A 241,632-nucleotide genomic window follows, 5' to 3' on the forward strand; every position below is an offset into this window, starting at 1 on the left:
TGCGTTACGTTATCGTTAGTTGCATTGCTCGACTACCACACTACCACATTCCATACTATTACGCTCATATATCAGCTGACACTTGCACACTGTAGCGTCCCGAACACACGCGCGCGCGCCGCAGGTAACACATGCGTCTTTCGGTTTGACACTAGAAAATATAAGAGTGACAGTCACCGATAATGGCTCTAACTTTGTTAAAGCTTTTACAGAATTTGGTGTCGATGTTTCCGGCTCCAGCAACCTTTTACATGGTAGGTAATAAATCAAATATTATTGTAACGTTCCGAACAGAAATTTTTACACACTCACCTTGTGCCCCCCCCCCCCCCGTCCTCTTGCTGATGGGCCTGCTCCCATCATCTTGATCCGTCATACCCTAGACCTTGGTTGGAGGTGCGAACGGAAACCATGAACATCGATAGCTTGTTTTACATTCCGGACCTCCCCTGATTGAACGCAGAAACGATCTTTGATATATCGAGATAGTTTATCTTTTCCAGACATAATTCCGATTGTTAGCGTAACAAATTCCTTCCTCGAAATCAGCGTGGTCCCACGGCTCAAAATCACGTGTCGTCCTTGGTACTGAATATCGCCGGATGTAGACCCGAAACATCATTCGTGTGGTCCGATAATCATGACCACTCTAGAACGTTCCTTATCGGTTCCGCGAAGATGATCAAAATTCCCTATACATACATTATAATAATCCGAATTTTCTACTAAATACACTAAACACTGTAATATTGTATTTCCGCCACGCCGGTTAGTCCAAGTTGCGAATTTAAATTTTCATTTAACATTCGTTCAAATTCAGTAATCTGTAATGGTTTTGAAAAGCATGTTTCCTTCCTATAACGTTAAGATCAAAACAATTTTGTAAAATTTATTATATTTTAATGAATAACGAAGTCTTTAGTGTGACAGGAAGAGTAAAGGAATATACGCGAATTAGAAAGACAAAGATTAAAACAGAGAGAGGAGCGCACATATTCCTACTGCACCACCGATTAGCGAATCCCGCCTCCTTACAAATCGACACCGCCGCACTGTGGTCTAAAAGTCAGTTCTAACGCGAATAAATTAAAAATACCAACTAACGTAAATCTGTTAAAATTTGTACTTGTATGATATTTTGATATGTACACTACAATAACAAAAGAAAAATTAATAAATCACATCACCGTGTTATTGTTGGCAAGATTGGCAACATTACAGTAACCACATTTTGTTTCTCTGCGTTAGTCAAGTGTTACAAATTATAACCTGAAAATATCGAGTTCTTTCTTGAAGTGTGCATAAATTATGTTAGTATCTTGTTATATATGATATTATCAGTATGGCTGTAGGATTGAAAATGGTAGGTTTACGTTTCCTTCACACAGTTTATGATATATTTTATGAACTGATACTTTTTAAGAAAAATTTGGTTGGACTTTACCAAAAGGTGGCTCCGGATGGCTCATATATCATTGGAAAGCCCTTGACGAGAGGAACACAATCCTGTTGGTGGGAGGTCATGAATATCAGACCCTGACCCGCTAGAGGTTAAAAACTAAAATTACGTTAATTTTGTTGTGCGAGAGGTTTTCGTCCAGATTGACCCGCTCCTGACGCTAGATTATGATAAAAAAGGATGCGCGACGCGGGTAATTAACGTTACCGCGCATTCCTACCTTTTGTTAACCGAAATCCAGGTAAATTACGATCGCGGTTGCTTCCTTCTTCTTCGCCGAGTAATCGTTGTGATAACACGTGCGTACGAGTAAATTTCTGATTGTCCGATCACCCACGTGCTTATAGTTAGTTTTTTAAGTTCAGTTACTATAGTTTAAATATATAGTTATAAAATAGTTAGTGTACTTAGTTAGTGTAAATAAGTATTATTATTAATTAAAATGTCTCCGTATGAGGTCGTGAAAGCATCTGCAGTGGCGGGAATTAAATCTGAACCTGCCGCAGCATTCAGCGAGTGCCTCTATACATCGGCGAATTTTTATATCGGCGTAACATTGTACGGCATATTACATCGTTTGCCCAACAGTTTGCACGCTTCATAGACGACATTCGCAAGGTGTATCCTGGCCACCTTGGGTACAAAACTCGTATTCAACGTCCAAGCGAATGTTGCTGTGTAACGTGCAAACCACCGCAGATACAGCGCCGTCACCGCCATATTTAGGTTAGGTTAGGTTAGGGTTAGGTTAGGTTTCCCCCTGTGGCTGGGGATTAGAATACAGCCAAGGTAACCCCTGCCTGTCGTAAGAGGCGACTAAAAGGGGGGCGCTCGCTGCCACTAGACCGCCTCAATGAGGACCGGGGGCGATGCCGGCGGGGTCCTTGGGCTTCGGTCCTTGGTCTCTGGCAGGTACTACCATGCCGGTAAGGCCTTGGGCTGAGAGGCGACGAAGGCGGCGGCGACGTCACGGTACACCGTAACCCAGTGGTCATGTTTCGCTGGGACGGGGGGCTTGCCTTAATCGGCCGGCCCGTGAGGATGATAACCTCTATAAAAATCCCTAGCCCCAAGCTGCGGTACGCGGTGAGGAGGGTGCCCCTGGAGTTAGCGCCAGGGGTGGCTGGTGGGTGCATCAGTCGCTAGCGACCAACCCCGGGGTACCTGGCGACCCCCCGGGTGTATCAGCCTTGCCCGGGTAAGGCGGCTCTGCCCGGGTGGACGTGCCGGACCGACCCACTCGTGGGACTCGATATGGATGATCTAACACAAAAACAAAACATTGGACGGGATGGAACGACGACGAACCAGGCAACACCTAGGACAACGCAAGGGACAACGAGGGATGCGGAGGCGGAGCAGTCGGGGCCCAGCAGGCCCCCGGCTCCCGCCCGAAGTAGGAGGGCGCGACCTTGGTCGGCAGGATCCTCCAGAGGGAGCAGGGCATCCTCTGCTGCCTCTGATAGGGGGTTCTGGCGCCGGGTGGGGGACAGCGACGAGGAGTCTGAGGGATCGGTCTTCTCGTTGTCGCCCATGACCCCCTCCACAGTGACGGCGGCGAGAAGAGGACGCCCCCCTACATCAGGGGACTATGTAAAGCTCGCAGAGAAGAAGGCTGAGTATCTGCAGCTACAAGAGCGGGAATTGGAGCTCCAGGTAACGCGGGAGCTGTTGGACGACGGCGTGGCACCCCGCCAGCCAAGCCGGTCTTCCAAGAAATTAAGGGAAGCCGAGGAGCTATCGAGGGAGATACGGCATCAACCCTCATCGGACCTCGTTGCCCGCGCATTGAAGTGCGCCGGGAAGGAAGAAAAGGTGGCGGGGTGCTCGAAGAATTTGAAGGGCACCTTCGTGCACGCCCTCAGGGAGGCATCTCGGGACCTCGAGGTCGTCGTGGGCGAGCTGGGCCTCAGGGCCCAATGCGAGCGCGACGACCGCGAGGTGGAGCTCCTGAGAGAGCAGCTGAAGGCCCGGGATGCCAGGATCGCGGCCCAGGGCGAGGAATTGGCTGCCATGCGCCGGGAGCTGGAAGCCTTGAGCGCGAGGATCGTCGCCGTGGAGACCCCAGCGGTCCCCGGCACAAGGAAGGCGGCGAGGCCGGCGTCACCGCTGACGGAGGAGGAGGCCGCTCCGAAGAGGACCCGCAGAGCACACACGCCCGAGGGGATTGGGACGACCTTCCGGACGCGACCATCGCTGGAGGAACCGACGGGGCCTAAACCGGCGCGCCCGCCGTCGCCCCTCGGGGAGGCCGGCGGGCGGGTTGGGGGTGGCCCTGTCGAGCGCGCGGACCCCGCGGTGCCCGCGAGGGCCGGGGCACCGGAGACGGCTGCGCTCATGGAGGGCATCGCGGCGCTCGTCGCGCGGAGCGCAGCTGAGCTCAGGAGGGAGTTCGCTGGGGAGCTAGCCCGGCTCCGGACCCCCGCGGGCGCCGCGGGGGTTCCCCCTCCCTCCGCTCCCGCGACAGTTGGGAGGAAGGGAAAACAACCGACGAGGCCGACGAAGGGGGCAGCCCAGCCCCAGAAGACGAGGTTGGAATCGGCGGGGGCAGCAGCGTCTGCCCGACCCGCAGCTCCCTCCGGTTCCTTCGTCGAACAACGGATGGCCCAAGTCCAACGGGACCACCGAGCGGCCACTGAGGAATGGGCCAAGGTCGTCGGCCGCAAGGCCAAAAAGGCCGAAGTGGTGAAGAGGAAGGAGGGGGTTACGGCCCCCCCTCAAACCACGGCAAAGAAACCGCCAACGAAGAAGATGGCGGCCGGGACGACCAATCCACCGGCCGCGAGGAAGGAGGGGTCATCGGGGGAGAAGGGAGCCAGGAAAGTGGCGAAAAAGCCCCGCCTGGCCCGCCCTCCCAAGACGTCTGCGGTCACCCTGACGGTCGCGTCGGGATCAAAGACCTCCTGCAGCGAGGCCATGCTTCGCGCCAGGCAGGAGGTCGACCTCGCGGAGATCGGGATCACCGATCTCCGACCTAGGCGCGCGGCCACGGGTGGCCTCGTCTTGGAGATCGCCGGGACAGAGAGGGCGGCCAAGGCGGCGGCCCTGGCTAGCCGCCTCCAAGCCGTGTTCAGCGGTGTGGAGGGGGTTAAGGTGGCGTGTCCCGTCAAGATGGGGGAGGTCCGCATCTGCGGGCTTGACGACTCCGTCACCCGCGATGAGGTGGCGGCCGCGGTAGCAACCGCCGGCGGTTGCGCCGCCGCAGAAGTGAGGTTGGGGGAGATCCGCACCCCGCCCCGCGGTTTGGGGAGGGTGTGGGTAAGATGCCCCCTTGTCGCGGCCAATAAGCTGGTCGGCGCGGGGAGGCTGAGGGTGGGGTGGTCCTCACCACGGGTCGAGGCGCTGGCGGCTCGCCCCCTGCAGTGTTACCGCTGCCTGGAGACGGGTCATGTCAGGCAGCGGTGCCCCTGCGGGGTCGATCGGTCGGATCGCTGCTTTAATTGCGGCGATCCTAACCATCGGGCCAGCGCCTGCACGGCCCCTCCGCGGTGCCCCCTGTGTACTGATTCAGGGCGGCCCGCGGGGCACAGGATGGGGGCCAGGGGATGCCCCTCGGTCTCCTCCAACAAAGGGGGGAAGAAGCGCGCGGCGGTGAAGGCGCCGACGGCGAGGACGGGCACGAAGCAGTCGGCTGCTTCGTCGACTGGGGCAGCGGGCCCCAGCAACGAGGGAGCAGCGGTGGAGGCCGCAGGAATGGACACCTTCAATGGGGCCTAGGGGTCCATTCCTGCAGGCAAATGTCAACCACTCGGTCGGGGCACAGGACCTTCTGGTCCAAACCCTGGCCGAGTGGAAGATCGAGGTCGCGGTGGTGGCGGAGCCGCACCGAGTCCCGGACCGGCATGACTGGTTCGCGGACGAGGGGGGCTCCGTCGCCATCGTCCTGGGAGGGACGCGGTTTCCCCCGCCCGCCGACGTACTGGTGAGGGGGCGGGGGTTCGTCGGGGTCGACTGGGGGGGCGTCGCGGTGGTGGGCGTTTACGCACCGCCTAGCTGGACCCGCCTCGAGTTCGAGGAGTGCCTAGACCGGGTGGGGAGCTTCATCTCCAGCTTCCCCGCCCGGCAGGCACTGGTCCTCGGGGACTTTAACTCCAAAGCCGAAGCCTGGGGGTCCCCGAGGACCGACGTGAGGGGCAGGGCGGTGCTCGATTGGGCGGCAAGCGTGGGGCTCCTGCTTCTAAACAGGGGCTCCGCCAGCACCTGCGTTCGGGCCCAGGGGGAGTCCATTGTGGATTTAAGCTGGGCGTCCCCTGGGATCGGGCGCAGGGTGCGGGGTTGGAGAGTGGCGATGAGGGAGACGTTGAGTGACCACCGGTATATCCGGTTCAGCGTCTCTCTCCCCACCTCCTGCCGCCCGACGCGTGGCGCACCACCGCGTCGCTGGGTGCTGAGGCGGATGGACAAGGACCTGCTGATGGCAGCGGCCCTCGTCGTGGCCTGGCCACCTCTTCCGGCCGGGCCTGTCGCGGACATTGAGGGGGAGGCTGAGTGGTTCCGGGGGGCGATGACCGCAATTTGCGACACCGCCATGCCCCGGGCCTCTCGTCTGCCCCCCCGGAGGGCGGTGTACTGGTGGTCGGGCGACATTGAGGACATTCGGTCCGAATGTCAGCACGCCCGGCGCCAGTGGCAGCGCGCCCGAAGGGTACGGGGAGGGAGGAATTGCTGAGGGGCACGTACCGGGTCTTCGTAGCGGCCCTGAGGCAGGCCATCAGGGACGCGAAGTCCCGGGCACGGAAGGAGCTCCAGGGCTCTCTCGACAAGGATCCCTGGGGGCGTCCGTACCGCATGGTGATGGGCAAGCTTCGCCCATGGGCGCCCCCGGTGTCGGAGAGCCTGGACCCTCAATTGCTCGGGCGGGTGGTGGACACCCTCTTTCCCCGATCGGAGGAGGAGCCACGCCCGCGCGAGCAGCCGGCGGAGCCAGTCGCCTGGTCCGCCGACTTGGAGGTCACCGAGGGGGAACTCGCCGGGGCCATCAAGAAGCTCGGGGCGAAAAACACCGCTCCGGGCCCTGATGGTATACCCGGCCGTGCCTGGGTCATCGCGTCGGGGGTCCTGGGTCCGAGGTTGATCCGCCTCTTTAGCGCCGCGTTGGAACGGGGAGTTTTTCCCGCGTTGTGGAAGGAGGGGCGGCTGGTTCTGCTTCGCAAAGAAGGTCGGCCCGCGGACTCCCCCTCCGCGTACCGGCCCATCGTGCTGTTGGACGAGGTGGGCAAGCTCTTCGAGCATATTATTGCCGAACGCCTCGCCCACCACCTGTCGAGCGTGGGTCCCGATCTGGCCGACACCCAGTTCGGGTTTCGCGAGGGTTGCAGCACCATCGACGCCATTCAGCGGGTGCGCACCCTCGCGGAGTGGGCCACGTCCCGGGGCGGGGTGGCGCTTGGCGTCTCGTTGGATGTGACCAATGCGTTCAACACCCTGCCCCATGGGGCGATACGGGGGGCGTTGGTTCGTCACAACGTTCCCCCGTATCTGCGGGGGATAATCGGGGCCTTCCTGGATGGCAGGTGGATTTGCTACGTGGGCCGGGACGGTACAGTGCATTGGAGGGAAGTGGACCGCGGGGTGCCCCAGGGTTCCAAAATGGGTCCTCCCCTATGGAACCTGGGATACAACCCGACCCAGGAGGTGGATCTCCCGCCCGGGGTGTGGACAACTATCTTCGCAGATGATTATTTCATTCTGGCCACCGGGCGGGACTGGGAGCGGACCAGCCGCCGTGCCGAGGATGCGGTGGCACGCGTCCATGACGCGATCCGGGAGTTGGGTCTGGAGCTGGCTCCCCACAAGACCGAGGCTATGTGGTTCTTCGAGCCTCGACGTGGGGTAGCCCCTCCGACCGGGCTCTGGCTCGGAGTAGGAGGGTGCCGGATCGAGATCAGCCGAGGTCTCCGATACCTCGGTCTGTATCTCGATAGCCACTGGCGGTTCGATACGCACTTCGACCGTCTGGCTCCCCGATTGGATAGGGTGGCGGCCGCTCTTGGCCGCCTTTTACCCAACCTCGGGGGGCCGGGTGTGAGGGTTCGCCGCCTCTACGCGGGAATCGTCCGGTCCGTAGCCCTGTACGGGGCACCGATATGGGCCGGCGACCGGCGGCGAGCAGGCGCAGCTGCAATGTTTTGCAGCAGGTGGAGCGCCGGCTCGCCGTCAGGGTCGTGCGGGGATACCGCACGATTTCCTACGCGGCGGCGATGGTCCTGGCGGGTTTCGTACCTTTCCGGTACCTGGCGGGGGTCGAGGCCAGTACCTACTGGTACTCGAGAGCCCTCCGTCAGGCCGGGGAGGACCCGCCGGGGCCTACGGTCGAGGAGTATCGGGGCCGGGCCCGACTGGTCGCGGTGGAAAGGTGGCGCATCTCCCTTCAGGGGGTGGCCGCCGGAAACCGCACCGTCGGGGCGGTCCTGCCGGTGCTGTCAGAGTGGCGGGATCGCGGCTTTGGCGCCCTGACATTCCGGGCCACACAGGTGCTCTCCGGACATGGGTGTTTCGGGGAGTACCTGTGCCGGATCGGGAGGGAGCCAACACCGAAGTGTTGGCACTGCGGGGCGGGGCGGGACACCGCACAGCACACCCTCGAGGTGTGCCCTGTGTTTGAGTTGGCCCGCCACGCCCTGCGTGTGGAGGTGGGGCAAGACCTCTCGCCGGCGAGCGTCGTAAGACAGATGCTCGCCGGCGAGACGAGGTGGAGGGCGGTGATCTCCTATTGCGAGGAGGTCATCGCCCTGAAGGAGAGGCCGGCGCCAACCGCGGCGCCGGCGGGACCCGCCGCCCTAAGGGATCCGGGGGGGTTGACGGCGCCGATCGCCGTTGCCCCCCCGGCGCGACGGATGCGGGTAGGGGACTGGTGAGGGGGGGGGGGGGTGGGAGGGGTCGTGGTGACCCTCCCGCCCTGGACGAAAAGAGCCCGGACCCCGGTCGGACCTGGGGGCGGGCGGGGAGGGAACCCGTTACCAATCGGGGGCCCTCTCCGCCTGTCTCTGGGGGGCCGGGTGACTCCGGGCGGAGAGTGGGGTGTCCCTCCCACACTGTGGGTGAGGGACGAAGTGAAGCCGAGGAGTCCCTCTGTAGGGTGGCTGACCACAGCCCACCGCAGCCCTCAGGGGGACGACTCGGTGGGCCGCAGGCGCCCCGCTGGGGCGTCATTGCACGCGGACCCGTGGTGAAGCCGGCACCGGAAGCTGGCGAGGCGCGGTCAGCGCCCGGTCTACCGCGCGGGGTGGGCGGGGGGTCGTTCCTCTTCGCAGTCCGCGTAGGGAGATCGAGGCGCGGGGACTGCAGGTGTCCTGGGCTGGGGGCCCAGGCGTCATTGCACGCAGTCCCCCGAGATGGAGCCGACATCGGGTGCGACCCCCGGTGTCGGCAGAGGGGAGTCCTTTCGACTCCCCTCCGAGACGGGCGCTTCGGCGCGAGGCGGGGGAGGCTCCGGAGAAATATCACTCAGGTCCCGGAGCCTCTCCACAACGCCCGAGGAGGTCGCCGTGGGGTTTTAGCCGGTAGAAATCCGGCACTACCCCGTCACCTCCCCCCAGGGGGTGGCGGGGCGTCTTGTCGAAGATTTCCCCACGATAAAAAAAAAAAAAAAAAAAAAGGGTTAGGTTAGGTTAGGATTAGCTTAGGTTTTATAGTGGTCGCGGTACCTTCTCTAGTTTGCTAGATGGAGGGCTGCCGAGGAGTTTTAGCCTGTAGAAATCCGGCACTACCCCCCTTCTAGGGGTGTGTTTTCCGAAGATTTCCCGTCGTTAAATAAGGAAAAAAAAGTTAATGAATTTATATGTTTTGGGGCATTTTAGTTTTTGACCTCTAGCGAGTCAAGATCTCATATTTAAGACTTCCCACCCACACCGTTGTGTTCCTCTCGTCAAGGGTTTTCCAATGATATATGACCCATCCGGATTTAACGTCGAGCTTTTGAGTAAACTCAATATATATATTTGAAATCATCTTAGTTTTTGACCTCTAGCGGGTCAAGGTCACATATTTAAGACCTCCCACCCACACCATTGTGTTCCTTTCGTCAAGGGCTTTCCAATGACATATAACCCATCCGGATTTGCGTCCCACCTTTTGGTAAAGGTCAACCAAAATTGTGGACACCATAAATTTTATTATCTTTGTCCCTGCGTTTTCTTTCGAAATCAAAGAACCAATAATATCTTCTGAAAAATTTCTCCAACAAGTACGAAACGGCATTCGAATCAGAACTCTCCAGGTATTAGAAGTGTGCAGTAGTCCTCGCAAAATAGTCTCTGTACTTTATCACTTCAGTGTCATAGCGTTCGTGAAAGTGTATAATTGTGAATATTTAATTCGAATCTTCTATAAAGACAATGGGTAGGAAGAAATGCGAAATTGTCCGAAAATATTTTAAATTGTGTGCTGGCGAAACCAAATTGAATATTCAATTCGAAACTGTGGTTCCATCATTTCGGTATGTATAATTTACTGTAGGAGTACAGGACGATTGCTCCCTCTGCAGTCGCCCCTCTCTATTATACATAGTTTAAGGCCCAGAGCGCGCGGCACTAGAGAAAAAGCTAGCCGTCCATTACCGTTCTAGCTCAGCAAGCGAAAGCAAGTGTAGGAGTAGAGAAGCAATAAAAACGTACATATACAACAAAGAAAGTGAACACACTCGTGTATTATTTTATATATTAAGCCTGCCAGACATTCCTCAAATTCAACATTTACTTATTAATTAAATTACTATATATGCTAATATACTTTAAATTAAATTTTAATTGTAAAAATATATATTTGTAGGATCATTCAACGAATCTACAAAAACATTTGGAAGTTTTCCATCCAAATGAATTCACAACGGTAATGTTAGAAAAAGAGAGAAACAAGGCAAGAGAAGGCTTAAATAATGATAACGATATTGGTAGCAAAACTTGTAAAAAAGCAAAACGTAATGGATGCATGTGTCAGATTAGTGACTGTACATGGAAGACCACTTTCCTTGATTAACAATAACGCGTTTAAAGATATTATTCAAATGATAAATTTCCAAAAAGAAAAAGTAAATTCACATAAAGTCCGTGATGCAGTTATTGAACAAGCAATTGAAATCAGAAAAAAAATTACAGAGGAAGTAAAAGGCAAATTAATATGCCTGGAAGTGGATGCAGCAACTTGCATGAGCAGATCGTTTCTTGACATTAATACGCAATTTATGAAAGATGGTAAATTACATGTACGCACGCTAGGAGTCGTCGAACTTTATAAGAGCCATACTGCCGAATATGTAAAAAGCATCATCATGCAAACTTGTAATGTATATGGGATTGAAACAAGTCAGATTTACACTGTGACAGTTGACAACGTGGCAAATATAGTAAAAACAATAAAAATTTTAAATGAAGAAGACGATGATAATGATAACAACGAGGATGTCGCATTATCGGAATTAGAATGGAGTTAAATTATGGAACTGTTGAATATATTAAAACCGACACGAATTGCAACGAAACGATTGCAAATAGAAGACCTATTAGTTGGTGATTCGTATGCAATTTTTGACCGATGCATTATTGAAATAAGAAAGAAAAACACTAATTTTGCAAACGAATTCATACAAAATATAGAAAAACGACGATCTATGTTGTTTGACAGCGACGTCCTTTCTGCTGCAATATTGTTACGCCCCGGCGGAAAATTTGAAATTTATCCGCCTTGCGTCCCTTATCAAGCCCTTTTGGGTTACGAGAGTATCTCATGTAAGGGGCGTGAGGTGGGTGTTTCACTTTTCCGCCAATCTTTTCATTCCTCCTCAACCTTGTGCGTCCTTGTCAAGCCTTTCGAGGTTACGAGGATTTCTCATGCGGGGGTTTACAAGGAAGAGTTTGAGTTTAATTCTTTTCTATTTTTGACTTCTTCTATCGCTTTCTCTTCTTTATCTGCTCTACCCTGGACTCGTGTATCTAGTCAAGCCCTTTCGGGGTTACGAGAGTATCTCATGCGATGTACACGAGGAAAGGTTTCCTTCTATTTCCTTCTTTACAATAGTTTACGTGACCCTCCTTGAAACTATCGTCGCCAACCATAGTAACATAATACAGTTGTAATCGCACACAAAAACTCGGGTTTAGCTCGAGAGAGATAGAGCCGTAGCACAACACCAGCGCTACGCAGTTAGCCAGTGCTTCGCACTTCGGGAATTCCCCTGCTCACTGCGTAGAAACGGGAAAACCGTAATAACTTCTTTGTTAGAACACTCTTTCTCTCTCTATTGCACAAAGCGTCAGCCGGTCCAACAAGGATCATTATTACCTGATCGGAATGATAGTGTGAAAGAGTGGACGAATGAATATGTATTTAAACATCAAGAATAAGGAATGAGAACCCTTATGAAAGCGAACGTCGCGAACGTTCGACCGCCGTTCGAAAATTAAGGGTCGCTTAGAGCTGTAACGTCCCGCTAAGAAGATCCAGTGCCTTTTCGCTTTACTTTTTATTATTATAATCAATTTTTAGTTTAAATTTTGTACAAGATGTTTAATTAAAATTTTTATTATTAATATTTAGTTAAGTTTATAAGAAATATTTAATTTAATTTGTATTATATATATTTTTGTAGTAATAAATAGTTTTCACTTCAAACTTCAAAAGATAATTCAGTTTAATGAATGGGTCGGTAAACGATTAGTCGGTAAGTCGGTCGGTAAGTCGGACGTGCAAATACACTGCAGTGCATAACTATAGCACCACCTACTTTTTTAGTTGTTCTGTAGTTCAGAGTCAAAATGTAAAAAATCAACTGCAGGAGCTGAAACAGTATGGGACGCAATAAACTTTACGTTAAGTCTAATTGAAGTTGCTCTTTTATACGAAACGATATGATCGAAAAAGTGATTTTCACTTGTTGCGTAACTATACCACCAATGTTATTAAGTTAACTTCTCCCCATCCAGATCAACAACAAACTCACTGAATCCAAGTAATTACATTCTTCATAGCAATATAAATTAAAATTTAACAAAAATCTCTGTTAAACAATGCCACGTGGTACATATTTGACCGAAGAAGAAAGGGGTAAAATTTTGGCGTTTATGGAGGAAAAAGTTGGTGTTCGGGAAATTGCTCGTAGACTAGAGCGGTCATATAAAGTCGTTCTGAATTTCTTACATGATCCAGTCAATTATGGTAAGAATAAAAAGGGTGGCCCAAAGAAAAAATTGACTCCCCGTATCGAACGGGTAATTGTAAAAGCAGCCAGTAACAGTCTAAAAAGCTGTAACCAAATTAAAAGTGAACTCAATCTCAATGTTTCACGGTGGGCAGTACGTCGAGTTCTGAAAAACAATCCTAACATCGTGAGACAGAAATTAAAATCTGCACCTAAACTTCTACCTCGTCATAAAGTTGCGAGACTCGAGTACGCTCGAGCAAACATGCATCGAGACTGGAAAAACGTAAGTTAACTTTAGACGTCAAAATCTTTTTCCTACGGTTTACTTCAACTTCTTTCATTGATAATCAGGTTATCTTTTCGGATGAAAAAAAGTTTAATCTCGATGGACCGGACGGTTACAACTCATATTGGCGAGATCTCCGAAAAGAACCGCAATACTTCTCAAAACGAAATTTCGGCGGAGGAAGTGTGATGGTTTGGGGTGCCTTTTGTATTGATGGCATGTTGCAATTGGCTTTTCCATCAAAAAGGATGTATAGTGATGAGTACATCGCAATTTTAGACAGCAATTTGTTATCTTTTATGCACGAGCACAATACAATTAATTGGACCTTCCAGCAAGACAACGCGGCTATATATACCAGTCGGAAAACAATGTTTTGGTTGCAAAGAAATAGAATTAATGTTATTAAGTGGCCAGCATGTTCACCAGACCAAAATCCGATGGAAAACATTTGGGCCATTATTGTTAGGAAAGTTTATGCTGAAAATCGGCAGTATCAAAACATTTTAGAATTAAAGAACGCAATAATAAGAGCGAGTAAGGAAATTAGCGAAAGAATTTTTTAGAAACTCATCGAGAGTATGTCAGATAGGATTTTTCAAGTTATAACAAAACAAGGAGGACCAACAAATTATTAAAATTATATTTATGTATACAGGGTGTCCCACGTAACACTTTTCACGATTTTTCAAGTACTTGCGATAATCGAACAAAAAAATATTTTTAATAAAAGTTTATCAGTTTTCGATTGACTATACACTCCAATAAAAAAAAATTTAACAACATTCTTTTTTTCCGTAATTGTCAAGGTCACCTACAATTTTTTAAATGACACTTTATATTTTTGAAATTATGGTATTATAGCCCGTATCAGGGCGAATTCAACGACCTAGTACACCATGACCTTTAGATAATTTATGTTTTAATTGTTTTTATGTCAAATTTCATCCGCAACATTGCACAGCCATGACAGAATTTTATAACACATAACATAATAAAACTACAAACAGATATAATACCAAGTAATAAATCGTTTTTTATTGCTGCAAAGAATGAAAAAAATCAATTCATAAATAGAATAATCTTAAAAGAAAAAAAAAGAAAATTATCAGAATGCTGTCTTGAACCGAGCTTGCATGGATTACAAAATAGTAGCTGCACGGGCAGTTAACCTGCTCGGCTAATTTACTTCATGCTGACATTCAATTATTCATTGTATTTACAGGGTGCGTAAAAAGTTCCCGGAATTTAGTTTATGTGGAATTTTTTAATGTTTGTTTCCGCTTTTTGTAAAATCTTTAAGTTATTCTTCCCATTTTTCCGCATTTTTAAGTTATTTGTTTATTTTCAGTTAAGCGAGCTATGAATTACCACCATCGTTGAATTACACAAACGTGGAATGAAGACGGCAGAAATTGTTCGCACGACGGGATTTAAGAAGTCGACTGTGTACGATGCCGTGAAACGGTTCAAAGAGACTGGCAAAACTGTGGATCCTCCTCGTAGTGGTCGACCAGCTACAGCAGTAACGCCAAAGAACGTTCAAAAGGTCCGTTGTCGAATTTCTCGAAATTCGGAACGCTCGATGCGTAAACTCGCAAAAGACCTTAAGATAAGCGAAGGAAGCGTCCGGAACATTGTCCATAAAAAGTTGAAATGTTGTTCTTACAAAATCGATCGCGTTCACTTTCTGAAAGACGCAACGAAACAGAAGAGAAAAGAATGCGCACGCCGAATGATCCGGTTGATCAGCGGTGCTCGCTTGCAAAAGGTCCTCTTCACTGACGAGAAAATTTTCACCATCGAGCCGCTTCACAATTGCCAGAATCGTCGTCAAATCCTGAAGAAAGAGAACTGCTGCGGCGAAAACATTTTCCGGCCTCTGTGATGGTTTGGGCTGGCATTTGTGCAACTGGGAAGACGCCACTGATATTCATTGAAAGGAATGTCAAAATCAACGCCACCAACTATCAACAACAGGTTCTTCGGGAAGTTCTGCAGCCATGGGCATCACAACATTTCGGTGCAGAAGGATTCACGCTTTAGCAGGACTGGGCACCTGCACATTCAGCTCAAACGACCATCGCCACCTGCGAGGAGCTGTTTCCCGGTTTCTGGGGCAAAGACGTTTGGCCGCCAAACCCGCCGGACCTCAATCCGATGGATTATTCGGTGTGGTCTATGTTGAAGCAGAAAATTTCAGGAAGACGGTACAACACTTTGAACACGCTGAAAAAGGCTTTGGAGCGTGCCTGGAACGAAATAACGGTGGAAGAGTGTGCGAACATCGTCGGCAACCTCAGAAAACGACTCAAAAAATGTATTGAAGCCGATGGAGGCAACTTTGAACATTTAATATAAAATTTTTCTTTAAATCTTGTTATTATTAAATAAAAGAAGATTTTTGATATATGAAGTTCTTGGTTGGTTGATTTGTACCAAAGATCCAGACTATTTTAACAATCAAAAAAATTCCGGGAACTCTTTACGCACCCTGTATAGTACAGCTGAAAAAATGCATAAATATTTATGCAATTTTCTCAAAAAGTAAGGCCCATACACCCAAAACCCTTAACACGATTTGTACTATTGACCTCCCCTTTCGAATGCACTAGAGCTCATTCGAAAGTCGAGTTAGCACTTCGTAGTATCTCCTTGTAAGACTCGAAATTACATTCAATTTAATAACCTTGAGCAAATAAATGCAAACGATGTAAATGTTGTAGTACTAGAAACGTATCTACGAACTGTCGACAATTTATAACAAAGAAATAATGTCAACATGTAGTGGCTTAGCTATTAATACGGTACTTATGTTCAGTCTTGACTTGTCACGATAGTAAATTGCAGTTAGTATTAACTTGTCGAAAATGTATTCTAACAGTGAAAAGGTTGATATGTTGCTAATACTTGGCGAATGTAAAAGAAATGCACGTGAAGCAGCAAATCTGTATACTGCAAGGTACCCAGAAAGGCACCATCCATCTGCACAAACATTTTATAATATTGAAAAAAATTTACGAAATTATGGAGAATTTGAAAAGAAAAAGAGAAACAAACCATCTACAATTACAACCGAAATCAATGCTGTTACTGTTTTGGCGCAAGTAGTGCAGTTAGTGCTGACACTGGTTTCTCTAAAAGTTCAATTCATAGGGTTATAAAAAAGCATAATTACCATCCGTACAAAATGAGTACAGTACAACATTTACGCGAAACTGATTCAGAACGCCGCCTTCATTTTATAGCTTGGCTAATAATTTCATGCGAAGATAATCCTGAAATATTAAACTACATTCTATGGACGGACGAATGCAAATTCTCTAATAATGGTATAATTAACCGTCACAATAACCATTTCTGGTCTAAAGACAATCCTCACTGGTTCAGAGAACATAATTTTCAACAGAAAATTGTGGTGAATGTTTGGTGTGGACTAGTACACGGACATCTACTTGGACCTTATTTTTATGAACATAATTTGACATCCCAAACTTATTTAAATTTTCTTTCCACGCAACTTCAAACACTGATGCAAGAGCTTCCAGATGATATTCAGCGCCGTATTTATTTCCAGCAAGACGGTTGTCCACCTCATAATGCTCGAATAGTCCATAATCACTCTTGAAGGAGACTATGTTGATGAATAAAGTCGAATTTTGAAAAAAAAAGTTTTTCTCGTAGTTAGTCCCGCGACTTTTTGACCGATGTGTTAGTTCTCGGTATAGAGCGCACTGTTCGAGTATGAAGTAGACGCGCTTCACTTGCGTAAAAGCGTTACGAGCGAACGAGTGTACGATATAAGAGAGTGAATAAAGTGATATAGAAAACCTACCAAGTTGGTTATCACTAAGCCTTCCAAAATCCCAGAATCTAACAGGTTACGGGCACCAGCACGTTTCAGCTGCGCGGTTGGAAAATTGGAAAAATAAAAGAAGAAAATGGGAGACGAAACTGGAAAAGTTTTGAAGGAGAGTGAAAAGATGGAGGAAGAGTATAAGTGTGCAAAGTCTAATATTCACGGGAGAGTGTTACAAAAACGAATGCGTAAGTACGATTCTTCCACAATGGGGCGAGTTTCAAAATCTCCCTTGGTGAGAACAAAGGGTGCGTCGGTGCGAATTCGTTAACGAAAAATAATGCCGGAATCGGACGCGGTGAGGTGTATAACCGTGATAAAGGAGAGTGAGACGCTAGTTAAAATAGTACGAAAGAAAATGGCGAGATATTGCTTTGTATGGGGTGAGACAGGTTTGGAAAGGATAGTCCTTTGTTTAAAATAATGGAAACTCCGGGTGCGTAGTGAAAGGCCAGCCGGCGCAGGCACGTGCGCGCAGGCGAAGAAGAGAAAGAGGGGGGGGGGGGGGGGGGGGGGGGGGGGATAGCTGCAGTGCGCGACGTTTCTTTGACAAAATCCCTAAAACTACGAAAAATTTTGCAACGCGAGACAAAAACAGAGCTCGGTGGTGTCCTCTTCTCCTCTCTCTCTCTCTCTGATGATGTATCTCTTTCAGAAACATAGAAATTATTCTATGTACTTTTAAGTAACCCATGCTTTATATTTATATACGTTTCACTGTGTAGTTTGTTCAACTCTGAACAATAATAAAATATCTATCTATCTATCTATCTCTACACTAAAGCACGTGCTTATAACTGCGCACTAGATCGTTCCGAAACATCGCAAAACCATGGTAAGAAACGTACTTGCAAGTCACGGCGAGAAAGAATAATGAATTGAAATCTCAACGTGCACGCACTCACACACACGATGTTTACATACATATACAATGATAACTGTTTCAGCCGACACCAGTTTATCGAGTGTATGGGAGACACTGATCGATATGTTTAAGCTAGATGAGCTACATGGGAAAGACGAAATAACAATTGACATCGACAGTGAGACAATTTATGTTTGTCTGATCACGAATGAACTGCTCACTCAGAATTTGCGGAACGATGAATTTGGATGGAGAAATAGGAGTTTAAAGAATGCGTCACAGGCCGTGACACCTGGCCGCCAAGATTGTTGCATATTGATACGATATCAACAAATAAATTTGTAAGGATTTTATAGAGCAATTGTGTTATCCGAATTCATAGCTTGTGTTTTCATGAGTTAGATGAATCTTACAATTTTGAGATAAGTGGAATTACAATATTTTGTTAGTTAGCGTGATTTTGTTGCGCTGGGTAATTATTTGGCTAGTACTTCTTTGTACTTTTACTAATCGGTGTGTTATAAAAAGTAAATGGTTTCGGGTGACCGTTTACTTCCTTCCCCGCTGAGATTGAAGCGGTAGGGGTACGTAACGGAGCTATAGTGCGTGTATTGGATAATATTGTAGACTGACACTTCTGGGCTTCTTTTATTAAATTTTAAATTTGGAGCTTCTAGAATGAAATTGGTGATTCTTGGATCCTCTATTGTGGAGGGTATGCACTGAGACAGCGCATTCACGCTGGTTCCGAGTATTGTCAAGTGCTCCATCGGTTTAGTGTCTTATGGTTGCTTGGAAATTATGTGCACCTGGTGGGGTATTTGATATATATTCCCGTCGATCGGGTGGTATCGTCACTTGAACGAAAAATTTTCTTGTTCAAACACTTTGATTACCGACGTGATACTTGACATACTGACATGTACGCTGCGTACCTGCGTCATGATACGGCCGTAATGGATTTGTCCAAGCCAAGGAAGGAACTGTTCCTTGCCTGGGTGAGAAATCGTGTTTTTTTTTTTTTTTTTTTTTCCATCACCTTGTTTTGTTATTTTCTTTGTCTCTTTTCTCAGCGTACTGATGGCCGGTTCTTGTACTGTCCTGGAATGGTTAGTGTGGCATAGTGTGTCCGGCAATTTCGTAGCGACTTCCGACGTATCTCGAGGAGCTTTTACAGTGGGACGAGAATAGGGCTCTCGATATCGCGCCCTTGTTTGAACAAGATTCAACGAGGCTTGCTCACGTTTTTCTTTTTGTCATTATTATTATGTTTATTATTATCGTATATTTTTTTTCCTGAATAAATTCTTTTTATCGTACATTGTTATTTAGTGAATCCTTCCCTTTTTGAATAAATTTTCCTTTTATTTTGAATTGTGTATGTTTATTTATGCGTATTGCCTTGCGTTCCTTCCTGAATTCCGTATATTTAGTTTATATTTAGTCTAGCGTAACGCTGGTATCTGTTTCTGCGTTATTGGTTGTGGTTCAGGTGGTTTAATTGCAGGTGGTCGTAATGGAACGGGTGGTAATGTTCTCCATTTTAAGCTGTTTGGTCGTTCTATTTTTATTTCATTCAATCCGATGCCTTCATTTCTCGTTAGATGTCTTTTTTTGGAAGCTTTTTGATATTCTTGTTGTTGTTTAATGTCATCAGTAGGTATGTAATTGAACTGAAGATGGCTCCCAGTAGGTGTAGGGACCATCCGTATAATGTGTGTAGTGTGTATCCACTTATGATTGTGTCGATTATTACTTTGCAGATGTGAATGATTATGAGAATCATTATTACTGCTGAACTAATAGAACCAAATTTGATGAATTATTCCACAAACTTATTCCATGTATTTTCTGCGATGTGGGATAGCGTTTTTTCCGTAAAAAGATTATTTATTAATGCTCCTTGTACATTTTCTTCTCCTAGCATGCCCGTCGCTATTGTGTTCAACAAGGCTGATTTTTCTAGGGGGAACATGATGTGTTGTTGGAGTTCTTGGAGGTCTTCCTGTGAATAAATTCCGCTCGATGCTAATGAATTCATTTCTTTGTACTTCCAGGAAATATTTGTGTTAGGTTTTAAGATTCCTGGGTTCTGTGCTTTTCTCGGCGTTGGTGTTAATGCTATCCAATTGTTGTTCAATTTGTAGTACTGTGGAATAATTGTGTTGCATTCTATTTGGGTTCCTGATTTCATTAGTATGTGTATTTTGGGTGTTAGAAATCGTGTTTGGTTCCCAGAGGTGACTGGTAACTGAGTGTAGCATTTGTCCGTGTGAGGTAGTTGTACTTCTTTTGGAGTGCATTTTATGATGTGTACCACTTCTCCTGCAATCCTAGCGATCTATCCTGGTTTTTCCATTAGATTGTACGCAAATTCGTCGGGTGAAATAGGGAGTTATAGATTGTCTTCCTCTCCAGTTTGCATTTTTCGCTTAAAATATTTACATATAAGTTTTATATTTGAGCCTTGAAGTGTTTTTCTACGTATACGAATTTTGAGTTAGTGTATGTGAGAATGTCTAAGTTTAATATTTCTTTTGACGGTTGTGCGTCGTTATCGAATAGTACGTTGTTTTGCGGAACCACTGACCGCCCTAATCGCCAACGAGGCCCTCCACTCTACTGTCAACGAAATTGTCGTCATTGACATCGACTTCGCCCCAATTATTGAAGGAAACGACGAAGAGATGCCGGATGCACCCCGGGTACAGGATCCCGTCTTTATCGAGTTGCAAGTGGGACTAGCGGAAACGGCGTATACATTGCCGGAAGTGTTCCGCAATCTGCACACCCTCCGCACATTATTCTGCGGATGGGTTGACAACACCTTTGTACGGCATCTAGGAGACCATGTCCACCACCTTCGAGAGCTGGACCTCTCAGGGTGCTCTAACATCCGTGGGCAATTTGCATTGGAGCCGCTGGGAAACCTTCCCGCGTTGGAACGGGTGACCATTAACAACTTACACCCATCTGTGGCAGCTCAGGCCCTGGCAACGATCATCACCCTGACGGAAGTTCGAACCCGGGACAGCCAGGGGATTACCGACGAGGACGCAACAGCCATCGTCCGCGGCTGTCCACGACTCGCCATATTGGACGTAGAGGGATGTTTGGGGGTCACCAGCCAAACCATCATCGAGGCGACCGAGATTGTGCGGAGGCAGGGCAGGGTTGCGGCACTGAGTTTGTCGGTCAGCGGAACGAGCGCGGATCATCGAGCGCGCGTTCGCCCCAGCTTAATACTGCGAGTCATTTACGACGGGGTTTTCCAACCCATACTCCGAGACTTCTAATTCCTTTTGCATCGCCGAGGGCGGCGATAGTTTTAAGGGAGGAGGATTTGTTACGCCTTGCGTCCCTTATCAAGCCCTTTCGGGGGTTACGAGAGTATCTCATGTAAGGGGCGTGGGGTGGGTGTTTCACTTTTCCTTGTGCATCCTTGTCAAGCCTTTCGAGGTTACGAGGATTTCTCATGCAGGGGTGTACAAAAAAGTAAATGTTCATGCAACAATACTGTATTTGTTCGATGTGCAAAATGCTTTTGTGCACTATGCTTCCCGTGCTTTTACGACAAGTACCACTGTTGTAAATAACAAGTAATTGTGCAATTCAATTAACTGGAACAAAAAAAATTCATACTCACACCACGCAGAATTTGAACCCCGGATCGTCGATGTACATACAAGCCTGATACGTTACCACTGCGCCACCGTTACAGTTGGTAGTCGCCGCAACTAAAATCTACTTTAAGGTAATAATAAAACTTTAATTATAAATATTTCAAAAACTACTATCTGCTCCTATAATGGTATATACTCGTAAACAGGAGAACGAGATCTATAAGTGTGCAAAGTTTCAACGAAATCGGTGAGACGAAGGCCTTGCACTCTCCTTGTTAGTAAAATGTGCGGGAAAGCTGATTCCCTCCTTTGGGGGTAAAGAGGAGGAATGTATACTGAGATGGCTTGACAGGATCTCATGTATCGCACGTATGTATAATTTCAATAATAACACCATGTTGGTGGCGGCCATTAGCCAACTCCAAGGTCGAGCCAACTAGACCGCTAGAGTCCGTTACGGAATGGGAGTTGAAATTTCAAATCAGACGGTACTTTGAACGGAAAGAAACATATACGGCGACGATGACCAGAATCAACGCTCGCATTTGGAAGTCATATTCGGAGAAATTTGTTGAATATGCAGAAGCGAAATTAAATTTAATGCAAACGTTGACTCTGAATGAAAGGTAGAAAATTGAGCTATTAGCGGATGGAGTGAAAGACCCTGCTTTCAGTAGATTAATTTTGGATACATGGATTACAAATGTGCCAGACTTTATGGAGCATGTTAGGAAAATCACGGAGGACAGCATAGCTATGCGCAGAATGGAGCCTGCAAACAAGTTTCCAGTACGAAAGACATCCATGCAGGTGCCAAGCCGTAGAGGAAACACACCAGAGGAGAGAGTTTGTTTTACCTGCAAGAAGCCAGGACATCTTGCTCAAAATTGTACAGTGAGCAAGCCAACGTGCTTTAAGTGTGGCCAGGTGGGGCATTTGAGCTCAACGTGTCCCAAAAGAGAGGTCAACCGAGGAGCTGCTCTTCACTATATGGGAAATCAAGAAGATGAGTGCCGGGAGTGAGATTCACGTTTGTTCGCGGCAAAGACTTATACGAATACGTTAAATTCTTTTCATACTTTTCAATAATCTATCTTTTCTCTTTCGTTTTAAATCGTTCGATAATTAATATTTTCCTTTTTCCGCGCCGCGTTGTTTTCGAATATTGTGTTTCGTAATCCGTAACACCGTAACAAAGGCTTAATCGCGAACGCGTAGTGCGTGCGACAAGTTTTCATCCTTTCTTCGCTTTTCCAGATTCCAGACTATCACCAGCAATTATCAGAAAGCTAAACATATCTAAATACATTATTATTTTACATCGAATTGGTGAGTCGCTTATTCTAACTTTAACACAACGAATCTGGTATCGAGTGAGGCAAAACGGGCGGTCTACGAGACTATTTGTCGTGGAAGTATCCCACTAGATCGTCCCGTTTCAACGCAAAGATCGAGGTATCGAAAGAATTTCAATTAATAAAATTTTCGATTACGCGCAAAGCAAAGACGGCCCACGGGACAGGTGTCTTGGAGGTATCCCACTGGGACAGTCTTTTTTTCCATCGTTATATAATTATTGTAAAGTACAACACCAAAGTTCGAATCGTTTTCAAATAATATCACTGCTTTTTCCGTCGTTTTTCCTGTTATAAATTTCATCGCATTTACTTTTTAAAAGATATCCGTTTTCCACTATTTAGTACACATACATGCATTAATTTCTCTCTTTTTTTTTGTATTTCATACAGCTCGGACATTTTGTCATCTAACCATTTTTCATTGCAATTATTCTTCTTGAAATTATACACATGTTACCTATATTCAGTTTCTAATAATTTACGTTCAAACACACTTCCTTCCTACACATTTACGCCTACCATCTTCGCACAAGTTCACACGAGGGGCCCGTATGGGACCAGGGCATTGGCGAATTCAATAAATCCAGAATCTTACTTTAAATGTATCGATTCTTTTTAAATTGTTCTAATCGTAAATGACCTATCATCGTCAAATACGATTAATGCTGGTGGCAGCGCTAATACCTTTCTCAACCGCGTGTTAGCGTCAGCACGTGTTCAAGGGTTGACACGTGGCAGGGTCATTGCATTTGGGGCTTTGACCTGCTTTCCAAGGATTTCTCAGGATTCTTTAGGCTATCGATACCCCGAGCCATACGTCTGTCATCGGACTTAGGCCGGCGGTAGTTGGTACTTGAGGTGCGACGAATTCTAAGAGTCGCGGATGTTTTGTTTATGGAACGGCGATAGAGAGTTTGATCGCCGCTTCTCGAAGGAACGCGCGTGTGGCCGATGACCCGAAGTTATGGTGCTGCATGGTACGTGTAAAAAGATAAGGTTGATCTAGAAGAATCTGACCACGGAGTGGGGAAGATCTTGCATCTTCTGGTAGGAGGACCATGAGGAACGGCATGGCACTTACCCCAGAACCGTCGAAGGGAATCAGTCGTTTAATAAAGTCAAAATTTATAACAGCGGCATTAACCTTCAAAATTAATAGTACCAATAATCTAATCAAAATAACTAATTTTACTTTTTCTAATTTTGTACGTCGCGCGCCGTATCTCGCTCGCGACGTAACACGGACAAATGCGAATTTTTAAAAACAGAAGTAACATATTTAGGACATGTAGTCAGTAGAAATGGTGTAAAACCAGATCCAAAGAAAATAGTAGCAGTAAAACATTTTCCTCGACCAAAGAATCCGAAAAATATTAGACAATTTGTAGGCTTAGCAGGTTATTACAGACGTTTCATTAAAAATTTTGCAGAAATAGCTAAACCTTTAACAGAATTATTAAAGAAAAACGCAAAATTCGTTTTGGGTAAAGAACAAAAACAAAGTTTCTTAGAATTACGTAAAGCATTGTGCCGAAGTCCCATTCTGCAATATCCAAATTTTGATAAACCTTTTACGTTAACAACAGATGCCTCAGATTATGCAATAGGTGCGATACTCAGTCAAGAATTCAATGGTCATATGACTTACCGATAGCATATCTATCCAGAACTTTAACAAAACCGGAACAAAATTATTTGACCACTGAAAAAGAATATTTAGCAATTCTATATGCAATTTTACATTTTCGACCTTATTTATACGGACGTAAATTCACCTTAGTTAGTGATCATGAACCATTACGTTGGATAAATTCAATAAAAGACCCAGGTGAAAGATTGATTCGTTTGCGACTAAAATTACGAGATTACGATTATGACTTCGTTCACTAAACTGGTAAATTAAATACAAATGCAGATGCCCTATCTTCTGATGAATTTTCATTGTCCTCATCCGATGATGAAGATAATTCAAAATCAAATCTTAAAACGCGACATTTACTTCCGATTACAAATCCTGAATCCTCAAAAACACCATCAAACCCAGAAATCCAGACAGATACAGCTGACAAACGAAAAGTAGGTAGACCGTTGGGTTCTCAGAATAAACCAAAACAACCTATAACCATTAATCCAGAAGGAATAGCGACTAGAACAAGATCAAAAACGCAACTTCCATCAAATCCTACAGAACCCTCACATCCGCTTACAGAACGTATTTCCGAATCTTCCGACGATAGTTCAGACGACGAATTGTCAGAGCCCCTGAAATTCTGTCGACGCAGAAGCGTATTACCTAATTTGGAATTTTATTCGGAATCACGAATGCTGGGTGATCCCAAGGTTCCGGAAAAAGAAAATGCACCTCCTGTAATTGACGAAATCCAGCAAAATCAAGAAATGGTACGATCAGGTGAAAACATAATAGTTGAATTACCCGAAGTTTACGACAGCGATAGCGACGATGAAACCACTCGAACTTTAAAGCAAAGCCAACAAAAATTTTCTGATACTACTTCCGACGAAGACACGACGCTTCAGCAGACGCAAATTCTACATTCTGACTTTGAAATAAGCGACGAAAACTTACAGGAACAATTAGAGCAATTACAAAAACAGTTTGACAATTCCACAACTGACATACAATTTCCTACGTCTCCACCCTTAGCATTATCCACTCATAACCCCAAAATAAAATTCAGACAGAATTCTAAGGAGGGAGGAAAGGATGCTGCTGTGTCTAAACGATTGTCGAAATTTATGAATGATCCAGATTTCACGAGAATCCAAACTACTGAAAACATACCTCCAGATTTACAAAACTCAACACAAAATCAGTCACGAAATTCACGCTATGAAATGCCGAAGATAATAACCTATTCTTGGAAAAATTTAACGTATTATCATTCAAATTATGTTCATTTCATTTCTTCTGACTGTTATTTAACCTCACCTATTGGTAAGTTACTCTCAGATTTGGGCATAATTAATTCAGATAATTTGCAAAAAGTAAAGCCAAAATTAAGTCAAGTTTTAGTAACGAAGCGTGGAAAGTACAAAATTTTCAGCGTAATTATCAAAAAACATTATTTTGATAAATTATCCATAGAAACTTTAAAAACCGGCTTAGAAAATTTAAAACAAACTCTTTTACAATTAAACATTCAAACTTTTAGAATTTCACAAGTTGGAGACTTGACTAATGAATTACCACAGGATACATTAATGAAAATTTTAACAAACACCTTTCGAGATCTATCAGACAGACCTATCAGACAGATCTAACAGACAGACCTATTTCTATGAATGAAAATACAGATTTGATAGTCGACACTGAACAGCTACCTACAGTCAATGCATGTATAAATGAACATCCTCTTGACATGGAAGAAAATGCAAATGAAATAAATGAAAATCCATTTATAACTAAAATATTAAGTTCTGAAGAAATAAAACCATTTCCGAAAGCAGCAGGACGGCAGACCACTAGAAAGCTGAGAAGAAAGAGACGAAGTGCTATTCTGACCGACACGCCCGTAAAAGAAGCACTGAAGGAAGAAAGAGAAAAAATTTAAAAAAAAATGCTCACGTAACCTAGAAATGGTTATAAAAGATAAGATAAAAACAAATAAAATCAAAATATCCAAGAAAGATTCGACCTCACAATCAGCATCAGAAGATGATGCTGAATGTTTAGTATGCGAAGAGCTTTATAGTAGGAGCGTTCGTGGTGACAACTGGGTCCAATGCACACGTTGCAGCAAATGGGCTCCCGAGCCAATATGCAGTGGTTCTACAAAGATCAACAGGTTCCGGACTAAGGAGGGTGTGAACCAGGCGTTGGAAGCAGGAAGCTTTGTCATTGTATGTCAAGGAAGAAGACTCAAGATTTCTCCAGCGAATCCTCGGGATGAAGTAAAACTCATACCACTGCCTGCCGTGCATCCCCTTCCGGAGGTCGAACTGGCTCCGGCGAACCTATAACCATTAGAAATGATGGTGGAAATATCCCAGTACCTAACCTTTGAGGATCGTTTCAGACTGGAACTGGTGTCAAGGTGGTGGCGACTTGGAAGTCTCTCATCCTATACCGATATCCGACATTTGGATATAACGATTGACGTTGGCCGAACAGATGGGAAGGGAAAAGGATGACCCCGGAAACACTTTACTGGTTAATCACAAGAGCAGGAACATACCTTAGATCATTTAAAATAATGGAAAAATTTATAGCCGAAAAGCTAAACCCACAAATAATTGCAGTTGCCATTAAGCACTGCCCGAATTTAACCAAAATCGATTTAACATCCGCAATAGTCAGACCTTCCGCAATTAGAAACTTAAAAGAGGTAGGAGCGAAACTCACCAGCTTAGGTTTGGGGAGATGTAGGGGCGTAACAGAATCAGAATTACAGGCATTATTCGAAACAGCTAAAGCCTTGACCATCTTAAAGGCTATAAAAGCTGCGATGACTGTAAAGGCGCTTATAAGTATCAATCCAAAATTACATTTGATTTTACAAGAATGCAACAGATTAAATTCATTCTTTCTGGCCGCTGCCATAGCGAATTTATAAACTTTAGAAACCATAGACATAAATGCATGCCTATCACTAACTAATCACACAATTTTACAGGCCCTTTCCAACAATAGTCACCTACCTAATACATTACGCACAATCAGATTTCATTACTGTACATTCACGGAACCATCACTTAAGGTAGGGACGAACCTACAAGACATATAAGAGGAGGATTACGTTGAGTTGGATCTTGGGCCGATGGAATATGTCATCCCACTGCCGCGCCGTTATCACCAGATCCAAGAATTGAGCCTGACTTTCTGTGGATGGGTAACAACGTATCTACTTCAGGAAATTAGCGAAAATATGCCGCACCTGACCACCCTCGATCTAAGTGGTTGTACCAACATACTGGGAAATTCTGGTCTGGGCCCCCTTTCACCCCTGAAAAATCTAAGGATCTTGGATGTGAACTGCATGCATTCGTCGGTGGGAGGCCAAGTGTTCCGTTTATTAAAAGCATTAACTATAATACGCTGTAGAGACAGTCTAGGTATCATGGACGAAGATATTTGCGTTGCCATAAGGGATTGTACACAATTGATCCAAATAGACTTAGAGGGATGTAGAAATATTGGAAAACCGGTACTAGACTGTGCGAAAAACATTACTTCCAATAATCTCAGATCGTTAATAATATACGCGGGCGGAACCGGCATTAGCTCCCTTATTGCATACCAACTAAATATAATCGGCGAACTTGTCATTACAGATACCAATCGTTATCATTATTTCCATAGATTGACCTCCGAGCTACGATAAGTCCAGTGCTTACCATTACGGGAGTATCCCAGGCTTACCGTAGCACCGTAAAACTGATACCCGGTTGCGAAATATACTTTAGACGATGATTCTAAGGAGGGAGGACTGTTACGTTCCGAACAGAAATTTTTACATATTCACCTTGTGCCCCCCCCCCCCCCAATCATCAAATTGTCCTCCGTACTAGGCGGGCACATCATTGAATTATCCTCAGTATACGCTGGATCCGGTGTCCTTCCGCTTCCTCGGAAATGGTCTCCCTAATTTTGAGACTGCGCTTACCACCGATTGTCTAGGCGAAAGCCATGTTGTCTCCCCCCCTGCTGTCCTCTTTTTGATGGGCCTGCTCCCAGCATCTTGATCCGTCGTACCCTCGACCTTGGTTGGAGGTGCGACAGGAAACCATGAACATCGATAGCTTGTCTTGCATTCCGGACCTCCCCGGATTGAACGCAAAAACGATCCTTGAAATTTCGAGATAGTTTATCTCTTCCAGACATAATTCCGATTGTTAGCGTAACAAATTCCCTATATTGTTCTATTTTAAAATTCGTTTTTTTTTTAATTATTGTAGTTTACATTAATAATAACGTAGAAATAGTCCGAGTGTTAAAAACTTTGAACGGTGCAACAGTTCAGGGTGTGTGTTCCACTCTCCGGTAAATATGTACAAAATGACCCCAGTCGCCCATGACCTTGACCTTGACATATGTTGTCAAGGTCATGACCCTGAGTAATCTTGACCTTCACAAACGTGGCGGTCGCGATCCGTTTAAAAGTTATGAAGCATTAAAGTTTTCGACTTGTAAGATGTGCTCAACAATTGTTCGTCTGCACGTACATAGCCACACACGCTGAACGGGAAGCCCAGGATGTCTTTAGCGTGGACCTTCCACGCGTAAAAAGTGCAAACATGGAACATAAACACGGTGTTGCAAAGCAGCAATAGTCGTAACAATAGACATAATCGTCGCTTCCAGAATTGTTAACCCCCACTCTCCACCCTAACTTATTTTCTTGGCCAATTAACGCTCTCAAATTTTCCTTAATAAATTTTTCTCCGTTTCCACTTTTCGCTCCTCCCTTGTTCAACTTTAGTTGGTAGAAGGCATTCTTTCTGATCAACAGAAGGTTATTCTGTAGCTTCTGTAGCGGTTGGGTCGCTACCATGCCTCCGGCGTAACGGCCAAAACGGCTAACAGCCAAGTATCTTTTCTTTCCTATCTATAAAAACAAATTCAGTTAAAGGCAAAATATGATCCTCCGGCCACGTGCGGAGTTGAAACCGGTCACCGAAGGTACACCCCCTCCCCAGCAGTAAATATAAGAGTCCGTCACGGAGCATCGAGAGATCATTCTCTGCTCCAAAACGACACGCGTTTAAATACTCTTATCCCACACTTCGAATAGATCTAATCTATCTGACGAGTCACTGTAGACAGGGAAACATGTTGTTACATGATTTTCTACACTTAACATACGACCACACTGCCTTAATTAGATTTTTATGCAATAAAGGAGTTATTCGCGATCGGGTTACATGTCCAAAATGTAATAATATTATCGAACTTGATTTTGATGATAAATCGTTAAGATTCAAGTGTCGAAACAAATCTTATATCGAAAAATGTAAAAAGAAGAAACGACGAGTTATTTGCACGTTTGGGAAAAGTGCTTTAGCTGACACGTGGTTTTCTCACGGACATCTTGGAATGGTGAAAACTTGCAGATTTATTGCGTATTTTTCAATGATTCGGCCACCACTCCAATTATTTTTACAAGAGCAATTGGGTTTATCTGCACGCACTGTCGTTGATTGGACCAATTTCTGTCGTGAAGTAAGTAAAATAAAAAGATATTCTACTTTAAAACACTGAGAATATTTTATCACTCTGAGGTAAAATCGTAAAGATGCTGCTTTCTCATTATATAATTACCAATTATATAAACAGATTGCGGCGACCGAAACCTAAGGAGTATAACGGAAGAACTAAAAAATCGAACTTAACTGATTTCAATGATTTTGAATTTCGATTTGCGTGGCCGGCCGCCTAACGGCGGCCGGAATATTATTCTAGCCTAACCAAACCTAATTCACTGATTAACAAGTTCACTAATTTAATTTTGTATTAGATTAAGTTAGGTTAGGTTAAATTAATATTCCGACTGCAGTAAGGCGGTCGGCCACGCATGCCAAAATTCAAAAAGAGAGTGCCGCTTGTCGTCTACTATTTTTATAAACAACAACACTGACCGGCAAGCAATATGTGCATGTTAGAATGCTCTTTCTCGCAATGGTTTCATTTTCCCAATTTTTAATTATGTTTACTTGTCTAATGAAATTGTCCTATTACAGTTACTTGAACAGTGGATTATAACTGACGAAGAATTACTTGGAGGATCAGGCGTTATCGTTGAGATTGATGAGGCAAAAGTGGGAAAGCGAAAATATAATAGAGGACGAATCGTCAAAGGTCAGTGGGTATTCGGTGCCATTGAACGAGTCAGTGGCAAAATGTTTATCGCGCCCATCGAGGATCGCACCAGTAGCACTCTTATCGATATCATTAAGCGTCGAATTGCTCCTGGTTCAGTTATTCATTCTGATTGCTGGCGTGTATACGACACTCTGTGTAATTATGGTTACAGTCATTATGTAATTAATCATAGTAGAAATTTGGTGGATCCACAAACTAGTGTCCATACTCAAAATATAGAGAGATTATGGAGAGACATGCGAGGAACAATACCTCGATTTGGCATTGTAGAAAGGCATTATATTCACTATTTGGCGGAATTCGTTTTTAAAAAAAAGTACATTTTCAACGAAAGAATTGATGCATTCTTTCGTATTATGCGTAGAATGTATCCGTTGTGAAATTAATAGACACAATAAAAACTAATTAATTACAAGCACTATCCAATTATTATTAGTAATTACGTTTACAACCTTCCCCGTTAGGAGAGTCTTAAACCGGAAATCGAAAACTTTAATGCTTCATAACTTTTGCACGGATCGCGACGGCCACGTTTGTGAAGGTCAAGGTTACTCAGGGTCATGACCTTGACAACATATGTCAAGGTCAAGATCATGCGCGACTGGGGTCATTTTGTACATATTTACCTTTTTCCTTAATCCAACGCTAATAAGAAGCTTGTGTGGAAAGAATTAATGCTTATTTACCGCCATCATTACATAATACAATACGAAATTTCAAACTTTAAAATCTCCTGCAATTTTATACATTTTTGATCCAATTGCTAAAAAATATATCCTCTCCTTTTAATTCTAATATCATTATATGATGATTTAAAATCTATAAATCTATATATATAACTATAATCTATAACTACAATTTTGCAAATTTTAAATCCAATTGTCAACAAAATAAATCCTCTCTTTTTAAACTTTTCAAATCATTAAATTATTAAAATGCGAATCCTTACGATGTTTCCAAGACTCTTCTAGAGTCTTAAATGCGAGAAATTATCGATCCAGTACAGTACTTTGAACTAATTGCAATTTTCCAACTAAAGGGTATAGCCGGATAAGATGGTCAAAAGTGCCCCCAAACCAAATTCGACTTGCAATGGCTCATTCGATAGCTTATCAAAAAAAAACAGTCTGTGCCAAGTTTCAATCCTGTATCTCATCTGGGAGGGTAGTTACGGGTAAAAATGTAATTGCGAGGTTTTTTGCCAATTTCTCCGCTTTAATAACATTCGAAAATTCTGAAAAAAATCAGAGACATTTCTATTTGTGAGGCACATATTACAGAATTTTTTCAGATTTTTAGATTGAAAACTGAAGCCGTGAAAAATCAAAAATGTCTAAAAATTCGGAAAAATGGCGATTTTGTATAGAAGGAGTCGCGGATCTAGATTCATATTTTTTTCATAAGTGTATATTATCGATACTATTATTCTCAATTTTTTTGAGAATTTTTGGTCAGGTGCGCCATAGTTAAAAAAATTAAAAACTGAGTTTTTCGCTGTTTTTTGCGTGTCAGAGTTACTTGTACTGCGAATTTTCGTCTGTTCTTTATCAAGTAAGTGTGTTATACAATGTTCAATGTTTTTACGTACAGTGAAACACAATAAGAATTTAAAAAACTAAATAAACCAGAATTATTGAGAGTACTTTATGTGCTATATATATCAAAAAATCGAAAGGATTTCCAACGGTGTCGTTGGTCCAGCGGTTAAGGCGCCTGACTGCTAAACCGCTGCTAGGCTTTTCGTAGGTTCGAGTCTGTTCACGCTGATTTTTTTTTTTCTGTATATTTAGCTTTTTGATAAGCTATCAAATGAGCCATTGCAAGTCGAATTTGGTTTGGGGGCACTTTTGACCATCTTATCCGGCTATACCCTTTATCAACTATGAGTGCCCATGAAAGTTTGATAATCCCGGGGCACCAGAAATCTTTAAAAAAGTGGGCATTTTGGGAGTCCGAAAATCAAATTATTTCTTTATTTAATAATAAACCATTTTTGAGAATTGTTCACAAAGTTAAGCGTGAGTTACTGATAGAGGCAAAATTTTAGAAAAATGCTGCCTTTATAAAATCACACGTTTTCCTGTACTTATGTTCGTTTTTCTCAGTATTCATTCGGCCGATTTAGTTACAATTCCGTGGGCTTTTACTATTAAGGGTAACAGATATTTTAGGAAAAGATTTTTTTGAAATTCGGCTTACAATAAGATTAGCAACATCTTTTATGTTGAAGGTTAGAGTACAAATAAATCCACACATTTATAAGATTGTATAATTTTTTCTATTCCGTATTTCAATATTTCCTGTAGCTCAAGTACGCATCTAGTATGATACACTAGATGCTCTAGTAATTTGAAATTGATGCCTAAAGTAAATTCTGAGAAAAATGAACTTGAAATTGGCTTATTTTCTATGTATCGTGGAAAATGCCCCCTTCACTTAATTCGCTTCTGCCGACGCCAATCATTATTAAACGCAGAATGAAAATTTTCATGCAAAGATACAATGTCAAAGGAAATAGAAACTGTATCACTTACCAGAATTCGAAGATGCCCGCAGTCCGCAGGTTGAGGGTAGTAACGTTTTCCAAGTTCGATTTGCTTGCAGTTTTCGTTTCCACATAAAGAAACGTCGACCAAAAACGATGATTCTTCGATAAAGCCTTCTTCGCGAAAAACGGGCACCGAATTCGCAACTTCAGAACTTGTCTCGATACCCGAACAAACAGCTACAGAAAAAAACCGACAACCGAAATTAATAAAATTTCAAAGTATAATTACAAAAAGTTAGTTAGTAAAACTGAATAACTAGCTAGACCTAACACACGTTTATACACAAGATAACATAGGTTAATTTTTCTGAACCAAGAAACGCACGAGTGAGTATATTATAATATGTCCATACGGTTCGACCGTTGTATTCGGAATGATTCTGTAATGGCGACGAACGACGAAGGGCCCGTGTATGGTGGAGGGGGTTCAGCTCAGCGACGCAACGATGGTGGTGGAAACTTTCGATTTTAAACGACGCGACGCAAGCCGACTTTGGGAGGGCGATTCGCTCGTTGAACTTGTTGTCATCGTCAAGTCGTGTCTTCGATTGTGTGCGAGTTTTTGCACGCGCTCAAGATGTTTAACGGTCGGTGAACACGCGCTGTGGATACTTTTTCTTCTGGCTATAATTTGGATTATTATTTGGACGAATAATCACTTCATTTTATAATAAAATTGAAAATCGATTTAATGTTATAATATAAGGATCTCAGCATTATGGAAAAGATGTTTTAATAATTTTTAACAAAAAATACAACCGACTTCGAAATGCACTAAAAATTATGAAATAATTTCTACTTCATTTATACAAATACCCAACAGCTATTAATAAAACCTATTTACTCGTTAAATAGTATACTAAACACATCTCAACCTTTTCGGAGGCGGCGCAAAATTAAAAATACCCGAATATAAACAGCTGTTGAGTATTTGTATAAATGAAGTAGAAATTATTTCATATTTTTTAGTGCATTTCGAAGTCGGTTGTATTTTTTGTTAAAAATTATTTTAGGCTGTAGTTCCGAATAGCCCCGGTGGCCGATCGACATGGGCTTTGGAGGGGGAAGAGGGGGGAGGGAGAAAACCCCAAATATCAAACGGTATCCACATCAGACCAGTAGTTCCGGATATATTAATGAAAAACTTTCGCAGAATGCATAGAATTTTGCCTATACAGACATGACTAACACAACCATCCCCGCTGTAGAAACCGTGGTCGTCAAGCGTCAAGCAGTCGATGGCACAGTAGGGGGTCTCGACCTGGGTATCTACATGGTGTCGTATATATATAAAGCGCATTATTTTGTAAACTGTGGTTCACGTTTACATTAATCTCATCGTTTTACTCGTTTTGATATGCTGAATACGAATATGATTTTTGTTTTTAATGGAAATAACAAGCTGTCGAAATATTCGCAAACAACTTTACACAGAATTTTACCCAATAATGTAAGGCATATGTAAGGCGAATTTGCCAGTTATACATATACGAACAGAAGGTAACACTTTGTTCGTCTACGAATATCAAACCGTAGTAGGTTAGGTTAGGTTATATTCTCCGTGGCGGGGGTGCCGGGGGAGGGGCAAAGCCTAAAACACAAGAATAATTACTTTAAATACAATGGTACAATGATCACAACTGAATGAGACACCCTATAGATTACAATGGTACAATGATCACAACTGAATGAGACACCCTACTCAGGTCGAGGCCCCCTACTGTGTCATCGGCTACTTGACACTCGACGACCACGATTTCTACAGCGGGGATGGTTGTGTTAGTGATATCTGTATAGGCAGAATTCTATGTATTCTGCGAAAGTTTTTAATTAATATCTCCGAAACTACTGGTCTGATGTGGATACCGTTTGATATTTGGGGTCTTCCCCCCCCCCCCCCCCCTCCCCCCCCCCCCCTCCAAAGGGGGACCACCCCCTCCGCCGGGGCTATTCGGAACTATACCCTTATTTTATTTCATACTTTTTAATGGAACGAGCAGTATTTGTAGGATGTCGTAAGGTGGTTCACCGTTCTTATTGGTTAATTGCAATAACGATAGTGGCTGAACTTCGTCTTGGGGGACCAAAAATTTCTGGATGAAAAGTATCAAATCTTATGGTTTTTACCTGAAACATTCGAAAATGCAAGTTAAATGTCCAGGAAACCAATAGTTTAAGAAATACAAGTGTTTAAAAATGTACGTATTTAGTGACGTTTGACAGGTTACAACGACGCCATGTTGCTCCTACCCATCTTCTGATTGGTTCGCACGAAGGTTCGCGCGTAAATTTCAATCTGTTCATTTATTTCAGGTATCATTTGTTAACTCTATCAATTTTTTTATGGAACTGTTATATTCTTCGTAACATTATTGTCGGAACTGTCTTTTATTGTTGCTGTGTTTTTTGTATCATTTATTTATTTTTTGTGTGTTTTTTCTATTTTTTATTTATTTTTTTTGTGTTTTTTCTATCTTTTATTTATTTTTTGTGTGTTTTTTCTATCTTTTATTTATTTTTTGTGTGTTTTTTATATTTTTTGTGTTTTTTTGTATATTTCGATATAATGAGTACGATAAAATATAATTTATGCAGGTATTTGAATTTTATGTGTTATTTTCTTTAATATAATTTATACATTTTAATTTTCTGTATATTTTGTATGTAGTATCTGTGTTTTTATGAATTTCATTTAATATGATTTATGCAGCTTGCCCGCTTCGAAGGAATCGGCTGTTTCATGGGCCAGGGAGAAAGGACTCCTACGTACTACAAGAAATTGTAGTACCCATCGCCGGCCCATGAAGCTTTACGCAGGCGGGGAACACGGTCTTGGCCGTTTCCGATGCCCTGCTGGCCGCGGTAACTGCAAACAGTACGCGGCCACAGTCGATTCCTTCTTTCAGGATGTCCGTCTGCCCTTACATAAGGCAATAAAGTAAATTTTCATTTGAAATCATTTGATTATTAATTTCAATTAAATTTATAATCGGTTCTTATATATATATATTTTTTTTTAAGGCTTATGTATTGCTTCACTTCCGACTTCTCCTACGAGGTTACCGCAACGGAGGTATCCGACGTAGGAGAAGATGAGGAAGTGTTGTCAACGGACACGATTGCAGCGTGGTTCCGCTACTGTCGGGAGATGATAGTGGACCACGTTTGCAAAATGCAAGCGGGCAAGCCGAAATTAGGCGGGATCGATGAAGGAGGTTCTGCAATCGTTGTACAGGTAATTTTTATACTGTTTTCAATTAATTTTGTTATTATTCCTGTTTTGTACTACTACACTTTAAATATTATTTCAGATCGAATAAAAATATTATTCAGATCGAGGCCAAATTTGGAAAACGGAAGTACAGTAATGTCTCTCACATTGCCCATACTGACGGACGCCTCACATTGTCCCTACGCTGTTTCTACGCTTATGTATACGTCACTTCTGCGCTTATGTTATCTCGATGGAAGTCAGTCAAGCATGTGATGTATGTAATGTGACACGCGACGCGGTCCTTTTGATGAGAGTTCCAGTGTTAGTAATTTATAATAAAGGAATATAACTTTTTTATTTTCACTTTTTTCTATTTATCAATTTTTTTCACATATTGCCAAGATTTTTACGATTAAAATGAGTCCAAACGCGATATAATTCGGACTAAATTTATTTATTAAGGCTTATTAAATAACTCACATGTGTAAATATGTATTATATTTCATACATAAATAGTTTAAAATTATTTAACGCGATTGAAAAATCTATTGAGTTTCAAACGTAGGCTGTACCACCACATTGTCCCTAAAACGTAGGCTGTACCACCACATTGTCCCTAAAACGTAGGCTGTACCATCACATTGCCCCTGAAACGTAGGCTGTACCACCGCATTGTCCCTACAACGTAGGCTGTACCACCGCATTGTCCCTCGAATGTAAGCTTTTTCCACATTATCCAGACACAAGTTACGTATTCAACAGATAATGTGTACAAATATTTTGTGTATTTTTTCTAGAAATCCGCTTTTGTAATTCATTTAAAGCGATGATGAAATGAATTACCTAATAGGTATTAATAAGTAAAGGTGATCCAAATTATATTGTGTTTGGTTTCATTTTAATCGCAAAAATCTCTCCAATATGATAAAAGTAATTGCATATTAAAAAAGTTAAAAATAAAAAAGTTTATATGTAGTACTGATTTTTAAATCTTTCATTTGCCCGACTCTAATTCTGTCTTTCTCTTTTATTCGCTGTCCTTTTCTTTGTTCGGCAAACTACAAAGGCGAGCTGCGAGGCTGGAAAAACGATTCTAGTCTTCCCAAGTTGCCCACTTTCGATTCCTACCTAACGGGCAATGTGAGAGAGATTACTGTACAACCGTGGCCGTATACTCGACGGCCACTGGGTACTTGGCATGGTCGACACATCGACCAACGATTGTAGAATGGTTGTCGTTCAAGACCGGGAAGCGGCAACCTTGATCCCCCTAATTAAAGAAAATGTTGCTGCAGGCAGTGAGATCCATACGGACTCATTTAGGAGTTACATGGGTCTCGCTGCTGAAGGATTCATCCATAAGATGGTGAATCATAGCGTCGAATTTGTTGGTAATTATTTCAGTTTGGTTAGGCTATATTAAAATTTCCGGCCGCCGCAAGGCGGTCGGTCACAATGGTGTGATATTAAATTAATGTTTTGTGTATCTTTTAATTACAGCGCCTGATGGAACTCATACGCAACAAATTGAAGCGAACTGGCGACCGGCAAAGGATTGGATGCGCGGAAGAGGCCGCTTCCATGACGAAGACTTTGCCGATCGCCTGTGTGAGTATTTGTGGAGAAAATACTGCAAAACTCACACAATTCATCTTATGGATTCCTTGATCGCAGCAATCAAGAAGCAGTATGTTTTCGAATAAGGTAACTTGAACTTAGTCACTTAAACGAACCAATCAGATGATGGGTAGAAACAATATGGCGTCACTCTAACCTCTGAAATGTCACTAAATACGTACATTTTTAAACACTTGTATTTCTTAAACTATTGGTTTCCTGGACATTTAACTTGTATTTTCTAAAATTTCAGGTCAAAAACAACAACAAAAAAAAAAAAGGACCCCTTAATTTTTGGTCCCCCAAGACGAAGTTTTACCACGATAGTTTTTAACGATACCAAGTTCCATACATTTTTGCAAGTGGGATCATCGCGGAAATATCTCTTATTAAATACGAAAGGTTTCATCGCAATCGGTACATGCCTTGTAGAGTATACATATGTATATAGAAACAGTAGAGAATCGGCGACTGCATGCTGACTCATACACCGGTAGAGACACGTAGGCATATGTATAATTCAATGCAGTAGTAACAATAGTTTTTCACGAATATCTCGGAAACTAAAACTTTCCGTTAATTATGCATAATGAAAAAGTTGTTCAGAATTATGCCCCCGACAACATATTAAAAGGTCATTGAAATTGTCCAATCTTGAGATTAAAAGCTTCCTCTATTTTGCAATAACAATGAAAAAATGAAAAATTATTTTTCACTGGGACCAATCGGAAGACATACCCTACAAGATGCAAAAGGTTTCGTTCCGATTGTTCCATCCATCTCGGAGTAATCGGTGAACACACAAAAAAAAAAATATACAGTAATGCTTGGAAATAAGCAAGTGGTCTCTGCTTCGAAATAAGCAACTCGCTATCCCCTCTTCTTTGTTTGAAGTCGCCCGCAAAGTGAGAGGTACGAGAAATGAGTAAGAGGTCTATGAAAGCGCGGAGCCGATGTTTAGGGTAATAAATTTCAGGCTCGACTGAGCATTGACATCGGTTAGTAGAAGAAGGATGGAATATATATAATGCTTTCTCAGTCGGGTATATTTGCTTCGAAATAAAGCATAGTGCGTGTTCGCGTCGCGCGATTGCATACTTGCTCGAGCGGTTTGTTTCAAATTTGGCGCTGCGTGAGGGTGTGCGGTTGGACGTTGTCACGCGACACTGCGCAGGCGCGAGCGGCGTGTCGGTGGTGGTGGCGGGGTATGGCCCGGGACGGGGCCCGCGCATTGAACCGTGATCGGTCAATTTGTGCGGGTGTTTCCCAAAGTTTTTCCAAGTTTTCCAAATTTGTAAAGGAGCGAATTGTGGTTTGGATCTGATACTGGTGGTGTTCGTTGACGGGCGCTGTGGCTGTCGTGCGTGTGTCCTATTGTTGAAGCACTAGGTGCTGTCATTTGTCTGCACGGCCGGGCGATCTTGTGGGTGGTTCAAACGGCTAAATGTGCGCACAGTTCGGCGATCGGTTGATTCTGCCCACCTGGCTAGCCGTACAGTTAGTGGTGCGATTTTACGGCCACTTTGTCCTCTTTGCCGGGACGCCTCCTGTGATCAGGGTTTGTAATTTTTTGGTAAGGACCACGACGATTTGTTGCGACGTCGGCGGGACACCATCCGATACGATTGGTAAGAGAGCTCTCGATTGTACGAATTTATAACAGTGTGAATGATTATGCAAGTGCATGGTAGTTTTAAGATCTAGTTTAATTCACGGTTTTTTACTTTGTATATTTTGTTTTTATCATTTTATGTATATATTCTTTTAGTTTAATTTGTTTGCTGGGACCAGGCTTTTTCCCCACTTTCGACTGGGGTTTTTTACAGCCGGTACCCGTAGAGTAGAGTCAGTAGGTTTTGAGATATTAAATTTATTTTCATTCTAACTATATATCAGTTGTTGTATTTATTTACCGGTGACGCCAATTCCACCTCATGTCCTTCCTCATTTATTGTAACTCCGAATAGTCGGAATAGTGCGAGAATGAGAGGGCATGCTATATTCTATCCTTGTTCAAAAAATAACATCGTTGCTCGACCGATCACTTTATGATTTGCCGCTACCTCGGATCTCTCACTCGTTTCTCGCGTTCTCTATCGTCCCGTTTCGAGAACAAAGTCAAGCCGAATAGCAACCTGCTTCGAAATAAGCAACTGTTCGGTCCCGAGTCACTTGCTTATTTCGAAGCATTACTGTATATATATATATATATACAGGGTGTTACCTGTAACGTTAATCACGATTTTTTACCCACTTGCAGTCATCTGGCAAAAAAAAGTTTAGAACAAGAGTTGCAGGGTATGAAGTGCACAATAAATATCAGTAAATAAATGTCGAAAACAGTTTATTTTGGTGGCTAAATCAAGGTCACCTTGGGTTTTACGAATAGGAACACATATTTTTTTTTCTACCATATTGTAAAGGACATCGAGACGAATTCAAAACACATATTACATGATATTTTTACTAATATATTACTTGATTTACAAAAGCGGAAATGTGAAGTATTTAGCTTTTCGTCGTATTTGACTCTGACAGTGTAAACATTATTTCACTCCGAAAAGATTACTGTAAACACGCGTAATGTAAACACGCGACTAGAACATAAGAAAAATGCATAATGCATTCCGCCTTCTGCTAAATACTTCACATTTCCACTTTTGTAAATCAAGTAATATGTTAGTAAAAATATCATGTAATATGTGTTTTGAATTCGTCTCGATGTCCTCTACAATATGGTAGAAAAAAAAAAATGTGTTCCTATTCGTAAAACCCAAGGTGACCTTGATTTAGCCACCAAAATAAACTGTTTTCGACATTTTTTTACTGATATTTATTGTGCACTTCATACCCTGCAACTCTTGTTCTAAACTTTTTTTTGCCAGATGGTTGCAAGTGGGTAAAAAATCGTGAGTAACGTTACAGGTGACACCCTGTATATATACAGGGTGTCCCAGAACTGGGGTAGGAACGGAAGAGGGATGATTGATGAGGTCATTCTAAACAACTTTTTCCTTTGCCAAAATGTTAGTTAAGGCTTCGTTTTCGAGTTATTATCGAAAAACACTGGCCAATCAGAGCGCGCCGTTAGAGCGGGCCGAACCACGAGAGTGTTGGGTATGTTCCGCGCGGTCGTGATCAAGTGCATCGGCACCACGTTGGTGTAATAGGATTCGTTGTTCATGAGTAATCAATAATTCGATACAATTATTCTTTTCTTTTTTTTATTCATTATCCGATGCAACTTCTATTCAACGAATCCCATCATACCGACGTAGCGCGCTCTGATTGGCCAGTGTTTTTCGTTAATAACTCGAAAACGAAGCCTTAACCAACATTTTGGCAAAGGAAAAAGTTGTTTAGAATGACCTCACCAACCATTCCTCTTCCGTTCCTACCCCAGTTCTGGGACACCCTGTATACTGATCGAATTGAGTAACCTCCTCCTTTTCGAAGTCGGTTAAAAATATTCCGACATATGTACTTGAATCAATTTCTACTTTGCTGCAAAGTAAGCAAATAAATTTGCTAGATTGTCAAAATCACATTACGCGTCTAATATCTATTCTGCAAGATGAGCGTGTTCAGTTTAGCAACATTTTCAAAGAATGCGAAAGTTACAGTCGGTCAATTGGAATAGTTATTACAATTCCCCGGATTGTCTCAAAACAGACCAAAAGTGCAAATTATACAACAAATGATTCTGAAGAATATTTCAAACTTAGTCTATTCTTACCATATATACAGGGTGTCCCACCACATCTGTTATAAAGTTATAACTCCAAAACTATCGGCCGTAGCCAAAATTGTAAATATGGAAATTGCATGGTAAAATAGGGCGCATGTTTCAGCGTGAAGGAATTTTTGTTAACTTTGTTATTTTACGAAATATGATGGTCAAGTTTCGTTTTTCAAATGGAACCACATATTTTGTTTTGGTTTATTTGATAGTACTTTTCAAAACGAATTCACTGACCTGTCATGTATACACCCTATTTTAATTAGTTTGCAAGATATAACGTTTACAAATTTCCCGATTTTCAGTAGATGCGTCTCGGTTTGAGTGGCAAGTTGTAAAAGCGGCCCTACTGTTGCGGTAAGTGTCATAGCGGGGGTCTACACTAGGAACGGCAGACCCAAAGAATAACCGCTGTGGCACTTACCGCAACAATAGGGCCGCTTTTACGACTTGCTACTCAAACCGAGACGCATCTACTGAAAATCGGGAAATTTGTAAACGTTATATCTTGAAAACTAATTAAAATCGAGTGTATACATTAAAGCTTAATAAATTCGTCTTGAGAAGCACTATCACATGAACTAAAAAAAAATATATAGTTCCATTTGAAAAACGAAACTTGACCATCATATCTCGTAAAATAACAAAGTTAACAAAAATTCCTTCACGCTGAAACATGCGCCCTATTTTACCATGCAATTTCCATATTTACAATTTTGGCTACGGCCGATAGTTTTGGAGTTATAGCTTTATAACAGATGTGGTGGGACACCCTGTAGATTCACTTGTTAGTTCTTTTATAATTAGATTTTCTGAGGAAAACAAGAATATATTTATTCTTTTCCGATTATATCCATTGCCATAGCATCCAGAAAAGCATTGCCATAACTTCATCAATGTTTATTCAAAATTGATGAAACAACTACCATTTTAAAGCGTAAACCTTCTACTTTTTGATGCTGTAGGTGATTTTTATAAAATTATTGCTATAGAGGCAAAATTTAATTCGAAAGTGCAATGTGTAAACTGTAGAAATTTCTTAAGATTTGTTATGTTCTATGAAGTGTAAACAGTATTTACTGTGATTTTTATGTATATAACTTAAATATAAACTGCACTAATTCATATACTGAATAAATAAATATATATACATAATACTAACGTACATTACACTATACACAACATAAAACAAAACTTAAAGAAATAAAACAAAAGGCGAAATAGTAAATAATATTTATATATATAAAAGTTTCTTTGAAAAAACTGTTTCGAATGTCTGTTGCTACACTGTCTACTCTGCGATGGAACTGTTTCAACTTAATGCAGTCAGAAGACAGAAAATTTAGTTGAAGGCTTATCTTCAGCATAGCATAAACATTTCAAATGGCTATAATCTAAATATTTCTTTCAAAGGGGTTCCTAGTGTCGACCGCCTTTTCAACAAACAACGGACATTTCGAATTCGTTAGAATGCCCTTCGGCTTAAGGGCACAGACTCCTTCGAGGCCTCCTCTGAATCGATATAAGCGCCATTGGAAAGAATCGAGCAATCGTGGAAACACATAATTGAGAAATTCGACTGTAGCGGCGCCATCCGTTAGTTACTAGATTCATGTTGTCTTCAGGTTGGCAGTACCATGTCTAGGGTAAGCTAGCGCATACGAATCTATGATATATATATTCATTGTATCAAAGGAAAAGAAGAAGCAAGAAAGTAAAAAAGTATTCTCGCAACACGTGCTAGTTATTTATCCTTCTTCCCGAATAATTCCGCTACACGACATTTGACGGTGCGACATCTAACGTCATTATGCAGAATAAGAAACGAAAATGAGGTGGCGTAGTTGTCGAATCACATCATTTTAGAGATTCTTTCGCGGTGTTGCCACATCTGTGACAATCCTGACCATCTAGCAAAATGAATTCGCTCGAGCCGAGCGAGATTTTAATTCCAGGCGGACATAGAAAAGGACAGCGCGATAGGAAGAGAAAGAGTATCATGAATGAAACAACGTAGGGCCGATCGGCGGAAATGTATGTCACACGCTACGACAGATTCGATGAATACACATAACGTACGCGACTATAAAACTTATACGAATAAAAACTACATTGCATTAATAATTTCAGAAAAGGAATGAACAATAAAGACATGTAAATTAATCTATATATACAATATTTATTCATTCAAATATAATCAATAAATATGAACAATGATTGGCCGTCGCCCGCCGTCTGCTCCGGCCTCTTCTTTCTCCACGGCGCGCCGTGGAACGAGTAAGGCAAATAACTGGACATGCCAATAACTTCGGAACTGCTTAGAATTTTGTTCTATAAATTTGCACACTTTTTATTCATATCAAGCACAATAACTGAGATAAAAAATGACGCAATCCTTCAAGGCTATATACATCTAACCCTTTTTCGCACATATTGTACAAAAATTATTAGGTGTATCTTGTAGTCACGGTTAATTATTAAATATAAAAACGTGAAAAATATATAAATTTAAAAACTAATTACCTATGCATCGATATCCATTGGAGTTTCCTCTCCTTCAACAGTTTCATCGATGTCTGTTAAGATTAGGAGTTCCATTGCTTCAGGAATTAACAGTTATTTTATAGATTTTACTAATCGAGGTCGGAGAGATGAGATAAATGGGTCAGATGTTACTAGCAAATTGTGCAGGATATCTTCATTGGTTGATTGTCTATTACACTTTCTTGACTTATATTCCCGGAATTTTCTAAATTCTTTATCACGAGCTTCCTGAGCTTCTTCTGATAACTGACCAATGGGAACTATTGCTTCTTCAATAATCTTTTCTCCGTGCATTAAAATCTTATGTACTGTTACGGGCATGTAGTACCAGGGATAAAGTGTTACAAATAATTTAGCAGTTTCGTAAGAATAATGACCGAATTTTTTAACATTAATTTTTTGTCCAGACGATATGACCTGAAGAATGACGGAAAATCTGTGTATTATATTTTCATTTATTCCTGTTATTTGAGCTGTGATTTTCGGATTTTTGAAGAATCTTCGTGCGGTATTGCCGTCGTTAAAGGTCCCACCTCCTTGTTTAACCCGGTCTACAATTAACCCTAATTCGCAGCGAAATTTTGTTTGAACCAATAATTTTTTGTCTGCTTGTAGTTTTTTATATTCAGGTCTAGAAGCTGACCACTTTTTAAAATCAAGGTTATATGATAGGTGTAAGAGGCATTCAAAAAAACGAAGTTTGGCGTGTAAAGGGGATAGTCCAAATTTATAGTATCTCTCGTTACATGAATTTTTATCAATTTGTGTCAAATCGTTCATACACTTTGGTGTTGCACCGCAAATGTAACATCTCATAGCGGAACTCGTTTCTGACAACACATTACAGATTTTTCCGTCTACCATTGTCATGACTAATTGGTGACTAATTTCAGTCGAATTAATGACTGTAGGAATTAACGACGATATTTCTTCGTTAATGCGTTCAACTTCTGTATGAATGACCTCAGGTGTTTCTTTGCAAAATGTAAATTTTATAGGTCTACAGAAGGATGTGGAAGAAGGTGTTGGGTTGTGCCATAATATTTTTTCATTGCTTGGGTTGAATAATTTTATTGGAACTAACGTTGATACAAATATCGCAGAATCATCGTTATCACCTTCACTTGAAAATCTTTGTTTGTACATGCTTTGGCTAGAAGCACCATCACATCCCCATTTTGAAATTAAAACTAATTTATTATTGTTATTACTATCGCTTCTATTATTGTTGTTGTTGTTGTTACTATTACTATCACTATTATTATTATTATTACTATTACTATCATTATTATCATTATTATTATTATTATTATTATTATTATTTACTTGTATTGTAGCCAATATTCGAAGTACTGTATGATTTAACAAAGACTGCAATTTTATAGATGCCCCTCTCTCAGTAATATAAATTGATTCCTTTTCCGGATAGCAGTCTAATTTAGCTTTTTGAATGGCATAATATGATGGATATTGGTTTGTCCCACCTTCACTCGAAATATCTCTCAACATTCTGTATTGTGACTTGGAAAGGTCTAAAGTAGTCATAAGAGATAAAGCTTTCTCTTTACTGTACAATTCGGTTTTCGGACACTTCTCTTCACAAAAATTCCTCACCTTCTGAATTTCCGTTGGATTTCTTAAAAGGAATTCTAAAATTTTTGCAATGTCGTCTTTTCCTTCTTTCCTGGAGGTAATTTTGGCTGCAAACATGAGTTCTTCGCTTGTGAAATTATTTCTAAGCTCTTCTGTCCTGCGCATTTTATGAACATTCGGTGAATGGTTTTTGATTAAAGGAGTTTGATATTTTTGTATTGGCCCGTTGTTCTGGAAAGGAAAATTTCATCTCTAGCCATTCCTTGTTGTTTTTTAAAAAGTAATCCTTATTACGACGCGCTGTTATCCATCTTTTATGTAAATTAACCAAAAACTTCCTTATTTTATCTTTAATCGCATTTAACATTTCCTCCGACATGTCAACTGAAGAAATGAGGTTAAGAATTTCGCTTGTAATTGGTTTATAATTGTTAAAACTATAATTTAATTGGAGTATGTAATTATAAAGATCACCATTAGTATTAATATTTTCCATTTTTTTAAACTAAATTAAACAATTAAAGAAATTAAATTAAACAAATTAAAGAAATTTTTATAAAATAATTACTGCACAAATATACGTAACACTCGCGACGCGTTGAAAATAATTGAACGATCAATGAGTTTATCGATCGATGCTAGACGTGTCGCTACGATCGATCATATCTGTTGCCCGAGATTAAACATAAACTGAAATGTTTATATTAAATTTGCTTTATTAATCGCAGCTAGTAGCAGCTAATTTTTGTACCATTTAAAACCATATTACCTAAGGATTAAATTCCGCTATCTTAGACGTTGGGCAACTTTGAGCAAAATTTTAAATTATTAATTGAATTATTATGGTATCAAGTACAACACATTGTTATTTTATACCATTGTTTAGCAATGAAATTTAAGTTAATTCCCAATTTCTTTTGTATAAAATCATTGATAATAAGACACCTGATAATATGTAAAATATTGGAAATTTAGAAATTAATAGCATGCATGCAATAATTGCATAAAGTGGGAGCACTGGAGAACAGTAAGATCGACATTTTCGTAAAGTTCAGATTCACATACAATATAATCAAACCTAACGTGAATGTAAAGTTTATTTCGTTGTGTCTTCTATTACTATGATAACTTAATAAAGATTTAATGCAGTTCTAATACAGACTATCGGCACTAAAAATTTTAGTCGATGTCCAAGGAAAAAGATGTTTCGTCCCACTGTGCGCAGCGGCCAAGATGGATGTAATTTCATTCAATCGCCATTTTCTTGAAAAAGTGCAAAAAAGTGCAACCGATTTTTTCAGATTCTGATAGAGGAAGGTTCACTCTTTCCTGTAGTAATAATTAAATATGTGGCAAATTGTGGCATTTTTTTAAAATGAAGCTCAAAGTTGAGATTTTAGTTAAATGTAGGTATTTCGTTTCAATCAGATCCCATTATTTATAAATAGTTGTTATATTGAACACTTTTATTAAACCGAAATAAAGTTTTGGATGACGAATATACACGTTGCAATGATTAATAATAATAGTTAATAAGGCAGTTAACTGGTTAATAATCGTATCTGTTACTGCTTTTCCATTTTCGCGCGCAGCGGCCAAGATGAGTGTAATTTCATTCAATCGCCATTTTCTTGAAAAAGTACAAAAAAGTGCAACCGATTTTTTCAGATTCTGATAGAGGAAGGTTCACTCTTTCCTGTAGTAATAATTAAATATGTAGCAAATTGTGGCATTTTTTTAAAATCAAGCTCAAAGTTGAGATTTTATTTAAATGTACTTCGTTTCAATCAGATCCTATTATTTAAAAAGTTGTTAACATTTTGATTTACTTTATGCACTGAATAGAATCTATACTATCCTAGTAAACTTTATCATTCATTTGAATTGTATCTTTCTGAGTAAAATTCATTAGAATCGTACATTGAAGTTACGGGTAATATTATCAGCGTTTTGTTTTGACGAATTTCTACTGACTTTGAGAGCGAACCACGGCAAAACGGAAGCAAATATCAAAAAACGGATCACACTACGTTAAACTACAGTTTATTCTCTATCGATGTATGTAATTAGTTTTTCAATTTTCGAATTCACGAAAATCGAATTTTGATCGCCGAAAGCCGTTTTGTCCCACTGTGCTGCGCACGATGATAGTGTTACGTTGCGCGCGTGCGACGGCGCAACGTAAAAAGGAAAGATAAATATAATAATAATAAGTGGAGATATAGGTAGTTAAATTTCAATTAATTGGTTGGAATTCAACCCCTAATTCCTGCTTCCCTATTTTAGCGCGATGGTTGGTATCGCTGCCACCAGTCTCGAGCGTGTTAACGCTCTCGACAAATTAAAAGACGAAAGACAAAAGTTGATAAGATGTTAAAGATCAAGATTATTAGCCTTTCGTTGGGTTCGTTCAACGCTCAGTCCCGTACGGGACCCTCCTTGAATCTGGGTATGTTGGTAGGCGTGTTTTAACTGAAACGTGGTGTGGTGTGTTCGAAATAAATGGAAACTGTTTAACTAAATGAAACTGGTTTAATCGTGAATGAAAATCAGATAGTAGCCAAAAGTATGAGTTCAATAATTTAGAAATTTCGTTAAATTGAAAATACCAGTTTTGCAAAAATGTGAACAAATGTAAAGATGCTTAAAATTAATTAACAAATATGATTGTATAAAGCGCTCTAATATCACAACTGAAACCGACGAGTATATTACCGGGCGCGTAAAAATGATTATAACAATTTCGCTTTCCAAATTTAACTATACAATTGGCGGTTTCCGCCTGCGGTACACCCCAGCCTGAGAAATTCTCGTAACTCTCGAAAGAGCTGGACTAAGGTGCCCCTCAGATGATGGAAAAGAAATTGGAATTGCGAAATTGTAATAAACGGAAAATAGTATTTAATATTGAATGATATCGATACCTCGTACGGTGGAACGATCTGACCTGAGGAATTCTCGTAACCCTGAAGGGCTGGACCAGATCGCCCGTTTTGACAACTGAATAAACGTCGTGATCGAAAAATGTAACTGAAACGACTTACCGTTATGCTGAACAATAAAATACAAGATAATTCGCTTGCTAAGATTCGGTGTATTCGCTTGATGATCTGGAACACCAAAGAACGATAAGATTTCCGATCACACACTTGTCGCGGCGAAAACGAATTATCGGATGAGAACGTCGACGAGAGACAGACACAAATGATGATATACGAGATTAATAAAATTTATAATACGCGAATGAATTTAATACGGAATCTACGCGAGCAAAACGATTTAAAATCGGAAAGAAAAGATAGAAATTTAGGTAGAAGGAAGATTTTAACGTGCGCGTCTGTGAGTCCTTATTCAGAATTCCGATTATTTTAACTACCACGGCACTCTGCCTCGCTACGCGGAGGACTTTACCGCAGAGAAAATATCGCGAACTTCCGAATAACTCTGTCTCTCGGACACACGGGCTCCCGATCACGTACTTACGATTGATCGATCAAGAGTGACAAATTTCGTGCGCGATCGACGGCCGAAGGGCCCGTCGCGCGAACATCGTCCTTGGAGGGGACGGTTTGGCGAATCATAGCCCGTTTTCGGAAGTGTCGCGTGCCCGGTGATTGGCTAAGACGCGCGAGCTAGACGAAGATCTTTCATCCCCTTTCTTTGGTGTTCCTTCCTTTTCTCATTTGTCGCCATGAAAGTTTCAACGGTTTTCAGAAACTACGCAGTATTTCTCGTTATACATATAATTGATTAACGGCATTTATTCGAGATGTAACTATTAGTTTAATTGGAATGCAATTTGAGATTTGATATTGAGATATAGATTAAAATTGAAATATAGATGAAATCTAAATATCGGGTCTGATAGGAAACCGTCATCCGTATATCATGATCAAAATTATTCATTCCCGATTGCAAAAGACAGTATGATTTAATATATTTGAAAGGGGATGACGCGCTTACGGTGGTTGTAACGCCGTGGCGAATTATGCAATTTATCGCACATTAAAACTATCGCCTCGATGTATTCGGCATTTCGCATTTTATGAATTTTAAACAGTTCTAAATCTGGCGAACGTTCCTTCGAGAACGTTCCTTTGTTCAAAATTTGCCGTTATCGCTAGGCAGTTCTTAGAATTTCGATACAATAGTGTTTATTGCTTCGAACGACCCTTGATTTTCGAACGGCGGTCGAACGTTCGCGACGTTCGCTTTCGTAAGGGTTCTCAACTCTTACTTTCATTGTTTAAATTTGTTTCATCCATCCACTCTCTCATACTATTGTTACAATCAGGTAAAGATGGTCCTTGTTGGACCGGCTGACGCTTTGTGCAACAGAATGAGAAAGAGGTTTCTAACAAAAGAGTTATTACGATTTTCCCGTTTCTACGCAGTTACCAAGGGAAATTCCCGAAATGCGAAGCACTGGCTAACTGCGTAGCGCTGGTGTTATTGCTACGGCTTTCTCTCTCTCTCACTCGAGCTAACCCGAGTTTTTGTGCGTATTAGCTTCTTATTACAATGGCTGGCGACGATAGTTTCAAGGTGGGTCACGTAAGCTATTGAAAAGTAGAAAATAGAAACGGCCTTTCCTCGTGTACCTCGCATGAGAAATTCTCGTAACCCTCGAAAGAGCTTGACAAGATACACGATTCCAGGGTAGAGCAGGTAAAGAAGAGAAAGCGATAGAGGAAGTCAAAAATAGAAAAGAATTAAACTCAAACTCTTCCCTGTACATCCCTGCATGAGAAATTCTCGTAACCTCGAAAGGCTTGACAAGAATATACAAGGTCGAGGAGGAATGAAAAGGTTGGCGGAAAACCGAAACACCCGCCCATACGCCCCTTACATGAGAAATTCTCGTAACCCAAAAGGGCTTGATAAGGGACGCAAGGCGGATAAATTTCAAATTTTCCGCCGGGACGTAACAATAGAAAAACAGTACCAGATACGATTATTAACCAGTTAACTGCATTCCACGTGTATATTCGTCATCCAAAACTTTATTTCGTCCTTGCAATATGCCATAATAAATTTTCATAATTGTCGAAACTGTTTTCACGAATGATTTGGTATCGATCATAATAAATATAAATAAATATATTATAATAACACATGTCTTGTCATTTTTTAATTATTAAATCCGTTTCTCTTATAGTTATTAACAGTTTTGAGTCAATTTTTTGTTAAATGACATAAAATATGTCTAATAAGTGAAGGATATTGAACGCGCTACAGTTTATACGTGAATATCTTGACACCCTGTGGTTCAATATGATTTATATTATTACAACTTAAGTATCATAATGTAGGCAAAAACTTCCCAAAATTTCATTAAAATATTTCCAATAGAACCGAAGTTACGGAATTTTGATCGCCAAAAGCAGTTTTGTCCCACTGTGCGGCGGCGTCTGGATCATCGGAAATTGTTTGTGTTACGAAAATTGTTTTTATCTGAAATACAATAATGAATGTTTTATAAGAAGAAAAAACAATCGTAGGAATTCAGTGGCTACTGTTGTAGACATAATTTCCATGTCACGAAAAATCTAATTCCGCCACATTTATTACATAGAATAATCAACACTTTTACTTACTTGCGACGTCGACGGCCTCGAATTCTTCTTTCTCTTTTCTTGTCGTTAGACCTCTTTCTCCTGTTTCTTCTATCCTCTTTCTCTTCTTCCTCTTTTTCCTTGTCCATCTATGAAGAAAGTAATTTATGTATAGATAACGTAATATTAATTATGTAAGATTATACTTGCCGATTATACGTGATCAGGCAGCATATTTGCAGTCCATTTGCCCTGGTAACGCTTTCTTGAATATATCTATATATAATTTTTTAATTTTTTTCGAGAAGAGGGAAATGCTGTCTTCAATTTCTCAACGACAAAAATATTCATGCAATTCATAGGAATGAAAACTACAGGACATTAATAATTTCAAGAATGGAATAAGAAAAAAATTATTTCAGTTGAAAAAATAAATTTTGAGTTCTACGCTCGCTTCGCTCCAAAAAACCTCTTCTCGGGAATCCTTTCTTTGAAAAGCTGTAACAAACTTTTTAAACAAAACAAAGAAATATAGTATGGCGTTGCGTAACTCACGAGATCGTATGATCCGCGAGTACAATTGCTATTTCGTGCAATTGTGAACCACCAACAGAGTCAGTGGTACTGCACTTTACAGTGCAGTGCGACGCCGGACAGTAATAGTATTTTTTATTACTGTCCGCATAAGACCTTTTTTGATTTTTCGAAAGTCACTATTTTCAAATGTGTATACCGGTGTCGAACAACTCGCGAGATCGTATGATCCGCGAGTACAATTGCTATTTCGTGCAATTGTGAACCACCAACAGAGTCAGTGGTACTGCACTTTACAGTGCAGTGCGACGCCGGACAGTAATAGTATTTTTTATTACTGTCCGCATAAGACCTTTTTTGATTTTTCGAAAGTCACTATTTTCAAATGTGTATACCGGTGTCGAACAACTCGCGAGATCGTATGATCCGCGAGTACAATTGCTATTTCGTGCAATTGTGAACCACCAACAGAGTCAGTGGTACTGCACTTCACAGTGCAGTGCGACGCCGAACAGTAGCAATATTCGTGCTACTTTTTGAGAGAGACCTTTTGCGCTTTTCTAAGCTTGCTCTCTCCTTTGTTATAAATTGGGGCTCCCGAATGGGCATTCCTCTATTGTACCGGCTATCTATTAATTCCGGTAACATGCACAATAAATAAAAGTGAATTAATTTTGGCTCCATATTGTTTTGCCAAAAGTTATCGTCTCTATCGACTCTAATGTACTTTAACCCTTTTCGGGTCCAGATACAAAATAAGCAATATTTCCTACCTGTAACATGTAATTGTCCTTGTACCTGGTAGTAATAATAGTGGTTCTTGTTCAATGCATTTCCTTCTGCATTTGCAAATATGCACAATGCCCTTTTCGTCTACAGGTCCATCTGGCGAAGCTCCTAAGAACGGGATGGCACTATCAATAAATAAGCCACATTCTTTAATTTCAACACCAATGCACGCACTTAGTTCTTCACGTGCGAATTTTTTGCATTCTTGTCCATATTGCACTAATCAGTCGTGGATACACAAACGACTTCACTGAATTTGCACAGAACGTGCCAATTCGACGACGGCATATTCGTCCAAAATTAGAGGCCGTCAATAATTTAGATTTATAATTCAACCATCTCGGATTTTTTGCTTGACCGATGGTTTCTTCCTCAATGGCATCTCTACTATTTTGCCAATTCTGCAACATTTCCATATGTTTTGTTTGCTCTAATTCATAAATATTGTTAGCCATATCCGGCTTTTCAGCGTTTGGTCCGTAATTGGAATCCTTTTCAGAACGGAATTGTTTCCGCACGTGCTTCGTAATTTTTTATTCTTTTCTCTTTTCACTGTATTTCTCATTTTCTTTCTTCCTTCTATTTTTTATTTTGCGTAAAATAACGGGCGGTTTCTTGTTCATCGCCGTATTCAGACGCGACAACACTTGTTTTGTGTTATACTGCAGGACAGCAGCAGCATATCTTCCCGGGTAAGATCCTCCCTCGCCGAAATTCAATCTTTTTCCTCCTGTATATTTTGCGATGATTCCGTTGAAACTTTCGACGACATTATTGTTGCTGTTATACAGCAAACTCTCAGCATGCGCCAACAGAGGTCGAAGTATTTCTTTGATGTGTTCGTACACTCCTATCTTCATCAATTCGGGAACAATGTTCTTTTCATCTTTTTTACTCGTTCCATCGCAGAAGTACTGCAGTTTTGAACAATCTGCGTGTTCACCAAAAACGTGGCTAGGAACATTGTGTATGTCGGCATACAAATTCTTAATTTTCTCAGCGGTTGTTACTTGCTGACTGTATCTGTACTCTGCGGCTTTTACTATGTCCGCACGCATTCGCCGAATGCTATTTTCAACGATTCTTCTGAATGGACTAGGTGTTGTCATCTTTACAACTTCTTTCATTTTTCTGCAAAAGTTTCGCAACAAATGATTCGTGCATTCAATTTTTTTTACGCGAATCTGTGCTTAATATGGATCTGCATCTATAATTTTTTTATAAACGCTGCTGTCTCCATCAGCAATCAGTGTTGAATAAATGAGCCTATGTTTTTCTACGCTGGTCTTGAAGCCTTCGACTATAGCGTCACTTTCCATAGCCGTTGATGCTTGGCTTGCGCGGCAATTTTTGAAACAGATTTGCTTTCGTGGCTCTTTTTTCTTTTTCGCAGCACATCGACAAATCCTGCACACCTTGTTTCTCACACCGATAAATAAAACTTTCTTCGTGTGATATCCAATTATAACGCCGACTCCAGACGCGGAATCGTACGTTCCAGTCCGATATGATCGTTTTATCCAGCTTCCATCGGCCACAACGGGGATGTGAGGGATTCCACATCCGGAAACAATATCGCCACTTTCAATGGCCAAGCGTTTTTCTCCCTCTGCCGCTGCTACCATCTCTTCTGCTGCAGCAACAATTAATGTTTTCACTATTTTATCGTTATGTTTTCTAAATTCTTTCTTCGACATGGAGGGTATGTTCATCGCTGCAAGGAATTCCTCCATTTGGGCATAACTGCCTCCATTCACAATTGTTCCAGCAATGGCACACTGGTTTGTTTCCATTTTATTGCTTTCGTCAGGTTCACTGTGGACTTCACCTGTATATTTGCACATATCGCATATTACACTGAGGGTGGTCCTCAGGCCCGACCGTTTTATGCCGGTTATTTTCAGGTGTCTAATTCCACAGTCTTCCCTGTTTTTAGCATGGTCACCTATTTTTTGAAATTCGGCAAACATGTACTGCATGTCCACGATACTCAAGCCACTTGGTAGACAGAATTGTTCTTCAAGCTCGTTCGTTACAGTTTTCTCTATGATCAATTCTTCATTTTCGGAAGTTGTACCTTCTATATTTAACCCATCTTCTGTATTGTCCGTTTCTTCAATTTGAAACAATTCTTCCGTCGTTTCTTCAAACATTTCTGTAGAATTTGCCGTTTCTGTTTCATCATCCAATGGCAAGTAAATTTTCTCGGGAGTGTATGTTTGTCCATCGGATGTTGACGGCTCGGAAATATTCTGCAGGGCTAAACGCCGTCTTCTTTCGTGACATGCACTTTTTTTTTAATATCTTTTCGTACTAATTGGTAATTTTGGCCGACGACTTTTATTTTTTATTAAACACTGATCTTCATACTGATTTCTTATATCTTCACTCATTGTCACTATCCCACAACAATATTCACCTCTCACTTCACTTCACACTTTCAAAGCTTTGAAATAAATTCAATGATGCAATCTATTCCTTGCTTCGAATGCAACTAGCGTGAAAACTGTCGCGAAGACGTAAAACACAGTACCGAGAAACAGAGGGTATCGTGGCAGGAAATGTTTCTAAGGACTACGAAAAATAAAGAATGGCGTCGATATTCATTACAAAAAAAAGTTTTGAAGTTGTATTCATTTATAATATTATAATTTCAGATTATAAGAAAAAAATATAACATGAAAATAAAAATTCAATCTGTAAAATTAGAAATTAGAAATTAGGAAAGGGTCTATTTTATAAGTCAGTGACCACGGTCCTGATCCCCACCACCATGCGAGTGCTTTCAGCATCCATGACAGAAGACAGTCAAGCTTGAACATGACTGAAGAGAAGGTGCGTATAATCGGCAAGCAGAATATATCGTTAATATTACATTATTTACACATAAATTACTTTCATTATAGATGGAAATAGAGAAAGAGAGTAAGGAGGAAAGAGGAGAAAAAAAGAAGAAGAAAAAGGGAGAGAGACAGCGGAGAAAGTACAAAACGTAACAAAGGAAGAAGTAGAGAAGAGAGAAGAACCGCCGTCGACGTCGAAAGTAAGTAAAAACGTTCATTTTTCTATGTAATAAATGTGATACAGTTACATTATTCGTGAAACAGAAGTCATTATTACAATAGTATCATTAACTTCATAACTTAATAATTATATTATAACAAGTGTATTTTTAAGAGGTTCATAGTTACGGAATAACGACTCTGTCACACTTGGGTTGAGACGCTCTGTATATGCTGATATAATTATATTAAAATTCATTATTATATCTTAGATAAAAAAAATGATCAAACGATTATTGTACGGTGGACACCGCGGCGGCCACCGTGGGTGGCGAGGAGGACGGCGAGGAGGAAGGGGAGGCGGGCGCGGTGCGGGACAAAATGTAGTCCTTAATTTTTATAATAAATAAATTGAAATTAAAAAAGTATTACATGTTTCTTTATTTCGTATGTTGAAATATAGTTTAAGTATCAAAAATGAATTCTTTTAATTGAGCGACATTGGCCATAAGATAAAGGTCTGACTCTGTCTGCGTAGTCACTAGGTTTCTAGCCGTACCAGATCTAAGGGCCTGAGTCATAAACATATTGAAAAGCCCAGGCCGTTAGTTTTCCTTTCTGAAGTGGGCACCAGAAATCCTGTGCACATTTTAGAACGTAGTTCCATGCTGTTAGAATAAAGTTTTTATAATTAAATATAAAGAACTGTTTCGTGAATTATAATCCCATAACTCCGATATCCTATTCCCTTCTTTATATCATTAGTAGCGGATCTCCGGCGAATAATCGCGCCGAATCCGTGCGCGAGAATATTCGGGACGAGAAACAGAAAAATCGTGAAAGACAAAACCGATGTCGTTCCGTACGACAAAACACAGTCCGTCTCGCCAAACCATCGGTATCGTCATCTTACTGTCTCACTAGCACTCGCATTTATAGACGCGTTTAGAATTAGTGTAAAACTGTTGCATCCTCACTCCCTCCGATTCACCTTATTGAAATTATTAATGTCCTGTAGTTTTCATTCCTGTAAGTTTTATGGTCGCGTACGCTATGTGTATTATTTCGTTCTTGCTACCTCTCTTTCGTTCGCGCTGTCCTTTTGTATGTCCGGCAGGAATCAAAATCTTGTCAGTAAATGATAGATACATTAATAGGAATACAAACAGCACATTTACATCGCCTTCTGTGTCTTTTTGCATATAGAATATGCGAAATATTGCAAAATGTGCAAGTTTTATAATTCATTTCTCTGGCATATCTCTGTAATTTCATTGATAAAAAAAGATGATTATAGATATGAATAAAAAAGATTTATGGTTACACACATTAATATATGTATTGTTTCATTCTCACAGACTTCTTTCTCGGCTAAAGCCGGTTCATTGTGCTGATAGTTTAAATTTTAAATTGTAACAGGTGTGAATAGCGTGACAGAAGTGTAATACATTGCGGCAACTATGCCTTACTTGTGGCTATATTCACGTAGCCGTTTGTGATGTCAAATTAGAATTTACATTTATCGACTGATTTCTGTTTTTATCGACCCTGATGATAACGTGGTCAAATATACCATCAATGCCTCTGACGGAAAATCAATGAACTATTCTTCCGTCTATTTGACGTCTGATGCGTGCAAATCGTAAATTTCGTTTTACGTCTTCCAGAAGTGATAAATTGTGAAAAATCGAATTTCAGTGACATTGTGCTAGTTCAAGGAAGGGTGGTCTGGTGTGCTATGGGTGAAAAAACCATTAAATCGTCCAATATTTGCTAAAATGCAGCCGAACGCAGTATTCGGCAGCCATGTTGTTTGCTTACAACAGCGCGTCTGCCTCAATCTTACAGTGTCGAAAATATCATTTTTTTCTCAACGTATGGTGTTTATTAGCGTTCAAACGGACCAGACCACCCTGTGGTGAAGTCTACCCGTGGGTGCTGTACCCGCGAAAATTTCGTTTGTGCAATTATCGAGACGAAAAACGAAATCTACGAAATCGAGTGTCTCTCTCACGCATGGCGTATACATGCATGCTTTCCGTTGATTGTGTGAGCGCACGCATACAGGTCATGGCACAAGGAGTCTGTGCCCTTAAGAAATGCCCCGCCAACGTTTCAAAGATTGATGAATCGCGGCTTACACTGACTAATCGGTAATAACTGTTTTGTCTACATTGACGATATTATAGTTTTCGGTAAAACCTTAGAGGAGCACAACAAGAATTTAAAGATTCTATTTGAACGATTAAGGCAGTGCGGTTTAAGACTCCAACCCGACAAGTGCGAGTATCTAAAACCGGAATTAGAATATCTAGGTCACGTTATCTCGGCTAATGGTGTACAACCCAATCCTAAACGCATCGATAAGGTAAAAAAACTATCCCGTTCCCAAGACCGCAAAAAAAATTAAACAATTTTAAGGATTATGCGGATATTACAGAAAATTCGTAAAAGATTTTGCCAAAATCACGAGACCCCTTAACCAATTGTTAACGAAGGATACAGAATTCCAGTGGACTAACGAGCAACAAATAGCCTTCGAAACCTTGTGTAACGCATTAACAACTCAATCCGTTCTTCAATACCCAAACTGGGACTAACCCTTCGTATTGACCACGGACGCTAGTAATTATGCTTTAGGCGCGGTATTATCTCAAGGGCCAATAGGGAAGGATAAACCTACCGCGTACGCTTCACGAACGCTAAACAACGCGGAAACTCAATATTACAACGACGAAATCGATAAACTCTATACGGATCAAAAAACGATCGTACATTATATACGAAACCAAACTAGTGTAATCCTCAACGCCATGAAGGCAAATACCGTCCTGTTCAATAAAATACATACTCAGGTAGAAGCTATAAACGCGCGGTTCAATAGACTTCGGGACCTCTCGCAGGAAAACGAGATGAACATTCAAATCGACGAAGTAATTTTAGACTTAGAAACTAGCATTAGTGAAATACGCGAACAAGTTAGAAACATAGAAGATTTAACGTTTGACGCCAAACATGGCATTATAAAGCCTTATATATTGACACCCGAGCAACTTTTTAAAATACTCAGAGAACATGAGCACGTCGACAATATAGTCGAGATTGATGAGGCAAAAGTGGGAAAGCGGAAGTACAATAGGGGACGGGTTATTAAAGACCAGTGGGTATTCGATGCCATTGAACGAGACAGTGGCAAAATGTTCATCGTGCCCGTCAAGGACCGTTCTACTACCACGCCCATCAACATCATCAGACGTCGAATTGCTCCTGGATCAATAATTCATTCGGATTGCTGGCGTGCATACCATACACTTCGCAATTATGATTATACACACTTCACGATTAATCATTCAGAAAATTTTGTCAACCCACGAACTAGTGTCCACACGCAAAATATAGAGCGCCTATGGAGGGATATGCGAGGAGCAATACCTCAATTTGGGATTGTGGAAAGACATTACGTTCATTACATAGCGGAATTTGTTTTTAAAAAAAAATACTGTTTTAATGGAAGAATCGACGCTTTTTTTCAAATTATGCGTAGAATATATCCACTATAAAATAAATACACATAATAGATACTAACTAAGGTGAACTTTCTTTCTAAAACCTACAATCAAAATCACCGAAATTAAGTTTTCATGCGTGGAACGTCTTGAAGCAAAATGAAAAAACTGTAATGCTTCGTAACTTTGGAACAGATCGTGACCGCCACCTTCCTGGAGGTCAAGGTTACTCAGGGTCATGACCTTAACAACATATGTCAAGATCAAGGTCATTGGGAGTGGGGGTCCTATTATGCATAATTATCGATTTTTTTTACCGTACGTTTAGAATACCTTGAAAAATTATGATTAACACCTGTTACGTTCCGAACAGAAATTTTTACACGTTCTCCTCGTGTCCCCCCCCCCCCCCCCTGTCATCTTTTTGATGGGCCAGCTCCCATCGTCTTGATCCTCGACCTTGGTTGGAGGTGCGAACGGAAACCATGAACTTCGATAGCTTGTCTTGCATTCCGGACCACCCCGAATTGAACGCAAAAACGATCCTTGAAATTTCGAGATAGTCTATCTCCTCCAGACATAATTCCGATTGTTAACGTAACAAATTCCTTCCTCGAAATCAGCGTGGTCCCACGACTCAAAATCACGTGTCGTTCTTGGTACTGAATATCACCGGATGTAAACTCGAAACATCATTCGTGTGGTCCGATAATCTTGACCACTCTAGAACGTTCCTTATCGGTTCCGCGAGGATGAACAAAATTCCCTATACATACATTCTAATAATCCGAATTTTCTGCTAAATTCACTAAACACTATAATATTGTAATTCCGGCTCGCCGGTTAGTCCAAGTTGCGAATTTATATTTTTATTCGTTCAAATTCAGTAATTTGTAATAATTTTGAAAAGCATGTTTCCTTCCTATAACGTTAAGATTAAAGCAATTTTGTAAAATTTATTATATTCTAATGAATAACGAGGTCTTTGGTATGACAGGAAAAGTAAAGGAATATACGTGAATTAGAAAGAGAAAGATTAAAACAGAGAGAGGAACGCACATATCCCTGCTGCACCACCGATAAGCGAATCCCGCCTCTTTACGCATCGACACCGCCGCCTAATTCGTTAGGCGCACAACAACGCAATGTAAACAATTTCGGACGAGGCCCACTCTGGTCTTCTCCGAGAGGTGCAGATTGCGACACTCTTCGACGTACAATCGCGAGCAGCGTGTCGGCGGGTCCGCGAAGTGGTTTAGAGACGAGTTTTGTTCTCAATTGTTCGGAAGTAGCAAATAGGGCAAAAAACTCTATCTTCGTGTATCCCTTTTACTTTCGTTTATTTTGATTATTTTATTCATTATTTTAAGTTTCCAGTTTAACTATATTTCTTTATAAATACATATATTTTCGTAATGTTAGTTAATAGACTGCGTAATAGTTCGCGCGTTATAATTGTGTATCGGTGCAACAGTTCGGGGTGTGTGTTCCACTCTCCTTCCTCCAGAAAACAGTCAACAGGAAAATAGCAGCAGCAGAATTTGGATCACTATACGGAATTTTACCACATAATCCAGTGAGTCGTTTCCATTACTCTTCCGGTCGATACATGCATATATTGATAAGGAATTTCCAGTAGATAAAATTGACGTAGTCAATTTTGATTGTAAGAGTCTTCTTCAACTGGAGATTCCTAATTCCAAATTGTATTTTATCATATGTATTTGTCTATTTCCGGCCAATAATTGTGTGTTTCAGGTTTAAATTGTACGCGAGCTAAATCTGCGTTTTCTTATATTTAATCACATTGTTATATTTCATAATATTTTATATTTTTATTTTACACCTATCATTATTATATTTCGATACTTTATATCATTCATAATATTTCGACATTTTATATATATTTTATTATATTTCAATATTTTATATATTTTTCATATTATTTCATTATTTTATATATTTTTCATATTTCAATATTTTATATATATTTTATACCTTTCACTATTATATGTATCTCATTATATTTTAACATTTTTATTTTATAATATACCATTTGATTCATTTTAATCAAATCTAATTTTCTTTGACATAACCTTCATTAGTCTCCTTCATAAATCCTATAATATTAGCGATCTGATGAAAGGGCCCGTATGGGACTAGCGTATCTCCGAACCCACAAATATTTAATAAATTTTCTGGCTTTACCCGCGCGTTACATTATCGATAGTTGCATTGCTCGACCAGTACACTACCACATTTTTATACTCTTGCATTCATACATCAGCTGACACTTGACACAGTCGCGTCACAAAGTACACGCGCGCGCGCCGCACGTAACACACCAAAAGCATTCATATGTAGTACTACAGGGATGTGTTTCTAGCCTAAAGGTGAAAAACGGCCGTATCAGAAGTTTAGACGCACTTGTCTTTTTTATTATTTACAACTTCATATTGTAAACCAGTGGCTATATTTATTATAGGAATTAATGCAGTTAAGTGTGAAGTAAGTCAGTATGAACATAATCGTAAAATTCGTTGCTAAGAAACGAAAACGGAAGCAGAGAGTAAATAGAATACGGTTAAGGCGATGCAAGCGTCGAAAACTTTACCAACAGTCCCTAGAAAAATCCCTATAACTTTAAACACAAATTACGTCGTCATTACTGAACAGAATGCAACAAAATTTGAGGGACGTATTCAGGAGGCCCTAAAGAATGGCGCGCTGGTCCTTATATTATCCAAATCGTCAAAAAGTTATGAAAAATTGAAATTTATGTCTGTCAACGGTGAAGAAAATGGCGGATCGGACTCACCTACATCAATTTATTCGTAATATAAACATTTTTGCGAATCGTATGTCCAAATAGAGACCAGAGTGCCCTTCTTTGGGGCAGATAGAACAAAACGAGCACCCAAGGGATGATGTACAAGCCTCGAGATAGACGAAATTTGTGTTATAAGATTTTCACTCGCGAAAAACGTCAAAAAGGTAAAACAGACCACAAATTTAGTTCCTCGTTTTTTCTGTAGGGCGCAGTTCGTTCGTTTTCTGCGCTCGATCGCGCGCGCTCATTCGCAGCTCATATATGAATATGTGTGCGTCGACCATGTATCGTGGAGAATGTGAAGTTCGAGCCTGGAAGAGGCGATGAACTCCGACGCGTGAATTTCTTTTTCACGCGACGTTCTATCGATTACGATATCGATTTTCAACCCACGTGTCAGGAGATGTACTATCATTATTTTTTGTTGCTATTACACTGTCCAACAAATTTTAACTTTTTTTCTGTTTTCCGATTCCCACTGGGTGATTCTTATAGTGTTTCGTACGCTGATTACGAATATGCAAACCATTTTGCTCCTATACGTACAGTTTTTGAGAAATTTGATTTTGAAGAAAAAACATATTTTTCAGATTTAACCAAATTTTCTGACGTAATTATAAAAGATATTGAAATTCTATTTATACTAAAAGATTCTGTAGACTTTCCTGAATACAGCGATACCTATGTTTAATACATTGTAAATGTTTAAGTATGTTTAAACGATCATTGAACGCGGAGGAACCCCGATTTGGCACCAATTTTTTAGGATATTTTTCAATTTATCTGAAAAAGTAGAGGTCCAACGTAAAATCGAATTATACCACGCGATAGAGCAGGTTTTTATCTTGAAAAACTACCCAGAGAAAATTGCATCATCTATTTTTTTATCAAGCCAGAAAGTGTAATAGCTTCGCTGGACACGAAGTACCGACAGTGGCGCTCCGCATCAGGACAAACCAACTGCATTAGGCGGGATGCCGAGGAACCGTCCTGACGCGGAGCGCCACTGTTGGTACTTGGTCTCTCGCAAAGTTATTTCGCTTTCTGGCTTAATAAAAAAATCGAAGTTGCAATTTTCTTCAGGTAGTTTTTCAAGATAAAAATCTGCTCTATCGCGTGGTATAATTTGATTTTACGCTGGACCTCTACTTTTTCAGATAAATTGAAAAGTATCCTAAAAAATTGGTGCCAAATCGGGGTCCCTCCGCGTTCAATGATCGTTTAAACATACTTAAACATTTACAATGTATTAAAGATAGGTATCGTTGTATTCAGGAAAGTCTACAGAATTTTTGAGTGTAAATAGAATTTCAATATCTTTTATAATTACGTTAGAAAATTTGTTTAAATCTGAAAAATATAATTTTTTTTCAAAATCAAATTTCTCAAAAACTGTACGAGTAGGAGCAAAACGGTATGCAAATTCGTAATCAGCGTACGAAACACTATAAGAATCACCCATTCAGAATCGGAAAACAAATTCACTGTTGGACAGTGTTATTATTCTTTTTTTCGGTGAAACTACAGAACAAATACGTCCTTCCCGATTTCGACGATTTTTGGATATGTTATAAAAATTATTATACATATAAGGAGCGTTCTCGCTAAGTTTCAGAGATATTCGCAAAAAGCTGCCGATATAGATGCATTGAATTTTGCTTATAGTTGTTGATCTGTGACAGCATACATATGCGTCAGATTGTTTGCCATTTTTTTCGGTTTAGAAACGAGGGTCGAGCGAGAGTAAAGGTTTCGTTCACAACTGCATATACCAGACTCCAAGAAATAAAAAAAACGTTGCCAGCCGCTTTACGGCAGTCGAATTCTAACTCATCACATCAATAATATTCACTTCTAATTGAATTTCAGTGTATGAAACAGACGACTATTGCAACGGTTTCTGCAAGAATTCTTGCATTAGAATAATCGTCTGTTATATTTGTCGCAGTGAAGTTGGCCACACATACATTCACTAACACATTCACGCTTTTGACTTACGGAGTATCACCCATATTATTCAATTTTTTTTAGATGCTAAAGATGATAAAAAAGAAGAAACGCAACCGCAGCTGGAAATGCTGTTGCAGCTGCAGCAACAGGTACAACAACTGCGGTTGCGGACGCAGCCGCAGGAACCGCGGCAACCGCAGTCGCAGCCGCAGGAACCGAGGCAACCGCAACCGCAGCCGCAAGAACCGCGGAAACTGCAGCCGGACCCGCTGCTGCAGCTGCAGCAGCAAATACATGAATTACGAATGAAAATAGAACAGTTACAACATATAAAACAACATGCTGGATATATCGTAAGTCATTTTTTTTACGTTCCTGTTTGTACGATTTCTGATATTCTTTATTTATATATAATAACATAATATTTTTTTTCCAGCCACAACAGACGGCACAGGGACAGCGGTCGCCGCTGTTACATTTATACGAGCTTGATGAGCCAGATGAGCATATAGTAAGTCGTTTTTTAACGTTCCTATTTCTACGTTACTTCCTTCTTCTATCCACTGTTTATGAATAATAACATAATATTTATTTTTCCAGTCAATCAGGTCCATAGAGCGGCTGCGAATACGGAGAATGCGCAGAAAATTAAACCGGCTGCGGCGGCAGAAAATGCCAGTACAAGGTCGCGGTCGCGGTGAAAGAACAGCAGGAGCCATTATTAATTTCAATTATTATTAATTTCAATTATTATTAATTTATTTTATTGTATTTATTAAAAAATATATAATATTTAACAAAAATTACGTTATTATCATTTATTCCCATATTCCTTTTCCTGTAGGAAATAAACGGGATTTGTGCCCAAAATACAATCGCTGTAGTTCTCTTTCTGCCTTTCATATATTTCATAGGTCATGTGTACAGTACCGTATTTTATATTTTAATATAGTATCGTAGCATCCATGTCATTTCGGTGTATGCGAAAAGTGACGTAGCATTGCATGCCGTTAGTTGGATGCGATAACTGAGGTGGCGCTGAAATCAGTTTCTGTTCGGCCTAATTTTCGATGAAACGTTGACTGTTTTACCAACGCGGAATTCGGAGTTCGGCCTCGACGCTCGCATCGCCTTAACGTTTCATCGAAAATTAGACCGAACAGAAACTGATTTCAGCGCCACCTCAGTTATTGCATCCAACTAACGGCATGCTATTCTACATCACTTTTCGCATACATCTAAATGACACACGGATGCTGCGATAGCTATATTATGTATGCCACCGCCAAAGTATAAAATACGATACTGCATACATCACCTAGGAAATGTATGAATGACATAACACCTTCACCCAAATATTATATATACATTTCTTGTAATATAACATAACCAAGGGAAGAATATTCCTACAAATCAAATGCCTAAGGTTATTTTTTTTTTAAATAATATGTCCCGATATGGTACTCCGATATGTATCAAATGTTTTTCCGAAGTACGAATGTGTAGGAATAAGAACTATATAAATGTGATAGGAACGCAGGATATTTGTTTTTGAATAACATGAATTGTAATACTATGAAGGAAATAAAAAGAAACTGATAAATTATAAAAAAAAATTGTTGATAATTAAATTGCAAATGCATTTACTTTATTCAATAAAAAAAATAAAAGATAACATAAACATTTGTCATGTATCCAGTATATGTACATTTATATACAATCTTCGTCATGATCTGATTGTGAAAAATGGCTGCGCTTTCCCCCCCCACGTTACACTTCCACCTCAAAACCACCCGTAACCCTCCCCTCACCTAACCCTTTCCCCCTGTTCACCAGTGTCGGGCCGATGGAGGCAAAAGAAGACGGAAAAGGAACACCCGCAGCAGGAGCTACGAGGCCGGCGACAGACTCCTAACCGTCCTCCAAGGAAACGGAGCAAAGTGGGACTCCGAAGAAACAGAACAAGCTGCCCAGATCAGGCGAAACGTCCACCCGGAGCCATCTGTCGCCGAGCCCGAAGACCTCAACCCACCCGTCATCGCGGGATATCCGCCAGCCCCATCGACCCCGAGCACCGGTGTATCGAAGATCGATAATCGATCTATCCCATTGCCGGAAGAGGCCCCCTTCCTAGTCCCATCCCCTCCCCAAACCATCCCGCGATGGTTTCGTCGTCGCAGCAGTGACGGCGAACCGTCATTGAGCCCGAGGCTATCGTTGCGATTAAGAGATTAAGAGAGTTTGAGGAAAGCGATTTTGAAAAGCGATAAAAGCGATAGAGAGTGTTGAGAGAGAATGCGAGGAAATTTGGGTGAGTCCCTTACCGTATTAATATTGTAAAAAGCGAGATCGAGGCAACGGCTATTTTCTCCGCCCGCGCATTGTTCGAAGTAGAGACGACTCCCCCTTTTCGCTCTTCCCCCCTTTGATTTTCCGACCACAACCATTTCCTCATTCGCGTAACGTAGGCGAACTTTCCCGCGAATCCCCCTTCCGACCCTAGAGATTTCCCTTCCCACAATAATCCTCCTTGCGTACTCCCCCGCGAAGCATTGTACGGACGTAAGTGCCCCGAGACCCCTCCCCTGTAAACCACCCACGAACCCCTTTTCCCTTTCGATTTTGATCGCCACAGCGAGTGGCTGGCGCCCAACGTTTGTGATAGAGTATTGTAAAATCCAGTTTGCGAATAGAATCTTGTATAGAGTGAACCCCCGAAAAGGGTCACAATATACATAATTCACACTTTTCCTTTTTGGAGGGATATAGGAAAGGGACGGGTATAAAATAACTGTAAACAAAATATATAATAAAAAAGAAAAGATTTTATTTGACTGACGGCAGTGCACAGGATAAGGAATATGAGAATTGTACTCTGAATTCCTACAAATCGAATGCCAGTTAGTTTATCCGTCTAAAGAAAATCGTGAATGTACCCATGTACTTCGTCAGTACAGAGGATAAGGAATAGGGGAATAAATGACTACACCATAATTAAAATATTATATAATTCTAAAAAAGTTAAAAATATATACAAAAAATAAAAAACCTGAAATAAAATAATAATAATAAGAATAATAACATAAGAATAATTATTCATATATGAGCTGCGAATGAGCGCGCGCGATCGAGCGCAGAAAACGAACGAACTGCGCCCTACAGAAAAAACGAGGAACTAAATTTGTGGTCTGTTTTACCTTTTCGACGTTTTTCGCGAGTGAAAATCTTATAACACAAATTTCGTCTACCTCGAGGCTTGTACATCATCCCTTGGGTGCTCGTTTTGTTCTATCCGCCCCAAAGAAGGGCACTCTGGTCTCTATTTGGACATACGATTCGCAAAAATGTTTATATTACGAATAAATTGATGTAGGTGAGTCCGATTCGCCATTTTCTTCACCGTTGACAGACATAAATTTCAATTTTTTATAACTTTTTGACGATTTGGATAATATAAGGACCAGCGCGCCATTCTTTAGGGCCTCCTGAATACGTCCCTCAAATTTTGTTGCATTCTGTTCAGTAATGACGACGTAATTTGTGTTTAAAGTTATAGGGATTTTTCTTAAGGCGATGCGAGCGTCGAAAACTTTACCGACAGTCCCTAGAAAATTCCCTAGAACGTAGAACCCACCAATTTTTGTTCCTGCTGAACAGATTGCAAAGAAAGAGGGACGTGTTCAGGAGGCCCTAAAGAATGGCGCTCTGGTTCTTATTTTACCTAAATCGTCAAAAAGTTGTAAAATATTGAAATTACTGTCTGTCCACGGTCAAGAAAATGGCGGATCGGACTCGCCTGCATTAACTTATTCGTAATATAAACATTTTTGCGAATCGAATGTCCAAATAGAGACCAGAGCGCCATTCTTTGGATCGGATAGAGCAAAACGAGCACTCGGGTAATGGTGTACAAGCTTTCGTTTAGAAAAATAGTGGGTTCTACGATTTCGTTGATTTTTCACTCGCGAAAGAGGTCAAAAAGGTAAAACAGACCACAAATTTAGTTCCTTGTTTTTTCTGTAGGGCGCAGTTTGTTCGTTTTCTGTGCTCGACCGCGCGCTCATTCGCAGCTCGTATATGTGAATATGTGTGCGTCAATCGAACCGTCGACGACGATACAATGTATCGTGGAGAATGGGACGTTCCAGCCTGGAAGAGGCGATGAACTATGACGCGTGAATTTCTTTTTCGTGCATCGTTCTATCGACTAGGATAGCGATTTTCAACCCATGTGTCACAAGACGTACTATCATTATTTTTTGTTGCTATTATTATTCTTTTTTTTTAGTAAAACTGCAGAACAAATACGTCCTTCCCGATTTCGATGATTTTTTGATATGTTATAAAAATTGATATTTTGAACAACTTTTTCTTATACATATAAGGAGCGTTCTCGCTTACTTTCCTAGATATTTGCAAGAATATAGTTGTTGATCTGTGACAGCATACATTGCGTCAAATTGCTTGCCACTTTTCTGTTTAGAAACGAGGGTCGAACGAGAGTGAAGGTTTCGTTCACAACTGCATATACCAGACTCCAAGAAATGTCTATTCAAACCCAATTACAAGTGAATGTTATTGATGTAATCAGTTAGGTTATAGTATATATGTACATCCGGCCGCCTGCGGTCGGAAACGCTTTCGTGAAATAATAACAAATTATTTATAATACGCATTTGTGCATTTCTTGCAATTTCTTTTTACTTCTTATTATTATTGCAGAAAAACGTTGCCGGCCACTTTACGGCTGCAACGTAACCCATCACATCAATAATATTCATCTGTAATTGAATTTGAATACACATTTCTTGAAATCACGGATATGCAGTTATGAATGAAACTTTTACAGTCCCTGACCTTCTTTCTAAACAGAAGACAAATGGCCAGCGGATGACAACCAACACTTATGCATGTACTGTCGCAGACGCACATCTATAGGCAGAATTCAATGTGTTATATAGATAGATTTTTCATTGTCAGCGGTTTACATATTTCATTTCAACGGCACAAAATATCCTGGATTTTTAATATTTTTCAGTCACTACTGCTACACACGATCTGTACAGGAGAGTAGTGAAATGCTAATTACTTAGCATCCCGAAAATAAATATGTTGCCAGATGTATTAAAGTTTTTGTAGACAGATAAGTAGTACATTTTTTCAGCATATAATCTGATATTATGCTGGACTCTCCTGATTTTGCGTTACGCCCAAATATTCGATGAATAGGAAACGAAAATGTGACGCTGGAAGAACAACACGGTTGGAGTGAGTTCTTCAATGCTGGTGAACGTAGGAAAGGACAAATAGCGAAAGAGAAAGAGGTCCGAAAATTAAACGGCCCGAGAAAAAACATTTGAGAGAGACAACATTAATTCATCAATAACTTTTTTATTTTTCATTTTTGCTAAATGAAACTTTCACGAATGTCATTGTAAGATTCTACTGATTAAAATAAGACCAAACACCATATAATTTGCATTATTTTTACTTATTTAGATATAAATAAGTAAATAAATAATTATAATTCAAATTATGTCATGTTTGATCTTGTTTTAATCAAAAAAATCTAACAAATACATTATTACATTTTCATTATAAAAATTAAAAAATTTTGATTGCGTTAGTATTGTCTCACACGTATCCGGGTATTTTGCTTTTTTCCTGTACACCTCGATTCTCGGCTGTCACCACATCAAACGCGAGCCGAACTCACTCCAGAAACGTGTTCTGTACACGATTCGAGTTCGCATTCGGTTCCGATTGAAATGCACGAATCGAGATTTTACTGTATTTACACATTTTTATGCTGCTGGTGGCCGTGAATAAAAAGAGGATTGCTGCTGCGGGCGGCACACTTGAAGTGAGTACGACGATAATATCTGTATATGTAATAATGACAAAGATAATATAAAAATATGACTTGTTTGATTTCAGGAAAAGATTATAAAATAAAATTTTATTTTATTATTATTATTATTATTAATTAGTATAAGTTTCAAATATTCTTCTTTCATTTTATGTTATTATTATTATTATTATTAATTAGTATAAGTTTCAAATATTCTTCTTTCATTTTATGTTATTATTATTATTATTATTCGTATTTTTATAATAAATGTTTTCATTGTCTACTTACATTCTTGTCATTTATTCCCCTATTACTTATACTGTGTACTAACGATGTACATACAGGTACATTGGCGATTTCATTGAAAAGGATAAACTAACCTTAGGCATTCGATTGGTAGGAATTCGGAGTACAATATCAGGACATATTATAAAACAAATAACTTTAGATATTCGATTTGTAGGAATATTCTTCCCCTGGTTATGTTATATTACAATAAATGTATATATAATATTTGGCTGAAGGAGTTAGATCATTCATACATTTCCTAGGTGATATATGCAGTATCGTATTTTATACTTTGGTGGTGACATACATAATATAGCTATCGTAGCATCCGTGTGTCATTTAGGTGTGACGTAGCATAGCATGCCGTTAGTTGGATGTGATAACTGAGGTGGCGCTGAAATCAGTTTCTGTTCGGCCTAATTTTCGATGAAACGTTGACTGTTTTACCAACGCGGAATTTAGAGTTCGGCCTCGACGCTCGCATCACCTTAACTGGCAAAAAAGTAGAGATTAACGTGTGTGATTATTTATTCATTATTATTGACTGTTATTATTGGTGTATTATTATTACTACTACAATGGGAAAGTCAAATAAGTTGACGGATTTTGAAAAAGGCCAAATAATGGCACTTTTCTCTACAGGGCAGAGTAAAAAGAAAATAGCCAGAACCCTAAAACGATCAGATCATGTCGTACGAAATTTTCTGGCGAATCCAGAAGCGTATGGCAAGACAAAAGTGTCAGGACGACCACCTAAACTGTCACCACACCAAAAGCGATCAATTATTAAAAAATCTTCTAACTCTACGACAAGTATCAAAAAGATTAATGACACTTTGGGTAAGAACATTTTGAGTTATTGTAAAGAAAATCAAGGCACTCGTATACTGGTGTCTTAGACTTGAATCTGCCGCGTTAGATAGAGAGAGAGAGACAGTGAGTCTCGAGACAAAAGAGAAATCCGTTGAGAAGAGAGAATTTATTATAAAACATATTTAATTAGTTTATAGGGAAATAACATACCTGAATTAAAAGCTGTAAATGTTGTTTCTTTTGTCTTACAGGTATGATGTAGTTGTAAGATAATTTGTACATAGTAGGGTAATTAAAAACTTTTGTCTTACAGAGAAACGCAGTTACGTTTTTTTAATTTCGATCTCCCTACTACCAATCGGACCGAAGATTAAACTTTATTACATGTATTCCGAATCATTGTGTCCTTTTACTGCCATATTTAGGGTTAAATGTATCGAAAATGACAATCTGGAGAGTTCTTAATCGGGACCCCAATATTGTACGTGCAAAAATGGTGAATTGTCCAAATTTGAAGCAGGAACATAAGAGTTGTCGCCTTGCTTTCGCGAAGAATCATATGACGTGGACTCGCGAATGGGATAATGTAATATTACAAGTTACATTTTCCATCTTAGTAAGAAGTGTTTGAACATATGTACATTCGTTCTAGGTGATTTGGAGTGATGAAAAAAAATTTAATCTGGATGGACCAGATGGATTTAGTTCATATTGGCGAGATTTGAGGAAAGAACCGAAGTATTTCTCGAAGCGAAATTTTGGGGGCGGTTCATGCATGATTTGGGCTGGCTTTAGTGCGTTCGGCACCACAGCAATTGCATTCGTTCCACCAAAAATGAATAGCATTGGCTATCAGACAGTACTTAGGGATAATTTGTTGCCGTATATTCGCCGCTTTCCAAGCATTAAATTCACGTTCCAGCAAGATAATGCTGCCGTACATACAAGTAGGAGCACAAAGAAGTGGCTTGAAGAGCAGAATGTAAATGTTATGGACTGACCATCTCGTTCACCGGCCCTAAATCCGATAGAGAATTTGTGGGGAATTCTAGTTCGAGATGTTTATGCAGATTGTCGGCAATACAACACAGTTTCAGAACTGAAAAATGGCATTACAGAAGCACGGGCGAGAATTAAGCACGAAACTATACAAAATTTAATTGCGAGTATGCCAAACCGAATTTTTTCAACCATACAGAATTCCGGTGGTTATACAAAATATTAGTTGTGTATATTTGTTCCGTTTTTGTTGAATTAATAAATTTTTATTAAGTGCGTCTAAACTTCTGATACGGCCGTTTTTCACCTTTAGGCTAGAAACACATCCCTGTAATACTACATATGAATGCTTCTGGCGTTAATCATAATTTTTCAAGGTATTCTAAACATACGATAAAAAAAATCAATCAAAGATTCATCAGGAGGTACGTTTTTGTAAAAAAAATAGGGTGCGTCTAAACTTTTGATACACAGTGTAATGCCATATTTTATTTACCTGTATAGTTTAGATAATAATTAATAAAATAGTTTTTAAATAACATTAACTATTTGCTTATATTTAACTGAAAATATAGAAATATTGCTATTTCAATGACACAAAATTGAGTGTACACTAGAGTAGTCCTTATTTTTCAACTTTCAATCTTTTTTTGTCTTACCCCCCTAAATTGCAATATTTAGTAAGAAAATGAAATGCGCAAAAATTCGACGCGATTGGATAACGGGAACCCGTGTCGCATCAAAGTTAAAATTTCGAAATTTTAGCTATTTTTTGTCAATTTTGCACATATGTAATTGTCGTCGACTATTTTAGAAGTGTTAGGAAATATTTTTAAATAAAAGTGCAAGTTTTTGAATGTATGGTAATAACATTTGCATATTACTTCCAAAACATACCCCTGTATTGTCCGTTCACGACAAGTTAGCGAGGCAGATTGTTTACTTTCTCACTCTGTTCCACCTCTCCTGCTCCCGTGCGCTATGTCATTATTGGATGTGGCCAGTGACAAAGGACGACGACGAGCATATCGGGACAAAGTGAAATAGAATGATAACTTTGCAGCATTGGCGTAGCCTCCCAATCAAAGTGTCGGTAAAATGATTTTCTTACTTTTCACACATTACCGCTGAATCTATGGATGGAATGTATAACATATTAGGTACCAGAAAAAGTTCGCGCGAATTTGAAGTCAATGTTCCACCATCGAACATTTCGTTGGAAAGTAATTTTATTTGTGTGATAAATAGTTATCATCTATTTTCATTTTTATAACTATTTTCTAGTGTTCTATAAGTTTATATATTCCTTCTTTGTAAAGACCTGGAGATTTATTCCGGAGGATTAATCTGCAAAACATGAATTTATTTCGCAATGTAATTTCATAATGTTAAGAAAAACCGCATGGACTTCTTTTAGTACCGGAAATGTTGCTGTTTGATGTAAATATGCAGCTTCGAGCTGCAATGTAGAATTGGAAATTTTAGATTTGGAAATAAATCAACAAACTGTGGGCGTTTTAAAAGAACTGAATATGTCCAACAATGTCCTGTCATCCCAAAAATCCTCGGTCATGAGAACCTCTTCGACAATAAATATGCTCTTTTGTTTATAACATTTGAAGGAGTTTTCGTCTGTTTCCAATTTTGTAACAATAGTCTTCTCATTGTCAGAGCGATTCTCCAGCAAACAGAGTGCGATTTTCTTATATAATATTATATTTTTTATTTCTTAATTTAATACTTCTTTTTATTTTATTCTTTTTGCATAGTTTAGTTTTTCGCGTGTTTTTAGCGTTTTTTCGTGTCTTTTTGCGTTTTTTCAATATCTTTTCGTGTTTCTTTTTGCGTTTTTTTAATATTATTTCTATTTACTTGTATTGGTGCAGTACTAGTCTAGTTTTTGTTTAAATTAAGTGTGTTGAATATAATATTATGCAATCGCGTAAACGAGGGCAAACCGTGCACAGTGAAGCACGTAATTTTGTGTGAAACCTTATCACCAAATGTGACGAGGAAGCTGCGACAGGGAATCTGCTACACCCAATACATCAGGCAAATCAACGTATTGCCGATTATGCCGGTTTGTCTACTCGCACTGTTACCAGAATTCAGAAAGAAAGTTCGGAAGCTGAAGAAGGAACCTCATTGTCATCACCTGGAAAGAAGCGACCGAAGATGACTGAGAAAAAGTTCCATTGTTCTGAAGAGGAGAAAACAGTGATAAAAGATATTATCCACGACTTTTATGTCATAAGAAAAGAAGTGCCAACTTTGCGAAAGCGTCTATTTGCGATCCGAGAAAAAATTGATCTTCCATGGCAAAAAACTAGTTTGTATTATTTGTTGAAAAGAATGGGTTTCGCATGGAAGAAAACGCAAAACATACGGACGGTACTGATTAAAAAGCCACATATTGTAAATTGGCGCGGAAAATATTTAAAAACACTGGACTGCTATCGAAGAGCTGGACGGAATATAATATACCTAGATGAAACGTGGGTGGACAATACAATTACCTTCGGTAAATGCTGGCAAAGCGAGGATGAGCCAGGTATTTTACAAAGTTCCAGTTCCTCTGTAAGATTAATAATTGTGCATGCGGGTGGCAAGAATGGGTTTGTACCAGGAGCAGCTTTAATTTTCAAAGCAGGCAGCACGAGAAGTGATTATCATGGCCAAATGAATGCAATTAATTTCGAAAAATGGATGCAGGAAATGTTGATCCCTAACATTCCACCGAATACGGTGATCGTGATGGACAATGCTCCATACCACTCAGTACAATTAAACAAGCCACCCTCAACACAAGCAAAAAAACAAGATATGGTAGATTGGCTAACAACCAATGGCATTCAGTGCTCTGAAAATATGAGAAAATTTGAGTTACTTGAATTAATAGATAGAAATCGACCACCAAAAACCAATAAGATTGATCAAATAGTCCAACTACATGGACACACAATATTACGATTACCCCCTTATATGTGTGATCTGAATCCGATCGAGTTAGTGTGGGCTGAAATTAAACAAAAGATTAGACAACAGAATACATCTACACTAACATATACAGAACTGGAAACAGCAACCAAAGAGGTCATTCAAGAAATTTCACCAACATCATGGGAAAACTACTGCAAGCATGTGGAGAATATAGAAGAACGATATTGGCAGCGAGATTGATGGATAATTTATCTTTAAATGGAAACAGCGATACCGAAACAGCAGAGGAAAATTCAGACAGTTCTTTCTCGGAGGATTCATAAGGTAAAAAATATATGAAAATTATACTTCTTTCAATTTTAACATGACCTATACCTATGTAAATTGAAATTGCACGAAGTTTATTGAGATGTAAGTGAGTTGCATCAGTTTTAGTAAAATGAAATATGTATAAATTAATTTTTTTCTTGACATTAATTATAAGAATGATCTGTGCGAAATCGCATTTAATTTTTGTATTTAAAAAATCCCGCCGAACGTACGCGAACTCTAGCGGCAATAGATAGAAAATAAGAAATTGTTTCCTTTTATAGCTGACACTTTAATTGGGAGGCTACGCCAATGCTGTGAAATCATTCTCTTTCACTCTGTCCCGATATGTTCGCCGTTATCCTTTGTCACCGGCCTCAGCCAATAAGGAACATGCGTGTGGTAGCTAGAGAGGTGGAATAGAGTGAGAGCATGACCTTGCCTCGGCAACTTGTCGTGAACGGACAATAAAGACCCTTCCATTAAAAAAAAGGAAAGCCGTTATCTGGGCCTTTCAAACAAAAGCAATACGTCTGTTCTTCATTCCTAGTTCAGAGTCTGAAGTGTACGAATTGCAGTGAAATTCAAAGTGAAGGAAAATTTCTAAAAATGGAAACTAGTAGCGTTGACCGAGTATACGAGGGCGGATTGAAAAGTTTCCGGAATCGCCACCAGGAGTTTCTTTATTTGTAGCTGGGTTCATGTTATTATGTTGATACATCTTTAATGAGCATTCACTACAAAAATTAAAACAATCTATCAAATAGTCTAATTTTTATAAGCATTTATGTCGCGGTACTTCACGCTTTTTACGAAATGGATAGAACCGAAATTCGAGCGGTTATCAAATTTTTTCATTTGGAGGGAAAAACCGCAACGGAAATGAAACCGAGGTTAGATGCTGTTCTTGGCAATTCATTACCTTCATTTTCCACGATGAGTTTTTGGATCTCTGAATTCAAGCGTGGTCGCAATCACACAATTGATGCACCCTGTTCAGGACGCCCAAAAACGGCTACCACGCCAGAAATTGTGGATAAAATCCATGACATGATTTTGGCAGAATAAAGGTACGGGAAATTGCTGAAGCCGTAAGCATCTCTTATGAACGAGTGGTTCACATTTTACATAACAAATTGGGTTTAAACAAGCTTTTCGCAAGATGGGTGCCGCAATTGCTCACTTCTGAGCAAAAGCGCGTTTGAGCGTGAATGTCAGCTGATTCGTTAAAGTTTTTTAAAAGGAATCCAACAGATTTCAAGAGGAGATTCGTGACTATGGATGAGACATGGATTCATCACTACACCCCTGAAACAAAAATCCAATCAAAACAATGGATTGGACACGGTGAATCGGTTCCGAAAAAGGCAAAAGTCATTTGTTCGGCTGGAAAGGTGATGGCGTTGCCCCCCCCCCCCCCCCCCCCCCCCCCGACTGCCCCTTCTGGGCGATATGAGTCCCACACTGCCCGGGCCTCCTCTAGCCGAATAGTGCAACAAGGGGATCACCTGCGCGTGCGCAAACGCATTTCCTCTTCCATAAAACAGAAAAGAAACGGGTGATGGCGTCCGTATTTTGGGATGCTAAGGGAATTTTGCTTATTGATTATCTTCAAAAAGGACAAACTGTTACTGGCCAGTACTACGCAATGCTTTTGGATAAGCTGAAAGCTGCAATTCGAGAAAATCGCCCCGGAATGGCGAAAAAAAAGTGTTGTTTCACCACGACAATACACCCGCTCATTCAAGTGCAATCGCGCAACAAAAATTGTCAGAACTGAAGTTCGAAATTCTTCCACGTCCACCTTATTCCCGAATTTCCACCTGTTCCCAAAACTCAAAACCTTCCTAGCTGGAAAGAGATATCAAACGAACGAGGAGGCTGTAAATGAATATTTTGATGACCTCGAAGAAAGTCACTTCTGGAAAGACATAAAATTTGGAAAGAAATGAAATATATTTTTCGTCTAAAAAATTCACAGTAAAAGATATAGACAGCATTAATATTATATTAATATTTATGATTTAATTTCGGCAAAAAGCAAGGCATTTTTTAACAGATTTAAAATAGATACAAATTTTTTACAAAAACACCCATCGGCGTGGGAATGCGACGATTCGTATAAGTCAGGACAAGAAATTATCAAAAATATAAAAATTGTCGGTTGGGTTAAGGATTACGGGGTAACCTCAGATCGACCTGATTTTTTTACCATAGATAGTCCTTGAGATGGGGATTCCAACAGTGGTCATCCCATCTCTTAACTACCACCCGCCGCCCCGGTAGAGGTCAAAAACTAAAATCGTCCAAAAAGTGGTTTCTGCGCTGATCTCAGTGAGTACATTAAGAAAAATTTAAAAAAATGAAAAAAAAAATAAAAAAATAAATAACGAAAAAAATATGAAAAACTGAAAAAAACCTAACCTAACCTAAACCTAACCACACCCAAAATCGTCGTGTCGGTCTATATGTAGAGTATACAGTATTTACGCTATTTCTTTGTGCGAATACCGTTGCGCATTAAACAGTGAAAGTTTCTTCGGAGAACAGTATCTTCTGGATGTTCAAGGTATACGATACAGAGAGGAATCATTCAATTACTAACGAAGTCAAATGGCGCCAATTGACATCGTGCGATTCTATGAGGAAGAGAGGGATCAGGTGTACCAACGGTACCGAGACCTCCTCAAGGGTGTCCTGAGTATATAGAGTTTTGCAGTTATCGTCAGCAATGTTGATCAAGCGTGGAATGCATGGTTGGCGTGGGGAATTATCCCCGACAAACGAAGGTGCCGATGCGGGAAAATGATGCGTCCATTAGCGGATACCGAGCGAGTTATTGGATTCAGCTGGCGGTGTGCGCGTACGAACTGCCCCAAAAAATCTGCCACCGAATGCACCTTATTTGAGGGCGCACGGATTTGCCCACTACAGGTCGTCCGAATCATGTTTCATTATATCGTCAAGGATAAATTGCTGTATGCCGTAACCTCCAGCAACATGTCGATAAATTGTGCCGTGGATTGGTACCACTATTGCTGTGAGATTTGGGAAAGAGAGATCGTTTGCGGAGATTCTAAAAAAGGTAAAAGGAGCAGCGGGAACCGCACCAGAAGGGGTTAAGACAGTCAAGCAAACGAGGGCAGGAAATCTGTTAATAGAATTTGCCCCGGGAGCTGATTTGGAAGGGTTTAGAAGGAATCTGGATGGGAAATTGGGAACTGATGTTGAGGTAACAAAGCTACAACAGAAAATGGATTGAGAAGTAAGAGGAATAGATCCTTCGGCGGAGAAAGACGAGATCCTGGACGAGATAAGAAAAGAACTAGGACATGGGGCAAAGGAGGTCAAGATTAAAATACTGAGGTCTGACCCTAGACAGAATAAAATAGCGGTTCTAGAGGGCCCGGTTGCGGATATGGTGACGATTGTTAGAAAAACAAGGATAAGAATTGGGTGGACTATAGCGATTGCAAAGGAGGTCCCACGGCTATTGAGGTGCTATAGGTGCCACGAGATTGGTCACGTGGCAAATAACTGCAGGTGCACCAATGAAATCGGGGGCTTCTGTAGGAAATGCGAAGAGACAGGGCACCACATGAGAGATTGCTCCAAGGACCCCAGGTGCAGATTATGTGTTGCTGATGGGCTTCCGGATGAAGTAGTGGACAATGTTGCAGCATCAACTAAATGTAGGAGACATAAGGAGGCGTTGAAAGAAAGCAAAGGGCAAATTTAAGGTGGTACAGATCAATTTGAACCACTGTAGGACTGCCCACAACCTTTTGATGGTTAATGTGGGCAGTGTTACGTTCCGAACAGAAATTTGTACAGATTCACCTTGGGGGCGCCCTTACAGATGGGCCATGAGTAAACTAAGGCCCAGGGCGCCGCCCGTGACGGAGAGCCTCGATCCCCAGTTCCTGGGGCAGGTGGTGGACACGTTATTCCCTCGTGACGAGGGCGACCACCCCTGCCCCCCGCCGGTCCAAGTCGAATGGACCGACGAAATGGGGGTCACGGAGGAGGAGCTGGCCGGGGCAATCAAACGTATGGCGGCCCGGAACACCGCTCCGGGCCCGGACGGCATCCCCGGCCGAGCCTGGGTATTGGCCCTGCGCGTCCTTGGACCGCGATTGAGGCGCCTCTTCAACGCCTGTCTGAAGGAGGGGACATTCCCTAGGGAGTGGAAGGTGGGACGACTGGTCCTGCTGAAGAAGGAAGGACAGCCCGCAGAGAGCCCCTCTGCGTACCGGCCCATTGTTTTGCTGGACGAGGTCGGGAAGCTGTTCGAAGCGGTGATAGCTGACCGCCTCGCCCGGCACCTATCCCTGGTGGGCCCTGATCTGGCCGAGTCGCAGTTTGGCTTTAGACAGGGGCGCAGCGCCATCGATGCAATTCACTCGCTGCGCTCCTGTTGCGACTCGGCCACGTCCAGGGGCGGGGTGGGGATGGGCGTTTCACTAGACATAGTGAACGCCTTTAACACCCTGCCCCACGGGACGATAATGGGGGCGCTAAACGATCACGAAGCGCCCCCATACCTGACGAGGATCATAGGGCACTACCTATGGGATAGGTACATTATGTATGTGGGCCGGGACGAACGCATATACACGAGGGGCGTCGAGAGAGGTGTACCCCAGGGGTCCCGTTTGAGACCGCCGCTGTAGATCCTGGGGTACAACAAGACTCTGTGGGTCGCCGTCCCGGACGAGGTAAGTGTGCGGTGTTACTGTGACGACACCCACATCTTTGCCACCGACCGGGACTGAAGCAGGACCAGTCGTCGTATGGAGATAGGGGTGGCTGCCGTCGCAGCGACCATCCGGAGGCTGGGGCTTCAGTTAGCACCCCACAAAACCGAGGCGATGTGGCATTACTCGCCTCGGCGTGGGGTCGCGCCACCGCCCCAGTCTTGGATCCGGGTAGGTGACACAAGAGTCCAGGTGGGCAAGGGCTTCAAGTACTTGGGCCTCCACCTGGACAGCCACTGGTGCTTCGAGGATCATTTCGACCGTCTGGCCCTCCGATTGGAAAGAGCAACAAACGCCCTCGGGCAGATATTGCCCAACATCGGGGGGCCTACCGAGAAGATTCGCCGCCTCTACACGGGGATCGTGCGGAGTATGGCCCTTTATGGGTCGCCGATATGGGCCCAGGCCCTGATGGCGTCCCGTCGCAGCCAAGCTGTGCTGCGGGGGTAGAGAGGACGATGGCCATCAGGGTCGTGAGGGGGTACCGCACGGTCTCCCACGCGGCGGCAATGGCTCTGGCGGGTGTCGTGCCTTTTAAGCACGAGGCGGAGGCCGGCGCCACGTTGTATTGGCGCTTGCGCGGCCACCGCCAGACGGGCGAGGCACCGCCAGAGCCGACGGTCGAGCAGGAGTGGAGGCACTAGGCCCGGCAAAATGCCCTGGACCGGTGGCGCCGCGAGCTCATCCAGAGCGGCGCAGCCGGCCGGCGAGCGGTCGGAGCGGTCCTGCCGGTTATCAACGAATGGCGGGACCGCGGTTTCGGAAGGGTCACCTACCGGACCACGCAGGTACTCTCCGGGCACGGCTGCTTCGGTGACTACCTGTGCCGGATAGGTCGCGAGGCGACGGCGATATGCCACCACTGCGGGGCGGGGCGGAACTCCGCGCAGCACACACTGCAGCATTGCCCAGTGTTTGCGCGGGCCCGTCACGCCCTGGAGTGCGAGGTGGACCCTGATCTCTCGCCGGAAGCTGTAGTGAGAGCCATGCTTTCCGGCGAGGATCAGTGGCGGGCGATGACCTCATTCTGTGAGGAGGTCATCGCCCTTAAGGAGGAAGCGGAGCGGGGTCGGGAGAGAGCTGACCCCGCCCGCAGGAGGACGTGCCGTCGGGGTAGGCCTCCCGACGGCACCAACAGCAGCTGAGGCGGACGGGGCGGTGGGCCGTGAAGCTATTACATACCAGGCCCACCGCCCCCACTGGCAGAAGAGAATGGGGGAGCATCGGCTCCCCCGAAGAGGACTAGGGGGAGGCGCCAGCCTTCCCCAGAAGAGGAGGAGACGGGGAGAGGCGCTAGCATGGCGCGGGGCCGCCGGGCCGCAGGCGGCCGGGGCTGGGGCCCCGGTCGTTATTGCACGCGGCCCGAGGAGTAGCCGGCGTCGGGTGTGGCCCCCGACGTCGGCGGAGTTGGCACGTGTGGAGGAGGGTCAAAGGTCAGACCCTCCCCGAGATGGGGCGCAGTCGCGCCAAGGGCGGGGGAGTCCCGGAGTGTTCGTAAGAGGTCCCGGGGCCCTCCCTGCAGCCCAGTGCAGGTCACCGTGGAGGTTTTAGTGGGTAGAAATCCCACACCACCTCCTGCCCCTCCCCAGGGGGGCGGGAGGTGTCTTAGGAAGATTTCCTCCACGTATAAAAAAAAAAACAAAAAAAAAAAGGGTAAGGTTCCATGAACCTACCTGCTTATCCAGAATAGGCGGGGAGGTGATACCCCGACGTAACGCGTCCCCAGGTGGCGGATAGGGGAATGCTTTCCGTGCACTTTCCGGAGTACACAGAGGGTAGGAGCGGAATTGCTCCCGCGGACCAAACACCAAGGGAAGGAAAACCCATCAAAACCTCCCCTGTGACTGGGGGATAGAATACAGACACGGTAACCCCTGCCTGAAAGAAAGGGGGGCGTTTCCCTGACTGAAAGGGGGGCGTTTGCTGCCGCTGGAATAGCCTCAATGAGGACTTGGGGCGATGCCGGCGGGGTCCTGGGGCCACGGCCCTTGGACTCTGGAAGGTACTACCATGCCGGTAAGGCCCAGGGCTGAGAGGCGGTGAAGGTTGCAGCGGCGTCTTTGAGTTCTCCAGGGGCCAGGCCGCATGGCGGTCTGGTGCGGGTAGCGAACCCGGAGTGCCCTAGCAATTATACCGTAATCCAGTGGTCACGTTTCGCTGGAACGGGAGGCTTGCCTTAACCGGCCGGCCTGCGAGGATGACAACCTTTTCAAAAATCCCTAACCCCAAGCTGCGGCACGCGGTGAGGAGGGTGCCCCAGAAGTTAGCGCCAGGAGTGGCTGGTGGGTGCACCAGTTGCTAGCGACCAACCCCGGGGTACCTGGCGACCCCCCGGGTGTATCTGCCTTGCCCAGGTAAGGCGGCTCTGCCTGGGTGAACCTAGGTTCCGACCTACTCGTGGGACGAATATGGATAATTCTACAAACCTCAAACAAAACTTAGGACGGGACGAAAATATGACGAACCAAGCAAGGGAACCTGACACTCTCAGGGCAATGAGGGATGAGGAGACGGCGCAGCCGGGGTCCAGTAGGCGCGGCTCCCGCTCGTAAGAAGGGCGCGACCTATGTCGGCGGGATCCTTCAGAGGTAGCAGGGCTTCCTCTGCTGCCTCTGATAGGGGGTTCTGGCGACGGCCGGGGGACAGCGAGGAGGAGTCAAATGGATCGGTGTTGTCGGTGCCGCCCACGACCCCCAGCACCTCGGCTGCGGCAAAGAGGAGACGCCCCCCTACATCGGAGGATTACGTGGCCCTTGCCGAGAAGAAGGAGCAGTACCTGCGGCTGCAGCGAGATGAACTCCAGGCCACTAGGGAGCTGCTGGACGTTTACGCGGCCCCCCGCGAGCCAAGCCGATTGTCCTTGTGGCTGAGGGAGGCGGAGGAGATTGCGCGGGAGGTGCGCCACCAACCCTCGCCGGACCTCGTGGCGCGCGCCATGGATTGCACCGAAAAGGTGCAGAAGGTCGCGGGGTGCTCAAAAAACTTGAAGGGCACGTTTGTCCGTGCCTTCAGGGAGGCATTCCGCGACCTGGAGGCGGTCGTGGGCGAGCTGGAGCTGAGGGCCCAACGGCACCGCGACGACCACGAGGTGGAGGAGCTCAGGACCCAGCTGAAGCTCCGGGACGCCAAAATAGCGTCCCAAGGAGAGGAAACCGCGACGCTGCGACGGGAGCTGGAGATGCTGCGTGAGAGAGACGCGGCGGTAGAGGCCCTGGCCACCTCGGGCACCAGAAAAGCGTCGCGGCCGGCGTCACCGCTGGAGAAGGAGGCCCTGCCGAAGAGGAGCTGCCGCAGGGTATATACGTTAGAGGAGACGGAGGAGCCCGCCCCGATGCGTCCACCGTCGCCCCCCGCGACTGCGGGGAGGCAGGTCGTGGGCGACCCCACCGAGCACGCGGCCCCGGCCGCCCCAGGTGGGGGCCGGGGCGCCGGAGATGGCCGCGCTCATGGAGGGCATCACTGCCCTCGTCGCGCGGAGCGTGGCCGATTTCAGACGGGAGCTCGTCGGGGAGCTGGCTCGGCTTCACCCCCTGGCGGGCGCTGCCGGGGGACCGCCTCCTTCCACCTCTGGACGGCAGGGGAAGGGGCAGAAGCAGCAGCGCAGGGAGCCCGCGACATCGGGGTCATTATTATTTTCAGAAATGCTGATACTTTTAATATTCAATGAATCCATAAGATGTTTCAAAAAAGTTAAACAACACTCAAGATCAACTGGATTTACTTGCTCTGTTGAAGACTCCTTAATAAGAAGATGAAACACGCGAAACTTTTCATTAGGAAAAACTATTGTTTCTCCAACATTTAAATTATATTTTTCAATTTGTTCAATAGGAAATTTACCCTGAGCCTGTAGATCCCAACTCGTTTGTGATGAAATACAATAATCCTTAGAGAAAAAGTGAATTATGTTATCTTTTCGCATATAAAGATGATCTTTAGTATAAAAGATAGTGGGAGAGAACGTAGGTTGTTGTAATGATGTGTTTGTTGCTAAATTTTAACATTTGATTGGGGGCTTGAATCGGTTTGTTATAAAACTTAAAAAAGGTTTGAGAACCTGGTGCCCATCCTGCATTACGCCTTATGGCTGTGATATCTACTCCTCTTTTATGAGCCGCAGATACCACTTTCCTTATCAATTTTATTTACCAACAGAAAAATTGGGTTCAACAAATGCACTTCATCATACAATTATAACAACAGATGGGATTCCAATAAATACAAAACAATATCGTTTTCCTCCGATTCATAAGGAGGAGATTCAAAAACAAGTCACTTCAATGCTTGAAAATAATGTAATTCAGTCATCTGCCTCTCCTTATAATTCACCGGTTTGGGTGGTTCCAAAGAAACCAGGTCCTTCTGGTAAACCACGTTGGCGTATGGTTATTGATTATCGAAAGTTAAATGAAAAAACAATTAGTGACGCCTATCCGCTTCCCAATATTACCGATATATTAGATCTTTTTCAAGCGTTTCTCTTTCATCTGCCGTGAGATATTCATCACTTTCAACTGAATCATCATCTGAGTTCGTAATCTCCATTATTTTATCCTTTCCATGCATTAAGAATACAGTGGCTATTAAATTTTCATTATTTTTTGAAATCTCATCTAAATCCATAACTTCCATTCTTCCAGAGTCTACGGGCGACAAATCGTTCGCGCGTACGACACTCCCCCGCAGGCCCTCAGAAGAAGAAGCGACTAAACTGTCCACGCCTTTAGAATTTAATGAATGAGTGTTATTGAAGAAAAGAGAAGCTTGTTCCACTTGAGAAAGATCTGGCGGATTGCAGGATAACGCATCAGCATTTGAGTTTATTTTTCCAGGTTTGTAAACTATATCATAATCGTATTCATTTAATTTAATTCGCCATCTCATTATTCGGGTCGTTGGATCCTTTACATTATGTAACCAAACCAATGGTCGATGGTCAGTTATTATGGTGAACCGATGTCCATACAAATATGGGCGAAAATGCTCTACAGCAAAAAAAATTGATTTTCTTTTATAATTCAAATTTAACGCGCTTCAGTTTCCTCATTCAACTGTCTTTACAAGCTAGTTCATAGTTCATACAGCCTGGTTCACATCATGTTTCGCATCTATATTCTCTTAAACCGGGGAGGATCGCAACACCTCCCCCCTTGCACAAAAAAGATGCTTCCCACAGAAACAGCTTTTATTACAATAAATTTTACAAAAAATTGCGCTTTTACATTAAATTTTACATAAACATATTTTACAAACAATTAAGCCATACATCAAATTACAGGTATTTAAAATCTCTTTATTTAAGGTTTAAATTTAGTCTAGCCGAATACAGGCTAACTTTAATTTGTTTATATGAACAATTTTAAATTTATTTGGTCCAATAGCCAACTCTGCATTCTGATCATCAAATTAGATGTGATGCTTGATTCTATCGCAAAAGCGACTTTAAAACAATACGAATGTAGTTTAAAACGCTGGTGGGAATTTACTCAAAAGCGTCACGTAATATCAATATAGATTCTGAATGGGAACTTTCTCAAAAAGCTTTTACACAAGTGGAGAAACAATTTGGTTCCTTTCCAATAGATTTATTTGCATCTAAATTGAATAAGAAATGTAAAAGATTTTACATTTACAGAAGCTGTAGATGCTTTTACTATATCATGGAAAAATAAAAATTTTTATGCTTTTCCTCCCTTCGCACTTATCCTGCGAACATTAAGAAAAATAATTAACGATAAAGCAATCGGTATTATCGTAGTATCCTCATGGCCCACGCAACCGTGGTATCCTCTTTTTACATCACTCCTCATAGAACCCGCCATTGTATTTAAACCTAATTGCACGCTATTAATATCTCCTTACAGAGACGAGAGTCATCCGCTAGCATCCCACCTTTCGTTAGTGGCAGGCAGGTTATCAGGGCAGCTTTCTCGAGAAAAGGATTAACAGAAGAAGCCATAGATGTGATGCTTGATTCTATCGCAAAAGTAACTTTAAAACAATACGAATGTAGTTTAAAACGCTGGTGCTCGAACACGATTTTATACATTGTTTGGTCCTTCGAGTCGGATTGGCGGTGACGGGCTGTGCGTAGCAACGACGTTGCTTGTGAACTCTCGAGCTCAGTGACACTTAAGTGCAAAGATTGATCGCGATGAGTGATAAAGAAGAATGATCTGCCAAGGCGACGCCTCAAGCCTCGAAGCCAGGGTCGCGAACGGCTTGGCCCACGCCAGGCGCGGCAGCAACGCTGACCGTACCGACAAATCTACCCTCAGAGGCGCCTCCACCAACGGTGGAGAAACGCATCACGCGAGCCTCATCGCCCATCGGCCTTCCTGTGGAGTTGGCATTCAAAGTCAAAACTCAGTTTGGCCGCATGGAAACACTAAGGAAGATCATGGACAAGATGCCTGAGATGATCGACGATACCACCCTCGACGAGGTAAACTCAATCTCAAACCAGGTCGACGACATCCACAAGGTGTTCCTAAAGGAGCACGCATATCTCGAGGTCATCCCTACATTGATGAGAATTGTTTCGAATTTGAGATGGGCGTAGTAGTTGAAATAAAACGCCGTCTCAACAAATTCCGCGTCGCGTTTACCAAACTTCGCGTGACGCGCGAACAATCTCCAGCTCGACGAGCACCGACTAAATTGCCGGATATCACGATTCCGCCCTTCGCGGGTGATTATGAGGCGTGGCCAGCATTCAGCAAACTCTCCGAGTCCATGATAATCCAACACGAGCATCTCACAAACGTACAAAAATTATACTACTTGCGCTCATCTTTACGCGGCGAGTCAACGAAAGTGATCTCAACGTCAGCGAGAAGAAAGCCAACGGTTCTCGCTGCGATGAGGCCGGTTGAGCGGCCATTATCGTTCTGTTTCTAGTAGAAGCTGCCACGTGCGAAATAGTAATTCCGAACTCTCATACTTTTGTATCGATCTCAAGCGCAAAAATCTCGAAAATTACTCGCGATAACAGTGCCGACGGCCTACGCGACTGCGTGAGTTTGTAATCTCGCTAAATCCACGAAATTATATCAATTTCGTGGTGGCCACGTGTTGCGCCAACACGTGGTTTTTTACACAGCTCGTCTCGATCTCAATTGTACGCGACGCGCGTGAATTTCTCAATAATCTCGAGCTCGAATAAACTGTTCAACGAACATTGTAAATAGTGTACATAATTGTTCCTGTAAATATACGTTTTGTGAGTGTTAAATTCAGATTGTACAAACTCTTTGTTCACCATCTCACCGCCAATCCTTTCAATCCGAACCGGCTTTCGATCATACTAAACTCTCGAACACGATTTTATACACATATACATTACTTAAATTTATTTAAGAGGTTTTCACGTTTTTTCTATGTACAGCGGTTTAAACGCAGCATTATCTGCTAATTTTAGAGATTGTAAATTTGTGAATTTTTGCATACATTTCTGAAAGTAATACATAAATATTATTATTATACGCGTACTAAACTGTATTTCTATTAAAAAATATTTATTAGTGATTCTAAGGCAGCCTCATTTAAATTTGGAAATTTTAACTTTAATGCGGCACGGGTTCCCTGTCTCTAATCACGTCGAATTTTTTTACATTTCATTTTCCCAACAAATGTTACAATTTAAGGTGGTAAGGCAAAATAGATCTAAAAAAATATTTGGCCCCTATAGCTAAGGACCACCCTAGTGTACACGCGAGCTGCCAACCACGTGTCGATCACGCACTTGTTCACGGGCACTCGACACCAATCCCGAACAATATTTGTAGGATCATTCAACGAATTTGCGAAAACATTTGAAAGTTTCCTATCCAAGTGAATTTACAACCGTAATGTTAGAAAAAGAGAGAAACAAGGCATGAGACAGCTTAAATAATGATAATGATAGTGGTAGCAAAATTTGTAAAAAAGGAAAATTAGACGTAATGGATGCATGCGTAAGATTAGTGACAGTACATGGGAGACCACTTTCCTTGATTGATGATAACGCGTTTAGAGATATTATACAAATGATAAATTTCCAAAAAGAAAAAGTAAATTTACATAAAGTCCGTGATGCAGTTATTGAACAAGCAATTGAAATAAGAAGAAAAATGACAGAGGAAGTAAAAGGCAAATTAATATGCCTAAAGGTGGATGCAGCAACTTGCATGGGCAGATCGCTTTTGAGCATTAATACACAATTTATGAAAGATGGCAAATTTCATTCAAAAAATATTACAAGACGATTTAAATTCATGATATTCATGAATATCAGTAGCCGGCGGAACATCCCCAATATTACCAGGGCCAACCCAAATTCTACGAGACCGAAAATTTGGCTCAGCCCCACACTTAATAGCACATTCAGTCGCATTCGTATGAAATGAGGACGCTTGTGGGTGGACGTGGAGATATGGCAACGGTTCATTTGACAATTTAATGAAAGAGATTAATCATTGGATTCGGACGAATCCTACTACTAATTTGATTCAGTTTATTGCGCTTCGATATAAGTTTTTTTATTGTTAATAAGATAGAGGTTCTGTTGAATAATTTTGTATTGAAAGAGTTTTATGATCAGGAGTTAGATTTGAAGGCGAATGTTGCTATTAAACCAAAGGTTTTGTTAAGGTCTAGTATTGATCCTGATCAGAAATTAGCTGTTAATTTTTTTATTCAGAATTATCCGGATACTGATCCGCATACTTACTCTGTTAATGCTATTTCTGGTACGTCTCAAATTCGCAATAAAGTTATTAGTCCTAAGATGTATTTTAAACATATTTTATATCCTAAATGTAAGAATCTTGCTTCGATTGTTGATTTTCATACGAATGCGACTGAATGTGCTATTAAGTGTGGGGCTGAGCCGAATTTTCGGTCTCGTAGAATTTGGGTTGGCCCTGGTAATATTGGGGATGTTCCGCCGGCTACTGATATTCATGAATATCATGAATTTAAATTGTCTTGTAATATTTTCGTAAAGGTTTATTATACTTTTACTGATGCTGTTGGTGATAATATGTTTGTGTAATGATTATGTAATAAAATATTTTTAATTGAAGTTGTTTGTGTTTGAATTGGTTAAGCTAGATTTTAATTATATAGTTGTAATATTTAAAAAAAAAAATGGTTTTGTGGTTTTTAGATTATGTCTACTGTTGGGGGATTCGATCTGCAGCTTGAGAGTGTCGGCCGCTCTCAAGCTGCAGATGTGGCACCGTGCTATTCCCGCACCCGAGAAGATTTCGTTCATTTAAGGGATATTGGGTGTGGTGATGGGCAGGTAGAAGATGATGGTCATTTTCTACTTGTTCGGTTGGATCAAAGCCATACGAATCTCTCGATGAAAATTTTCAAGATAACGATACTTTTGCCAGTGAGACGCAACAAAGGGATCACTATGCTTAAACTCACGAGCCCACTTAACCGATTGAAAATGAAAACTAATATCCGAAACACCTAAACCCTCATAATAAAGATCAGCATCTTCTTTAGAAATATATTTTAAAGTATTCCGAGATGAACGGCACGGCCGAATATCCAAATATACCGCATCACACAAATATATTTCACATATCTTACGCATCTCATGACAACAATACAAATCAGTAAAATTAACATAAATGTGATAATGGTACAAACTTACGGTATCGTTACTTTTATCCCGCTCTCTAGATACAGCAACCGACAAACTCGGATTAAAAAAAGATGGCAAATTACATGTACGCCCGCTAGGAGTCGTCGAAGGAGCTGTTCTAGGAGCTGTTGTGCTTGGCAACGAGCATAAGGGTCATCGTACGACCATCGTACAGTGGGGCAAAAAACTTACCTATGGACAAATCAATTTTTAGGCTACACTTTTCATTCGATTTAAACACTTTTTTTCCAGTGGAAGCTAATTAAATTTCGAAGAAATTTGTGAGAGTAGATTTTTGAAATTTTGTTATTCAGCAACAAAATTGAAAAAATTTTTTTTAACTTTTTCTAAACACGACTTTTAACAAGATTAATTCATGGAGCAAAAATCATTGATTCCTTTGATATACCAATTGGGCAGTTATCAGAAGAAGCTCAAGAGGCGAAAAATAAAGATTTATTTTATCGGTAGGTGTACCGGTTAATAATTCTTAATCTTTGTTTGATGGAAACAATTGAAAATTGGGAAAATGGAAAAAAATACTTTATTCAAAGTATGCATCTTCGCTAACTATACATTTTTCCCATCTGCTTTTTAACTTGTGGATGCCCTCCGAAAAAAATCGTTCACATTTTGAGGCGATCCAATCATCGAGCCATTTTTTGACATCTTCGTAATTCTTGAAATGTTCCTTCGAAAGTGCGTGAGCCATCGATGAAAATAGGTGGTAATCAGAAGGGGCCAAGTCTGGTGAATACGGCGGGTGAGGCAAAAGTTCCCAGCCAAGTACAGATATTGTATCTTTGACCGCTTTCGCCGGGTGTGATGGGGCGTTATCGTGCCGCAAAATGACTTTGCCGTGTCTTCTAGCCCAATCTGGGCGCTTTTCGATCAATGCATCGTTCAATTTTATCAGTTGTTCATGGTAGCGATCGGTATTAACTGTCTCACCTGGTTTCAGAAGCTGATGGTACACGACACCCTTCTGATCCCACCAAATGCATAGCATTGTCTTCCTTCCGAAGCTGTTCGGTCTTGCGGTCAATGTTGATGATTGTCCTGGATCAACCCATGACTTTTTGCGTTTTGGATTTTCAAAGTAGATCCATTTCTCATCTCCAGTCACGATCCGATGAAGGAACGACTTTCTTTCATGACGAGAGAGCAAAACTTCGCACACTGTTTTTCGCTTTTCCATTTGTCTGTCGTTGAGTTGATGTGGTACCCATTTTCCTACCTTCTGGATCTTGCCCATGGCATGCAGACGATCGGAAATGGTTTGTTGACCAACATTCAACTTCTCTGCCATTTGTTGTTGGGTTTGTGTTTCGTCTTCGTCCAACAGTGCCTGCAATTGTGCATCTTCGAATTTCTTCGGCTGGCCCGTGCGTTCCTTGTCTTTCAAGTCGAAATCACCACTTTTGAATCGTCTGAACCAACGCACACAAGCGTCTTGTGTTAAGACATTATCACCATAAGTTTCCGCAAGGATACGACGGCTCTCACTTGCATTTTTCTTTTGATTGAACAAGAAAAGCAGTACGTGCCGCAAATGCTCTTTATTTGGTTTGAAACTAGACATGTTTACCACAGAAAAAGAATATGACGCTAACACAAAATCGTTTGAACATCAATGGCGTTTTGAAAGGTATTGTCATAGCAACAAAATAACAAAAGAATATAGATCGTGAACATGCTCATGCTTCCAATGCCATCCAGTGCAGAAATTAAGAATTATTAACCGGTACACCTAAAGAGATTTCGGGAAAATAATACGAGGAAATCATCTCCAACCAAATTGAATGAAGACTTGTTGAACCTTTTCCTGTGTTCTGCTGATCCTTATTTGGGAAGTCTGAGGCATCAGTTCCAAAAAACTGAAAGACCACTGCTTCCAGAAGCAAATGCCTTGCTTCTGGATCCTTCGTAAGCCAACAGAATTAAGGTAAGCAAAGTTGTGCATCAATAAAATACAAGATAAATCGTCATAAGCAAGATATCCATAGTTAGTTCTGAAAAAAAAATTGATCCTATACATGGAAAAATAGACAAACTGTGCATTTGTTTATAAAAATTATTGTATGCTATTGTCAATCTTTAACTGATCTTAATCAAATGATAATTTCTGGAACATTTTATAGCAAACCTATAGATTTGGAGGGTCTGAAAATGGATGCAGTTCATTAATTCGTTTATAACATTAAAACCAATCTTTTTATTTATTCTAAACCACTGAAAATTATTACTAAACAGTTTTTCACGCTAACAATAAACCTTTTTAAAAAAGAAATCCGAGAATCTTGTTAAAAGTCGTGTTTAGAAAAAGTTAAAAAAAATGTTTTCAATTTTGTTGCTGAATAACAAAATTTTAAAAACTTATTTCAAAAATCTACTCTCACAAATTTCTTCGAAATTTAATTAACTTCCGCTGGAAAAAAAAGTGTCCAAATCGAATGAAAAGTGTAGCCTAAAAATTGATTTGTCCATAGGTAAGTTTTTTGCCCCACTGTGCATCGCCCGGCTAAGGAATGTCCGAATCAGTAGCACATACCCATAGCGAAACTCTGTAAGCTAGCAGAACACGTCATCCCCACACAACGCGATAGATTATAAAAAGAGCGAACAATTGTAAAAGAGGTAGATTGTAAGAAGCTCGTTTTGGAAATAAACTCTCGACCGTTACTCGGACACCGGTGAATTCTAATTCTTCAACCGCTCCAGAACCCGAAATCCCAAAAATCGCCTGAGGGTACAACAGAGCCATACTGCCGAATATTTGAAAAGTATCATCATGCAAACTTGTAATGTACATACACTGCGGAGCATAACTATAGCACCACTAACATTTTTAACATTTTCGACCTGTAAGAAAATAATTTGAAAAAACCAATTATATGGTATGAAAAAGCATTGTAAATAATGGATTCTAGGTGAAATTAATTGAAGTGGTCTACTTATATGTCAAGATGTAATCGATAAACCAGCTTCATTTTTAACACACTTCAAGGGTTTCTGTTGGAATTTTTTTAGTAAATACGGGTTTTCTTGGTTAATTGATACAATGCCAGACCGTAGGTACCTTAATGAACAAGAGCAAGGTGCAATTTGAGCATATAGAGAGCAAGAAATGGAAATACGTGAAATCGCACGTAAACTCGAGCGATCTCATAAAGTTGTACTGAATTTTTTACGCGATCCTACTAACGATAAGTATGGGAAAAATAAGAAAAGGGGACCTAAGAAGAAGTTATCCCCTCGTACTGAAAGGCAAATTGCTAAAGTTGCGAGCAATACGTTAAAAAGCTGTGAAGAAACTGTGAAGGAATGTGATCTCGACGTTTCTCGTTGGACTGTCCAACGTGTCCTTAAACGTAATTCAAACATTACAAGACAAACAATGATGTCCGACCTACACTTCTGAAACGTCACAAACTAGCCAGGTTTGAATACGTACGAGAAAACATGAGCAGAAATTGGAATAATGTAAGTTCAGATATTCTTAAATCGAGATTTTAGCTTCATACTCAATATTCCTCATTTAACTTAGGTTATTTTTTCTAACGAAAAAAAATTCAATTTGGACGGTCCAGGTGGATTTAATTCATATTGGAGGGACCTCTGTAAAGATCCAAAATATTTTTCGAAACGAAATTTCGGTGGAGGGACACTTATCGTGTGCGGTGCATTCTGCTCCTGTGGCAAGCTCAGATTAGCTTTTCCAACTTCAAAAATGAATAGTGCCGAATATATTGGAATACTTGAAAATCATTTATTGCCTTTTATTCATGCAAACAATCACATTTCATGGATTTATCAGCAAGATAATGCTCCAATTCATAAAAGCCGACAAACTACAGCATGGTTTGAAACGTTTGATGTCAATGTATTGAAATGGCCTGCATGCTCCCCAGACCAAAATCCCATTGAAAATCTATGGGATATCATGGTACGGCATATTTATGCAAATAATCGACAATTTTTTAACATTTCGGAGCTAAAAACAGCTGTTATTGAAGCGTGGAATCAGATTAGTGAAGAAACTTCGGTGAAGTTTAAACCACCCAGTGGCTATTGGAAAACAAAATTCGTGTTGGACAGTGTAATTGGAGAACAATAAGTGCAATTGTAGGCAGACCTGTAGCCGAAATTAAAGCCAAAATGTAGTCATTAATGGGTACCTACAGAAGAGAAAAGTCTAGACAGAAACAAAGTCAAATTACTGGATCAGATATGTATTATATTTTATTTTAAATAATACAATACTGATTATCACTAATTACTGTTATTAGTTAGTGTATTTGACTGGGTATATAAAATGAAAGAGAATACAAAGGAAAATGTTTAAAAAATCAAATCCTGTTACAAGGAAAGAAAACATTTGTGTCGAAGTGGCACTTTAGTTTCTTATCCGAACGTGACAATCCTAGTCAAACTGTAGATACACTAACTGAGGTAAGTTTTTTCTTATTAATAAATATTCTACCAAAGTATTGCGTCATTCAAAACAAAATGCCTGGCCAAATGTAAACGTATATTTTTTATGTGTTCTTTTGTTCTTCGAGGAATTTTTTCTTATCGGCAATAGCGATGTCATTTCCTGATCATTTCTCCATCTGCCACTTATGATTTCTCCATCTATCTCTGGATCGAAAGTTCCAACTGGTGTATATGTTTGTCGTGAAGTGATACCTTTGCGTAAAAAATTGTGTAAATATATAGTCGTTAACACTGGAAGGGGCTAGAAGGAGAGAGCATGGAAGAAAACATAGCTTTCACCAAAAAGATATTGGAAAAGGAGCTAGGGAAGAAAGTAAATGTAATAAGAGCCACAGAAAGAGAAGGGGATGGTGGGAGAAAAATAGTAATAACAGAGCTGGAGGAGGAGGAAAGGAAAAAAGAGATGGTGTGGATGAAGAATGGGATCTGGGAAAGATGGAGGGTGGAGGTGGATGAAGACTTATTAAAAGAAGAAAGAAGGATGAAGTGGTTGATCAAGGAAAAAGCGAGGCAGGAAAGGGCAAAAGGAAGATGGGTTGTGTACAACAACAGAAGAATATAGGTGGAGGGAAAGGAATTGGTATGGCGTGAGGAGGAAAGAGCCTGCAAGAGGGAAAACCTAAGAGACAGAATAGAGAGAGTTATAAAGGCGGGCCAGGACGAAGGAGCAGAAGGAAAGAATTCTATTTTATTTTTATTTTTTATGTTATACATAGAATCATACACAGGCAGTGTATTGCGGTTTTTTGTTGACGCTCATACCGTCCTGAATAGAGGATTCGTTTGAAACCGGTGGCACCCAAAATCCCGACACCCACAATCCCGACAGCCCAAAATCCCGACAGCCCAAAATTCCGACAGCCCAAAATCCCGACAGCCCAAAATCCCGACAGCCCAAAATCCCGACAGCCAAAATTCCGACACCCAAAATTCCGACAGCCCAAAATCCCGACCACCAAAATTCCGACTGCCAAAACTCCGTGTTCTTGATTAGATTAGGATAGTTTTGTTGTGTGGCGTGGTTGAATTACTTTTTGGTATTTAGGTTGTGTCGGTTTGATTTTGTGGTTCTTTGCACACGTGAGGTTAATTCTGTGTATATTTTATTAGGTGAGGTTAGTACTGTGTATATCTGAGAGGTTAGGTTATGTCGAATTCGGTTGGTTTTGAGTGACTTTCATAAGTTTATGTTCGGTTAAGTTAGATTTGAGTATTTTTCATAAGTTTAGAGTAGTTTTGTGTATCTATTGCCACACTGGTGTAGTACGAAGTATTTTGGTCAAGTTAGGTTCGGTTAGATTTGTGGATTTACTATTGGCATTTATTATTAAGTTAGGTTAGGTTAGTTTCGTGTAACTTTCTGGAAGATTAGGTTAGGATAGTTCTGTGTAACTTTTTGTAAGGTTAGGTTAGGTTAGGTTAGTTTTGTGGATTTATGATAAATATTCGAAAGTGTAACTCCTGTCAGAATCGAGCTGATTTTTTTTGTGTGGTTTCTTACAGTTAAAAGACATCATATTTAATATTATTATGGCAGCGCATCAACAAAAACAATGTCAATAAACATTTTTTTAAAGATTTTATGTACGCGTTCACTGTGCACGGTGAAAACTTAACGAAATAGAAAATATTCGGTTGAACAGTAACATATTAAATTCGTTTTGTTGTGTAATAACTACACTAATTAATACCAATAAATATGTTACTTTATAAATTGTGTTTATTATTTCCTTATATTACAAATGGGTATTGGTATTAGTTAGTGTACTATATTGGGGGGTCTGAGGGACGGAGCCCCACAGTCAACAAAACGAATTTAATATGTTACTGTTCAACTCGAGGGGGATATTCTGTTTTTTGTTTACATCTGGAATTGTCGTGGTATTATCCCAAAATTCGGAAGACGTGATTACCACGGTGGCCTGTCGGGATCTTGGATGTCGGGATTTTGGGTGTTGGGATTTTGGGCTGTCGGGATTTTAGGTGTCGGGATTTTAGGCTGTCGGGATTTTGGCTGTCCGGACTTTGGCTGTCGGGATTTTGGGTTTCGGGATTTTGGGGTGGACCCGTTTGAAAGAGTTGTACTTCTTATTTCTCTTGGTATTGTATTCTATTTTTATTTGATTACGTTATATCAGAAAATGTAAGAAGAAGGAAACTGAGGGCAATTATGGAAATAATTGTTCTACAATTTCCTCATCACCAGCGCTGTCAAATGTACAAAATGTAATACAAGATCAACAAGATCTACAAATTATTAATGATCAATTATGTAAATAATGTTTTAACAATTTTGTAATAAATAGATTAAAACGGAAGATTATTTTTTACTTTTATTGACTTACCATCACATATTCTTGAAGTACCTAGATTATTGCATCGCATACTTCTGGAACAATAGTTGATATCGCTTGCTTTGATACACAGAAAAGATATTTTAAACTCGCGAATGAGTCTCCAGTAGTTAAAAATCTTAATGTAATAGCCAGTCTTTCTTTAACAGTAATGGTTGGTCTCATATATTGTTGGAGAAATTCCCCAAATTATCGCAGACCATACAAAGTTGGCAACGAAAGTATTTCGTTGGTGCGTCGTTACCGAAAGCGGCAGCACCTCTCGGGCCCTCTTTGTTCACGCGGTCCCCTCTTCGCGCCGGAACCTGCACGATCGACGCCATGATTAATTTCCTTCTTCTTGATCAGGCCCTCCAAGCTCCACTCTTGTGATTTTGATGCAAATTTTAGGTTTACGCCTCACTACCAGGAGGTGCTGATGTCGCTTCTCCACATGGATACCTTGTATCAGTAATTGTAACATACACAACTAAAGATATCGTGACGTCCTGTTCCCGCGAAATTTGTCGCGGCGATGTTCAATTGTTTCAAAAATTATAGAAACTAAAGAAATGTGGCGCACATGTCGATTAACGGTCATTGACATTGAAAGCGATAGCGTGGGCAGAGAGAGAAGACGAACACGTATCACAATTTTATTTTATTTTCTATATTATTATTATTATTATTATTATTACTACTATTTTTATTATTATTTTCATTATTTCTATTATTTTCATTATTTTCATTATTTTTATTATTTTTACTATTTTTATCTTTATTAGTATTATTATTCCGATTATTTATCAACATATTTTGTAAGGTTTTTTTCAGATTTTTCCGAGTTTTTTTTCAGATTTTTGGATGATTTCTACTGAAATGCAGCAACAGCAGGTGAAGATGGGAATGAAGTAAGTACCGAATTTTTTAGAATTGTTACTGAAAACAGTAACTGTTCACATTGGTGTTTCATTAATATATTTAATTTTAATTACTAAAATGTGTCTTTAAAGAAAACGGATGAAAGTATGCAGCGTTAGAGGCTGCATCCAGCAGTACATCAGGATGTTCACGAGAAGAGGATGATGCAGTGGGTGGAAGCATGTGACAATCCAAATTTGTTAATGCTTCCACCTGAGAAACTGAAGTTCCGGGTGATATGTAGCAGCTACTTTGAAGAGAAATACTTTATGAGGAAAAGGCTGACTACATCCGCAATTCCAACACTGTACTTACCAGGTAATACTCGTACATAATTTGTGTAGCGTATGTACATAATTGTTAATGAAAATATTTACTACACAGTGTCAGAGGGTGCCTCTATTAAAATAGAGCAGCAAGAGACCCGGATGGAAATACCAGAAGAAGAACATGAATGTAAGTTTTCAGTTATACCTGTATACTGAAAGTACATAATAATACTTCTAACATGAATGTTCTTCTATAATGTTATTTAATTTTGTTGTGACAGGCAAACCTGACTGCACTGGGGGAATGGATACGAAGTGTGGCAGCGTGGGACACGTGGACTTCACAGCACTTCCTAGACCATCCGGAGGTTAGTGTGTTACCATGCAAAAATATTACTTTTGGTTTTACTATTTTTCTTAGTTGTAGACTGGTATGTTTAACAAATGTTCTTTGGCTGTTTGTAGAAATGGAATGCAACGACTTAGGCAGACTAAGTCTACAAGAAGACAAGCCATTGCATAACGCAGGTATGAATTTATATATTACTGGTTGTTAGTATTAAATATTATGCATGATGTTTTAAAGGGAAGTTTTATTAAGTCTTTTTTACAATTACAGATTGTGCTGTCCTTGGAAGAGAGCATCAGCGATCAGAAGCCCAGAAAGGCCATAAAGGTACGAAATAAGTATGAATATATTAGGTTAAGTAATCATAAGTGCAGGACAACACTGCAAAAAATATTGAATAAATAAAAGAATAGTTGAAGTTTTTGATTAAAACCGGTGCAATTCAATTACTTCCATTAAACATTCCTTGTCGCATTCATATCCTAAAATGAGAGAAATGTATACAATTTTTTTTCTTACTGAAAGGAAATTGATAACATTCTACTCTTTTTTATCATTTGTACATGTTACTAGCCATGTATGAAAAGCAGTCACTGTACAGAATGCCCAGGCAATATCAATCCAAAGTTGATATAATATTAAAATAATTCGGATATTTCATAGTTTGTTCCAAAACGCCAGGCATTCTATACAATGCTTGCTTTTCATACAATGCTGCTAACATGCACAACTGAAATTTTTACTTTATGTATTTCTTACGTGCATTATTTGACGCCAAAGATTGATGTACTCCAAATCGGATACACTTTCTCGTAACTGAAGGTACTAAAAATCCTCCATGTAGGGTCGATCTCAGTGCGCCACCCTAGTTTGTACATACCTTCTGTCGATATTATTCGTTTGCATGTGTAAATTACACTGTGTATACGGTACACATGGCAGTAATACACATGCAAACTATACACTACTTTATATAACTTTATATATCCTTTACAGAGTAATTATATTGTATGTTTCCTTCTGCAGGTAATATACTGAAGATGCTGAAGGACAACATCGTGGAGAAGCCCCTGCAGCAACGAATCTACAGCGCCGTGGCAGCGGTATTGAAGGCAGCGCGGCAGTGCAAGCGGCGGCAGATGGCAACGAAGGACCGCGTCAAGAAAATAGAGCATCTCGTGCAGGTAGGTGTATGCCAAGTTTTGGAAAACTTGCCTACACCCCTGCACGCGATGATTTCCGCCCAGATGCGCAACGAGGAAAAACCCATCTATGGACGACGCTTCACGGAAGAGGAGAAGGTATTAGCTTTAAGTATTTATAAGCAAAGTCCAAAAGCGTTCCGATATTTGTCAAAATTATTTCTTTTGTCAAGTATCGAAACGCTTCGGAAATTATTGTCGCACATTCCACTAAGAGCTGAAATTTGCGACAACGTATTCCGTGAACTCGAAGAGCGGTCCGAGTCCTTCCGAAACGAGAAAAGCAGATACGCTATTCTGCTTTTCAACGAAATTAAGCTATCGACGTCACTGGTCTACAATCCTTCAATGGACATAGTTGAAGGATTTGTAGACTCCGGTTTTTCGCGTTCATTAGATATTGCGGATCATGCCATGGTGTGGATGTTGAAAGGTATACACGGGGTGCGACCTTGGAAGCAACCTGTCGCATATAGTTTTTGTAGAGGTACTTTTCCCGCGGAGATCATCGTTAGAATGTTTAAAGCATTAGTTCGCCGTGCATGTCAGGCCGGCATTGTAGTTGTAGCTTCAGTTTGTGACCAAGGCAGCACGAATTGTAAGGCAATACAATACCGAATAGATTATTCGAAGAGAAATGCCTTTCAGCAGTCGAATCTATTACGGCATGATATGATTGTAATTGATCAAACTGAAATCGTGCCTCTCTTCAATCCTCCGCACCTATTAAAGTGCATGCGGAACAATCTTTTGACTAAAGATTTACAATTCAATTTAGCGGATAATCTTCCACGTGTGGCTAAATGGTCACACGTGGAAGATTTATATTTTATTGATAGCAGTAATGCTTCTTCTCAGGACCGAGTTCTGAAGAAGCTTACTGCAAAGCATGTAGTAGTAGATAAAATTAGGAAAATGAAGGTGAAGTATTGCGCGCAGGTTTTTAGTCAATCGGTTGGGTCCGTAATGACACTCATGAGTCGCAATAAACTTAAGAATGTGTGCGGTACGCGTGAAATGCCTTTAGAAGGTGTTGACACTGCTCGATTCATTCATTTTATGAATGATATTTTCGACAGTGTCAACAGTAGTCGTCCTGTTCCGGTAGTAGATATGAACTGCGAAAGACCCAATATCTGGGATGTAGGCATTAATGTCTTCCGAAGCATGAAATTTATTAAAAGAAAGTTTGCGGATAAAGAGCGTCCACTGGTGGTATGCAATTGGATTAGAACGTTACAGAATTTTAAATTTTTGACAATACTTCTAGGCAATCTTGGATTTTCTCATTTTATCGGTCGCAATTTCAACTAAGATGCCTTAGAAAATTTTTTCGGTCAGATTAGACAGCATGGTACGCGAAATACTAATCCAACGTGTACTGCCTTTCACGGGTATTATAGGACATTGCTCCTAAATTCCTATTCGCAGTTGGTAAGTGCGGATACTAACTGCGAATCTGAAAAATCCGCAAACTTTTTAATTAGTCTCAAAAAATATTTGTCACCTGCTCCAGCTGCATCGATGATCGACACTTCTACTATTTTTCTAAATTACAACGTTTCGGCAGCTGCTGAATCCACTGTATTAACAGTGGTTCAGTATGTTTCACGGGGTGTTCTGAAGAAGAATACCACCTGCAAATTTTGTTTGGCATTAGTTTTTGAAATCAATGTTTCTCAAGGTTCATCGATGCATGCTGCGTGTAGATCATTAATAACGCAGGTAGTATCTATTTGCCTCGCTAATATGCCACATATAGCGCACACTCCGAACCTTATTGCGACTCTAAAATTATGCATTTCGGAGCATGTGAATTTTAAATTGACATGCTTCGAACATGACAATTCTTTGATAACATATGTGATACATCAATGTATCATATATGTTGTCAAGAATTATATAGGAAGAGTAAATCGTGTTATAAATGGATCCGAGGAGCCTGCGTCATGTGTGCAATGTATGGAATGTGTGGAATGTGTGTAATGTATACAGTGTTTTGTAATGTATACAGTGTGTGTGAGGAATGCAATGTATGTATGTAATGAAACTGTCATGAAATTCACGATACGAGCAGGATGGTGGCGATTTTTCGTGCAGAAGTGAGTCAGAAATGTGGGATGACAATCCCTCATTCTTGACTGCACTCTCAGGTAAACTGACTACGAAGTTTCGTCAACCGTGATCGATACAAGATACCATCATATTTTATCGGTTACTATATGCATTTTTACCGATCGTCATTCTTAGAGGTCCGCGCTGGAAAACGTATAGGCCTCCGAAAAAAGCTAGTACAAGTCCAAAAAAACGGAACCATAAAAATTTCACATTGCAAAGTGATCAGTGAGTTTGAAGTGAGATTTGTGTTTTGTGCTATTGCTATACAGTGCAGAGGACGAGAGATAATATAATTTATCATTGTGAATCTGCAAATATATTGTAAATATTATGCTTTTCGGTATACGAAGTTATTCTATTTTATTTTTTTGTGTGCAATTGGATTATTTTGTTTTGTTGTTGTTAAGTGCAAACAGTGAAAAAGTGATGGCTGGTCCGTCCCAAAAACGAGCCCCTCCCCCGCCCATTTGTTCGACAATATGATGGAATAGTGACCTGTTGGCATCTTAACGTTATACTATAATCTGGGTACGGCTTCGGAACTTTTACCGTTGGATCTTCCGTACCTGAATACAATGATTGGTATCCATGAGTTGATAGTTTTTCCATTTCCGGTGACACTTGAAGGGTGGTGGCTGCTGGGGAGTGGATTTAATAGCGCAATGTGCCCTTTAATAGTATATGTAAGTGTAAACTTGGGAACGGTAGAGCGGGTTATGAACTCCCCGAGGCTCACAAAACAATGAGGTTAGGTTAGATTCCGTGTATGCACAGTATCGAATAGCATATGTTCAGTATCGAATAGCACATGCGCACTAATGAACTGCGCATGGTCAGTATCGAATAGCGCATACGTAGTCCCGGAATTTTACAAAACTTCTTACTACGATATTTCAAAAACGGTAAGACATCCAGCTCTGAAACCAATTTTAATCGGTTTCTGGTAGTCAATTTAGGTTATATGCCAAACCCGAGTTTTCAATTCTAACGGGGCCACTCGGAAACTTATCCGATTTGCCTCCTACAGTTTTGTAAATTTTCATATAATACATATTGAAAAAATTCCGTTTTCTTGCAACAAAGAATAGCTGTCTCTTATCGGCACGTATCTGTTACGTTCCGAACAGAAATTTTTACACATTCACCTTGTGTTTCCCCCCCCATTCATCATCGAATTGTCCTCCGTATTTAGTGGTGCAGTTGTTGATGCTGGACCCGGTCAGCTGTCCTTTCCGCCTCCTCGAAAATGATCCCCCTCATTTTGGGATTGCGGTCAACAACGATTGTCTAGGCGAAAGCCATGTTGTGTAACCCCCCCCCATTTCGGGACCTTATTTGTATATTGATAGTTGTTTCTAAGGACTATAATTTGAAAACTAAAAAGGCATTCCATTAGTTTACAAATAGGGAAAATGCCAACCATTAACACAATTAATATTTGCCGAATGGTAATTGATCATTTCAGCAATATGGAATTCTCTGAGAGTTCTATTAATTCGCGGTAAGTGGAGTTGAAGGACGCCGTTGATTTGTGACAGCATGGTTGGACTATATACTGTTGTGGAACAAGTTGATAGGCTATGGTTTAAAGGATCGGAGCTTCATGATGCAGTAATAACTGAAGATGATTGCGTACCAGAAACTTACGACGAGTCCTTTATCCAAAGCAAAGTCCTTCCTCCAGAAATCGAAATAAATTTCAAATATAAGAAATCTGCAGTTGAATTTTGGAAAAGTGGAAAGAACGGGAAGTTGTCGCTTTCATCTGTGAAACATAAATATCGCAAAGTTACTTCGGTGATGCAGATGTATCGCTGGAAAAAATACGTTTTTCAAGGTGGCTCAAAACGAGATAAACTCATGGTAATAAACTGTTGGACATTACAAAAATTACTGGAGGCTATAGATCATCAACTGATTATTCATGATATATTTAAATAATTTCAAGACAAGCCCCACATGGAGACACTTACCGCAACAATAGGGCCGCTTTTACGACTTGCTACTCAAACCGAGACGCATCTACTGAAAATCGGGAAATTTCTAAACGTTATATCTTGAAAACTATTTAAAATCGAGTGTATACATTAAAGCTTAATAAATTCGTCTTGAGAAGCACTATCACATGAACTAAATAAAAATATATAGTTCCATTTGAAAAACGAAACTTGACCATCATATCTCTTAAACTAATAATGCAAAAGATTTTTCACTTCGGCCAAAACATAGGCCCGCCCCCTTTTACCGTGCAATTCCCATATCAACAATTTTTTGTATCATTAATAGTTACGGAATAACGGAATTATAACACTTAAGGTGGGACACACTGTATATATTCCGACGTCGACTGGGGAGACCCCCCTCTCGCCACTTTTTGCGACCGTGTCGCTGGCGATCGTGTCCAGTGCGAATTAAGACGCCATAAAGAAAACGCGAAATAAAGAACGTCCAAACAAGTAAAGGTGTACTGATTTTTAACCTGCGCCTGCTAACAGGTCATGGGCCCAGGCCATAACAGTTCATAGTTAAAGTCGTCTGTGAAGTTATATTTGTTGCAAAATGCATAGTAGTGCACAGAATATTGAAAAACTAGACGAAAAAAATTACGAAGCATGGCGGATGCAGATAAAAAGCGTGTTAATATATAACGATCTCTGGGGTTACACTAGTAGAGAAATCGTAAAGCCAGAAGAACAAGCAGCGGCGTTAAATTGAAAACAAAGAGACGAAAAGGCATTCGCGCTCATTGTTTTAAGCACATCAAAAACAGAATTGGGACACATTAGGAAAGCTACCAGTTCGAAAGAAGCATGGGACGAATTAATAAGGATTCACAGTTCCAAAGGTCCGGTAAGAAAAGCAAAATGCAGAAATAGAAATTCCACCTGAGTTACAAACGATTATGTTGCTAAGCAGTCTACCTAAAGATTATGAAAATTTCTGTATAGCAATTGAGTCGAGAGATACCTACTGTTCCTACAATAGATTTTGTAAAAGGAAAATTAATAGAAGAAGAAGCGAGAGAAGGAAGACGGCGCATCGTCGCGCTGGTTTCTCGAAAGGTCCACACGAATAAAGAACAGCGCGCACACACGTATAGAGATGGAACAAGAGGCGACCACACAAAGGGAGGTTTGCCGGTAACTGCTATAATTGTGGTAAATATGGTCATCCAGCCAATCGTTGTCGTGTAAGAAGAAAGGATTAAGGTAAGGCGAATCAAGTACATAAAACATGCGAACAAGAGGATTCGTTAGTTGCGATTTCGGCGTTAGTATGTTCGACAAAAAGAAACGAATGGTACCTCGATAGCGGAGCTACTGCGCATATGTCTAACGATCGAAATGCGTTTGAAACTTTATCCGACGAACCGATTACTAATATTAGTACACCCGGTAAAGAAAATATAAAATCTCACGGTATAGGAGTCGTACGAATTAAGGTAAATTTGCATGGTAAAATAAATACGGTGAAATTAACAAATGTATTATATGTGCCCGAATTACGAAGTAACTTAATGTCGGTTCAAGCTATCACTGAAAAACAGTATGAAGTAAAATTCGTAAAAGATAATGCGAATGTCATTAGACCGGACGGCTCGTTGCTTTTTGTTGCATTTAAAATGAATCATATGAACCGTTTATTTTGAAAGTGGTGTAAGTCCATTTTTGAAAAAAATGAGATATCACCTAATTCCTGCTTAATTTAATGTAAATTTTTTATGTATAACTAGTCCGTGTTTAATTTCTTAAAAAATTCCCATGTTTTGTACAATTTAAAATTGGTCGGTAAATGAAATTGCATAATCATCGATTATGAAAGTGGTGTAAGTCCAATTGACAGAGGTAGGTGGCTTAGCAGATGGTTGCCAATCAGTAGCCTGTTATTTTACATTTGTTTTATATTACGTGTCATATTACGTGTCAAGAGTTACTAGTTTAGGTTACTTATTCTATTTTTTGCCTAAAATGGATAACTTCATATTAACATCAGATAGTGATATAGGTAAGAACAAATGGTCAACAATATTATTTTATGACAATTGAAAATATTTATTTTATTTAATTTTAAATAAATTCACATAGAAATAAACAGAAGAATAATCTTAGATTCAGAGGATGAAGATAATTCCGCTATGAACAACAAATTAACGAATCGTAAAAAGAGAAGAAGAATAATAGAGGTAGAATCTTTATCAGATGAGGATATTGTTACTGAGAACTTAGATTCTGCAGAACAAAATAAAGGAAAATATATGCAACAAATAAACAAAATTAAGCGAAATACTGGACAAAAGTACTATACAAAAAGAGGAAAATTCATTCCAGCAAAAAAATTTGAATCCAAAGATTGTAATTGCTCGAAGAAATGTCTATAGAACGTATTAATGAAACACAACGTATAGAAATTTTTAATAAGTTCTGGAATATAGGTGATTTTAATAAGCAAAATGTATTTCTCTATTGTAATGTTCAACGTGAAACTGTCAATAAAAGAAGGCCTAGAAATAATTCGGGCACTATGAGGGTATATGCTTATAAATTTTACCTGGTCACTTCTGGTGGAAACATTTTAGTATGTAAGAAGTTTTTCATTGATACTTTCCAAATATCTACTGGACGAATTGATCGTATCCTAAAAGCGCATGAGAATATTCCGAAAGACATGCGTGGAAAAATGGATGGCTCTTGCAGAAGAGCTAGTGAGCTAGTGACGAATACAGTGATAGAACACATAAAAAGCTTTCCGGATTAAACATAAGAAAAATGTATTATTTATACTTAGAAAAATGCAAGGAAAATAACTTGAGTTCAGTTAATGAATGGACATACAGGAAAATCTTTAAACGAGATTTCAAGTTACACTTCCATTTGCCACGTAAAGATACGTGTGCGAAATGCGATTTCTTAAACATGAAAATTAACGGCAACAACTGATGACGAAGAAAAAATGATTCTTGTACAAAGACATGATGTTCACTTGCAAGATGCTGAATTAGCAAGAAAAGCATTACAAGAAAATAAAATTCTGGCATCAAAAAATCCTGATAAATACTTTGCCTTCTCTTTTGACTTACAAAAAGCCTTACCTTACCCCAAATTATCTGTCTCAATCGCATAATATAAGCAAAATATGTATGTTTTAAACGAGGGTTTTCACAATTTCCACGACAATAAAGTTAATATGTATGTGTGGGACGAAACTATTGCTTCCAGGGGATCGCAAGAAGTAGCTTCTTGCTGTTTGAGACATTTAGAAAATGTAACGACCCAATGCCATGTTATTACCTACAGTGACATGTGTACTGGGCAAAATCGAAATTTACAAATGGCATTGATGTGGTTGAAGGTTATCCAGTCGTTGGAAAATAACATTGACATAATTGATCACAAATTTTTACTCTCGGGGCATTCATACCTTCCGAATGATGCAGATTTTGGCATCATAAAAATGGCATTGCCATTTCGCATATTCTTTCCAGCAAAGCCGACGCTAGAAACGCAAAACTCTCAAAACGCTACAACGGACCCTTTAGGGTCCATAAAAGAGTTTCGCCGGTGATCTTCGATTTAAGAGATCACCGCGGAAAACGCGTGGACCACGTCCACGTGAGAGATCTCAAGCCGGTGACCGGTACAAGAGATACGCAGCTGCGCAAAGCCAACGGGCAGCCAAGCGACGGCGACTCGCCACCGCGCAACGCCAACGCGCAGGGGCGCGACGTCATCGGCCCCCTCTCCGCCGGACACAGTTCAGCGGCTATAAAAGGCCAGCAGCAGCGGCGGCCAGCTGAGACTCGAGATGGCTGCGAAACAGCTAGAGGAAGAAATCTCTGCGGCACTACGCCGCCTCGACATACGGGAGAGAGCGGAGAACAATCCTCTCACCCTCAGCCCACAAGAGTGGAAGAAATTTATACGAATGACGCTACCCAGGGGAGGCAGGCGCGGCGGCATTCGACCACAGGCAGAGACCACCAACCGAGGTACGTCATCAGAAGCGCCGGCGAGGAAGCCCACCCGCCCGAGCAAGGTGCAGACGCCGGCCAGGAAGCCGCCGGCGGGAGACCTTACGCCGGCAAAACATATACCGCTTCCGCTGGCCCCCGGAGACCGGCCACCGGGGACTTCGACAGCCGTCCGCAGCACGGCCAAACGACTTGCGGAGGCCGCAGCATTAACGGCCACCCCGGAACCCGGGAACCCTCCACCAGCCGCCAGGAAACCGGCCGCGATGATGGCAGAAGCCGTGGCGGATGCAGCCTGGGCCAGCCGGTGCAGACCGATGGAACCGCTACTCCAGCAGACACCGACCTTGACCACCGCCTGTACGGTGGACCAGCCAGGAACACGCGACGTGATCACGTACACCCTAGCGGACGGAACGGACGTCCAGCTATACACGGAGGTGAAGAGACACCGCCTCACCAAAAACGGCCGCCGGTGGACGATCAACTTGGACGACCAGGGCAGGGTCATACGCTGTGTCTACACAGAGGTAATTTTCCGGGCCATTCACTTATTTTGCGTGACCAGCCGAATACGCCTGGTCTCCCCGGAGGAGGAGGGGGGTGCGACGACAGCCGCGGATCGGCGTCGCGCATCGCAGACCCCCACCGCGGCGGCATCCCCACTCCCGTGCGATTAGACTATAAGTAGGACCGATCGATGCGCGGATCGATGAGTTGCCTCGGGGCTTCGGCCCAGAGGGCACCTCCTTGGAGGTCCGGACCGAAGCACCAGAGCTCTTGACGCCATGGCTGACCTGGCGAAGAGATCTCTGGCCAACGGGCCGTAGCATTGCACTGCGCTACGATAGTAGCGACCTGGCAGCTCCCATAGGTCCGGCGGCCGTAGGCGCCTAGCCTCGTCAGTCCCGTGGTTGACCCGGGATGACCAAGCTAGTGCGCGTTCATAATCTCTGCCGGTGCTTCCGCGGGGATTCCGAACGCTAGCTTACTCGGCACCGCATTCTGCCTTTGGCAGCCGATTCCGTCCAGCTTCGTGGCGCTACCCAGGCTGGCCAGGATTGGTAGTCGTCTCGTTCGCTGTTCGGTTCTACCTCGGCGTACGAGAGGTCGAGCCGCGTGAGGCAAGCGGGCAGCAACTCCACCGCAGCGCGATTCAATAAAACACCGTCGGCCCAGTCGGGCCAATCCTATCCCGCCTTTGCGTTTGCGTTTGCGTTCACTTGCGTTCGCGCTCCTCTCAGCGCTTTCACTCCGCGCTCCGACATCGCGCCGTTTAGATTGTAAGACCGCGCACAGTGGAGCCAAGGCGGAAAAAACTCTTTAAAAAAAGTTTTGATTTTTGCTTTTTTTTTTTTTTTCATTTTGCTTTCTTTATTAGTCCAGGAAAGTAGTTCAGATACTCTTTTTTTTGTTATTTTTTTTTTTTGTGGTGCTGAGAGGCCACTGAATTTAAGCTATATTACTTGATTAAAAGTCGGCAGTTTTTAATCGCGACTGAATTTTTGTTCCTATACCTATATTTTCATAGATATGAATGCGAAACTTGTCAGATTTTCTATTCGTATGTGTAAGAAGAATATAAAGTGTCTACTCTGCCCTAATTTCACTAAGATCATCGAGAAAAATAGTAGACAAAATCAGCGTTTAAATGTTCGTAGTTCTATATGTTTATCGAGTACTACAAAAAAATCTCCGGCAAGCTCCGGTCCAATGAAGTTATCTTTTTAACACTGACATTACAAACTATCTTTCTTGTAAATTTCATTGACAAATATCGACAATTGTTGCAGCTGTATTGCTATAAAGTAATCTTTTACTAATTTAACACGTTGACTGCGAAACGAGTTAAGAAGAAAATCTCAATGAGGCCACATACAACTCTGATTTTCTTCAAACCCATATCAATCGATAGACCATATCTTATGACGAAATAGGATACCATTCATTTGTACGGTAATTTAAACAGGGGTGAGAAAAACGCCCTCAAAATCAAAGCTTCCAAAACATATAATGAGTTTTCACAAAGTAAAAAATGTAACCCCTTTGATTCTCTTACAAATAATATACATGGGGGGGGGGTAAACACCTGACCCACAGTTTGTTAAACTGTCAAAAATCGGGTTTTTCCAGTCCAATTTTTTAACAAAGGGGATAATTCTTTTAATTATTCCATATTTGACAAGAGATCAGTATTGTACACAAACGAGCCAAACGATTGTTATTTATTTTAAATAAAGGGTGAGCTATTGGAAATAAAACCTATTGTTAATTTTTCCTTTTAAATCATGAAATATGATTAAACTTAGCAATAATTTTATCACTTTCGGCAATATAAGTAATTAATTTTAAGAAAATGTGTACATTTAAAAACCTTAAGCTGTGTATACATTTGTTACTTACTCTTGTTACTCACACCCGTTACTTCGTTTTTTGGTAACGAGATTCGGTGTGGGATGCATTTCTAAACCTATCCCGTTCCAATTGTCTGAAACTGAAACAGGTTTGAGTATATGAAAACGACGAAATTGATCTCGTTACCTTCTTTGGAGGGGGTCAATATTCCGACAATTCATCGATACACTCGAACCAAATAACGATCAACAATATGAAGTAACAAGACACAGTCTACATTTGTTGCCTCGATCTGTTGGCTAGGCAACAGATCGCGGTAACAATACGAGGCGCGGTAACAAACGTGTACGTAGTTTTATACATTTTCGTAAAATCGGTCGCGTGCATGTATTACGCCCGTGCTTACCAGACTTTACGTGTACAAGTTCTACTCAACCAAAATGGACAGTATCAGTGTAAAATATGCTGACCTCTGCGAGTTTTTGTTTAAAAACAGTAAAGTTGAATGTTATGTTAGTGAAAATTTGTCACATTTAAGTGATAACGAACGCTGTCTAATTTGTACGGGAATACGCAAGAGGTTTTTGCCTCATTTTATACAAAAATTAAAGAGTGTAAATTATAATAGGGATTATTTTCGCAGAAAGTATTTTGAGTGGATGAAGGATGAATTTATTTTTAATTTTCCCGAAATTCAGCAAAAATCCGCGACTTCTTCGAAAACCGGGAGGCCCACAAAAAGTTTTGAAGAGTGCAGCGAAAGAAGTAAAAGGAGCAAAGTACATGATTTTCAAACGGAGCATCCTCAATGTCTGATCGATGCTGCTGCTTGTCCGTCACACTCCGATAATCAATCCAAGGTTTTCACCGCGGACTCAGCACTAGCAATTTTTACTCACGCTAAACTGTCCTGATTTCAATATGAAGTAATAAGAGCAGCTACGAAGTATATTGGGTTAGATATCTTTCCAAGCTATAAAAAAATCCAAAACGCAAAAAAGAACTGTTACCCTAGCGACTTAAAAGTGACCGAAACTTCTGCTGAAGTCCCTCTCCAATATTTGCTTGACCATACAGTAAAAAGAATCTTTAAAACAAAAAATGAAGAAGAATTGGAAGAATTAAAAGATCGTGAACTGATTTTGCATACTAAATGGGGCTTTGATGGCTCTTCCGGCCAGAACGAATTTGCTCAATCATTTTCAAACGAAAATGATAGGAGAAAAGACTCAAATCTATTTATGACGTCAATTGTGCCAATGAAAATTACTCTCGCTGAAAATCAAAATATGGACATTTGGGTTAATCCTCGGCCTTCTTCAACCCGATATTGTCGTGCGTTAAGATTCCAGTTAGAAAAAGAAAGTCCTACACTGATAAAAGCTGAGAAACTGCGTGTTGAAAGTGAGATCAAAAACTTGCAATTGACACTTTTAGGCCCTAGTTCCATCGTAGTAAAACATAAGCTTCATTTTACGATGTTAGACGGGAAAGCAGCTCAACATGTTACAGACTCAACTGCAGCAAGCAAATGTTTTGTTTGCGGAGCTCGACCTTCCGAGATGAACGATTTGTCGAAACTTGAAATGAAGCCCTGTAATGAAGAGGCATTAAAGCTGGGTATTTCTCCATTACATGCGAGAATCAAATTTATGCAGTATATACTTCACCTCGGCTACAATCTTGAGTTCAAGGAATGGAGGACTTCGCGAACAACTCTCCCAATTAAAGAAGCTATGAAGGAACGTATCCAAAAAAGGGTCCACTAATACCGGAAATACATCCAGGTCGTTTTTTCGAAATCCTTCTGTGACAGCTGACATCACTCAAATAGACGAAAATTTGATTCACCGACTTGGACTTATATTGGAAGTAATCAATAGCAGCTCTCCCATCGATGCACAAAAATTTAAATTATATGCGGCAGAAACGGCGAAATTGGCGATTAATTTGTATCCGTGGTATTATATGCCTTCCACAGTCCATAAAGTTTTGATGCATGGGGCAGAAATAATAGAAGCTGCAGCTTTACCAATAGGAATGCTTTCTGAGGAAGCTCAGGAAAGTAGAAATAAAGACTATAAGTATTACCGGCTTCACTTTACAAGGAAATGTTCCCGCACTGCCACGAACGAGGACATATTCCATAAAATCTTAGAGTCATCGGATCCTTACATAACGTACTTGAGGCCTGAACCGAAAAAGAAACATCATTCCATCAGTGAAGAAGCCTTAGACTTATTATTATAAAATTTGAAGGTATGTATTATAGAATGTTTGTGTTAAAAATTATATAATATTAAATATGTTCCATTGCTTAATATTACTTATAAAATGAAATTACTTAAATTACCAAAAAAATGTTTTAAAAATTTAAATTTAACATACTTATGAAATATTAAAATGTATCAAATCTAAGTAATTTTTTATGTATTTTTCCCCTCAATCGAATGAGACCAACACCAGGTTGATACGACGATCCGTTATCGAGATACAGAGTTTTTTCCGCATTTTAACCGTTTTGCCCCACTGTGCCGCGTAGCAACGGCTACGAACTGCGCTAGATTTAAGGCCGCGTAATTTCTGTGACGGACCGGGTTCCGACCATAGCTAGTAAGTATAGTTATAAATAAAAGTTATACCGTTTCTTGAGGTCTATAAAGCTGCGTGTAAGTTTTTTTTTTTAAATCATCCTTTTTGCAAAATTGAATTCTCCCTCCCCCTCCGTTTTGAAAAACTTTACTTTTTTCTCAATCAATAAAAGCGCCTATTTATTATGAATTCAACGATGTATTATGGTGTATAGTTGATTTAATTATTCCGATGGAATTTTTGATTTAAGTTTTTTGATCTGTCTGTATTGACCGCTAACTCAACTTATACTTGCAACGTTGATAAGATCTTTGATAAGAACCATTTTACCATCCGCTTTACATGTCATTTTCATAATTGCAAGATTAATGTCATCATCATATGATGAAATACATTTATTTTGTAGACTTTCTACAATATACAGAGTACTTCTGATGTAGTAGTACAATTGAAAAGACGGTTAATCTACATATAAAAATAAGCTGAAAATGTAGAGTAAGAGTTTTTGATACAGTAACACTCATTCATCCATACTGTGTTCGTTAAATCCGCTCCTATACATATTTCGCTTATTCTGACTTCAATTTTTATTATAATATAATATTATTGTACATGTGTATAACAACCAATATTATTCGACATAGCTTTTACAGTAATGAAATTCTTCAAAAAAGTGTTTGGCACGTAAATATTTTTTACACCAAGCACAACGAATTATAGCTAATTCTCCGTATATATCGCAACGATGAATTTTGTCAACCTGTTTTGTAAAACAATAATCGACTGGATTTTCATAGCGTGCCGAACGTTCTTCTATATATCCACTTTTGTACCACGAATGCTTAAACAAATTTTGGAATCTAGGTGAAGACAACTGATTATGTACAAGAGATTGGAGTTTTATGATATTATTTCGTTGATGTAAAATAACGTCATGATTCAATAAAATAACCTGATCGGAAAAAGTTTTTATGAAATTTTTCCATATTCGAAAACCAAGAACATCAAGAGGCTATAGTCTTCCGGTCGCCTTTTTCGGTATCGTCAGAAAAAGTACTTCTTTTCCTTCAGGAACAAGATCATGCAAAACATTTGGACAGTGTCCACTCCATGAATCTAGTAGGAGAACATTTCGGGATCCCATGTTTGTTAAAAATATTTCAGTAAACCAAGTTTTAAAGTGCTCTGAAGTTAATTTGCCGGTTTTTGCAGCAGAAACATGAACATTTGGAGCATTGAATAAACTTTCTTTTACTCTTGGTCCGAACTGTCCGCTTGATTCCTTTAAAATTATGTAAAGCGGTGAAAGCAATTTTCCATTTGCAGATACAGTAGGTTGTATGGTATAACTATGAATGATGATATGGACTGTACGACAGCTTCAATGGTTTTTGATCCCTTTGCAGCTAGCGTTCGACCAGAATGAAGTTCTAAATTAAAACCACTTTCGTCCGAATTAAATACATTTTCTATACTATAACTATTAATATTCGGTTTCACAACTTGAATAAAATTATCGATAACTGTATCTATTTCATGAGAATTTTCACGTTCCCGGTAAGTTACAAATTTTGTTATTTTACGCGAAACTATTCCATGCAGTTTTTTTAATTTAAATATCCACCACTTTCCTGCTTTAAATGTTGGCAAATCAATGTTTTCTTTTGCTTCTAACGCCCATTTTCGAATATCAATATCATGGACTATGGATCCTCTTTCAAGAGCATCACGAAACATCGAAAGAGTAAAATCCGAATTTTTGAACGTGTTTCGGGAATCAAAAATTCCATCGGAATAATTAAAAGAACTATACACTATAATACATCGTTGAATTCATAATAGGCGCTTTTATTGATTGAAAAAAAAGTAAAGGTTTTCAAAACGGAGGGGGAGGGGGAATTCAATTTTGCAAAAAGGATGATTTAAAATAAAAACTTACACGTAGCTTTATAGACCGCAAGAATCGGTATAACTTTTATTTCAACTATATTTTTATATCTTTTGTTGTTTACGATTTATAAGCACGTATATAGGAAGGGCGGTTCGGATAAAATGGTTGATATCTCCCTCAAAGTGAAAAATGGGCTCCAATAAATTACATTTATCTTCATAAACAGGTCTAATAAATATTTATGTAAAGTTTCATAAAAATCAGAGTGTAAGCTAGAGCATTTTATGGATTATTTCGTATCCGAGTTAAGAGCGAATGATGTTCTGTACGTGATAGATCCGTCCGCGAGGGCCAATTCGGAATATGATCAGAAAACGAAGGACAGACGTAAGCACAAAGTCAGAGATATACTAATTGACAGAATAGATGTGAATTATCATAGAAAGATAGTAAATATTAAGGATCCGGTAGAATTACTAAATAAGATTCGCGATTTGCCGAGATGTGAAGTGAATTTGACATCGGTCAGTCTGAGGCAACACCTCTAATATTAAATATTTCGCGAATAAAGAAAAGATAGTAGAGTTTATAGATCGGTTTGAAGAAATCCTCCGAAACTATGAGAATATTCCGAATGAACAGCCCATTTCTGAGAATGAGAAAAGAGATGCGTTCTACAACGCAATAGTGATGAGTGTCCCTCAGATACAGTCGGTGAATATCCTCTTTAAGACCCAACATGAAAGAAAGATGAGTTACAAAGAGCTAAGAAATTATATGATACAGTCGGAAGCAGAGAAATCGGCCGGAGGCCCGAGCCAGCCGACGGCTCTGGCGGCTGCGGTGCCGTTCAGGAAGCCCGTGTGGTGTTTTAACTGCGACGACAATGGCCACGTGGGACGAGACTGCCCTCACCCACCGGGAGCAAAGAAGTACTACCGGTGTGAGAGGTTTGGAAACCAGGTGGCAAAGGATTGCCCATTCTCCGATACGAGACGTGAAGGACTAGAAGGGGCAAGAGCAACGAGGTACGTAAACAGTAATTTTCATAAACGACCGGAACATAAAAGTATTCGCGGAAGCCGGGGAGGGGTAATCGGGAAGCCGCGGTAGTAGAGGAGATAAGAGAAAAGCGAGTGATGTGGGTAACGATGAGAATGTGAAGAGAAATAGACGTGATAACGATTGCAACCGGTTCGGGGATAGAGGTGGAAATGTTAGACGCGGGAAATCATGGTCTAGGAACAACGGGAACAAAAATTACATCGGTAGGAAGAATCTGCCCGGACAGGAGGATAAAGGACTGAATAAAGGTGAGATCCTGACGGCGAGAGCAGAGAAACTGACGTCAGATGAGACAGTTAGCGACGGTACGGGAAAAATAGAGGCGACTGACCGCGGGAAATCCTCCGGATCAATAGTTAAGTTCTTAGTAGATTCAGGGGCAACCGAGCATTTGGCGAATTCTAGGCTCATTTTCAGGAGATTTGACGAGGGACAGCATAATACCATTAGATGTGCAAATAAGAGACCGTCAGCGAATCTGAAAGCGGAAGCTATAGGTGAAATAGTAGAATCTACAATGAATAACAAAAACCTTGTTCTGAACAATGTAATATATGCCAACTCGCTGACAGAAAATTTGCTGTCACTCGGAAAGTTTGTGGATAAGGGCTTGAGCATATACTTGGACAACAAAATCGTTGACATATATGATCCGTTCTCTAACGAGACATTTATGTCGGGCATCTATGCAAAACTATACTGGATAGTGGAACTAGAAACGAATACAGAAGGTTGTAATAGCGACGAGACTAGTGGCGGAAGGAAAAATAGACTGGTGGCCTGTCTGCCGACTAAAAGAGTTAATCAAGAGACGAGATATACAACTAGGAGTGTGACGAGGAAAAATATTGACGAACAGGGAGATGTGGATGATGAGAGCAAGACCAGAAAAGAAATACTGGAAGATGACGAGAGACATGAAGGAGATGAGAAAGAGAAGAGTGAGTTAGAAGGAACAGACGTCAGCAAAAGGCCTGAAGGAAACGAAAAGGTGCAGAGCGATGAGAAACTGCTGGGAGCAAACGAGAGCAATGAGGAAAAGAGTAAGTTTATGTGTCCCAAATTTTTCGAGTCGGTATGGGACAGACATTTAGAGAACCTTGAGGAGATAGCATGTGTTGAGCTGTTGGACAGCGAAATGCTCAGAGTGGAGAACCTGAGAAAATTCACTAAGGACAATAGGGCACTGTTGTGGCACGTGAGGATGGATCATGCGTCGATAGTCTATCTGAAGACACTGCAGAGGCAGTTCCCTGAGAATGGAGGCCTGAGCAGTGCAAAGTTTGACGAGACAATTTTGGAGTGTGAAGTGTACGCAATCTCGAAGAGTAAAAGATTGTAATTCAAATCGACGAAACACAGAGCGGAAAAACCGATGCAGATTATACATTTGGACGTGATGGGTAAGATAAGTCCGGTGACCTTCCCGAAGGAATATAGATATACATATAGCCACTTTCATTGATGACTACTCACGATTGGCGATGGCATTTCCGAGAACGAAGAGTGAGATGGGATATCATTTTGAAAACTTTGTAAAGATGAGTAGAAACCTGCTGGGCTATGATGTGAAGGTATGCTATCTGAGAACGGATCAGGGAACAGAATATACTGGGGGCTACACAGTAGACATGTTGAAAAGGTTGAGTGCAGAGCATCAATTGTTAAGTCCTGAAACGCCGGAACACAACGGCGTGGCGGAACGAATGAACCAAACCATCTAGAGAAAAGTGAGAGCCTACATTTACGACTCCAAACTTCCTGAAAACATGTGGGATCTGGCGCTGGGTGCAGCAATATATGCGTATAATAGGACACCCCATAAGGCAAATGGAGAGCAAATACTCCTTAATAAATTTGCACCGCAATTTAATTTTGACATGAACCAAATTAGAAGATTCGGAAGCTTGGCATACATGAGAATTCAGAGAAGTAAGTATACAAAATTCGGCTTCACGGGTAGACGAGTTGTGTTGGTAGGCTATACGAGGACAGTATATGTATTGCTGAAGCCAGAGAAAGGGAAGTTTTACGAGAGTCGTGATGTGAAGTTCAATGAAAAACTGATCTATGGAGATAAATATGGAAGTAACTACGCGGTTCTGTAGGCCAATTCAATTTCAATTTGCCTCAGAAAGATCAGCAAACATAAAAAATAAAGTTGCAAGGATGGAGACAGCAATTAAAAATATTAATGAGAGTGTAGTTACAATAGACGGTAAGACATTTAAAATAAACCACAAACTGCTATTTACCATGATCGATGGTAAAATTGCACAGACGATAACTGATACACCATCCATGGCAGTATGTTATATATGTCAAGCAAAACCATCAGAAATGAACAATTTAACAGCTATAAGAAATAAACCTGAAGCTGTAAATGCCCTTAACTTCGGATTATCACCTCTACATGCAAGGATCAAATTTATGGATTGCATTCTTCACATCGCATATAATATACCATTTAAAAGTTGGAGAACAAATACACAGACAAAACCACAAAAAACTGAAAACAAAAAAATAATACAAGAAAAATTTATTAAAAAAATGGGACTGAAAGTGGATGTTGTAAAACAGAATATGGGTACCAGCAATAATGGAAACACCTCCAGAAGATTTGTTGGTAATCCAAAATTAACAGCCGAAATAACAGGAGTGGACGAAAATTTAATTCATCGGTTCGCTGTAATATTGCAAACAATAAATAGTGGTTATGCAATAGATTCAGAAAAATTTGGCATTTCTTGCAAAGAAACTGCCGATTTGTACATACATTTATACAGCTGGTATAATATGCCGAATACAGTACATAAAATTCTTTTACATGGCAGCAAAATAATAACAGCTGCCATGTTACCAATAGGAATGTTAACCGAGGAAGCCCAAGAAGCAAGGAATAAAGATTATAGGCAGTATCGGTTGAAACACTCCAAGAAATGTTCTCGGATATATACCAATGAAGATACGATGCATATGCTTCTAGCTTCTTCCGACCCATATATAAACAGTTTAAGATCAGTGCCAAAAAAAACAAATTTTGGAAGTGAATGACAATGTGAGGGCTTTACTCGCCGAGGACAATGATTAAGTAATTACAACATAATAAATATATATGTATAGCTATCCTTATTTTATTTTTTTATTTGAAACGTACTTGTTTTTACAAATCGCAAAACGATTCGTTTCATATGCATTATTATTTCATTACTATTTCATTTGTATTATAAATGTATCATAATGTTTGCAACGAGAAAAATATTGCTTAATTTTTCGACTTTTAAAACAAATTATTACTTCATTTTGGATAAACCATTTTGTTTTTTGAAATTTTGACTTCAGATTCATAATCAGCGACCTCAAATACATCGACATACCGATTTTGACGCAAATTGAAGCCGTCATGTTGATGCTATCCAATATTTTTTCCGCAAAACGGCTAGTTTGAACCACTGTGCGACGGAAGGACCCCCAGTAAGCTGCCACCATAAAGAGGAACTTCGAGGCCGGCGACAGCACCACCACCCCTTCCAAGAAAGGGGGCAACGCGGGACCCGCGACAAAGGTCCATTAGCCCAACAACGGCGGAAAGGCAGCCGAATGGAGCCATCTATCGCCGAGCCCGAAGACCACACAGCCCGCAGCCAGCCCCGTCGAGTCTCCATCAGCCCCATCGATCCCGATTATTGGCCGATCGATAACAGATCAATCCTAGATCCGGAAGATGTCCCAATTCAACCCCAACCCCTTCCCAAAGATTCCTTGCAATGGCAATTAGCGTTACGACGTCATATAGAGCTGTTAGCGTCAGCACGTGTTCAAGGGTTGACACGTGTCAGGGTCAATGCATTTTGGGCTTTGACCTGAGTTTCAAGGATTTCTTAGGATTCTTTAGACTATCGATACCCCGAGCCATATGTCTGTCATCGGACTTGGGCCGGCGGTGGTTGATACTTGAGGTGCGACGAATTTTAAGAGTCGCGGATGTTTTGTTTATGGAACGGCGATAGAGAGTTCGATCGCCGATTCTCGAAGGAACGCGCGTGTGGCCGATGACCCGAAGTCATGGTGCTGCATGGCACGTGTAAAAAGATAAGGTTGATCTAGAAGGATCTGGCCACGGAGTGGGGAAGATCTTGCATCTTCTGGTAGGAGGACCATGAGGAACGGCATGGCACTTACCCCAGAACCTTGATCGAGGGTACTTCTTCAAAATTATTCTAACAGAGCAATTTAGAGAGCGATTAGGAAAGCGATTTTAAGAGTATTAACAGAGAGTTTCAAAGCGGTATCGAGTGGCCATTGTGAAGTGTGTATGAACCGTGCACGACGTGTTGGTGAGTCCTTCCGATGTTACAATTGTAAAGGTTTGAGTCTGGTAACGGCAATGTCCGCGTCCGCGCATTGTAATTCCGTGACTCGCGCCCGCGATAACCCGTTCCTCCCCTTGAAGATTCCCTTGAACCATTTCCCTCGATCGCGTAACGCACACGAACCTTTCTGCACACCCACCGTCCTGAGATTTCCCTTCCCTCGACGATCCTCCTTGCGAACTCCCCCGCGTAGTGATTGTTACGGTAGACCCCGATTGAGCCGCGTACCCGACCCCTGAAGATCCCCGATTTTCCTTTTCCTTTATTTGCCACAGCGAGCGGCTGGCGCCCAACGAATTTTTATCATTGTGAAAAAACTAGACCTTGTAAATTATAGAATGCGTCTACGCAATTGCGGGTCACAGTAGATAATTGTTAATGAAAATATTTATTACACAATGTCAGATGCTGCCTCTATTAAAATAGAGCAGCAAGACACCCGGATGGAAATACCAAAAGAAGAAGAAGAATGTAAGTTTTCAGTTATACTTGTATATATGTACAGTGGCGAGCATATAAATAGGGAAATAGGTCCATCAGTACTTAACACGATATAATTTCGTGTTTCTAACTGTATTTCCTTGTCACTCTTTGAGCTTTAGTTATTCGTAGTCTAAGCTACAATGTAGTACCAAAACATTGCGTGTTCCTTTGTTTACAAGCAGTCAGTAGAGCTCAAGTCTTATTAGTGGTAACATTCTTAACGAGCATCTAAATAGGGAAAACTGAATTTTTCATTTCCAGAGTATATTTCGGTAAGTTTATGTAATTATAAAGTGCAGATAGACGTGGTAGTTGAAAAATGTAGTTAATAATATGACTGTTTATACATATGTAACGACCCAGAGATAAGTACGTCACTGCACCGACGTATAGGGAGAGCGGTTCCCCAAGAAGGCGACTCGTATGAATGAATTAGGGATTATAGGTTCGTGTGGTGTGCGGTTGAGGAGTAAAATCCAAACATTAATGTGCTAGACTAAAGATTTATTCAAGTAAGTAAATATCTAATAACTGAATGTGCTTCTCCTCAATATAATATAAAATAATAATGCTGGTATAACAATAAGTGCGGGCTAGAATGTGGAATACAGTAAGAAATTATAATAAGTACGCCCTAGATTAGAAAATACAATGAAAGATATATGATTAGTAATTAGTAATTAAAAAATAGTACGCGGCTCTGACGATAGGTACAGCCAACACTCTGAATAATGACCAACTACACTAAGTATCGGAAATTATCAACGACAGCAACTCGTATTCCCTCAGATGTGAACGGACCATTCTACAGGTCGCAATCGGTTTCTGGGCAAGCCAGAGCTATGTGTAGTATAGGCCGAGATCAAGGAGCTCCGCTCCTCGCTAGCTCTTTACACTTGATAGGTGACTCTAAACCCGCATGTAGTGAACGCGTTGCGCACCATGAGTAGAAGGCCTGTAGATCTGTAGAAACTTGTACTTATCGCTGTAAGGAATTTAATTTGGCACGGGTTACTCTGTCGCTATATCCCTACCTAAGTGGTTCAGCGCTGAGCAACCGTAGCCATTCCTCTATTACTAGAGTGGTAGCTGCACTCGACCGAAGTAGAAGTCGAGCTGAGCATGGTCGAAACCAAACTGATTTTCTCCGCGTGGCACGCCTCTATTTATAGTCAGATTTTGCTGACATAGCATTTTTTTTTCTATATAGAATTTCTTTCGTCTTCTGGAATTCCCCATCACGTGTCTCTCAAGCACCCCTACTCTAGATTCTCACCCCACCACGATATCATCGGGGTTGCGCTGGCGCACATATGGTCGCACGTTGATAATTTATCGATAATCTAGCTTACCGACTGACTTACCGACTAGACATTTATCGACCCTTACGACTGATTCTTAAATTGGGGTACCGCTGAGATGTTACACATAGAAATGGGTCGTGGAAAACATTACGGCGACAAAGCGTGCAGAAATTCACTGTCTTTGAAATGAGAAATTAACACTTCGTGCAATTTCTGAGCGTCTTAAAATTTCAATTAATGCTGTCCATCAGGCACTGAAGCATATCAAAGTGAATAAGAGTATTAATAACAAAATACGCAGTGAAAGACCACGAAAAACAACGCCACAATTCAACGGAACAATACATCGTCTTTCAGAAGCCGACCGATCTTGAACTGCAGTCGACATTCGTCGCGAAATTTCAACAGCAATGGGTACACAGATTAGTGTCCATACTGTTCGGCGACGTTTAATTGAATTTGGACAAAGAGGTCGTGTCGCACTTAAAAACCTTTCATAAGCAAGCGAAACCAAAGGCAAGATTAGCGTTTGCTAAAGAGCATCTTCTCTGGACAAGGTAACAATGAGCCAAAGTCATCTTCACTGATGAATCCAAATTCAATTGCTTTGGATCAAATGGAAGATGTTACGTAAGACGGCGAGTAGGTGAAAAATTTGATATAAAATGCTTGAAGTCGACCGTTAAAGGAAGAGGAGGTTCTGTAATGGTTTGGGCTGGTATGACTATAAAACGGTCCTGGTCCAATTTGCCATATTAATGGTATTATGGACCAGCATCTCTATGTTGACATCTTGGACAGACATTTAATCCCTTTCACTCAAGAAAATATGCCGGAAGAGTGGATGTTGCAGGCTGATAACGATCCCAAATACACGTCCCGAAAGGCAAAGCGATTTTTGGAAGAACATAATGTTAATGTTATGCGTTGGGCATCACAGTCGCTCGATTTAAATCCAATCGAGCATCTTTGGAATGACGTGGATAAAGAAATTAAAATGACAAAACCTTCAAATGTAAACAATTTATACAAAATAATCGAAGATGCTTGGAATAATATTTCAATCGATCGTTGCATTCGACTTATTGATTCTATGCCTCGTCGCTGTGCTGAAGTCATCAAAAAGAAAGGTGACCTAACGAAGTATTAGTTACCTATGTTAAACCTGTTGGTAATTATTGAGATTAGGTTACACCTCACCGATTTTGATGAAATTTAAATATGTTTCAAAACTCAACATTTTTAACTTTTTCCTATACATATAACTGCCGCTCGGCCTTAGTTTTCGAGATATTTTCGAAAACCTGCTGCTACTACTACAATGAATTCTACGTATACCTATGCATCTACGGCGGCGTATGAGTCAGCAACGGACCGCCGCTTATCTACTGTTTCCACAAACACATGGCGGCGGTCAAAACGCCATAGATATAACGGGTAAATGTTTTGAAACCATACTTATAGTCGGTAGTACAAATTTTTCGGGACGAATAGCAGACATTGGATTTTTAAAGGCGTAGGCGGAGCCTCACACACCTGCTCCATAAAATATAATCTAACCTAACCTCACCTAATTATTCTGTTGATGGAGGATGCATAACTGTGTAAATATGTAAATAGGATAATTAAGTTAGGTTAAGTTATAATTTATGAGGAAGGGGTGTCGATGCTTTTAGATTTTGAATTTTTTCGGAGGCAATATGTATCTATAGATTAAACAAATATAAACTGTCAATACCGTGTTAAAAAGGTCACGCGTTATATCTATGGCTTTTCGACCGCCGCGATGTGTTTGTGAAAACAGTAGATAAGCGGCGCACAGTGCGTCGCTTAATGGAAAAAATCATAAAAATCAGTATTTTCTTTTCTGATAATCTGTAATATGAATGTACTCTAGAGTCTTTATATGTACTCTTTTTCGTTTTATTAAACAAAATAAAGCGCTGACCATACAGAAAACAGGTTTCCATGGACACAGTCTGTTTACCTTATGTCCCTCGTTATATCGAAACGTTTTCAGCGTCAAATTATTGAATTTAAGAATAAATAAAGTAACTTCTAATGGATCATTCAACTGAAGGTATTAAATACTCTTTATTTTGATCCTGAAATGGTTTTTTTATTTACTGTAAACTCAGTTTTATTATCTCGAAGTTATACATCCATTAAGTACCTAAATTATATGATTCTCTTACATTAATTTAACTTTTCTCGAAAAAGGTAACACTTGTCGTGAGATTTTTGTGGGAAGAAAGATTTTCTAGAAAGAGCTACGAGACCGGCGACAGACCTTCAACCCTTCCAAAAGAAAGGAGCAACGCGGGACTTCGGAAAATTGGACGAAGATGCCCAGAAGTTTGCAAAGGCCCACCCGGAGCCATCTGTCGCCGAGCCCGAAGACCTCAGCCCACCCGTCGCCGCAGGAAATCCGTCAGCCCCATCGACCCCGATCACCGGCAGATCGACAATCGATAATCGATCTATCCCGTTGCCGGAAGAGGCCCCCTTCCTAGTCCCATCCCCTCCCCAAAACCATCCCGCGACGGCGAACCGTCATTGAGCCCTAGGCTATAGAAAGCGTAATATGTAGAGAGAGATTTTGGTGAGCGAGCGAGAGTCGGGTAGAAGTGAGGTGCAAAAAAGTAAAGCGATTTGTGAGAGGGTGTTGGCGAGAGTGCGGAGTGCACCGTACGGTGAGTCCCCTTAAGTACCACGATTGTAAAGTATGAGTTCTGGCAACGGCAATCTTCGCCGGCGTACATTCGCGATCGCGTATCGTTTGACGCTCCGCTATTACGTTGCGAAACGCCTTAGTCCATCCCCTGTCAGTCCCGTCTACGAATCCTCCTACGCGTAACGTGTACGAACTTCCTGGAACCTTTCCCTACCCTGAGATCTCTCCCGACCCGAAACGGTCCGCCTTGCGTACTCCCCCGCGAATTGTTGTAAGGACGTAAGTGCCACGAGTCCCATCCCCTGTAAGCACCCGCAATTACCCCTTTCCCTTTTGATTCGATCGCCACAGCGAGTGGCTGGCGCCCAACGTGATTATAGATTTTGTACCGCAGAGTGAACCCCCAAGAGGGTCACAATATATACACCATTATTAGACAATTGATGTTATTTAAATCCTATTACCAACATATTCTATATTGTTTTATTTTAAATTGTGTTTTTTATTGTAGTTTACATTAATAATAACGTAGATTTAAATTTGAAATAGTCCGAGTGTTAAAAACTTCGAACGGTGCAACTTCAGGGTGTGTGCTCTACTCTCCTTCCTCCAGAAACCAGTCGGCAGAGAAATAGCAGCAATAGGAGTTTTTCCACATAATCCGGTGAGTCGTTTCCATTACTCTTCCGGTCGTTTTATGAACGTTTTGCCAAGGACTTTCCAGTAGTCAATTTTGATTGTAAGAGTCTTCTTCAATTGGAAATTCCTAATTCTAAATTGTATTTCATCACATGTATTTGTCTATTTCCGGCCAATAATTGTGTGTCTCAAATCTAAATTGTACGCGAGCTAAATCTGCGTTATCTTATATTTAATCGCATTATTATATCTCATTATATTTTAATATTTTACACCTTGTAACGTGGTGACACCCGTGCCCCCCCGTTACAATCGCTGCGCTTTCCCGCACGTTACACCTCCACCTCAAAACCACCCGTAACCCTTCCCTCACCTAACCCTTTCCCCCTGTTCACCGGTGTCGGGCCGATGGAGGCAAAAGAAGACGAACAAGGAACACCCACAGCAGGAGCTACGAGGCCGGCGACAGACTCCTAACCGTCCTCCGAGGAAACGGAGCAACGTGGGACTCCGAGGAAAGAGCCAAAGTTGCCCGGACCATGCAAACGTCCACCCGGAGCCATCTGTCGCCGAGCCCGAAGACCTCAACCCACCCGTCATCGCGGGATATCCGCCAGCCCCATCGACCCCGAGCACCGGTGTATCGAAGATCGATAATCGATCTATCCCGTTGACGGAAGAGGCCCCCTTCCTAGTCCCATCCCCTCCCCAAACCATCCCGCGACGGTTTCGTCGTCGCAGCAGCGACGGCGAACCGTCATTGAGCCCTAGGCTAAGCGAGAGTACGGATTTAGAGAGAGCGATTTTGGAAACGAGACAGATTGTGAGCGAGAGAGTGAGAGAAGTTTTGGGTGAGTCCCTTAACGTACCTATTGTAATTGCGAGATCGAGGCAACGGCTATTTTCTCCGCCCGCGCATTGTTCGACGTAGAGACGACTCCCCCTTTTCCGCTTTTCCCCCTTTTGATTTCCCAACCACAGCTATTTCCTCATTCGCGTAACGTAGACGAACTTTCCCGCGAACCCCTCTTCCGACCCTAGAGACTTCCCTGCCCACGATAATCCTCCTTGCGTACTCCCCCGCGAAGCATTGTACGGACGTAAGTGCCCCGAGACCCATCCCCTGTAAGACACCCACAATCACCCCCCTTTTTCCTTTTTTGATCTTGATCGCCACAGCGAGTGGCTGGCGCCCAACGTTTGAGAAAGAATATTGTAAAGTAAAGTGCGAGCAGAACAGTGTAAAGAGTGAACCCCCGAAGAGGGTCACAACCTATATATTATTATTATATTTCAATATTTTATATACTTCATAATATTTCAATATTTTATATACTCTTCACATTTCAATATTTTATATATTTTATACCTTTCAATATTATATGTATTCCATTATATTTTAACATTTTTATTTTATAATATACCATTTGATTCATTTTAATCAAATCTAATTCTCTTTGACATAACCTTTATTAGCCTCCTTCATAAATCCTATTATATTAGCGATCTGATGAAAGGGCCCGTATGGGACTAGCGTATCTCCGAACCCACAAATATTTAATAAATTTTCCGGCTTGACGGCGCGCAGTGGGACAAAACTGCTTTTGGCGATCAAAATTCTGTAACTTCGGTTCTATTGGAAATATTTTAATGAAATTTTGGGAAGTTTTTACCTACATTATAATACTTAAGTTGTATTAATATAAATCATATTGAACTACAGGGTGTCAAGATATTACGTATAAACTGTAACGCGTTCAATATGCTTCACTTGTTAGACATAGTTTATGTTATTTAACAAAAATTTGACTTAAAACTGTTAATAACTATAATGAAAACGGATATAATAATTAAAAAATGACAAGACATGTGTTATTATAATATATTTATTTATATTTATTATGATCTATACCAAATCATTCGTGAAAATAGTTTCAACAATTATGAAAATTTATTATGGCATATTGCAAGGCCGAAATAAAGTTTTAGATGACGAATATACATGTTGAATGCAGTTAACTGGTTAATAATCGTATCTGGTACTGCTTTTCCATCATCGTGCGCTGCGGCCAAGATGGGTGTAATTTATTTCAATCGCCATTTTTTTGAGCAGTGGCAGATTGAGGCAGCCGTTTTTTTCTGATTCTGATAGAGGAAGGTTCACTCTTTACTACAGTAATAATCACACCCTGCACAAATGTGCACATTTTTTTTAAATCAAGCGCAAAGTTGAGATTTTAGTTAAATTTATTTCGTTTCAATCAGATCCTATTATTTAAAAAGTTGTTAACATTTTAACTTATTTTATGCACTGAATAGAATCTATACTAATCTAGTAAACTTTGTAATTCATTTGAATTTTATCTTTCCGAGTAAAAGTTATTAGAATCGTACATTGAAGTTACGGATAATATCATCAGCGTTTCGTTTTGACAAATTTCTACTGACTTTGAGTGCAAACCACAGCAAAACGAAAGCAAATATGAAAAAACGGATTACACTACGATAAACTACAGTTTATTCTCTATCGATGTATGTAATTAGTTTTTCAATTTTCGAATTCACGAAAATCGAATATTGATCGCCAAAAGCAGTTTTGTCCCACTGTGCGGCGGTCCGATGGTGACGCATACGCCGCCGCACATGCATAGGTATACGTAGAAGTCATTGTAGTAGTAGCAGCAGTTTTTTGAAAATATCTCGAAAACTAAGGCCGAGCGGCGGTTATCTGTATAGGAAAAGGTTGTTCAAAATGTTGAGTTTTACAACATATTTAAATTTCATCAAAATCGGTGAGGTGTAACCTAATCTCAATAATTACCAACCTGTTGTTCATATCGATTACATTGTAAAACACAATACACTTAATACATAAATCTATATTTCCCTATTTATATGCTCCCCAAATATTTCCTTATTTTAGGTTCCGTATTTTTTTTACTGACAATTAAACTGAGTTAATTATCGAAACTTTATGCCACAGTGAGCTTAAGGATTATACTCTTCATATGTGCAAAGAGAAAAACAAACATAATAACTGCAACTGTAAAACAATGTAATATGTATTGACGGACCAATTTCCCTATTTATATGCTCGCCACTGTAAGCAGAGCACAACCCGCTCACCCTAAGCCCACAGGAGTGGAAGAAATTCATTTCTTCCCACAGGGCTTCGGCCCCGAGGGGACCTCCTCGGAGGTCCGGACCGGAGCACCAGAGCTCTCGACGCCATGGCTGACCTGGCGAAGAGATCTCTGGCCAACGGGCCGTAGCATTGCACTACGCTACGACCTGGCAGCTCCCATAGGTACAGCGGCCATAGGCGCCTAGCTTCGTCAATCCCGTGGTTGACCCGGGATGACCAAGCTAGTACGCGTTCATAATCTTTGCCGGTGCTTCCGCAGGGATTCCGAACGCTACCTTACTCGGCACCGCATTCTGCCTTTGGCAGCCGATTCCGTTCAGCTTCGCGGCGCTACCCAGGCTGGCCAGGATTGGTCGTCGACTCGTTCGCTGTTCGGTTCTACCTCGGCGTACGAGAAGACGAGCCGCGTGAGGCAAGCGGGCAGCAACTCCACCGCAGCGCGAAACACCGCAGCGCGATTGAATAAATACCGTCGGCCCAACCGGGCCAATCCCATCCCGACTCGACCTCTCTTGCGTTTGCGTACGTTTGCGTTTGTTTGCGTTCGCGCTCCGTTCAGCGCTTTCACTCCGCGCTCCGACATCGCGCCGTTAGTTGTAAGACCGCGTAGCGATGGCTACGACCTGCGCTAGAATTAAGGCCGCGTACTTTCTGTGACGGACCGGGTTCCGACCGTAGTTCATAAGTCCTGTACATTAGGCTTAAGATTGGCTCCACGCGTCTAACCACCAGACGACATTTTGATTGTAGCTCCCGAGGCAGGAGAGCACCGCCCGACCAACCGGCGTGGGTAGCCGCCGCTAGGAACCCCACTTCTTTCTGAATAAATACTTTATTTTTCTACTAACACCGACTCGTTATTTACCGACCTGTTCCCATGCGAACCCTGGCACGGGGAAAACTGCCGCGGTGCGCAACGCCGTGCGCACCAAACCGACCGACCCCGTTACAACCTTCAGTCGATATTATTCGTTTGCATGTGTAAATTACACTGTGTATACGATATACATGGCAGTAATACACATGCAAACTATATACTACTTTATATAACTTTATATATCTTTCACAGAGTAATTATACTGTATGTTTCCTTCTGCAGGTAATATACTGAAGATGCTGAAGGACAACATTGTGGAGAAACCCCTGCAGCAACGAGTCTACAGCGCCGTGGCAGCGGTATTGAAGGCAGCGCGGCAGTGCAAGCGGTGGCAGATGGCAACGAAGGACCGCATCAAGAAGATAGAGCATCTCGTGCAAGTAGGTGTATGCCAAGTTTTGGAAAACTTGCCTACACCCCTGCACGCGATGATTTCCGCCCAGATACGCAACGAGGGAAAACCCATCTACAGATGACGCTTCACGGAAGAGGAAAAGATACTAGCTTTAAGTATTTATAAGCAAAGCCCAAAAGCGTTTCGATATTTGTCAAAATTATTTCTTTTGCCAAGTATCGAAACGCTTCGGAAATTATTGTCGCACATTCCAGTAAGAGCTGGAATTTGCGACAACGTATTCCGTGAACTCGAAGAGCGGTCCGAGTCCTTTCCAACCGTGAAAAGCAGATACACTATTCTGCTTTTCGACGAAATTAAATTACCGCCGTCACTGGTCTAAAATCCTTCAATGGACATAGTTGAAGGATTTGTAGACTCCGGTTTTTCGCGTTCTTTAGATATCGCGGATCATGCCATGGTGTGGATGTTGAAAGGCATAGACGAAGTGCGACCTTGGAAGCAACCTGTCGCATATACTTTTTGTAGAGGTAGTTCTTCCGCGGAGATCATCGTTAGGATGTTTAAAGAATTAGTTCGCCGTGCATGTCAGGCCGGGATTGTAGTTGTAGCCTCAGTTTGTAACCAAGGCAGCACGAATTGTAAGGCAATACAATGCCTAATAGATTATTCGAAGAGTAATCTATCTTTCAGCAGTCGAATCCATTCCAATTATAATTCATGAAAAGGAAATCGTGCCTCTCCTCGATCCTCCGCACCTATTAAAGTGCATGCGGAACAATCTTTTGACTAAAGATTTGCAATTCAATTTAGCGGATAATCTTCCACGTGTGGCTAAATGGTCACACGTGAAGGATTTATATTTTATTGATAGCAGTAATGCTTCTTCTCAGGACCGAGTTCTGAAGAAGCTTTCTGCAAAGCATGTAGTAGTTGATAAAATTAGAAAAATGAAGGTGAAGTATTGGGTGCAGGTTTTTAGTCAATAGGTTGGGTCCGTAATGACACTCATGAGTTGCAATAAACTTAAGAGTGTGTGCGGTACGCGAGAAATGCCATTAGAAGGTGTTGACACTGCTCGATTCATTCATTTTATGAATGATATTTTCGACAGTATCAACAGTAGTCGTCCTCTTCCGGTAGTAGATATGAACTGCGAAAGACCCAATATCTGGAATGTAGGCATTAATGTTTTTCGAAGTATGAAATTTATTAAAAGAAAGTTTGCGGATAAAGAGCGTCCACTGGTAGTATGCAATTGGATTAGAACGTTACAAAATTTTAAATTTTTGACAAAACTTCTAGGCAATCTTGGATTTTCTCACTTTATCGGTCGCAATTTTAACCAAGATGCCTTAGAAAATTTTTTCGGTCAGATTAGACAGCATGGTACGCGAAATACTAATCCAACGTGTATTGCCTTTCACGGGTATTATAGGACATTGCTCTTAAATTCCTATTCGCAGTTGGTAAGTACGGATACTAACTGCGAATCTGAAGAATCCGCAAACTTTTTAATTAGTCTGAAAAAATATTGGTCACCTACTCCAGCTGCATCGATGATCGACAATTCTACTATTTTTCTAAATTACAATGTTTCGGCAGCTTTTGAATCGACTGTATTAACAGTGGTTCAGTATGTTTCACGGGGTGTTCTGAAGAAGAACACCACCTGCAAATTTTGTTTGGCATTAGTTTTTGAAATCAATGTTTCTCAAGGTTCATCGATGCATGCTGCGTGTAGATCATTAATAACGCAGGTAGTATCTATTTGCCTCGCTAATATGCCACATATAGCGCTCCGAACCTTATTGCGACTCTAAAATTATGCATTTCGGAGCATGTGAATTTTAAATTGACATGCTTCGAACATGGCAATTCTTTGATAACATATGTGATACATCAATGTATTATATATGATGTCAAGAATTATATAGAAAGAGTAAATCATGTTATAAATGGATCCGAGGAGCCTGCGTCTTCGGATCCACTTATAACACGAGCTCTTCATATAAGTAGGAAGTAAGTAATGTAATATTATTGTAATGTGTGCAACGTATGGAATGTGTGCAATGTATGGAATGTGTGCAATTTATGGAATATGTGTAATGTATACAGTGTGTGTGAGGAATGCAGTGTATGTATGTGATGAAAATGTCATGAAAATCACGATACCAGCAGGACGGTGGCGATTTTTCGTGCAGAAGTGAGTCAGAAATATGGGATGACAATCCCTCATTCTTGACTGCACTCTCAGGTAAACTGATTACGAAGTTTCGTCAACCGCGTGTGCCCCTGAACGGAAAGGGGAGTCGGGTGAACGGTTTTCCTCGCATTTGTAAACAATGTCATAATTTGCAACATTAATTATGACACTGTTTACAAATGCGAGGAACGCTGTTCAACCGAATTCCCCTTTTGCCTTTTCAGATGCATACGTGCTTGACGAAGCTTCGTAGTCATTTTTCCTGAGAGCGCACTCTTGAATGAAAGATTGTCATCCTACATTTCTAGCTCACTTCTGCACGAGAAATCGCCTCCTTCCTCTTCCTATCGTGATATATATGTTTTGTATTGTATGTATTATAATGTAATCTGCGAGCAAAATGTGTCATTTATTGCATAATTCTGTTTTTTATATTATTTATAATTCTATTTTTTATATTATTTTTATATTATATATATATACACACATTTATTGCAACAAACATTGAATATATTTCCATTACTATTTATATACTGTTGTAATTTTTTCCTTTCCTTTATTTTTATTTTTCTAAGTTTTGAATAAGTACGACCATGCACACGTATATAGGGACCATGTGCTTGTGTGTGTACCTCACCGATATCATTTATATGTGTTTGTAGCGACACCAGCGATCCTGGTAGTGAGGCGTAACACTAATTTTAGTTACAGCATTAAATACGGGAGTTTGGAGGGCTTGCAAGTGAGTCAAATCTGGTTATAGAAGAGATGAGACGCGAATTAGAAAAGATAACAGACAAGATTAGAGGAGAAAGTTCCAAGACAAAGAAAACGGTGGCCACGGTGATCAGGAATGTACGAGCGGTTAGAAAAATTAGAAAATTCGACGGTTGAGAAACCAAAACAGTTATGGGACAAATACCACGCTATAGCTGAATGAACGTACGATCGTTTTAAAGAGGCTCGTGAAAACTTCCAACAGGTAACTACACGTCAGATTCAACAGTGGGCTTTGGCAAGAGCTCGCCAATATGAATCAAATGATTTTGAATTTAAAGCTTCTTACCGATGGGCGTCATATTTTAAAAGGAAACATATTATTCGCCAACGAAAAATTACCAGGTATGTTTCTTCGAAAGAAACTGCAAAATTAGACGAAATAATACAGGCTGCCGAGAAGTTTCGGAAAATGATTAAATTTATAGCTCCACAATTTAACCCAAGATATATCATTAACACAGATCAATCAGCATGTCAGTATCAGTCAACTTTTGAAAGGACATTAACGACAAAAGGGGGGAAAGTAGTTCTCGTCAATAGAAAAAACATTACGAAAACCACCCATACCAGGTCTGTAAATATGAAACCGGAATTTGCCTATACATGGTGCTAGCTGTCGATGTAGTTAACTTCAAACCGCATTATTGACGACATTCGTTTGTTTTGACATCTGATAGAGATTTTCAACCAACAACAATACAAGTTTCACACAACAATATAGTTTTTAATAGTGTTGAACATGTCGAGTTTTGTACCTGGAAACAACGATTTGCGGACAGCATTAATTTTCTGCTATCATTTGAAGAAAACTGCTGCAGAATCGCATCGAATGCTTGTCGAAGCTTACGGTGAACATGCTCTTGGTAAATCACAGTGCTTTGCGTGGTTTAAAAAATTCAGAACTGGCGATTTTGATGTGAGAAACAAAGAACGTGGAAGACCACCGAAAAAATTCGAAGACAACGAATTGCAAGCATTGCTGGATGAAGATGACGCTGAAACACAACAACAGTATGGGAAAGATCCAGAAGATGGGAAAGTGGGTTCCACATGAATTGAACCAAAGACAGCAGGAAAACCGAAAAACCACTTGCGAAATGCTGCTCGCCAGGTACAAAAGAAAGTCATTTCTCCATCGAATTGTGACTGGCGATGAAAAGTGGATATATTTCGAGAATCCTAAGCATAAAAGATCATGGGTAACTCCAGGAGAACCACCGACATCGACTGCAAGGCCAAATCGGTATGAACGCAAGACAATGCTCTGTGTCTGGTGGGATCAGAAGAGTGTGATCTATTATGAGCTGCTAAAACCTGGCGAAACCGTTAATACGGAACGCTACCGACAGCAAATGATTGATTTGAATCAAGCTTTATGTGAGAAACGACCAGAATATCAAAAAAGGCAACACAAAGTGATTTTGCTTCATGATAACGCACCATCACACACAGCAAAACTGGTCAAGGAAACGATTAAGGCGTTTAGTTGGAAAATACTTCCGCATGAGGCTTACTCCTCAGACTTGGCTCTATCTGATTTTCACTTATTTGCATCGATGGGACACGCACTTCCTGAGCAGCGCTTCACATCTTACGAAAATGTACGAAAATGGCTCGATGACTGGTTTGCCTCAAAAGAGGAACAGTTTTATTGGCGTGGCATCCACAAATTGTCAGAGAGATGGGAAAGATGTATAAATAGCGATGACCAATACTTCGAATAAAATATTTTTTATCATCTTCATACAATAAGCGTGTATTTTCTATACAAAAATTCCGATTTCATATTTACATACCTGGTACATACACTGCACAGTATACCATAACAATGGCTGGAACACTGATACCACATGTATTTTTGTGCATGCAGAAATCTAGCGGAAGTTTTGGTCCCATCGTCAAAAAAAAGTAGATGAATTAACCATAGAATATAAAAATCGGTGTACTTTCATTTACGGACACACTCCGATCTGGACCATATTTGGTATATAGTGTAAGGAGATCAAGACGAATCGAATGCGCATATTTTTGACGTGCGGAAACTTCCGGTTCCGGAGACAGAGAAATCCCTGAATTCTGGGGTTTTTCCCCCGATTCTGGTGTTTGAGGACGTCGTCTCAGCGTTTTCTGAGGACCGTACCAGCAATCCTGCTCCGAACGATAAATCTTTATTGTGGTGCTGTTTAGGATACATTATTAGAGCATTATTGTTGACCATCGTATTAAAGTGTCATTTTTGGACCGGATCAATGGACATTCCCTCGCCCAAGGATCTCACTGGCACCTGGAGCCAAGCCCGCCTCTTCCGTGAAGCCAATTTGGATGACACCCAGAAATGCCTTTTGTGGTGCATGGAAGTTGGAATCTTGCGCAACAGCTACACCTGCCGAGGACACCGGAAACCATGCGTTTTGCGCGAGAAGCACTCGAGACTCGCTTGGTATTGCCTCAAGTGCCGGGACAAAGGATGGCGCACTGTAACCAAAGGATCCATCCTTGAGGACATTAGACTCTCACCTGGAAAAGTCTTGATGCTCGCCCACTGTTACGCCAACCTGGACCTTTGGGAAGCCTGCATGTTCGGACCGGAATCGGATGTACCAGGATTACAAACTGTGGCCCACTGATCCGGGAGAAGATCCTAGACAACGCATCCGATCTGGAGCAGGCTGACGGCAAGATAGGAGACCCAGGAAAAATTGTCCAGGTGGATCAGGCTCAAATTCGCAGGTGCAATTACAATCGATGCCGGAGGAGCGAGAATGAGAACACCTGGGTTATCGGGATGATCGATAAAGATGGTAACCTGCGCATTGAGATCTGCGAAAAAAAGGATGCCAAGACACTGACCCCGATCATCCAGAAGAATGTCCAGGAAGGAAGTGAGATCCATACGGATGGCTGGCTCGCTTACCGGAAGCTTGGTGGCAACACGCACAAGTGGGTTAACCACAAGAAGGAGTTCGTAGCCGAGGATGGGACCCATACCAATATAAGGGATGAGTCACAATGGAAGGCACTCAGGCGTAGATTCACACCTGGAGGATTACGTCATGAGCATATCGGATGCCATCTCGTGGAATACCTTTGGAGAAGGAAGTGTAAGCGCGATGGTCGTGATTTTGTTTGTCGAGCTTATAAAATTGTTGAAATATAAATAAACCGGAGATTTATATACAATTTAAAAAATTATATCGCCTTTCCTTGCTTATTTCGTTCATTCTGTTCTGCTTAGTTTGGTTTGGTTTGGTTCATCTCGCTAGACAGCCCGTCCGGCCACTTCGCCCGCTGGAGCATGGAGCTCCAGCATTACGACTTTACGGTGCGCTATCGGCGGGGAGAGAACAATTTGGTGGCCGATGCGCTATCCCGCCAGCCAGAGAACCCACCGGAAGAGGAAGCGGACGCCGTCAACGAACCGGACCAGTGGTATGATCGGGTCCGACAAGCGGTCAAGGCCGACCCAGGGAGACACCCGGAATACCGCCTGCAAAACGACCAGCTGTACCGCCGCATACCAGACACCACGGGCCTCCACCCCGACCTGGAGTGGAAGGAGTGCGTCCCGAAAAACCGTCGGACAGGCGTCCTGACGGAGAACCACGACGTACCGACCGCCGGCCACCTAGGCATCCGCAAAACCAACGCCCGGCTGGCGCGCCGCTACTACTGGCCAGGCATGTTTCGCGACGCCGCCCGTCACGTGCGCAGCTGCCCAAGCTGCCTCGCACACAAGGTGCTACAGCAGGCTCCAGCCGGTGCCATGTACTCGACGCCGACCAGCAGCCCGTGGGAGGTAGTGACCGCCGATCTCATAGGGCCCCTGCCACGATCCAGAAGGGGCCATACCACACTCCTGGTGATGCAAGACAAATTCACCAAATGGGTCGAACTCCAACCGCTCCGCCAAGCCACCGCGCCAGCCGTCACCAAAGCATTCCGGGAGCGGATAGTGATGAGGTTCGGCCGCCCACGCCTGATCATTACCGACAACGGCCGCCAGTTCGAGAGCCGCGACTTCACCTCCCGCATGGCCGCCTACGGGATAGAACACCGCAAGACACCGCCATACACACCACAGTGCAACCCGGTGGAGCGCACCAACCGGGTACTGAAGACGATGATCGCGCAGGCCACAACCGCTGACCACCGAGACTGGGACGAGTGGCTACCAGAGCTAGCCTTCGCATACAATACCGCGCAACACGAGGCAACCGAGCAAACACCGGCCTTCCTGAACTTTGGCCGAGAACTGGCCGTCCCAGGAAGCAACCATAACACCCTCGCCGCCACCGACGACCACCAGGAGACCCTAGCGCGACTCCAAGACGCGCTTACCATGGCCCAACGGGCGCTCGGCAAGGCCCAGCAGACCCGAAAGAAATACTACGACCTGAGACGGCGAGCTTGGGGCCCCAAGGTCGGAGAGTCGGTCATGCGGCGAGAGCACCCGCTATCCTCCGCCGCGGACCACTACACTGCCAAGCTGGCACCGAAGTTCTCGGGCCCGTACATAGTAGCCGAACGCCTCGGCCCGAACGTGGTGCGTCTCCGGGAGCAACGAGGCAAGCTGCGCACGGCGCACATCCAGGATCTCAAGCCGTGCCCCACCACCGGCGACAACCAGGTCGCGAGTTGCGAACCGCGAGACGACACTAAACGATTCACTACCAGGGGGAAAATCCGCGAGTCCCAATCTCGCGAGGCTAATGACTTCGCGACTGGATATATACCGAGCCGAAGGACCGCGAACCAGTTTGAATCGAGTAGCAACCATGCCACAAACCGACCAAACAGCAAGAGAAGCAGCTACGCCGCTGGGTCAGCGCGACCCACGACCGGCCGAGGCCCGACCCCGGATTATCCGGGTCGAACGGATCAGCGGACCTGTCCGCATCATGGGACCTCCCCCGCGGGTGCAGCCGCCACCGCGCCAGAAACCCGGCGCCTTCGAGGCAGACGCCGTCGCCTCGGCCGCACCACGGCCGGAGTCAACCTCAGACCGACCACCACTGCCGTAGCGCCACCGCGTCGCCAGAGCGACGCCAGCAGACCGGGCCAGTGCCATAGCCAGGGCAAGGGCCCTGGCCCGGCCCAGCCAAAGGGCCACCAGGGCTGTGCGCCCTCGACTACCCGCACGCCCGGCCAGACCGGCACGACCAGCCGCGGCCGCACGGCCAACCGGACCAGCCCGGGCCACACCACCAGCCGCACCGCCAGCCCGGCCGTCAGCACCGCCGCACCACCAGCCCGGCCGTCAGCACCGCCGCCAGCCGCACCACTGGCCGCATCAGCCGGCCCCTTGCCGGACCCACCGTCGCCAACCAGGACACCGCCACCGCCAGCGTGAACACCACCGCCGCCCATCACCGGGCTACCCGACAGGCCCCGCCGCCGAAGCAGGCGAACCCGCCGTCCGGGTATCTGCCCAGCAGGGCCGGCGACCACCGCCGCCGCCCCAACGGCCCGCCTGGCCACCGGAGGCGACCAAACCGCCGCCGCAACCAGCCACCCTGCCGACACAGCAGAAGCGGTGACCGTCACCACCAGCAGGACGGACGAGGCCGTCCTGCATTGCGAGGGCCTCTCGCGGCGACGGCCCACCCAAATCACCCTAGCCAACGGGGTCACGCTGGACCGTAGAATAAGTCATTAGTATTAAGCCAGTAGTATTAAGTAGATGTAAGATTTATATATATGTAAATAGTTACCGTTTTTCTTTTCCTAGGATAAGCCATAGTTGTAAGTTTAGGGGGACGACCCCCCCTCCCCCCATATAACACCGTCGCCGTTCTCCGCCGGGAATTCCTCCCCCCAGGAGTTTCGCGGCCTAGGAAGGGAGGGGGAGACTGTAAGGTATGTGAGGCCGCGAAACCGCGGGCCCCTGCCAGCGCGCGCTGGTGCCGGCGCCGCCGACAGGTGGCGACCGCGCGCACCGCGAACTCGCGAGGCAGCCGGCCCCGCGAGCATTCATATACCGGGCCGCGAGGCGATAGACGCCAGATCGACACTCGGAAGCGAATCCTTGGTTTTGTCGAGGACTGACGCGCTTCACGTCGCTCCGCGATATTCTCAAGTTTCCAGTGGAAATTCCTTCAGGAAAATTACTTCCTGTGTATCAAAGTGCTTTATTAGTGCTAACGTGTGTTCAGAGACATAAAGTTCCGTGAAAATCAGCGTGAGAAGGCCGAAAGTGGGGAAAACCGTGCTGGGCGTTGGCCGAATGACGCGTCACCGACGTCGGCCGTCTTCCACCAAATCTTCCGGAACTGACTGACACGCCAACAAAGCTGCTCGAGCCAGCTCAACTCAGAACTGTTCCTACGAGTTCTGAGGCATTTTAACCCCACTAGCATAGTAAGTTATAGAAAATAAGTGCTAATAACTTTCTTTAGTAGATTTCAGATTAGTCCGCCATATTGGTCGGCCATATTGTCGGCCATATTGTCGGCCATATTGTCGGCCATATTGGCACGCCGCACCGAAGTGCCACCTGCCTACTCCCTAGTGAAACCTGGCTGACGTCATATCGCGGACCAGGACGAGAGACCTGACCAACGTGAACACAGGTGCGCGGGAAAATATGACCGCGGACGAGGAAACCACCGACGCGGATATGATGGTCGTCACCCGCAGGAAGAAATATGTTCGGAAGCGAGGAATGTCTTCGGACACGGACCAGGCGCCACCACCAAAGAAAAACGAAGGAGAAAAAGCAGCAGCCCCATCTGTAGTTGTCCCGCCCAGCAAATCGCTTAGCAGCGACAACGAAAAGGATTGTGAGGGCACCCACAACACCAGAAGCCTGGTATTCCAAATCAAGGACAAAGCAGAAGTAGTGCAGAGGAAGATCCTGGCAGTCCTCTCACCCGAATATGGAGTCGAACCGTCCACAGGTAAATATATAATGGCCAAGATCAATAAACTACAGAGCCTTTTGCAGGAATCGCTGCTACTGAACAGCAACCTCGAGGGACAGGTTGCGGCACTCCGCAATCAAAATTCACTACAGAGACGGGAGATAGTAGAGGTAGGAATGAACGCCAACGCCACTGCAGTGTCACAGCAGCAGAAAATGACATACGCGGAACGGTTAGGAATCAAATCAAAGACCGCGGAGCTCTCCAATCAGAAGCAGAACCCGCCGAACGTTGTAATCATCCGCCCAAAAGACGCCACACAATATAAAGACAGTGAGGCAACGAAGCAGGCTATCGTTACACTCGTGTCACCCAAAAAGGAAAACCTACAGGTGAAAAATGTCAGGCGCGTCCAAGGAAACGGCATTGCCGTAGAAACAGCCACAATCAGAAACATGGAGGCGCTCATGAACAACGAGAAGCTGAAAGCCGCAGGGTTTTCAATCGACGTTCCTGCAAAGAGAAACCCTCGACTTATTATCTTCGGTGTTCCGAGGAGAGACGACAACGAGATCATCCAGGCCATAGTGGAACAAAACTTTGACGCCCAAGAAACAGGTAAGTACACTAATCAGATGAAAGTTGCTTTTAAAACAGGAAACAAAAACAACAAGGAGAGCTGTAACGTGGTTCTGGAAACGTCGAAGGAAGTCCGCAACATACTAGTAAAGAAGGAACGCCTGTATCTGATGTGGCAGTGCTGCCAAGTACAAGACTTCGTCGCAGCAACCAGGTGTTACAAATGCCAGGGTTTCGGACACACGTCCAAACACTGCAAAAGCGAACACGACGTATGCGGACACTGTGCAGCGGCAGGCCACATGTTTAAAAACTGCCCCAACAAATCCAAGCAGGCCACCTGCGTGAACTGCAAAAAGGCAGGAAAGGTACACAATCACTGCGTTACAGATAAGGACTGTCCATCACACGTCTCAGCAATCAATCAGGTACTGTCTAGAACCGACTATGGACAATAATACAAACCCACCGCGAAACCGGACTGCGCAGGCCGCAAACACGATAGCCACCACGGGTATTAGGGTAATGCAACTGAACGCTCAGCGCTCAGCTGCTGTGATGGGTGAGGTACGTCAGCTCGTAACGGAAAAGCACCTGGACGTACTGTTACTGCAAGAACCATACGTCCGGCAGCACGGTGCGAGCTACACCATCGGCGGATTAGGGTCCGGAGCAAGAGTCGCAGCAACAAAGTCGCACCCTCCGGGAGCGGCTGTCGTAGTATACAACTCGAGCTTCGATGCAGTGTTTGTCTCGCAGCTTAGCACAACCCATTGCGTATGCGTGGAAGTGTTGACCCCCGACTTCTCGTTTTACGCCGTCTCGTGCTATTTTCAGTACAGCGACGAAATCGAGGAGCACCTCAAGCATCTTGAGGTGGTGTTCCGTTCACTAAGGGGGGAGAGACTATTAATCTCGTTAGACGCCAATGCACGGTCGTCACTCTGGGGTCCCCAGAGCACCGACGATATAGGCGCCCTGTTCGAGGGGCTCATCCGGACATTTGGCATGGAAGTTGTGAACGACACTTCGCAGCCACCGACCTATTGGACGCCCAGAGGCTCGTCGTTCATCGACGTCACTCTGGCGTCGCCCTCCATGCTACACTTCATCAGAAGCTGGAGAGTTAGGTGTGACTGGGCGAACAGCGATCACAATGCCGTGGACATCGGGCTGAGGGTGCCAAAAGCCAACGCGGTTGAACGGTGTACTGCAAACACTCGGTTCTACACTCGTCGAGCCGACTGGGAGTTGTACGCCGGAAAACTGGCCGACCTCTCTGGATCGAAGCTAGAACACCTGCAACTTGAGTCCGCGGAAGATGTCGAAAACATGGCTGTGACGCTCATAGGAGTCATCACGGACTCCTGCAGTGCGTCAATGCCGAGAAAGCGCGCTTTTAGAAAATCGAACCCGTGGTGGACGAAGGAACTAACCCGGATCAAAAAGACTGTTTACAGGTTACGAAAAGCCTTCCAGCAGGAACTGGAGGAACCAGCCCGTAATCGTAAGCAGAAGGAGTATCGCGACGCCCTACGAATGTACAATAAGAGCGTTAAACGCTCGAAACGACAGAGCTGGCAAAAGTTTGTGACGACTGACGGTAACAACCAACCCTGGGGCGCGGTCTACAAACTCCAGGCTAGGAAGATGCGCGTCGAAGGGGTGTTGAGCACCCTACAACGCGGGGACGAGTCCACAGTAAATTTACAAGAAACTGCGAAGTCCTTACTAGATGCACATGTTCCAGACGACCGAGAGGAACAGGACACACCCGCGCAACGAACCATCAGGGAAGACGCGAAACTCACGCCGGACACGGAGGACACCTCTTCCTTCACGGTGGAAGAAGTTGTAGCAGCCGCAAGGACGTTCAAAAACAACAAGGCACCAGGGCCGGACCTCATCGAGGTTTGTGCACTTAAGGTTGCGGTTCGTACCATTCCCGAACAAATAGCCCGGCTCTTCAACGGATGCCTCCGATGTGATGTCTTCCCGCAAATATGGAAAGAGGGCTCTCTCCGAATCCTCCTAAAGGGGGAGGACAAGGACGAAAGAGACCCAAAGTCGTACAGGCCTATCTGTCTCCTCTCCGTCGTAGGGAAACTTTTTGAGAAGCTCCTTAAGAAACGACTCCACCAGACGTCGTTGGCCCCGGGACAGATCTCCGGCCGACAGTTCGGGTTCACACCCGGAAAGTCGACGGAAGACGCAATCGTCGAGTTACGCCGCGCGATCGATGCCTCCGAACACCGATACGTGACGGGACTGCTCTTCGATATCTCAGGCGCTTTCGACAACGTCTGGTGGCCGTTGGTTCTGAGCAAGCTGAAAGAGAAGGACTGCCCGCAAAACGTCTTCAAGGTAATGCGGAGCTATTTTAGTGATCGGATCGTATTCATCAAAGTTGCGTCAGGAAAGGTATCCAAGCAGGCCACCAGAGGTTGCCCACAGGGCTCCGTCCTCGGTCCGGACTGCTGGAACCTCATGTTTGATGGCCTCATCGCGCTCCTAGAATCACTTGGCTTTACAGTCATTGCCTACGCCGACGATCTTCTCGTCGTCGTATGCGGAGACAGTAGGCGAGAACTAGAGACAATAGGTCAGCGCGTTGTGGATATCATTCTAGAGTGGTGTTCCTCGGCAAAACTCGAGATCTCGGCCCGCAAAACTGAGGCAATTGTGCTCAGGAGCGGTTGGATCAAGAGAGCCCCGATAGGCAGACGGGGAGGAGCTCGCCCAGATAGGAAAAGGAAGGCCGTCCGCCCGTCAAAGACAGACCTGACCCGTAGACCCCCGAGTATAAAAATAGGTAACGCGAGTATCAAATTTAAGGCCGCTGTGCGGTATCTAGGAGTACATTTCGACAGCGGTATGGGTGTGCGTACCCACTGTTAATACCTGAGCGACAAAATGGGACCTCTCTTCCAGAAGCTAGGCAGGCAGGCGAGGTGCCAATGGGGGCTCCGCTTCGGCGCCCTCTCCGCGATCTACAGCGGCGTGTTCATCCCGGTAGTGACGTATGCCGCCGCCGGGTGGGCCGACCTGTGCTCGGAGAGGGAGTTGAAGGTGCTTCGCTCCATACAGCGCCGCGTTCTCATCTCGGCGACTGCGGCATACCGCATGTCGTCGTGGGAGAGCCTGTGCGTGGTAGCGGGCGCGGTCCCGGTTGACATCTTGCTGGAAAAACACAGGGCCCTCTTCAACCTCCGAAGGGGAAAAAACACGAGGATAGGAAACACACAGATCCCAGCCGGCCTGGACGATTTCAAAGAACGCGTAGCGAATGAAGTGTGCAACGTATGGCAAACCCGGTGGGATTCTTCTCACAAGGGTCGCACCACGTTCTACTTCTTTAGAAACATCAGAGAACGACTAATAGCTAAATGGATTAGGCCAGATCACTACAGTACGCAGGCACTCACAGGCCATGGAAACTTCCGGTACCGCCTCTTCAGGTACTGTGTAGTCGAGGACGAGTGTTGTATCTGCGGTGCTGAAGTAGATTCAGTGGGGCACTTCTTTCTGGAGTGCCCAATTTTCGACCCACAAAGAGAGGCCCTACGCGAAATAGTTCCCCCCGATCAGTGGAGTTGGCCGGAGGCGGCACACCACTTTGTGATGTCGCAAGAGGCCTTCTCCCTATTTGCTGATTATTGCGCGGAATCACTATGTGGCGGATTGTCGTGTTACTTTAGCGTCCGGGTCTTTGCTTGAGAAAGCCTGTATTTGTTTATGTTGCGTACGACCGGACTCGTGGGCTGGGCAATAAAATTGACAATTGCCAGAACCCCGGTTCGGGTCGGTCGAAGGAAAGTCAGGCTAGTCCTTGAAGGCGAAGGGTTTTTCCCCCCTTCCAATTTTCCTGGGACAGCGTGCGGATTCCGGAAGAACACCAGAACGATTTCGTTAGTCGCCACGAACAGTCCATTTTAAGTACATATCCTAATAAATATATTAATAATTAATAATTACAAAGTGTTAATTCACTTGCACCCACATCATCCTAAAACTATTTATTAAGAGATTCTTAGACCAAGATAGCACCCAATCAGGAACCGCGATAAACTTAACAGCCTAAGTTACCTATTTGATTATCTAATTAATTATTTAGCTGCTTATTTATTATTTATTTATTTATCTATTTATTTAATTAGCTTACTTACCATAACACAGGACTAACGGTAAAGAGAGACGACTGGCTGAGCCAGGCGAAATTAGTGTATGTAAGGGCCGTATGTATGTATTTAAGTATGCAGGTACGCGTGCGTGTGTGTATGTACCCCCACTCCAATCCAATCCTACTCACCTTACCCTATCCCGCTTTCCTGTCGCCCTAACAGGGTCTGGGCGTGCGTGCAGGCGTGTACGCAGCGAATCCGCCTCCCCGTGGTCTCCGTGGACGCGGCTCCCGACCCCGGTCGGGACCGTGACTAAAGGATTCGTTCACAGAAACGGCCTCTGTGACGCCTGGGATTTTTCCAAGCCCGTTAACTTGGTGACGGCCAGCAGGAGGTAGACAGAAGTATATAGAAGTAGATAGAAGTTGCCTGTACCCGCTCGGGTGAGGAGGCATATCCGCGCTTGTCCTCGGACGGCCGGATTAATAATAAACTCGGAAGCGAATCTTCGGATAAGCGATAAAGAGGCGATCAACTTCATTTTTGGGCTCCTGCTAATTCCTCCAGCAGCGTTCGGCAGGACGGGTTGTCTCTACGGCCCACAGTGGTCTAAATCGAGAAATTTAGTGACATTTTACCAAAAAATCAACTTTCTCATATAGATATACATTGAATCTATATTGCTTTCTAAATATCTATCAATCTTGGAAATGAAAAAGTTAATAAAATTGAATAAAAACTGTAACTGTAACAGCCAGTTAAAGTTGGAAGTTTTTAAGATAACATTTTTCATGGAAAAAATTCTTTTTCTTTTTTAAGGTGCCCTGACGATTCTTTTTAATATTTTGCTCTCCATTTTTTTTAAATGAAAAATATATCTTTAAATTACAAATCACCATTGTCAATTAAAGGTTACTATTCATAATGTATTAAAAATGTTACGATAAATGCAATAAAGAAAATTCTACAAGTTATTAATCATTAACAAGGAATATCTTTTGAGTCTCAAATAGTCACAAAATTTTACAAAATGGAATACTTTCAGCATACTTTCTCCTATATAATTATCCAAGAATTATTTCCTACTTCGTCCTACTTCACAAATTATTATTGTTTAAAGCCGTCCGCATTGCTGTGCGTACAGAATCTATCCATACTACAGACGGTCGCGTTTATCTTCGGGACTCCACACGTAATACGAAACTCTCAAAACTTAAACACTTCAAATGTTTATGCTATGGTACAGATAAGTCTGCGACTAGGTTTCTCTCTTTCGATCTGCATTCAATTGTTGCAAAGGCATACAAGAGTGAATAGTGAAATTCTTTTAGCGTTGCATTCGAACTTTTCTTTCCTTTTCATTAAAATTTTGTTTTGCGTAGTCTTTATTTAGTGCTAATCTCGGTATACTTTATTTAATTATTTAATTATTGTTTAGTAAAGTTTATACACTCTGTTATTATTAATTAATAAGTTTTGTTCTTTGTTATATTTTGTTTTACTTATATTTGGTAAGTGTGTAAATACTTGGACATTTGTTACATGTGGTATTTTCTGTGTTCAAAACTTTTTCTTTTGCTATTCAGGTATTTGATATTTAATAAGAATGAAGGCTTTTCGTACAAATCTGAATTTATTTATGTTGCTACGAAGTTCGTCGAAAGATTTAAGTGACTATCTATTTTTGCATGAAAAAATATGTAAAGAAATCAACATGTCACCCGAAACTTCAGATATGTTAAAAACAAGTTTAAGAAAGTTTGTTTCTAATTTGAAACGGAAATGGGTGCAATCTCGTTATATAGAGGAAAAATTTTTAAAACGTAACAAAGAATGGTTACAACGAGATTTCATATATCCACATGCAATATTAATAAACGTTCCATCAACTTCAACAGACCCTCCTAGAACGAAATTATCCACTGTAGAAATCTACAAAGGAAGAAAGGCATTATCTGACTGCTGTAATAGAGAGAAGGTGAGAAGAGCCACATGTCTCGTAAATAATTTTACATTATCAGAATTATTAAATGCCGCAAAAATGAGCTTTCGAAAGAATAGAATGCATCACAAATCTCGTTTGCTTGAATATATAGAACGCAATGACTGCGACTATAATAAAATAAAGGCTATCTTAAGTGGTTGCAAATTAAAAACAAGAACGTTTTCTGTAGAGAAAGCTTTATGTATGTTTATAACGGCAGACCTATCCAAATTTCAATATGTCACACTTAGAAATGAAGCTTACAATGTAATAATAACCAATTGCCATCGTATTGTACATTATTGCAAGAAAAAAAGAAATGTTATCCACCAAAACAATCCATAGTAATAACAGAAAAATATGCAAAAGTTGAGCTGCAAGATTTGCTAAACCACACGGCTGAACGAATTCTACAAAGCATAGGTGATTTAGAAAATAATATAGAATTAGTATTAACATGTAAGTGGGGATGTGACGGTTCCTCAGGACAAGCGAGGTACAAACAAATTTAGTCAAACTTCAATATGAATGACGATAGTATTTTTTCATGCAGTCTAGTTCCGCTAAAGATCCATAACAAATTAACTAATCAAGTCCTATGGAAAAATCCGCGACCATCTTCTACGTGGTTCTGTCGTCCAATTAAATTTGAATTCACTAAAGAAACAGAACAAATTATACATGAAGAAACAAACAGAATTAACATTGAAATAGTAAATTTAAAGCAGGTTAAAATAAATAATGTACAAGTTGAGTATACAGGGTGTCCCAGAACTGGGGTAGGAACGGAAGAGGGATGATTGGTGAGGTCATTCTAAACAACTTTTTCCTTTGCCAAAATGTTGGTTAAGGCTTCGTTTTCGAGTTATTATCGAAAAACACTGGCCAATCAGAGCGCGCCGTTAGCGCGAGCCAAACCACGAGAGTGTTGGGTATGTTCCGCGCGGTCGTGATCAAGTGCATCGGCACCACGTCGGTGTAATAGGATTCGTTGTTCATGAGTAATCAATAATTCGTTACAATTATTCTTTTCTTTTTTTTATTCATTATCCGATGCAACTTCTACTCAACGAATCCCATCATACCAACGTAGTGCCGAGGCACTTGATCACGACCGCGCGGAACATACCCAACACTCTCGTGGTTCGGCCCGCGCTAACGGCGCGCTCTGATTGGCCAGTGTTTTTCGTTAATAACTCGAAAACGAAGCCTTAACCAACATTTTGGCAAAGGAAAAAGTTGTTTAGAATGACCTCACCAATCATCCCTCTTCCGTTCCTACCCCAGTTCTGGGACACCCTGTATAATGCTTCTTACAATGGTGGACAACAAGATTTGCAATGCCCTTACGAATACAACATCCGCAATGCGTTGTTATATTTGTAATGCCAAGCCAACAGAGATGAATTCTTTAGATCTCATAAATTCAAAAATGTGCAATGCTAGCAATTATTCATTTGGACTTTCTACCCTTCATGCATGGATCAGATGTTTTGAATGCCTTTTACATATTTCATACAATATACCCTTCAAACAATGGAGGGCAAATACACCTGATTTAAAAAAAATTCGAGATGAGAGAAAAAAACATATTCAACAGCAATTTAGACAAAAATTAGGATTGTTAGTTGACGTAGTAAAACAAGGATGGGGTTCATCGAATGATGGAAACACTGCAAGAACATTTTTTTCAAATACAGAACTTTCGGCCAGTATAACAGGAATCGATGCTACATTAATTAAGAAATTTCACGTAATACTACAAGTCATTTCATCTTTGTACGAAATAGACCTTGATAAGTTTCAAGAATATACTCACAATACAGCAAAACATTTCATAAATCTTTATCATTGGTATTATATGCCGGCCTCCATACATAAAATATTAATTCACGGGAAAGAAATGTCTGAGGAGGCTCTAGAGAGTAGACATAAAGATTTCAAACACTACAGATGCAGAAATAGTAGAAAAATTTCACGGATTGCTACTAACGAAGATATATTTCATAGATTGTTACTAACTTCGGATCCATATATATCATCTTTACGTATGAAGTCTCACAACAAAAAACCCAAACCTCTGGACCCAGAAGCTAAAGAACTAATAATTAAATAATAACAATTGTAAATAAATTTAAAAAGTAAAAAATATGATATTAAATAAACATAAAATATGTTACATCATACATCATTATAACCCATTACTTGTCAATATTCTTCGCTCCAAATTTCATTTCGCTATCTTTAATGATATAGGAGTTATACCAAAATGTCACTAAATTTCTCGATTTAGACCACTGTGCGGCCGTCCTCCGATACTGTCCGCTGTATCCTTAGCCACGGCCGAGAGAGTTCCCTCTCTCGGCGGCTTCCCGACCGCCGGACCGGGCGTTACGTCTCTACGGAGCACGGTCTTCTTACTGCCTGGGTGAGGACGGGTTGTGTCTACGGCCGTCCGCCCATGAAGGCATCTAACCGCCGTTCCCGACAATCCGACTACCTCCGCCGTGTTCCGTACCGCACCGAAGTACTACCATAGGACGGCAAACATCCCGTCTCGCGACCGCGCCGCGACCAGACCGCGCCGTGACCGCTCAGCACCGTTAGTTTAAACCTTTCGCTTCGAGCGCCGGATATATCCGGCATCCACGTGACGACCTGTGAGTACGAGCGCCGGATTTATGCGGCATCCACGCGGCGACCTGTGAGTACGAGCGCCAGATATATCCGGCATCCACGCGGCGACCTGTGAGTACGAGCGCCAGATACAATTGACATCTATATGAAATGTCTTAATCACAGTTGTTATTTAAGACTTAGAAAAACGTACATACAAAAACCACACGCACTGTGCACAATTCTCATGCGCGCTTCCGTTCAGTGACGGCACTTCGGCGGACTGGACTGCCGAAGCGAAAGGGTTAAAAACCGCGCCGTGACCGCGACCGCTCGGCACCGTTAGTTGTAAGAACCGCGCTGTGACCGCGACCGCTCGCTACTGTTAGTCTTAAGAACCGTTAGCTTTAAGATCGCTAGTTTTAAGGACCGTTAGATTGATAGGACACCCAGGGCCGTACTTTTAAGCTAGTTGTAATCTTAGCAATAAATACATGTTCTTTTCACCTATATCCAACCAGCTTTGCTTCATTCGTTCACCTGAACCCCGGACTTACCGGCTGAGCTGGCAACACCCCGGTGGTAACCCGTCACAACTTCAATGTTAGAAAATAATGTAATTCAATCATCTGCCTCTCCTTATAATTCACCGGTTTGGGTGGTTCCAAAAAAACCTGGTCCTTCAGGTAAACCACGTTGGCGTATGGTCATAGATTATCGTAAGTTAAATGAAAAAACAATTAGTGACGCTTATCCGCTTCCCAACACCACTGATATATTAGATCAACTTGGAGCAGCTAAGTATTTCAGTATTCTTGATCTGGCATCTAGCTTTCATCAGATCCCCATGGATCCCAAATCTAAGCAAAAAACCGCTTTTAAACTCCTTATGGGCATTATGAATTTAATAAAATGCCTTTTGGTCTTAAAAATGCCTCAACTTCAAAATTCGATTATAATTGGACAGGACCGTTTAAAATAATAAGAATTTATGATGATCACAATGCAGAATTAGCAATTGGAGCAAATAAATTTAAAATAGTTCACACAAGCGTTGCTAACAATAATTTATTTAACGATCAGTAGCTATATATATAGGAAATCCTTCCAGAAACTTTGTCCTTTGTTCATTCATTCATTCATTATAAAGGAGTAACATAAATCAGTTATAGGTGAACATCAAGGTGCTCGTAAACTCTTTAAAAGACTTAAGTCAGATTATTTTTGGCCAGGAATGCTTGGGGATGTTAGTGAATTCACACGTATTTGCTCCAGTGAAATTTGATCCCTGATCCGTATGAATTGCACGAAAGCAACCAAACCTACTTATGAATTGTTCTGCAAGGGCTATAACAACTGTAATTGAATCTATGTTAGGTAATGGAATAGCATCCGCATATTTTGGTAAGTTATCTTGAAGGGTGAGTAAATAACGATTCTGTTTATAAGAGAACGTTTGCTAAGATTGTAAGCAAACTTCTCAAATAAGGGGGGAGGTGTTGCGTATACCTGGTATCCTCGCCCGGCAATGCTCGCCGGATACATAAATTCGTCCCTTTCCTGTCGATCCCTTGATTCCTATGACATCCTTCCCGAACAGGATACATAACTTTGAAGAGATTCCCTTTTCCTAAAAAGCATCTGAGATTTCCCAAAAACATATTAATCCCTTCTGAACTAAAACACGTCCTTTCCATTTAGAAAACTTTCCCTTTGTCTATTCCTAACACATGATGCACAACCCTGCCCCACCAAAAGCGCTTTTCAGCCCCTTAAATATAGGCTCCAAGCGAGGAGCCAGCACATTCAAAAAGCGAACTATGTAAAGTGCGGGACGGATCGACGTAGCTATTTTAAATAAAGTAAAAATAAACACTTGGTGTAGTCTTTCGACAGCCGTCAGTCGTGTGATGAGATAAGAGCGAGGTGAGGACGAAACAGTTCCTCCAACTATTGGTTCGCTGTTAGTCATTAGTCTTTCGAAAATCATTGCAAACGACAGTCAAACCTCGGTAAAGAATAAAGTCTACGATATAGTGCTAGTTTATTTCTGTGTTTTTTTTGTTAATAGTTGTGTGTTAATTTGCAATTAATAATAAGGTACATGAATATATAATCATGGGAATAAATCCAGTTAATATGATAAATATTTTAATAATAGAAAAAAACTCTAGTAAATGCTCAGGAGATTGAATTAATTGATAGATATAAACTTATCAATCATGCAGAAATAGAAACCGTACAAGAACTGTTATTTGATGACCAAACGGACGAACCAATATTTGCATCGATAGACGATGAAGATGAAGGGGAAATTAGTTTACGTACAAGTACAGATGAAGAAGAATCTGGGAGTTCACGAGATAATGAAGACAATGAACTTATTACCCAATATAAAGTAAACGTCATTAATTTTTGAAAAAGTGGGAAGAGGAAGCGGCTATCACTTGCAACAGTAAAAAAAGGTATGAAAGGGTGAAGAGTTTAAAGCAGTTATACAGGTGGGATAAACAAATGATTGAAAGTGGTTCTCGTAGAGATAAATTAAAACAAATTGCAAAGGGAACGTTGGAAGCAAGAAACAGGAAAATATTAACACATGACAATGATATTCGAAGGTGGGCACTGCAGGAAAACCAAAAATTAAATTTGGAAGTGTTTCGGGCATCGTCTCATTGGCTCTGGAACTTCAAAAATAAACACAGAATTGTTTCAAGAAAAACAAGAAAATTTATAATGCGTAATTACAGTGAAAATTTTTCAATGATAAAAGAATCAGCAGATAACTTTGTTTCACATGTCAAAACATTTTTTGAATCTTATAAACAGCAAAATATTTTTAATACGGATTATATTCTTAGAATAGTAACTCGTAGTGTGTAAATAACAAATTATAAAAAAAGAAATGTTAATATTAACGTAAGTATTAAGGTGAATTGCATAAAAACTGATCTTTAGGTGTTTCAAAAATATACCAACCTTATACATTTTCTTTATGTTGGGACCAACTGAATTTGAAAAGTAAAGAAATTCATGTTGTTATCTTCATTTGTTTGTCACTTGTTTTCTAAAATTCGGTGAACTTGTAGAAAAGCTACTCCCCTCCGATTTCGTTCATTTTGAAATATGTTGTAAAAGTCGACATTTTAAGCAACTTTTTTCCTCTAAGCTATATGTCGGAATCAATTAGTTTGCGAGATATTCGCGAAAAACTATTAGTACTATTGCATTGAATTTCGCCTGCACGTATACTTCCACGGCACACAGTGGTCCCGTTTGAAAATTTTTGCATTTCAACTTTCTTTTTTTATTATTCAGCAATAATGGAAACTCTTCGCAAAAATAAAGATTTATTCTTCGCTCTTAAAAATGCATCGAAAGACATGAGTGACTATTTATTTTTGCATGATTTAATATGTAAAAATATTGATATTTCGCCCGATATATCTGATTTACTAAAATCGAGTTTAAAAAGGTTTGTTTTTAAACTAAAACAGAGATGGGTACAATCTCGGTACATTGAATCGAAATTTTTGAAACGTAACGAGGACTGGTTGCAGCGACATTTTACTTATCCGTCTGTAATATTAGCAGTTATGCCATCTACCAGCACATTAAATGCTGAAAGAAATAGGTCTTCAACTGTAAAAGTATATAGAGGCAACAAACATATTTCTGAGTGCAACAGTAAAGAAAAAATACGAAGAGCCAAATCTCTAGTTGATAATTATACGTTACAAGAGCTTTAAATGTAACAAAAATGAGCTTTCGTAAGCATGGCATGCATTATAAATCGCGTCTGCTTCAAAATCTGCAAGATGATTCAAAATGTTTATTCAACCAGTGAATGCTTTCGATAGAGAAAGCGCTAAATATTTTTATTACCGCAGATCTGTCTAAATTTCAATACGTACAGTCTGTAACACAAGAGCGTGGACGCGATATCTCCGAATGTTGATGCGTAGTAAAGTGGCGACCGAGAAACAGAGACGTTTTTAATATGAATGCAGCGTATGCAAAACGGTTTGAAGCGGTCTTCCTCTGTTTGCATCCGAAAGGACCAAAAATGAGTGTACAAAGTACAGCTAAATACCTGCATAAATCACGGGAGTTCGTTAACAAGTGGGTACAACGATATAAAGATACTAAATGTGTGGACGACCAATGGCCTGGCTATCCGGGTGCCAGTGAGCTCACCACATGGTGAGCTTAAAATTACATTTAACTAATATCAATAATTTTGACATTGGACTTGTGTGGCCGGCCGCCTAAAGGTGGCCGGAATATTAATGTGACCTAACCTAACCTAATCTGGACATGTAAATAACAGAAATCATTATATTTCATCCATGCACATATACCCACACATACCGTGTGATTCACGAGAAACAGAACACCTAATTATCTCCGTTCGGTTTAAAAATAGAAGAAACTGTTAGAGAAAAAAGTTGTACTGTTTAAGGAGGCAAATATGGGGAAATAAAAAAAATTTCCGATTGTTATCGTTTTCAAGGTCTTTTGAAGGTTATCGATAATTTTTAGACTGCACCATATATTTTTAACATCATAGAGTTGTAGCTGATGTCAAGACGAGTACAACGATGTGGTACACTATGACCTTCAAATGACCTTGAAATAAGAAATTTATGATAAAGCAATGATAACTTCAAACTTTGCAATTAATTTATTTAAATTAAATTAAATGTTCAAAATGATGACCTTTGAGCAATGATGCAAGCATTTAAACGTCCTGCAAGGCAATTAATTGCCCCTTCAATCGTTTCTGTTGAAATTGATCTACAAGATCTAATTATTCTTTCTTGCATGTTCTCTGGTGTACTTGACTGATCACGATACACATCATCTTTCAATGTTCCCCATTAAAAAAAATCAAGGCGAATTAAATCGGGTGAACGAGCTGGCCATAGTATGTGTCCATTATGTCCTATCCAGTGACTTGGAATCGTTGATCAGGCGGAATAGAACCTATTCTTGAGTTCAGGGTCATTTGAAGGTCGTAGTGTACCATATCGTTGTACTCGTCTTGACATCAGCTACAACCCTATGATGTTAAAAATATATGATGCAATCTAATCGATGACCTTCAAAAGACCTTGAAAACAATAACAATCGGAAATTCTGTTTATATCCCCATATTTGTCTCCTTAAACAGTACAACTTTTTTCTCCAACATTTTCTTCTATCTTTAAACCGAACGGAGATAATTAGGTGTTCTGTTTCTCGTGAATCACCCGGTATACACAACTACATGTACACATACACTTGATCCATCCAACAACCTCCTCGTGGTGCACATTGGTTAAAACTAATGTTGGCGGTATTTTATTTTTCAGTTACTCATACGTCTAGATTAGGTTAGGTGAGACCACATCAATATTCCACGCGAGCAAATGTTATAATTTGATTTCTCAACTCACCCGTTGTATGAATAGCAACCGGACCACACGTTGTTGCCTATAGCAACGGTAGGCAAGAGAGCCGGCGCACACATGGCGACGGCATACGTATAGGCAGAATTCGTTGTAGTAGTAACAATATTCTTTCGCGAATATCTCGTAAACTAATTGAGTCCGACATATAGCTTAGAGGAAAAAAGTTGCTTAAAATATCGACTTTTACAACATATTTCAAAATGAACGAAATCGGAGGGGGAGTAGCTTGTCTACAAGTTCGCCCAAAATTCATTTACAAAGGTTAAAAAGTGAAATGCCTCGTGGAAAAGAGTTGTCAAAAACAGAAAAGGCCAAGATCGATGCTTCTCGCATTGAAGGCAGAGATTACGGCTATATTGCAAAAAAAATATCACGATCAAAAAGTGCTGTTGCAGTTTATGTAACTAAAAGATGTAATCGTGGAGAAAAGAAGCGTCCGGGTCGCCCTTCAAAACTATCTCCTCGAGATAAACGTACAATTTTTCGGAAAGCTTCTAATTCCGCAAAGTCTTTAGTTCAAATTCGAGATGAAATTACAGTAATGCTTCGAAATAAGCAAGTGGCTCGGGACCGAACAGTTGCTTATTTCGAAGCAGGTACCTATTCGGCTTGACTTTGTTCTTGAAACGGGACGATAGAAAACGCGAGAAACGAGTGAGAGATCCGAGGTAGCGGCAAATCATAAAGTGATCGGCCGAGCAGCGATGTTATTTTTTGGACAAGGATAGAATATAACATGCCCTCTCATTCTCGCACTATGCTTTATTTCGAAGCAAATATACCAGACTGAGAAAGCATTATATATATTCCATCCTTCTTCTACTAACCGATGTCACTGCTCAGTCGAGCGTGAAATTTATTACCCTAAACATCGGCTTCGCGCTTTGATGGACCTCTCACTCGTTTCTCGTACCTCTCACTTTGCGGGCGACTTCAAACAAAGAAGAGGGGATAGCGACTTGCTTATTTCGAAGCAGAGACCACTTGCTTATTTCGAAGCATTACTGTAATTTGAATGTTTCAAAAACTACTATTTATAGAACCATTGTATCATCTCCACACATTGTACGGTCGAAAATGATGTCGGCACCAAGATTAGAGAATGCGGATAAATCAGCCAAACTTTCATTCGCCAAAGCAAACATGAGCATGAATTGGGAAAATGTTAGTAAAAGTGTTTCGTTTATTTCTTTTTTTTTCTACAAATGGAATATTTTATAAAGACAATTTATTCTTTTAGGTTGTATTTAGTGATGAAAAGAAATTCAATCTAGATGGACCTGATGGCTTTAATTCGTATTGGCATCATGTACGGAAAGATGTTAAATATTTTTCGAAACGTACGCGGTGAAAGCTCAATAGCTTTTACTTCTCACAAAATGAATAGCAGTAATTACACAGATATGTTACAAAATTATTTAATACCCCTTTGGACAGAATACCATAACGAGAATTTAATTTTCATGCAAGATAATGCATCAATTACCGTTATTTAGATTGGCCGGCACGTTCCCCCAATCTAAATCCTATAGAAAATTTATTAAATTTTCAGAAAATCATACATGCTCAAATGTAGAAGAATTAAAAAATGCAATTGTTACAACGTGGAATAATATTGAAGAAATTATACTAAAAAATCTTATCAGTAGCATGCCGAATCGAATTTTTGATGTAATTCGTAAAGGTGGAAACACGATAAATTATTAAGTTTTATAGTTTTATACATAACAATGCAATAAAACAGTTTTTGTGAAAAGGTTGGTATATTTATGAAACGCCAGAAAATTAGTTTTTATGCAATTCAGCTTAATATTTACGTTAATATTAAAATTTTTTAATACGAACTGTTATCTCAAGAATATAGGCCACAACTTGCTCCAGAAAAACCATATCATTAAAAACGGGGGGGGTTGGTATATTTATGCAACGCACTGTATAAGTAGTAGCCGGCATTTCGGTATGATTTTCGAGAAGAACCAGCTGTCCTACAGAATAGGTTTTCGCGAGTACAAAGCCGTCGTTGAGGGGTTAATGAAAGAGGAACACATACAGGGTGATCCTCTCGCTACGCTACCCAAAGACATCCAATTTCTGTCATCGCTGTACATGACCGTCGAGGCCCCTGCGGCGAGGACGGTTGTGTGCGTGGAAATGTGTGTTCTGAGCAGAAGAGACCCATTTAAACGTTGCGGAAAACAGAATATTTTCTTAATGGTTACGCTGTACGAGTAAATTGAAATGATGTACGAATTTGTTACTTCCTCGCACATCTGGATAAAAATAGAAGCTCCGTGTAGGCGCTCGAGGGTAACTTTTTACCTGCAAGGGAGCGGTTGAACGGTGGTGGTTATTTGTCTAATGAATTCATACTTTCTCTTTTATTGCCTAAGTGCATTTCGTTGGTCAAATTTTTGTCCCAAGAATCATTCGTGTTGAAGCGTTCGTAGTGCGATTTTGAAGTGAGCCAAAGCGATTCGTTTTAAAAACATGTATACAATTGAACAGCGCGGATTTATAATTCGTACATATTACAGTATGCAATCGATAACGGTGTGTCAAGAACAATTTGAAAACACTTATGGTGGAACAGTGCTATCGAAAACATGTATATTAAGATTAGTTGATAAGTTTGAAACCACTGGAAGTATCCATAATCAGCATGGAGGTGGGCGCAAAATGACAACAGAAACTGTGGAAACGGTGAAAACGCAATTATTGCAGGCTCCATCCACCTCATTTCAGACGATTATCTAAAGAATTGAACGTGCCGTATACAAGTTGTATACCCCTATCGGATCTCTGCGGTTCAAGAATTACAGCCGCACGATTATCAAAAACGTGTGGAATTCTGCACCTAGTTTGGAAATTTTATTAAAGAACGACAAGATATCCTAGATATTACTTGGTTTACGGACGAAGCATGGTTTCATCTAAGCGGGTATATGAATTCGCAAAACTCACGAAGGTGGGCAACTGAAAATCCGCACGAAACATTTGAAGCACCTCTACATTCTGAAAAGATAGGAGTGTGGTGTTGTATTTCGAGACGACGAATATTTTTTAATTCAACCGTCAATTCACATGTATATATAAATTCCATTTTTGAAGAGTTTGTGAAAGAATTAACGGACGACGAATTGGCAGAAGGATACTTCCAACAAGATGGAGCAACATGCCACACCTCTGACGCTTCAATGAGGGAAATCGAAAGTTATTTCGATAACAGAATTATATCTAAAAATCTGTGACCTCCCAGATCACCAGATTTAACCCCACCAGACTTTTTCTTGTGGGGTTTCCTTAAAGGACGCGTCTACCACAATAAACCAGAGACAATAGAACAATTAAAATGGAATATAAAATGGGAGATACAAAATATTAGCGAAGATACGCTGATTTTAGTGTTCAATAATTTGGAAAAACGAATTCAAAAATGTTTGGACGCTGGAGGGGACCACTTCCAGCATTTGATGTAAAAATAAAAAGGTAAATATATACAAATTTACTGTTTTCCACAACGTTTAAATGGGTCTCTTCTGCTCAGAACACACATTTCCACGCACACAACCGTCCTCGCCGCAGGGGCCTCGACGGTCATGTAAGCGATGACAGAAATAGGATGTAGACTACCAGATTCTATTCAGGTGGCACTTGCTTTGGGTAGCGTAGCGAGAGGATCACCCTGTATGTTTCCATCCTATTATCAAATTTCCAAAGGCAAGACAGAATGCTATCCTAACAAGGCTAGTATGGAAATAACTGAGAGAGAAGCAAAGATTTCCCTTCAAGCACTCTTATAACCCCCTCTGTAAAGGAGCACGTACCGAATGGGAAAAACCTAACGCTTATCTCTAGATGGGACTAGATGGATCATCCAGTCAGAATGTGTATAAGCAAACTTTTTCTTTGCATTGCGACCAAAACATGGACGATTCATCGTTGTATTTGACAACCCTGGTTCCAATCAAGTTGATCGACCAAAACGATTCATCGGTTGTTTGGAAAAATGATCCTAGACCTTCATCGATTCATGTTTGCAGGCCTCTAAGGTTCATGTTCTGCCAAGGAACTCCGGAGGTAATTAAAAAAGAATGCGAACGCGTGGAATCGGAAATCGCTTTGCTAGGTCCAACACACATTGATGCGTCCATTATAAGTCATCAACTTCATATGACTATGATCGATGGGAAAACCATTAATGTTGTGACGGAAACTAATTCTTCCATGCGCTGCTATATTTGTGACGCTACACACCTACCCAAATGAATGACTTGGAGAGAGTAACAATCAGAATTCCTAACGAAGATTGTTATAAATTCGGGATATCTTCATTACACGCAAAAATTCGATTTTTCGAATGTCTGTTGCATTTGAGCTACAATTTGGATTTCAAAAAATGGTCCGCATCAACTAAAAGCTATAAAGATCAACCGCAAGAGAAGAAAGAAATTCAAAAAAAATTTTATATCGAGTTGTGTTGGGAATCTTAATTACCGACGTATCGGTAACACTTACTTCGATACATTAATGTCACTAACGAGGCGCTCGCTCTCGTCGCTCTCCCCACTCTACCAAACTTTTCGAGTTCACCTTTGCGACTAACGGATTTTCATTAGAATCATTAGAAATTCAGACGAAAAAGAGAACGGTTAAGTGAAAGAACGACAAGAGCGAGCTAAATTCCAACTGGTTTATTGTAAAACTACCCGGTTTAACACTTTATAAATCTTACAAATCTTCAAGTATTAACTAAACTGAAAACCAAAAACTAAAACTAAAACTATAATTAATCCATTAAAAATCTAAAGCTATAACTAATTAAAACTAGACTTTATTCTATCTAAACCCTCACTCACCATCCGATTATTCATTTTTTACTTTCGCACTTTAAACAAGTTGGGCCTTCCTGTTGACGGTGTTAAGCAAGGGGTTGGTAGTTTTAATGACGGTAACATGGCGAGGAAGTTTTTCAAAGATCCGGAAACAACTGCAAAAATCACTGGACTCGAAGAAGAAGTTATTAGGAGGTTCGCGGTAATTTTACAAACAATCTCGTCGGGTCAGGAAATATGTCCTAAGAAATTTGGATTGTATGCCAAAGAAACTGCCGAAATATTCGTCAAGCATTATGAGTGGTACTACATGCCAGCCTCAGTGCATAAAGTACTTATTCACGGAGAAAGAATATTAGAAAATTTTATAATTCTTTTAGGGAAATTCTCAGAAGAAGCCCAAGAGGCCCTAAATAAAATCTTTCGACATACAAGGGAGTTTAGATCCAGAAAAATGAACAGAATTTCAACTAACGAAGATATTTTTCATAATCTCCTGATTAGTTCTGACCCACTAATTTCTAGTTTGAGACCTCGAAATTCCCAAAGCTCAACACAAGAGTCTTTGTTATCAAAAACTCGGAGACTGCTCAAAGTTCCTCGTATTTTTGAATATCAAGAAGATGAGTTTTCGCCAGACTTCAATTTTGATTAAAAATCTAAAAGTTGTTATGTTTTATTTTCCCCCTTTTTCTCTTCCACCTACTGTCAGACTTTCAACTAAAATTAGAAAAAGAAATCCAATTTTTTTATTTAAAGAAAAGCAAAAATTCTCGATAAAATAGGGCGTTTTTACAAGTTTTACTTTAAAAAAAGAAAATTATATGTAGAAATATAGGTAAATACGAGCAGGTTATACAATGTAGAAATATAGGTACTGTTAAAATTATGCGTTCCTAGGAGTTACAAGACATCCTTATTATGTTCGAAATTAATTTTGTTGTCAAATTTCAAAAATACTAGATTTAGGCGAAAGATTTTTCATTTTCTCTATTTTTTCGTGAAACTTTCCCCATTCTGACTTCATATTTGTGTTTCTCGCCCTTGAAAACATAAGGTTACCAAATATCAAGTTATTCTGACGTCTTTTACATGCTCTATGTCCAGGTCCACGAAAACACGCCTTTCGTCCCACTGCACAGTGGTCCAGGCACCCGCTTTTCGTGGCCATAATTAAAAACGTCTCTAAATCGACTTTTGACCAAATATAATAAATATAAATATACTAAATATAATTAATAGACCTAAAATACAACTAAACAAATGCAAAAATATAATTTAAAAAAAATTTTTTTATTGTAATTCGGTATTATCTAAATATCTAAATATACATAAAATTGATTCGTCCTGTTCTTGATCTGAATCCTCTTCACTAGTTATATCTTGTGATAAATTAGATCAAATACTTATAACAAATTAAAATTATGTTCTAACCAGTTTAATTGCATAGAATCTTAAGAATAATTATATTAAGTGGAAACTACACGCTACACTATATTAAACTTTGATATATAAACAAAAAATTAAAAAATACGTTTAATATGCATAACTATAATAAAATTATACTAAATCTACACTTTTTATTATTGATGTTTCGCCTAGCACGTTGACTAAAATACGACTACGGCGATAAACTGAAATACGTCTCCAAATGATTATTATCTCGTGTTTATAAGAATTAATACTAACAAGAGATAAGAGTCTCGCAAAGAAAACGTTTCGTATTACTCTAGACAGAAGTCACTTCGGCCCGAGCGATACGTATGCTGCCGCGGTCGCCGCAACGTGTAACCGATCAATGATCCCATCAATACGATCATCGATTATTGATACGATCCAGGATTACGACATAGAGATTCGGCACTGTCCCGGAAAAGACAACGTAGCCGCGGACTGCCTTAGCCGTCTAGACTGGAGGGAGGGGGAAACGGATTTGCGGAAAGAAAATCTCATACCGATTCTAACGACCCTCGCGAGACAATTCTCCAAAGAAGTGTTGAATTTTCTACATAAAATCGCGGAGCACCAGGGCGCGGACCCCCGACTACTCACGATAATTCGGGAAGACCAGAACGGTGACCTAGGTCACCGATACCGTCGGGTGGGCGGGATCCTGTACCACAAGGGACGAGTAGGAGATTGGAAGTGCGTGGTCCCTCCCCTGTGAGAGACGCCCCTGATACGCGAGGTCCACGAGGCCTACGCGCACCCTGGTTCGAACAAATGCATTCGACTCATATCGGAAGCGTTCTACTTTCCGAAGCTCGCTCGTAAAGTTCGGAAATTCATTGCCACGTGTGATCTGTGCCAAAGGTAGAAGTTCAGCACCCATACACTGTATGCCGACATGCAACCGATACTTCCGGAAGGGCCACTGGGTTTAGTCTCGCTCGATTACTACGGCCCGCTGCCCGGTGCAAGGGCAGGAGTACGGTACCTGCTGGTTTTCGAGGACGGTTTCTCCAAGTATGTAAAAATTTACCCGTTGCACCGTGCGTTAACCGCCGCGACGATTAACCGCCTGGTTAACAGCTTCAATCGTCAAGTAGGGAAACCCGAGCGCATCGTGACCGACCACGGCACCCAATTCACGTCACGCGCTTCAGCAGATTGGAATAATCCATGTACATACACTGAGTCCCATCGAAGTTGTCGCGGTGAAGTTGGCTACACATTCACGCCGCGTCGGTGAGCGATTAGTCGAGGTGCCGACGACGCGGCGTGAATGTATTAGTGAATGTGTAGCCAACTTCACCGCGACAACTTCGATGGAACTCAGTGTACAGGGTGTAAAAAAATTAAATGTCACGACCTATATGGGGTGATTCTACACCTCTGGATCGGTGGAGATCTGTCAAAGAAAGCGACCGCAAAATTGACCTTGACCCCTAATTTCAAGGTCAAACTTTTTTATTGGCTCATCGTATAGTGCTCATCGAGGGGATAAAAAGTCTGAAAGGAACCATGTGCCGGAAATCAACCCTTCTCCTAGAAAAAAGCCGTCAAAGTTTCCATATACCATAATGCATTAAACGTTGAGTCGCCCGGTACCCCTCTCCAGTGATCTTGGCGCGGCAGTCTCGCGTATCGCTCGAGTTTCATGCTATAGGACAATTCTTGAATTTCAATCACAATGCCAGCATATAGGAAGGGTAAATTCTAAGAGAGCATACTTAAAAAGACAAAATAACTACTGTGTGTAAAAGAAAATAAGAATGAATTTAATTCACTGAAGTTTTGCACTTCGAATATAAACGCAAGATAAATGTTTAGTCTTATCATTTCACAGTTCGTTAACACATCGCAGTTACGCAGTTAATACATCAGTTAATTATTACGCAAAGGACTGCATCAAATATTCGAATCTCGTGAAATATATCATTATATTGATTATGGTTGCAATTTGCAAAAAACAATATAAATGAGTTTTATTCGCAGAAGTTTTGCATTTAAAATATAGATGCAAAGGTTGTTGATCGAGGAACAAAAAATCGTATTGCTCACTGCACCATTTGTCTTGTCTCGGAAATGAGGTTTTTAGTGAACCGGATATAACAAATCAGCTCGTTCTCTCCGAGAGTGATGATAAAATTCTATTAGTTCTGGAAATCATTTTATTTATAATGTGCGTATATTATGTAGTCAAATCCAAGGTTGAAAGCATCGGCTCCGCATAGTAACAGGTTCCCCACTAAGCATTTTATTTTCTCGTTCTTCCACTTTTTTTTGCTGCTGCTTGTTTCCTTTCTCTTTTCCTTCCGTTCTTGCTTTCTCTCTTTTCTACTTCCTTCTTTCTTAGTTCCGTCTTTCCTTCCTTCGTTCGTTCCTTCAGTCCATCCTTCTTCCTCTCTGCCGCTCTTTGTTTCTGTCCTTTTTTCTTTATGCCTCGAGGTCGAGCGTCATAAAAAGTATCGGATCAGCATTACACGTGAATTGGTGTAGGTTCTATCCGAACGGCCACTCGGTTGTTGAACTTATAGATGTGGTGTTCACCCCATCTCTATTTTTCTCCCTGGTTTCCTTATTTCCTTTCTTTCTTTCCTCTGTAGTTTTTATGATTTCAATAAGAAACCCCTCCATCTCGCACGGTTTCGAACTCCGTAAAGAGGCAGTTTATTCGGAACCACCAAACAGTAAAGATGCCGAAGTATAAAAATATTCGAGTTATGTTGCGTGCTATTGACGAAGCGGGACGAAATTATTCTTTAGCTCGTAAGATTTATCGTGATTTAATGCGGAACCATGGGAGACGATTACACCCCAACGAAATTCCTGATAGACGAAATTTTGCGCGACTGGATTATCAATTCGGGGAGCAGGAAATCGTGATGCAGCTTACTACAAGACGTAACGGAGCAGGTCGACCTCGAGTGCATTGGCAGAAAGAAGAAAAAGTTATAGCTCTCGCAAGAGCTTATCCACTGATGGGGTTACGGAGCATCGCGAGAAGAGTAGGAATCTCGCACATGACAGTGCGGCGTATAATACGCGAAGAAGGTCTGCGACCATATAAAATTCGACGTGTCCAAGCCCTACGCCCTAATGATTATGCCACACGGCGAGAATTTTGTAACTGGATGTTACGTAAACTGCGACACGATCCACGATTTTTGGAACGTGTCCTATTCACGGATGAGAGCAGCTTTTCGAGTAGCAACATCCTCAATCGGCAGAATGCAAGGATTTGGGCGTACCGCAACCCCCATGCGATGATAGAGCAATTTAATCAAGGAAGATTCACCGTTAATGTCTGGGCAGGCATCATTGGCAACCATATTATCGGCCCGATCTATTTGCCGACACGGTTAACCAGTGCAACATATCTTCAATTTCTAAGATCGAAACTCTTGAGTGAACTGCGGCACATCATTCCGCGAAATCAACGTAATTCAACCTACTTTATGCACGATGGTGCTCCACCGCACTCCAGCCGAATGGTGCAACAGTTTCTAAATCAAATGTTTGGATCGCGGTGGATAGGACGAAGACCTGCTCCCCGTGTGTGGCCTCCCCGTTCACCGGATTTGACACCACTGGATTTTTTCCTCTGAGGAGCCGTGAAAGACATCGTTTATCGCTCAGGTGGAGACGAAGGGAAGCGGCCGCACCCGTGGGAAATCGGGGATCGCGTTCTGGTACGAGGTCACCCCTTGTCGAGCGCCCTGGACAACGAGGTGGCAAAGTTCTTCCACCTCTACTGTAGGAGAGGAAGGGGCCAGCAACGTTCGTGCTGCGACATCCCCACTCGATGAAGATCAAAGGAATTTTCCATGCGTCGAGCCTACGGCCCTACAAGGAAACGGACCAGGGGAACAGGGGTCCTGCCGGGGATCCAGCCGTTAGAAAGGAGGCAAGCACTGCGAACAATGGTACGGAAGGCCACGACGAGGAAGGGAACGAGGCGACAATCCATCTATGCAGGATAGAAGAGGTCTCTTCCCCGGGAACGCTCCCTGGAACGGACCGCGAGACCAGCCATTCGCATCCAGACGATCTCGGGAGTTAGACGACATGCCCGACAAGAGCGTGCAAACGTATGCCTCCTGGTTGATGTATTCGGTCGCTACGCATACCGACGTGGATTTACCGAAGCCGAAGAGACAGATACACGTGCTCGATGTAAAATACGCACGCCCGCATGTGGCCCGAGTCCGGACCCCTGTCCGAACAGGCAGAGGAATAAGGCGACCCAGACCCCGGCGACGTTAATTCAAAGGGGAAACAGGAAACGACGACGAACTGGACAGATCGTCCGCTTTGCCTCGCGGAAACGCGAGGAGGACCAGGCGCCTAGCAGGGTAGGCCCCGCACCCGCGCCAAAGGCGACCCCGGCAGCAAGGGAGAGACCCGCACCAATGGAACCTCCGGCATTAGGGGAGAACATCCCGCAGGTGGAGACGCCGTACCAAGGGGTGCGCCGGCAAAGAAGTCGCTCGGGCAGCTGGGCAGGGGATGGCCGACCAGATCGCTGCTGACAGTGAGTTGTATCAGGGACGCAAAACGCCGGCCAGGACAGGAAGTGCCCATCCGAGCAACGACCATCGACACGGAGGGAAGACCAGAGCCATCGAGGATGCGCTGGGCCGACCCACCCGTTGAGATTCCCCGACTGGACACCCACGATCCCTTGGGGTTGCTGAAAGGAGCCCTCGAGGAGGAGATATATAAAAGACATATCTCCGTTTTTCAAAACGGAGGGGGAGGGGGAATTCAATTTTGCAAAAAGGATGATTTAAAAAACAAATTTACACGCAGCTTTATAGACCTCAAGAAACGGTATAACTTTTATTTCAACTATTTTTTTATATTTTTTGTTGTTTACGATTTATAAGCACGTATATAGAAAGGGCAGTTCGGATAAAAGTGTCGATATCTCCCTCAAAGTGAAAAACGGGCACCAACGAATTACAGTTATCTTCATAAACAGGTCTAATAAATATTTATGCAAAGTTTCATCAAAATCGGAGTGTATCAGTCCCCGATGTTCCCTTGTCAGTTAGAATCAGGCCTCCAAGCTCCACTCTTGTGATTTTGATGCAAATTTTAGGTTTACGCCTCACTACCAGGAGGTGCTGATGTCGCTTCTCCACATGCATACCTTGTATCAGTGATTGTAACATACACAACTAAAGATATCGTGACGTCATGTTTCCGCGAAATTTGTCGCGGCGATGTTCAATTGTTTCAAAAATTATAGAAACTGAAGAAATGTGGCGCACATGTCGATTAACGGTCATTGAAAGCGATAGCGTGGGCAGTAAGAGAAGACCAAGACGTATCTCAATTTTATTTTATTTTCAATATTATTATTATTACTATTTTTATTATTATTTTTATTACTTCTATTATTTTTATTATTTTTACTATTTTTATCTTTATTACTATTATTATTCAGATTATTTAACAACATATTTTGTAAGGTTTTTTTCAGGTTTTTCCGAGTTTTTTTTTCAGATTTTTGGATCATTTCTACTGAGATGCAACAACAGCAGGTGAAGATAGAAATGAAGTAAGTACCGAATTTTTTAGAATTGTTACTGAAAACAGTAACTGTTTACATTGGTGTTTCATTAATATATTTAATTTTAATTATTAGGTGTACAACTTTGCTTCCGCCGTTTTCCAATAGATGGTTGTAACGGTAAGCGATGGCCGAAATAAATGAATCGTAGACGTCATACAATAAGCTTAGGCACTTGTAAACATAACACCATCGAAATATTAGTCAATTTGTGTCTGCATTATAAAGTTATTCTCCATTCCAAATGGCAGTTTACGAGCCAAATTTTCGTCATTTACGGGAGGTTTTAATTTTTTGCTTCAATATGAAGATATCTGCGACTGAGGCTCATCGAATACTCTCAAATACTTATGGTGAGGCCGCTATTAGTGAAAGAACGTGCCGAGAGTGGTTTCAACGCTTCAAGAACGGTGATTTTAACGTCGAAGACCGGCATGGCGGTGGAAGAGAGAAGGTATTCGAAGATGCAGAATTGGAGGCATTGCTTGATCAAGACTCTTGTCAAACGCAAGAAGAATTGGCAAGATCATTGGGAGTGACTCAATAAGCCATTTCAAAACGCCTCAAAGTCATGGGAATGATTCAGAAGCAAGGAAATTGGGTGCCGTACGAGTTGAAGCCGAGAGATGTTGAACGGCGTTTGTTTGCTTGTGAACAACTGCTTGCGAGGGAAAGACGGAAGGGATTTCTGCATCGTATTGTGACTGGGGACGAAAAATGGGTTCATTACGATAACCCCAAGCGCAAAAAAAAAAAAAAAAACACATCGAATTGAGTATCCTCCTCCTTTTCGAAGTCGGATAAAAATCATGGGGACTTCCCGGCCATGCTTCCACGTCGACGGCCAAACCGAACATTCACGACTTCAAGGTCATGCTCTGTATTTGGTGGGACCAGCTTGGTGTAGTTTATTGAGCTACTAAAACCGGCTGAAACAATCACAGGCGATCGGTATCGAAAGCAATTGATGCGTTTGCGCAGAGCATTGAAAGATAAACGACCGCAATACAAGGATAGACACGATAAAGTGATTTTGCAGCATGACAACGATCGGCTACATGTTGCAAAACAGGTCAAAACATATTTAGAAACGCTCAAATGGGAAGTCCTACCCCATCCGCCGTATTCTCCAGACGTTGCTCCCTCTGACTATCACTTGTTTCGATCAATAGCACATGGCCTGGCTGACCACCACTTCCGGTCTTATGAAGAAATCAAAAATTGGATCGATTCATGGATCACCTCAAAGAATGACCAGTTTTTTCGACGCGGGATTCGTATGGCGCCCGAAAGATGGGAGAAAGTAGTGGACAGCAATGGACAATACTTTGAATCGTAAATGTATAACCCCATTTTCACAATAAAACCTCGAATTCTGAAAAAAAACGGTGGAAGCAAAGTTGTACACCTAATACTAAAATGTGTCTTTAAAGAAAACGGATGAAAGTATGCAGCGTTAAAGGCTGCACCCAGCAGTACATGAGGATGTTCACCTTCCCCCAGGAGAAGAAGGATAAGAAGAGGATGATGCAGTGGGTGGAAGTATGTGACAATCCAAATTTGTTAATCCTTCCACCTGAAAAACTGAAGTTCCGGGTGATACGTAGTAGCCAGTTTGAAGAGAAATACTTTATGAGAAAGAGGCTGACTACATCCGCAGTTCCAACACTGTACTTACCAGGTAATACTCTTACATAATTTGTATAGCGTATTGTTGGGTACGGGCCCTTGAGACATCGTGTACATGGTTGGGCCTCCGCCATGCGGGGAGGCGCGCAGGCGCGAGATACCGACTCGCAGAAGCGACACCCTGGTACGTAGGCGATGGACGAAGGCCCTCTCGTACCACCTTTTGTACGGCTTAAAGATAAATATATACATGTGCGTCTTGTGTAAGGAAGTTGTGTTTTCGTTTACTTAACCACCCCATCCCGGGCATAACACGTATGTACATAATTGTTAATAAAAATATTTATTACACAGTGTCAGAGGCTGCCTCTATTAAAATAGAGCAGCAAGAGACCCGGATGGAAATATCAGAAGAAGAAGAAGAATGTAAGTTTTCAGTTATATCTGTATACTGAAAGTACATAATAATACTTCTAACATGAAATGGATCTATAAAGTTATTTAGTTTTGTTGTGACAGGCAAACTTGACTGCACTGGGGGAATGGATACTAAGTGTGGCATCGTGGGACACGTGGACTTCCTGGACCATCCGGAGGTTAGTGTGTTACCATGAAAAAATATTACTTTTGGTTTTACTATCTTTCTTAGTTGTAGACTGGTATGTTTAACAAATATTCTTTGGCTGTTTGTAGAAATGCAATGCAACGACTTAGGCAGACTAAGTCTACAAGAAGACAAACCATTGCATAACGCAGGTATGAATTTATATATTACTGGATGTTAGTATTAAATATTATGCATGATGATTTAAAGAGAAGTTTTATTAAGTCTTTTTTACAATTACAGATTGTGCTGTCCTTGGAAGAGAGCATCAGCGATCAGAAGCCCAGAAAGGCCATAAAGGTACGAAATAAGTATGAATATATTAGGTTAAGTAATCATAAGTGCAGGACAACACTGCAAAAAATATTGAATAAATAAAAGAATAGTTGAAGTTTTTGATTAAAACCGGTGCAATTCAATTACTTCCATTAAACATTCCTTGTCGCATCCAGATCCTAAAATGAGAGAAATGTATACAATTTTTTTTCTTACTGAAAGGAAATTGTTAACATTTTACTCTTTTTTATCATTTGTACATGTTACTAGCCATGTACCATATGAAAAGCAGTCACTGTACAGAATGCCCAGGCAATATCAATCCAAAGTTGATATAATATTAAAATAATTCGGATATTCCATAGTTTGTTCAAAAATACCAGGCATTCTATACAATGCTTGCTTTTCATACAATGCTGCTAACATGTACAACTGAAATTTTTACTTTATGTATTTCTTACGTGCATTATTTGACGCCAAAGATTGATGTACTCCAAATCGGATACACTTTCTCATAACTGAAGGTACTAAACATCCTCCATGTATGGTCGAGCTCAGTGCGCCACCCTAGTTTGTACATACCTTCAGTGGATATTATTCGTTTGCATGTGTAAATTACACTGTGTATACGGTACACATGGCAGTAATACACATGCAAACTATATACTACTTTATATAACTTTATATATCCTTTACAGAGTAATTATATTGCATGTTTCCTTCTGCAGGTAATATACTGAAGATGCTGAAGGACAACACCGTGGAGAAGCCCCTGCAGCAACGAGTCTACAGCGCCGTGGCAGCGGTATTGAAGGCAGCGCGGCAGTACAAGCGGCGGCAGATGGCAACGAAGGACCGCATCAAGAAGGTGCATCAGGTAGGTGTATGCCAAGTTTTGGAAAACTTGCCTACATCCCTGCACGCGATGATTTCCGCCCAGATGCGCAACGAGGGAAAACCCATCTACGGAAGATGCTTCACGGAAGAGGAAAAGGTACTAGCTTTAAGTATTTATAAGCAAAGCCCAAAAGCGTTCCGATATTTGTCAAAATTATTTCTTTTGCCAAGTATCGAAACGCTTCGGAAATTATTGTCGCACATTCCACTAAGAGCTGGAATTTGCGACAACGTATTCCGTGAACTCGAAAAGCGGTCCGAGTCCTTTCCAAACGAGAAAAGCAGATACGCTATTCTGCTTTTCGACGAAATTAAGTTATCGCCGTCACTGGTCTAAAATCCTTCAATGAACATAGTTGAAGGATTTGTAGACTCCGGTTTTTCGCGTTCTTTAGATATCGCGGATCATGCCATGGTGTGGATGTTGAAAGGCATAGACGGAGTGCGACCTTGGAAGCAACCTGTCGCATATACTTTTTGTAGAGGTAGTTCTTCCGCGGAGATCATCGTTAGGATGTTTAAAGAATTAGTTCGCCGTGCATGTCAGGCCGGGATTGTAGTTGTAGCCTCAGTTTGTAACCAAGGCAGCACGAATTGTAAGGCAATACAATGCCTAATAGATTATTCGAAGAGTAATCTACCTTTCAGCAGTCGAATCCATTACGGCATGATGTAATTGTAATTGATGAAAATGAAATCGTGCCGCTCTTCGATCCTCCGCACCTATTAAAGTGCATGCGGAACAATCTTTTGATTAAAGATTTGCAATTCAATTTAGCGGATAATCTTCCACGTGTGGCTAAATGGTCACACGTGGAAGATTTATATTTTATTGATAACAGTAATGCTTCTTCTCAGGACCGAGTTCTGAAGAAGCTTACTGCAAAACATGTAGTAGTTGACAAAATTAGGAAAATGAAGGTGAAGTATTGCGCGCAGGTTTTTAGTCAATCGGTTGGGTTTGTAATGACACTTATGAGTCGCAATAAAGTTAAGAGTGTGTGTGAAATGCCTTTAGAAGGTGTTGACACTGCTCGATTCAGTCATTTTATGAATGATATTTTCGACAGTGTCAACAGTAGTCGTCCTCTTCCGGTAATAGATATGAACTGCGAAAGACCCAATATCTGGGATGTAGACATTAATGTTTTTCGAAGCATGAAATTTATTAAAAGAAAATTTGCGGATAAAGAGCATCCACTGATAGTATGCAATTGGATTAGAACGTTACAAAATTTTAAATTTTTGACAATACTTCTAGGCAATCTTGGATTTTCGCACTTTACTGGTCGCAATTTTAACCAAGATGCCTTAAAAAATTTTTTCGGTCAGATTAGACAGCATGGTACGCGAAATACTAATCCAACGTGTACTGCCTTTCACGGATATTATAGGACATTGCTCTTAAATTCATATTTGCAGTTGATAAGTGCGGATACTAACTACGAATCTGAAGAATCCGCAAACTTTTTAATTAGTCTAAAAACATATTTGTCACCTGCTCCAAGCTGCATCGATGATTGAAAATTCTAACATTTTTCTAAATTACAATGTTTCGACAGCTGCTGAATTCGCCTCCCTACAAACCCCCCTTACCACAAACCCTAGATACGGGCCATTAAAGAGGCCATCCGTCACTTACGACCCCGAAAATCCCCTACTCCAACCTCCACCCCAATCCCACAAACAACTCCTTCCATGGACCCTCGTTTAAAGAACCTGCGGGAAGCAGCAGCCCGCAGGAGGGCCCAAGAGGACAGCATCCAAACCCCCATCCCCAATCCCTAAAATTCCTCCACCGAACCCTGGCGCGATATCCTCCCCCAGAACTCTTATTTCCCCAATATCCCCCTTCCTCACGTCCCCAGACCCCCGAACTTCCACCCTTAATGTTCCTCCAAATCCCCCCACCCCCCTAATGTCCTTAAAAATAAGGAAACCCCGAAACCTCCCGTAAATCCCTTACCTTCCCTTCTTCCTTTTCTCCTCCTCTCTTCTCCTCCACATTTATTAATCACTAGATTTCACAAAATAGGGTACACTGATACAAGTATTACAGTGATTTTAACTATGCACAAAGTTGGTTTAAATCTAGTAATATCCTTTTTAAGACGCCATTTTTTTTCATACATCATTTTAGTATATTCTTTCTGTCCCTTTCCTCCCCACACTTTCCCCCAAACCCACCCCACCCAACAATTATCCCCCTTCGCAACTCCTCCAAAAGATGATGACAATTTTTTTTATTAGTTTCTTAAACGAATTAATGGCAATCGAACTCGTGGAAAGATTTCAGGATATGATTGATGAAATGGCTTTCGCGGATGAAGAAGAGTTGATAGAAGAAGATGATGTGATGATAATCGATGATTTCAAAGTTACATCGAGTGAGGAATCAACGTTACCAAGTAAATCAAGTGATGAGAGCCTTTTTGAACCGGATGAAAAGAAAAGAAAGTATTCAGTAGTACCACTTGATACCAAAGTAAAGGTTATTACTTTAGCAAAATTACACCCGACTTGGACATTAAGTACATTACAAAAAAGAGGTTTCCAATTATTTAAAAGGAAAGATCAATTAATTAATTGGGAAAGAGATATACAAAAGGGCAGAACCTTGTAAAACAAATGACTGATTTATTGAAGCTAGGGATAATTTACAGAATGTCAGTACCAGAATGTTGCAACAATGGGCAGTAACTGCAGGTATACAGTACAGTGTGGATCCTACGAAATTTATCGCGTCTCGCACATGGGCAAATGAATTTAAAAAGAAATATAAAATAAGATCTCGACATGTCACAAAGTACATTAGCAACATGGATAAAACATCATTAGAAGATATAGCCAATATAGCAAAAACATTTCAAGAGCAAACCTCTGCAGCAATAAAATTATTTCATCCAGATTATGTAATAAACTGCGATCAGACAGGATGCGAATTTCGAACACCAATTAAGCGAACACTATCACATAGAGGCGAGAAAAACACTGTTGTGGGAGTTAAAAATATCAACAAAGTCACCCACTCATATACAGCGCAGTATTCAGTTACATTGTCTGGAAAATTGCTTCCATAAGTGTTTATATGTTTACAAGAAAAACCGGGAACATTTGGACCAAGGATAAGAAAAGAGGTGGATAATCTATCAAACAAATTTAAAAATGTGTTTATCACATGCACGAAATCAGGAAAACTTTGCACGACGACATATGAATCATACCTAGACAACGTTTTAAAACCATATATAGATGAAAATAAATTTCTATTCATGTTAGATTCATGGGGGGTCAAACAAACCCTATGCTGTATGACAGTAGATTTTATAACAAAGAAACAAATTTGCCAAAATGCAGTTTAAAAGTAATTCCACCGAAATGTACGCCACTGTAAAGAAAAAAATTTATTTTATATTCTTCTTATCATCCTTTTTAAACAAAACCTATATATCTCTTTGTATGTTCTATAGACAGGTAAAAAACTTTATAGGAAAGCTACAAAATGCTGCAGATTTGATAAGATTGAAGAGAGAATTAACAAGTAGAGAAGATTGTATAAAAATCCACGCGATTATCCACAATCAATTATCAGCACCTATTTACGTTGATATGATTCAGTATGCATGGTATGCTTGTAACTTAACAGAAAATAAAAAAATTTTTTTTAAATGTTAACCAAGTACAATTTCCACCAGAAATTAAAACAAACTAATGTAAATGCGATCAAGCATGTTTTATTAAATGTGCATGGTGCCGCTAATTTTATTGTTTCATATGTTTTTATGATAATTGTCACATATTAGAATGCAAAAAATAAAATAAAAAATAAAAATTCGACTTGAACTGCAGACGTTCGATTACGAGTCAGTTACCAGCGCCGCTACTTTCTATTACGGTAACAAAGTTTAACGTACTTGTTCTTCAACGCGTCGATACCTTTTTTTATAAATATTTCGAAAACGATTGAGTGTTGGACCCAACATTGAAACATATGTTGGTGTACTACACCTACACTACGACATATGTAAGCCCCATCAAAATCCGTGTCCCATATGTCCCGACCTCCCCTTGTTAGTCGGCATTTGACGAAAAGTAAACACGGTCTCATTACAAACGTTTCTTCACCGAATTCCGTTGCGGATTAAGGCTCGATACACACTGGCGGTTCGGTCCCGGTCCGGTCTCGATTTCTCACGAAGAATATTTTCCTGGGACGGGACCGCGCTCCCTCGTTTGAAACGAGGGTCTGTACTGTACTTTTCACTGCACTTTATACTGTAGTTTTCGCGTTGCAAAGCGTACGTTTTCAAATGCAGGTACCGAAAACAATAGACTCACTTCTCCGCGCACGTGAAGAAAGTTTCCCTTGTCCTTTTTCCGTATCAACCATAAAATTATAATCAACTCCGCGACCTTTTTCAATACCATTGCCCACGTTTCTGACCAGTTTCCTATCTCGTTATGTTTCTATCGCCGTTCAGGACGCTCCCTATTTTTATTACTTCCACGGTCAAAACTCCTCAAGGGTGGCAAAATCCAAAGACAACCGTGAGTTGGAGGTAACCACCGACACTTCCCTTTCCATCAAATTCTAACCAATAGAAATAAGTGCGAAATTTGTCACCCCCCAAATCAGGGCTTGACAAACTATTTAAACCACCACCTTTTAGAAATAGACTCAGAATTTCATCAGACAGCAAATTGTAACAGTCTTGTGAAACATATTGTGAACGACAGAAAGAAGCAAGCAGTATTTTTGTGCGGTATGGATTCGTCATGGAGTTTTGAAAAAGGTAATTACATATGTACATAGTTATTATTGTGAGATTTGTTTTATTTTAACACATTGTTGACCGGTAATTAATTTCAAACATGAAGTAAACATGATTGAACACAACGAAGAAAGATTTGATAATATCCTATATTACTCGTGACCGGTCAACAATGTGTTAATATTATTTTATTCAGATATTAAAATATACGTTTAAATTATGGAATAAAATATAAATTTTTAATGGGTAATTTTCAGATGAAATGCTAATTGAACTGGTGAAAACTAAACCAGGTCTGTATGATTTGCAGTCACCTAGTTATAGTGACACTAATTATAAGAAACGAGTGTGGAACGAAATTGGAAAAGCGATAGGTCAATCTGGTAAGTAAAGTGAAAAATTCAATACAAATATATAATTATAAACATTTTGAAAAGACATTAGTAATTTATCAAATAAATTTCATTACATTATTTTGTCCTGTTGCCACGGCACTGAGCCTACAGGTGAATTAAAAAAGTTTTTAAAAATTTCCCTCGTTTCAAACGCTTCACTCTGTGCATTTCCACCTTGTCTCTATATGTTATTTACACGATTTGTTTCAATATATTCTAAATTTATATCACGACTATTTCTAATGATGTTATGGAGGATGCATGTTGTTAAAATAATTGTGGCGGCATTTTGAGGCTCAGCTATCAATCTTCAACAATAAATTCTGAATGTTTGTGACAACATCCCAAATGCACATTCGACTAATCGTCTTCCTCTGCATAGTCGATAGTTAAATACACTTTTTTCATTGTCCTTTATGCTTTTTGACCCTGGGTGTGGCCGCATTAAATATTTTTTTAATGGAAACGCCTCGTCGCCTAATACTACATAAGGTGCTACTGTGTTTGTTCCTGGCAGTGGGGAATCCTCAGGAACATTCAATTTGCCACTTTCTAAATTTTTTTTAAAAACAGAATCCGCAAAAATGCCACCATCACTGTTTTTCCTGAACAAGCCTACATCCACAGCAATAAATTTACAATTGGCATCTACCAATGCCAAAAGTATTATTGAAAACGATTTTTTGTAATTAAAATATAGTGATCCACTATTTGCAGGCACCTGAATTGTCACATGTTTGCCATCTAGGGCTCCTAACAGTTTGGAAAATTCCATATAGTCCACATTTCATTTGCTATTTCTAACCACTTCTCTTTACATGGAGTTGAAATATATTCAGCTAATAATATTTCATTAATTGCATTACAAACTTCAAGACAAATACTTTGTACGGTTGAATGACCAAGACGATAGCTAAAAGCAATCCTTTGATAGGAATCTCCAGTAGCTAAAAATCTGAAAATACAAAACGGTCAATAAAATTAATATTCAATTTGATTTGATTTTATTTAATAAATGTTTTATTTCCTTAATTACAGGTGCAAAGAATCGTTGGGAGTCGCTACGAGGCCAGTACTGGAAATATCTGGCCAAATTAAAAACTAGAAGCGGACAAGCCGCAGCCAAGATTACAAAATGGCGATTCTCTGACCAGATGGCATTCTTAAATACATTTGTCAATATTGAACGACCGCGTTTAACGTCAATAACAGAAGATGAAAGTATTGAAGAAGGTGTAGAAAGGGAGGTTGAAAAACCAGAATCGACTCCATTAATACAGAAACGAAAAAATAAAGCCAAGACACAGAAAGAAAATGCTTCCACAACACTAATGAAATATATTTTAGAACAAAAAGAAGACGGACGGAACAATGTGGATTTCATAGATACATTTTTCCAATTAATGGCGACTACAGTTAAGAATTTTGACGCAAAAGATCAACATCTTGTAAAAACAAGAGTGTTTAGTTTAGTTAGTCAAATAGAAGAAAAATATGTATTAAGTTCCCCTTCTCCATCGTTTTCACCCTCGGCAGCCACTCAACAACAAAACTATTTTTCACCCGAACCGCACACCTCGTATCACATAACATCCCCACCTCATTTCATTCCACCACTACAGTCAACCCACAATAGCAATAATATGATTGACCCACAATATGATCCACCCTATCCATCCACAACTCCCCCAGCTCGAAATAATTTTAATGACAATTAACGTCTGATAAGTGTACATAGTGCATATAGTTTATAAGTGTATATAGATTGTGTGTATAATATAATAAGAATATAATAAAGTGTATATAATATAATAAAAACAATTATTTACCTTAGACATACCATTAATTTTTGTCTCGGAGAAATAGCTTTACGAAACGTGGTATTTTTCTTGGAAATTTTCGTCGAAATTTCCTCAAGTACCATTTCAAACGTACGAGAATCTATTCTAAAATACTTAATAAATTTTTCTGCATCTTTCATTAGATGACGATAATAGATGACAGCGTATAATATTCGCCTTCACTTTGTCTCCTTTTTAAACTTGGATGCACCCACATTGTTCGATTTATTTTCTTTCCATTTCTTCTGTTTTTTTCATCTTCATCTAACAGAATAGCTATAATAGCTAATTCTTTATTTGAAAAATTAAATGGCATCTTTCTGATATTTTTTCTTTGGATTCGATCCGACTTGCAGCACGAACGATTCTAGACTGAACAGTGCTCGGGCAAGCGTCCAGGACGCTAGATCTGTATGGGGTAAGATTTTACCGAACGGAGACCGGACCGGGACCGAACCGAATAGTGTGGATCTAGTCGTACGGTAAGATTTTACCGGACCGAGACCGAACCGATAGTGTGTATCGGGCCTAAAACCGTCTACGAATTTCGCGTCCCCAAAAACGGCTTAAATAAAAGGAAACTCGTCTCAATTGCGCGAACTTTTCGAGGAAAATTCGGAATTTCAAATCAAAGAGAAAGGAATAGAAATAAAGTACGTCAAATCTAGATGTACGGGAGACCTAACACTAGCAGAAAATCTGTCACAATTAGACAGAGCAGAACAGTGCCCCAATCTTTTTACGACAGAATAGTACGGAAAATACAGAGGAATAAGGAAAGGAGAACCGAGCTTATTATCTGAAAGCAGAATATAAAGGCAGGGACCATTCAATAATTGCAAGGTTCAGATGTGGAAATGAAGAAAGAGGCAATAGTAAAAATTGGAAAAATAAAGAGGACAACGTCTGTAGAATGTGTGGACAAGGAGAGGAGACAATAGAACACTTGTTAGAAGAATGTAGAAAAGTGGGAAGAGATAATGAATTAACAAGGAGGAATAATTTTGCAGGGTCTCTTGTCCCCTGCTCTTGCAGGGGAGAATATGGATGAGGAAAATAATTCGAAGAAGGAAGGAGATAGACCAGAGACAGAAGACCTAAAGTTTACAGGCCATATTGTATCATCTTAATGTATATAATTTATAAAATATTGTAGGCGCATTCACGTGCCAAACCCTCTTTAAAAGCCGAAAGGCAAGAAATAAAGTTATCTATCTAATAAAATTATCAACAGTATCACTCATAGAAAGTTCACAGGTTTTTAAATGAATAGCACTTTTAAAGGTTTAGCACTTTATTTTTATAATATGATCTTGACTGACTCCGCTTATGTTCGATAAGGTCTTTTATAATGTCGTTGGTGGTGGAGGAGGGGCCGATGATTGACAAGGTGGGATGTCCGTGAGAACGCGTCTTATCGAATACTTAAGTAGGTGGTCGTAATATGATGTTTAGGTGTCCGGTCGTGAGGAGTTCGATTGTTCGAATATCGATCGTTTAGGCGGGTGGCCGTAACACGATGTTTGTCCGATCGTGGGAAGAGATACACAGATGAACTATATTGACCAACCTAGCGAGCACAAGGACAACGAGACAACGAGGTAAAAGGTAAGCCAGCATAATTATCCTAAAAATTCCGAGGAAGAGACAGCACAAGGAGGAAAAGCCCCTATCGATATCAATAAGTCCTGGTCTACAATAGCTGATTTAAGCTTTTAGCTTTAAGGAACTGACCAACCACAATCGACTATTCTCTATATCTTTGTTTGTAATTGGTTAATTTCTTAAGGCTTAAAGCTTAAATCATTTATTGTAGACCGGGATTAATTGTCGAAAGTTTATAAAAAAACTTTGAAGAATACCGAAAGTTCTGAAGTTCTGAACAGTCTACGTTAAATGAGAAAAGTCCAAACATTGTGCTGCAAGATCCTCCTGCGAATTTGCAAATACGTGCCAAAGTTTGTTATTTGTTACTTATATTGTTAACAAGTGGGGTTAGCAAGTGAGGTTATATTAATGTTAAATTATATTATATTAAAATTAACTAAAATCATTAAGTGATATTGTATATTTATTGCTCTATTCTGTTATTTATCTATACTTATGGAATCAATAGTTGACGATCCCCAACCCCAACTTGCAAAAAGGAAGAAACAACCAACTTTACAAAGCTTTCTTGTATCAAAACCAACAAGTTCTATTCAGTCATCTTCTGCTCAGTCTGTATGTCAAACTTCGAAGTAATTAATAATTTATTTTATATTTTTAAAAAATGCTAACACATTTTTAGATTCTTATAATTTATCTGATATAAATTTATTCTTTACCCTTCAGGGTTGGGTTGCCAGGTTGCCCCTTCTGGGTTGCCTCCTGGGTTTGCCCCCACCCCACGGGTCCCGTAGCTGGATATACTACCCACTAAAACCCCTCCCCTACGTGGGCCGCCAGTAATGTGTATAAAGTTAACTCCCCATTTTTTAATTTTAAATGTTTTTTTAGTTGTTCCAGGTTGTTCTATGTTTGTTCTATATTGTTCCAGAGTTATAAGACCAAAAACCAAAAAACAAGACAATAAACGCAAAAAAAAAACAGTTTTTTTTAGCGTCCCTCCATTTTTTGAAAAATCCAATTTTTGTTGTTGTTTTGGATTGTTCTAATTGTTCGAAACATTGTTCCAAAATATCAATTCCCTAAAATATGTTTTTACCACAGCCGACTCTAGTACTAGCCGTGCTGAAGTAAAAATGGCAACAACGCTGGAGTCTGGTCTGAATATATCAACACCTAGCCTACTCTATCTGCCTCCTGGACTCCCGGACTCTCAGCCAATCAACGTCGTCAAACTCTCGACTACTCTCTGGACTTCACATAACCTCTTTGGTTTCGTTCCAATAATTTCGCTTGTTTCAAGGTTTTTATTAACTTGTATACACGTTCATCAATTCTTAAATGTTTCAATTTGACCCAAAGATGGGTTTTCATTTTGCTTCATACCTAAATTTTCTTGAAACCACTGTAAATATTTCAAATATCATGCTTCACAACACCAAACTACTTCGAGAGTACACAAAATATATATCACATTTATAACAATTTTATACTACCACATCACTTCTATTTGCCATAGTTGCAACGTTTATATATTGTTTATACATAATTAACACCAAATAGTGTATATTACTACAGCTTATAATTAAAAAAGACGTTAATTACAATTCCGAGCACAGGACTCTGTTTTTGAAAATAGGACTCCCGATTGTCACGTGAGCGGTGTTGCCACGTTGTTCAGCATGGCTAGTACTAGAGTCGGCTGTGTTTTTACAAAGATACAGTAAAAAATATTAAAAAGTGCTGAAATCATTTTTTTATCTTTGTAGCTATCATTTATTGTTATCTGACCAGTAAATTACATATTTGAGCTGCAAATGACAAGAACAACTTGGAACAACTCTCAGGTTTGCCAAAACAAACATATAAAAAGCTCTTTACTCTTATAGGTAGAGATATATTTCATCTTTTTATTGCGGATCTAATGGTATTTTCGAATTCCTGAAAATCAGTTACTTTCGTTAAGAGAGAGTATTCCATGATTAACATATATAATGTTTTTAGTCGTGGATGTACGTTTTTAAATTTATTTCATGTAAGCGTAAAAACCGCGACCCGGAATCTTCTCGAAGATTCCGGGGATATCCCCCACCACCGACATAGAGAATAGGCACTAGACGTGATTACCGAAGGTGCAGACCGAGACGAACGATTCGAACGAACGGCGTGGTTCCGCGTGGTATTATAACGGACATATATTATAACATTAAAAGCGCTCAAGAAATTATAAACGATAAAGAAGAGAGGAATTAATTTATTCAACAAAACCCTCCCTACCCTCTCTTACATTCACTAGGAAATTAAGTGCGAAATGTTTAAAACGAATGAGACACGACGGTAAACTAAATTCAGTTAGATAACAAAGGCAATATCGCATACAAAATGCTGAAAAATGTTATTTTTCTCAAATAGGTATAATTTTCCAAATGATTCCAAGATCTGATCACACGTGATAAATGCTAAAAAAGTTAATGAAAACAGATTCACTCTTACTAATGTAGCGGAATTGCGAAGCTATGTGCGCGGCAAGATTAAAAATAATTTAGTACTAAATAAAGCACAGTACGAGTTGGCAGGAGCAATAAATTATGGAGGAGGTACAACAATGACATCCGTAGGACACTACACTGCATTCGTAAAAAACAATGATGAGTAGATGCAATTTGATGATTTATGTAAAAAATCGGTACATGTTATGGATGATACAGAAATAAACGCGAAAATGTGCATATATGTAAAAACTTAAAACATAAAAAATGTGTATAAAAAACAAAAAATGTTTTAAGTACTTAGAATTTTCTTTTAAGGGCACAGACTCCTTCGAGGCCTCCTCCGAATCGATGTAAGCGCCATTGGAAAGAATCGGGCAATCGTGAAAACACATAATTGAGAAATTCGACATTTGACGGTGTGACATCTAACGTCATTATGCAGAATAAGAAACGAAAGTGAGGCGGCATAGTTGCCAAGTCACATCATTTGAGAGTTCTATCGCGGTGTTGCCGCATCTGTGACCATCTAGCAAAATGAATTTGCTCGAGCCGAGCGAGATTTTGATTCCTGGCGGACATAGAAAAGGACAGCGCGAGAGAAAGAGAAGGAGTATCATGAATGAAACAACGTAGGGCCGATCGGCGTAAATATAGTCACACGCTACGACAGATTCGATGAGACTCTGTAATACACATAACGTACGCGACTATAAGACTTATAGGAATAAAAACTATATGGCATTAATAATTTCAGGAAAGGAATGAAAAATAAAGACATGTAAATTGATCTATAATATACAATATTTATCGATTGAAATATAATCAATAAATATAAACAATGCCTCTTCTTTCTCCGCGCCGTCTACATCGTCGATTCCCATGACAGCCACTCCAGCCACGTGTTATTGAAATCTTTTTCATTTGAAATATAATAATGAATTTTAATATAATTGTACCTGCATATACAGGGTGTCCCAGTCTAAGTGTGACAGAATTATATTAAAATTCATTATTCATTTCTTTATTTCTTATTCCCTTCTTGAAATTATTATGTCAGGTAGTTTTCATTCCTATAAGTCTTATGGCCGCGTACTTACGTTATGTGTATTATTTCATTCATTCTACCCCTACCAGCACCACGAATCCGCCGTTCTTTGATGTTTCCGAACATAGAAAAGGATAGCGCAAGAAGGATAAACAAAGAGAGAAAGACTCACAAGCACAACATTTAACCCAATATTATGCTATTAAATGTTGACCGATTTATATTGTGTTTAGCTTCATTTTAATCAGAAAAATCTTCTCCACATGATAGTAAAATTTTTATTAACAAAAAGTACAAAATAAAAAACTTTATTCTGTGCATTAGTATGGTCACATTGACACGGGGCATTTAAATGAAGGCAATAAATCCCGGTTTTAGTCCCTCTTTCGTCTTCAGCTACTGACTCTTTCTAATCAGTGTTTACTGACTAGGCAATCAAATTTGAAAAATGATTCTCCTATTCCATAACAGTTGCGGAGTGGACCGGCAATAATTATGTACATTTATCGAGTTTTCACTGTATATGGTGCAAGTTTTATAATTCATTTTTCTGGCATACCATTTCAAGTATTCTATCTGTAATTTAATTGATGAAAAAAACATGATTATAAATATGAACAAAAAAGTTTGATGGTTGCACACATTAGTACATGTATTGTTTCATTCTCGAACCTCTTTCTCTCTCGAGCGCCCTATTCTTTTCTATGTCTGGCAGGAATCAAAATCGGCTCGAGCCTGTTGCAATTGTAACAGATGTGGCAACAGCGTGACAGAAGTCTTAATACGTTACGGCAACTATGCCATACTTGTGGCTATATTCGCGTAGCCATTTGTGGTGTCAAATTAGAATTTACATTTATCGATTGATCTGTGTTTTTATCGACCCTGATGATAACGTGGTCAAATATACCATCAATGCCTCTGACGGAGAATCACTGAACTATTCTTATGTCTATTTGACGTCTGATGCGTGCAAATCGTAGATTCCATTTTACGTCTTCCAGAAGTGATAAATTGTGAAAAATCGAATTTCAGTGATATTGTGCTAGTTCAAGGGAAGTTGGTCTGCTCTGTTATCAGTGAAAAAACGATTAAATCGTCCAATATTCGCTAAAATGTAGCCGAACGCAGCATTCGGCAGCCATGTTGTTTGCTTACAACAGCGTCTGTCTCAATCGTACAGTTTCCAAAATTCCATTTTTCTCAACGTATGATGTTTATTAGCGTTCAAGCGGACCAGACCGACCTGTAGCGAAGTCTACCCGTGTGTGCTGTACCCGCGAAAATTTCATTTATGCAATTATCGAGACGAAAAATGGAATCTACGAAATCGAGTGTCTCTCTCGCGCATGGCGTATACGTGCATGCTTTCCGTTGATTGTGTGAGTGCACGCATACAGGTCATGGCACAAGGAGTCTGTGCCCTTAACTGTAACGTGGTGACACGAGTGCCCCCCCCCCCGTCCCCCCCGTCACAATAGCCAAGTCCCTTGGCTCGCACGCGCCCGCGTCCCTCCCGCGCAATACCCCTATCCCCGACCCCAACCCTTCCTCCCACCCGCCGGTAACGGATAGGTAGAGGCGACAGAAGGAAGCGAAGAGGACCCGCCAATATATATGTGTTTTTATGTATGTACATATATAAAATATTTATATATACAAATCTTTTTGAGTATATTGCGAGAAACAAATGGATACATTAATCAAGCACCCCAAAAGAGATTAAAACACCGCTATATCTTACGTCACTGACTTTAAGATACAAATAAAAAAAAATATAAAATTAAAAAACAAATATTACGATTTGAAGTAAAATATCTTAGAAACTATGGGTGACAAAGTTCCCATGGATTGACAAAGATGTCAAAAAGGAAAAAAGTGTTTTATATGTTTACCTTTAAGCATAAAGAACTTTTTATGTTTGTTTTAGCAAACCTGAGAGTTATTCCAAGTTGTTCTTGTCATTTGCAGCTCAAATATGTAATTTAATGATCAGATAACAATAAATGATAGCTACAAAGATAAAAAAATGATTTTAGCACTTTTTGATATTTTTTACTGTATCTTTGTAAAAACATATTTTAGGGAATTGATATTTTGGAACAATGTTTAGAACAATTAGAACAATCCAGAACAACAATAGAAATTGGATTTTTCAAAAAATGGGGGGACGCTAAAAAAACTATTTTTTTGTGTTTCTTGTCTTGTTTTCTGATTTCTAGTTTTATAACTCCGGAACAATATAGAACAAACATAGAACAACCTGGAACAACTAAAAAAACATTTAAAATTAAAAAATGGGGAGCTAACTTTATACACATCCGCCAGTATCCTTTCATCCCCCCCCGGCCATCCCACCCATGTCACCCCATGATACCACATCCATACAGTTACCCACACTCACACCCACCCACATACCCGCCCTCATATCCGCCCCCGTTTCCATATCCACCGTACCCCTACTGAGTATATGTTAGTTGTATATAGTGTAAAAACAAGGATAAAAAAATCAAAAGTATGGGAGCTTCTTAAAAAGGATCCTAACGATAAGAAATTATCTGTATGCATGATATATCATACTGAAATCTATAACAGTGGTAATACAAGCAATTATTGGAATCATCTACATCGTTATCATGCCTCTAAATTAAAAAAATCTATTGAACGTGAAGAGGAATGGAGCCCTTCATAGTCTACCCCCAATGAGAGTGAACCTGAAGGTATTAGAACAGAAACTGAGAATCAATGGTACAAATATAAATTTATTTTCTTTTAGTGTTTGTATAGATTCATGTTTGTTATTAATTTTTATTGTTTCAGTGTTAATACTCAGAAAAATTTGTGTCGAAAACATTTTAAATATCAGCCTTCATTAAAGAAGTTTATAAAAAAACAAAGACTGTGTTATGGTGCTAATAGCAAACAAAAAGTTATATTGGATAAAGCACTAATGAAATTTATTACTAGAGATCTTCAGCCTTTAAGCATAGTAAATGATATTGGATTTCAAGAATTTGTGAATGAATTGAATCCACGTTATAGTTTGCCAAGTCGACCTACAGTCACTAATGTTTTAATTCCAAAAATGTATGAAGAGACGAAAAAGAAAATTACAATTATCTTAAATACTGTCAATTGAGTTTTTTCAAAATATTTTAGTTTTTTATATCTTTCTTCTACATTTTTAATTAATTTTTTACTATTTTATAGATATTTAGCAATAACTTTTGATGGTTGGGCTAGTGTTGCCAGAGAATCTTATCTGACGGTTACAGGTCATTTTATTTTTGATTCTAAACTAGAAGCAGCGTTATTGAATTTTATTCACGTCAGTGATGAATCATCAACAGCTGAAAATCTCAAACCTTTTAATTCAAAAAAAAGTATTAGAGATATATCCAAATATGCAATTAGTATGTGCTGTGACTGACAATGCTGCAAATATGATAGCAACTTGTGAGAAATTAAAGGTAAATTTAATAAATTTTTACTTAAATTATATTTAAAACCTATACTTATCACACGTATAATATATTACAATTTTAATAGGTCAAGCATGTTCCATGCGGAGCCCATTCTATACAGTTAGTTGTAAATCATGCCATATTGAAAACTAAGCCATCATCGTTAACTACAAGTAGAGATACTGATGTGATAACGTAAGTATTTAAATCTATCTAAATATGTATTATTCTATGTATTATTCTTGATCTTATTGAGTTTTAATTAAATATTTCAGATTATTTGAGAGTGATGAGTCTGAAAATTTATCTTCTCACAATGAAGTTTCAGTTTACATTATTCTTAAGAAATGTAAGCGTATAACTACTTTCTTTCATTCAAGTCCTAAGAAATCTGCTGAATTAAAGAAAGAACTTAATCTACGTCAAATGGAAGTTACAACTTTAGTACAATCAGTTTATACTCGTTGTTTATGTTACGACGTATACATAAAACTTTAGATTGTATTAATATTATTTTATTAAGATCAAAAAACAATATTCCTCTATTGAACCAAGAAGAAACAAATTGTATCCCAGATATTTTAGCTTGTTTGAAAATATTTGCTGTTATGACTGAAAAATTAAGTTTACAGTTTCTCTTTTAATTCCATGTACAAAACAAATACTCATTGAATTAAAAAATTTGGAATCAACTATAAAAATAAGCACTGGGAAAATGTTTGTTCGGGTTTCGCATTTCTTTTCTTTAATTGGTCCGAGCTGTAGGATTCAAATTTGACGCCACGAGAAGGGGGGCATGAGTGTCAGCGCCACGCTGCAATACGCAGGCGCGAGCAGTGTGGGGGTGGAAAGGACCGTTCGGGACTGGGCCCGACATTCAGACGAGAATCCGTGACCTCTGCACTCGTATTTTTGGCCTTCGTGCGTTTGAGATACTTTTGTGTTCCTTTTGTGTTTTTATTTTGTATTGGGGGCGATCGGCTGACGTGCGCGAGTTTAATCGGGCGTGCGTCCTCTGCGTGTGAAGCACTGAGTGCATTTGGGGCCGTGTGATCACGGTCATTTTTTGTCCCCACTTGGCGGGACGCTTCCTGTGACCAGGAAATGCACTGGGTGCAATCTTAAGCTCGTGTGATCACGACTGTTTGGTTCTCAATTGGGGAACGCCTCCTGTGATCAGGATTTATTTGTGCGAGGACCGCGACGATTGGCTGCGACGTCGGCGAGGTACCCTAGGAGTACGGATGGTAAAGAGCTCTTGCGTGCGATAGTCATAAGCTTGAATGATCATTCAAATAGTATTTTAATCTCTAGGTTATAGTTTTACTTTCTTATATATATATTATCGTTTTGTTATTGTATTATTCTTTTATTTGTTGTAGTTTATTTTGCTTATGGAACCAGGCTTTTTCCCCACTTGAGTCTGGGGTTTTTTACAGCCGGTATCCTTTAAAGTCATTTTTTCTATATAATAAAATCATTTGTTTTTCTTTCTTATTCGTTAAAATCTAATATTGCTTGTGTTTCATTTATCCTCGGTGACCACGATCATACCTTGTTTCCTCTTCCCTTAATATTGAAATCTGATATTCGGAACAATGTTTCAACAACTCCTCATTGATTTGAGTGAAGATAGATTGCTAAAATATGAAACACGAACTGTTCCTAGGTATATAAATTCACAATCTTAATGTTTTTATAATTTAATTAATTATTAAAATTTGCTTTTTTTATTATAATTTTGGTAATGCTGCAACTTTTATTAAAAATGAACTAAAGATTATTTTGAATTCTACGAATTCACTTATTGCTCAATCTTCAGATTCATCTAATGTTGATTCAATTCAGAAAAAGGGTAAAACATTTACAAGTATTTCAGTAAATCATGTATCATGTATTTAATTAAGTTTCTTTTTTAAATTATTACTTTCTTTGAAGCGGTTTGCATTTTCCCGCTACGACGACGATAGCACGCAACACGCGCTTTACTTTCATGTTTTTATATCGCTTACGTTTTTCTATCGTTTCATTATAACTAATGTATCTTCTCTCATACCATGTAATTAATATATATATATATATCGTTTCCTAAAGTGATCATGGTTTGTGAGAAAAGAAGTGGAGAAATGTGATATTTACTGACGAGAAGAAATTTAATTTGGACGGTCCTGATGGCTGGAATTACTATTTCCACGATCTAAGGAAAGAAGAACAATATTTAAGCCGTCGACAAATGGGTGGTGGTGGTGGAAGTGTCATGGTATGGGTCGATATTGAATATCGGGGAAGAACCGACATACATTTTTTATCAGGCCGTGTAAACAGCAAAAACTATATTGAATTAATAGACGATCAGTTAAATAAGCACGCGACTCGTATTGCAGGCAGTACGCATATTTTTCAACAGGATAATGCTGCAATACATACCGCAAGATGTGTTAAAGCTTATTTCAGTTCTAAGAATGTGACATGCCTTCAGTGGCCAGCCCGTTCACCCGACCTTAATATTATTGAAAATATATGGGCAGAACTTTCAAGAAACGTTTATGAGAATGGAAAACAATACAAAGATGTAACGGAATTAAAACAAAGTATTGTTACAAATTGGAATCATTTAAAACAAAAACGTGTTAAAAAATTGTTTAAATCAATTCCTAATCGCTTAATAGATGTTATACAGCGAAAAGGTGGTTTTACTAAATATTAATTTGGAATTTAACAAAATATTTCTGTTTAAACAATTGTATTTTTTAATAATGTTCTATCATTTTGTCCAACTAAAATCAATACATGTCTACATTATTTTCTCTAGTTTCTTTCGTGTACAAGATACAAACTTGCAATTCTATATGGATACTTTGTAGAACATATCCAATATATAAGGTGAGTAATATGTACATATATCCTATTGTGTTATTATATATGAAATATACAAATACATCAAACATCCTATCATTTTGTCCGACAGTGTAGAAGCCGAGAAGGGGGAGGACCTTGACTCCCTACAAGGAAGAAAGTGAAGGGTGTAAGAAATAGGAAGAAAATGGAAAAGAGTGGTAAAAGCACTAACACAACGAGAAACGCAGGCGGATCAAAACTGAAGAATATTTAGAAGGAGAAAATTTATTTGCAATAGAACATAACAACTTCAAAATACATTACAATTGACCATTAATGATGTTCTTAAAGAGAGTGCAGTAGACAGTATTTTGCAAAAAATTCGTCTCTTAGTAAAAAAGTTTCGAATATCTTCAATGTTGATCGCTTTAAGAACAATGAAATTAAACAAACCAGTTTTAGATTGTGTTACAAGGTGGAATTCAACTTTTAATATGTTGGAACAATTTTTGGAATTAAAAGAATTATTCAACGAAATTAATGAAATCGGTTTAGAAGATAAAGAATGGACCAACGTACAAGAATTAGTATGTACTTTAAAACCCGCAAAAATTGCTACAAAGAGATTACATTTACGCATTATGGATCAAATTAAAATTGAACATAAAAAAAATTAAAAATGATTATGCAACAATGCTAATAAATCCAATTAATTCGAGAGAAAATACTTCTCGAGAATGATTCTTTATTAGCATCAGTTTTTCTTGATCCAAGATATAAAAATTAACTGTCAAAAGCATAGAAAGAAATTGTCACAATACATTTAGTAAACAAATGGGAATATTATAAAACAACATATCAGTTAAAAACATTAGACACTTCTACTTCAAGGTTTGGTGTCAGTATTTCTGTTGAAAATGAAGATATTGATGACATGGACAAACTGCTCTTTGAGGCAGAAGAAGAATTAAAAGAGGATGTAATTCATTCAGTTCTTATTACGCATTCTCTAAATACTTTTTCGAAAATCCCAAGAATAGAAAGAAGCACAAATCTCTAGCAATACTGGGAACATGAAAAATATACCTATCCTGATTTATTTATTCTTTTGCAAATTGTACACGCTGTGCCAGCTACTTAAGTGTCAGTACAACGCTTGTTTTCAGAACTGAAATTTATATTAAATGACCAACGATCTCGCTTAAATCATGATATTATAGATGATATCATGATTATACGAAGAAATGAACTTTAGTTTTGGAAGATTATAATATTTATGGTATCTTAATATAATATTTATGTTTAGTATTTAATAATCTAATAATTTTGTTGTATATGTATATGTAATAATATATTTCATAATTCTATTAAGAACGTTTTCTTCAATGTTACGTTACTTGATTATACTTATTATGTTAAGTGCAATTATCAGTATATTTCTAGCAAACGGACCGTTCACCGATTTTGACATGTTATATATCGTTGGATTCATCTTGTTGAGTACATTATGAATATACATATACATCATTACTTGTGGAAATTTGTTTTTCGTGTGAAATTTATTATAAACTTTCAATAAAAAGTGAAGTTAGGTTAGGTTATAGTAATGGCCAGCCAGCTGGCAGTGATATTTCATTTAAAATTATTAGTACTTTGATGATAGCAATATTAGTATCTCTACTTTCAACAAGTACAAGAGATTCTGTGTTCATTTTTCATTTTTGTAGCACTGCTATGTATATTGTGGACAATTCATTTCTTACTTTATTAATATCTTATTCTGCAGGAATTTGAAAAGTGAAATTCAAATAATTAACAAATGAAAAATTTGTCTTTCTTTTGTTTCAAAACTGTAAGTTCAGATTTTCTTCTATTTTTAATAGTTCACAGATTTTAGTGCATTTTGTAATTAAAATGAGTATATGTATAATTCCAAAAACATGGAATTTTATCAATATTCATAAATTTTGCAACAATCAAGATTCGTGATTAAAATTCCTCCAGGATAAAGAGCTAATTAAAAAAGAAATGTACTGTCCACAATGTGGAAATTTAATGAAATTAGTAGATAAATATTCGCGCTGCAGACCGACTATCCCAGCCACTGCTAATCCCATTAAAAGAAAAAATGTTTGTAATGTTAAAATATCAATAAAAAAAGGAACGTGGTTTTCAAAAACAAAAATGAATTAAGTAATGGTACTAAAATTAACGTATATGCTTGTGCACAATTATGAACAACATTATATTATTAGAGAATTACAGTAGAAAAATACAGTATCACAATGGTCATATTTTGTACGTCAAGTGATGACAGAGTGGCTATATCACTCCCGCAAAAGAAAAAATTGTTAAAATCAACAAGTCCAAATTTGGCAGAATAAAGTATCAAAAAGGACATTTTGTTGAAGGGCAATGGGTGTTTGGGGGAATAGATAGAGAGAATGGTAAAGTATGTAAACATCTAAAAGTCAATCACAGTGTAAATTTTAAAGATCCTATAATAGCTGCTCATACCAATACTGTAGAAGGTACTTGGCGGCACGCCAAACATTTCTTACTTCAATACTGTTGGTTAATATTTATAACTTAACTCATTTTTTCCTTTTACTCGTTATCCTTTTTATAAGATATAATACTATTGGTATTTTTTATTTCTAGCAAGAAGGATAACTTCATTGGATATTTGAGTCATTATATATTCACCAAAAATGTAAAAAAAGTACATTTAGATTTACTCAATGAAATTTTGTCAGAAAATTTCATTTGATTCAAAAGAAAATGAAAATATGCCCAATTTGGAACACTCAGAATAAATACTTTTAATGTAATAAAATAATATTTCTACTCATAGATGTGTCGAAGTGTACTTAACCTCACTTTTTTATTGAAACTTTAAGGTCAATTTTACATGAAAAAAATGCATTTCCGCAAGTAATGATGTACATATTCGTAATGTACTCAACAAAACGAATTTAATGACATATATCTCGTCAAAATCAGTGAACACATATGTAACCTACTTACTTTAACTGCGTTAACCGTCTCACAATCATGTTAAGTACTTACAGCTTACAGTATCAAATTTCTCGCCGGTCCCTTTTCAGTTTGTATCTAGTAATTTGTAACCCGTTCTCTTGTAGTGACCACGGGTTACAGTAAACGTAACTTATTAACCTGGGTTACGGTGCCGGTTATGCACTGGTTAGAATCTCTGCGTATGTGGACTGAATGTACCGACAGTCATTTGTTTCTGTTCATAAATGTATAAAAATCACAAAAACACGAATTTCCGCAGAAAAAGACAAACACCCCAATAATGTACTCAAAAAGACGAATTTAACAATGTATAACACATCAAAATCGGTGAACGGTCCATTTTCTAGAAATGTTCCAAATTTTAATATTTCGAAATAATCCTTACCTGAATTGATGCAACGATTCCGCCATTTCTGCATCAACGATCAGCGAACAGGTTTTATTTTAATTCTGTTGACATTTTCGAAAGTTGAACTAATGCATTGTTTTTCAAATTTGTCGTTTAAAATCACAGCACAGTACAAACACAATTTCACTAAGCTTATCACAGTTAGTTTTTACAGTTTACACCGTTCACAATTCGATGGCACTTGATTGACTACTGTATGGAGCCAGTGATACAAGAACCGTGGGACGTGGGAAATAAATTTTTACCCTCTGCACGACGTCCCGCCGGTTCCCCAACTTCAGTTGAAATTTAATATGATTAAGAATGTGGCTCTGTGCACTGTCCCTTTGTAAGAAAGTGGTTAGACGGTCGTCTGCCTAAACCCTTGGAACCGTCCACGTTGCGAATGAGATACATACATACACGTATTGTAAAAATAAACTTCTTTTTATTATCTGAGGTTCGAACGTATCAACCGACGCTTTCGGTAGTCTGAACAACAATGGCGTTTCTTCTTCACTTCTTTTCCCACACCTCGGTAAGGCAAGGCTGCCACCTTTATTTTTGTTTCTAAGGAGAAAATGGGCGCGACTAGCGCAACTAGCGCTACTCCCTACACCTCCGTCTGTTTCCACGACTCGACGTTGAAGCTCATGGCAGCAGCATCGATGAGTCTGTAGTGAAACGGTTCAAAGAGAGCCGCGAGAAATGGGGTTTGGTAATTAAATGTCTGTAAATTACTTTTTGCACAGAACTATAGCACTTTATTTTTTCCTTCTGTGTTCTTTGGCGTCACAATGCTTTCTAACGTATGTATGTATGTATGTACCCTTACAAAAATCGGGGGTGCGCATCTTAAAACTAGGCTTACCAACTACTTAAACTACAAGATACTAAACTAAACCAAACGACTAGGAAATTAAAACTAATCTTAACCTATAGATGGCGCGTCAATGCCCTGCAACGTTAGGCGCTACAAGTCGACGAAATAATACACATATGTATGTATATATGTTACTTATAATCTCATCTATTTGGAACATTCAGAAGTCAGGAGATTCATCTCGAATCCTGATTCCACGATTTCAATTTTTAGTTTTAATTGTTTTGTAATTTTAATTTATAACTTCTCAATAAAATAGAACGTTGAAACACCTCAATTTGCAAAGCAATTAAAAAAAACAGAGATGAAGTGTTTTCTTTCTTAATATTTAAATTTTATATGCATGCATATGTAAATACTATACTTATACACAGATCATAAGTTACCGAGCACCAACAAACTTAACAGCATAGGGGCAAAGAGACTGGGCCGTTCGCTCTATCTAATCCCTTCCAAGATCCCTCATCTTGAGGTGTCAGCAATCACTCTGTACCTACATATAGACGTATGTACAATTTCCATATTCGCGGAGGATACATTTGACTATATAAACATGCAATTTTTTCTAAACGTCAATGGATTTTTTATATGTATATACATATATTCCATCCTTCTTCTACTAACCGATGTCACTGCTCAGTCGAGCGTGAAATTTATTACCCTAAACATCGGCTTCGCGCTTTCATGGACCTCTCACTCATTTCTCGTACTTCTCACTTTGCGGGCGACTTCAAACAAAGAAGAGGAGATAGCGAGTTGCTTATTTCGAAGCAGAGACCACTTGCTTATTTCGAGGCAATACTGTAGCAAGAAACCTATTTCTCGGTGTTACTCTGCAAGGAATGAACCAATCGCGATGAAACCTTTTGTTACGAGCAATGTGTTTAACGTGAGCATTTTGTAAAATGACCGGACATTGTATAGAATGCCCGTTCGAAAAGACATTGTGCAAAATGTCCGTAACAAGTTTCGGTCAATCTATAAAATGTCCGGTCATTATACAGTATACCTAGAGGGTGGTGGTCAATGGTGACTTCAAAATGCGCTAAAAAGTATGAAATAATTTCTATTTCATTTATACCAATATTCTACAGCTATTAATAAAATCTATTTAAACGTTAAATACTATACTAAATACATTTCAAAGTTTTCGGAGGCGGCGCAAAGTTAAAAATACCCGAATATACGATGCTGCCAATAACGATTTGATTGCGGTATGGCAAACTTGGTAATTAATAAGTCGCAAGAAAAAATGAGGAAAAGTTATAGGTACGGCTGAAAACATTTTTAATTGTAACGATTGTAAGTTAATCCGCAATGGATATGTTGATTCCCGTTGAATATTGTTAACTTGAAATTATCAAATGGGTCATTCGGTAATCGGCGTGGCATCGGTTGCCAATCCCTGAACTAGGATCTTCCGAGTAGAAGGAAAATTTTTAATTTTGCGCCTCCTCCGAAAAGGTTGAAATGTATTTAGTATCCTATTTAACGATTAAGTAGATTTTATTAATAGCTGTGGAATATTGGTATAAATGATATAGAAATTATTTTACACTTTTTAGTGCATTTCGAAGTCGGATTTTTTTTTGTTAAAAATTATTTTATCATAATAATGTAAACCTACGTCAAATCTACGTCTACGTCAATGCACTCCAATCGTCGCTCGCTATCGCTTCATCTCGCTCTGTTTCAACACGCAATAGATTTGCGGATATGAGGACCTTGGCCAATAAATATAATACGTGTGACTGGAGGCAGAACAACGAATTTGATTCAACGGCAACTTACGATCTCTGTATATTAGAGAGAGCTGGTATGTAGGACGTCGTGAAAGGGGTAAAAATTTGTCCCACGTCGCGCGTCCCGCAGTTCTGGTATCGTTAGCTAAAGTAGCGATCCCTGAAGGTATTTCATCTTATCTAAAACCTAAACATCGACGCTGGGCAAGCCGGTGCGGCGCGGCGTCCGGTTTCTTTTCGTTACTGCCACGAGATTCATAAACATATACAGGATGTGTTTGTTCACTACACACAGTGGAATATTTTGAACAGAAAGGCTACCACTGCCTTCATAAGCGGTTTTGGGCGCTCGTTTAAATTTGATGATTTTTGAAGTACTTATAGTACTTGATATGAAAACCCTATACATATGTCATTTCTTAAACCTCTACAACAACTTCTGTAGGAGACAAAAGGTAAAATGCCATTTTCGATATTTACTCATAACTTTTGTTCATGTTAGTATTTTCCTTTCAACTTTCGCGTTATTACTAATGCCTAAAGCCTTTATAAAACGAGGTATAGAAACATTCCCCGCACCTTTCGTTTTTCAGTAATGGCAGTTTATATTTTTTAAGGCCGAATTTTTTTCTCTACCAAATTTTTTGTCACATATAATACCTTATAATGTAAGACGTAAATCTAGCACCGCGTTCGTTTCACACCGCCGCGGTGGTGGCCGAGAGCCGTTGCATAAATAAATACAGGCCGGCGGCGGCGAACGATTTCCGGGAACGAGCGATAAAGGCGAGATCAAGGAAGAGCCGAAAATCAATCGCAGGATGAAGGCATTCCTCGTCCAGTCGCCTTGCCGCGAGAACGCAGAAACGTTATATACACGCTACATTTAATATCATCATTCCATATTATTATAATATAAACGAGTGAGATACTGAAATATCAAACTACCCCTTCTATTACACCCTACAATAATTGCCTTTACAGAATGAAACGGGTTTGAATCAAATCGGAGTTGCACATGCGTACTTTTCAAATTAAAATTAAAATACAGAGTTTTTCAAAAACAGTGCATAAGAAAATTCCTTGTACGAAATCAAATGAAAAATCCATTTACCTTTTTGAAGATGAGTATTCCCTGTGCGTGCGTGCATGTCACACACGCGCTTTCCTGGCCGTAAACAACGTGCTGTCACTTGTTTGCAAACTCATGTACCCTGAGTTGCATTGACCTTGTCGCAGTGAAGTTGGCTACAAATTCACTAACACATTCACGCCGCGTCGGTGAGTCTATCTCGCCCATCGTCTCACCGACGCGGCGTGAATGTGTTAGTGAATTTGTAGCCAACTTCACTGCGACAAGTTCAATGCAACTCAGTAGTCAGTAGGTACTATGCAGACTTATTTATTTTTACGTATAGGGAGAGTTCCCCTAGTACCGGATCAAATAAGTAAAACAAATATTGATATATTTTTACTTTATTTTGCATTAAGTACAAGTTAACATTAATAGATATTAAAATATAGTAACAAAACAAGTAACATTAATTTAGGTTATTGATTTGAATGAAGTGGAGAGTGGCACCTAATATCGGATATATCAAATATGTTTAAATTATTGTACGATAATACTAAAATAATTTACGACGATCACATGTATAATCATCAGAACATTCTGGTATATCGGCACAAGCTTCGTGAGCCCATTCTTGACACTTTAAGCATTGTATCCAGTCCTCGTCATTCGTCTCCAAACAAACCACACGAAGAGTTTTTTCGTTTATATCTTCCGGTTTCACTGCTTTGGTTTTCTTTATTTTCTTTTTTACTGTTAAGTCATATGCCAGCTTTAAAAATTCTCTTTTCGTCAGTGGCAAACACCGATTACCTACGTCTTTTATATGATTTACCAATTGATTTTCATATTCTACTGGAAAAATTGTGGTAAATGCACCTAGCTTAGGTTTTAATATTATTTCTTTCCCAGACTTTAAAGCCGTTATCTTATCAGATAATGTGCTTTTTGGGATACTGTATTTTAAAGATGCTTCTCTCAAGCTCATTTTTCTTGCAATAACTTTGTTAATTGCAGTTTTCAAATCCTCTTCATTCCAAAAACTCCGATGCTAGGGGACAATGAACCCATTGAAAACCAGTCTACCGTATACAAAAAACAAAAAGTAAATGAAACAGTACTTACAAAAATTTACAATAACACTACTCACGACTTTCTCTCACAAAATTGTGGTAAATACAACACTCTTTATTTCAAACAATGCACTGCTTTGAATTTGAATGTCAACGATTAACTGATTTTACTGCCTATGGAGACGCGATAGAAGCGAGTAAATGTTGCACGTTGTTTGTTTTATCCTCTCCTTTGTTTTGACGGTTGAAACAATTTTGTCACATTTCAGTTCTTTTAGATATAGCTAATGTCCGACTAGCAAGGAAGGGTTTTTAGGTGTCCGCCTCCGATTGTTTTGATTTTTGGATATGTTTTAAAGGACCGAAAAGTAAGGTATACGTATTTTTTTATTTTTGCCCGTTTTCATATTTAGAGGGTGAAACGACCCCCTGAAGTTTCGGCTACAATAGGCTATCTCGGATACTATTATAGATAGAAAAAAACTTTCGAAGGAAAAGTTTCATGGTTTTTCATGAACATATAACAGCAGGTCATAAATTTTGTAAAAAATAATTTGTTTATAACATTATTTTAAAAGTAATCATAACTTACATAATAACAAAAAAGAAACATAAATTTGTTTCTGAATCCATTGATGTATTATATGCTATGTTTGCCTTTTACATTTTTGCATATTTTAAAATAAAATATGCATCGCTCACATACACCGGGTCGCGGTCATACCAGATATGGATGTACGGTTAATATCCATTACGATATCTAACGTTTACCATGTATACTAGGCATTAATACAGTTATTTAAAGCTTACAATATTAATAAAAATTATATTAGTACATATCTATGTATTAATATGCGATATGTAAATTAATTTCCGGTACTAGTAACATGATTGGTGCAATTATATTTCACGTGTATGTTAGGTATGCATATGTGATATAAATTTATAATCTGAAGCTTTTATAAGATACATGCAGTTTACAAAATGGTTCACTTAATATTCATATTTGTCGCAGAAGTGATATTCATGAAAAAAATGTTTTAAACAAAATGCTTTTTTACACCAAGAGCATCTAATTACCGGTATTGTGCGTTCTGTTCAAAAGCAAAATCTACAGGATTCACAAAATCTCCTGATTCTTTTTCTGTGTATCCACTTTTGTACCAAGCATACTGGAATAGATTTTTATATCTTGGTGAAGACAGTTGATTGTGTACAAGTGATTGTAACTTAATTATATTATTTCTTAAATAAAAATTAACATCGTAATCATGTAACAGCACATCATCGAAGAAACATAATTCTTCCACACCCTAAATCCATAAACATTTAGAGGTTGGATTCGGCCAGTGGTACCTTTTGGTATCATCTTAATTATAATTTCTTTACCCGTTGGTTTCGCATTATGTATATCTTGTTCAAAGTGTCCACTTCAAGAGTATAATAACAACACAGACGTTGTTTTAGTATTAGGAAAAAAGACCTCTTTCAACCAGATTTTGAAATGAGCTACAATATTAAATTGAAATCTTTAATAATTATACACATGTGTATTGGTAGTTATCAATCAAAAATAATTTCAAGGTATTGGTTACCAGAAGTGAGTTTCCCAGATTTTGATGCAGTCACGTACACATTAGTCGGTTTGAATAATGTTTTTTAAACTATTGGTCCAAATTGTCCATTTGCTTCTTGCAAAACCACAAAAAGGGGCGACAATAATCTTCCATCAGCAGTTATTATTGGTTGTATTGTGTAACTATGCGTTGTTCAATGTACAGATTGTACAACACGCTCTACTTTCTATTGGCTTTTCACCGCTAAAGTTCGTCCAGAATGTATTTCTAATTGAATTGTACATATTTTCATCTCCGTATCTCGTAATCAAAGGGTTTACTTCATTGACAATGTCTGTAGCTTTAACTTTCAATACTTCATCGTCTTCTATTGCCTTTCGTGTTACAAATTTTGTTATTTTTCGAGAAACAATACGATGAGTTTTTTTTTAAATTATACAGCCATGTTTTGGAAGCTTAAAATGTCATATGATCGTTACCTTGTTCTTTATATGCTTGCACAGCCCATCGTCGAATATTTCTATCATGCAAAATATAACCGGATTCAATAGCTTTTTTCATATTTGTTATCACGAACTCGGAAATTTGAGCTAATCTTTCTTTTTTAGTTCCACTTGTTTCAATTTTATGAGCCCATCTTCGTAATTGCCGTTCAGAAGACACAAGTCTAAAATTATGTTGAACGGTAGCAAGTTTACGTCTTTTTTTCCCCTCTGTCCAAAACGCAACTGCTTTCCGTTTGTAATCAACATCAACATCTTCATCACGCTGTGAACAAACTCCAATATGTGTCTCCCCAGACCAATTTTCGTCTGCATCATCATGTTCTTCAACAGACTCAACCTCACATTCTTTAAATTGATCCAAAAAGTCCAATGACGATTCTTCAGAAACTTCAATTTCATTAAATGCAAATATGTTATCGAGCAACATTTTTTAAATGGCTTCTTTCAATTGTACTTCCTCTCTTGTTAAAGGAATATCCATTAGGTACATCGTTTGAAATGTTGCTAATAGCAAATTATGTAATCACGTTCATCGGATTGATAATCATTTTTAACCGAATTCGAAAAGGAGTAGGTTACTCAATTCGATCAGTATATATGTTTTTTTGTTTTGTTTTTTTTCTGTGTGTGTTCACCGATTACTCCGAGATGAATGGACCAATCGGAACGAAATCTTTACATCTTGTAAGGTATGTCTTCCGATTACAAAAAAATTGTTCATTTTTTCATTGTTATTGTAAAATACAGGAAGTTTTTAATCTCAAGATTGGACGATTTCAATGACCTTTTAATATGCTGTCGGGGGCATGATTCTGAACAACTATTTCATTATGCATAATTAACGGAAAGTTTTAGTTTCCGAGATATTCGTGAAAAAGTATTGTTACTACTACATTGAATTCTACGTATGCCTACGTGTCTCTACCGGTGTATGAGTCAGCATGCAGTCGCCGATTCTCTACTGTTTCATGTAAGTATACATATGTAACTGTGAAACACCGAAATTTGTGAATGACAACATTTTCCAGCGAATGTCGATACATACCAAATACGTCGACGAAAGACCGAATATTTCTCAATATTATTATACATTCGGACCTTCGCCGGCAGGTGTCGACAAATATAGTTGAGCTCTGGTGAATGTCGGACGACACGTCTGAACAGGATTATCCCGTCGCACAGTGGTCCAGGAACCCACTTTTCGTGGCCAAAATTAAAAACGTCTCTAAATCGACGTTTGACCAAATATAATAAATTGTATAATTAATAGAACTAAAATCCAACTAAGCAAGTGCAAAAATATAATTGTTTTTAATTTTTTTTATTCTAATTCAGTATTATCTAAATATCTGAATATACGTAAAGTTGATTCGTCCTGTTCTTGATCTGAATCCTCTTCGCTAGTTATATCTTGTGATAAATTAGATCAAATGCTTATAACAAATTAAAATTATGTTCTAACAAATTTAATTACATAGAATATTAAGAATAATTATAATAAATGGAAACTACATGCTACACTATATTACACTTTGATATATAAACAAAAAAGTAAAAATAAAAAATACGTTTAATATGCATAACTATAATAAAATTATACTAAATTTACATTTTTTATTACTGATGTTTTCCCTAGCACGTTGACTAAAAGACGACTACGGCGATGAAGCTGAAATACGTCTCCAAATGATTATTATCTCGTGTTTATAAAAATTAATACTAACAAGAGATAAGAGTCTGGCAAAGAAAACGTTTCGTATTACTATAGACAGAAGTCACTTCAGCCCGAGCGATACGTATGCTGCCGCGGTGGCCGCAACGTTAAGCCGGGTATCCACCGGTATCAAACGCCCGTATCGTATCACCGTTCCGAACCCTTTTGAATAGGCAGGCGTTGCCTCGTTGCATGCAACGGCGTGCTGCGGCTCGGACAACATTTCTTCGTTTCTTGATATGTAGAAACGGTTAGGCAATAGGACTGGGCCACTACAGGCGAGAAGTTCCAAAGGAACGGAGGCAACGGACCCATCCGAAAAATTTGTCGATTCTTTGCCGTTCCATCGAAGGAAAAGTTCATGCGTTTGCACTTGACATAGCGTTTCGTGCCATCACTTGGGTTTCAATTTATTTGAAATCTTGTAGTATTATTGGATTCATTTCAAAATCGATGAAATTATTTATGAACTTAATCTAATTTGTCCGGGCCGTAGCACGTCGCGGCATGCAACGAGGCAACGCCTGCCTATTCAAAAGGGTTCGGAACGGTGATACGATACGGGCGTTTGATACCGGTGGATACCCGGCTTTAGAATATCTAGAGCGTTCATTTATTAAAATTCGTATAAATTTAAAAGTTGAGGAATGTTGAACCTAAAATTTATATACATTTAAAGAAAGGTTTAAGCTTTCTTTTAAAACAAATCTGGTAGCTAGCACTTTTAAGCATTTTTTTAAAACCATCCGCAAAGTTTCAATTGTTGTAAACATTGCATTATTAATACATAAGTTAAAGAACACTTCCGACGCAATTGAATAATCAAAATAGAACTACTAATATACATAAAGTTGTTCTCAAAAACTATTATTTGATGATGTATAATGAATACTTACAAAAATTAGTTTCACTTCGAATTTCGGAATTTTGACTTCAGCATGTTGTACACAATCGTCCAAAATAAACATTATTTTGGATTTCATAGTTTTAAAGTGTTCTTACTTTGTAGGTAAAAAATTTTTGCAAAACATTAAACTTGAAAAATTGAATTTTGGCCACGAAAAACCGGTTCCTGGACTACTGCGTCGTCTAGCGCAACACGAGGTGTGTTATGTTGTTGATGTTCGTCAGTTTCATTAACCTACCCTAACCTTCTCTTATTATTATTTTTTATAATAAATCATGATATACAAATTTTTATTTTGTTTGAATTAAAATCGACATTCGCATACTGATTGTCGACATTCATCGGTGTAAGTGAGAAATAATGATATTTGGCAAATATTTCGGACATACATAAATCGACTTGGTGAATGTTGATATTTACTGGAGGACGGTAACATATACCCTGCAAGGTATGTATCGATTGCGATGAAACCTTTTACATCTAATAGGAGATATTTCTGCGATATCTCACTTGCAAAAATTTATGCAATTTGTTATTGTTAATAACTATTGTTATAACAAAAACCCTATTCTTTGGCGTTACTTTGCACGGAATGTACCGATCGCGATGAAACCTTTCGCATCTAATAAGAGATACATATTTCCGCGATGATCCCACTTGCAAAAATGTATGGAACTTACTATCGTTAAAAACTATCGTTATTGCAATTAACCAATAAGAACGGTAAACCACCTTACGGCATCCTACAAATACTGCTCGTTCCACTAAAAAGTGTAAAATAAAATAATTTTTAACAAAAAATACAACCGACTTCGAAATGCACTAAAAAGTATGAAATAATTTCTATTTCATTTATACAAATACCCAACAGCTATTAATAAAACCTATTTACTCGTTAAATAGTATACTAAATACATTTCAACCTTTTCGGAGGCGGCGCAAAATTAAAAATACCCGAATATACGATACTCCCAATAACGATTTGATAGGTTGCCGACGCCTGAACTAGGATCTTCTTAGTAGAAGAAAAGTTTTTAATTTGACTAAAGAACTAACCAACTGTCGGGGTATAAGTAGCAAAGCTTCGCAAAATATAACGCATGACTTGATAAACTGCTATTGTTAAGCGTACAAAAATATCAAGTGACTCGAGAACGTGAGTGGCAAAACTTCTGAAGAAAGTGCAAAGTGCATGAATGATGGTTTGAAGAACTACGCTCCGCAAAACAATTAAGGGATCACCTCTACGAACCCGAAAAATAGGACGAGATTCAGATGATTATAATTTTGAGAAAAATGGTCGAATCGATACCACGGAATGATCATTTGAAGCTGTGAAATCTCTATTTTCAGATCCTCCTTTAAGATTTTAACTATGTTGAATTTTATAAAAGTTATAGTGATGTAAGTGGCACTTCGAAACTTTTTAAAATTTTTGTTCAACTTTGTAACGTTGCATGGCACTAACAAAATGTTTTAGCAAGTTGCATTTGTACCAGTCGAAAGCGACTACCTTCCTGTGTAAAATCAGTATTTGTTGGTTGTTGTACGATTTTTTTTGGCTAAGTTGTTTAATTTTGAAGTAAAAGTCGTCCTTTTGACTTTAACCGCTCCTAGAAAGCGATCAAATCATCGTAGATCATTCGGTAAAGAAGCAGTAGAAAGAGCACATTTTTCTCTTTAAGATGAGTCTCTTGCTTTTTCATTTTGATGAACATTTTGATGTACCAGGTCTTTTTAGCGACATGCTTCAAAATCGCACAATTACCATTTTATCTTTAACTCGCTGAATCTCGGCAAAGATAGTCGTAGTATCATGGTCTTCAGATCATTTTAAAGCAGAGAATTTGCCGATTCGATTGAGCCCCAAGCGAATGCAGTGTGATAATCTTTTACCTTGTTATTTATTTTTAAAATAACGTTATAAGCAAATTATTTTTTATAAAATTTATGACCAGCTGTTATATGTTCATAAAAAACCATCAAACTTTTCCTTCGAAAGTTTTCTTCTATCTATGATAGTTTTCGAGATAGCCTATTGTAACCGAAACTTTAAGGGGTCGTTTCACCCCCTAAATATGGAAACGGGTAAAAATAAAAAAATACGTGTACCTTATTTTTCGGGCCTTTAAAACATATCCAAAAATCAAAACAATCGGAGGCGGACACCTAAAAACCCTTCCATTGTGTATTCTTATGTAATTAATAATTTAAAAAAAAGATGATTTTATGAAAAAAAAAATTGGATGAGAAAAAAGTTTCCAGCGGTTCCGTACCGAGAACGTTAAAAAAGTGTCTAATACTTTGAAAGATAAGATGTGTAATTTTCAATTATTTACAATAACTTTGCTCTCTCCATTCAGATCTTGCTCCATCCAGTGCAAAAGGTTAGAAATCACATAATATTTTAAGTGTTTAAAGGAAATGTAAAAATTGAAAGTATTTCCCATGTTATCGCACGAAATATGTCGAAAATATCGGTTTTTGATTTTTTTAAACACGACGTATCAGACTGAAAAATCTGAAAAAAATTGAGGACATCATGCTAATATCTAACTACTGTAAAAGTAAAAATCTAGTGTTCTATCCGAAATCTTGATTTCTCGATTTTTCACGTCTAGCATTAGTAACCAAAAAATCTGAAAAAATTCACACTTGGACGCGTACAATGGCTAATATGGCAAAAACCAATTTTTCTACCCTCTTACCCTCTCGCCCTTTACCCTTTACACTGTAACTACCCTCTCGGTTGAGATACAGGGTTGAAACTTGATGGTTCTACACCTCTGGATCGGTGCAAATCTGTAAAAGAAAGTGACCGCAAAATTAACCTTGATCTCTAATTTCAAGGTCAAATTTTTTTATCAACTTATCGTATAGTGCTCGTCGAGGAGATAAAAAATCTGGAAGGAACCATGTGCCGGAAATCAACCGTTCCCCTAGAACAGGCCTCTCCAAGTAGGGGAAATTACTCCTGGAACACATGTTTTTGGTCCCCTTCCAACGCTGGCTCCTTTAAGTAAGGTGGGACGGTTCCGACTACCGTCTCTCCGTCTTTCCTACCGTCTTTGGTAGTCGGATCCGTCCCATCTTACTTGAAGGAGCTCCAAAAAATCTGAAAAAAATTGAGGATGATAGTATCAATAATATACACTTATAAAAAAAATATGATCGTAGGACCTCATCTCCTTCAATACAAAATCGCCATTTTTCAGGATTTTTTGACGTTTTTGATTTTTCACGGCTTCAGTTTTCAATTTAAAAATCTGAAAAAATTCTGTAATATGTAGCTCGCAAACAGAAATGTCTCTGATTTTTTTCAGAATTTTCGAATGTCATTAAATAGGAGAAATTGGCCAAAAACCTCGCAATTACATTTTTACCCGTAACTACCCTCCCAGATGAGACACAGGGTTGAAACTTGGCACAGACTGGTTTTTCTTGATCACCTATCGAATGGTTCATAGCAAGTCGAATTTGGTTTGGGGGCACTTTTGACCATCTTATCCGGCTATACCCTTTCAATCACAATGCCAGCATATAGGAAAGGTAAATTCTAAGGGATCATATTTAAAAACACAAAATAGCTACTGCGCTCAAAAGAAAATAAAAATGAATTTAATTCAAACATTCGTAACATGATATAAGTATGATAACAAATGATATAAGTAATATAATATGTATATAAGTAACATTAGTAATGCTGATCCGTTAAATCTTTTATGTCGCTCGACCTCCAAACATAAAGAAAGAAGGAAAGAAATAAGTAAGAAAGAAGGAAATAGGAAAGAAAGAAAGTAAGAACGAGGAGAAGATTAACGGAAAGAAAGGAAAAAGGAAACAAGCAGACAGCAAGAAAAAGTGGAAGAACGAGAAAATAAAATGCTTAGTGGGGAAGCTGGGGTGACCTGTTACTAAATAGAGCCGATGTTTCAACCTTTTATTCGACTACAAAATATACGCACGTTATAAATAGCGAGTAATTCGATTTTTCGTTCCTCGATTAACAATCTTTGGATCTATATTCTAAATACAAAACTTCTGCGAACAAAATTCATTTATGTTGTCTTTTGCAAATTGCAACCATAATCAATATAATGTAAGCGTATAACTGCGACATTACTGGGTTCGGGAATATTCTCGAAGTTCCCTTGTCTCCCCACCACTAAGCATATATGTATATACATATCTATACATATATGCGACGCGTCTGAAGCAGATAAGAGAGAGATTCCGAGACAACGACATATTGTAACGGCACGATCCGGTTCTGGGTGTTCGATACATAATTAAACTTTTGCATCCTGACAAAGAGACGAGTTTATTTAAGACGCCCAATTCCTATTACGACCGGAGAATATTATCCTTTTTCTTCTACAATAACGATATATTTCACGAGATTCGAATGTTGGATGCAGTCCTTATTAACTGCGCAACTGCGGTGTGAAATGATAAAACTAAATGTTTATTTTGCGTTTATATTCGAAATGCAAAACTTCAGTAAATTAAATTCATTTTTATTTTCTTTTGAACGCAGTAGCTATTTTGTGTTTTTAAATATGCTCTCTTAGAATTTACCTTTCCTGTATGCTGGCATTGTGATTGAAATTTAAGAATGGTCTTATAACATCAAATTCGAGCGATATGCGAGACAGACGCGCCGAGGTCACTGGAAAGAGGTACCGCTTGACTCAACGTTTAATCATTAACGTATGGGGAAACTTTGATGACTTTTTTCTAGAGGAACGGTTGATTTCTGGCACATGGTTGCTTTCAGACTTTTTATCCGCTCGACGAGCACCATACGATAAGCCAATAAAAAAATTTGACCTTGAAATTAGGCGTCAAGATTTCTTTGCAGATTTCCACCGATCCAGAGGTGTAGAATCACCCTACGTGGTCCGTGACATTTCGTTTTTTAGTACGCTATAAAATGATGCATAGCTCAATAAAATCGGCTCAAGGACCCTTTTAACCATCTTATCCTACTGTACCCTTTACTACCACCAATGTTTCTTATATAGTAATCATTTCTATGACTAAACCGATGTTTAACAATTAATTTTTATAATGAAAAGAAATTAAAAAGATTGAAAACTTTCGATCCTTCATTCTGCAGAGAAGGTATATGTATGTATATATAATAATTAAGGATCCAATGTTTGTTTGCATGCATATAAATATACATACTTTATTGCACTTGATCTTGGGATATTTTGAAATAATTGAAATATTTCAGTAATAACTTCTCTATTATCTACTTTATTGTAATACAATTATGTAACAGTAAATTACATATTTCTTGCAATAACTTCCATATTAAAAATTAGTTAATACTTTTAAAATACGCGCTAATAAGTAATACTCGTTTTCTGAATTTATTAAAAGAAAGCTGACCATATGTTTACGTTAGGATCTATTATTTTTAAAAATCGATAATTATAGTTATAACATTAATAGTAAAAATATCCAATAAATTTGTTCTGATTTCATTTTTACAAGTTTCTCACCTTTTAATGACTGTGTATCGCGGTTAAACTCTTAAGAAATACTTAATGTATATTGGAACACAAATTGGTTATTGGGTAGTATAATTAATAATGATATTACTTAAATAACTACATTACCGAAACCTGCTTTATACATTACATTATAAAAAAGGGGGTAATTCCAAATGATTTGTGGTGAGATTAAATAACAGAGAAACAATTACATCATCAGAATTAATTGACATAATTATATGTATTTGTCAACATGAGCAAATCAAACATTTAATTGGAATCAGTACAAAATACATAATTGAAAATAATAATCGACATTTTTTATTAAAGGAAAGTTATAATGTTTTTCACTGGGTAAAAAGGAAAAGCAAATATGTATTACTTTTTTATATGATAGGAACTCTGAATTCTCAATCTCATTCTTATGAATTTCTAACTTTGTTCTGTTAATTACTCACTGTTCATATTATTAGCTTACTTATAAAATTATAAATTTATTACTTAGAATCTTAATTTATTTGTAAAATATGGTATAAATTTAATTAAAATAATGCAATAAATACACTTTTATTTATCACTTTTAAAATTCATAAAATATTTTTCCCTTGGATGTAACTACCTCAAAATATGTTTGAAGCTTGATATTCAATGAACTGTAAAAACAAATTATATGACTTAAACATTAATTTTATAAAACACATTATTAAAATATACACTTTTAAATTTCATGTTAATCTATGCTTTAAAATAAAAATTCTCCTAATTTAGCAAAATCAAGATTAAACAAATCAGAATTAGTAAAAAGTATTATTAATTTGTGATTTTTATTTAAAAATAAAAAATGGTAATACATTTAAGAATTTATATGACATACCATACATAATTAAATAATGAGTTCCAATGCAAAATAGATGTGCTGAATAGAAGATAATAGACGTATTCAGGATCAGATACAAATAAACCCTTCAAAAAAAATATAGTAAATAATTTGTTAACATGGGCTTAGAATAGATATATTATTACTTCATTTGGGTTATTATATAATTTTGCATGCATACATATGAATGAACTATGTATAATACGTATGCTCTTAAATATTATTTGCAATACATTATATTATAATTAGTTTTTAGCATTTTTAAAAGTGACAAAAATACATTTACTTTTATATGCAAGCTTTAGGTAATACATATTGTAATGGTAATTCATATCTTCCAGGTTAAAACACATTGAAATTATACTGTTTCCTTAACTCAATCAAATTCTCGCATGTTCATCAGTTTGTAATTAATAGTGCATTATTGGTTTTAATAAATTATTTATAAAAAGGAAGAAAATCTTCAAAATAAACTATTAATCGTATGATATATCCTTAACTAACCAGACTTTTGTATAAATTAAACTTTAATACTTTCTCTATAACTGAAAATAATATAATAAATTGAAACAAAATATTTTTTACAGCATTGATATTTCTAGATAATTTGGAAAATATATATCTATCAAATCATACCTATCTTTCGAATGGTATATTGTAAAATTTTAGTATTATATTGTATAACAATTATGTAACTTTTACTATATTTCTATTTGTGGAAAGTACTATGCAGTATGTTTTTAGTACATACAAGATGTCTGTTAAAAGTTATACACCATGACCACTGTAGACTTTCCGTGTTAAAATAAACTAAAGTTTTCTACTATGATTTAAAGAAGATACACCAGAAATATAGAGCAGCAGATTGCAAAAATGGTAAAGAACCATGCAATTTATTTTGATATGAAAAATCTACAATTTTCACAGTGTACAAACTTTCTAAAACACTTTCTATACTGGTATGTACCACTCCACCAGCTTTTCCTTTGAATATTATCGACTGCGACATGTACACTAATTATTTAAATTACCTTTATAACTAATAAGTAGTACATATGTCAAACTTTCCTTTTACGTAATTTCGCTTTTGCTTCTTTTAGTAATAGATCGAATGTGTTGTCTTCATTACTTTGAAGTTCACTGCCAAATGAATCGCTGGGCATGCCATCTGTAAAAAATAATGTCATGTCTATTTAAAAAATCAGTATAATTCTTCTCGAAATACATTAACTTGTGTTTAAAATATTTTTCAAAAACATTTAAGAACATTAGAATTATTTCTATTGCTGCTGAAAGTAATAAAAACATAACTGCCCCCCCCCCCGATTATTTTAAATGTCATTTCAATATTATCCACTGTTACAGGAATTTCACAATAAATGATTTTCAAAACTTTCCTGATTTGTTATACTTAATAAAACTGTATAATGAAATTGTTAAACTTTATTATTTAAATAAACATTTCTCACCCCAACACTCCTAACACTTTGATCTAATTATTAGGGCCACTAATATTCAATAGGCGTTGTTTTATGTATTAAATACGAATTTTCAAAAATTGGAAATACTGAGGAGGAACGGTTTTCGGATTCGTTTGTAGTACGCGAAAATTTATGAAAAATGGCAACTGGATATGAGTGGCCTAATAAAATGTTAAAATTTGTTGAATAGTGTTATATAAAATTATTTGACTTTATTATATTTGTTACGTAATAAGGTTATAAATATATCCTTACCTAGATCTGCGTATTTTACTTTACAAAATGCTCTGCGACCACCGAAACATAAATCGTATCTTGGTAAAGTGGGATTATCGTTACCATGTTCTACAGCTTCATATGCATCATTTTTGTAAGCAAATGTTACAAAACCATAATTATCACTGAAAGATGAAATGAAAGGTTCAGATATTTTACTTTTTATAGTTAAATTTACATTTAACATTTTAACAGGTATTTGAGATTGTAAAATAGAATATCAGATAATTTACCCATGTTCACGAAAATGCACACTGATATCTACTACAGGACCGAAAACTTCGAATCTTCTACGCAGATCAGCTTTAGTGATTCCTTCCTCTAAACGTCCAACATAAATTACTCTTCTCTCTTCAACTTGTCTTTGTTTTTCTCGATCATACCAATGATCGTATGGTCGTCGATAGGAACTCGACGACGATCTACTGAAATAAAAACCACGAAACATCAATCTACAGTTGATAAATACAATAATACTCAATTATAAGGATCGATTAACCACGTTAGATCAGCTTCCGAAAGTTATCTCAATTAGTTGTAATTTTTCTCTTATGTAAAAATATCATAAATGTGTTGTAGTCACCTTCTCCAATCTCCATAATCGCGATAGCTGTTTGTTGAATGTTGGCTATCCCTATCGTAGCTTCTATGATACTTTTTACCTTGCCTTCTTTTCCTTCTTGACCATCTATTTCTCCCAAAGTTCGAGTGAGATGAAGACCTGTAAATGCGTTATATGCGTAAATATGTATCTAAATACTTGGGTTTATAATATACAATACCTATTTAATAAATATATACCTAGAACAACTAGAATATCGGGAAGATGATCGAGATCTTGATCTAGACAATCTAGAACGTGACCGAGAGTAGCTCGACTCTGAGCTGAGAGAAGATCTTGTGTTTGAGCGTGAACGTGAACGTGATCGTGAACGTGAACGTGAACGTGATGACCAACTACTGCTTGAACTAACTGAGCTACGGCGATGACTTATTCTTCGATGACGTGTATTATTACGTTTATATGATCTACTTCGATTACTGCTACTTCTGCTCCTACTTCTACTTTTGCTTTTACTATTACTTCTCGATCTAGATCGGCTTGAGCTAGAACTAATTCTCTGCTTCTTACAAGGTTGTTGACTTTTCTCTCGTATCGACCTTTCCCTGAAAATCATGAAACGTTAATATATTTTCTTAACATAATTAAATAAATTTTTATTGCTATACAACAAACGCAACGTATCCAATTTATTTGAGGAAAATAGTTTAATATTTCGGAAAATATAAAAAATATTTTAGATTAAAGCTGTAGGGTATCAATCAGAACAAATCGTACTGCCATTTGTTTGACGTAACGATAATTTTAAAAAAGCCTTCTGAAAATAGTATTTATTTACATTTTTAAACTGAAGCCACCCTTTCTTCATTAGACATTCTTACACGGTTTTCGAGATAAGACTTTAAATATCTTTGAAACCATTTTTAAATGCACTCATATTTGTCCCTTTGCGATCAATTAAACGTAATATAAAAATAATATTAATATTTTTAGTTGTTAACAAAGTAAACAACTAATAAATCCGACAAAAAATATTCAAATTAAAGTTAAAAAAGGAAAATGTGTGATAAATACATCATAATAACAGTATTTTATAACAAAAATACTGTTTAATTTTTAATTAAGTATTTCTTTTCATCAATAATCCATACACGATGGGTATACGGATGCTCTTTTAGTCCTTAAGAGATATCAAACGTTGAATACAACTTTATATACAATTAACTGATCTTTGTCAGGAGGTCAAATTAATTTTGTATAATTCAAATGTACATTATATAGTGATAAAGTATTTCCAAATAAATACACTGTTGTCCTATTAATTGACCGAGGCTCTGGATTATACCTCCCCAATTATCAAGAAATACTAATACTGATGTTTGTTTACTTTATGTATGGAAAATTTACCTACTCGTACCAGCAGTATGTGTATAAAATTTCAACTTGATCTTTATACCTTCTGTTCTGAATTTGAACATTAATAATGTTGATTATAACAAGAGACACGTATAGATCTAGTCTTTCTGTAATTATATAGCTTTCTGCTTACTTTATGTCTGATGCAAAGTGATCCAGAACCTACTACACGAAGATGACTACACTTCAGGTTCCTTTCAAATCCTACCCAACCACATAAAACTGATTTGAAGATCAGCAGCTGTCTGATATTCCAATTTTGAAGAAGAAATTAAGATGTGGAAATTAAGAATTGGAGTTTTGTAAGTAACCATGCCTTGGGTGTAGAACATATAATTAAGCAAGTAATGAAAGCATCAATTGCAAAATATAACTGAGAATCGTGATACACAATGATCAACGTTACAATCAGAGAAAACTTTCTAGTATTTAGAAACAAAATCTAAATACTAGAACCCAATTAAAAAGGACAATGCTTCAGATTCATCCTACAATGTGTTCTATATAGTTGGGTAATTAATTTGAAGAATACAACAATGCTCCTAAACAATGGAATATGGTCAAAAACGCAACAGAAACGAAATTGTAAGTATTTTTACCATAACTAACATTTTGATGTGCTGGATTCAGATATAAGAAATTTACATTCAAGTTCAGAACAGAAGATATTATCCGATTGTGGATAACTGTTGTCACAAATCAATAAACAAATTGGTTTTTTACTCCAGCCTAAAACACGCTCTGTAAGATCAGTTTGAGGAACTGATATCAAAAGTATTATTCATTTTTTAGGACTACGATATAACAGTTTCATATATCATCCTGTATATTGGATAGTCTATGGAAATGTTAATATCTGAGTACTTAGCTTCCTAAATATACAGTTATAAAGGTATGTTTTGACAAGTAACGCATTACATATTTGATGAGCAAAATGTATTGACAGAAAATTCCTTTTTTAATCATTTTTGAATATCAAAGTCATTGACGTTTTCTTTAATGAGTAAACGTATTTATGCTATCATAATGTTATTAAAAAAAAAATTAATTCCGCAATGTAAACATGTTAACCTTGAAGGAAACTTTGATCCAAATAATCATGTTTCCAGAGGGAAAATAGAAGCCTTAGTCTTACTAGACGTTGTAATTAAAATACGGTCAGCCTCCAATATCCGCTGACGCAGAGATATTCAGTATCTCTGAACTTCTGTGATATTCTCTTAGGGTTGTACAACAGCAGAGAAAGAGGAACAAAATATAAATGTACAACATTAAAGTTGAATTTATCAACTAAACTTGAATGTCATTATGCACCTTAGCGTTCAGGGTTACCTACGGTTATAACGTAACTGTAGTAAGTTTTAAAACGTAATCCCACGGATACGGGGACCAACTATAATGCATTTTTAAATCTCTTAATCATGAAAACAGTTAGCTTTCCATTAAATTACAACAGATGTTTAAAATGATCGCTTTCAATATTAGTACACTGTTTAACTGTAAGCTAGAATGAATTCTTTCGTTCTAGTAAGTTTTCCTTTTTTAATAATTTAATAGAAAATGAATCATTTATTAAAATAATGTTTTACAAATTCATTATTTCTATTATTTTTATTAAATCAAATAATAAGGCTGTTATTTTTCTTGTATAATTTTTAAGTTAAAAGTTTTCTGAAAATAAAAAAAATAAATAAAAATGAATTTTCTGTACACTGAAACATACTTTCATAGCTTTGTATGTAAGAAGATAAATATTTAGGTGTTCGAATTTTGTGAACAAATATCTCGTTAATTTCATGAAAATAAATCTAAAGTTTTCAAAATCAGCATTGTTTTGTTAAACGGCACTGTAGTTCTCTTGATACGATGTTATAACTAGCATCAAAGCAAATTCAATTAAAAGTAACCTTTCAATAATCCTATAGCATTTATGTTCAAATTAATTCGACGTTTCCTTTAATGTGGTAGTAGATTCAATCATTGAAATTGTTTTTCTTTTTAATCATAAATACACATACTTCTGATTGTAATGTTCACAATTTAAATATTGATAGCTCCTTGATTCATTTTGATAAGAATAACGGATTAGTTTTATTTACCGGTTTTGAAAAATTAGTATAGAAAGAGATAGTATAGATAGTATAAAACACTTTCAATGATTTAGTTAATATTTAGAAATAATTTTTTTTTAAACTTTCAAATTACAGTAGTTTCTAACAAAGCGAAATGAAATATCCCTTAAATAGTGTTATGTGCTTTGTCATGTTCACTATTTTCATTCATTATTTACAATGAACTACCAATAAATGAATCAATGAGCCATTAAAGTAAGAAAATCTAAAGCGTTAAAAAATTAATTCGCTATAATTATTGATATTCTTACTACGAAAATGATTACAAAGCTAACTGTATTCAAATAACTTTAATTTATGTCTGTAAATGTAACTATTTTAGTCAAATTTGTTCTGAGAGAATACTATAATTTGATTACAAATTCAATTAGTTGTAAATCGTTATTTATAAATTTATTTAATGTCAACTACAACATCATACCAAGAAAAATATTAATGATTTTGTAAGCTTAAAAGACGTCTTGAAATAGTTTTTAAGATATTTTTTTGTATCTTTAGAAACGACAATAGAAAAATGTACAGGACTTCTTAACATAAACCAGATTTTGCATAAAATAATTATGCAATGATTAACCCCTACTTAAAACAAAGAGTGGTAAGAACAATTTAATAAATACTAGTTAATCTATTTTATAAATTAACTATAAAATATTATTGCTTTAAATACACCCTGTGTTTTGTGTGACAAAAGATTTAAGCCCTTCTAGAAGGTGTATTTCTTTATACTTTTACCTCTATTTCTCTCACCTTTCATCAATACCAATTAAGGCGTTCTGAGGAAATTCAAATACTGTTTCGTAAGTTTGAATTCCTACATCACAAGTGGATGGTTTTGGAAGCACTTTTTTCTCATCTATTTCCGCCTTTGGTTTTAAAAGTGATACGATTTCTCTTTCTGACCAAATAGGATTTTGAGGATCATCTTTAATAGGTTCCGTTGTGGTAGACGCATGATGAATATATACTAATGTCATAGGCGACACTGGTGAATTTGTTCTACTATTATCACTACGATTCTGTTCTCTTCTACTTCTGTATTCTGCCAAATTTAATTTTTTACGGGGAGGTTTTTTGTTATTCTGCTGTACAAATGTCTTTTCCTCAGTTTGAACAATAATATTTTGTACTTGATCATTTAAACTATTAGTGGTAGTCACTACACTTTCATTAGAAGTAGTTATTAAAACTGGCGACTGTTGGACATTAGGTGGTTTCTTCAATACAGAAACCATTTGTTTCATTCTTTGATTACCTGTTGTTACAGATTCTGTTTTACTTAAAACACCTTGATTTAACTGCAAAATACTTGTTGCCAAAGCTGATTGAATTTTCATTTCATGTTTTGGAACATTTGCAGATTTACTCTGAACTTTATTAACAACAAAGTTTGATATATTAGTTGAAGTATCACTGTGTTGATAATTTCCTTGTTTCGATGATGTTTCCTTCTGACACTCTTTTATTCTATTTTGTATCTGTTTTACAGACTCGTTCGTTTGAACACCATTAACTATTGTAATTACTGATTGTTCTTCACTATTGTCACTTACTTCACCTGATTCCAAACCACTATCTTTCTTCAAACTGTTTTCAGTTAAACACTCTTTACTTTTTCTAACATTTTTATTTAAATGCGAAGAAAATGATTGTTTCTCGTACTCTGTGTAACAATAAAATAACTGCTGACTATCACCTTTTATCGAAACCACGTTTTCACTATCACTACATTGACTTTCATACTCACTGTTACTATCTGAACTACTAATGGAGGAATTTGTACTGCAATAATCATGATCCAGTTGGATTAGTCCACCATTAATAGATTTATTTTTATTATCATTTGTCACCTAGAAAAATATAATTATTGTATAATTTATATACCTCAAGACCCAGTTCTCTTACTTTAAATAGTTTAAAGTTGTTTATTTGAGTACTAAATTAAAAAAAAAAATGTAAATATTATTCTAATTCATATACTCAACTACTTTTAAAAGTTTGTTTCGAAAAAGTGTCACAGCAGCATCTTGCATACGTGTTCCGTTGCTGCGACCATTACTTTGTGCATTAGGTATTGTTGATATTATTGAAATTCCTTTCTTATGTGCAGATGTCTAATATCACACAATATTATCAATTTCACTTTAATTATATTCTTGATAGTGATATTTTGTTAAATTTAATATTGAAATAATTACCTTTATTTTTTCAACCATTTCTTTAGGTAGAGCACTTCTAATATTTTTATGCAAATTCGAAATTCGCGATAATGATTTCTTTGGAGTAAAAGTATGCGATTGTTTCATGTGCTGTTGAGTTTCCTTAGATTTCACACATACCTCTTGATCACGTTCTGTATTTATGTTAGACGATGAATAAAATGACATTGTATTTTCAGAAGCTTCAAATTGTTCGAGTAAACTTTTAACATCGCCAGCTTGTAAAACTGAAGTGAAAAAGAAGTAAGAATGATCATTTCATAGATGTTTATGTTTTATCAAACAAAAGTTTTATAATTACGCTAAATATACCTGGTAATTGATTTACAGAAGACTTATCACTGTTGTCATCACTATTGTGTGTATCTTTATTATACCGCAACTGTTTCTCTTTTCTTTTCTTCTTTTGTGTTGCATTAATGTCAATTCTTATATTTTTATATTTAGATACATTCTTCTTCATTTTACTCTGACCTTTTGCACATTTCGGTTCCTTTAATAGCGATGCACTTTCTACCTCTTTTTGCTTATTATCATTTTCTGCAAAAACATCTACTTTATTGTATATGTCTTTTTTTTTGTTACAGACTTTATAAAACAATAAAATATTATTTGCTTTGATACAAATAACTGTTAAGTAAATATTAAGATTAGATTAAATTAAATAAACCTGTTTTATTATCACTGATTTCTAAATCCAATATATTGTGAGAAATTTTATGTGATTCCTTTTCTAAATCCTCTTTGTTTGCCACAAGAAAATCAGATTCTACAGTATGTATTAACTCATCTTGAAGTACATTTTCTGAAGTACAGAAATTTTTTTTATCTATAGTGTTGATATTGAATCCTATAATATCCATGTATTCATCCATATCTGAAGACTAAGAAAGAAATATTAATAACTAAATAATAGAAATAATAAATAGATGAGATAAAGATTAATAAAAACCTGTAAGTAACCAATATGTTCCTGCCAATCGGTAAGAACTTTGGCAAAATCTTCTTTAATGCTATCAAGTTTAGAGTTTTCCAAAATGGATGTCTCACCCACACCATCGTCACATCTAAAATCGTATAACATATGAGATTTCGATCTCAAATTATAGGAAAACGTTGATACTTACTCGTGTTGATTATTCCATAAGCCATCAGAATTTGTAATATCGAGATGTGTTTCCATATAATCGAAATCATTTTCAACCATGTGCATTAACAAATCCTGAGGTTTTTCTACTACACTCTATTGAAAAGCAATATATTAAAATCTACTAAATATACAAGACAGTTGAGAAACAAATATTATATTTTTATACTATTTACTTTGTCAATTTACTTCTCACTTATTACAATTTATTTTGAAGATAAAACATACACAAACATATTTTAAAATATATCTTTTAAGAATTATTATTGTTATTCTTATTATTACTTATTATCGTCTTTGAATAAATTATAAAATTATAAAAGATTAACTATTTCACTCCTTTTAAAGAACCAAGAATAACAAAAATTTGAATTCTACATGCCTCTTTTGAAGCCAGCATACATACATTCAATAAGATTTAATTTGTTACAATCAAATTTATCAATATGACAACGATAATATTAGAAAGTAAAATAAAATTATTAAAATCAACTGGATATGACATAAACAACCAGAAATGTATAATTTAATAAAATTATTATAAAGAAGTATTTGTAACATACTTATACAGATGTAGATGCTACTGAAATAACAATTTTATGAAAATAATTGGATAGGTTACGATAGCACATATTGCTACTAAATATTGCCCTTAATTTTGTAAAAATACAACAGAGACAAATATTTTATCTTCAAAATAACATTAACAATAAAACATAAAATTGAATAACTATAATAAAAAATGAAAGGTTTGTTACCTGTTCCAAAGATAATGAAAAATCTGAAAAGTGTCCTTCATCATGAAAATTTAAGAATTCTGTTTCCATGACACAATTTTAAATACTATGTTTAAACTTTTTCTATAGCACCAGCCTGTAATTAAAACATTAAAAAATAGCATAAACAAAATGCTCAACACATTTGGTCCAAACAACCACGCGTTCATTTGAGGTTATGTTTTACACATGAATTTTTGTGCATGTATATTGGTCAATACACAACCTAAAATTTGATTTTGTGTCAAAACATTACATGTTTATACACTTATACATTATATAAAATATAAAATCAATGTCCATTACCCTTTACAAACATAAGAATGTTAACAAGTCGACAAGCACGGAGAGCGGTCGGCACACTTCAATAATGTAATAATACCAATGAAATATAAGTTTAATAAAATTTTATAAACCACTTTTGATATTAGATTATGATTTAACTTTAATTGTATGTTATAAGCTTAGGTTTCAGGTTACGATTCACGTTTGTTCACGCGTAGAATTATAACACCGTTCAGAAGTGCACGTGTATTAGGTGCGCGTATAAAGTATCCCATTCACATAGTGCATGAAGGGAATACCACGCCTCTAAAAATGCCAATAATTATTATTGCAAAACAATTTGAAATTCTGTACAATATCAAAAAACAGTTAAAAATGCTTCGATTACTTTAAACGGTGTTCTAAATCATCAAGCATTTATTCTAAGAATTTTATCGGTTCACACAGAAGAACCATATGACCATATGCCAGTTATAATATTAATCAATTAATAATTATCCATATATATTAATGAAAATAACATAAATTTATGTAATTGTACATAAGATACTATAAAATACAGTTATAATGCAAATATTATATATGTACTTACATAAAAGGGAAAATTGTTATATTGTGTACACGTTGCACGTGTTCAATATTACACGTACATAACATACATATGTACATATGTAAGTACATACATACTTACATTTCCTAGACTATGCGAAATGGGAATACGATTGTACATACGTATCTTTTATGAATATTTTTAATATTTTTATCCAACATTCGTTTCAAACGATTATATTTTCATATTTGTTAGACAAATTCAAAATTTATATACAAATTATTTAATTCACGGGGACAAATGTAACGGAAAAATAAATTCGTTTTGATTATTGTTTTCTGAGATTTCAAGATTATTTCTAATTTCTTTGAATGCTACATGTGCTTTTTTATGTAGTCTTTACATAATTACATTTTTCATTAGACAAATTTAATAAATTAATTAATCAATTTATATATTTCATTTAGCTATTTACAAAGGACATCACTGAATTGATACATGCTCATTTTTATGCAATTTTGATATGATTTGAAATCCGGTGATATATTTCACACATACATTTTTTATCGGTAACTGCTCGTGGTAAACGGGTAAAAACAACTCTCTAAATTAGGGTTGAAAAATACAGTTTATTGAATGTCTCAATAATTTAACTAAACTTTACCGTGCAAGTAGACTTTCAAAACTTTCATTTGTTAAAAACATACATAAAAGATTAGCATATTTTTGCAAATCTTTTTAATAAAACGTTAAACCTTTTTCATTAAAATTTGTACGTACAATGCAATCCATTTATTATAATCACTTTGAAACTTGCAACTTTTGATAACATTAAATAAAGGAAAAAGAAATTGTTATTATTGAGCTCAATTTATTCACAAATGATGGATACGTTTCAGGGAAAGATCTATTTACATATTTTAAAAAAAGTTTGATCGTGCACTCGTGTAAAGATAAAATTCGGTTAAAAGTAAGCTAAAAAATATCGTTTATCCACAAGTGTAATTATTATCACAATTGATAACAATAGGCGAATTATTTTTAACTAATTTTGTGCACAATGTTTTAGGACCAATGGATTATGATAATAATAGCTGATTGATAACATTGTCCGCGGTTATGATAACCAGATCCCAGTGTATATACACTACAGTAGATAAAAAGTATGGTTAAATTGAAATTTACAGCTTCACAATCACAGTAGATATCGCTCGCTACAAAAAGATGTAGAGTTTACAAACTTAACACGCAATTTTATCATTTTTACGTAATTTTATCTACTTTTGAGCTGTTGTCAATTTTCTTATACAGGGTGTCCCAGTTTTAACCGATCAAACTGAATCAGTATGTTCTATGAGTAAAAATAGGAAAAAAATGTTATATAAACATAAGTATGAAAACGCTTTATAAAAAAGTTATAGCCTAAGCTTAATTAGCCTATAAATCATCATAACAGTACAGATATTTACACAATTCGATCTCTGCATTATCACGTTCAACTATTTCCAATAGTAAACATAAATAAAAGTAATCATAACAGATTTCACTTACTGTTACATTCCGATATACCAACAATTCTCGCTATTAAGCTTAGGCTATAACTTTTTTATAAAGCGTTTTTAGAAGCGTTTTTACTTATAGAACATACTGGTTCAGTTTGATCGGTTAAAACTGAGACACCCTGTATATGTAGTACAATCTATGACTAGAGAATAGTATTATTTAAGCATATAAGAAAATTATTGAAAATTAATTTGGTAAGGAATGGGTTGTTAAATTTTTGGTTGACTGCCATGTTGTGACCAACGCACATTTTCCCTTTTTTAGTCCGTATACATCATCATTTCAGTTATGTTTTCGTTACTGTGTAATCGGAATTGTAAAGTTTTATTTTCTTGAATTTCATTTAGCATTACAAAAAATTAGTTTGGCGAATTTTGCCGGTGGCAATTTCTATCCATATTTATACTTTGATCCAGAGCTACATAACTGTTTGTTCGTGAGCATTTTGTTTAGTTGGGTGACAGCAGGAGACAGGAAGAGAAAAAGGGAGAAAGAGAAAGACTGTATCGGATATTAATGAGCTCCATACTGACGGGTTAACACACAATCAAAAGGACAGTATTGCTCATGAGCAAGCAGTTAAAAATCTCTGCTCTAATCTACGATTTTATTTCGGTTTCTAATTTTGTGTTAAGTAGTGACTTAACGTTAGTTCAGTAGTACAACTGAGGGGGGGGGGGGGGTGGGGGGGGGAGGGCAGAAGGTAAAAGTAAATAAATACCAAATATTTTCAAAAATCTCACATAACGTTGTTGGAAATAAACAAAAAAATATAACACACATTTTTTAAACTGCAAATTCAAGTTTTTGAGAAATTTGATTTTGAAAAAAATGTAAATCTTCAACTTTGAAGATGTTTCATTCTTCTTAATATAAATTCATTCTATGACCTCTCAAATAAAACGGTATATTTGAGTAATAATCAAAATGAAAATGACACTTGAAATGTTTTTTAATTTGTTTTAAACAAATAAAACCGGGTTCTCACTTTTATTGTCCTTTAAATACATTAAAATTTGTTTAATACCATTTTATTCAGGAAAGTTTACACAATTATTAACTGTAGTTTCGAAAGGTACCGGTTGCGAAACGACACAAAATTTGATGATGGTGTAGGGGGAAAGGAGAGGTTCTTACATACAGAAATTCAACTTTCAGTGTTTATTAGTTTCCGGTAAGGAATGCTTCCGAATTCGGAAATTATGAAACTTCGTGAATATGTAGGGGATGTCCTCCTGAATAAAATGCCCGTTTACAGTCAAAGGGGGTGAAGATCGCCCTTAAAATCTCCACCGTTTTACGTTTCTTTTTCTTTTTCTTCGTAACCGTTAGAGATATCAAAAAAGTTCATAAGCAAAAGTTGTTCGTCTTAATGTACAGTATTTTTTAGCTTGGGTTGGTTGTCACACATGTAAATAACCAAATTTATTAAAAAAAAATCAATTCAATTGAAAAAGTAAGAATTTTGTTGATTAGTTGTCATACGTGACAAATAACCCCAAATGTGCTGTGACAACTTGACCCACATCGTTAAATAATTTAAACTATCCACTCATTTATTACGAAGTTAGAAAAACACAAAAAGATCATCAGAATAAGTTATTATAGATAAAACTAAACCTTCGGATTTTAAAGACGTTGTAGTTGATACTAAGCAAATAATATACTTACCTAATAGAAAAGATATTGCAACAATTTTCTCAAGTGTATGAAAATTAATAATGACCGTCGTGATATTAATCTACAGCGAACCGTGCGACCGCGGGGGAGAGGCGACAATATTGTTTAGTTTCTTTGTTATAACAATTGTGACGAACATTCTACAAATTGAGATAAAACGACACGGAGACACAGAATAGGAGATAGGTATTAAATATTACAAATAATAAAATCCTTCTTCCTCTCACTATGGTTTCACTATTTATTTCATTTTTACTTAATACATTTTCTTTTCTGGCGTGGGTGGGTTAACGCTTTTTCTTTTATACAAAAAGATAAAATAAAATACACATTAATTTCAATTAAATAAAATAAAAGACAAGTGGGCAGACCAACTAGCTCTCCTCGCCATTGGTGAAATGAGTTTTGAGGTAAAACAAATCGGTATTGTTCTATTTTTATGCTTTATGCTAATAATAAGCGATTTTACTTCTTTTTTAATTGTAGTTATATTTAATGAGCTTCTTACATCTTCATTGTTGACGATCCATGGAGCCATTCCTATTGGTCTCAGAATTTTTTATTGTTCTGTTTCAATCTTATTTATCTTTGTTTTACCGGCCATCCCTCCTGCCATGATTTCGCTAAAGCGATTCCCGGCGACGCCGACGTACTGAACCTAACAAATAAATAACTAGTTAAAAACAAATAAATGAACTTAACAATCAAAAAGTAATTATTGAATGGCTACTTACGTTCGGATTCAAGAAAGTTCAATAAAGCCAACAATTCATTGACGGGTTGTATGAACTGGTCCATCGTAAACATTGAAAACCCATCGGTAATGAGTTTATAAAGCACGGAGAAAACATCTCCTCCAGCTTTAATATACCCAACAGTCAACTTCCAGGGTCTCGCTGTACGTTCTGAGATTAATCCACGGGACAGCACCGGATGACAGCCACGAAATTAGATTTGCTTATCTCTCTGGTATCTCTCTCTTCGAAGAACTCGAAACCCTACAAGCTTATAAGCGCTTAGTGTTACACCGTAAGGTCAAAGAATGTGCAAAATCAGGGACACGTGCCTACCGAGGCTACTGCGAGCGTTATGATGCTTCATGCTGCGAACTTAAGATTAAATACGGTCATCCCCACTAATTGGGCTACCGTATATAAAGTGATTAAAAAGTATCGTTTGTTCAATAAACTGTAGGCGTATTTCAACACAAAATATACTTTATTCAAACACTCGTACACGTCGACGGTCAGAACAAGAATACTCTGCCGTCCCAAAAATCCTCGGTTGTGAGAACGCCTTCGACAGTATGTCCTTTTGTTTATGGCACCCCCAAGTTGGAGGAGAACGCATGTGACCTACCTCAACCGTTCGTCTATTTCGAATTTTCTAACATATAGGGCGAATTTATAAAAGATGTGAAAACTGTCCTAGAAGCAGAAGGAAAAAGAGACACATAGTAAAATCAAACTTATACTTTTTACACTTGACGACCGGTGAGTTCCAATTCTTTAAACGTTTCAGAACTCAAGTTATCTTACATACACTGCCGCTCAAAAGTATATGGACACCCTCTAAAACAGATTACTTTTTTAAAATTGTAAGAGTGGTGCGAGGGCCACTATATTAATATGACTGTCCCTGCAATTCCAGAACTTTCTATGGCAACGAATGTCATTAACAAAAGACGTAAAAACAGATCATTCTCGATTTAGCCGTTGGCGAATAAACTCTACAAAATTGGTCCAAATGATTTGCGACTTTTTTTGGCCCGCGGACCGGTGCCGGTCCACCATATCGGCGGTTGAGAATAACTGCATTACAGGAATTTCTCTTCAGTGCCGTGTTGATTATAAATTACGTACATTTGAAATTAGTTAAAATATTTTTGTTTCGTAATTTTATAAACTAAAATTTTATTATTTTTGTTTTGAATAAGAAAATTTTTTAACGCGGACAGGTAAAAATTCTCCGCGGACCAGTGCGGTGGTTGAGAATAGCTGTACTAGATGATGTGTTTTTGCTGTTTTAATAAAGTTACAATTTGCCGCAGTCGCAACAAAAATACTGAAAGGCACTTTTTATAATTGTTTCTTTATAATTGTAATGAAAATCAAAAACATACATTTTGTGGGAACATCGGGGACTGAAACACTCCGATTTTGATGAAACTTTGCATAAATATTTATTAAACCTTTTTATGAAAATAGCTGTAATTCGTTGGTGCCCGTTTTTCACTTTAAGGGAGATATCAACCCTTTTATCCGAACCGCCCTTTCTATATACGTGCTTATAAATCGTAAACAACAAAAGATATCAAAAAATAGTTGAAATAAAAGTTATACCGTTTCTTGAGATCTATAAAGCTGTGTGTAAATTTCTTTTTTAAATCATCCGTTTTGCAAAATTGAATTCCTCCTCCCCCTCCTTTTTTGAAAAACTTTACTTTTTTTTCAATCAATAAAAGCGCCTATTTATTATGAATTCAACGATGTATTATAGTATATAGTTGTTTTAATTATTCCGATAGAATTTTCGATTTCAATTTTTGATCTGTCTGTATTGACTGCTAACTCGACTTATACTTGCGACGTTGATAGAACCATTTCTATGTAAGTTTTACAAGATATTTGCGTTTATGAGCCATTTCACGCAAAGTGATCACACTTTTTCCCGCATCGTCTTGGATTTTTGTTAAATTTTGTAGGCTTGTAGAACCCAATGTACGAACAAAAAATCGATGCTCCGTTCCTCGATATTGTTTAAACTTTCCGAGTTATAAGGACTGAAAATTTAGGGTCACTTTTGTTTTCAAAAAATCATAACTCGGAAAGTATTATAGATATCGATATGCATGAACCAGCATTTTATAGATAAAACTTCAAAGTTTAATAAAAAAATTACTACATGTGTCAACGCAATTTTCAAATTGTTGTAAATAATGTTTATAATTTTTAAACTTGAAAATAACCCCAAGGGGGAGCACGAATCGGTCTGAAATTTTTTCTGTAGAATCTTTAAAGAGTTTTCTAAATACCCTGAAAATTTCATGATGGAACACGCAGAATTGCCGGAGTTATAAAATTTTATTGCTGCGTATGACCATCGCGCGCCGTCCGGTCCCCATCCGCCGCTACTCTAAATTTTTTCAAATAGCCAGCCATCGGTTAACAACTACGTTTTTGGTACTTTTGTCTACAAACCCTTAAAAGGCAATAAAAGTATGGCAAAACGATTTCGATGGTTCACTTTTCCAGAACACCGTTCAGTTTTATTTGGGAAAGCAACGGGACAAGCGGTTTCACTTAAGCGTTCAGTGTTGTGCATAACTATGCTGTGTATTTTTCAGTTTCTTGTTTTTCTTAGTTTAAAACTGTAATTGTGTACTGGTGGAAAGCAAAAATGCCGCAAAGATATTGTTCCAATCCATTTAGTTTACCTCGACATTCAAATGTAACTAAAAATCTTCGTTCAGTTACAATCGCGTTTCGTGAAAAATATCAGAATATAATATTAGGAGAAAATTTGTGCTGCATGTGTAGAATGCGAGTAATTCGAACATCTAGATTAAATCGTCCAAATCTTCCTATCATAAACGTAAGTGAGCCGGGTTGTTCTCCAACAGTTCAAGAGCCAGTTGTTGGTCCAAGTAATGTAGAACAAGTAATAAGCAACAATTCGTCAAATTCGGGAACAAATGCAGATACAGGGTAATTCTCTCGCAACGCAACACAAAAGCCGGACCCAAAACTGCTTTGTGTGTGTTTATGGCTGAGACGAAGACAAGAAACGGAACAGCAGGGGTTCCATTGTGCGGCACGGCTTTTGTCTTGCGTTGCGAAAGAATCATCCTGTAGTTATGTAGAAGAAATAGATCGGGAATATTCGTTATCGTCGTTAAATAGTGCCCTTAAATCTCTTAGTGAATCTCCTACCACATCAAAATCTTTAAAATCACCTCTCCAGATTAAGAAAAAAGTATGTATTAGAAACAATTATTTACTCTAATTTGTATTTGTAAGCGGATAGACCGAAAAGTAACGCTGACAAGTGCAATGGCGCATGGGGACCGGACGGCGCGCGATGGTCATACGCAGCAATAAAATTTTATAACTCCGGCAATTCTGCGTGTTCCATCATGAAATTTTCAGGGTATTTAGAAAACTCTTTAAAGATTCTACAGAAAAAATTTCAGACCGATTCGTGCTCCCCCTTGGGGTTATTTTCAGGTTTGAAAATTATAAACATTATTTACAACAATTTGAAGATTGCGTGGACACATGTAGTAATTTTTTTATTAAACTTTGAAGTTTTACCTATAAAATGCTGGTTCATGCATGTCGATATCTATAATACTTTCCGAGTTATGATTTTTTGAAAAAAAAGTGACCCTAAATTTTCAGTCCTTATAATTCGGAAAATTTAAACAAGCTCTACAAGCCTACAAAATTTAACAACAATCCAAGACCATACGGGAAAAAGTGTGATCACTTTGCGTGGAATGGCCCACATATTACCGCGATTTTCAGCTTACTTCAATCTAAACTTTATTATTATTATTATATTATTTCTTGCTATACTACTAGTATATTTGTTATTTATGAACTATTTTACATATCTTTAAAATATTTGTCTGATATAGATAAACTTCATTTTGTGTAAACGAATTACAATTTATTAAAAAAAATTCATGTAACATCACATATACAGGGTGAGTCAGCAGAAGCGAGTCACTTCAATAACTCTTTTATTTTTTGAGATAGAGAACAATGTTTGAAACAAAAATTGTTTGGATCAGAGCGGGCTATTATGCGATGAAAACAATTTTTCATTCGGTAGACATGTTTACAAGTTTTAAAGGTCACCTGCATTTTTTAAAACGGAATAATGAAAATTCGTTGTGAATGTTTCTGGAAAAATATTTTTTCAGCTTTAGTGATGAAAGAAATCTTCCAAAGGGTATAGCAGGATAAGATGGTCAAAAGTGCCCTTGAGCCGATTTTATTTCGCAATGCACCATTCGATAGCTTATCCCAAAAAACCGTGGTACACCAAGTTTCAACCCTGTAGCTCAATCGGGAGGGTAGTTACAGGGTAAGAAAGAGAAAGTAGTTTTTGCCATATTTCTTCTATTTAACAATACGCAAGAAATCTGCAAAAATTCTAAAATATTCTAGACATGTTTCTTTATGATTGTGAATTTTTTCAGATTTTTCGGTTGCAAATCCCAGGCGTGAAAAATCAAAAACGCAAAAAAAAGTCGAAAAATTGAGATTTCGGGTAGAAGCTTTTGAGCGACTAGATTTTTACTTTCACAGTAGTTAGATATTAGCATGACTATTATCTCCAATTTTTTTCAGATTTTTAGGTGTGGTGCGTCGTACTTACAAAAATCAAAAACCGTCATTTTCGGCATATTTTGTGCGATAACTTGAGAAATACCTTCAATTTTTACATTTCCTTTATTCAGTTAGTGGATTGTGTGATTTTTTATATTTTTGCGTTGGATGGAGCAAGATCTGAATGGAGAAAGTAAAATTATTGTAGATAATTGAAAATTACGCACCGTATTTTCTGAAATATTAGAAAGTTTTTCAACGATCATGGTGGGTGAGTGGGTAAAGTCTTCGACTGTGGAACCGCTGGAGACTTTTTTGTCGCAGGTTCGCGCCCCCATGAAGGTCCAATATTTTTTTTCATAAAATCAGTTTTTTTTTTAAATTATTAATTACTTAAGAATACACAATAATCATTTAGTAATGTATGAAAAATGGTTTTAAAATATTTTTATCATTAAGTATACATCGAATGGTGCATTGCGAAGTAAAATCGGCTCAAGGGCACTTTTGACCATCTTATCCTGCTATACCCTTTCTCATAGTATAAACAGTAATGAATACCTAATAAATAAACATCACAACAAATGTTCAAAATGCTGACCAGCCACGGAAATACAATCTCTGAATCATTTACCCACTGATTGTGTTACGCATTCAAGCATTTCTTGCGTTACTGCAGCACAAGCACTCTGTATGCGTTCCTGCATGTTTTCTTTGGAAGTAGGTACTTCACGATAGATTTCTTCTTTTATTGTTCCCCATAAAAAAAAATCTAACGGTGTACGGTCCGGTGATTTTGGTGGCCATTTGTGTTGACCCGATCATCCAATCCACCGATTCCGAAATTTTTAACCGACTTCGAAAAGGAGGAGGTTACTCGATTCGATCGGTATGTTTATTTTTTTATTTTTTTTATTTTGTGTGTTCACCGATTACTTCGAGATGGATGGACCAATCGGAACGAAACCTTTTGCATCTTGTAGGGTATGTCTTCCGATTGGTCCCATTGAAAAAAACTTTTTCATTTTTTCATTGTTTATTAACTATCTAAATTCGGTCAAGAAATATTTTTACATTTATAGTTATTAGCTGAGCAATAAAAACGCAAAATCACCTTATGGTATCCTACAAATACTGTACGTTCCACTAAAAAATGTGAAATAAAATAATTTTTAACAAAATATACAACCGACTTCGAAATGCACTAAAAAGTATGAAATAATTTCTACTTCATTTATACAAGTACCCAACAGCTATTAATAAAACCTATTTACTCGTTAAATAGTATACTAAATACATTTCAACCTTTTCGGAGGCGGCGCAAAATTAAAAATATCCGAACATACGATGCTGCCAATAATGATTTGATAGGTTGCCGACGTCTGAACTAGAATCTTCCTAGTAGAAGAAAAGTTTCTAGTGCCAACTTCTGATACAATCATTACAATTACAAATATTTTCCGCCATATCTATAAACTTCCGTATTTTTTCTTACGTATTAATTACCAAGTTCGCCATACTGCAATCAAATTGTTATTGGCAGCATCGTTTATACGGGTACTTTTAATTTTGCGCCGTCTCCGAAAAGGTTGAAATGTATTTAATATACTATTTAACGATTAAATAGGTTTTATTAATAGCTGTGGAGCATTGGTATAATTGAATAATTGAAGAAATTATTTTATACTTTTTAGCGCATTTTGAAGTCGATAGTATTATTTGTTAAAAATTATTTTATTTCACATTGTTTAGTGGAACGTACAGTATTTGTAGGATACCATAGCGTTTTTATTGCTCAGCTAATAACCGTAAATCGAACAAAATTTCTTGACCGAATTTAGATAGTTAATAAACAACAAATTCCATAAATTTTTGCACATGGGATCATCGCGAATATATCTCATACTAAATATGCGAACGGTACATTCCTTGCAGAGTAACACCAAGGAACAGGTGTTTTGCTATAGCAATAGTTATTAACAATATCAAATTCCATAAATTTTCGCAGGTGGGATCATCGCGGATACTCCTCCTACTACATAAATGTGAAAGGTTTCATCGCGGTCGGTACATTCCTTGCAGTGTAAACGCCGAGAAATATAAATGAAGCAGTACGTTTTTTGCAATAAAAGTGGTTAGGAATGAAAAAATGCAAAATGTTTTTTTAATAGGACCAATCGGGAAACATACTCTATAAGATGCAAAATTTTTCGTTCCGATTTGTCCATCCGTCTCGGAGTAATCTGTGTACATTGTCACGTCCTGTGACGAATTCTTCAAACTCCTATTTCGCCATCCAAATTCATCGTTCCGTAAATTCTGAGTGAGCAGTTCATTCGAGTCGACGTATCGCGAGAATGCTGACGATCCGAACGAGGTGGTTCACCCGAATTGACAAATCAAACGATGACCTCGCATATCAATATAAAATAACGCGACCGAACCCGCCCGCGCATAGTACAGATTCTGAAATAGTCGCGACCAGATCAGATCGGTTCAAGCAATTCGTAACGTGCAGTAATAATAATTTGTCCAAGTCGTTCAATTCGGCCAGTCCGTCTAGTTCGTCAGCTCGTAAATAACAGTCCGAGTAATAATCCGCGCCATGCGCAATTCGGGATTCAATTCCAATACCCGTACAGAAACCCGCGAAGATAATCCGCGAAGTACCGCTCAGAGTTCGATACTCGAGAATCTACACGACTCTGCTACGAAGCTCAATGCTTCGACAGAGCAAGATTCCGGTAACTTGATAAAGGGTCTAGCCGTATAAGCATAGTGAATTGGCCCCAGTAACAATTTCGATTGATATTTATACCACATAATGCTTTTTGCCTAAACAACAATTGTGTGCAATTTCAACCCCCTACCCCCTCTGATAAGGGAAATATGAGGGTAAAACCCCAAAATTTTACTATTTTTTTTCTCGAAAACTATTTAAGATACTTGAACACATTACGGTGCAAATAGTAGGTATTTATTAGATGTATTTCATATTTCTTTTTCAAAATTTTTATCCGATGATTAAGGGTTGAAAATTAATAATAAATTTTTGAAAGTGATTTTTATAAACAATCCCTCGAGTGACACTCACTGAAAAAATTAAGAATAATCCTTTACTATTTAACTATTATCTGTAAAAGTTTCAAGAGTGTCGGATTGGTACATCATAGTTAAAACGGGCAACGCCTCTTCATAAGGCAAAGCCAGGCTGAACGTTAGAGGCGCTCAACCTAACCGACCTACAGGGGAATACGTTGCGCCGACCCGCCGAAACAGCTCTCAGAAATGTATGAGCTCTTCTTTCCCTAAACTGTGTGTTAGTTAACAGTTATTTATTTAAATAATACATTAACGATTTAAATTTTTTAATTAAATTTTCTGATCTTAACTTTTAGCGTCCGTGTTTTCACGGCGTTCCTCGTTTTAAATATGTGAGAGCCCTAAATCATAGATTTATATCATGTCTTGAACAATGGCACTATGTTAGATGCCATTAGTTGTCCTTTTAATAGTCGAAGAAGGTATCACAGGTATAACTGCAATATCATTCCATTCAACGTTGTAAAGAACATAGGTTTCTACATATATCTATTTCCGTCTTTACCTTTTCACGTACGTATTACTTTTAATTAAATTATACCTGTGAATAGTTGTAACTAAGGTCTTCCTCCTTTTAAGTATATGGGCGCCTTGAAAAGGGTTAATTATGTTATAAGTTTTAACTCACTTATTTGATAAAACTAACATTATTCCAGTTATTGATGAAAATAGCGACGAAGATCAAAACTTATTTACAAACGTGTTTTTTTAAAAAAAGTTTTCAAGTACTCTTTTTCAAATCATCTACTTCAACCTGGCGATACATAACACAATCAGCTCTTTTTAGGGCTTAAAAATGAGAAACACCTTAGTTGCATATATATAAGGGGGCCATTTGTAACGTACAACACAATCAGCTATTTTTAGGGCTCCCACATACTTAAAACGAGGAACACCGTGAAAACTTAATTAAAAAATTTAAATTATTAATATATTATTTAAATAAATGACTGTTAACTAACACACAGTTTAGGGAAAGAAGAGTTCATACTTTTCTGAGAGCTGTTTCTGGTGTGAGAAACGTGGCGGGTCGGCGCAACGTATTCCCCTATAGGTCGGTTAGGTTGAGCGCCTCTAACGTTCAGCCTGGCTTTGCCTTATGAAAGGGCGTTGCATTGGTTTTATTTTTTTGTAACAATGATGTACCAATCCGACACTCTTGAAACTTTTACAGATAATAGTTAAATAGTAAAGGATTATTCTTAATTTTTTCGGTGGGTGTCACTCAAGGGATTGTTTATAAAAATCACTTCCAAAAATTTATTTATTAATTTTCAACCTTTAATCATCGGATCAAAATTTTGAAAAAAAAAAATGAAATTCAGCTAATGAATACCTACTATTTGTACTTTAATGCGTTCAAATATCTTAAATAGTTTCCGAGAAAAAAAATAGTAAAGTTTTAGGGATTTACCCTCATATCTCCTTTATCAAAGGGAGTAGGGGGTTGAAATTGCACACAATTGTTGTTTAGGCAAAAAGCATTATGTGGTATAAATATCAACCGAAATTGTTACTGGGGCCGATTCACTATGCTTATACGGCTAGACCCTTTACGATAGTTACGGATCACAAAACATTACTCTGGCTAAAAACAGCTGACAATAATACTAGAGTGCAAAAATGGAGACTAAAGTTATCAGATTATGAATACGATATAGTCTATAAATCGGGTAAGCAAAATGTAAATGCCGATGCATTATCAAGGAATCCAGTGGACAATGTACAGGTTTCCGTTACAACAAGAGCACAGGGAAAGAAAGAAATCAGCAAAAACTCGACACCTGAAAAAATTCCAAGTCAAGATAAAGTAGAAGCTTCAAACGACAACCATATCAAAGTCAAAGGAAAAAGGGGTAGACCAAGGAAAAAGATCCAAGAACCGTTAGAGCAAGAAACAATTTCAAATAATAACAATAAGGGAAGAATGACTAAGCGCAAGGAAGAGGAAGAAAAATTCAAAAAAGACAATATAGGAAAACAAGAAGAAAGAAACATAATTTACACGAAAAACTCAATTCAATTTAGAAACGATAACATTGTATAAATAATTACCCAACAAGGCATACCTTTAGACAAAACACCAACGCGTTAATGGAAACTAAAAATATAAAAATATAAATATAAAAATCTAACGAGAAATGAAAACATCGAATTGAATGAAATAAAAATAGAACGACCAAACAGCTTAAAATGGAGAACATTACCACCCGTTCCACTACGACCACCCGCAATTAAACCACCTGTACCACAACCAATAACGCAGAAACAGACACAAGTCTTCACGCTAGAAGAATTAAACTAAAGATACGGAATTCAGGAAGGAACGCAAGGCAATACGCATAAATAAGCTACACACGATTCAAAATAAAAGGAAAATTTATTCAAAAAAAAGGGGAGGATTCACTAAATAACAATGTACGATAAAAGGAATTTATTCAGAAAAAAAATCGTGGGCTCAAATAAGGGCGCGATGTCGAGAACGCTGTCCTCGTCCCACTGCAAGAGCTCCTCCAGATATCGTCGGAAGTCGCTCCGAAATTGCCGTACAGCTTTCCGTCACCATTCCCGGGCAGTATAAGAAGCGGCCATCAGTACGCTGAGAAAAGAAACAAAGAAAATAACATAAAAAGAAAAAAAAAAAGACACGACTACTCACCTAGGTAAGGAACAACTCCTTTCTCGGCTTGGACAACTCCATCACAGTTGTATCATTACGCAGATACGCATCATACATGTCGGTATGTTAAATATTCAAAGAGTTCGAACAAGAAGAAATTTTTCGTTCAAGTGACGATACCACCCGATCGACGGGAATATATATCAAATACCCCACCAGGTGCACAAAATTTCCAAGCAACCACAAGACATTAAACCGATGGAGCGCTCGGCAGTACTCGGAACCAGCGCATTCAAGACACTCGCTGTCTCAGCGCATACCCTCCACAATGGAAGATCCAAGAATTACCAATTTCATTCTAGAAACCTTGAATTTAAAATTTAATAAAAAAAGCCCAGAATTGTCAGCCTACAATATTATTTAATACACGCGCTATAACTTCGTTACACACCCCGACCGCACAATCTCAGCGGGGAGGGTCACCCAAAAACCATTTACTCTTTACAATCACACAAATTAACAAAATATTGTAATTACACTCGTCTCAAAATTGTAAAATTCACTTAACTCATAAAAACACAAACTATAAATTTGCATAACACAATTGCCTCATAAAATCTTTACAAAATTATTTGTTGATATCGTAGCGATATGCAACAATCTACGCGGCCAGGTGTCACGTCCTGTGACGAATTCTTTAAACTCCTATTTCGCCATCGAAATTCATCGTTCCGCAAATTCTGAGTGAGCAGTTCATTCGAGTCGACGTACGGTGAGAATGCTGACGATCCGAACGAGGTGGTTCACCCGAATTGACAAATCACACGATGACCTCGCACATCAATATAAAATAACGCGATCGAACCCGCCCGCGCATAGTACAGATTCTGAAACAGTCGCGACCAGATTAGATCGGTTCAAGCAATTCGTAACGTGCAGTAATAATAATTTGTCCAGGTTGTTCAATTCGGCCAGTCCGTCTAGTTCGCCAGCTCGTAAATAACACGCGCAATTCGGGATTCAATTCCAATACCTGTACAAAAACCCGCGAAGATGATCCGCGAAGTACCGCTCAGAGTTTGATACTCAAGATTCTACACGACTCTGCTACGAAGCTCAGTGCTTCGACAGAGCAAGGTTCTGTAAAACTTCAATTGTAAAACGCTCGCGAATCGAAAGACTGTAACCCGTAACGAATAAACATACTTGTGATCGGAAGTGCGTGACCTTCATTCAACCATCTATCCTACCGTTCCAATACCTGGACGACTCACCATCACAGGGTCTATTCACAGATAGGTTCTACTCGCCAAGAAAGGTAAGTGAGAAATACTATCTAACTAACAATTCACATTAAAATACATAAAGCACGCTGAGGACTCAGTGAGAGAGAGAACTCGCGACTTTACAACATACATAAAAAAAAAGGAAAATATATACTGATCGAAATGAGTAACCTCCTCCTCTTCGAAGTCGGCTAAATAATTATGCGGTTAATAGAAATTTTTTCCAATACGATTTTTGATGATCTGATTCATTGTAGGTAATGAACACTTTGATAATTTCGGCGTTAAACAATAATATAGTTAACGCGTTCGGACCCAGGATAATAATTACAACTCGGTCAAGATAAGAACTCATAAATTAAATCATCAGGATATAACGTTCAGGTTCACACACTGTAATCTGTTTTCATTCTAGGAAACGTTTGCTTATGCAGCTCTGATCTGGCGTTGCAAGTCCACATCTCCTCTCCGAGGATCAAATATCGTCTTCTCTTTGATAAGAGTAGATTTATTCAAGCCAAACGAACCGTGTTAACCCTTTGACTGCTATGGACATGCATGCGTTAATTGAAAGGTATCGGTGCCGATTATGGACGCAGATATGCATCCATAGTCTGTTTCTTGTGCATCCTAATCATAATCAAATAAAAATTATCAACGTATATTCCTAATTACATACCATACGTTATCAGATTATAATGATGTGATAAAACACTGAAAAAGATGTCGCAATATGTAAATTGGGATATAGTTCCGAATTGCCCCGGCTGAGGGGGGAGACCCAAATATAAAACCGTATCCACATCAGACCAGTAGTTTCGGAGATATTAATTAAAAACTTTCGCAGAATATATAGAATTCTGCCTATACAGACATGTCTAACACAACCATCCCCGCTGTAGAAATCGTGGTCGTCGAGTGTCGAGTAGCCGATGACACAGTAGGGAGTCTCGACCTGAGTATCTATTCAGTTGTGATTATTGTACCATTGTATTTAAAGTAATTATTCTTGTGTTTTAGGCTTTGCCACGGAGAATATAACCTAACCTAACCTACTACGGTTTGATATTCGTAGACGAACAAAGTGTTACCTTCTGCTCGTATATGTATAACTGGCAAATTCGCCTTACATTATTGGGTAAAATTCTGTGTAAAGTTGTTTGCGAATATTTCGACAGCTTGTTATTTCCATTAAAAACAAAAATCATATTCGTATTCAGCATATCAAAACGAGTAAAACGACGAGATTAACGTAAACGTGAACTACAGTTTACAAAATAATGCGCTTTATACGTATAGGACACCCTGTAGATACCCAGGTCGAGACCCCCTACTGTGTCATCGGCTGCTTGACGCTTCACGACCACGGTTTCTACAGCGGGGATGGTTGTGTTAGTCGCGTCTGTATAAGCGAAAGTTTTTAATTATATCTCCGGAACTACTGGTCTGATGTGGATACCGTTTTATATTTGGGGTTTTCTCCCTCCCCCTCTCCCCCCTCCAAAGCCTATGTCGATCGGCCACCACAGCCGTAATTCGGAACTACAGCCGTAAATTGTGCTCAGGGTGGTAAAAGAAAAAGCTAACAAGCTTTTGTATTAAACAACCACGTCTTTATTAACACAATTCTCCGTCTTTGCTTTCGTATTCTCGGACCACACACTTCTAAGTACATATACACCTCCGTCTCGCTCACACTATTACCTCTTTTCTTTCGCACATCGTTCAATCAATCATTCATACTCTACACCTGTCGTTCGATCTCATTCACTCTCACTCATTTGGCGCGTATCTCATTCCCATTGAAACATCCTTTCTCTCACTACAAAGAAAAGAAAAAAGAAAAAAATAAACCAAGAAATGAAATAAAATGCAGAGAAAAGTGATAAGTGTTAGGTATTGACTTGATTCTTATTTCGTACTTATTTCGTAGTCAGGTTATCAGTCATGGAGGGATAAAATTTATTTTAATGCCATCATATTTATGTACGGGCCATTCCACGCCATATCGCTCACTTTTGACGGCATGCTTTCCAATATTCAATAGTATTATTTTATAATTATAGCTAGGATGAAATTTGAAAGACAATCACATAATCGATCGCATCGCTTACAACAATCAGGCGTATACAGATCAAATCATTCTAGGCTATTCACAACGCAAAATTGAATTAAAGTAGATTCTTATTTGATATTAAGTAATTTAATGTGTTTCTTTTGAAAGGGAAGCAAAATCCAAATATTTTCCTCTACGGTAGGGCAAATGCTATTTTTCTTCTTCTAGAGCAGGGGGGGGCAAGCGTCTCTCCCTGTCACCCCCTGGTTACTCCCATGGCCTAGAGTACTCAACAGTCAAAGGGTTAAATAGATACCATCTCTTGAATACAAATATCATTAGTTATTGAATATCTATTAATTATAGTATTTATTATTTCTTTGTATTATAATTTTGCTGTTACCTTTATACATATACTGGTTATTCGAATTTTCAAAAAATTTTAAATGATGTATGTCTGGTGAGTCAGATAAAGCGTTACAAACTATTATCTCGGAAACTATAGCAGATATTGATCCAACTTTTTTTTTTTTAATTAAATGGTAAGAATGATTATGCGGTATACAAAAAATTTGTCTAAAGTGGCTATTATAAAGTGGCTATGTATATAGTAAAGGAAATTCTTAAGAAGCGAATACACACAAGTGTCAAAGAGGAATTAAGGCAGACGTATTTTGTCTTAAAATTCATTTTATTAAATGTTCAAAATGACGAACATTTACTCGTAAACACGTATGTGAGAATCTGAGTAGACAGACTTTAATGTATCGTTGTTGGTTTTGGGAAGCAGGGTGATAATGAAAACAAAATAATTTTTATATGTATACAGTGAGTGTTAAAAGTGTTTGGACACCGTTTAAAACAGAATACCTCATTTAAAATTGGACCAAATGACTTGAGGTTTTTTGAGAAGATATACAAATTAATTTACTAAGATATGTGCTTCTATCATTTTAAAAAATTACAATTTGTTGAAATCGTAAAAGAAAATACTGAAGTGTAATTTTTCATCTTTTTTGTATGAGCCTATAATGAAAATTTAAAATATGTCGTTCGTAGATTCAAATAAATTATGTGTATGCTGAAAATTTCATCAAGATCGGTCAAGAACATAACTAGTTACGTTCTTAGATAAAAAGTCGTGATTTTCGGAAATTTTAATTACTTGTAACTTCTAAGTGCATTGACCGATCTCGATGAAATTTTCAGCATACACATAACATACTTAAATTTACAAATGTCATATTTTAAATTTTCATTACAGGCTCAGATAAACAAGTTAAAAAATTGCCTTTTACTATTTCTTTCCCGATTTCGACAAATTTTAATTTTTTAAAACGACAGAAGCACGTATCTTAGTAAATTAATTTGTATAGTTTCTCGAGAAACCTCACGTTATTTGGTCCAATTTTATATGAGGTACATATTCTGTTTTAAACGGTATCCAAACACTTTTTACACTCACTGTATGTTTAATTGAACATTTTCTCTTTCGAAGCATTGAATAAACTGACTGGCAAAGAGCAAAAATCCTCGAGCCCTTATCTATGTTTCAACACTTTATATTCATGTATTGAGTTACGAATACCTTTTCGGTCAAGGAGGATGATGGATACACTATTTGACCCTCGGTATCGTCTTTGATTGTGAACGTTGATATAGGATCATATTAATTTTTTCCTGTATATCAATAATCGTACAGAAAGTGTTTATTAAATCTCGGAAACTAGTACATGTTCGAAGTTAGAATTTTAGCTTTAGGGTTCATTTCGTGTCAATTGGAAGTGTATGCCTTTCGGAAATATATTAAATTAACGCTGTACGTTAGTAAATAATATGAAAAATCAATGAAATTAGTTAAGTTTGATTTTCAAGTTCACCCGTAATGCCTGTTAGTTCTCGACTACCGCGCTAAGTTCACAGAAAGAGGCGATAAGCGGTGATATGTAAGTACCTTACTGATATAGACGCTGCTACGAACACACACTTATAGGCAACATTTACTGCATTGCCAACAGTTTTTTATAAATATCTCAGAAATTAAGGATAGACGGCGGGGTTGTAAAAATCACGGTACAAGAAGGATACTTTTATGCAAACTATTTATTAGTTCAGACGGTGGTTACCGCGTTACCCAAAAATGGCAAAAATGACGCTTTTGGCCCAAGTTCTACGTGTATTTATACTTTAAGGAAAGGGCGGCGTGGAAGGGTCAAAGAAAGGAAAGGAGAAAGGTTATAGGTGACTAATTCTAGAAAGCAAAGCAGGATGAGTATATAGGGAGCAAACGGAATGACTGTTGGTATGATTTTGCCCTTTGCCGAAAACAATATGCATAGAGAAAAGTTGTTTAAAATGACGGCTTAGGTATTATACCACACCTTAAAACATTAAAAAAGTATCCGAGCTCGTAATTTTTGAAAGCACTTTCATTTTTTATTTCGAATACTATTTTATTCAGAACTGGTTTCGATAAATTAGAGGGCACTTTAGAGCGTGGCCTGAACTACGAGAGCGTTGGTTATTGATTACGTTCGAACCGTGGTCATGAACAAGCCCGGGGGCAGCACGTCGGCACAATTTGCGGCTTGGTTTTCGAGATATAAGTAATTACAAATTGGAATGTCAACTTCCGAAACGCGCGTTTTACTTCTGAACAGCTGAAAGCTGAGCACATGTTGAATCTGTGTTCGGAGAAAGTGCTGCGACTGCGCTTGTTCATGACAACGGTTCGAACATAATCAATAGCCAACACTCTCGCAGTTCAATTTGTTACTAATTGAAAGAGGGCCTTAACTAATATTTTGGTAAAGAAAAACGTTGTTTGAAATCACTTCTGCAATCACCCCTTCAAGGGTCCTACGGATGTTCTGGAACACCCTATTTATTGCTTGCTGGATACCGTGCGTTTATAAGAAACAGGAGATAAGTGACGGTCCGATGCTGCTGCACATACTGCCATGGACGTATGAAATAATAGCAATTTCCTTTTGCAAATATCTCGAAAACTAAAGTCCAACAGCGGTTATATGTCTAGGAAAAAGTTGCTTAGTATCATCATCCCGACAACATATTTTTCAAGGTTATTGAATACAGATGCCTCTCACGTTGTTCGGAAGGTGGGAAGCGAAAATGGACAATACGGGTAGAAAAGATACTATTTCTGTTACTGATACTGTTTCATTTTCTTATTGAAGTGAAAACTTCTTTAGGCGCGTCGAGCGATTTTCGGTAGGGGAAAATCTTATGGGTTCTACTGCTCTGGTACCAGACTGGCGCACGCGTTGTGCAACATTAGTGCTGTGTATATCTATACGAGTAAAGTTAAATTAACTACGTGGAAAGTATCAATATTTGTATTTAAAAATTTGATATTATTTATTTTTTAAATATTTAACCGGTAATTATTTAGATTACGGACAGTAACTTCGATGATTTTTAAAAATGTTGTAGAAATCAACATTTTGAACAACTTTTTCCTATACATATAACCGCCGCTCAGACTTACAAGTAAACCTACCCAAGTGTTACACTCCGATTTTGATGTGCTTTGAATATTTTGTAGTCTAGGTCAAAATAAGAAACACGTATTTTTTTATACGTGCCCATACGGCGATTAAAGGGGTGAAACACCATCTTAAAAAAAATCGGATTTTATATTTCTGAGCTAATACCGCCGAAATGGTACAGAATATTAAAATAATTTTCAAACAAAAGATTTATGATATTTAATGTACTTTATAACAGTGTACTCCGATTTTTTTTAAATATCATTTTTTTCAAAATTCTCACCCCCTCCCTCAATTTAAAAAATTTTTTTAATTTATCTTATAGCAAAGCGGATAGTATATTTAATGACAAATTCAAACATATATGATAGAGTTGTATTCCAAAAACAAATTTTTCTGAAATAAGCTAAATATACCTCTATATCACTATGCGTGCATTCTATTCGTGCGCTATATAGAGGTATATTTAGCTTATTTCAGAAAAATTTGTTTTTGGAATACAACTCTATCATATATGTTTGAATTTGTAATTAAATATACTATCCGCTTTGCTATAAGATAAATTAAAAAAATTTTTTAAATTGAGGGAGGGGGTGAGAATTTTGAAAAAAATGATATTTTTTAAAAATCGGAGTACACTGTTATAAAGTACATTAAACATAATAAATCTTTTGTTTGAAACTTTTTTTTATATTTTTTACCATTTCGGCGGTATTAGCTCAGAAATATAAAAACTGATTTTTTTCAAGAGGGTGTTTCACCCCTTTAATGGCCGTATGGGCACGTATAAAAAAATACGTGTTTCTTATTTTAACCTAGACTACAAAATATTCAAAGCTCATCAAAATCGGAGTGTAACACTTGGGTAGGTTTACTTGTTAGTTTTCGAGATATTTTCGAAAAACTGTCGAAACTAATACATTGAATTCTGCCTGTTCGTGTGCGTCCGTGTACTTCTCGTACGCGTCAGTGTGCGATCGCCGCTTTTCTATTGTTTTTGCAGACAGCAGCACGGTGACCGACACCAATATATACAGTGTGTCCCACGTAACTGGAATCACTCAATTATTTCTTAAACTATTAAAGATACAAGCAATTGCTTTGGTGGTCATTGCATGGTAAGAGGAGGCAACATTTTGACGTAGCCGATTTTTTTTTTGCATTGTTATTTTCAAAAATATAATGACAAAATTTGAATTTTTAAATGGAACTATATATTTTTCTTTCGATCATTTGATAGTGCTTTTGAAGTCGAATTCATTAAGCTTGCATGTATACACTTGATTTTCATTTGTTTTCGAGATATTGCGGTAACAAATTTGGAGATTTTTCACGGGAAAAATTCACTTCAGTGGGAAATATCAGCAGAGGTCCTGTTCGCGCGTGGGCTTAAAAATTAAATTTAACTTTTTACCATTTTACCAAATGTAGATTACCATACATTTCGTCAGTATGATTGACACGCATGTTCGCTTAAGTGAGACATACAGAAGAAAAGGTTCAAATGAGACTTTCCTTCTTGTTACACATATTTTCACGCACACGGCTGCAGTATGCACCCCCTTCGAGATACTGACGACAGGAAAGGGCTTGGGACCATTCATACTGGTGTGGCGATTTCATAGTTTTAAGTTTTCACTTCTGTCGACAGTCCCCATGACTGTTTTCCATTTTTTTTTTAGATTTTTCTGCATGCAAATTATTTTAACATATTGGTACAATTTTTCTGATTAAAATGAGACCAAACATGACATAATTTGGACTATATAGACGAAAAAAAATCGCATTGGGGATGTTCTTTTGTACATAAAATAAAAAAGTTTAAAAAAGTGTTTTTATACATAATACAAGAATAAATAGCAAATAAGTTAGCAAATAGTTTATTTATTTACTAAACTGCACTTATATACACATAAATATTTACATATACGTTTAAAATTAATTCTATATCGGATGAAACGGTAATATCATGAATTTTGTTTTCATGCGTTAGGAGTTCGAAATATTTAGTACCTATACATTTCTTGTGGTCTTGGGGAAATATAACGTAACAAGCTAAATATTTCGAGCTACTACCGTTTCATCCGAAGAACAAATTTTAAATGTATAATATGATTCAATATATTTGTAAATATTTATGTGTATATATAATATGGTAAATATTCGGAAGTGTAACTCCTGTCAGAATCGAGCTGATTCTTTTTTGTGTGGTTTCTTACAGTTAAAAAACATCATATTTAATATTATTGTGGCAGCGCATCAACAAAAACAATGTCAATAAATATTTTTTTAAAGATTTTTTTTTTATCTCCCACGAGTTGAACAGTAACATATTTAATTCGTTTTGCTGACCTGCGGGCCGTGCCCCCCAGACCCCCCCTAATAACTACATTAACTAATACTAATAAATATGTTACTTTGTAAATTGTGTTTATTATTTCCTTATATTAAAAATGGGTATTGGTATTAGTTAGTGTAGTATACAGGGTGTCCCAGAACTGGGGTAGGAACGGAAGAGGGATGATTGGTGAGGTCATTCTAAACAACTTTTTCCTTTGCCAAAATGTTGGTTAAGGCTTCGTTTTCGAGTTATTAACGAAAAACACTGGCCAATCAGAGCGTGCCGTTAGCGCGGGCCGAACCACGAGAGTGTTGGGTATGTTCCGCGCGGTCGTGATCAAGTGCCTCGGCACTACGTTGGTATGATGGGATTCGTTGAGTAAAAGTTGCATCGGATAATGAATAAAAAAAAGAAAAGAATAATTGTATCGAATTATTGATTACTCATGAACAACGAATCCTATTACACCGACGTGGTGCCTCGGCACTTGATCACGACCGCGCGGAACATACCCAACACTCTCGTGGGTCGGCCCGCGCTAACGGCGCGCTCTGATTGGCCAGTGTTTTTCGATAATAACTCGAAAACGAAGCCTTAACCAACATTTTGGCAAAGGAAAAAGTTGTTTAGAATGACCTCACCAATCATCCCTCTTCCGTTCCTACCCCAGTTCTGGGACACCCTGTATAGGCGGAGCCCCCCAATCAGCAAAACGAATTTAATATGTTACTGTTCAACTCGAGGGGGATGTTTTGTTTTTTGTTTACATCTGGAATTGTCGTGGTAATATCCTAAAATTCAGACGACGTGATTACCACATGGCTGGTTATATTGCCGCACAGTTAACGCGT

The 241,632-nt window shown here is 39.1% G+C and overlaps 4 protein-coding genes and 3 pseudogenes across 38 annotated transcripts; 1 reads left to right on the forward strand and 6 right to left on the reverse strand.

Annotated features, from left to right (window-relative positions):
- Window positions 1–17,261: 17,261 nt before the first annotated feature.
- LOC143305594 (uncharacterized) lies at window positions 17,262–20,579 on the reverse strand (annotated as a pseudogene).
- On the reverse strand, window positions 20,223–191,434 carry LOC117611402 (uncharacterized). Of its 28 annotated transcripts, none has more exons than XR_013062483.1 (6): window positions 190,593–191,417; window positions 143,590–144,010; window positions 102,771–102,899; window positions 51,448–51,745; window positions 51,280–51,386; window positions 47,823–51,136 (listed from the first exon to the last, which is right to left on the reverse strand). XR_013062483.1 is itself a non-coding variant. In XM_076689396.1 (5 exons), exon 5 carries the CDS (start codon window positions 54,711–54,713, stop codon window positions 53,751–53,753), a length of 963 nt encoding a protein of 320 aa, XP_076545511.1. In that variant the 5' UTR covers window positions 54,714–56,825; window positions 102,771–102,899; window positions 103,108–103,156; window positions 143,590–144,010; window positions 190,593–191,434; the 3' UTR covers window positions 52,629–53,750. The 28 variants fall into 28 exon arrangements, 8 of the variants coding, with proteins under 8 accessions (XP_076545515.1, XP_076545516.1, XP_076545511.1 ...); XR_013062485.1 differs by having other exon boundaries at window positions 51,448–51,513; window positions 190,593–191,414; XR_013062482.1 differs by lacking the exons at window positions 47,823–51,136; window positions 51,280–51,386; window positions 51,448–51,745; window positions 102,771–102,899 and adding exons at window positions 118,370–134,316; window positions 134,397–134,661; window positions 134,756–134,926; window positions 142,182–142,460 and having other exon boundaries at window positions 142,706–144,010; window positions 190,593–191,423.
- Window positions 75,865–78,787, forward strand: LOC143305531 (uncharacterized; annotated as a pseudogene).
- On the reverse strand, window positions 103,174–118,362 carry LOC143305492 (uncharacterized). The gene is given in 2 exon segments (XM_076689393.1): window positions 103,174–113,405; window positions 113,408–118,362. Coding segments are annotated over 2 exon segments (1,104 nt in total). The 5' UTR covers window positions 113,787–118,362; the 3' UTR covers window positions 103,174–112,680.
- Window positions 191,435–196,358: 4,924 nt separating the features above from the next.
- Window positions 196,359–197,002, reverse strand: LOC143305595 (uncharacterized; annotated as a pseudogene).
- Window positions 196,735–198,999, reverse strand: LOC117609735 (uncharacterized). The gene is made up of 3 exons (XM_076689550.1): window positions 197,422–198,999; window positions 196,961–197,316; window positions 196,735–196,874 (listed from the first exon to the last, which is right to left on the reverse strand). Exons 1-2 carry the CDS (start codon window positions 197,873–197,875, stop codon window positions 197,300–197,302), a joined length of 471 nt encoding a protein of 156 aa, XP_076545665.1. The 5' UTR covers window positions 197,876–198,999; the 3' UTR covers window positions 196,735–196,874; window positions 196,961–197,299.
- Window positions 199,000–206,375: 7,376 nt separating this feature from the next.
- Window positions 206,376–217,383, reverse strand: LOC117609725 (uncharacterized). Of its 8 annotated transcripts, none has more exons than XM_034336364.2 (15): window positions 216,760–217,023; window positions 216,436–216,679; window positions 215,658–215,773; window positions 215,483–215,597; window positions 215,201–215,414; window positions 214,843–215,070; window positions 214,510–214,757; window positions 214,297–214,425; window positions 214,059–214,161; window positions 213,062–213,974; window positions 209,006–209,371; window positions 208,788–208,925; window positions 208,438–208,626; window positions 208,184–208,329; window positions 206,376–207,615 (listed from the first exon to the last, which is right to left on the reverse strand). In XM_034336364.2, the coding sequence occupies exons 2-15, from the start codon at window positions 216,502–216,504 to the stop codon at window positions 207,506–207,508; spliced, it is 3,084 nt and encodes a 1,027-aa protein (XP_034192255.2). In that variant the 5' UTR covers window positions 216,505–216,679; window positions 216,760–217,023; the 3' UTR covers window positions 206,376–207,505. The 8 variants fall into 8 exon arrangements, with proteins under 8 accessions (XP_034192255.2, XP_076545646.1, XP_034192247.2 ...); XM_076689531.1 differs by having other exon boundaries at window positions 206,376–207,636; window positions 208,438–208,629; XM_034336356.2 differs by lacking the exon at window positions 216,760–217,023 and adding an exon at window positions 217,331–217,383 and having other exon boundaries at window positions 206,376–207,636; window positions 208,438–208,629; window positions 213,062–214,161; window positions 216,436–216,550.
- Window positions 217,384–241,632: the final 24,249 nt, after the last annotated feature.

Source organism: Osmia lignaria, chromosome 8 (assembly GCF_051020975.1).
Source record: "Osmia lignaria lignaria isolate PbOS001 chromosome 8, iyOsmLign1, whole genome shotgun sequence".
NCBI lineage: Eukaryota > Metazoa > Arthropoda > Insecta > Hymenoptera > Megachilidae > Osmia > Osmia lignaria.

Excerpts from the sequence above, each read along its gene's own strand:
- LOC117609735 (XM_076689550.1), bottom strand. The coding sequence starts at position 197,875 with ATGTTGCTCGATAACATATTTGCATTTAATGAAATTGAAGTTTCTGAA.
- LOC117611402 (XM_076689395.1), bottom strand. The coding sequence starts at position 54,713 with ATGTTTGAAGAAACGACGGAAGAATTGTTTCAAATTGAAGAAACGGAC.
- LOC117609725 (XM_034336356.2), bottom strand. The coding sequence starts at position 216,504 with ATGGAAACAGAATTCTTAAATTTTCATGATGAAGGACACTTTTCAGAT. Across the intron at positions 208,926-209,005 it reads CGATATTCTAGTTGTTCTAG|GTCTTCATCTCACTCGAACT; the intron begins GTATATATTTAT and ends ACGCATTTACAG. Across the intron at positions 208,330-208,437 it reads GTGCATTTTCGTGAACATGG|TGATAATTATGGTTTTGTAA; the intron begins GTAAATTATCTG and ends TTCATCTTTCAG.